We start from the raw sequence: 280623 nt of genomic DNA on the forward strand, positions 1-280623 counted from the left end.
CTCACATCGTATAGCTATTTTTGTTGCCTGGTTGCCAAAAAGGAGGACGTTTTCTTGCGTTGTTATACTAATATTTTCTTGTAATCTAAGAGAGAATTAAAATGGATTTGGAAGTTTGAACAGCTCAATGCGGACAGCTATAATGGGGTGTATGACTGCGATATTGCATCAGATTTACTATTTGTTTTACATTGTGTTCCGGTTGGAAAGGTGGAATTTGGTGTGCCATTGTCTTCAACTGTAACAGTTTACCTTATTGTTAGCTGAGAAAACAAATGGTGTATGTTATTCTCTTTATTTTATTTTGCTTACCCACAATTTTTTACTACATATTACTCCCTCCATCCCATAATAAAAATCCTATATTGTCACTTCAGTCCGTCCTACATTCAGATTTCTATTTCACTTTTTCCATAAATTATAAGTAGGCCCTACATTCCACCAATTTATTTCACTCATATTTTAATCTAAAACTACTAGTAAAATATAAGTGAGACTTATATTCCACTAACTTATTCAATCCACTCTTCTCTACATTGATTAAAATTCGTGTCATAACTAAATATGGCTCCTATTATAGGACGGAGGGAGTAATATTATACGTTAGTGGCTAGTTTGTGATATTGTATTCTACAATCACTTGTTTTATTTATTATTTTTATCCCTCTTGCGATAATTTTGCTGATGGATATAATACTATCTCTCTAAGAATTAGTCATCAAAGCACTAAAATAATATACCAATGGTTTGACCATGCCTCCTTATTAGTTGTAGGTTAATTGGTCAAAATTTATGAGAAAGTTAATTGCTCATAGCGTGCTTCTAAAAATTTATGGACTTGGGCTGTCACTAATTCAGTGAAATATGTAACCCCTTTCTGATTGGGATTATTTTATGGCAAAATGCATAACAGGAGATGCTATTAGATCCAAACTATTCATTTTTATATATAAAAAATACTCCCTCTGTACGCGAATATGAGTTTCGTTTTGCCATTTTGGTCCGTCCGCGAATAGGAGTCCCGGTTCATTATTTCTATAAATGGTAAAAGGTCCCACATTTTACCAATTCATTCCACTTACATATCATTTAAAACTAATATATACAAGTGGGGTCCATATTCCACTAACTTTCTTTCACTCACTTTTCTTAACATTTCTTAAAACTCGTGCCGAAAATAAATGGGACTCCTATTCGTGGACGGAGGGAGTATAATACAAGTATGTGAAAATCAATAAAGGGTGTGGATCCGCACAACATTCCTTAGCTGTGCATTTTGCCAAAATATCATTTTTTTTAACAAAGAGGGCTTTTCTGGTAAAATATCCTCTTTTTCAACAAAAAACTAAATGTTCTTACTCGCTGGTGAATTATACTCCCTTCATTCCATAGTAATGGTAACATTTCTTTTTTACATGCGATTTAAGAAAAATTGTATTAAGGGAGTTAAGTAATTGAAAAATAAAGTAGGAAATGAAAAAAGTAGAGAGATGAAGATAAAAATAAAGTAAGAAAGAGTAAAGTAAGTAAAAGAAAAAGTGTTAGACTTTTAAGAAAAATAATTGATTCCTCTAATATAGAACGTACCAAAATGATAAAATGACACTACTGCTATATGAGGGGAGTAGTATTTACTGAAGATCCTTTTTTTTAAAACCAAGATTTTAGTAATTAAATTTTGTCGTCAATAACTAATAGTACTACACAAAAACATACTAGTATCAAGAATGCCAGAAACTAATATACAGAATAATATCAAAGTCAAACTTGATTTAGCTATAAATACATCCAAGTAGATTTTCACTGCATCAATCTTCAAACAATCAAAACCAAACTATTTTGATTAGCCCAGCCTTACTACCCATGACCTACCAAAATCCAACTCAATGCGAAATAGTAATATTTATCAAGAATGAGCAGCCTAATCAAAATTTGAGGTATAAATTGCGATGTGAAAAAGGCTAGCAATGCGCAAATGAATATTGATAGCAATTGAATTAATTTTGCAACCTCTGAAACACAAGTAAAATGTGTAACCGAACTTAAGAAAAATTAATGCTATTTATAACGCAAACAAAGTCTAATAGCCTCACAGTATCATGTTCAAGGGCGTACAATAACTCGTAAGCTCGAAACAAAAAACAGCACACAACAGCAACGGCTTATAACCATTTGTGTTCGTTATGCCTATAACATATCAGCAGCAAAAACTTTTCAACGCTTGCCGCCGCCACCTCCAATCTTTGGGCCCTTGGGTGCTGCTCCCTTGGGTACGTTGGCCTTTCCGGAAGTCTTTTGCTTGGACATAACTTCAGCCTTCTTTGCCTTCTTCTCATCTTTGGTTTTCTTGATTCTTTCCTTAATTTCACTGATATACCAAACAGGCTTAATCATTAACCAAAAACATCAACCTATTCACAATAGGGTAAGTAGAGTGATATTTTGGCATTCGGGTTTAAATTTACAGAATTCCATTGAATCTCATACCGTAGAGCAGCTTCACGTGCAGCATCACGGACCTCAGGTTTCTCAGCTCGTTTTTTCTGAATGACCTCTAAGGTGGCACCAACAATAGACCTTGAGTAGGGCTTCTTGTTGGTACGACGCCTCTTCTTCACAGCTTCAGCAGCAGCATCCTAAGCCAATGACAAAAACAATATAAAATCAATAAAAACTGTCAAATAAAATTTTGTTGAATGATAGATAGTATATCAATAATGTAATTCACCTTTTTATGTTGTTTCCTGTACATAGCGGTCCAAGAAAGCTTAGCAGGCCTCAGGCGATTGTGGAAGTACCTCTTGCATTTTGAGTTAACAAAGAGGAACACCTACAACAACAGCAAACTCATCTCACAATTCCTAACAAGATGAGGTGTAAATAATAAGGCACAGGAAAATGCAATCGCTAGCAATGAGGTCATCCTACCTGAGAATCCGATCGGATAAACCTGATTCCCCTTCCAGGATATATCTTGGCACCGCTAAAACGGCAAAGCTCCGTCCTAACAACCAAGACCAGATGTAAATAAATCAATACTCAACCGGTATAATACAGCATGCTGTGGAAAAATGCCACATCTAACAAATGCATCATATGCAAGGTAAAAAGAAGACATCACAAATAAATTTGGAGAGTCAAATAGTTAAATTCCTCAATCTCCCACAGCAGTCTATTTATCTCAGAACCAAGGTTATACAGCAGAATGTAAACAACATATCCAAGGCAAACTCAAACAAAATGGCCAGAAACAATATTTTAAGGTTAAACGAGTAAAATACTTGAATTAGATCCTGCAACTCTCAAAGCCAGAGGTAACTAACCAGCAATTATCCAGCAGTGGGAAAATAAATACAAATTGAAATTGAAATTGAAATGTACAGAGCACTGAAGCCAAATTTGACAAACTTCTAAATCTACATCCGAAATGGCGATGGAAAGCTAAAAAGCATCTACAGGTTGAATAGGTTACAGAAGCAATCCCTAGAAACAAAAAATTAAACGGAAGCAATCCCTAAAAGCATCTACAGGTTGAATAAGTTCGAGAAGCAGATTTGGATTGAGTGAAGGATGCAAGGAAAAGCTAAGAAGCAGATATCATACAAAAATTACGACTTACTTGAGAACCATGGCTGCAAAATGTTGCTCGGCGCGGGAGGTTTTGTTTAGGGTGTTGTAGAAATGCCAGAAACCCTAAATGCCAAACAGCAATATAAGGCGTTGCAGCGAAATGGGCTCGAAAAGCAAAGCCCATTTCAAAAACAAGGCATCATAATCTGTACGGCCCATTCGGAAAATACCGGTAAAACCAATCTTCCCCAGCCCAAACCATCGGCCTGGCTATGTCCAACTTCAATAATAATCTTTACATGCCGGAAATGATACGGCTTTATTTCGAAGCCAATCAAATCAACAGAAGCTGCCTAAATTAAATTAAATCGACAAGCTACGATTTTTTTTTAATCTACTAACAATCTTTAAAATATACACCCTCCGTTTCAGTTTCACTATAAAAATTCTCCATTCCTTTAATTCATTTCAAACACATTTTCTTTTAAAATTTAATTATAAAAATAAAATCCACTCGTTGCATTAATTTTTTCTATTAAACTTTTTTATAAATAATTTTTTAAAACTCGGTCAATTATGAGATACTCCCTCTGTCCGTGAATAAGAGTTACGTTTTTTTCCATTTTAGTCCGTCCGCGAATAGGAGTCTCGGTTCATTTTTACCATAAATGATAATAGAGTTCCACCTTCCACTAACTCATTCCACTCACATTTAATTTAAAGCTAATATATACGAGTGAGACCCCTATTTCACTAAATTTTTTTTTTTTAGTTACAATTTCACTAACTTTTTTCCACCCATTTTTATTAACATTTTTTAAAATTTGTGCCTCCTAACGGCGGACGAGAGAGTATCTATAGATGGAGGGAGTGCCGAGTGGGAGCTGTTGAACAATTTGGAGCCCAACAATTTCCATCTCCGACGGTAAGAAGAGATTTTGACTGTTAAAACTAGTGTGTATGTTCCACTTTAAATATTGCGTTTTGATTATAAGGTAACTTAGCCGAAAACAAAACAATACTACTCCAGTACTCCATATAGTTTATAGAATTGAGATAAGGTTGGAGGAGAAGCCATTTCAATGGCTACTAATCTCTCAGCACCACCTCTCTCACCATATCTCTCCTCCCATAACCACCACCGCCGCCGCTGCCCGCTCCATTTCGCCTCCCCACTTCGTCTTCCCGCCAAGAAAAGATGTCCCATTTCATGCGCCGCATCCAAGAGAGCTCCTCCGCCGCCCTCCGCCGTCGCCGGCGAGCAGCAAAGCCCATCCCTAGCCGACCAGCTCAAACCTTTGTCCACCACCATTCTCTCCGACCAACCCAACGAAGCCCAGCTCCTATCCAAGCCCAAATCCACTTGGGTTAATCCCACCAAGTCCAGACCCTCCGTCCTCTCTCTCCAGCGCCACAAACGCTCCTCTCCTTACTCGCACAATCCCCAAATCAAGGACCTCAGAAACTTCGCCAAGAAATTGAACGATTGCGAGGAATCCCAATTCTCCGCTGTAATTGAGGGAATCCCTCATTCGCCCACGAGAGAAAACGCCCTATTAGTGCTCAACAGCTTGCGGCCATGGCAAAAGACCCTACTTTTCTTCGATTGGGTAAAAGCTCAAAACGCATTTCCAATGGAAACCATCTTTTACAATGTCACAATGAAATCTTTGAGGTTTGGCCGCCAATTTCAGCACATTGAGGGTCTTGCTCTTGAGATGGTTGAGAAGGAAATCCCTCTTGACAACATCACGTATTCCACCATTATCACTTGTGCAAAAAGGTGCAATCTTTTTGATAAAGCTGTGGAGTGGTTTGAGAGAATGTATAAAACTGGGCTGATGCCTGATGAGGTCACTTATTCCGCTGTGTTGGATGTGTATGCTAAATTGGGGAAGGTGGAGGAGGTGATGAGCTTGTATGAGCGAGGTAGAGCTAGCGGGTGGAAGCCTGATGAAATAGCTTTTGCTGTTTTGGCGAAGATGTTTGGTGAGGCAGGGGATTATGATGGGATCAAGTATGTTCTGCAAGAGATGAAGTCTCTAGGGATTCAACCTAATTTGGTTGTTTACAATTCTTTGCTCGAGGCTCTTGGTAAGGCTGGCAAGCCTGGTTTGGCCAGGAGTTTGTTTGAGGAGATGGTTGAATCGGGTGTTTCCCCGAACGAGAAGACGCTTACGGCCTTGATCAAGATATATGGTAAGGCTAGGTGGGCTAAGGATGCATTGCAGCTTTGGGAGAGGATGAGGTTGAATGGATGGCCTGTGGATTTCATCTTGTACAACACGTTGCTAAGCATGTGTGCTGATCTCGGGCTCGTGGAGGAGGCGGAGAAGCTTTTTGAGGACATGAAAGGGTTGGAGAAGTGCAAGCCAGATAGCTGGAGTTACACTGCCATGCTTAACATATATGGGAGTGGAGGCAATGTTGATAAGGCCATGATCTTGTTTAGGGAGATGTCTGAGGCTGGTGTGCAGCTCAATGTGATGGGGTGCACTTGTTTGATCCAGTGCTTGGGGCGGGCGAAGAGGATTGATGACTTGGTGAATGTATTTGAGTTTGCTGTGGAGAATGGAGTGAGGCCAGATGATAGGTTGTGTGGTTGCTTGCTCTCTGTTGTGTCCTACTGCGATGGCAAGGATGACAGTAAGGTTCTTGCTTGTTTGGAACGAGCAAACAAGACGTTGTCTGCGTTTGTAAAGGTGCTCAGTGGCGATGAGAGCACTGACTTTGATGCTCTGAAGGAAGAGTTCAAGCGGATATTGAGCAGCACGGCTGTTGAGGCGAGGAGGCCGTTTTGCAACTGTTTGATTGACATATGTAGGAATAGGAACCACCATGAGAGAGCTCATGAGCTTCTCTACTTAGGGACTTTGTACGGTTTGTATCCCGGTTTGCACACCAAGACTGAGGATGAATGGCGGTTGAATGTTCGGTCACTGTCAGTTGGAGCTGCTCACACCGCGTTGGAGGAGTGGATGAGTAGTCTGGCTAAGATTGTGCAGCGCAAGGAGAGTTTGCCTGCGTTGTTCTCTGCCAACACGGGGTCAGGGAACCACAAGTTCTCTCAAGGTTTGGGGAGCGCCTTCGCCTCCCATGTGGAGAAGCTTGCGGCTCCTTTCACAGAGAGTGAGGGGAAGGCCGGTTTGTTCACTGCTACACGGGAAGATTTGGTGTTGTGGCTGCAATCAAGAGCACCCTCGTCTGCGACCACAGCATGAGTGCAGTTGCCTAGGCGCCAATTGCAAGAGTTTTGGACATTGTATACTTTTCTTTGTAGCTGGCTTTACTTTGTTGTGGCCTTTGTCATGGGGCAAATTGATATTTGAAAGTAATATTGAGACTACATGTCTCACTTTAGTTTTTGTTACTTGCAACTGTTGTTAGAGCCTATACTAGTCCTTTGTTGCTGTTAGAACTTATTATCATGAGAGTAATATCCGCAGCAAAATGATGGCATATCTTTCTAAATGAGCATTTTTTAATTTGTGAAATGTAAGTTCATATCATAGAGGATGGAAGCAAAAGAAAAGTCGAGAAATTTGGGGAGTTCAACTATACCTATGGCAGAAATCTACTTGTCTTGCTCATAAAACCATGTCTTGTTACTGTTTTATGGATTTAGGTGAATGTTGTTAGTGGGTCTTCTTAATAGATCAAGATTCACCACATAATTCTCTTACAAAGCTTGTAGCCTGAGAGGAAGGCAGCAAGTACATAAACTATAAAAGAAGCGAAAGACAAGCACACGGAGGCAACCGAAGCATTCCAAACTGAACTTCCAATTTCCATCTGTTTGATTGATGGCACCGCAACTGAAGATGCTGAAACAAGCACATATCCTGCCAACTGATACATCACATTACAACCATTCATAACAACAACAGCAACGAATAGTTGCCTTCAAATACACAACCAATTTCTATTTTGCAAGTATATTAATAAAAGTGATACCTGATCAAAAAAGAAGCTGATGTAGTCAGATGCCTTGTCTGAGATGCATATGCCTCTGTGAGCTATATCACATATATTTTTGAAGATTTGACAGGCTGCATATATCACTGATAAAATGTTTGCAGTGAAGCAGTACCTATGCACAGTAAGCCACATAATTCATGTCAAAATCCATATCTTTAGCTATTAGGGCAATAATCACTTCAAACTACAAGAATATTGGGCTGTTTAGCTTTGCATATGAACTTTAAAGTTTGTTCCAATTTACACAAATTCTACATTTTTAGGTTCTGCATATGAACTTATAAACATTACTCATACTTTCGATTTTTTTTTTAATTCCAAATCGAAACAGACACAGCAGCAACATGGAAAAATCAAGATTTTCATTTTGATGTGTTGAAAATCCAAAAATTCAAAGTATAGTTAGGTTGGTATGTTCACGGACAAGTTTCGCAATTCATGTGTGAAACCAAAACAGCCGAAAATTCATGTATTTTGAGGCAAATAACCTCGTATCTCTGTGTCCTGAATCAACTTACAGTAATTCAGGGTATTTCTTGAGCTTTGAATTTGTTGATGGCAGTGCGACCAGGGCAAAAGCAGAGCCAAAGGAGAAGAGGAGAGCGAGAAACCTAAGGAGGAGACTTGCGGTCTGCACTGGAGGTCTGGAGCTCCACCTGGTTGAGGCCACGGAGAATGAGAATGGAGACGGGGTTGGCAAAGGAGGCTGTGCCGGTGAGTAGCCTGCAACTGGAGAGAATGTAACACCAGACATTGATCCCCACACTCTATAACTGCACCATGCCTTCTTCCATTTTGTTTCCTATGCTTACCTGCTCTTTTCTTAAACAAAGCTTTGTAGCAGACTTTCTTATCTAACATACTTCCTATTCTATTAGTATTACACAATTTGGCAATCATGACTCATTAGTTTAACAACACAGTCAACGCTGCAAATACAAAACATTTTAAAGATTGGTTATATTTTCCATATGCTGATTTAGAGTACTGTGCAAAGTATTGAGGGAATTAAAATTATTGACTTGATGTAAACCTGTGACAAATGATTTTTAGCTTGTAGTTCATTTTTTACTAGTTGGTGATCAATAGTTGCTGCTATAAATTTTAGAGTAAAGTAGGCTTGACTAATCTACTAAAAAAGAGAGAATATTCCCCCAGTTGCATTACTAATTATTAATACAATAATCAACCTATCAACCTGAGAAATCAAGAAAAAGGTGTTACAATTTATTGTGCGAATGAATGACTATTTATTAGTTTGGATTTTTTCTTTTCATCTTATGCAAAATTATAAAATACAACATACAAAATACGATAAGCTTGGACGTAGTAAAATGTAGAGAATCTTTTCAAAAGACACGACGCGTGACTGCAGGCCGAGAGCTTACTTAGCAGAACCTCCTTGTTGGCTTCAGATCAAGGCTTGGATTTGTATCCCCATGGATTCTGGCTTGCCCATTTCCATTGGTCCCTACACATTTCATCGATGCCATATTTCGCCCTAAAAAATACGTGGAGAAAAATAGGATTAGAGATCAAAATGGCTAGCAAATTTATATGTGAACATCTAAGAGAAGGTACTTACTTCCAACCAAGCTCTTTCTCAGCTTTATCTGTTGATGCATAAACAGCTGTTGCATCTCCCGGTCGTCTTGGACAGAGTTTAATAGGAAGTTTCTGTAAGAAGCGGAAAGTGTTCCGAGTATATAAACTAGTCTAGCACGTATAGCATGTTTCATGTTTTCCAAAGGAAAGGGCAGGATATACATTTACCTTGCCCGATGCCCTCTCGAAAGCTGCCACCATTTCAAGAACGGATGTGCCACGGCCAGTCCCCAAGTTGTAGGCAACGCAACCTCAAATATAAAACACGTGTTGGATGAATCAATAAGGTGAAGTGGAATTTTGAATGCCAAAATATATCTTGCAATATGTGGTTGTTTGTTATATGGATAAACTAGTGTATTCACCTATGCCATTGCTCTGCAGAAGCTTCTCGAGTGCAACCACATGGCCGTCTGCCAAATCCATAACATGGATGTAGTCTCGGATCTGTTAAGGAGAAACTATCAAACATAATATCTTGGAATCAAAATAAGTGCAACAGAAGGTCAAAATAAACACGCGGCACTGCAGTTTTACAACCTTCCATAGATACCCTAAAGATGTACAGTATATTCTAAAGAGTTTGAGTTTTTTGTACTAAAAAATGTACGCGGTGGATCACATACGAAAACTTTTAAAATCAAGAAATGCAGTTAACATCCCATACTACATTAGATTATCCTACATACCGCGCTACCATCAGGTGTGGGATAATCGTGCCCATAAACATTTAGCTCAGGCAATCTACCAACAGCCACTTGTGTTATATAAGGCATAAGATTATTGGGGATTCCCTTAGGGTCCTCTCCAAGCATGCCACTCTCGTGGGCCCCAACCGGGTTGAAGTATCTGAGTAAAATTATTCTCCATTTCTGGTCTGCCTTCTGTAGATCTCGAGCAATTTCTTCAAGAAAGAGCTAATGAAAAAACAAGAAAATGTTTCATTTAGGACTCAACTCAAACAACATTTTCTCAAGACCTAATCGTGAAATCACTAGTGGTCTCAAGAGGCAAACCTTTGTGCGACCATAAGGATTCATAGCCTTCAACTCGAAGTCTTCAACACAAGGAATTTTTTCAGGCTGACCATAAACTGTTGCAGACGAGGAGAACACCAACTACATAAAAGATCATTTCTTATGTCAACAGTGGCATGAGAAAAGATAAGCTCATTCATAGTCATATAGCTATATGCTGAAAGCAAACTTGTAAGTACGACCATTGTTGATTTTGTCACAGGAAAGACCAAGACTCATAAGACATGACCAATCCTACGCGGCATTGTCCCGAGTGGGACGAATCCATCTAACCCAACAACATATCATAAGACTAAGTAATGTTACATGTCTAATCCACCAAACTGACAATCCCCAAGTAGATCATGTCAGCATTATCAAGATAGACAGATCACCATATCTTTGCCTAACAAAGCACATTACAACTGCTAATGAATCATGTACTTTACTTGAAGCTGACATTACACCAAACCTTCTTTAAAGATGGAATACTATTTCACCAGTTTTGTAACTAATAGTATCTCACAAGATTTAAGAACAACATACCTTCTTACAGTTATACTTTGCCATGACTTTGTATAAATTGATAGATCCAACCAAATTGTTGTCGAAATATCTCATAGGATTAGCAACACTCTCACCAACAGCTTTAAGCCCAGCAAAATGGATCACTGCATCTAATCTACCATAAAGTTTAAAACTTCCAATCATACACACAACACATTAGAAAATACTAGTACAAAAAAGTAAATAAACCAAGTAAATGTATAATTACTTGCTCTCAGAAAACAATTTCTCCAAATCGTCCACATTCCTAATATCCCCCTGCAATCAAGACAAATAATCCAAAACCCAATATCAAAATCAGAAAAGAAAAAAAAAATCTTGATACTGAATAAAATAAAACATTATTTTTCTAAAAAGCAACTTGGAATATACCAAATGGAAATCGAGATTCTTGGAGAGTTGGGGGCCGACCAACTGCCTGACTCTGTCAAGTGCTTCTTCGACGGCATTGTCGAGGTTGTCTAAAACAGAGACCTTGAAGCCCTCTCTGAGCAGCTGCACCACCGTGTGTGAGCCGATAAAGCCAGCGCCCCCAGTCACCAAAATCCTTTCTTTCGTACCCATTTTGTGATATGATCAAACAAGCTCGCGCCTTTTTTAGTGTGTGCGTGCCTATCTTGATGCTCCAGGATTTGGGATTTAAATAGAAAAGCGTGTCGTGTAGATGATGAGTCAGCGTCAATCAAAAGATAGAGAGATGAGAGTTTGAGTAAAAAGAGGAATTCCGGATAAAGTTATACCGAATCGATAGTTGCTTTGTTTCTCCGGAATGTCCTTTATCAGCTATCATATGACACAATTAGTAATAAGTTGAAATTGATAAAGGAAATATCAACTCTTCATAAAAAAATATTTTTTTTAAGAAACTATTTATATTTTGGGCAAACTGTCTTAAAAATCATGAACTTTTGCCAAATTCTGATTTTTCTTACGAACTAAAAAGTTGACGTATAATGTCACGAACTTTACCGGGTTGCTTGTATTTCCCATTTGACCCGACCCTGTAGTTTTCCGGTTGAAAACTAGCTTACGTGGCAAGCCTGAAAATGATGTGGAGATCGCCGAAAATTCTTAAAATGATGTCGTTTTCTACAACTAAAACGACATCGTATTATGTGTAGACCCATTGTGGTGGTAAAAATTTTCCGGTAGAACCGGTGGCAGCTTTGAGGGACGGAAGATCGAGCAGGAGATTTTACAAAGATTTGGGTTTGATGAATCCCAACTCCGAAGCCGCCTCTGTCGCCGGCAGAGGAAGCTCCGCTGCCGGAATTTGAAGAAAGTGAGAAACGGGAAAGAGGGGGTCGGAAAAAGGAAAGGTCAAGTAGAAGGCAAATTCATAAATAGAATGGAAGCTTTTATTGGAGCATAACAAACACATCAATAGTTAATCGTTTCATTTTTAATTGTGGTGGCAATGGAGAGGAGTTTGAGAAATGGAGGGGTGTTTGCTATGATATTGTTGGTGGGGTTGTTTGCTTTGCCGATGGTAGGAGGCTTGAGAAATGGAGGGGTTGTTTGCTGATGGTAGGAGGCTTGAGATAGACACGTTTGGTGGCGGCGGAGGGCTTGGGGGAGGTGCTGCTGGAGGGCTAGGTGGCGGGGGCTGAGCTGGTGGTGGACTTGGGGGAGGTTATGGTAGTGGGCTAGGTGGCGGCGGTGGAGCTGGTGGTGGGCTCGGGGGAGGTTCTGGTGGAGGGCTAGGCGGAGGTGGTGGCGAGGGAGGAGGCCGGAGGGTTTGGTGGAAGAGGAAGAAGAGGAAGAGTGGTGGGGGATGATATGGCAAAGTCAACTTAAAATTTGTCATCCACGTCATCCATTCAACACACACTTAGCAGCCACATCAGCTAAAAAAGACACGTCAGCTAGCTTTATAGTCGGAAAACTCGTCATGGGAAAACAACGACCGATTATAAAGTTCATGACATTATACGCCAATTTTTTAGTTCGTGGGAAAAATTGGAATTTGGCAAAAGTTCATAACTTTTAAGGCAGTTTGCCCTTATCTTTTCAACACTGTACAGACAACCATGCTGCCGCACCCAAATGGTGTGTTAAGCTGAATTTGTGTATTGTGAGAGAAACAATAGTTCAACAGGATGTAGTGGAGGTGCAACATAATTAGTCAAGGAAGGGAGTAATATAGATGATAAAATAACACAAGTAAAGTAAAGAAAACTTTTCAGGAAAAACTTTAAGATAATAATCAAGATGCGGATGTTGTTTGGTTAGTTAGATAATAAAAAATATTTATTCGAGGGTGTAGAATCTGTTGACGATAATGTTCCCAATAACATTATCATTCTCCGTGATGGTGTTTCTCTTTCTGTTACTGTTGAAGACAAACATATCTCACATCGGAAATTTGAGGGAAATTGGAAGGTGTATATAATTCTGTCAAATCCCAATTAGTTTGAGGCTTTTTGGGAAGTAACCTAAAAACAAATCCGTGTGGGCTTGACCCAAAGCGGACAATACAATATCAAATTAATACTGCTGCCGACGCTGACAATCCTGACAGTACATCTACACATCTTGTAATAAATCCACTTTTTTGTTGTTGTTCCTAATTCTAGCGACGTTGGCATCCATAATGGCAATAACCGATAAGCAGTATGAGTTTGTTACCCACGATGTAAAGACTATGTTCTTTTCTTTTCTTTTTTTAAATTTGCAATGCCTATAAAAGATCCATGGTATACAACACCTCCCATGTCATCCTAAATTGAGGCTATGAAGTCTTTGCCAGAGCAAGAAAATTTTCCCAGTGTTAGTGATTGCCACTTGTTAAGATTGGAACAAAGTCTCCCTGCTGAAGTATAACACAACGATTGATATATGTAATACATGCAATAATTAGATAAACTTCTACATAAATATGGCTTCTATTGAAAAACTATACAATACGAATGATAATTGTTCATTACAATCCACACCACTGTACAAGCAAAATAGTTTAGGAAAATCAGAAAAGCCTCCAAATCTAAAAGTCTTGGATAACTATTTCAAATAACACAACATAGAAAAATAGTTGTAATCACTCAAACCCATCATGTCTCATTTTTTGTCCACTACTCGACGCCAGATGAATCAATAGCCCTAGAAACTACGTGACACCAATTCAACAATGACATTGGAAATAAGCATGGTAGGATCTCCCAAAAGAGCCGACAAAATGATTTTGACGACCGATTTGATCATCTGAAGCATCTTTTGAGCACGACTCCCTCTGCCTCTGCTAGATCTAGCCAACTCACCAGTTTCCGGTCCAACTACGCCATACCTCATGCATGCATCGTGCACCAATTCAGCCATGCAATACACATGGAAATGGTACTTACCGCAGCTTGAGACGTATGACCACCCTCGTACGTCTCTTGCTCCGTCAGTGATCTTCTTCTTCTTGCATCGGATGCACTTTGAGGAAACATCGGACTGAAGATCGAAAATGGTGTTGTCGATGAGCAGCTTCTCCTCAAGGTTGGCACAGCAGGGGTGCAAGTCTTTGTCATTTTCCTCGCAGCGGTAGCTGAAGCCGCATACGTCCTTTCCACAAGCGTCACAACATTTGGAAAATTCACGACGGTTATGGCTGACGAGTTTGGTGTAGGGTTCGCGACGGAAGGTGAAAGTGGAGCCCCCGAAGTAGTCATGGTGAATGGTGGACTTTGGGTGTCTGCACTCTTTGTGAAGCTCGCAACCACATGCAGTGCAGTGGTATCGCGGGCCGAAGCCTTTCATCCTGCAGCCGTCGCATTTGAATAACTTGTTGTAGTCTTTCAACTCATAGTGGTCGTAGCAGTCGTGATAGCTGCTTCTCACAATCGACATGTTGCAATTGTGATACGTCTGATTTACACAAATTTCATGGTATAATATACCACTAGATTGCATCAGATTTCTTTGGTCTACACACCATAAAAATAGATTGCTCAATCAAACTAAATAAACTATTTGGATAAAATTGTAACGATAATGATAACAAAATAAGTAATATCAAGTGGGTAAATCCAATTTAGTTAATTACTAGTAGTTCTTATTTGGATCAAATAGAATGCTTAGTAAACATTCAACCTAGTATTTGTAAACATAATACCTATATCCCAAACACACAAGACAAATAAACATATTTACATCTATATAATTTTTTAGACGGTTCTCCTGAATTTGAGGGACATGGCTTGACGTGGAGATACATGTGAATTTAAATATTCCCTAATTCCAAAAAGTTCAAAGATGTTGCTTTGTGTTTGATTTTTTATAATTAAAATTTGCAATTACATATTCTTCAATAAGCGCATCCTACTCAAACTTGTCATCCGGTAACGATTTTTTTTTTCTGGAGATAGATATTTACATAGTTAATTGAAATCAACGGTTGTAAGATACAGACGGAAAATATGTAGTATTTGAGATTAGGCCAAACTTTTCCTATTAAACATTAAACTGAGTAATATGTGGAAAAAAAAAAACTTTAAATTACCTGTGTTGATTTGAAGATGTTTCTCAGCGCAGGTCAGCCTACTTCAATGTAGAGTATTGGGTGATAAGAACTATATTTGTAAATAACATCTGTGATCATAATTAAATCTCCAATGCTGTATCAAAGTTTAGAATGTGTTCGAGTTTATATAGATTTATATAAACGCGTCAAATTAAAGACTGTCAACTACATAATTTCTCAAATTATATGTACTAATTTCATGAAACTTGGTTAGCAAGACTTAACTTAATCCAATAAATTTATAAAACAATTGTCAATTGTAGATTAGCCACGACTTTGGTAACAGATTTATGTATACGTATACCATGGCGTGGTTTGGTACTACTTGATTGATGACTTCCGATTTAATTAATCTTAGTCACATTATATATAAATCAATATTTTATCTTTATTGAATTTAATAATTACCAATTTGTTAACATGTTTTAATATTTTTTATACTATTTTAACAAGACATTCAAAATAACCCATAATTAAAACACATCCCATTATATAAATTTAATAAATTAGCATTTCTCTCAATTTCATCGTACCTAATTGAGTTTTAAACAATAGACGATATATGTTGCCTACTTTGATCCTAGTCGTATTTGGATAGACACTATTACTTTTATCTTTATTTGTAGAGTGTATAATGTATACACATATGCGTGCATCAGAAATTTCTATTGTAATTTCTATGTAAATGAATATAATGTGATCAATGTCAATTGATCTAATTAATATCTGCTTGGTCGGCAATAGAAGAATTTTCGATGAAATTTCGCTCCATAATCTCTTTTTGACGCGTGTTTGGGAAAAATGGCAATTTCAATTTTAGATTTTTTTTAAAAATGATTTGGTCCCTATCGGTAAATTGGACCAAAGGTGTTTATTTGTCTTTTTAGATACTTTTTAAAATAGAGATAATCGGTAATTTCTCAGTTATAACACATTTCTGCCGCGATATAAAATTTGGTCTTTTAGCTGGAACGTTGAAAGGAGATGATGTTGTATTGCAAACAATTTGTAAAATACTTGAAATCTGAATATTCTGTCCGAACCAAATCAATATTCATAATATGTGTCGGATTTTTCGGTTAGGATCAGTTTGAATTTTCTACAAATTTTAGATTTTTAGGTCGGCTGTGCAAACTGAATTCAGATTATAGTATTAGTTTATTATAATTTCATTTCCACATTTAAATCTAAAGTTGGCATAATAAAATGAAATAATTCAAATAAGAGTTGAATTGATTGAATGTAGGAATAAATGTATAAGAATGGACAGACAATTCTCTTGCTTGATATACACAAGATAACTGATTTTATTCATATGTTTAATAACTATAAATAAAATAAAAGAATTGAACGAAATTAATTTGTATTACTACTAAATTACCCTTTAAATTGTAATCAATTCAATTGCATCTCTCGCCCACTCTTTCATACAAACAAGACACACACATATCAAATACTCCATTCGTACCACTCTAGCATTCGCAGTTTACCATTTTTAGGTATCCCACTTTAGAAGTCCCGGTTAGAATATTCTATATATAGGAATAGGCCTCACATTCCAATAACATTTTTCCATTCACATTTTATTACAAAATTAATGTATAAAAGTAGGACCCACATTCTACTATATTTTTCACAACTTTCCTTTACATTTCTTAAAATTTGTGCCGAACTCAAATGAGACTCCTAAAATGGAACGGGGGCAGTATTACTAAATAAATGTATCTAATACCATTAGTCATGTTTATAAAACTAACAACCAAACGGAAACTCTAATTTCAACCTAAACATGCATGCTCATACTATGACAGAATTAATAAAATCATACCATTATTTTGAAGACATTCAAGATATTGAGAGTGGTAATTCTAGCATACCGAACACAAACGAATTTCCTAAACGTTGTTATTTGAAATAAATTAAAACATAAACATGCCCAAACTATGGAAAGTTCAATTATATCATACCATGAAATTAAATTTAGCATACACTCTACATCTGTCAAAAGATGGTCTCATTTTGCATGATCAACTCGATGGATTAGCACAAATATCCAACAACGATATATGCCACCTTGAGGATAAGATGTTTTTTTTAATATGGTGAAGTTGATAGGACCCTCGAGCTACTAAATCTCGCCCAAGATCACATCATAATAATCTCCAACATGTCTTATTAATTTTATTTGATTTAGCGTATCTGCATTTTCATTAGCTATCTTTATACAATTTTTATCTTTATTGAGTCTAGTAATGTATTCTATAAATTGGAAGTCTGTGTAATGTTTGATTCATTGAGAAATAAGACTACTATAACTTATTATCTCATTCATCTTGGCACGTCCAAGAACCTATTACTCCAACTAGGCTTATTTCTTTTACTCCTACTATATATCCATTGTTCAACAATACATGCCTACTTCCATTCAAACCACTAGTTGGCTAATTAGAGTACTAGTTCATCTTAAACCCTAACACAATTTGACACAGTAATCCAAAAAAACTAATGACTAAAAACAAACGATATAGTTGGATACCACAAACAAAAACTGTGAAATCTCTTCTACTATTAGAGGAGTCCAATTTGCATGAGCAAATTGTTGGCTTGTATAAGAAAATAGGTAGTTAGTATTTAGTAAACAGTAAACACTATTTCCAAAGAGTTGAAATCAAGACGAGAACAGCAACATATCTATTCCCCACGATATTGGACTTAAAACAACCTCTGACTGTTAATCTGGAACTTTTGTTAATCTGTAACTTTTGAAAAAAAAACCGTATAAGCATACACCACTCCTCAGGTGCTCGAATGTGGTAACCAGCATATTTTTGCAAATTAGTCATCCAAATAATAGTAAGATCCAGCGGACTTCTGCTCTCGATCCTTGGTTGACTCGAGTTTGTTGATTCTAGGCCGGAAATTTGTGGGGTCCCTTCTGAATGTGATATCCAGGTGCTACATAACGAAAGAAATTGGGTTACATTATGGAAGAATTTTGTGAATATAGATGTGATGTGGCTTACAGATAAGAAGAGGTTCATTCCCGTCAGCAGTGATTGAGGTGAATTGGCAACACAGTCAATGGATGGCTTTCCCTCATACACAATCACCCTATCAGCAAGGTATGTTGCCATGATGAAATCATGCTCCACAACAAATGCAGTCTTCTTCGCATGAAGTATGAATCTCTTTATGACTTTTGAAGCAACAATGCGCTGCTCTGAGTCAAGAAAGGCACTTGGTTCATCTATCAAATATATATCAGCTGGCTGCAGCCGTACCAAAACAAAACCAAGGGTAAATGAGAAGCAACACACCAGAATAGTATCCAAAGTAAATATATGGATAAGACAGGACCTCACCTTTCCAAGACAAATAGTGAGGGCAACCCTCTGCAATTCTCCACCAGAAAGATTCACAACCTCTTCATCCATCAATTGTTCAATCAATAGAGGTTTAATCACATCCGATACAAACTGAGGATGCATGTAAGAATCACGAATTTTTGAAATCAACAGCATTCTCACGCTACCCTTAAATTTAGGACTGATTGTCTGTGGCTTGTAAGAGACATTGAACTCAGGAATTTCAACATCAGATCCTTCTACTGAATCAGGCTTCAAGTGGCCAGCCTAACATTTGGAAGGAGAACGGTTCAGCATAAATGAACATGTTTTTTAAAAGTAAATAAACTATACAAAAAACGTACCAGCATCCGTATGAAGGTTGTCTTTCCTGTCCCATTTTCTCCGAGCATCACGATAATTTGTGAATCGGTGAATTCACCCTCCACTGCCTTGAGCCTGAAGTTTCCCTGAGTCTTAGTCATGGTTGGATACTTGTATCTTGCATATGTTTCAATTTCCTCCGTACTTTCTTGTGGAGTCTCTACAACCTGCAAGGAGAAGTACATTTTTGAAAAATGGCATCTCAGTTGCCTAAATACTGCAAAAAAAATATAGGACTTACCTTAAATGTAAGAGATTCATCTCTAAACCTAAGATTTTCGGTTGGAACAAATCCAGCCAGGAAAATATTAATTCCTTCTCTAACAGAGAATGGAAGAGTAACTACCCCATATACACCAGGTCTCCCATAAAGGCAGCATATGAAGTCCGACAAATAATCAAGCACACTAAGATCATGCTCTACCACGATCACATAGCTGAAAACAAAGATGATAGTAACTGAGTAAAATTTTCATACTTGGATAGTTAACAGAAAAAGTGAACACCACTACCTATTAGGTCGAAGCAATGATCTAATAACTTGAGCAGCTTTTAGTCTTTGTTTAACATCAAGATAACTTGATGGCTCATCAAACATGTAAATATCTGCATTCTGTACAACAGCAACAGCTATTGCAAACCTCTGAAGCTCTCCACCTGATAGATCTCCCACATTACGGTCCATAACCTGAATCAAATTAAGGTCAGCAGCAAGTTCTTGTTTCATATCCCTCTCGTCTTTCTCAGAAAGAACTTTCCCAACGTTTCCTTGAACAATTTTAGGAATGTGATCGACATACTGGGGCTTGATGATTGCCTGAGAATAAATGCATCACAAATATGACAGATGAATAAACTAGAGAAGTAAAAACATGGAAAATAACAACGGTTGACAAATAAAAAACAGAGTGGGAGTGGGACAGATGGATTAAGTTTCATGGTAGTCGAGCTATTATTGCATTTGCATTTATTAGTATCACCTGCTATCTCAGTTACTTCATACAAAAATATCTAAATATGTCAATAAAAGAGATTAAAAAATTAAAATTTAAGATGAGCTAAGGATACAATGCTAGGTCGATGTATAATTTCATACACAATCTTATGATAAGAAAATCCCTGCTACCTTAGTTACTTAAGGCAAATAAAATTCCATCTCCATTGTTATGTCATTAAATGAAGATTAAAGACTTAAAATTTAAGATAAGCTAAGCATACAATGTAGGTCATTTCGTATTCAAGCTTATGATAACAAAGCACTTTCCTCTAAACCAAATATATTAACACCCAACAAAAGAATATAGAGATATTTATTTAATAAAATGCAGACAGAACTTGAGCATGATGTTAAAGCCAAAAAGTTGTCACGATCTAAAAACCTCCAACAATCAGAAGAACCTCAACAATATTCTCTTTTAACAGTTATATTGAAGTAATGGGATATCAATGCCATGCAACTTGGTGGTTCACTTAATCAAGAGAACTATAGCTGCTGAAATCTAGATGAAATATACCTTAACATTGAAAATTATAAGAATTGCAAGAATGAATAAGAATTAAGAAGCCAACACTATGCAAGCATTCTAGCAACATCATTATCAGAGCTAAAACCTTCAAATTATCTTCAAGAATACGGGTGAAGTAATTTTGCAGTTCAGACCCTCTAAAATAAGTTAAAATTTCTTGCCAATCAGGAGGATTCTGCAAAAAAATAGACATAGAGAGGAAAAGTCAAGGAACATGTTAACCTCCTCAGGAAAATTCAAGGCTAGCTGAATTGCAAAAGATAGTCACATTAAAGCGTCCCAAGTTAGGTTTCAACTTCCCGGCCAAAACTTTAAGTGCAGTAGATTTTCCAATGCCATTAGTTCCCACCAGGCCCAGAACTTGCCCAGGTCTCGGTACAGGTAATCTGTGAAAATGTTGTAAAAGTTAGAAAGCAACAAAAACACACAATGAAATTGTGGTTGAACCAACCTATGCAATTTAAAGGTGTTAGGACCATAACGATGGGTTGTATCCTTGTCCAAGTCTTTTGGTAGATTAATAATCTGAATTGCTTCAAATGGGCATTTCTGGAAGAGCATGCACAAGAATTAATGAGACACAAAAACTTGAATTTCATTTCTATGATACTGGACAAACCTTCACACAGATACCACATCCAATACACAACTCCTCTGAGAGGAAAGCTATCTTGGATGCAGAAGTCACTTCGATGCAAAGTTTACCTGGATGAACACAGCAGTATGTATAAAAAGTTGTAAAATCCTAAAACAGAAAATAAAATAAAAAATTCCATATGATGGGACAATCAGTGAATCAATATAAAATATACAACGTATCTAAGTTTGGAAAACAAGAAATTCAGTGGTTGCTGATATTAACAACGCAGAATGGGGTTGATGGTAAGACTTAGTCACGCTGCAATCAACTGGTATCAATTCACAACAGTATTTCATCCTACGAATAAGAAACACCAGTTCATGCCTACATCTCCGATGGGTGCATTATTTTGTTATGCATATTAGTAGTAATTTTATTCTTCTCAAACAAACATAGTTCATGACCAAATAATACTTGAGATCAAATTAACGACAAAATAAACCATATAGCAGTATTTCACAAATCGATCAAAATTTTACAAAATAAACTCCTCCATAAAAACAGGATTTGGGGTTTTGACCTGTTTTGACTACAGGGCAGCTCTTTTTGCACTCCTGACGACATTTCTTAGGCTTGCACTTGTCGGAGCTCACTATGGCGATACGCGTCAATTTCTGATCGGCCATATCTCTTTATTCAACTAGTAGAGATTTAAACTTCAAATTAAAATAAAACAAAAACATGAATGGAAGATCATGTACGTATATATTATATATTGGCATAGAAAAAAGTATAACATCATCACCTGCGAATCGGGAGGCGGCGCTAGGGTTCCAAGAGGGAATGAGAAATCCTTTCCTTTGATTTTATTTTGTACTACTCCTACTAACTGAGGACGTCTTCCGTTACCTTTGGGGGAAACGAAGAGAATTGAAACTTGCCTGATATGCATGGTTATGGGTATGGGTATGGCCCACCTAATTGTGTCCCTTTTGAGTTACCCCAGTTTTGCATTTGGGCTGATTTTTTTTTAATTCATTATTGGCTGCCAAGACCAAAATAACCCTGATTTCTCCAAATCGTCCACATTCCTTAATATCCCCTGCATTCAAGACAAATCATCCAAAAAGCAGTATCTTTATCAGAAAAAATCTTGACATTGAATAAAAATTAAAACATACTCCCTCCAACATATTAGACCCACTTCTTTTGGCACAATAATTTAGCATGTGTTGTTTATGGTGTAAGTGGAGTTGGTAATAAAGTAAATTTTTACCATAAATAGAAGTAGCTCAAATATGTTGCGACTGTTAGAATAATCGAGTGAACAATTACTTAAAGCTCTCTATGATGATTAACCGAGAACAATGGAGAAGGAGCACAAACTGTAAAGCGGAAGCGTACCTTGATCCATATCGTATAGAACGGTGAATAGAACGGCCGAATTGCTTTGCAGCGGCTATGGATCTTCCAAACGATCAGAGACGTTCTTCGCGATAGTCTGCCGAGAGAATACAGAGATATCGAATGTTCTTCTGACGTCTGGGGACCATAACCCTAGCTTATATTTATATTAAATATAAACCCCTTTATTTTCTATTCGGTCCCTCATCAAATAGAAAATCCCATATGGTATCTACACTTATTTCCATAACAAAATAAATACACTTTAGCCCAAATTTTAATCTTTAATGGATCACTTTAATTGGACAACTGAAAGATAGCCATACACATTAAATTAGTCATGTGGAAGCCCAAAAATTCTAACAATCTCCCACTTGGGCAACACATGACACCAAATAAATGTGTACAAACCGAATGAGCGCTCAAAATGCTATCACATAGTGTATTTCCGAACAATCTCATTATCAACCATATCGACATAGGACTAAAGGGGCAGTCACCATATTTTTTCATGATTAAACCCATCAGTAATCACATATGCAAATATAATCAACAACAGATCAATTATGGAGTGTAGCATGGAAATTTCATGCAAGGTGATCATACATGTCTATTTCCAACTGGTCCTCCCAAAGTGAGATCACACTAAAACCAAATTACACAAGTAATGGACAAAACATAATACTCCCTCCGTCCCGCTTAAGATGACACGTTTTCCTTTTTAGTTTGTCCCAACTAAGATGACACATTTCCTTTTTTGGTAACTTTCTCTCTCCAATTAATACACTCAACCACTTTTTCTCACTCCTATTAAAATATCCATCTTTCTTTATCTCTCTACTTTAATACTTACACCCACCTTCCCTCTCTCCAATTAAACACTTTAACCAATAACTCCTAAAACCCCGTGCCGGCTAAGCAATGTGTCATCTTAGCCGGGACGGAGGGAGTACTTTATTTCTGCAGAAAATAACATGAGTTCTACAACATGTTTAAACACAATATAGAGCATTAACAAAATTAACTACTCCCACTAAACGGAAGTGTCCTCAAATGATAAAACACCCATACGGGCTACATGCCCATGAAAGACCTTAGGTGGTAGTCCCTTAGTAAGCGGATCTGCAATCATCAAATCTGTTCCTATATGCTCTATAGAAATTTGTCCACTCTGAACCCTTTCTTTTACAACTAGGAACTTTATCTCAATATGCTTTGACTTAGCAGAGCTCCTATTGTTGTTGGAGTATTGCACTGCTGAGTTATTGTCACAATACAACTTAAGTGGTCTTTCAACTCCTTGAATAATACGCAGCCCAGTGACAAAATTTCGCAGCAATAACCCATGACAAGATGCCTCATAACAAGCTACGAATTCTGCTGCCATAGTGGAAGGTGCCACAAGTGTCTGCTTAGCACTTCTCCACGATATGGCTCCTCCAGCCAGCAGAAATACATAACCCGAGGTGGATCTCCTACTATCTTGGCATCCAGCAAAATCAGAATCAGAATACCCAATGATCTCCAAATGATCTGATTTTCTGTATGTGAGCATGCAATCTTTTGTTCTCTGCAAATATCTCATAACCCGTTTTGCTGCTTTCCAATGATCCATTCCGGGGTTACTGAGATACCTTCCCAACATGTTAACAATAAAAGCCAAATCGAGTCTAGTACATACTTGGGCATACATGAGACTTCCAATAGCCGAAGCATATGGAAACTTTTGCATCTCATTAATCTCAAGACTTGTTCTAGGGCATTGAGCAAGACTAAACTTGTCTCCTTTAGCCACAGGGGTGTCTAGAGGCTTGCAGCCATGCATCTCAAACCTTTTTAGCACTTTTTCAATATATCCCTTTTGTGACAATCGTAGAATATCACGAGAGCGATCTCGGTGAATCTCGATCCCTAATACAAAAAAGGCTTCCCCAAGATCTTCTATCTCAAATTTCTTTGAGAGAAAATTCTTGGTATCGTGCAACATTTCCTTATCATTTGTGGCAATCAATATGTCATCGACATATAATACCAAGAAGATGCATCTGCTCCCACTGAACATGTGATACACACAATCATCAATAACATTCTTCTCGAAACCGAATGAGAGAACCGCTTCATGAAATTTATGGTACCATTGACGAGAGGCCTGCTTGAGCCCATAGATGGATTTCTTTAGTCTGCAAACCATTTTCTTTGGGTCTCCGACAACAAAACCTTCTGGTTGCTCCATATAAATCGTTTCCTCAAGTTCACCATTGAGAAACGCTGTCTTAACATCCATCTGATGCAGCTCAAGATTAAAATGTGCTACTAATGCCATGATTATTCTAAATGAGTCTTTCGAAGAAACCGGAGAGAAAGTCTCTTTATAATCAATACCTTCCTTCTGAGTAAAGCCTTTAGCTACAAGACGTGCCTTATATTTATCCACATTACCTTTTGAATCTCTTTTGGTCTTAAAAATCCATTTGCAACCAATGGGTTTCACACCTTCAGGTAATGGGTAAATATCCCAAACGTCATTAAATAGCATTGACTTATATTCCTCATCTAAGGCTTGAGTCCACTTTTCAAACTGAGGATCCTTCATTGCTTGAGCAACAGTGACAGGGTCATTGTTTTTCAAACCAATATTATCCTCATTTTCAGTGAGAAAAACCACATAATCATCCGGAATGGCATTTCTCCTTTCTCTAGTGGATCTCCTTATTGGCATTGGTTCTTGAGGTTGTTGAGGTTGAACTTGAATAATCTCATCAACATGATGTTGGTCCTCATTGAGATTATCAACTTGGAGTCGTGCATTTATAACATCATTTTCTTGAGGTTCTTGATCTGCTTCTTCTTCAATGTCAAGAATAGAAATCTGAGCATTGTCAGAAGCAGTGGTAGGAATTGTTATAGATTCCTCCTCAAAAGTGATGTCCCTTATTGCATTTTCCCCCCAAACTCAACATCCTCAAAGAACACCGCATTTCCCGTCTCGAAAATTGTTCTTGTGGTGGGATCATAAAATTTGTAACCCCTTGACTTTTCTGAATAACCAATAAAGTAGCTGCTCACTGTTTTGGAGTCCAATTTCTTTTCATTTGGCTTGTAAGGCCTAGCTTCAGTTGGACATCCCCAAATGTGAGTGTGACTTAGTCTAGGCTTTCGCCCAGTCCAAAGCTCATAAGGTGTTTTAGCAGCTGCTTTAGTTGGTACCCTATTGAGAATATATGCTGCAGTCTTTAATGCTTCTCCCCAAAGTGATTGGGGTAAGGAGGAATGAGAAATCATACTCCTCACCATATCTTTAAGAGTTCTATTTCGTCTTTCAGCTACACCATTCATGCTAGGCGACCCCGGCATAGTGTACTGAGGGACGATCCCACACTCTTCCAAATAGAGAGCAAAAGGTCCTTGACGTTGTTCACCTGAGCCGTCATTTCTGCCGTAGTATTCACCACCACGATCAGATTTGACTTTCTTAATGCTTTTGTTGAGTTGGAGCTCAACTTCAGCCTTGAATATTTTGAACTTGTCAAGAGCCTCAGACTTTTCATGAATTAAATATAGGTACCCATAACGAGAATAGTCGTCTATGAATGATATAAAATATTGTTGACCATTCCAAGAAGCCGAAGGGAATGGACCACAAATATCCGTATGTATCAATTCTAAGACGTCTGTAGCTCTATTGGCACCTAATTTCTTATGTTTGGTCTGTTTTCCTTTGATACATTGAACACACACATCAAGATCTGAAAAATTTAGTGTGTTTAATATACCATCTGACACAAGTCTCTCAATTCTTGATTTTGAGATATGACCTAAGCGCTTGTGCCATAAGTTTGCCGAATTTTCATTATTTAATTTCCGCTTAGTCCCCTTTGATTCAACATGTAAGGCTTCTGAATATGAAGTAACAGAATCAAGCATGTAAAGATTGTCATATGCACTTAAAGAACCAGTGCCCATAATACCTGAATTATTTGAAAGAGTAAACTTAAGATTCCCGAATGAACAAGAAAAACCAAATTTGTCCAATGCAGAAATAGAAACCAAATTCCGTCTAAATGACGGTACAATAAAAGTATCTTTCAAATCCAGAAAAATTCCAGTCTTTAACAACAATCTAAAATGCCCAATAGCTTCTACTTCCACCGACTTGCCATCTCCTACATAGATGTATCTTTCACCATCAGTTGGCTTTCGGCAGCTCAGACAGCCCTGCATTGATAAACTTATGTGAGTAGTAGCACCAGAATCTACCCACCAAATATCACTAGGGACTGAAGCTAGATTAACTTCAGAACAGACCAAAGCAAGAATCATACCTTTCTTAGCACGCCAGGCGGTGTACTTGGCACAATTCTTCTTCATATGATCAGACTTCCCACAGAAGTAGCAACCACTTTCCTTATGTTGCTTCTTTTGTGATGGTCCCTTGTCCACAGCAGCATTCTCAATAGGCTTTCTCTTTAAGCCCTTTCCCTTATTGCTTGAGCTAGTAGCCAGTTGAGCAACCTCAACTCTGTCTTGCTTCAATCTCTCCTCTTCTTGTACACAGTATGAAATGAGCTCATTAAGAGACCACTTCTCCTTCTGACAGTTATAACTGACCTTAAATTGACTGAATTGTGTAGGAAGAGAGAGTAACACCAAATGCACAAGTAAGTCCTCAGGGACTTCAAGTTTGTGCGCCTTCAAGTTTGAAGCAATATGAGACATCTACATGATGTACTCCCTTATGTTGCCCTTGCCCTTATACTTCATTGAGATCAAGTTTGCCAGAAGCGTACTTGTCTCGGACTTTTCGTTTTTAGCAAAACGCTCCTCAATTTTGGCAAGGTATTCACTAGCATTAGCAATATCCTCAGAAGCCGTGCCCCGAAAGGCCTTTGGGATGCTGCGCTTGATGATCATAAGACTCACGCGATTCGAGCGTTCCCACCTCTCAAAGTCCCGCTTAAGATCAGCGGTACTTACATCCGTAAGAGGGGCGGGTTTCTCAGTCCTTAACGCGAGGTCAAGATCCATGCAGCCCAAAGTGATCAGAAGGGTTTCCTTCCAATCCTTGAAATTAGACCCATTCAACATAGGTATGTTTTGCACGTTGGTAGACACAGTAGCAGAAGACGTCATAACTACAGAGAAACAAAACCAAATTAACCGTCATGCTCACATCATAAAATTCAAATAAGAAGGTAACATCTCGAGGTACCGGCACAACATTTAAATCAAGTCTTTGGACAGTAATATAAACTTGTAAGTGGCAACCTCTTTGTAGTGATCAAACACTGACAATAAAATCATGTCAAGCAATGTCCACCTTTGGGCATCACACTACTTACACGATAAACCGGATAATTGTCACGTATTTACCACCACAGGTATGTGTGTACCTCGTGCCAAATAATGATCTTCCTTTGGGCCGACTAATATCCGCATTGAAAATACACACACACTTCACCGTCCTAATATTCGCAATAAGGAAGTCTAGACAAGAAAGGTTACTTTGGCAACGTCATGTTTCGACTAATCTATTTTGGATATTAGTAAAATACATAAAGGAACATGAGATGCACCAAAACAAATTTGAATTAAGAAACCTTAGTCGAACTCTCGAAAGAATTCTTAATTCCCATTTAGTTATTCAAAAAATTGAGAAACCGAATCAATTATTATTATTATTATTATTATTATTTTTAATTCCTTTAACATAAGATACGACAATATTCTTAATACACAACAAAAGGAAAGAATCAATTTGTTGCAATATTTTAATAAGGCAGAGTTGCACATAATTGAAAAAGATTCTCGGCCATAGCAATCCACAATCAAAACATGCTTTGAAACACGAGCAAAACAATAACAACAATTCAATTCCGTAACTCTAATATGAAAACCAAATTTGCGACATGTAATTTACAATTAACGATTCAGAATGTGCAACGATAACAGAAACATTGTACCTTGATCCAAAATTAATTCGACTCATACGAAAAAAACAGATTGAATCACAGACAATGAAACAATAAAAACAGCCGCATGATTTTAATTTTAAAATCGAAAAAACCATAATTCCCTTTTCCCAATTCTCAGAGAATCATCAATAGAGTGACTCTGATACCACTTGTTAAAATAATCGAGTGAACAATTACTTAAAGCTCTATATGATGATTAACCGAGAACAACGGAGAAGGAGCACAAACTGTAAAGCGGAAGCGTACCTTGATCCATATCGTATAGAACGGCGAATAGAACGGCCGAATTGCTTTGCAGCGGCTATGGATCTTCCAAACGATCAGAGACGTTCTTCGCGATAGTCTGCCGAGAGAATACAGAGATATCGAATGTTCTTCTGACGTCTGGGGACCATAATCCTAGCTTATATTTATATTAAATATAAACCCCTTTATTTTCTATTCGGTCCCTCATCAAATAGAAAATCCCATATGGTATCAACACTTATTTCCATAACAAAATAAATACACTTTAGCCCAAACTTTAATCTTTAATGGATCACTTTAATTGGGCAACTGAAAGATAGCCATACACATTAAATTAGTCATGTGGAAGCCCAAAAATTCTAACAGCGACATCCCAAAATGGTATACGAGTCTAATATCTTGGGACGGAGGGAGTACTCTATTTTCTCAAAAGCAACTTAGAATATAACAAATGAAAATCGAGATTCTTGGAGAGTTGGGGGCCGACCAACTGCCTGACTCTGTCAAGTGCTTCTTCGACGGCATTGTCGAGGTTGTCTAAAACAGAGACCTTGAAGCCCTCTCTGAACAGCTGCACCACCGTGTGTGAGCCGATAAAGCCAGCGCCCCCAGTCACCAAAATCCTTTCTTTCGTACCCATTTTGTGATATGATCAAACAAGCTCGCGCCTTTTTAGTGTGTGTATAATTTGTGATGTTGCAGGATTTGGGATTTAAATAAAAAACGTGTCGCGTGGATGATGAGTCAGTGTGAGAATTTGAGTAAAAATATCCGAATTGTCTGTTGCTTTGTTTCTCAGGAATGTTTATTATTCTGTTGAAATTGAATAAAGGAAATATTCACTCTTCATAAAAATAATTTTTTTAAGAAACTATTTATCCAATAAATATTTTTTTGGTTTGTTCACAAGTTACTGAACCCGTCTTTGGCAGAATCTGCTCAACTGAGCTTGTAAATTAAGACCGAAAGTCTCTCAACAGGTGATGGGATTTGAACCTATGATTTCAAAGTCACCACAATCCGCGTTAAGACCTATTGGTCCAATTTTTTTTTGCACCCAACCTCTCAATTCCTTGGGACCGCGCCTCACGATCCCAATAAAATCAAATCGCATAACGACTGTTTTCAAATTGTGTAAAGCTGAATTTGTGTATTCTGAGAGCAACAACAGTTCAACCGGATATAGTGGACATGCAACATAAGCAATCAAGGAAGGGATGACATCGAATATAGATGATAAAATAACACGAGATAGTGAAGAAAAGAAAACTTCTAAGGAAAACTTTAAGATAATAATCAAGATAGGAACATTATTTGGTTGGCTAGATATAATAAAAAATACTCACTTCGTCCCATAATAAGAGTTACTCTTATTATGATTACGGGTTTTAAGATAAGAAATGTAAAGAATAGTAGATTGAAAAAATTAATGGAATAGGGAATCCACTTTTTTTATATTGGTATTATAATAAAATGTGAGGAAGTGAGTTAGTGGAATGTGAAACCTGCTGGGGTTTGGTGCCCCTTGCACAGCGGAAGACTTGTACAAAACAAATAAATCAGATACGGATCTATTTGACCGATTATGCGATTAATCAATTCACATGTTAAACAGATAATTGCATGCTAGAACGCAAATAATTCATGCTTATAGAAAGTAAATCCTAAAACATGAATTCTACGGTTTAGAGTTACCGATTTGATTCTCCAAAGAATCGTCGATTGCTCGCGCCTTCTCCACGTGATGATCTTCAATACTAGACCACGGATCTTCTGACTGGTTCCCGAACTGTATCTCGATATCAGGGTGGGCTGATCTTATCAAAATACTAGGACTCGAATAAAGAAGACAGAAGAAATCCTTTTGGGGAAAGGAGTGGAATTCGAAAATTCCTACAGCTGGGGAAGCTGAAATTTTCGAAAATTACAAATAATGAAATTGTGATTCTTCTGTCTCCTTTATTCTCCTATTTATATTAAGTTCTTTATGGGCCCAGACAGGGATCTATGGAAGGTTTTGGATATGGGCTCGCCCAATTAGCTTTTTACTAATTAAATTGAACCCACAATTTAATACAAGCTTATATTGGAATATTACGAGCAGCCACTACAGAAGTAATATTGCACTCCCCATCCAAATCCGAAATTACAAGTAATCCGGGTTTCCATTATATATATTATTTATTTCCCGCGCTTAAGATATAAATGTCCATTAATTAATTGAAGTCTGCTATGGACTTAATTAATTAACATCTTATTAATTCCAAGAGTGGACTTAGCAAGAAACACTTATTTATTATTCATAGAGTAATAAAACTCCAACTGGCCAGTTTCCGAATAATAAAACCTTGTTCAAGCTCCTCTTGAGGACATTATCAAACGAGACTCACCTCGCGCACGATTCAACATAATAGCAATCCTAGCACCGCTAGATATTAATCACCACTACCCAATATATCAGGATTATTGGGTTGCGAAAAACCCGCACCATTTGATAAGTCAAAGTAGTGCATAATCAATACCGTATGCTCAATGCTAACGTATGTAGATTAGGAAATAGTATTTTATCAAGACCTAGTCTTTCAGTAGATAGCATAAAGACACGTCTTGCTGTTAGATCCATTCAGTGCTATACCACACCAACGTCATCTTATTTCAGTAAGGCTTAGAAATAATCGGACTGACATTGCAACCTTTCACGATAGGTAGTCTAAGCCTATCTGGGTTGTGAAATTCTTCTTTTTCTTTTGCAAAGTATTGCATAGAACCGACTGTGTTACCTTAAAGTGGACGACGCCCACAACCAGTCTACTAAGCAAAAGACTTAGACTTTGTTTGCTTCTTATACATTCAAATGTTTATAAAACATCTTCTAAATGCACAAGCAAACACAATGTAATAATATACTGATTCTATTCGTGCGAAACTGCTCGAATAATACTGAATCGGGTTAAAAGTGGATTATAGAGTTTTACGTATACAAGCAAGATTCTATTTGAGCGAAACTGCTCGAAACATGCTTTTCAGTATACCAAACCTAACAATCTCCCACTTATACTCAAAACATGCTTTCGAGTATACCCACTGCCAAAAAACTCTCCCACTTATACACAAAGCAGGTATTGGTACTAGATATATCGAACCACCATTCATTTCACATCATGTTTGAACATGTTGCCACAAAGGCATTTTATGTGAAAAATCTGCTTGGTTGTTCTCTGATCATATCTTTTCCACCATAATGTCTTTGCTGCGTACTTGATCTTTAATTAATTTCATCTCTCTACGTGATTGCTTAGCTTTATTAGATCGTGTGTCCCTTGAGTTAGCCTTTACTAGAGTCATACTCCAAATGTAATACTCATAGGCATACTCAAACTTACGATTAAAGCTATTAGGAAGAAACTCCTAAGGTAAACACATTTTCAGAGGATGACTTACTCGATCACTGATTAGTCATAAAACTAAGTCAGTGTAACCCCAAGGACATTACATGAATGACTGGTAAACTAGAATATAGTTACTAGTCTTTCTCAAGCACTAGGGTATATTCATTACCTCAATCAAAATCCTTTGCCATGGTTAATATGATATATACTTGCAATGCATAAGCACAACTAATATCAAACTTAGTACACATTATAGCATTCATGAGACAACTATCTCCGAAACTAGTCTCATAATTCTTGATCTCACTAAGCGTCAAACGACACTTGACTAGAAACAACACAATTCCATCTTGAAAGGTATAAACCTTTTCATAGAATTTCTAATGCTAAAATGTTCCAAGCAATGTGTAGATATAGGATTCCTAAGAGAATCTCAACATTCTTTCTAGCAATCTTAAAAGGACTTAGATGCTAAGAATGTATTTAGTTTCTCTTAAATCCTTTATCTTAAACTGGGCAGACAACCAGTTTCCTACGCCAGATGCCAATCTTAGTTGTTTGCAACTTTTGTAGATTTCATCATCGTAGAGTACCAATAATACCATATGTAATGCACTTTCAACTTCCTTGTGCTTACAACACTGTTAAGGACACAAGTCAAATTCTAAATATTTGACAATTTCGATAAAACACATATACTCTGATTTAGATGCTTGCCTAAGACCACGAAGGTCTATATTAGCTTCCAATCATGCGTTTCTTGCCCTTAATTACATATCCATTAGAATGTTCTAGTAGATGATTTCCTCAAGACTTCTATTTATAGAAGGCTGTCTTGACAATCATAATACATACATTCTAATTTATGTAAGTTCTAATAGACAATATGATCGATTAAATCCTGGCACAACGATAGTGAGAAGATAATTCTCTTTGGGCATAACCCATTGTCATTGTCTAGCCATTTGAGATCGACATTTACACTTGCAAAGATACTTGCTCCCACTGACTGACACAGCCTGTAGGTAGTATTGCAATTCTTGTAAAATATGTTGTCTATCAAAGATTGTAATATGGAATCTATCACCTTTTCAAAGATGATTATCCAAACTAACCAATACTACATTGTAGTTAAAGGGATTATGTTCAAGTTAATCTAAGACTGAGTCTTACGACACTCTTAGACCCATGAACTTGTTGTGTTCCAGTGGAACGCTCCCACTACGACATGGTTCTTACAATCTTAGGTACTGAAGTTGATTTTATTAGTGCAAAAGTTTCTAATGGTATGACTTCTTGGTAATGTGGAAAATCTGATATCTCTCTTTATTTTGAGAGTCATCACGCTGTTAGGCTTGTAGTTCATCTCATGATCTTCATACAAGAATTATATCTTTGAAGATTACAGAACTTATAATCTTACATCATTTGGGACAAACCTTAAAACATGTCTCAGTACACAACTCCAATTTCTTGGACACTTTTCCAACACGTGTTGGAACAACATTACACCTTGAGATGTGCTAGACTAGAGACACTCTAGTCCACAACTCGTGTTTTGTAGAAGGTACTGATGTTGGTAGTTTCTTTAATGTTTATCCCATCAATGATAAGATTTTAATGAGTACAACTCATCACTTAATCAAACTTGTCTTAGAAAGACTTCGATTCCTTCTTACATAACTATCCCATTCATTAGATGAATGCTTGGATTCGTTAATGGAGATTAGACTCCCACTACTGATCATAACCCTTTGCTCGTCTCCTTATGGTGTAAACCCTTGAGACTTGCTAGTCTTTCTATGTTGCACTTCTATAAGTATTCTGAATCTCTTGAAAAATCAAATGATTCTAACTCATAGTGCATCAAATAGACTTTCTCAACTCTCAAGCTATTTAACGAAATGTTAAAATCTTGATAGTTTAGATCAGTTCGAACAATTGCTAAGTATTTTCTTGGCCTTATGACTAAGAGCCATAAATACCTTATCATTCAATGATTAAGAAGTTGATGTGTTGTTGAATACTCAACCTTGTCGCACTTATATTATTTTAATACTATGATGCCTTAAGCATCAACCATAAAACAATAGTTGAGCATTAATAGCTCCCACTGCAACAAAAACCTAACTGGATCAAGATCTCTTACTTAGAAGTTGCATTGTCATGTAAGTCACTGTCCTTCTATAAAATAGGTCAATCCAACTCACAAAGCATCTTTTCTCGCTTTAAATAAATTTTGACGACTATTCAGGCTCTCCCATTTCCATATCTAGTCTTTTGTTCAAATGAACTAGGACTTAAGAAAATGCAGCCTTTATGAATTCGTCATCTATCATGTTACTTTCCTCTAACAGTAATATAACGACTATTATTCTGAAGATTTTCTACTTTTCAGTTAAACCTTCTTGTAGTCATTTCTTATTACATTAGGCGATGACTTGTGTGTCAGAAACTATTTGAGTGATCAAAAGATCCTCAAAACATTCTGTCACTCTAGGATATTCCAATCGAATCGTCTTTACAGATTCTATTTATATCCATCTTTCATCGTCATTAACCAAGACTTGTCGAGCTACTTAAAAGAAAAATAGCTTGACCTTATTCCTGAAAGAGCTTGTCAAGTATAATGCATTCTCGAACATTCTTCGTGGAATTATGTCGAGGAAATGGAGGACATGAATCATTGAGTATAAACTCCAAGCTTTCAGCGATGAGAATCTTATCCATTTTCGTTTCCGGTCTGCATAATTTAGGCATTCGAGTTTACTTTATTTAAGGATCGCAGACAAATATTAAATGACATAATGAAGATTTGGCAAATAAACTTATTATCACATACTCATGCTCAATACATAATTGCAAATAACCACAAAACAATTATGTATCTTGCAACTGTAAAATTAAAATTTTGTACCCTCAAGCAGAGGTCAATACGCATTAAAATTTTAGCATTTTTACTGGTCACAACACCGACGAATAGTCCAGAGACCGCAGCACGGCATGGCCGCCAAATGTTGCCTAAGCACGACCATCAGATTTAGCATTACAGAATCTTGTTTCTACAACACACTCCCATAACAATGCTCATGTGCTGATAACAAAACCAAGCTATCTCATAAATTCTGTTTGAACTTCTGAAACTTGTAATTTCTTAGGATTATTGTCCCCACAGCATGGGTGGCGATAATATTAGAAACTACTTTCTAGTTCATACTATTTATATTTGAGAAGTCTGCCCTTATGAACTTGCTATTTCTTAGGATTATTGTCCCCACAGCATGGGTGGCGATAATATTAGAAACTAGCTTCATAAATTTGCAAACCAACCGATGGAGACCGTATACAACGCACTTGTTGTAATCATCACTTAGATATTGTTATATGGTTTTTGCATAATTATCACATAAGCAGATAAAGCAGATAATCCACTTAAAATAGATAAACACCAAATAAACAGATAAATCCATTTAATGCATGGCATTTAAACACACTTGATAATTATCAAAAAATATTTAATCTAGTCAAGGGAGAATCAATTAAATAATTAAGTTTTATCTTGGATAATAATTATCCAAATTCATTTAGGATTTATCAAGATAGAGTCAACTATCTAAATCCACTTGGGATTATTCTAGATTTTATTTCGATAAAATCAAATCCTACATTTCAAGATAACATTGATCTAGGATTATCATTATTTAAATCGCACTAGGATATTACTAGATAGAAACAATCCCATCATAATCCATAAGATAAAAATAAAATCCTATCAACCAAGATTTATACAAATCTTAATACTATTTAGAATAGACATCTAGAATATATCAAACATTGCTTAGGATTTCTTAGACAAACAAATTTATCTAAATCCAATTAAATAAAGATTTTCTTATACATCATTAACATCCTAATCTATCTAGGATATATATCCAAAAGATAAGGATAAGTTGGATTAACAATTATTTTAATCCATCTAGGATTTGTCTTAATAGAATTAAACCTATTCAAATCCATAGGATAAAATAAATTAATATTAATATTATTCCTAATCCATCTAGGATTTAATCTTGGAGTAAATCCATATAAATCCATAGAATTAGATAATATTATATTATCATTGTTCAAATCTATCCAAGATTTATCTAGGAACAAATCCATACAAATCTATAAGATAAGAATAAAATATTACTTTATCACTATCCAAATCCAACTAGAATTTATCTATGAATAAATTCATTTAAACTCATAGGATAAGAATAAAATAATATTTTTATTATCTAAATCCAACTAAGATTCATCTAGGAATAAATCCACATAAATCTATAGGATATAGATAAAAACTTAGATTATTATTTTTCAAATATAACTAGGATTCATCTAGGAATAAAATCCATATAAATCCATTTAAATAAGGAAAGAATCTAATTAATCCATAATTTAATTCATAAATTAAATCTATATAATATATAAAATCCACAAAAATATATTCAAATCTTATTTCCAAATTAATCTTGATTTCTTTCCAAAATTGAATCTAAGGATTTGGAAATCCTAATCAAATTTGGAAACAATCTTAGCCGAACCATGCTCGGCAACACCGCACGAGTCCGGGCAGCCGCCTTCGGAGGCTCCCACTCGCACTGCCGGACTTCCCTTACCGTCGCTGCTGTTGCTGCTTCGTCGTCGCTACTGCGATGTCGCCTACGCAGCGCTGCAACTCGCTGCGCGCGGAGCTCCCACTGCTCCGCAGGTGCTGCATGTTCACCGCAGCCGCTGTCACAACAGCCCGCTGCCCAGCGACGTGTTGGACGATCGCCAACTGCTGCTTCCTCTCCGGCGCTGCTGCGTTTCTGCTCGTCGCTGCTGCGACGTCGCCTTCGCAGTCGCTGCGACAACAGCTTCCTCCGAGCCCGGAAACTGCCCATGAAGGGCTCCCACTCGTAAAACTGTCGCCGCCGGTAACCTGCTGTCTCGCATCGTCGCTGCCGCTGCTGTTCCCTCCGTCTCTCGAGGGCGTCGGAGCCAGCTTGAACGAAACTACCCAGCCTATCGAACTGCCCAACGTCACAGCTTGGCCAGTCTGGCAGAACGCCCAAGCCGCGCTGATCGCGAGCTGCTCAACGTCTTGAAAGCGTCGAAGCGATTTGATTCTCCAAAGAATCGTCGATTGCTCGCGCCTTCTCCACGTGATGATCTTCAATACTAGACCACGGATCTTCTGACTGGTTCCCGAACTGTATCTCGATATCAGGGTGGGCTGATCTTATCAAAATACTAGGACTCGAATAAAGAAGACAGAAGAAATCCTTTTGGGGAAAGGAGTGGAATTCGAAAATTCCTACAGCTGGGGAAGCTGAAATTTTCGAAAATTACAAATAATGAAATTGTGATTCTTCTGTCTCCTTTATTCTCCTATTTATATTAAGTTCTTTATGGGCCCAGACAGGGATCTATGGAAGGTTTTGGATATGGGCTCGCCCAATTAGCTTTTTACTAATTAAATTGAACCCACAATTTAATACAAGCTTATATTGGAATATTACGAGCAGCCACTACAGAAGTAATATTGCACTCCCCATCCAAATCCGAAATTACAAGTAATCCGGGTTTCCATTATATATATTATTTATTTCCCGCGCTTAAGATATAAATGTCCATTAATTAATTGAAGTCTGCTATGGACTTAATTAATTAACATCTTATTAATTCCAAGAGTGGACTTAGCAAGAAACACTTATTTATTATTCATAGAGTAATAAAACTCCAACTGGCCAGTTTCCGAATAATAAAACCTTGTTCAAGCTCCTCTTGAGGACATTATCAAACGAGACTCACCTCGCGCACGATTCAACATAATAGCAATCCTAGCACCGCTAGATATTAATCACCACTACCCAATATATCAGGATTATTGGGTTGCGAAAAACCCGCACCATTTGATAAGTCAAAGTAGTGCATAATCAATACCGTATGCTCAATGCTAACGTATGTAGATTAGGAAATAGTATTTTATCAAGACCTAGTCTTTCAGTAGATAGCATAAAGACACGTCTTGCTGTTAGATCCATTCAGTGCTATACCACACCAACGTCATCTTATTTCAGTAAGGCTTAGAAATAATCGGACTGACATTGCAACCTTTCACGATAGGTAGTCTAAGCCTATCTGGGTTGTGAAATTCTTCTTTTTCTTTTGCAAAGTATTGCATAGAACCGACTGTGTTACCTTAAAGTGGACGACGCCCACAACCAGTCTACTAAGCAAAAGACTTAGACTTTGTTTGCTTCTTATACATTCAAATGTTTATAAAACATCTTCTAAATGCACAAGCAAACACAATGTAATAATATACTGATTCTATTCGTGCGAAACTGCTCGAATAATACTGAATCGGGTTAAAAGTGGATTATAGAGTTTTACGTATACAAGCAAGATTCTATTTGAGCGAAACTGCTCGAAACATGCTTTTCAGTATACCAAACCTAACAAAACCTACCTAGTGTGACTCTTATTGTGGGACGGAGGAAGTATTTACTGGAGGGTATAGACTCGTTGTCTTCACCAAAAATCCTACGAATGCATTTATATATTCATATTCATAGTATTTCTAACAAAATATTCGGTAGAAAACAATGAAAACATGAACAACAGGTGATGAGTGTCTCAGAGAAGAGCTAAGCGGATAGAAATCTTCAAATCGTCGATTAGAAGTTTTCCGGATGCTTTCCTCTTGCTCTTAGATGGATTTTGGGTGTTTTGAGCACAACTCCCTCTGCCTCTGCTAGATCTAGCCAGCTCACCAGTTTCAAGTCCAACCGTGCCACACCTCATGCATGCATCATGTACCAATTCATCCATGCAATACACATGGAAATGGTACTTACCGCAACTCGAGACGTATGACCACCCTCATACGCAGAGGCGGACCTATCTTATAGCACGGAGGGTCCTTGGGACCCCGCCATTTGATCATTTACTATATTATTGCCATGTATACAACACATTTCAAGTATTCTTGCTAGCTCAGTTGGTAAGGGAAGCAACTCGGGTCAATTAGGTAGGGTATCTTTTTTATTGGATTTTGTGATTTTGTGTTTGGTGTTTTGAATTTTCTCATAGTAATTTATTTTCATGATTTTCATAGTTAGTTTACTAGTACTAATTGATTTATTTATTTTTTAACTTTCTGGAGTATTTTTTATTTGCTCATATTAGAATTTGTATAATTCTGTTTATTTTTTAATTTGTGTAAATGTTATTAGGATCATACAGTGGATAAATTAGGAGAAAGAAAGAGAAATGTGAATAAAATAGGAGAGATAAAGATAAAAGGTGAATAATAAATTAGGAGTGACTATCCATTTCTAGTATTCCCTCAGTCTCATTCAAGATGTCTACTTTTTATATTTGAATATAAATCTCCCTCTCCTCACTCTCATTAAAATATTCAACTATATTTTCTTTTTACTTATTCCCCTAACAACTTCTCCTAAAATCTTGTGTCACTTAAGAATGTAGACATCTTTAGTGGGATAGAGGGAGTATGAGACTAATTTTGGTGGACGGACCGAAATGGAAAGATGACCCTTTTTTTGTGGACGGATGAAGTAAAAATTTGGACCCCCTCGGTATTAAAATCCTGCGTCCACCACTGCACGTATGTCTCTTGCTCCGTTAGTAATCTTCTTCTTCTTGCATCAGATGCACTTAATTGCAGTGGTTCGTGGGTCGAAGCCTTTCATCTTGCAGTCGTCGCATTAGATAAACCTGTTGTAGTCTTTCAACTCGTAGTGGTCGTAGCATTAGAATAACTTGTTGTAGTCTTTCAACTCGTAGTGCACTGCATAAAAGTCGCTATATAGTGGCGGAAATATCAGCCACTAAATCTCATATTTCCGCTAGTAAATGGGTTAGTGAGTAGAAACGCGACTATATATTTGCCACTAAAATACCAGTGGTGGAATTATTTCTGCCACTGCAGTTTACTGGCGGAATACCCACGGAAGGTTTTTCGCCAGAGAAGTTCCGCCACTAAAATTTGAAAATAGTGGTGGATTTGGGGCGCCGTTGTTAGTGGCGAAATAGTATCCGCCACTGTTCCGCCGGTAATGTATGATGCTATTTAGTGCCAGAATGAATCCGCCACTATATTTTTGTACAGATTTTAATTTTATTTACTGTAATATTACCAACCCTGTTAGTATTATTTTTTCAACAAATCAATGCATTTTTCAAAGTAAAAGTAACAATAGATACTCGAATACTCGTTAATTAATCATAATAATAAAGTTCAATAATATTGAGCATTAGTACAAATTCTAAAACTTGATTAATAACAAAATAGTAATTTAGTGTTAGACTTATCATCTACACATCTTGTTCCTTCCTTGTATCATGAACTCTGTCTCTTTCCTTTGCAAATCTTTGAGCAAACTTATATGCACTATTAGTCCTCGTTGTATGCAGTATGCACAAAGCCCACCCGTAACTTAGAATTTGCACGCCAAACATGAAAGATAATCTGGTAATTAATAGATCACTAATCTCTTATATTACAAGAGCAACGAAAAATCATATTGCAACTTCTTAACATATAAAAGGATCACTCTATAAGATGATGATCTAAGGCTTCACCAAATTAAACTGGCCTAAGATGTATAATGTAAACAATAAACTAAAAACAAAATTCCAAACGTTAAAAGATTTTAAGCCAAATTGCAAACAGAACTACATTTCTTGTGATCAAAGCTGAGACCGAAAATCAAAGTAGTACACAAGGTGTTCAATTATTCCCTTCATTCACAACTATTTGTACTAATAAACAATTCTGCATCAATTAAAGACATAACATATCAACTCCATCAATTAAAGAAAACTAAATAGTACTCCCTCCATTTCGTTATAATTGAGGCGGAACTTTTAGGCACGGAGTTTTAAAAATGAATGTTGGGTGTGTTAAATAAATAGATAAAAAAGTAAGAGAGAGGAAAAGATAGAGAGAATAAAGTATAAAGTGAATAAAGTAGAGAATAAATTAAGAGAGGGCAAAGTAAGAGAGAGAAAAAGTTACCAAATACTATGAAAATGACTCAACTATGAAAAAACTTCCCGAAATGGTAAAATGACTCAACTATAGTGAAACGGAGGGAGTACTAATAAATTGATCCCCAAAGCTTTGAATGCCAATTAAAACTAATTGCACACAACAAATACATGAACCAGAAAATGATGCTACAGTTACAATGAACTGCATTGATAGTTTAATAAACTTTCATCCGGCAAATAAGTACTAATAAACAATAAAGCTTAATCACACAAGAATTGATCAACTCCAACTAACCTAAACACTGTAAATGAATTATTATGCAGCTTGTCAAAAAGCTAATGGGAACTAACAGAACATACCATGCTTCCTATAAGAACACATGAAAGAAAACTAAATAGTACTAATAAACAGATCCCCATAGCTTTGAATGCCAACTAATTGCACACAACAAATACATGAACCAGAAAATCATGCTACAGTTACAATGAACTTGATTGCTATTTCATTCTACGCTCACGCTCTTCGTTGAGGTTTTGTTGCATCTCTCTTTTCTATTTGGCATCATGATGTTGTTGATTGTTATTTGATGCAGCCACAGAGTTACTCCCAAAGAGCATTGGTCCAAGGACTCCCGTTCCAAGCATCCGCTTCTTCTTGTCAAGGCGGCCTCCCATGACTTGATTGACAAATATATCATTAAGATTGGTTCCCTCACCTTGTGTAGCCGCAATCTCTTTTACCTTGGCCTATTAAATGAAAATAACAATAATGTTGTATGTATAATCATTTAAATGCGTATAAACTTGCAAATAAACTTAGTTGTATATTTCCGTTCTTGAAGTGTAGGGTCAGGTAGACATCATACATACAATCCTGAATAGAGATCCCCTTTTCCTTCATCTGTTTGTCAAATTATAATAAAACAATATTAATAATGAATTTGATACATTACATACATAATGTCACTTACCATTTTCTGAGCTTTAACTGCAACACATGATGTGCCCCCATAATGTTTGCTATAGCCCGTGCCGAGTCCACCTTTCTCTGAATATCTCGCCCTCCGTTCAGCTTCAGACTTGTCTTTAACATCATCTCTTTCCCAATACAAGAGCAGCCCATTCCACATTTCTTCTAACACATAACCCGATCTCTCTTTCAATTTCTTAAGGGTTGAGATAAAGCCGGAGTATCTCTATCTTGCCCTCGACGTCTAAAGTGTACGCACATCATGCTCCCATGAATCCGGCCAGAAAAAAGATTTCTATAGGAAAATCAAACGTTATAACATTATCTTTACCAAACAAAACTTCTATGTACTATATACTCTAAATTCTTCGAAGTATCGATCCCTGACGTCTTCCGGTGTCACCTTCCAGTTAAATCCAGTGTTATTTCGAATGCGTTTGTATATTTTGGTTATCACTCGCGACATTTGAGGATGGATAAGTAATGCCCTAGCTATAACATTCAAATAATATTTGTGTAACTAACAAAGGATTAGCTGAAAACACAAGTGAAATACAACTAAGGATGGATGGATATTGAGGATGGAAAAGTAATATCCTATAACATTCTAATAATGCGATTAGTTAAAAAAAAAACTTATTTAATAATTAGTAACCAATAACTAACCCGGTATCTGGATCCCTTTCTAAATGCTTCCTCACATCAGGCAACATGGTTCCATCATCATCATCAAAGAGCTCATCCTCCCCAGTGAGATCCACATGATCAGAGGATCGTGACTGCACATCCTTGCTGGAAATTCAGGAATTGGGGTTTTGACCTGTTTTGACTACAGGGCAACTCTTTTTGCATTCCTGACGACATTTTTTAGGCTTGCACTTGTCGGAGCTCACTATGGTGATACGCGTCAGTTTCTGGTCTGCCATATCAAATCAAAGATAATTTTATAGGGTTCTAACGAGCACTTGCATATGTTCCGATGTCAAAATTTGAATTTTCCTATTTTTCAAGTAACAGTTTTTTGTCAATATAACTATCATAATATGTCAATATAATACATATACGGGATGTTCGGTTGGCAAGACTAAATCCCATGATTAAATATGTATCATGTTTGGTTCATAAGATTGACCACCACAACTTAATCCTAGATGGATAGTCTCATGATAATTAGTCATGATAACCGAACGCCACCATAAAATGTCAGTGCTAAATTGTGTTGACATATTCAATGAATCGTATTGATATGTGTAATACACTATATAGACATTTTGATCCAAAATCCTAATTTTGTTAATTTTCCAATCTTTTTAAATTTAAATAATAATAAAATGAAATTATATATGACAATTTATAGACCACTAGATCTCTAATCTTATGATTTTAAATTAATTGTAGTCAGCAATTAAAGGTTGAACTAACAATTGATTACTCTCTTTCTTGTCAATGAGTTATAATAGTTTTGAGTTAAAACAACACTCATTCGTACGTGTATTTAACTCTTACAAGTATAAAATTATCAATGGAATATTATTTTAAAATACTTATAAATTTTTTAGAGCCCAATTACCTATCAGGCAGCCCAAAACCCAATGATTTAGAGTTATAGTTAACCAAAAAAACGATGACCCGAACGACACGTAGCCGAATAGCTTGTAAACACGAGCAAGTTGGCAAATTGACAAACTCTACACATGAATGCATGTTTTGACACCCCTATAAGCATAAGTTGATAGCATTTATTTATTTTAAGTACTCCATGATTTTTCAAATTAGGATATAGACACATCTTCAAATTGCATCCAAATATATGTAGTATCAATAATATATCTCTGTTGGCTTATATGCCGAAATCTTCTCCCGGCTTTGTAAACCACTAACTAGGAAGCGAAGAAGGTAATCTTTTCTAAATGAAATCAGACCAATTTCACATAGAGAATCGAAGATATGGCTTGAAGATGAAGCGAAACACTCAGAAACGGAGAAAGAGTGAGATAAAGAAGGCAGAGCGAAAAATCATAAAGAGGGAGATATAGGGAAACTACAAAGTGAAAGTGAGAGCGAGGGTGCAACAAATGAATGAGTTGATGAGAATATTTGAGAACGACGACACGTGGCGGCCAACGGTAGTAGTATCAGTTAAGTTCGAGTGTTAGGAGTTTGGGCTGTGATGAATTGGGCCATATATTTCACAAATGTTTTCTAGATATTGTATACGTTGATAATATTTTGATAAATATTGTTTCAATATTTTTCTTTTGGATACATATGCATATTTTTGTGTGGGAGTGACTTGTAAGAAACAATATCATGCACGAAAAGGAAAAAACTGAATTATAATATAAAATAAAATAATAAAAAAGTATGAAAGTAAGAAGAATAAAAAAAAGGAAAAGAGAGAGTGACTAAAATTTTCATAGTCAAACAAACTAAAAATATAGCAAAAAAGGTAGCTTATATTACACGTCAAAAAACTCTTTCAATAATGTTCTTCTTGGATGCATATTAATATTTGGTATATGCATATTTTTTGTGTGGCGTGACTTGTGACTTGTGAGTATCAATACTGCATGAAGTTAAGAGAAAAACCGACTTATACTTTAATTAAACTAAAATAATTAAAGAAAATAATGAAATTAAAAGGAAAAGAGAAAGCGATTAAAATTTTCAAAAAATAAAAAATAAAAATTTACTAGCAATCACCGATCACGTCATAAAAAATTTCAGTATTCTTCTTTTGGATGCGGGCAAAAATGTAGTGAGTACTCCTATATATGTACTCCATATTTGAGTGTGGTTTGTGCAGGGTGGAAAACTGAATTGCTATTATTTGAGACGTATTAATTAAAGTATATATGAATTAATGTAATAATGAGTATCCCTTTACACACCTTCGGCCTGAGTGCGAATCCTTGCTTGTTTTGTGTGCATATGTGTCTTTATAATTTAGTATGTTTTTATGTGCAATTGTGGTCTTTCTTGTGTGCATATATGCATGTACATTTTTAGCTTGATTTCATGTACTGTATCTTTTTTATTTTAACAATTGATGTAACCTTTTACTTTTAGTTGCATGTTTCATATTAACTATTATAGGGCTAGCTGTTTATGTGGGCTGTATCCTTTGGCTTTTAATAGTTTTAATTTTTCATTTAATTTTGTATACTATCTTCTTTTTTCTGTTTTTTTTTTTCTTATGTGCTATTACTATATATTTATGATATCTTATAGTAGTATTTAAAACAATTGTAAGATGATAGGAACAATTTGGCGTCGAGTGAGATGAATAAGCTGGGGAACGAGAAGAGCTCGGTCCTAGCAAGCGATTCACGAAGAAAGTAGGACATTCTAGAGTTTTGTGGTAAACCCTAGCTAGCTAGTTGTGCGAGAGAGAAATTATGATGACGATTGCACTATTTATAAGAAAAGAAAATACCTAATACCTACGCGGTTCGACCAACCTAGACATTTGGGATCTAATCCATAAGGATGAAAGGTACTCGGTCGGCTCCCCTTATCAGGACTCCTTCTCCTATATATGCTAACGGTGAGTCTAGTTGTTCGGTCACCTCATTGTCAATAACCCTTCCATTGAGAGACACCTCAACTAACATACTCAATCAAACATGCAAACCGCATGGAGAGACGTTAAGTTCAGGTGTTAGGGGATGGGGCTAGCCAAAAAGATTGGGCCATCAAGATATCGTTTGAAATTTACTAGATGAGCCTACTTATATGCACACACTCCATATATGGATTATTACTCAATAAGAACACTCAGTTACTAAAATTGTTAGAGCACTCCCAATGGAGGTGGCGAATTCTCGGCGATAAATCGCCGATTATCGCCGAATTATCGCCGGCCATTGTGGCGAAGTCGGCGATAATTCGGCGATAATGTTACCGTTGCTTCGCCGAGTGGCGATTTATCGCCGGATTATCGCCGAGCGATCGCCGGCCACTGTGGGCGACGCTCGGCGATAATCGGCGATTTTTAAAATTTTTTTTTTTTTTTTTGGCCGAACGGCTATTTTATCCCACCCCTATAAATATTTCATCCTCTTCCTCCATTCATCACCCACAAACTTCATTCACACAAATTTTCAATCTTTTTTCTCTCCATCTTTATTAAATGAGTTCTGATTCATCGTCTCGTGCTCAGTCCGACGAGGAAATATCACATTCTTCTTCCGAAGAAGAGGTACCTCCCGCTCCCACCGGATGGGATGTAGCGGGTTTCGCCAACAACCCAATCAACAACTATATCTCCCGCTGCATACAAAGCGAGATCGCTCGAATGCAGCAGCCACCCCCCCAACGGCCAATCCGCCGGCGGCGCCGATACATCCCTCGCAACCACACTGGTGCGCACGATCGGCTGTTCGCCGATTATTTCGCGGAGGAACCACGTTATCCGGCAGATGTATTTCGTCGCCGGTTCAGAATGCGCCGCTCCCTCTTCCTGCGCATTGTTAATGCGTTGTCCGCGCGTTACCCCGAGTTCCGGCTCCAGCGAGACGCAGCAGGGAAGCCCGGACTATCGCCCCTACAGAAATGCACTGTTGCCATCCGGCAGTTGGCATATGGAGGGTCCGCCGACATGTTCGATGAGTATCTGCAATGCGGCGAGACGACTGGCAACGAGTGCCTGAAGAATTTCTGTCAGGGCGTGCGAGAGATATTTGGGGAGCACTACCTTCGCTCGCCGGACGCAGCTGACTGCCAGTTCCTACTGGATTGGCACTGGAGGACCCACGGCTTTCCGGGGATGCTCGGCAGCATCGACTGTATGCACTGGCAGTGGAAGAACTGCCCAACCGCGTGGCGAGGCCAGTTTACTACCGGCTACAAAGGTACGCATCCCACCATCATTCTTGAAGCCGTTGCCGACCAACGGCTTTGGATTTGGCATGCTTATTTTGGTATAGCCGGGTCGAACAACGACCTAAATGTTCTCAATTCCTCGCCCCTTTTCAACGAGCGGATCAACGGATTAGGCCCCTCCATCGAATTCACGGCCAATGGCAATGTGCATAACATGGGGTACTACCTGGCTGACGGCATCTATCCGCAATGGCCCGTGTTTCTGAAGACGATCAGATGCCCACTCGGAGATAGAAGAAGGTATTTTGCCCGAGCGCAAGAGTCTGCGCGCAAGGATGTGGAGAGGGCATTTGGGGTGCTCCAATCGCGATTTGCACTGGTAAAGGGTCCGACGCGCTTTTTCTACCAGGGGGATATTGCCGATATCATGTATGCGTGCATCATCATGCATAACATGATCATCGAAGATGAACACGAAGGCGTCCTCGACGTCACCAACGACCCAAGTGTTGCATCATCGAGTCACGGTGTCTCAACCGAGTCCGCCCGCCAGGGTGTACCGCACAACGAACATGAACGGTTCCAGGCGTTCATGGACATACACCAGAAGGAGGCCCATCAAGCACTACAACACGATATCATCGAAGAATTGTGGGCAAATAGAAACCGCGCCCACCGCCCTTGAATTTTTTTTTCTTTGAATTTTTTTTTTGATTTTTTATTTCCATTCGTGTACTTTTTTTTTTTTTAATTTTCTTCGTTGTAATGTGTACCCGTGTTTAATACAACGAACTTTATTACTATTTATTTGATTTATCTTTATAAATTAAATAAGCTAGCTTTATTATATATAAAAATAAAACAATTAAATTAGTGATGATGTAAAAATGAAATGTTGAGTTAGGGAGAAATAAGGGAGAAATAAGGGAGAAACCATTGTAGGGGTTGGCTAAAAACTGGGGATAAAATGTGATGCTGATGTGGCGCTGATGTGGCAGGAGTTAGGGAGAAATAAGGGAGAAATAAGGGAACTCCATTGGGAGTGCTCTTAGGAAGCGTGAGACATAAGCGCTTAGTAAGAAAATGAAGTAATAAAATCGACTATAAGTATGAGGTTTTGGAAAGTCCATTTACCACACTCACTACCCATTTGATTTGAGCATCCAAAACCCACCACTGTCAGTTCCTAACCCAAAAGCAGGCAACAATGAGCCAAAATAACACCAACCCCAATGCCAACGCCAACGGCAACCGCAACCCCAACCCCCCTCCGGTCGGTGGACAGCCAACAGATCTGACCGCTGCTTTCAACAACCTGGCGGTCTCTCCTCCCCCACCACCACCACCATTCGTCATTGACCAGCGCAAGGATGACGACGATTTCAACCGCGTCTGGGAGCCCGCCCGCCGTGGAAATTGACGTTCTTTCCGGCGAAGCATAAGAAGATATATACTCCTATACTAGTATTATTTACTTTCAATAAGGTACATGTAGTAGTACCACCGTTTATAATTAGCTTTATCAACATAAAACTACGTATTATGGTTTGCATAAGGTATTCATAGGAGTATAGTTTGCATAGTATACAACTTGAATAAGAAGGCTACGTTTGCCTATATTGATATACGATTGTCGTTGATGTACAAAGATGTGAACATCTTAATTTAAAAGTGATAGATATATATTATATACATTGTGTGTTTATTTTGTACAGTGGTTGTAGTTTTTGTTTTTAATTATTTTGTTTGCACCTTATTTTTGTCCACAATATAGGTACTTAAACTGCAATTTAAACAATTTTATTTCAAATCTATACTTACTAGTATTATTATTTATTACCCTTTTTAGTGGGAAAATTGTCCATTGGTTGACCGTTGTTTATTTATTAACTACTCCTATAATATTATATCAGTATATTATTAATTAATTTGTCAGTTTAATTTACCAACAATTTTCAATTCCGTCGGTAAAGATATTATTTCTTAAAACTATGTTTTTTATAAATTATTTACCGAGGTATTATCATTAATTTTCAAAAAATCCTAAAATAAATTGAATTACATTTATAGTTAAGAATAAATATCTAATAAAAACTGTGGACTCTTTTATTTAAAATTTAAATTAAACCGAATTAATTTCATAGTATTAAATTGTAAAGGTCGGAAGTGCCACATCTCACAATACATGAATTATATATTTATTTTTTGTACATTATAAGGATCTAAAAATATAATATTTGACAAATTGATATATAAAAATTAAAGTGGATACTAAGATCGACATTTTTATTAAGTCTAAGAAAATTCTTTTTTATATACACAAAGATAGAATAGAATACACTAATAAAAATAGAAATATATATCTCATCCGTCCCTAGTAACGAATTAAGAATTTTAGCAATAAAATAGTACCAACGCCTTAATGGATTGGATATCCCCATATTACAATTAAAATGTAATTAATCCTAAACATTTAAAATTTAAAAAAAAAAAACGTTTCACCACCACCATGTCCCCACCACCCCATTCTCTCTCTCTCTCTCGTACCTTAATTAGCAATTCTCTCCGTTTTCTCTCCTTCTTCCCTCACTCAACCCTCTGCCCTCCAAAGCATTCCCCTTCGCCCCTTCAATGCCCCGTCGTTAATCTCGATTATTTAGTAATTTAGAAATTCCACTTATGTAATTAAGGTATTTCAATTATGCAATTTAAGAATTCAAATTATGAAAAATTTAATCATTTTTATATTGAGTTTGTTCATTTTTATTTAATCCACCATTGTGAATCCCAAATTAGATTTTGAGCATATTCTAACTAGATGTGAGCCACGTATTTCCGTCCTGTTTTAAATATCCTTAATTAATTATTCTCATAAGTTTAAATGTTTAATTAGACCATTAGAGCATCCACAATAGCAATAGGCTAGCCATAGGTTAGCCACAAACTCTTTCTGCCACATCATCAGCACTAAAATTTCTCCTGTCACATCATCAGGACAAACAACTGAACAAGCAATAGGATAGTCATAGGCCAGCAAAAATATAAAAATAAAAAAAAAATTACAATCACGCAAAATACGGAATTAAATTTACGACACAGATATGGGAAAGTGCAAAAATTTTATTTAAATTAAAAAAAAGTACATTAAAAAAAATTACATAATTTTAAAAAAAAACCCTCCAGCTTCCAAACACGAGCCCCGCTTCACTTCTCGTCGCCGCCGTCGCCGCTACGTGCGCTAGCCGCCATTGCGGCCCACATACTCTGGAGGAGATAAAAAAGAAGCCCCTTCTTCATAGGGTCAGTTGCCGTCTTCCATTCACCTATGATTTTCCGCATGTCCACCTGCGTTTGTAGACGCGCGAGGCGGGAGAGCTCGGCTGAAGGAGAATCGTTGTTGTTCTCCATTTCGCGATATTGCTCTTGTACAGAAATTCAGAGAGAGAGAAAACTCGTAAAAACAAACGTTGCAAATGAAAATGACATTCAAATCGCGCATATATAGTGTTTCGAAAATTAAAAAAAAAGGCTGCTGGCCGATTGCTTGCTGATCGCCAGCCTACAATGCCGGTGAGCCAATCGGCGAGCGCATCGGCCAGCGACCAATAATCGGCCAGCGCTCGCCTATATTCTCGCCGAATTGGCGCTCGCCGCCCATAATGGTTCGGCGAGCGGACCGGCCAGCGCCCGGAATCGGCTAGCCGGCCCGCTCGCAGCCATTGTGGATGCTCTTATAGGACTTCCAACTATTTCCACAATTAGCAATCATAATGTTCTTGCTCATCTCAACTTTTCTAATTTCCATTCACTTTTTCCTCTGTCACTAACTATAAAATTAATTAATGTGATGGAACATTTAAAAAAGGGTTTAAGATGAAGACCATTTGGTTTAACTATTTTTAGGTAAAAAAATAAGTAGAACAATTCATGCTTGTTTTTATACTCATATAGTGTTATTAAATATGTTGAAGAATGATTCATTTATAAAATCGATGGGTTTAAGGGAAAAGAGGTTCTCGAAAAAAATAGTGTTGTTTTTTCTATCTCAATAACAAAATAAATATGCATAGATTGAATTAAAGATTTTTATTATGTTACAAAGTTTATTAATTTTGGAGCTGCACTAATAGGTAGAATCACGTAGAATACGTACCTTTATAACCCGGTTCAGTCTGTTTTGTCACCCATTGATCCTGATCATTTTTTACTTTAACCTGCAAGAATCGATAACAAAAATGAATTGAAACTAAAAATAAAAACAGAAAGTAATTAAAATTCAAAGTAGTAAAATTGTTCGTTTAAAGATATCACTTCAAAGTGAATTGTCTTCCCCGGCAACGGCGCCAAAAACTTGATGCACTATTTTTTAGCACTAAATAAACCTGCAAGTATACATAGTATATATAGTATAGCTAAAGGTCAGTACCGGATATCGAACACGAGGAAAACAAATACAGACTGTCTATCTTCTACTAAAACTCAATTACTATCTGGAGAAACGAAAGATTTTGAAAACTTTTGAAAATAGAAAACAATAGAAATCAAATAACAACTGATTGCAAATAAATCACGGAGATAAAATATAGAGATAAGGGAATCCCAGGGATGTGCGTTCATAGTTATGGTTATACAAATTCCAAACTATAACACCCTAGCACAGTTATTACTTTGATAGGACGAGTCAGCTAGCTTATGCTCATGCGATGCAAACGTTGATTACAAGATTAGGGTTGTCAATCCTAACACGTAACTCCATAAAGTTCCTAATACCCTTGAAAAGTCCTCACTCTCAATTAACAGTGTCGTTTTGAGGGAAGCTAACTGTAACGTCTACTAAGTGGATCTAACTCGCTAGAATTCTCTCACAGTTATGAAGCAAGTTATATTAAATCATGCAAGATTGTGTCACTCAATCATGCAGCATCAGAATTACTTAGGGAAGAAACAAAGTAAAAACAAAACGGATATTAAATAGAAAACTGGAATTTTATAACCAAAGTCGTTACTAACACATCCCTAGAATCCTATGAGTTTAGTTACACATAGTGAAATAAGCTAAACACATAGATTGAAGGGAAGCAGTTTGAACATAAAACTAAAGGAAATAAAACACGCAGGTTGGATCTCTGTCGTTCTTGATGCTCTTGAAATCTTTTTTCAACTCCTTGCACAAAGACGTACTCTAGCTTTTAATCTCTGTGAATTTATGTTGCAAAAAGAAGCTCTAATTTGATGAAGCTTGATGTCTTATTTATAGGGGAAAGTTAATCCTCATTGTAGAAGGAAAAGATATTCAAAATATGGTAAATCTTGGAGCAGATCTAGGTCTGGTCGGATTCGCCGCTGCGGGCCGCCGCACCTTGGTCGGCGGTCGCCGCATTGCAATCCAGAGTCTCTGTTCCTTCGGCGGCGGACCGCCGCATGACTTCCGGCGGTCGCCGGGCGAGACTCTTTTCCAAGTGTAAATTTCTGAGGCGGGCCGCTACATAGCTCTGACCGCTGGGCGCCGACGGTCGCCGTACAACTTGTGGCGGTCGCCGTCTGAACTCCAGAATTCCAGACTTTGCGTTTTGATTCCCTTTTTCGGCTCAAATACGCACATTTCTCACAAAACACGTCAAAATACCAAAATAGATAAAATATGCAAATAATGGACATGTAGAGTAACTTTGACATAAAAAACGGATCAAATAATAGCCTTAAAACAGTGCAAAATCCGAACGTGTTTGAAGCAGGAACAAGAAATTCAGTTATTGCTGATATTATTAACACAAAATAAGTTCAATGGTAAGACTAAGCCACGCTACACTCAAGACGATTGATTGAACTAAAGAGTGCCACCCAGTTTTCCGAATACAAAGCACCAGTGCATGCCTACATCTCCTATAAGAACGCAAATGGGACATCACTCCACTATAAATCTTAGATTTCATTATGAGTTATACACATTAGTAGTAATTTTATTATTCTCAAACAAACATGCCTCATGATCTTATGAGCAACTAATACTTGAGATTAAACATGCCAAATTATCAAATGCAATCAATGATACGCTCGGATTTTGCACGGTTTTAAGATCATTATTTGATCCGTTTTTAATGTCAAAATTGCATTACATGTCCATTATTTGCATATTTTATCTATTTTGGTATTTTGACATGTTTTGTGAGAAATGTGCATATTTGAGCCTAAAAAGGGAGTCAAAACGCGAAAGTTGGAAATCTAGAGTTTCAGGTAGAGTCCAGTGGCCTCCGGCGCTTAGGGATTGACAAAGACATGCCCGACGACCGCCGGGAAGTGCGTGGCGACCGCCACAAGGAGTCAGAAGCTTCTAATTGACGCGCGGCGACCGCCGGCCAAGGTGCGGCGGCCCGCCACAGAAACGCGACGCACGACAGCTATATATAAACTCAATTTTCCGGCGATCCTGAAGTTAGATCAGGGAGTTCTACATGTCATTCTCTTCGTCTTCAAAAGAGTTTCGCGTTGGTGCCAAGATCACCTCAATCGAAGTTCTGTAAAGAAAGTTATGGCTGTTCTACCAAAGTTGCGCAAAACTCTCAAGTGCAGAATTAGGCGGAAATTCAAAGAAGGAAAGAAGATATTACCTTGTGAAGCCAAATCTTTTCCTTCTACTATGGGGAACGAAAATTCCATATTTCCTCTTGCTTAGAGGAGACTTTTACCATATTTAAATCTCTCTCAAGCCTATATATACCCCATAACCTAATTCATAGAATTCACCCTTCCATAGCCCCCAAAAGGGGATCCTCCAAGGCTCCTCCCTCTCCACTCTTTAACCTAATTCTTCCATCATTCTTGGAGATTGAAGCAAGACAAGAGGAGCATGAAGACTTCAAGATTCATCTTTGGGTTTTTTTTGTTTATTTCATATCTCGTACTTTAATTATTGTTTTAGTTCATCTGTCTATAGATTGCTAAACAATAGAATTTTGAGGTTTGATAGTATTTGACTTTTATGTAATTCTTTTTATGTTTAATGTTCAGAACTCGTATCCACTTGATTTTTCTTGAACTTTTGTTCGACTAATTGGCCGTTACCTTGATTATTGTCAATCTTTGATCGGTGATAGCTTTGATAGGTTTATCTTATATGTTCATACAATAATTGTGACATGAGTATTGATGCATGATAGGGAGAAATCATGGTAAAACTTGAGTCGGATGAACGTAGAACTAATTAGAATAACTAAAGAGTTAGTGAAATCATTATCCTTGAAATTCCTCTATTTGCCTAATTCTATCTTCTTTACTTTTGTTGTTTTACTTTATTTATTTGCATTATTTATTTTAAATCCAAAACTCTTGTTTCTCTAGATAGTATATAACGCTTAGTACATGATAGCCAGTTGCAATTATATTCCCCGTGTTCGATATCCCGATACTGGCCTTTAGCTATACTATTCATACTCTGTATACTTGCAGGTATTTATAGTGCTAAAAAATAGTGCATCAATCAACACCTATCACTCAAAATCTCAATTTAGATAAAAAAAAAACTTAAAAATTAAACTAATAAAAATAGAATCGGTGGCATGTTTATTAGTTGCGAGGGAGCTTAGACATCAATGTATGAAGTGCCGAGTTCGAGCCCTCTTGACATCATTTGTAATTTCCTCCTTCATATAGTAGTTAAGTTATAAAAAAAAAGAAAAAGAAGATTGTATACATGAATTGTAATTGGAATTGGAACCGATGGGTTTTACCTGTTTCACAACAAGACAATTCTTTTTTCACTCCTGACGACATTTCTTAGGCTTGCACTTGTTGAAGCTCACTATGGCGATATGCGTCAGTTTCTGATCCGACATCTCTCACTATATTGTTTCAGAGAAGATTTAAACTTGAAACTGAAATCAAGAAAAACCCTAACCTTAACCCCAGTTCAATTCAGATGAGTGTATGATACATACAGATTACAGATACACAAAAGTATGTATATATATATACAAATATGTATAGGTAGGGCTGGGGAAAAATACCGAAAAAATGATATATCGCTCGTATCGTATTGAAAAATATCGAAAAATTATCGAATTTTCGATATATCGTAATTTTCGATACGATACGATATCGTATCGTAAGTTTTCGATACGATAACGATATGAATTTCCTTATATCGCGATATATCGTTTTATATCGAAACTACGATATCTATCGAAAATTTTTGATATATCGATATTTTCGATATATATCGATATTTTATTTTCGATATATATCGATATATGTCGAAAATTTCGATATTATATCGATATTTAACGATATATCGAATTTCGGTACGATATATCGAAATATCGATACAATAACGATATGAAATTTTTTTATATCGAAAGTTCGATATATCGAAACTTTCGATACGATAACGATATGAAATTCTTTCATATCGATATTTTCGATACGATACACGATACAACGTTTTCGATACGATATATCGTATCGACCCACCCCTATGTATAGGTGTAATAGATAAATAGGTGTTAATGCACAATTAATTTTCCTAATAAACAGTAACACATACAAGAAAATAAAATCTATGGATTATATTAAGATTATATTATATCAATCAATATATTGTAACAAAGAGGAATCATATGCTACATACCTTTTTGTGAGCAACGCTCTCGTTTGACTCACGTTCAATGTTGTTTATTCCGATTTATATATTTAGTTTGATTCTAATACATCAAAAAATGTTATTGAAAATTTTTAAATTCATAAAATCAATGCTCAATTTGCTCGTTTTCTCTATATTTTAAATAAATTAATGAAATAACAAATCAAGCTTTGATTTTTATAAATTTTGTGAAATAAAAAATTTTAATAATACTTTTTGAATGTATTAAAATCAAACAAAATATATAAATCGAATTGAACAACACTAAACGTGTGTCAAACGAGAGTGGTGCTCACAAGGTATGTAGCATATCATTCATCTTGTATTAAATACATATCATAATACTCTCTCCGTCCCACAACAAGAGTCACATTTTATCTTATTTCTCTTTTCGCTCTCACTTTCCACCAACTAACTTCACTCACATTTTATTATAATACCAATAAAAAAATGAACCACATATTCCACTAAGTTTTCCAACCCACTACATTTTACCCTTCTTAAAACACGTGCACACATCAAATGTGATTCCTATTTTGAGACGGAGAAAGTATTAAATAAAATCTTACAAATTAAAGATTATATTATGCCTATCAATATACTACTAGTACTATCTATTCATTTTTATATGTTACTGTAATTTATAATCAACAATGAGTCAAATGATTTAGTGCAATGCGAGTTACTTAATATTTATAGTAAATGTTTCTTCCGTCCCAATTAAGTTGTGTTGTATTCTTTTTTAGATGTTCCGTCATTTGTCTTTTACAAAAACAAACATTCAGTCACTCTTATTTTTCTTTTTCTCAATTTTTTCATCTCAATTTATTTTAGAAATTCTTTAATTTCATAAAAGTGTTAACTCATAAGAAAAAACGAAAGGAGTATATGAAAATGCACATACATAGCTACAACAATGGCAACCAATGATAAGTATACAACATTGTCTTGACAATTTTGGAAGACACTGGTACAAGAAATGTGAATTTGTATTGAGGCAACAAGGCTACACGAAGATTAGCTATGACCATTATGTGTTTGGTCAAATGATGACCAAGATTTTCCAAGATGTAGGTTTGAAGTTTGTTGTTCCCTCGGCGGAATGACCTGATCCTCCACACAGTTGTGAGGGAGGAGATTTGTTGGGTTTGGGCTCCCAACTTGTAGAAAAAATACCCATATGGTATTAGCCATTTATTTACTTAAATAGATGAAAATTTCCACATGATGGGATTATTAGTGAATCAATATATAACGTATCTAAGTTTGAGAAACAAAATTCCTGAAAGACTATAGATAATAATTTTGTATTTGAAGCAGGAGCAAGAAATTCAGTTATTGCTTATATTATTAACACATAATGGGTTCAATGGTAAGACTAAGTCACGCCACACTCATGATGATTGATTGAACTAAAGAGTGCCACCCAGTTCTACGAATACAAAGCACCAGCGTATGTCTTTATCTCCCATAAGAACCGCAAAATGGACATCACTTCACTAGGAAGCATAGATTTCATTATGTGTTTTGCACATTAGTAGTAATTTTATTATTCTCAAACAAACATGCCTCATGATCTTATGAGCAAGTAATACTTGAGATTAAACATGTCAAATTATCAAATGCAATCACCACCCAGTGCTCAAAATCCCAATTTAGATTAAAAAAAAAACTTACAAAATAAACTAATAAAAATAGAAGCGGTGTCATTTAGTATAATTAAGTAAAAGAAGACCGTATGCATGAACTGGAATTGGAATTGGAAATGGAATAGAGGAGTTTTACCTGTTTCACAACAGGGAAACTCTTTTTCCACTCTTGACGACATTTCTTAGACTTGCACTTGTCTGAGATCACTATGGCGATACGCGTCAGTTTTTGATCTGACATCTCTCTCTATTTGGTTTCAGAAGAGTTTTAAACTTGAAACCAAAATCAAAAAAAACCCTAACCCTGTTCTTAACTCCAATTCAATTCAATTCAGATGAACGTATGATACATACTGATTAAAGATACGCATAGGTATGTATAGATATATTCAGATACGTATAGGTGTAATAGGTAAATAGGTGTTAATGCACACTTAATTTTTCTAATAAAATGGTAACACACACTAGAAATAAAATATGTGGATTATATTAAGATTATATTATATTCATCAATATATTGTATTAAAGAGGAATGAGATGCTGATCATGATCAATTTCTGAATAGTATATTTTGATATGATTAGGTACAGAGATCCTATGATGAATGACATAGTCTTTGATAAAATCTACAATTCCACAGATCAAATATGCAATAGCTGCTTTACGAAATGTCCATGGCTTGCCTCTCTTGGATGAGTTTAAGAGGCACATGTCGGATATGGATATGCTCGACTTGTATGTATGTGATGTTGTCCAAGAAACTATGAAGTTGTTTTGCCTTTTCTAGTTATAACTTGTTCTTGCTGTCGACTTTCCTTCTACTTGGTAATGCCCATATTTGTCACTCTCATAAACAAGCACTAAAGTTGTTTCTTTAATCTAGCATTTTATTTACAACATTTTCTTTTCTCTTCTCTAATCTATGAGAAATGACTTAATTTTGGATACTAGTTAGGAAGGAACTGTGGACGAACTGATGAAGAAATTTTTAAAAAACTAAACAGAGTGGTGCAAGTTTCTTAACCGTAAAAGTAACATTAGTGACACCATTTCTTACAACATCTCCTTTTCAAGTTGCCATATTTAAAACAGCAAGCCAACAGTATAAACTTCTGAACATTTCACTTTATTGCTTGATATAGGGAGAAGCAACAAACTTGAGGTTTATGACGGAATGTCACTCTTTGCTTGATATGTCCTCCTTAAATACTATTGTTCGACTTCTAGAAGAAAATATTTTGTTCAAAAAAGAGATAACTTATGTTTAGTAGGGATAATAAAATATTGTAAAATGTAAAGAAAAGAAAAGCTTTAAGATAATAACAAGAAAAATTAGTAGTGTTGTTTAGTTAGCAAGATAAAAAAATGATAATCCACACTTCACACCAGTATGCCGACAACCAATCATTACCAAACTACCCATCATTTTACAATTCTTAACAAAAAAATTATAATAACACAAACGCTTGATGTATGCAACACGTGCAATACTTAAGATAATCTCTACATATATATGGCTTCTATTTAAAGTTTGTATAAAACAAAATGATAATTGTTCATTAAAGTTCACACAATTGTACAAACAAAATAGTTTGGAATAACAAGAGAAGCCTCCAAATCTGAAAGTCTTGGATAATTATTTCAAACAACACAAAATACATATTGGTAAATAGTCCTAGAAACCACGCGACACCAAGTCGACAATAACATTGGATATAAGCATGGTAGGATCTCCCAAAAGAGCCGCCAAAATGATTTTGACGACCGATTTGATCATCCGAAGCATCTTTTCAGCACGACTCCCCCTGCCTCTGCTAGATCTAGCAAGCTCACCAGTTCCCGGCCCAACCTCACCATACCTCATGCATGCATCGTGCACCAATTCAACCATGCAATACACATGGAAATGGTACTTAGCGCATGTTGAGACATACGACCAGCCTCGTACGTCTCTTGCTCCATCGGTAATCTTCTTCTTCTTGCACCGGATGCACTTGGAGGAAACCTGGGACTGAAGATCGAAAATGGTGTTGTCGATGAGCAGCTTCTCCTTAAGGTTGGCACAACAAGGGTGCATGTCTTTGTCATTTTCCTCGCAACGGTAGCTGAAGCCGCATATGTCCTTGCCACAAGCGTCGCAACATTTAGAGAATTCTTGACGGTTATGGCTGACAAGTCTGGTGTAGGGTTGGTGGCGGAATGTGAAAGTGGAGCCCCCGAAGTATTCGTGGTAAATGGTGGGTTTTGGGTGTCTGCACTCTTTGTGAAGCTCGCAACCACATGCAGTGCAGTGGTATCGCGGTCCGAAGCCTTTCATCTTGCAGCCGTCGCATTTGAATAGCTTGTTGTATTCTTTTAACTCATAGTGGTCGTAGCAGTTGTGATAGCTGCTTCTCACAATCGACATGTTGCAATTGTGGTACATCTAATTTACATAAAATTCATGGTAAGCTTATATGTAGGAGTGGATCGGTATAATATACTGTACCGATAGTGTCATACTGTATATTGGACCGAATATTCGGTATGAGTAAAATTATACATTTACCTTACTAAAATTTTTAACATGGTCAATATTGTACCGCCTTTTTGGTGTACAGGAATTTCATAGCATATTGGATTTTTGTACAGTATAACCACGATACCGATACATAGTTATATAATACTCCAATAGGAGTGCGTTAAAATGACAACACCTCTTAAAATAACACCATACCACCATTCCTAGCCAATCATTTGTACACGTGGACGAATAATAAGCTGCCATGTGGCAATAGAAAAAATGCTCAAGTGTTAAAATCTCGGCCAGCAATATACAACACTGTATACAACAATTTTTTCTCGGCCAGCAATATCCAACACGCTATACAGCAATCTATAGATTACTGTGTAGCGTTTTATGTGTCACGGTGTCACTTTAAGAGGTGTTGTCATTTTAACACAAACCTACTCCAATATATATTATATATATATAATTGGTATTAGGAATTTATGGTTTATTCCGTTTTACTTTATATATTAATGTTGGTTTATTTACGACAGTGTAAACTTAAATTTTGGTATGCCGCAGCGTCGGAAAATTCATAGCACCGTAGCGAACTCTCTCAATAAAATACATACTATCATATTGTACCAAGAATCACGTATACCGAAAATTATGCGATAGATTTGATACTCCGCATCTATGTTTTTCCCCACAACATACGTATAAAATGTCAATAAAATTATAGTATAAACTATTTGGATAATTTTTACTCATAATAATGATATTATAATATTATTAATAATAAGTGGGTAACAAGGTTTCATGGCAGCAGGCGTGTTTGGGCAGCATAAAAATAAAATATTTGCTGGTTAATTACTTCTTATTGGACTCGGATAAGATGGCTGAATATGAAATTTCAATCTAATCGTAGTAGTATATTTTAAACAACCATCTATGACCCATTTATTTCAATTAATTAGGCAACTAACTAACTTTTACTAATAAATACAGGCATAATTTTTTTTGACTAAGTTCTCCTGAATTTGAGGGACATGCTTTGACGTGTACGTGTGTAGAAATAAAATCCGTTGTATTCCCTAATTCCAAATAAGTTGAAAATGATGATCCTAATTCCTACTTATAATTTTCAGGCAACGAATTTTTCTGCTGCAGATGATAGATATGCATAGGTTCAGTTATTTATATTGGACATTAATTAATTGAAATCAATGGTTTTGATATAACCCGAAAATAGGTATTATTATTCAAGTATTTGTACAAACTTTTCTAATTAAACATTTACTTATATTCAAAAATATGTATATTATATGGATATAACGGTAGAGACTACCCGCCAAAAACATGCTACTTCCTCTGTTCCATAGTAGTAGCGTTATTTTTTTATTTTGGTACGTTCTATAGTAATACAGTCATTTCCCTTTTTAGCAAAAGTCAACACTTTTTTCCACACTACTTTACTCTCTCTTACTTTTTTCTCTCTTCATCTCTCTACCTTTTTATATTTTTCACTTTAATCTCCATTTACTTAACTCACCTATCACAATTTTTCTTAATCTCTGTGCCGAAAAGAAACGCCTCCATTACTATGAAATGGAGGGAGTATAAGAGAAGAAACGAGAGTCACTCCCGAGATTTTAAAAAGTTTTAAAAAACATATGCGAAGTAATAATATCAATATGCGATTCACTTTTAGAGCTACGCCAAAACAAATCGATCCGCAAATAACCGATTCAATCAATAGTTTTCTTAATAAATTAAAAAAGAAAAAAAAAATAGATTACCTGAGTTGCTAGTGTTGAAGTGTCAGCCTTCTTCAATGAAGAGAATTGGATGATAAGAGCTATATTTGATATGCTTGAACATCTGTCACCTGTGCTCTTAAATCTAAGTATTTGGATTTGGATTTTTGATCGATTATTTAGGTATAAGGGTTCAGGATCATTAATTGTTTGTATAATGACTTATTTATACAATCCGAAACACAGACTTTGTCAACTTCAAAACTTAAATTAAAGTAGTATATGTTGCTTGAAACTTAGTTAGCAAGTCTTATCAATCCAATTCACGCAAGTCATTAATGATTAATCCCTCTGATCTGTCGTTTCTCAACGTACGTTATCTGAATAAATTATTTTCGAAGCAGATGTATGTTTACGTATGTGATGGCGTAGTGTAGGAGGTGATTGATAACGTCACATTATATATTGATACTTATAAATAAAAGGGAGCACTTTGGTGAGACTATAATGACAACATATGAAAATAATATACCATAACTCGTAACTCAATATATGGTTCCAAGCAATCTGCGATGCAAAATCAGAGCACAATAGTGACATCATAGTTAAAATGACAGTCTAGCTAGTCAAGCAATCTACGATACTTAGATAATCAAGTCTGCCACGTGGATTAAGATTGAATCTGATTTTAGTTATTTTAGTACTTCCTCCATCCCATAGAAATTGGCCCTTTAGGGTTGGCACGGGTTTAAATGCGGAATTTGATAAAGTAAGTGAGAAGGAGAAAAAATAGTTGAAATTGTGTAGTAAATGGTGAGCCCATAAATGAAAAAAGTGAAATAGAAGGATAAAAAAGTTACCATAAATGGATATGTGACTATTTGTATAGGACGGACGAAAAAGGAAATATGGTCAATTTGGGAGTATAACTTTATAAATCAATTAATGTTTATTGCATTTAATAACAAGATCTTAACATGTTCATTTGATGCTACTACTATAAGTTTTCTTCCACCTTCAATATTTTATTTTCTTTAATTGTTTTTATACACCAAAAATATTAAAAATTGTACACCATTAATTAATTAATTAATATTACAACAAAGTTTATATTATGGCCTAAAAATTAAGAAAATTAGTTTCAATATTTTTGGTGCATCTAGTTTCTATATTATAAATGATTACACTCGTCAAAAAATTAATACTCCCTCCGTCCCGGCTAAGATAACACATTGCTTAGCCGGCACGGGATTTTAGGAGTTATTGGTTAAAGTGTTTAATTGGAGAGAGAGAAGGTGAGTGTAAGTATTAAAGTAGAGAGATAAAGAAAGATGGATATTTTAATAGGAGTGAGAAAAAGTGGTTGAGTGTATTAATTGGAGAGAGAAAGTTACCAAAAAAGGAAATGTGTCATCTTAGTTGGGACAAACTAAAAATGAAAACGTGTCATCTTAAGCGGGATGGAGGGAGTAGTTGTAAACACCAACTAATATTGCTAACTTGTTATGTTAGAGAATTTTTCTCATTAATTACATGGAATATAATTAAGATTGCAAATAAGTTTTCATTCAATTTTCGCATTACTTTCAAAATGGCTCATAATTTAAACACAACCTCCCATTACATAAATTTAACAACAATAATTTCTTCTCATTCCATCTTACCAATTTATCTCGATTCTCCGTGAAATAAAAAACTGTTGTTTCAAAAAATCTCAAATTTTATACTAGTATTTTATTTACTCCATTAATTAATCAACAAAATTCTGTTTCATTGTTACTCATGAGTTATCTATATGAGATTTTCACTATCAGATGCTATTTGTATTATTTGCAATAATTGAGTCTTAATTAGGAGTAGACGATAATGATAAACAAACGCTATTTGGATATATACTAGTACTGGTTTGATCTCTAGTTGTTGAGTGTATGTACATATATATATATATATATATATGCACATTAGAAATTTCTATTGTAGTTTCCGTGTAAATCAATATAATCTGATCGATATCTTTAGTTAATTATTTATTTATTTTGGGGAGATCAAAGTCTTCGGTTAATTGGTCTAAATACATGGCTCTATTAGACGAATTTTCGATAAAATTTCGTTCCATAATATCATTAAGACGCGTTTTTTAAATATGGCAATTTCGATTTTAGTTTCCTTTTTAAAAATAATTTTGGTCCCTATCGCTAAATTGCCTAAAAGTTTTTTATTTTATCTTTGAGTACGACGCTTTTAAAACTGAAGATTAAGATGATTCAGTCCAACTTTCTGGTAATTTCTCAGTTATAACATATTTCTATTATGAAATAAAATTTCCACTATTAGCTGAAACGTCGGAAGGACATGAAGTTATTCATCTAGTATTATTCTATATTCAAGAGAAACTTACAAGAAAACACCGGACGGACGATACAGCTTTTAACAAACGTTTCAATGATAAACATACATTTTTTCAAAAATATTAATCAATGTTTCATAAATTTTTTTGTAGGCCTAAAACGAATTAATTAGACTAATTTAAAAACTAATTAAATTAAAAAAATCAATATAAATTGATAAATTTAATAAAAATCAAAATCTCGACTAAAAGCATAAAATGGTGGAATTTGTGTATATAATTTCTTTTTAGGAATTTGAGGTGGGACATAGGAAGATATTATAAAATTATAAAAATTGAAGTACAAAATTATATAACTGAAATATATTGAGGACAAAATTTTCCCTTTATTTCACTTCAAAGTCTGTCAACATTGTAATTCAACATATATAATTGGATTTGATTTTGCCATATACAACTGAGGCAAATTTTCATCTCTGGTGATTAAATATTTTTTCACACTAAATGTGTTTGGGCCTTATTATTTTATAAAGTATTTTTTTAAAAAATTCTGAAGATGTAGCCCACTTTCCTAGTACTGTGTTAGTCTCTTCCTTTTTATCTTTCTGTATCATTCCTTCTCTTCTTTCGGAGAGTGAGACCATCCACGTCCATACGTCGCAATACCGTCTCCTCCCTTAACTATTCATAGGTCCTACTGTACTTTTTACCTCATCTCTTAACTAAGAGACAATACATGTAACTCTCCATCTCTTAACCATCTCATCCCTTAATTATACTTTCAATTTTATATTTTATTTTTTATTTTTATTTCCAACAAATTCAATTAATAAAAACACACTTCATTAAATAAAAGAAAATTACAATTTAAAATCCTAAAAAAACAAAAAAAAACACATAACTAAAATCTTAAAAAAAATAAAAAAGAAATAATTTAAAATAATAGAAATTAAAAATTGCACACTTAAATTATAAAAACTACTCCGTCGGCAAAGATGAGAGATAGTGCGTTTGTGTGTAAAATGAAAGAGGTAATGGGAGTATTTATAGAATAAAAAAAGGAAAAAAAATTAAATTCAAACGGTAATATTACCGTTTTAAAATTTTAATTTTTCAATTTTTTTTTCAGAAAATCGATGTTTTTTTTAAAAAAAATATTATTTATTGCATTAGCATGACGATGCCCACTCGCGGGCCGGTGAGTGGGCGTCACGCCTCGCGCCAGAGCTCGCCAGCTTCATCGAGGCGGAGGGACACGCGACCCGACGGGAGGGCTGCATTGTTATCTCAATGTTGGTTCGTCTCGCCGAGACGAGTCCAAGCCCGCATCGAGATGGCGATGCGGATGCTCTGAATTGTACTAATGTCTCGTAACATTTGAATACCACCAAAGATCCCCCAAAGTTTATGGTTCTGGCGGTTACATGAGTTTTAAATTGAATTGAATCTGTCACTTTTTGGAATCGTGGACCGGTTCATGTTTCAAAATTCAAGAACTGAAACTGTGCTGGAACTGCCGGTTTTGGGTGATTTCAAACTGGAACCACGAAAAATCGTTGAAAACCATGAAACCGAACCGGAATCACAAAAAACCACCAGAACCAGCGGTTCGGAACTGAACCGCGAAAAATCGTCGGTTTAAAACTGAATCCGGCAGTTTTCGAACCGATCCCGAAATCATAACCTGAAATACGCTTAAAGTTCGATTCCATGAGTTTGTTCACTTTAATTTAATCCACCATTGTGAATGATCGACTCATTACAAATGGGAGGCATCCCAAATTAGATTTTGAGCATATTCTTAACTAGTCGTATTCTTCCAACTGTGAGCCACGTATTTCCGCATCTACCGACGTCTATTATTTTCCAGTCCAATTTTAAATATCCTTAATTAATTATTCAGTCATGGGTTTAATTAGACCTGTATAGACTTCCAACTATTTCCACGCTTAGCAGTCATCATCTTCTTGCTCATCTCAACTTTTCCTCTGTCACTAACTAGAAAATTAATTATTGTGCTCGACCATTTACAAATTGTGAAGCGTGAAAAAGGGTTTAAGATGAAGATCATTTGGTTTAACTTTTTTTAGGTAAAAAATTAAGATTAACAATTTATGCTTGTGTTTATATTCATATAGCATTAAAACAATGCTATATGAATATAAAACAACCCATATTACTATTTTCCCTTATATTATTATGACTTAGTCTATTGAGATCATTTTCCGTCTTTCTCTCTCTAATAAATCAATTTAAAGAAAGTCTTATAAAATCGAATGTCTAATTAATAAGTACTACATATGTAATTTAGTAAGAAGTCGTATTTATGTACCATGTTCTAAATGTCTATGCAAATTAAATACTGAGGATGGACTAGACTAGTAAACCAAGAAATTATCTTCTCGTCGTTATTTGTCCACCACACGAAGAAATTAGGCAGATAACCAGAAGCTTCCAATGTGGAAATTTCAGTAAACATCAATATTTAATTTCCAGCACTCGAGTAAATTAACGAACCGGTTTCACACAAACATGGTGCTTGATAAATTAAAGTGAGTATTACTAAAAGTTATTGTTTTCAAAATAAAATATCGGTTCAAGCTACGACAGACTGAACCGGGGTCCGATTTAAAGGCGTGCTTATTTCTACGTGAACCCGCCGAGTCGTGCAGCTCTAAATTTAATAAACTTTAAAGTTCTTTAATTCAATCTATATATACATGATACATCCTTTGTTAACGGGATAGTAAAATATTCCAACACTAGTTTTGCAATAACCTCTATATAAATATATAGGTCCCATCAATTTTATAAATTACTAGTAATAATTATTCGACATATAGCATTGTTTTAATGCTATATGAAACAATGCGGAGTTCATTACAACTTTGCTTGTATAGTTCATTATAGGGAATTCAAAATTTTAAAAACAACGACATCTTCTAGCATAATTTAAAAATCTGAAATTCATTATAAGTTTGTTATGTTTGTTATAATGAACTCCAGATTGTCTTATAATGATATTGGTCGACGTTTAAGGTTTAAGACTGATTTGATATTGATCACGATTATAGTAATATGTTCATTAACTTTTAAAATCTTCGGACTATCTAAGAATTACATAATCATATACATTAAGATTGACTAAAATTAATCAAAATATGATGAAACGACAATAAACTTGGATCATTCGAACGATATCATTCCCTATATCATTAAACTCAAATTGAGCTTGGATTACAGTATTGCATCTATGTAGCATACTCTCTAGGTCCCATAATAGATATCACACTTTTCTTTTCTTTTTTGTTCCACAAAAGGTGTCGCATTTCTTTTTCTGAAAAAAATTGTCTCTCATATTAATATAAATATACTATTTTCATCTTCACTTAACACACAAAACATCTTCTAAAATCTCGTGTCATTACATAAGTGTGCCATCTATTATGGGACGAATGGATTAATTACATAATTAATTTATGTGTATAGTACTTGTTTCGCGTGATATAACACACACTAGTACTGTATAAAGTTAGAAACATACATTCACAAAGAATTAGCGAGGGCAAGAATTATTCTGTCGAGTTACTATATACTCCATATGTACAAGTACAAAGCATACACTCACAAAAATTATTAATTTTTCGTTGTCTCAAATAATTTTATGTTTTTTGCATCAATAAAAAAAAAGAAACATAATTTTCTAATTTTCCATTTTAATCACAATCTTTAAATCTATCTTGTAGTACCACAGTCAACTATTCCAAATATAAAAGCAATCAACTAATCCAAATATAAATTTAAATAATAAAAGTAATCAGTCCTATTATATCCTATCAACCTTATCTATAAATCTAACAATAAAAAAAAAAAAAAAAAAACATAATTATCTAATTTTCCATTTTAATCGCAATCTTTCAATCTATCTTGTACTACCTCAGTCCACAATCAACTAATCCAAATATAAAATTAAATGATAAAAGTAATTCAGTCCTATCAACCTTATGTATAAATCCATCCACAATACCAATATTTTATATTAAACCAATTTTAGTCATTGTATATAGTAGTACTATAATTAACGCCAAGATGTAACCTCATTGGACAACAATATCATTATTCATTACTACATATACAATATCATACTGTTTTATACTCATCCGTCCGCCATTTATAATCTCATTTGACTCGGTACGAATTTTAAGAAATTGTTAAATTTTATGAAGAAAAATGAGAAAATAGAGTGTAGACCCTATTTTTATATTATTAATTTTTTTTAATGTAAGTATCATGAGTTAGACGAATATTAGGTCCATGTATTTAGAATGGAAAAAATGTAAATGAGACTTTAAATCACAGATACCCTGAAATAGCAAAATGAGACTTTAAATCAAAGATACCCTAAAATAGCAAAATGAGACATTATTTTACGGACGGAGGAACTATGTTAAATATTTGTTAATGTTCTAATTGTGTTGATTAGATTGTCATAACAAAAAATAGTTATTTCCTTTGTCAAAAAAAAATATTCTCATTTCGCTATTTTGGATTGTCAACAAAAAAAAATAGTCTCATTTCAAAAATAGAAACTAATCTCTCATAATTTATTCATTTTGTCTTGTCTCTCTTACTTTTTCTCATCTCTTATATTTTACCCACTTTTTTTTTCTATTTTATTTTACCAATTCATCATTAAATTAGTGCCGTCTATAAATGTGACTATTTTTTATAGAGAGAGAGTATAACTTTGACAATATCATTTGTCCTCACGCACAATATCATTTCAACAAAATGCTCATGCTCTTTCATAATTTATTTGGTAATTTGCCTAGAAGAAAAACATGGCACGATACATGTTTAGAAATTAAGAGATGGGAAATCGAAGTTTTCTGGTCTTTGAGGCCATCGCGGCGGCTTAGAGATGATGCCAATACAGTGGCACAAGAGAATTTTGCTTTAAATTTAGATTGTGTAACTAATTATTTTAAGAGAATTAAAATTGGTACTCCTTCCGAATTTGATTGTCAGGGAAAATCATCTTATCAATAAACTACGGAGTATAACTTTCGAATATTATATTCAATAATCTTCATGTTTAATAAAAATCAAGTACTTTAAGTTTTAGAAAAAAAATTAATTCAAAAAGGCTATCCACTTATTTAGTATACTACTACTAATGAGGTAAGTATCAATTAATACCTTAATTTTCATAAAATTTTCAGTTTTAACATGATTTTTGAAACATTGCATTTGGTTTGGCTATGAATAGTGCGAAGACCATCTGTTAAATCTAACTGCATTCGTGAATGATTGACATCTGGCAATGTTTAAGAGCTAGGATATTTTTTTCTCTTCCTACAAAACACTGACTTTCAACGTCAAATAAAATAAGGACACGTACCTTTATACATACTACTCCCTCCGTCCCCCATTACTTGACACAGTTTGCCATTTTGCTCCGTCCCCCATTACTTGACACACTTCACTTTTTTCATTTTTGATAGTGGACCCCATATTCCTAACTCATTCCTACTCACATTTATTATAAAACTAATAGTACTTTAAAAGTAGGACCCACATCCCACCAACTTTTTCAACACACTTTCCATTACATTTCTTAAAACCCGTGCCGGGTCAAACCGTGTCAAATAATGGGGGACGGAGGGAGTATCTTATACTACTAGTAAAACTAAATAATAACATGAGTTTGCAAATAATATGTATATCCATACTACAAGAATTAAGTGACAAAATCAGTAATAGTTCATGGTCCTCTTAATTAGGAACACTTCTCCAGTTTGTGATCATCAAATGGAATTTAAACTCAACCATTTATTATTCCTAGTATAAAAATGGCCACTGTAATAAAACAGTAGCATTAGAACCCCACTCTACTACTCTAGCAATATTGTTTGAATAAGTAACAACGACATAAAATTTGAATGGTGAATTCCATAGTAAGAAAAGTCATAACATTTGAAATGTCTAATTGATTAATTAATATACCAAATTGGTTATGCATACGCAATCAATATTCCATGCATGCAAATCCTGCCTATAAATACCCCCCATTCCTTCAAACAATCACAACACAATGACTCATCTCAATATGAACATGGCTCCCAGCTTCACCTTCCTAGCTTCCCTGATCCTGGCCCTGGCCCTCCTCTCCTCCTCCCACGCCGCCACCGTGGACGTCACCAACCGCTGCAGCTACCCCGTGTGGGCGGCGGCGGCGTGGCCTTCCTCGCCGCCGCTGGGCCGGCGCCTGGACAACGGGCAGTCGTGGCAGGTGAACGTCCCGCCCGGCACCGTGCAGGCCCGCGTGTGGGGGCGCACCAACTGCAACGGGGGGCGGTGCGAGACCGGGGACTGCAACAACGGCGCCATCGAGTGCACCGGGTACGGGCAGGCCCCCAACACGCTGGCCGAGTTCGCACTCAACCAGCCCAACAACCTCGACTACGTCGACATCTCGCTAGTCGACGGCTTCAACATCCCCATGGAGTTCAGCCCCGTCAACGCCGGCGCGTGCAGGAACCTGCGCTGCACGGCCAACATCAACGGGGAGTGCCCGGCCGAGCTCAGGGCCCCGGGCGGGTGCAACAACCCGTGCACCGTGTATAAGGAGAACCAGTACTGCTGTACGGATGGACCGGGGACATGCGGGCCCACGCCGTTTTCCAGGTTTTTTAAGGAGAGGTGCCCGGATGCGTATAGCTACCCGCAGGATGATCCCACTAGCCTCTTCACCTGCCCGGCTGGCACTAATTATAAGGTTATCTTCTGCCCCTGAATTAATTAATACTAATAATAACAATAACTGTTCAGGGTGGTTTCATTAGCTCTGTTACTTCTTTCTGCTATGGTCTGTTGTGTATGTACAACACCCCTTGTACTTGTTCCAAATTGAAATAATAAACTTTTATTTATACTTATTTCCTCGCTCCCACCACGCCTACCCTCATTTCATTTTTCTACTCCGTAATACATACTGGACTGCGGAGTTGGACACTATTTAATTATTTATGGGACAAAGGATCTAAATCCTTATAAATGAAACAACTCAGTTTGGGCTATACAAGTTGTACATAATCATAATCTCTGAAATGGGATTGTACAGTACAAGCATAAAAACAGAAATTACCTCTCTCTATGAAAATAACACTTGATGGGAACTCCAATGATTTTCTGACGCGTGTAAATTCATTTTATAGTAATAATTGTTTGAACTACTGATCGCAGAAATTAATAAATTGGTTGTGTTTTCGTGCCCATTTCAAAGACGGCTAATAATTTCGTATGCTCTTCGCCTGACAAGATAAATTTCTTATCAGATCATGTTGTGTTAATTTTCTAATTTGAGTTTGAATTTATCCTAAACTCGGACAAATTTTGGCACATTAGAATCGTGTCATGTACATAATTTCTAATTGAATGCGGACACAATAACAATCCATCGGACATAAGAATTGTCAGACATTTGAGGTTTCAGGCCGTTTTTTGGCATTGTCTTCGGACTTGAAAAGTACACATTGATCATCCAAACTATAAACAGAATAAATTCAAATCAAGAAACAGGACACGATTGAAATAGTTACTACACAAAACAACCATTCCAAATATGACTATCCAACAAAAGATGTTCCATCACAGTTGGGAGTATTCACAGAGAACACTGTAGCTTGCATAATTGCGTCCACATTCACCAAAACATCCTAAACTTATAGTACTATCATTTAAATCAAATCATCGAATGCGACCAATTTTCCCCATAGCCTAGATGTTACGAGAAACGCGACGATTTTATATTCAAGCACTAGTCCAAAAAATTCAAGACCAAACCTTCAGCTTAGACCCACAAAAGTTTGTTAGAATCCAACCTTTGGTCTGGCATGCTGTTTCCTTTTGTTACTTCTAAGGGTTAAATTTGTTCTGCGAATCCTTCTTCCCGACCTCTGTGCTAGGCTGGAAGTTGAAGCCACTGCAAGAACTGAAGCCCAGGCCAGAGAATGACACTGACGACGGATCAACAGCATTTTGTTTCTTCGATGATTCAGAATGTGATGGAAATTCGCTTTGGAAGTTAACTGGAGCATCAAAATTTGATTGCTTCAACCACACATCAGCCTCCTTGAAAGTGTCGTCGAACGGCTCCCTGAAGCAACTTGGAAATGTCAGGGTATCCTCAATCGGCAACTCCCCGGTGAGAGTCTTCAAGGCGAATTCCAACGGATTAGTCCATGAGTCCCCGAAATCGTAGCAAAGTGGTGAAACTTGTGATTGCTGACCATCAACGAATGGATTCGTACCAGCTGTCCCTGTTGCACCTGGCTGCTCTGCTGGAATAGTTGAGCCCTCTGTAGGCATAGGCTTTTCAACTTCTTTCGGTCTATTAGCATCTTGACAAGTTTCCATGCCTATAACTACTTGCTCTACAGCCTCTTTGGCTGGCTCAATAATTGATGACTGAGAAATATCTGAAGCCTTAAGTGGAGCAATCGGAGAAGCATCAACTACTTTAGCAGTTGATCCTCTCAGAGCAGCCCTTAGAGAGGGTTTGTTCAAATCCAAGTTGATTTTCATCTCAGGTTCAGAACCTGCAAGCCTTTTCGAAGTTCGTGTTGGCGTGCTGCTGCTCTCCCTTCTTTTCTTGGGTTTTCTTGAGCCGGTCTTAATTCTACGCCCACTTTCTGGAAGCTGCTGATTGGTTGAGGGATCAGCCACAGGGGAGCCCATAGCTGCATCTACGGCCATAACTCTAACATCCTTCTTAGAGACATCATTTTCTGGTTCAAGCTTATTTCCTATTTCGGCACTCTTGATAGAATTTTCTTGATTAACTTGCTCTTGTTCTAAAGTGTTGGTGTCCAATTCTGCTGGAACCTTTGTACCCGAAGTTTCTGCACCTGCACAAGACAATTCAACCGAACTTTCAAAACTACACAAGATTATTAAACGTTAACAAGAAGCATTAAATATAATTTTATCTTAGAGTAGGAGTAGCTAGTTTTACTAGATTATTCTTACCACCATTTGACTCTTCACCAAGAAAAGGCTGAGTCTTGAGCTTAGCTGGAGTTGAAGACTGAACAGAAAAGAGGTATTGTAAAACCCAACTCCGCCAGCAATTGTGTAATAGGAAAAAGAATAACAAGTTGGAAAAACAAATACAAAGATGTACACAAAAAGTATGACGGTTTTAGCGGTATAGCTTATTTAAACGGTACCACTAAAGTCTATCCACATCTTCGCACACATTTTGCATGTTGGTTCTTAATTGGGCAGCTTCCAACACACATTAAACGATAATGGTGTAATTTGAATTCAAAAAACTTTGTCCATATACACAAAAGACATCCAACCTCATCCAACACATAAGAAAATCTGTAGAAGACAACGCTCCTTCACAAAAGACAGTTTTTTATTGAAAACTCCATAACAATCTAACAGGTTACCTCATAAAACAAATAAACATATATTTATAATCCTACCAAAAAAACCCTGCTTTGAAAAGGAATGAAAATTCTAAAAGAAAATTAAGTAATAGGAGTACAATATTAAAATGGCCTGAAATGATTGAATACGGGATTTCAAGCATCACATCAAAAGTTATGTGTCATCACTTTCCATGTGCTTTAACTTGTATATAAAATTTTGACTAATGGTTATTTGATACGTATGAACTTCAATTCATATGCCTATGCATCTATGTGTGGCCAGAGTGTACCATGGAATTGAAGACTGGACTGGGGAGATGCACCAAAATATATAGATGAGGATAACCAAGCAAGAAAACTCACAAGGTTTATGTTCTCAATTGATTTGATATCATCCAATTCCCTTTTCCGGGGTTTGCAGGCGCAGCTACGAATATCATTTGTTTCCAGATACCGCAGGGCATCTGGTTTAGAACGAAACGTGTAACCGCTGACCGGATCTGTGTAAAACTGCATAGTAATATGATAACAGACGAGATTTTGAAAACGCAAACAGGATATCACCATAAATAATGTCAAAAGTGTCGAAAAGAAATTGAGAAATTTTTATGAAGAACTAACAAAAGGTTAAACAAATCAATTACCGGATCTTTTCTTAACCTATCCCCAGATTTGCTTGTCCTGATTTCTTTTATCCAGCCATCAGGCAGGTCCTTATCAGTTGACCACTCAACAGCTACCTACTTAACCTCGAAATGTCAGAAGCAAAATTCACTGGATAGTTTTATCGGATCTAGAGTAAGTTGTGAACTGATCACAGTACAAACCGTCACAAAAGAGCTGATCCTCCTTTTCTTTTCACGAATGCCATCATTACTGGTCATGGATACGACCTGTGGTGACATCTCTGGAAATGGTTCACCCACATTGTCTATCTGAAAGAATAAGTAACACCGAATCAATACTATGAGAAGAATTGTCAAATGGAACAAAAAATAAAGTTCAATAAATGAAGCATCCATATACTAGCTTCTAATGACTAATGAGTAGTAAAAGTTGTAAAACTGAACAACTTTAAACTAAAAATCAATCTATTTCTTCTCTTATCTCAAGGAAAAGTAACATAAGACATACACAACCATATATTTAAAGCAAACTTTACATAACTTGACAAATGAGGCAGGTAAGGGGCTTTTTTTTTCGCTCTCAAAGTTAACCTATAAAACCTCAATGCATTATAGGCTAAACTGTAGTATGGTTCTATTAGATCTAGGATACATATAGAGCTCATCAAAGCACAAACCTTTACAAAAGAGTTTCCCTTCCTTCTATCTTCATGGCCAGTATCAGTATTTGTCATGGATTGGATCTGTGGCGACTGCTTTGGGACATTCTCATCCACATTATCAATCTGAAAAGATAAACACCCGAACATATATTAGAAGAGAGTAGAATATCATAGAATAGTGCTATGAAAATATTAGCATAAAGCGAATTCAACAAATGAAGCATCCATCTAGTATCTCCAAAAGGTAAACTTAAAATTGATGAACCATTCAGTCCATCACCTACCTCTTACTACTTACTTCAAGTGCAAAAAATTAATGAAATAGTAATTTTTTATTTGAAACAAACTTTATGTGAATAGTCTATGATACAAAATGTGGCAGTTCATGCACGTTGTGCTTTCAAAGGCTAATCTAGAAATATTGAATCTGAAAAGCTTATTATTAATAATAAGATATTTGTAAGTATCTGAGGTCATTACAGCACAAACCGTTGTAAGAGAGTCGGCCTTCCTTTTATGTACAGAAATGCTACCAGTATTTCTGACAGGTGAAATCTGCAGAGATGTGTCTATGAGTGGCTCATCCACTTTGTCAATCTGATAAGATTATTAGCATCCAAAAATTATAAGATGAAAACAATAAACATCAAGAGTCGATGCTCTAAAACTATCAAATCACAAACCAAACTTTTACCATTGAAGCATCCATCTAGTGTCTCCTAAAATCAACTATCAACTATAACTAAAAAACGTAAACTAATGAATGCATATTTTATCTCTTATCTCAAGACAACTAAAAATGAACAAACAGTATATATATTGAAGCAAACTAAATATGTGATGGAACCAGGCATAAAAAAATATCGATGATCGGTAGATAAATCAATAATTGCTTGCCTATTTTGCAAATTTGACATGAGTTTTGAAGCATTGCAATAATACCACCTTCTGATGATTATTTTTAGCAAATTCAACATCCCAATTTTTTCAGCAAATTGTCCTTGAAACAGCTAGTTTCAGTCATGAAATGTTATTGTTACTAAACAGAATTACGAATGTACACTTTGCTTCGAATGGAAAGGTGGTGGTGCAGTGGTGGTATTATTTAAACATTTTAGAATTTGCAGAATATGGCAAAAGTCATGATTAATTTAGCAATTATCCCTAATATTAAGATAATTATACTTAAGCTTATTAATTAATCACTGAAAAAGAACATATATTCTTTTTAACAACTTCATAGATTAAATGTGAACTATATCAATAAGGGGAGGACCTTCATCCTCTTATAAAAAGGGCAAGACCTTCATAAACCATTTGGAGTTTGGTCACCAAGATTGACCTTAGCAAGTTACAAATTATTCACTAATGTTTTCCCTTATCTTTTTCCCAAAAGTGTTGGCGACAAATCCAATTCAGTATTGACAAAAAAATGTTCAACTTTACATCCTTCACCCCGGACTAAATGCACTAGATGAGCAATAAATCAATTCAAGAGCAATGATTTACTAAAAGATCCAGTGCATACTTTCTTTTGCTTAGTCATGATGTCAGTATGGGCTATGTTATCCAAGTATCGAGTGACAGATGGCCTAGAATAAAATTTTCTTCCAGTTGACGATTCTGTATATATCTGCAAGGATAAAAGAATGAGCAGGCAAAAGCACCATATGTAAGAAATTCAATGTTTAGACTGAGTGTAAGTAAACAATGTAACTTGTAACATAACTCTGTAGTAAATGATTATAGATAAAGATAAAAGCTAACTCGTAGCCGAACTTCATAATAAAACAGGGAATTAAATTAAGAAACCCATCGAAAGAATGTCCACAATCAAAACGGAATTACTCATTATGTATACTACAGACCTTGTAAGATAATCCCTCTGTTGACCCACGCTTTCTTCTTCTTTCTTCCACTGTCCATCCACTAGGCAACCATGCATAATCATTTGTTTTTTCTGATGTCTATAAAAGGTACATTTAGACACACAACAAATGTGCAGAAGAATAGAACATCTCCAATCAATTAGTGTGAAAATCTACCGCATCAACTTTGGTAACTGAGGAGGTCCCATTGTCATCAGCATTTTTCGTTTGAGGTGTAACAAGCAGAATATTGTTGTTTTCTTCAGCACAATGAATGACCTCATTCTTGGAATTATATTTCATACAGGTTGCAACATTGAGATAGTACTGCAACAAGGCAACAAATCCAATTCAATATTCACAAAAAACCGTCCAATTTCACATCCTTCTCCAAGGACAGAATGCACTAGAAGAGCAATATAGGATTAAATCAGTTCAAGAGCAATGATTTACTAAAAGATCCAGTGCATACTTTATTTTGTTTAGTCATGATGTCAGTATGAGCTATGTTATCCAAGTATCGAGTGACAGATGCCTTAGAATAAAATTTTCTTCCAGTTGACGATTCGGAATATATCTGCAAGGATACAAGAATGAGCAGGCAAAAGCACCATATGTAAGAAATTCAATGTTTATACTGAGTGCAAGTAGAATGATGTAACAGTAAATGACTAAAAGATAAAGATGAAAGCTAACTCTAGCCAAACTTCATAATAAAACAGAGAATTATATTAAGAAACCCCTTCAAAGAATTCCTAAGAAATAACTTTACACCATGAAGGTAAGGACTAAGGAGAGACAAAATATAACTGAGGCTGAACATCAATTCAAGCCCCTAGTCCCATAAAACTGCTGAGCCCATCTGATGCATATATCCAAGAGAAACTTAACCTACACCGACACAAGTGTGGTAGCTAAAGGCATGTGACAAAGGAGATTTATCATCAAAAGGTATAAAAATGACTGATTGAAGAAATTTGGCAATTCAGCGGCCTTCTCAATTGTGTTCTTTCAAGCTTAAGAGATTTCAGTACAGGAATTACATTGGTAACTATTGAAAAACGAAATTTCTCATTATGTATGATTATGATACATACCTTGTAAGATAATCCCGCTGTTGAGCCTCTCTTTCTACTTTTTTCTTCCACTGTCCATCCATTAGGCAACCATGCAGAATCAATTGTTTTTTCTGATATCTATAAAAGGTACATTAAGACACGGAACAAATGTGCAGAAGAATAGAACATCTCCCATCAATTAGTGTAAAAATCTACCGCATCCACTTTGGTAACTGAGGAGGGCCCACTGTCATTGGCATTTTTCGTTTGAGGTGTAACAAGCAGAATATTGTTGTTTTCTTTTGCACAACGAATGACCTCATTCTTGGAATTATATTTCTTACCGGTTGCAACATTGAGATAGTACTGCAACATTAACATCATATAAGTAAGAATTCTTTTTATTTTTTTCATTGTTATTATAGTTTTCAAATATTTGAATCATTTTACAGTTGGAAGGAGTGGATGGGCGAGGGTCTGAACCCCCAACCATCACGTGATCCATAAGTTCTAATTTTTCAAATTGACATCACCTTTTCCTTCTTCAGGACTATATCTGCAATAAGCCCAAAATATCGCACGAATATAAACCTAAATGGGTACCATAGAGAAAATGAAATTCATCCACCAGCCAACAATCAACACACCCTCCTTTCCTAGGTGGACCGTGGATCATTTCTAGAATGTTTTATATTCCCTCACTGTCCAATTACATATAGTATAAAGCATACATTCCACTTTGGGATATATGTTGCCATTAGTACTCTCACTCCATATCCACTGAAATTATTGCAATTTTAAAATGCAGTATGGCTAATTCAGAATCTTGTGGGATCAATATGTGGCTAATGAGATTCTAATACAACGTACTCCTCCCAGCATATGCCAATGGAAAACTCGTACGTGCTGAGATTCTTTAAGAGGCAAAAGCTTGCTTATAAACTGAATCGCTCATTTTTTAGTTCATAGCCTGCGCCTAAATAATAAACTACCTACCAAATTATAACAATTAAGCACATGACAGATTCAAAATTTAGCATATTTCTACAAGTCCACTGCCTACTGAAAGAATGGGACCTAAATTAGCCAATCCACCAATTCTCCCAACACAATAAAAACAAATAAAAATTTCACCTTACATACGCTCTACAATATGTATAACTATAAGCTCATAAAAATCACAACTTTACACCACCAAGCATTCGTATGCATCGGTTTTATTAATATCAATATCAATCAACATAACAGAAGGAAAATAGGAATGAAATTCAAGTCAATATAGGCTCCCACTTCGACATGCAACCATTCTATTCGAGCAAGTCGAGTAACAATACAAAACCTAATTTTGATGGGAAGATGCCAAAGCCATATAATTTTATAGGCACAATAGCTCCACGGATTCAATTACAAACTTGCAAAAACCATGATTCCTTTCCGTTTTTCACCCAACAGTTCACCAAATTTAGCAACTCAAGGTCATGCAGTCTAAAATTATCAATTTGATTTCCCAAACAAGCAGAAAATAAAATAAGCAAGTGAAGTGATTACCTTAACTTTCTTCCCAGACCTGTACTTAGTCTTGACCGTGAAGCCAGGGGGGAGCCACTCAGGCGAGTCCGCAACGACCATTTCCGCCAAAAATCGGAGAGTAAAACCCTTGAGTGATGGTCGGAAATTGTGATTTGAGAAAGATTTTGTTTGTGTGGGAAATAGAGGAAAATCTTTATTTATATGGGTTGAAAATTGAAGGTGGGCGAGTCTGTCCAAATTCTTTAGGCAAAAGTGGTGTTGATAGGATACACGTGTATATATACTCTGCTACAGTTGGAGAGTTCGACCGCAAAAAATCAATCTCGCTCTTTCTTTTGTATTCAAGGATAAAGACCAGAAAATCGAAAATAAATTATAATTGGGACCTCAAATTTCAGATCAGACATTACAAAATTTAATTAGATTGTGATGTGAATCTCTCTCACCTCTATGACTATCTGTCTGCCTCAACGAATTTAACAAAATCCATGAAATGAAATAATGCACGACAAATAAATACTACTATTAGACTATCTATTTGTAAATATTCAAGCATAAAAAACTAAATGATCAAATGTCTTAGGATTCAATCCTCGGTGTTTCTTTTCCCTCTTACTAATAAAAGAATGGGTGAAGATTACATTAATTTCCAAAGAGTTAATGTGGATGGATTCAGAGATTCAACTAAAGAAAATTTTCAATCTTATTAATCGTATAACTCTAATAACCATTGTTATAATAATTAAAAAAAATCTACTGGGTCTGTATTAAATATTCCATATGTTAGCTTTACATACTAATATATGTATTTCAAATATAACCAAGTGTATAGCCGCCACACATTGGTGAGAAATGAAGAAAAAGTAGTAGACGAACATGTGACTAAGAATCAACCATTTAAAGTTATAATAATTTATGTGATAATTATATTTTAATTAACCATTTATTGAAAGAGAAGTACGGTAATTTGGATCTAAATGCCATATGCATAGAAGGCCCAATGCAAAGACCCACACCAGTGATCCCTTTTCCTATGGGCTGGGGGCTCTGGGCTTTGTGCACTTTATTTATATGAATTAATTCCTTCTATTTTTATTGAAATACTAGGGAAAAAAAAAACAAAAGACTAATGTAAAATTGAAAAGGGGGAATGTAGAAAATGAAATAAAATGGCGTGCCTCATGGTCAATAAAAACAGTTGCGAATTCGGCGATGTGGAGCAATATGACATGACAAGTTTCTTGTGATTAAAAAAATGTTGATCTTGTGACAAACAAAAGTTGCAAATTGTGTAGCAGTAGAAAAAACCAAATATATTCGCGGGTTGAGTTGGGTTGGGCGGGATTGACCATCCATCGGCCAGGCTTTTACGCACTTCAACTAGCGGTCCAAAAATTTCCCGGGCCATGCAAACATTGAGCTCGAAATCCAATCCCAGAAGCTCAAGTTAGCAAATCTTGATATTTTAATGGTTCCTGGGTGTCGTATACATTGCCTTGCAATACTGTTTGTGGCATTTTATTTAATTCTTGCAAAATAATTGCATTTATAGGAATGTGAATACTGCTAAAGTAAGAATAAAAATTAGCCACTAACCCCTAAATTCTTGACAAAAATACTATTGTAGCACAATACATGCATATGCACATATATTGACGCATGACGTGAGTAATTTGTTCCACATCACCTTTCATGTATGCGTTAAATGCTATGCAGATGGGGAAAAATTATCCCATCTCATTCATTTTTTGAAGAATTGTCAGATTTACAAGTGCCCAGCTACATAAAATTGTGACGAAAATATAATATGTTCTAGATTTATAACTTACATGCATGTTGAACATTTAATTACACTAGGAAAAAAAACAAGTGTATTTTTGTTTTCGGAGTTTGATGGAATCCTGCAAATGATTAATCTATATTGACATTCATGTAAGTTGATTCGATTCAAGAATAATTTAATTCGTTACAATTATACAATTGAAAAAAGTTATGAAATATATACAAAAACTATATGTATTTTGATGAAAGAACCACTATGGAGTACCATATTTTCAATGTTTCAAGGTTTTTATGTATTACTACTACATGACATATACGGCTTAATTAGTGACATAAATTTGAACGATTCTATATCTTTGTCATTGACTCTTACCTTTTAGAAATAAAATAAAATTGTGTAAACCCATATTTCAGTTTGAATAAAGATATGCGCCTATAATTTAACTCACAAGAATAATTTTAGTTAAATTTTAATAAAACTAATAATATAAATTATTAGTACTATTATTTAATGCAAATATTTTTACATTATTATTTCTCTCAACTCTAATAAGGCCATAAGGGTATAATAGTTTTAAGACCATTAGCAAATGAACCAAATCGTATTTAAATTAAAGTTGCGAGAAGTTACTTTATAACTGACTAACATCAATTTTCAATCAATACTTTATTAAATCCTCACAAATTGATGTTGTATCGATTTTTTTTTTTTTTTTTGTCAATTGGTGAGTCCTAGTTTCCTACATTCGATAACATTGAGATGGTGTACTAAATATGCCCATACATTCGAATATAGTATGAATCGCCTTCACACTGAATTTTCATCATTTCATGTGTATTGTCCGCAATTTCGATATTCTCAAGTCTCAACTCAAGAAGTTGCAATCCTATTTTCACACTTATTAGCTGTAATTTGTCAACACCATATTAACTATAAATACAACATAATCAAAAATATTTCAGCTTCCGTTTCTTCTCATCTTTAAACATTTGTTTTCTCCTTTTCCCCTAACTCAACAAGTTTCGATTTTCATAGAAATTTTTATGCTTCAAGCAAGGTATATAATTATGTCATCATAAAGAGAAAAAGATAAACTGATACAAAAGAAAGAGATGCATCGTCACACGATATCACAGGTCTGTTTTTTTTTAAATACTGGAAATTAAATTAGGAGCAATTAATGGATTTCAATGTGTCATTCACTTTTGGTACCATACCTTCAATCAGGTTTATATACCAACACTTTGGCTACTTCTACCCTTCCTAAACCCCGTCGTCAAAGCGGGCGATGCAGGCATCATAAACGACGAGAAAGAAGCGAAACAACGCTATAAAAGGGCTCTGATATTCATCCTAGGATACACTATCATGACACTCATCTTCGTCATTTTCGTCTACCTAAGAAAACAAAGATGCAGACGCATAAACGAAGAAGCAGAAGCTGCAGCAGCACAGCACGACGAACATATCACAACAGCAAACAGGAAACTTGACACACGAGTAATAGACTCGTTTCCAGAGATAATATTCCCGCAGACAGATGGGAAGTTTCACTTCACAGATTGTCACATATGCTTGGAAGAGTTCAAAGAAGGCGAGGCTTTAGTAATGCTACCTACCTGCGGCCACGCTTATCACAAGCACTGCATTTACCGCTGGATGGCCACCACAAACTCGTGTTGCCCTGATTGTCGCCATGATTATGGGCTTGTCTGTGATCATGTATAGCATTCATACCTCAACAATGTTTTGGGGGATTACTTAGTTTATCAGGTTATATATCATAGCAAGATTTCAAGGAAACGTGGAAAAATGCATATCTTGTCAAGCAATGAATCGAATGATGTATTTAAAAAGTGTATGGCACAACACAACTCATTTTGGCAATCTCAAATACAATAAAGGAATGTGAGCTCTCACTGTTTTATGGTCAACTGGCCTAAACCTGGAACGTGAATATGATGAAGCGAATAATGAATCTGGCTTTCCGTGACACCTCGCGAATCAGCAATCTGTGTCCACGTTTCCACAATATGGCTAGGAGAGATGTCGACACCTCTACAAAATGCCTGGACTTCATATCTTTCACACTTTCGAGTTACTCCTGGAAGCATGTCGTCTTGCACAGCACCCAACAAAGTAGATCGTCGACTGCAATGAGATGAGCACAAAATACAGGAAAAGGAATTAGATAAGAAAGCAATTTCTCTAGAAATAACGTAAGCAACAAATTATTGAAAACCGAGCAAAAAAGAAAACATGCTATTACCAGGACCACGAAGAGAATAATGTTGAAGATTGCAACCACCCTCCATTCAACTTTCATGTATTGTGCCACTCCAGCCCTTGGTTGTTGGTAACGTGTAATGAAACGACATGTAAGACTTTATTTGCATATAAAGAGGAATATGGAAAAAAGTTTAGAGGTATATACTTGCAGGAGTCGCAATTATAGCACTTAGTAGCCTTAGAGTTTTTATAGAGCCTGCAATCTTTATTGGAACTTATCGGGTGGAAGCTCATGTCGTAGAAAGAGGCATTGACAGCAGGGTAACCACACCTGATATGAAAAGATGATACCAATACATCACGGGTGGAGAGTGGCTTGCCAAAGGCGAAAAAAGAAAGAGAATAGAAAACGTACTCAGATGGTGGTCGACAACAACCCGCTTCAATGGGGCTCAATTTGGCGGATTTGTATTGCTTGAGAGTCTGCAACATGCAGGTCAGAAATACAAAATCGGATTGTTAAAAAATGAATTTGCAATAAAAATAAGAAGAAGATGATGGGAATTGAAAGTCACATGATAACCTTGTATTTTTTGGAAAGGTTATTGCAATCATCTGATCTGACAAGACAACTCTTCAGTTGTCCCCAGTTATGAGAATTGTTAAGCTGAAACATAGGTGGAAAGTGGAAAACATGATTTCTACTCATGATTCGACTTCGTTAATGCTGATTGCCAACCTTCTATGATGTGTAAATGGAAGCTTACTTGTTTCAGAAACCAGGAACTATAATCCTGAAGCTGATACTCCTTATACCTAAATCGGGAGTAGTTGATATCTTAGTTGATAAAGTGAACTAAAGAGAACAGCGGGGTAACAACACTAGAGTGTGCAATAACAAGAAGGAAAAAAGAGCCGAACTAAGTAGTAACTAGTAAGTTGTCATACGACTCATACCTGAGACCTTCGACGTTATGACCAGAGCCATTGTTTGTTATTATAAACCTGCAGCAACGACACAGAAGATTAGTTCATACTACTTCTTAGTGAATGGTAGTCTAATGTGGTGTCTTCTAAAAGAATATGAAAACAGAAAATGGTAAAGTCTGTACAAATATCCAACAACGGAGAAGAATTTCGAGCAGTCATAGCTTAATAAAAGTAAAATTGAAGATATTGTGCTTACATCCAATTCTCCTCGAATAATAAAATTTTGAAGAGTTCTGGAAAAACTAAAGCTGAGTTGTAGCAAACCTTATTCAAGTAAGTACAGTAAATACAGGACCTCCCAAACTACTGAAGTGTTAATTTAAGACATTTCAATCTCTCAAATTAGAAAGCAAATAGTGTGTGAAGGGCTAAAATAAGTGATAACACAAAAGATAAACTCAAACAAGGTTGGAAAAGAAACTGCAGAAGATATTCCAATAAGATCTATTACTTGGAAATAACCATGAGTAAATCAAAAGATTATACGGAATTCCACAATGAGGGTACTCACGCCAAGACCGTAAAGAGCAAAATCGCCACCAGTATGATGCAAAGCAAGATGAGATACTGCAAAGTACACGCTAAGGAAGAACTGAGCATAAGTACGAAAGAGAGCAAGAAAAGAAAATTAGGCAAATAAGAAGCTGATAAGGATACAATCCACAACAAGATTGAATTGTTCTTCAATGCACCCAAAAATCCAACAACTGATCTGAAAAGATGAACAATACATTAATTGGCAACAAATAAGATAAGTTTCGGATTCTAGCCAGTAAAGAAAACAGCAAGTTATAGAATAACGAAAGCTTACACTACAAAGATAACGGCACCAAGTCCTATAACAGGGAGTGTAAGAGACTTCCTACAACTGTCATGATGAGAGTTCATCCACACCCCAAAACCAACAATGCCCACAGCTATCAACTAAAAACACATTGAACACCACAGCTTTAAAAAAAAAAGGCAATAGTAAATCAAGAATTGGTGGCATTATAACTATCCACCTATTAACACTTTCCAAAATTTTCAAGTCAGCATTGTGGTATTAGTATATGTATATATAAGTTTTGAAGGTGAAAATTAAAGAAGCAGGTTAACCAAATGAAGCATCCACGTTTTTTCAAAATAGGAATTAGCCTCCAACAATGCGAAAAACATAATGAAGCATCATATTCAACACAAATACACATAAATATATCTACTTCAACGACGATTATGAAGCAATTGAAATCAAATGAGGCGGCATGATGATTTCCCCTTCTCTGCAGAAGCTACAGCATTAGTTACACACTGCAAGAGTCCATTTTTTAAAAATGGATCGATCAAAAAGCTACAAAATAAATTAAAATCAGAAGCCCACGTGAAAAGAAGGATCTTTTAACATAGCAGAAACATTCAAAGAAGTATAAGGAAAAAACGAAAAGGAGGTGATACCATTGTCAGAAAATTGATCCATCGGATTACAAAAGTGCTTGTTCCTGCCTCTGAACTCATCTTTTTCTCCGCACCTCTCTCAATGTCAAGAACTCCACACACAACACGCAGCAAGAATCGCGTGCAAGGCAAAAGATGGAAACTTTCGATATGGGAGTGTAATGGCGGTTGCAGAGTGGAAGCAAGAGAATGGATAGGGACAAGGAAAGGTGAGGACAAACGGGCAAATTTGCCATCATTCTTTTCAATTTTAGGGAGATGGCCGCGGGCGAAAAGCGAGGGTAGTTCGGAGATTTTGGGTGTGAGAGAAGGGTAGTTTGGGGTGAGGAAATAAATGCCCACATGCTCAGTTACCAACTTCCCAAATTACACGACAGAAATGATGGAGTTGTTCGAGGTTTTCAGTACTCCACTGCTGTCATATGAAATAATATTAATCCAAAGTCCAGACTTCTTTTGACCTTCGAGTTGTGCTTTTCTGTCCTCGTGTAATTGTATTTCTAATAAAAAATTACTACTACTAATTACTATAGTACTATTAAAATAAAAAGTTTGGCTACTTATCAAATTCCAATCAAGCCCCAAATAACCCTTATCTGGGCTAATCAGCCTAATTCAATATAATTAGGTATAAAGAGATAAAAGTTTAAATGAATTGAAATGGTAAATAAAGAGCTAATAAGATACTATTACATAGTACGTGCAAACATTCTTAATCAAATGTGATCCTATGCAATCCTGAGAAATATAAAATCATACATGCAAAAAAATTCGATGAAATTTCGAAATAAATTAGAAACAAAAACAAAAAAAGGCAAGAAAATGATATAAATTGTTGTCTTCCCTCCCTAATTTTCAACTGCTTGTGGTGATCCAGTAGGTTGATCAGCGTCGGGCTCGGGCTCAGGTTCAGGTTGAGCCTCAGGCACAACCTCATCTTCAGGTGCAGGGGTAGGCTCAGGGTCATTGTCGGGCTCAGGCTCAGAGTCGTTGGGCGTGGAATCTCCAGCATTCTTCTTCTTGGTGATATTGGAGTAGCTACCTTTCTCCTTGAAGAGCTGAGCAAAGTGGATTTTGCAGTAGACTGTTCCATCCAAAGCAGCATAGGATGAGGGTGTGATGAGGCAGCCTCCATGAGCACACTTGAAGCAATTCTTGTGGTAGAAATCACCCTCCACTGTAATCTACATATACAACAATGTTTGTTTGTATGTACTAGTATTAGCTTAACTTAATTATGTCTTCAAAAGACTTAATATCAACAATTTACCTTCTCCAATGGATACACTGTCTTCTTGCAGTTTGCACATTTTTCTTGAGTGCCAGAGAAAATGGAGGAGAATTTACTAGGGGGAGTCTTATTCTGCATTTAGTTACATTGCCAAACAACCAAACTTTTATTTATTTATTTATTTTTATGCATACTGGATTTGATAATCAATTACATTGTACCTGTGATTCTGCTGATTTTGCTGCAGGAAATAAAATTAAAATATTAAACTTTTAAGTAATAATATTTTAATTGAGAGTTTGGAAAAAGCTAACCTGAAGAAGACTTGCTAAAATTGTAGTTTCCACTTTCTTTGAAGAGTTGTTCATAGTGAGGCTTGCAGTATAGTTCTCCATCCACAGCAGAGTAGCTACCCATCTGCAAACACATTCATGTTACTCCTATTTATCTCTTCTAGACTTTGTATCTTATAAAAGATTTTATTGATGATGGCCTCAATTATAATATGATATCAGAGTTGAGTAACTTGAGTCCTCAGGATGTGTTTGGTCCTTGTGCAATTGATAGAACATATTGTGTCCCATATCGACTTGCTAAAGATCTTTTTTGTTTTTATATGCGTACAACTTTCTCGGACCCTCTTTCATATAAGGGGTGAATGGCTTATTTATTCTAATACATGACATGCATATGAAACAGTACTACTATATGACATAACATATTGAGATTTTTTACAAGATTGAAAATATATAAATATATAGAGACGAAGAATCATACAGAGAGACGTCCACTGCATTGATTGCATTTGAAGCATGACTTATGATATGGAACTCCATCCACGGACATCATCTCTACAAAATGTACAGTTTTATCACAACATTTGCATTTCTGCGTTGTCCCATAACCTGCCATTTTCTTTTTCTTTTTTTGAAGAATTACTAAAACAAATAGTCAGAGAGGGATTAGAAAAGTTTTTTTGAAAAGTGAATTGATCTCTTATTGTTCTTAATATGTTTGATTATGAGGCTAAAAATATTAGTGGAGCAAACAAATTTAGCCTGATATCAAGGGAATGGAGTGGAAGAGCTACTTTTATTCACACTTGAAATTATATACGGAAAATAGCGAATATGTTAGTGGATACGATTATTCTTAGTTGAGTAGGACCCTTGAAATAAAACAAAAGAATATACTATGATGATTTTTTTTCACTAAATTAATCTTTAGTATTTGCCCAATTCACATTAATAGTAGTTAGCAGGTAAATAGCTATTCCTCTCATGATACTGAAATGAATAAAATTTCGAGTAGATGTATGAGAAAAAAAATTTCATTGAATTAAATCCTGATTTTTTTGATGAATTAGATACGTTTATAAATTTAGTTGTGTAGCATTATAACATGAAAAAGTGATTGAGATATGATTTATACAGAGTGGTCCAAATATATCATACTGTAATAACAAACAAAGCAGAAATTAAACAACCAAAAGCTGAAGCAATGAAGAGAAAAGTGCAATGGATGAGAAAGTAGAATTAGAAACTAAAGCATGCACACGATTTCTTGGGTATGGTGGCTGTGGTTCGATATTTGGCAGCCATTTCCTCTGCGTTCAAAAATTCTTTGCCGCGATTTTCTTCAATCATCGCTCTCTTTTCCTCAGCTGCCTTATGAATTAAAGCCTCCTTATTCTTCATCTTCTCTGCATATTCTGCCTTCTTTTTCTCAAACTTTTCCTGTTTTTTAATTCATTCATCAAAGTAAATTGTTGTTATAGCTTATACAGATATCTTTTTTATCTCATGGTCTCTAGAGTTGAATAATTTTTTATAATAGGTTTTGGTCATGCATGGTTGGTTAATATTTTTCACATATTCTGTTTTCATAAACATTTCAGTTTTGAACAGGTTGTATTGGTAAAAGAAGAAAAACTTATGAAAATTAAGAAGTTATTCTTGATGGTAAAACTGAGACAGAAATCCTTACCTCAATCTGCTGCAATTCTGCTTCCACAGCTGCTCTTTTGGTATTCTCCCAAGCATCTATGGCTGATAACTTTTTATGTGCCCTGAATCATAGTAAAAAAATTTGTTGCTTTTAATCAAATATAATTATTTGAACACAAGTAGTCTATTTGCTTTGACATAGACCAAACAACATTTTATATGAATTTGCAATTTTTTAAAAATAATGTAACCACAACACCATCTTTTAAACGTTTATGATCACAACATTCTCAAATTTCATTTATAATTAATGGAATAGTAAAACTTATTTCTAGGGCCCCTTCATACAAATTCTATTAAGTTAAAGACTTGAATTACTAGTAGTACAAAATAAATATTAAAAGAGAGTAGCGTACTTGTTTTCAGCTTTTGTTTTCTCATTTTCTTCCCATGCTTTGATAAGAGATAATTTCTTCTCAATCTCCACTTTTGCAAGCACGGCATCTAAACATAGAAAACCATAGATGCAATTGGAATAAATCCCAAATAGGATAATATTCAAGAAAGATTATTATAGTAATTACCCCTGTCCTTGGGCAGGCCTGCAGCTTTCCCAACAACATATGTATGACAGAAAAATTAGAAAAAAATATCATATAGTACTATAAAACAATCTAATGTACTAATAATCTTTAAAAGAGTCACATGTAAACATAAAGATAAAGAGAAATACTTAAAGAAGTGGGAGGTGGATTAGAGATTAATGATTGAGAATCCTGCAATGAAAATTGGGTGATTGGTTTTTCACTATCATCTGCTTTTTCTTCAGCAGACAAAACTGTGGCTGCTGCTGTTGATTCATCTTTCCAATTCACTGATTTTGTTTCTTCTCCCATCTCTCTCTTTGTGAAGTGTGAGTTTAGAGACAAAGAATTGGAGATGAAGAGTGAGTAAAAGCAAGGTTTGGAGGGTGGGTGAAAATAGGATAGCTATGCAGTTGGAAAATGCCAAAATAAGGTGGTGACATAACATCACATCATAGTATTGGTAAGTTCGGTTGAATATAGCTCGCATTTTTTTTAAAAGGAGAAAAGAATGATACTTTCAAAAAAGAAAAGATTTAGAATTTCTTTGGTTTAATATGAAAGTGGGAAAAAATTCATGAATAGACTAATCGCATATGTGAAGTTGAAATCCACAAAATTATAAAATCAAAGAAACAATGACTCCATTAATAGGTGGATCATCTTACAGGAAGAGAGAGACGCCGAAGAAAGAATTTTTTTTTCCAGATTTAATCAATGACAAGATTCGTATATTTTTTAATTAATCAGTCAAATCCACATTATTTCGTGTCGCACTTGGGTGTTTAGTGGCATATTGATATTCAACGTTAGAAATTGATTTAGGTGACATATATATACAAAGGTTTTTATTTTTGAAATGTCTCTCTCACTGGCTATTTAGTTTTCTAATCTTCGCTCCGGTGGATATAGACAGCCAAGGATAGGTTCTAATTAAGGATTGTTTGCTCTTATTCTTTTAGGCATGTTAGACTAATATCTTCATACTCAACTTCAAATGAAATTAATTGATTTTCATTCATATAATTTGTGGCTAAATTAAAGTACATATTAGATTGAGAATCTGAGAAACATGACTGTTTGACATATTCCAGCATATATTGTTTTACACAAAAGGTACTCCGGTATTTTTTTAAAGTGGATAAAAAATCAATCTTGGAACATTTATAATTATAAATAGGGAAAGTGTGCAGAAAAAATAATAAACTTTCACAATTTTTTGGTTCTTCCACAACCTTTAAAAGGAATCTTAAAAATTGCCAAGTTTTTGAATTATGCAAATTTTCTCCCACTAAAATTTTCGACATAAATTTTGCATTCGTGGAGTGCCAAAAACCTGTACATGTTATAGTCAGAGGCACATTCCATCTTGTGAAGAAAATGAGACTAATGATGATATGCATGCTAGTGTTACATTCTACTTATGTAAAATTTATGTCAAAAATTTTAGTGTCGGATATCCGCACAATACGAAAAATTAATGATTTTTAAGACTACTTTTAAAGATTGTGAGATATACCAAATTTTTGTGAAAGTAGTATTTTTTTTAACAATTTCCCTTATAAATGTTTATCCTTTCTATATTTCTACAATTCAAAAATTGCATCATTAACTTTACTTGCGTATTTTCGCCAATTCTATAAATTCGTAAACAATTATTAGTCAATATATGTGTAATTAAAAATATACTCTATAAATGTGTATAAATGAGTGCGAAAGATCATAAAATTAAAAATTCTAAATTAGTACACTATTAATAATTAAGATTAATCCACTCTCACAAGTGGCGTCACTTGAATGGGTGTACCGTTTTAGAAGTCAATGTAATTGATTGCCTAAAACTTTGCGTACTGTACTAGTACTACTGTTAATAATATCCTATAGATTAATAGTAGTGATTGTCAAAATTAGATAATGTTGGTAGGCAACTAGACTGGCCGACCATATATGTTCAGTTGACAAATTTACAAAAGAATTATTTCTGTTGATTTTCGATATATTGATGTGAAAAATACAGTACCTATATTTTATTTAATTTAACTAAAGAGTTACTATTAGAATTGAGCCCATCATCAAAGGGCCATCCAATTAGGAATAATTCTGTTTGAAATATTATACTCTAAAATTGAATATGTATTAAGTTTGATTTATGAGATTGAATTTTATAATATAATTCTAGATGAATAATTATATGATAATTAGTCTTTCGTTATCGTTAAATTAAAATAATCTAAGGATTAAAATAATCTTGTAACTTAATATTAAATAAATAATTATATAATTATGAGTTATAGCAACCAAATTACACCATGATATATAACTAAAAGCGTGAATAGGATGTTTGAACAAGTATTTTGTTTGTGTATAGATGAAACATTAATTAAGGATGTGATCGTTATGTAGTAGTACCAGAATGATAGTATTGTTTTGCAACAATATAAAAAAAAAACACACCAAAGACAAAACTCGGATTCACCTGATATATACTTCCTCCGTCCGCCATTAGGAGTCTCATTTATGGTTGACACGAGTTTTAAGAAATGTTAAGAAAAGTAGGTGAAAAAAGTTAGTAGAATAGGGGTCCCACTTATATATTTTTAAATGAAATATGAGTGGAATGATTTAGTGGAAGGTGGGATCCTATTATCATTTATGGTAAAAGAAAATCGGGACTCCTATTCGCGGACGGACTAAAATGGAAAAACGGGACTCCTATTCGTGGACGGAGGGAGTATTGAATTATGGTTACTCAACAAAGCCTTCTAATGCTATGAAGACTGGTATGATAGTCAAATCAAGGTATCATCATTATTGGTGTTTTCACCTATACATGTTTGATCATTAACATGCTAAGAAAGACAGTCCATGTACACACTCATGAATACTCGATCGAAAAATAACCTAATGAGAGTGGTTGCATATGTGCACACTTCATGATACTTGTATGAATAAAATTTAGTATAAGGATCCAAAAAAAAGAACCTTTAACTTTCATATAGACAAGACACAATATCTTCTCCACATTCTTAAGTTGGTAAACCGATTCTAGATCCATCTTTACCTGATAATTTATTAAGTACGATATCTACGGTCAAATAAAATAATTTGCAGAGTTCATTCACTTATCATGAATAGAAGTATTTATTTCATCAAGTCTTATCTTTGACCTAGAAGTGTAGAGACTATTGACCACAAATTCCATATTCTCCAATTTAATCAATTTGATATTTTTAAAATTACATATCACAACAACACTTATACTCTATATACCTAATAAATGAAATATAAATCAATTAGGAATGGATATTGATTACTCCCTCCATCTGCCATTAGGAGTTCTATTTTTTGGTGGAACTGATATTAAGAAATGTTAAGAAAGTCGGTTGAAAAAAATTAGTTGAATATGATCCCACTTGTATATATTAGTTTTAAATGAAATTTAAATTGAATGCGGGAACCTATTACCATTTATAGCAAAATTAACCGGGACTCTTATTTGTGGACGGACTAAAATGAAAAAACGGGACTACCATCCATGGACGGAGGGAGTATTGGGTATCCTGACCCAACTTGATTTTTTTTTTCAGTATCTAATATCTGACTTGCTTGATATGGGTATGGATTTATGTAGGATAATTTATAATTTTTTTCAGGTACTGGGTATTACCCGTTTTGACCAATAAAATTTTAATTTTATTTAATTTTAAATCACAATTATAACAATTTAGAAAAATTAATTTCTCACTTCCCAAATAAATTCACTTCCCATTTTGGCCTACTGCAAAATTGCGTTGCCGCCGACGGCTAGGGCGGAGGCAGGGATGGTACCATTCCCTATGGAAATGATTTGGCATGCTACTGGATGGTGTCTCCGTACAATTTGTGTGGTAATTTTCTGGTTAACTGGAACATTCTGGCAGCGCTGAGATCCGTCATCTGAATCTGGTGGCCCGTGGCCCTGGCCCGAATCTTGGCGGAGGTGGCCCTGGCCCGAATGGTGACACTCACCAATATTTCTATTTGCTTAAAAAATAAAGTACTAGATACCGAAAGGAATCGGGTTCATATATTAGGTATAAAAAATCAATAGGTTTCGAATTAAATATCCAAATTGACAGCCCTAAAATCAGCACAACTTTGAACCTTAATAACATTTGAAATTTCAACAATTTAATGCACAAACACAATATTTTTATATTCTTCCTCCTACCTATGTTATTTTTTTTTGTTAAGTGGGTTAACTATATAGGTCTAATTTGTTTGAAAAAATTAAAGACAAAGTAGTGGAAAATATAAAAAGGATTAGGAAATTTGGCGATTTGGGTAAACCACCTATTCAAATATTTACAACAAACATATTTATAGGACTTATCCTAATTTGAATTTTCCAATATAATATGCCAAATTTTTTCTATAAAAATCCAGACATTTTTAATACAAAATCTAGATTTTTCCATTCATAAATATCTAGATATTTTTACCATAATAAACTTATTTTTTATAATTCAACAAAATCAGCATATATAATTATTTATTTTATAATTAAATTTGTATTTAATCAACCATTAAGTTAATAACTAAATAATTTATTAATAGATCAATTCAAATTTAAATAAAATATTTGTACTCCTAATTACTAGTACATAAACTTACACGTAGAACATATACTAATTTAATACTATCAGTATTCAGTCAAATAAAAAACTATGATAGAGATCGTTACAAGCATAGTTTTATAGGGGTTTATTACACTAACCAGGTTGATAATGTGCGAAAAAGTGGTGAATTTAAGTGTGCAGAAGCTAAAAAAGTGTTGAAGTGGCAGAGTGCAGAAACAACTTGATCAACTCGGAAAAAGAGCGAAAAATGGCCAGAGCCGAAGACAAGTTGATCAGTTGGGGACAAGCAATGGAGCATGGCTCATCATCAAGTTGATCAAGTGGAGCTTACCACATGAAATGATGAGTCATAGGAGAGAGAAAGGAAGATGCTATCTCAAGGGCATTAATGTCAAATCAGGATGAGCTCACCCTAGGAATTTGTGTCCAATGCCATCCTATAAATAATAGAGAGAATGCACACAGAAGGGACACCATCATCTTCAGTCACAACATTCCACACTTCACACTTTTATTCGTAGCATAGAGTAAGGAAGTTAGCAGCCACCGGAGTCAACGTTCTACCGACATTTTCCTTCTCTTCTTTCTCATCAAGGAAGGAGGGACTTAGATCTGCAAAGAAGTCTTCATCGTTTGTGTTTTCCTTAAACCCCGAGGGGTCAAAACAATTGTTACTCAGTTTTTAGTTTTACTTTTCCGAAGCTTAGTTGTTTTTGATGTGTTTCTCTTAGTTACTTTTCGTTTGTTGATCGATCTTTAAATCTGAGTTCGGAATTCTATTTTAGTTGTGTTTATTAAAAATCATTTATGAAATACTGTTTTTAATGCAAGCTGTTTTGGATCTGATGTTCTCTGATTTCATTTCTTTCGTTTAGTTTTAGTTCTGTTCTGAGTTGAAGTTAGATCTGCATAATTTAGCTGTTTAAGTTTAGATCTGAGTTTAGATAGAGTTTGTGATGCATGTTGGGTTGAAGTTGGTGATCTCTGAGTTAGATTCTGTTCTGATGATTGCTTGTTATTCTGTTTTCGATTTCTCGTAGTTAGATCCAAGTTTTAGTTCATCAACTTGCATGAGATTAGGATAGATACTATAATCTGCTTTCCTTCGTTTGATTTACATGGATTTGTGTTTTAATTTGTTTGTTTTCTGCTTTCATGTTAGTTGCTCTGTTTAAATCTGCCGTAGGTGTTTTATTAAGTTGCTTAGCGAAGAAGAAGGTTGTAGTCCATTAGAGTAGCAGTCTCTGTCACCTTTTCGTTGTTTACAACTTTATAATAGTGTGTTCATTTGTGTCAGTGGTCCCGAGTTACTTTTTAATTTTTAGAGAAGTACCTTCCCATCCATAGTTTAGTTGATCAATCCAGCATGTTTCTTAGTTTTGAGTCAATCTAATTAGTTGATCCGTTTAGTTACGTGAGTTGACCAGTTTAGTTACTAAACTCCAAACTTAACCCACTGCAAAGCGTGGCAGCAGCCAAAACCTCCCAAATGTCCCAAACACAACTTGATATGAGCCTCTGTCATTGAGGGGTTCGACCCTTACTTCTCTTTACTAGTTTATAGTATTGTAGGTTAAGGTCTTGAAAGCACTGAGTCTCTCCGTTTGCACCCAACGACCAGTTAGTAGCCTGCTTGATCCACTGGACATTTATCTTGATCAAATGCGTGAACCCTATGTGCCTTTTTAATCTGCATGCGAACGTTAGACTTTAGGAACACGAGCTTTCAAACTACAACAACAAAAAAATAATACTATTTTGAAAAATATAGAATTAATATTAATATGACTTTAACTTTAAGTTTCTCTCTCAATTTAGTCACTTCCCATTAGATTAAAAAATTAGGTGATTTTGCTCAATAAAATCATTAACTTTCCCAATAATTTGCTAATTTTCATGAAAATTAAAATTGGTGGAGTACGAAAAACCACAAACTTTTAACTAGATTTTGGTCAGATTCGAAAATTTGGCATATTAATATTTTTCAGTGAGAGATATTTTTCACAAATACAGTATAGAAGATTTTGGTAGCATATTGCTACAACATGTAATATTTTAATTTGGTTGAATTTCCTGTCTCGTATAATACAACCTATTTGGAATTGAATTGGAATTATAACTCATTTAAATTGAATAGAAAGATTATTCAATTTCAAACTCTATGTTTGGCAAAAAGTACTCCATTGTCCAAGATTAATGACTGATTTCTTTTTTCATCCGGCCACAATTAATTGACACTCGTATTTTTTACTGCATTTGGTAATGGTCCTCACAGTCTACTAACTTATCACACTTAGTGCTAGAGAAAAATATCAAAATACCTATCTTGTCATATCGAAAAAATACCAAAAATACCGAATTAGAGGTATACCATGATTTGAGGCACGGTATGTTACCTTACTGAAATAATTCGGTAAGGTAACAATATGAATTTTCATATACTGCGGTATACTGCTGCATACCAAAATTTGATATATACCGTAAATTAAGGTATATACTGAAAAATATAAATATAATTATATATAAAATCATGTATATTTTTTAAATTATAAAATCTATTGTGATTAATAGTATGAAATTAAACAATAAAAAAGTAGGACTCACATTCCACTAACTTTTTCAACTCACTTCTCACTATATTTCTTAAAATTGGATCCGGGTCAAACAGACTCAATTAATCGTGGACGGAAGGAGCACCAGGGGCGGAGCTAGAAATTTTTAGGAAAGGGGGCAAATTTACATATGAAGGAATTTTAAAATTTTGAGGAGGGGCATTTACTAGAAGATTAAAAGAAATAAAGATAAAATAGGTACATAAATACATGGGATTGAAAACATGAGGTTGGGCAATTGCCCCTCTGTGAGTACATGTAGATACGCCCCTGGGAGTAACTAATAGTATGAAATTAAATTTGAAGAAATTGCACAAACACACACATGCGCGCACACACGCACTTACAATACTTTGTGTGTGTATTGCGTATGCGCTATAGACATATACATAACGAAGATATCTAATTTATAACTATTTGACATTTCAATTATCCACTTTACATATGAAATTTAAATTATGGAATCAAAAGTTTTAGAATTATAATTCAATTTTAAATCCAAATATTTTTATGATACAAAATATTGAATTTGGAATTGAGGATTCCGATTATAATTATAGACTCCAATTTGCATAGCAAATGGAATGTTATTAAAAAAACAAGATTTTGTGAAAAAAAAAAAGATATCATGAACTAACTAAACCATGAAAATTGTTGTGTTTATATATTTTGTCCCATCTCCATTTATTACTTCCACGCGCAAATTGAGGTACTTTCGTGTGATTTTTAGAAATATTTTCCAATGAAAATTAATTAAATCAGTTAATAAGAGTAGTAATTCGAAAATACTCCGCAAAATTTATAATAGGCTGGGCCGATAAGGTATGATTGGCATGGGGCCCAACTAGGTTCACACCCCATGATTAGAGTAGGTTGAGTTAGGCTTTGTAAAAATATAGGCCCAGTCCACGCTTATTTGATACTCCTACTACCTCCGTCCCAAAGACTATGCACTTTGAGCTCGACATTGATTTTAATGTAAAATTGATAAAGTAAGAGAAAGATAGAGAGAAAAAGAAATTAAGTATTGCTAGTGGAGAATGAGTACCACCTCATTAGAGAGAAAAGCCTTTACAAAATTAAAAAGCGCACATTCTTGTGAGACGAAATAAAAAAGATAGAGTGCATATTCTTGTGGGATGAAGGGAGTAGTAAACTGGTTGGATTTTATTGTACAAAATAATTTTTTTTATGTTTTGGAACTACTCATTTGTTTTAAATTTATTTATTAAATATTATAAATTAAAAATAGTATCAATTGAAGGATTTACCTTTATAAATTTGTTTTTACCTATATATAGGCCATATACTACAATATTTATTAAATAAATATGTATATATAAATAGGGAGTAAAATGACACCAGAGCATCCGCAGCGGTTGCAAAATCGTCGTCCGTCCGTCCGTGCCAGCGACACGGTGCTGCTCTTAGCTAAGAGCACGTCCGTGCCGCTGAGCACCCTTACGTGGCGCTGTTTGATTGGACGCCGTTGGCATATTCAATTTTATTTTTTATTTTTAAATTTTTTTTAAAAAAAATGTTTTTAAATTAAAAAAAAATATTTTCCCACTTCCCAAAAAATTATATCTGTTTTCTACCCACTTTTAATTTATTTTTCAATTTTTTTTCCCAAAATTCACATTTTCATCGATAAATGCCCCCACTTCAACACACAAAAAAAATCACATTTCTCATATATTTTTTAGTCTTTAATTATGTAATTTTTAATTTGTAGGATTTTAATTATGTATTTTTTTTATTTCTAGGATTTTAATTATGTATTTTTTTTTAGGATTTTAGTTATGTAATTTTTATTTTTTAATGTATTTTTATAATGTCGAAATATTTTTAGTAATTGAAGTATTTAAATTGAATAATAGAATGGTGGGACCCTTGAGCTTGTCCTTGCAGAAGAGCACGGATGTGGGTGTTGTGCTCTTAGCTAAGGACAAAGAGTAAAAGTGGGTCCGGGCCCACCTCCGTACTCTTATTTAAGAGCACGGATAGGAATGCTATAATGTTTCCCTATATAAATAATCACAAAACTACCTAAAATGTACGTGGATGTGTATCTTTACCACCAACACATTTTTTGATTAATCATTTGTTATTTCTGCAGTTTCATAATTCTATCCTCTAGGCATCAACTAAAACGATTGGTTGGTCAGGAGGTTTAATTGTAATTTTCACTAATTATTATAGTTTAGAATGCTTTTTTTTTCTTTTTCTCTTTTCGTTTTTAATTTCCAAATAGCCTCCTCTACAAGTAAACGGCTTGTGAAATTGAAATGGCATCTTTATTGTGATCATGTGAAATTAAAGATAAAGTTGCCTCATAAAGCAGTCACCTCCTCGTGACTAAAACTCATCATTTGATCTTTTCTCAAGATTTGGACATTAATTTTTTGGTCTCATCATTGTAGCATCACATTAGATATTGAAAATATCTTTTTTCTTTATAATAGCCAGTTCATTCATTGCAGGAGAAAACCCGAAAAAGTGAAAGTTCATGGTGAAATTATCTTTTACTATCATAGAAGTATATATCCATTTATCAATACACGTCAAATATCAAATGCACAAACACACACACAAATGAATGCAAAATGTTGTATATATTGATAGGTAGGTGAGGTTTTTTTTTTTTTTTTTTTTTTTTTTTTTTAGAATAGTTAGGTGGGGTTCATAAATCACCAAACCCTTTATCGAATTCAACATTGAAATTATGGTGTTATGCTAAATGTAGAAACTATTAGCTTGCTATGAACTCTTAATCAATAAATCAATCAATGTAGAAGTAATTAGGAACTCGTAATCAATAAAATCAATGTAGGAAAGACTAAACATAATCAAACAATTTGAATTAGGTGAACCAATGCCATTAATGTTTAATGCGATATCCATCTCAAGATTTGCCTTATGAAAGTTAGTATCACCAGCATTTACTTAAGTCCAAATTGTGAATTCAAATACTTTAATAATTTTTTCCAAGTGAGGAATTGACAAGCAAAATATCTAGAATGATGTCAATTCAAACATAAAAAAACACAACATATCATCAAACGCACGTACACCAAAAGAACAAACACATAAGCTAACAAAAAATCTGAACAAAAACTCGAGTAATCTTCAAATCCCAACTTAAAGGATTTGTGTACTAGATAGATAGGATGGACATCTTGAAGTTGATTTGGATAGGAAAACTTGTGAGCATCAAATGTCGGTATTGAGAAAGTTGCAAGAACATGTGATGGTGGATTAGTACAAAAGCGAAGTATTAATCTTCCTGGCTGGATGATAGATGGCCTCTATCTCTCAACTAATTTGTTCTTATTAGCAATTATATCATGATTAGCCATTAATTTATATAGGTAATCCATCCAACACGTTCAACTTTGTTACTTTAATTTGTCGATTTAGGCGTCAATTTTGAAGTAATAGCAGGAAGAAAGGATAAATTTAGGCCAATTTCAATTTTTTACACATATCAGTAAATTTATATTGGTCCCCTTTCCGAGGCATTCCCTTTCATGGTTATAATTATTCCATGCAAAAACAGGCATTTTTTTTCTCTTTATTAGTATACCTAATTTATGTTTTGATATTAACATCATTAATATGTGTTTATGTTTTGATATTAACATCATTAATATGACACGTCTTCACGATGCTGAAATATGGAATGTTTGCGGTTAAAAGGCACTGGTGAATTTATAGCATATAAATGTTGAAAAATCATTCACCGATACGACGTCATAATGCTAATATGGTTAACCAAGATTTAGTGCTAAATATTTTTACTTTTACACAATCTTTATTAACATAGTTTTAGGGCTGGGATGTCAATCGGGCCAGTCCACCGGGTTTCGGGTCAACCCTATTCGGGTTGCGGGTCAATCGGGTGCGGGCTAATCGTGTTGTGATTTTTTTTGGGGTTATAAAAGTTCAGCCCTAACCCTAAAAGCTCGGGTTTCGGGCTAGCCCAACGGGCTAATCGGGTGCTACCGATAAAATTAACATGCGACCAATCCAATAAATAATTGTGAAAATTAGTTATATTTATAAAATGTAAAATATTTAATTATGATATATTTGAGATATCTGTTTAAACTCAAACATAAACACGAGCATATACTAATATTTGAGATTTATGCAAAATAAAACATAAACATCAAGAAATTTTAAAGCATGTTTTAGAAATTTAAATATATTTTTTAGTAAATTTGAAGTTTCTAATTTATATATCAATTTATTATGTTAATAAAAATTTAATATATAAAATTGAAAGTTATTTTTTTAGTAATCTATATCATAAAATAACCAATGAAGTGTCGAATTAGAGTCAAACAAATAGAACAATAGAAATTTTATCGGGTTTTCGGGCCAGTCCATCGGATTTTCGGGTTTGGCCCTAACAGGTTACGGGCTAATTGGGTGCGGGCTAGTCGGGCTGTAATTTTATCGGGCTAGAATTTTCAACCCTAGCCCTGTAAATTTGGCAGGTTATTCGGGCCGGCCCACGGGTTGCGAACTACATTGACATCCCTAGTTTTAGGCAATGTGGAGATGGCTATTCTTGATTTTACTGCAGAAATAATATAATACCCCATCTCTATCGGATGCTGTTAATTCACGTACCCAACTCGTATAATTTAAAATATTTACATATATGCAAGCAAAATGGAGTAGTTTATTTTTCGTCAAAATATTTAATGCTAACTATGTACTCCATGATTGGATAAATTAAATGAGAATTTTATACATATAAATTTGTAATATCCGTAGCTTTAATTTGGAGTATAATCACAAAAAAAATGGAGCATTGATGTAGTGTAAAATGACATTTTCTCTTTAAAATTAAACGTTCACCTTTCACCTTTCTCCAACCCAACTTAAACATACATAAGTTTTTTGGTGTGGATAGTGACAGAAAACCTCATAAAGGGAGAGTGGGCAGAGTTCACGTGGGATTCATATGCAGCATTGCTAAATCACAACGATGCTCTTTAAAGCCAAGATAACAACAAATATATCTCCACCCATCAAACACACACCCTTTTAATTTTTCCTTTATCCTCTTATTTTTCTAACGCCATGTGTCCGATTATTGCATACCACAATAGTTTCTTGATGTTAAACATTTTAGTAACGGGGATGTATGTATTGTTGGTATGGAAATTAGTCGAGGATGACGTTTGTCTTTAAAGGGTTCGATTGTACACATCAGTTGTGCAAAACAATAAATGTGAGATTTATTATAAACGAAATGAACTATTTCTTGTAATTGATTGAGTTTTACTGAATATAACAAAAACTCGTTAGTACGGCTTCTTATCATAGTTAAATGCATATAAAAACTCGTTAGTACGTGCAAACAACCTATATATCAAAAGCTAGGCCGGAAAAGATGGTCATGCGTTATTTGTTATTCTAATCAAAGGTATAGTTAAACTTATGATTTAATTTAATAGCAAAGTGTAAAATAAACACATTAATTGTAAATACTACTAGTAAGTGCATATTAGAACTATATAAATGGGTCGACAAAAATATATGTAGGGAAGGAAGGTTAGAGTACAAGTTATGCTATAGAAACGAGGAGGGCGGTTTTAGCCAATACTAAAATAGTGTATGGATGCCTTGGCTCATTTGATAAGGTACCCAGTTTTCAGCTTTAGGTACCACACATCCACCAAATTTTCTTGCAACAAAAGTTTTGGGTTAAAGTTAATAAAACAATACTTATCAAATTAATGTTTCACGTGCATTAGGTGGACCATATTTACTCAATGAATATAATTGTTTTAAACTTTTAATACACATTTGAGGCCTTTGTATAGAAGTAGTAAGTAATAAAACGTAGGGATTGCATTGGAATAATCAAATCTTAATATAGAACTAATAACCAATATTAATCTTTGAATATCTAATAGATATAAATAATGTATATAGCAATATAGTAATACCTCCACCACATAGCAAGAGTCACATTTTTTCTGATTCATCCCATAATAAGAGTCACATTTATATGTAGGCCTAACATTTTACCAACTTATTTTACTCACATTTTATTAAAAATAAAACTAATATATAAGTGAGACTTATAATCCACTAACTTATTCAACCAACTTTTCTTTATATTTCATAGAACTCGTGCAGTCGTGCCCACACCAAATGTGACTTTTACCCTGTTAATAAAAAAGATGGGATATGAGAAGATATGTAAAACAAAGATAAGAAATACGGGCTTCATGTCAAAATATGCAAAGATATGATTTTTTTTTTGTTGTTGTTTGATTGAAAAGAAATTATCTAAATTTGTATAGTACTCCCCCCGTCCCATAAAAGATGTCACACTTTCCTTTTTAGTTTGTCCCACAAAAGATGTCACATTTTCCTTTTTGGAAAAAATTCTCTCTCACATGAATATAAAAATTATATTTTCTCTCTCCATTTAACACACAAAACAAAACCTCCTAAAATTTCATGCCGTCCCACAAGTGTGATATCTTTTGTGGGACGGAGGGAGTATATAATATAACATGGTTAAAGTTATACTATAACTTTTGGTAAAATTGGGTAGGGCTCTTGTCTTATATTGGATTTTGAGTTAAACTTAACTATGATATCAAAAATTAAAAAATGTCCATATATAATTGAAAGGACAGGAGAAGGATAATTCTTAAAGTTTTGTTTATGCTATATGTTAGATTTCCCTTCCCCTCTATTCAGATATGCTTATTTTTGTCTAATCTGATTTGATTTTCTTAATTAATTCGTTTCTATCTCTATCATATTATAATATAGATACTAATTTAACTCATTGGCTGTATGATGTAAATCTGTATGTCCTTAATTAGAACGATTACATTTCCATTATATTGTATGATGTAGATCTAGTGAATATGTGTTAAAATATGATAGAAATATGTTTGTCGTACGATAAACATAGTAAATACTCCATTACTCAATGATGAAAAATAGCTTGTTATAGGATGAATATAGTATTGTTGTCTGATGAAAATCTATTTGATTATTTTATTTTGTTGATATGATGAGTGATGAGGGTCAAACCTTTTGCATCAAACAATTTGGTGTGTGCATGACTTGAATACGAATTACTGAAGAGAGTCAGTAATACTAATACCTTCTTTCCTATGTTTGCAAGGTCAATCATCTTAATTATCATAATTTGATGGATCATATTTTTTTTAACAATTTATGCTTTATGATGATAACTTTTAGAAAATTTAACGAAAAAATTAACTAAGTTGTGGAAGAATAACATAATAGACTAAGAAAAAAACATAGATACTTCTAATAAACGTATAAAATAATTAAATAAAATTTATTTGAAAAATAGGTATTACTATATTAAGTTACAAAGTTATTTTATAATTAAATATAGTAATTTAATTATGTAGTGTATTAATTAATATTATCGTAATCAAGTCATTATATAAATCAATGACTTTTTTCCCCTAAAATGGTAGTGTTACAAAATCTCCAAAAGTTATTATAAAATTATATAAAACTAAATTAGGAGTTACTATTATGCATATACAGAGTAGTACAAATCAAATAAATTTATCTCTTTCTCATTTTATTAGGATTTTGCACTATTAATAATATTTCATCTTTTTTTCATAGATAAATGAATATAAATTTAAAAATTATGCATATAATTTTAGATTAGCATCAACTTAAAGGTAGTGTTATAATAAATTCAGAATCTAAAATTATGTCTTTAACTTATCATTACTCATTACATAAAACACAATTTTATTGAATTGAGCAAGATCCCCTAATTCTCAAAAACATAAAGCAAAGTGGGAAATGGTTCGTGGTGATCGACAGCAAGAAAAGACAACCTATAAATGCTCGAAAACAAAAGGTTATCGCATCATACAAGCTTCGTCTTCATTTTTTCTCCCTCCCAAAAAAGTAAACAATAAAACAACATTATAACACTGGTCCATACACATATATCTGCATAAACACAAAAGCTCCAAAACAAATGAACTCTCACTCTCCCTCTCTCTCTCTCTTTCATAAAAACAGCCAGCCAGCCTATACAGTTCTTCTATGGAGTTATCCTCAACAATGAAGAGAGCTAAATCTCTCCACTGACTCTGCTTCACCACCAAGCTTCTTTTTTTTTTCTTTCTTCTTCTCTGTTTCGGTCTCTTAAGCTCCAATTCTCTAATTACGCATTTCCAATTTCTCACCGCACTAACGGAATTAGGTCTAAATAATCCCCCATTTCCGGCGTAATGCGGAGTTAGAAAAAGTACTAGTAGATATGTTCAAGCCGGTGCGATGGTGGAGCGACAAGAACAGAATCAAAGCTGTTTTCAAGCTGCACTTTCATGCATCTCAGGTACAAAGACTCGATTTTTATGTCTCTTTTTTGGATTTTGTGATAACATATTCAAGCATTCTTCAATGATTGAACATGTGTGGTGTGGATAGAATTAGAAAGAAACACAATGCAGTTATAATTATGTATCACATTATCTACTTTAAGATTAGCTTTGCCTATGAAAATGGTGTAGACAGAGAGGGGGAGAATTAAGCATTGTGTGAAATTGATCAGGTGACACAGGTTGGAGGGGATGGATTGATGGTCTCTGTTGTTCCCGGTGACACCGGAAAGCCCTCTTCGAAATCGGACAAGGCAGCAGTTCGAGATGGGGGCTGTGTGTGGGAGAATCCAGTCTATGAAACTGTCAAGTTCAATCGGGATCCGAAATCAGGCAGGATTCAGCAAAAGACATATTACTTCATCTTAGGCACGGTACTGTAGCTTGCTCAGGAAGATGGCATTTGTTGTGTTTCTTGGCTTTTGTTGAGATGATTGATTCGTTGCTGAGACTGCTTTCTTGATGTTTTTCGTAGGGTTCATCGAGGGCAGGAGCTGTGGGAGAGGCTTCCATTGATCTTTCGAGTTATGCTGAGGCAAGCAAGCCCTCCTTAGCGTCTATCCCACTCAAGAACTCAAATTGTGAAGCCGTGCTTCATGTGAGTTCCCCTCTTTGTCGAGCATTCGTGTAACACTTCATTTGCATTTTCTATGAGTTGGTTGAGGGATCCTTTTCCTTCCCTTTTTTTAAGTTGTGTTTTCTTGACTGATTGCTGATCTGATAAAGATGTCTCAACAGGTATCTATCCAGAGGGTTCATGATCAAAGGTAGTGATAAATACTGTTCTTTATGTTCTATTTTCATGTATTGATGCTCGTATATATTCGAGAATAATACTCTGACTCTCTCCACAGGGAGATTGAAGAGAATGAGATTGCAAGTTTGCATTCTCAGGATCATGATGTTGATGGAACAGTCAGAAGCGATTTTGTTGAAGTAATCTCATGTTCTCTACAACTACTTCCTTTTAAGGCATTTGCTTTGGGTGGTACATATCTTAGACTGATAAGAATACTATAATGGGATTGAGCAATTTTGAAGTTGTTTGATCATTCAAAAACTCAATCCTATGAGTGTTTTCAATCTAATATATTGCCCAAAGTGAAATTGTTTAGTGATGAGTACTCATGTAGAGTAATTCTCTTGATGTTCTTGTTTAACAGGATGCACCATCTAGTAAGGCTGAATTTGAGACAACACTCCGGGCTTCTAGTGGATCGGACATCACCCTGTCGAGCTCTGGGAGCAGCTCTGGGCTAGAAGCACCTTGGGAGATGCAGATGAAGACCGAGCCTGTTGTGTACTTGTCGCCTTCGACAAATTTGGGGCCAAAATCTGACACGCCCTCCCCAGTGCACAAAGAGCACCAGAGGTCGTGGGAGTGGGTGAGGGACTCTGCCCCCAATGACTCTCAAACCACCATAAAGGAAACTTTTCTAGATGAGGAGGCTCCGGATGTTCTGATCGAGAAGCTGAAAGCTGAAGTTGCTGTCCTGTCGAGACAGGCTGACATGTCCGAGTTAGAGCTGCAGGCGCTACGGAAGCAGATTGGGAAAGAGAGCAAAAGAGGGCAGGATCACTGGAGAGAAGTTGTTTGCTTGAAACAAGAAAGAGATGCTTTCAAGGAAGAATGTGAGCGGCTCCGAGGCAAAACCAAGGCTAATTTCCTCTTTGATGGAGTGGATTCACAGACGGTTGTTGATGAACTCAGGCAAGAACTGAGTTACGCAAAAGAGTTGAACACAAACCTTCGTGTTCAGCTCCAGAAGACTCAAGAGTCGAACTCTGAACTGATTCTTGCAGTGAGAGACCTTGAGGAAATGCTGGAGGAGAAAAATAAGGAGATGGATGGAGGATCGAGACAATTGGCAGTCGTTTGTCAGCTCAACAACACCGATGATGATGAGGATGATGAGGATCAGAAGGCGCTGGAGGATATTGTGAAACAGCATGGTGAAGTTGAGGGAACGTCTCTTCTAGAACAAGAAATTACCGAGCTCCGAAATGAAATAGAGTTCTACAAGAGGGATAAAGACGAGCTGGAAATGCAGATGGAGCAGCTAGCCCTTGATTATGAGGTCATGAAGCAGGCTAATCACGACATGACATGTAGGCTCGAGCAGAGCCAGATCCACGAGCAGCTAAAGATGCAGTACGAATGCTCGTCTCCCGACACCAATGCTGATGAACTCGGTGCCTGCATTGAGAAGCTGGAGCACGAATTGCAGAGTCGTACAGAGGAGTATGAATCCTCACTTGTCAGAATAAGTGAACTTCAAGGCCATGTTTCAAGCCTAGAGAAGGAAGTTGAGAAGAGAGCACGTGGTTTTGAAGCTGATGTGGAAACCCTCACACGCTCCAAAGTCGAGCAGGAGAAGAGAGCGATAAGGGCTGAGGAAACACTGAAGCAGATGAGGTGGAAAAATGCCAATGCAGCGGAGCGGCTGCAGGATGAGTTCAGGAAGCTTTCTGTGCAGATGGCATCGACATTTGAGGCCAATGAGAAGTTGGCCACCAAGGCTCTGGCGGAGGCAAATGAGCTCCGTGTGGACAAGGCTCGCCTTGAGGAAACGCTCCGTAGGATTTCTGAAGAGCACCAGTCAGTTGAAGGAAATTATGAGGCTCGATTGCGAGAAGTTACAGTCCAAGTTACCACGATGAGCAACCAAATAGAGAAGTTGCAATCAGATATACATGACCGAGGCATTCAGCTGGAACGCCACAGAGAGATTGCTGGAAAAACGGAGAGACTCCTCTCGAATGAAATCTCAATGCTCAAAGAGGAGATTGAAGAACAGATTGCCAAGAACAAGATTCTATTAGAGGAGAAGGGGAGTATGAAAGATGTGGTGCACGAGCTTGAGAGAATGAAAAAGTCGATTAAGGAAATGGAGTTGCTTGTGGAGCAAGGGAACGATGAAAAGGTTGAACTCGAGGGCAAAGTCATGGTTATGAAGATGGAGGCTGAAGAGTTGGATAAAGAATTGAACAGACTAAGATCTCTAGTGAAAGAAAAAGAACAGACAACAGGGAATCTGCAGTCGGAGCTGGATTCTCTCCGAGCTCAGTGTGTTGAATTGAAAGATTCTCTATCAGTTAACGAGGCAGAGAAAGAGGGTTTGAGGAAGCAAGTTTTGCAGTTGAGAAGTGAGCTCAAGAAGAAGGAAGATGCATACAAAATCATGGAGAGGAAAACTAGGGATGGCAGTGGTAGAGCAACAGCTGCTGATGCAATAAAAACTGGTCCAAAGACAAGCAAGCCCGCTCCTCGTGGATCCAAGGAGGCTTCAAATCTCAAGGAGAAAATAAAGTTGCTTGAGGTTAGTAAGTCTGCACTTTTTATGAGTTTTATCAGATTATTGAATGTATTCATATGTATATATTGATCTCCATTACTGTTTTCAACAGTGTGAAATCAATTTGAAGGAGACTTCTCTTGAAAAATCAGCTCATGCATTTTCGGAGAAAGAAAAGATTCTTCACAAGAAAATTGAAGAGTTGGAGGAAAGACTGAATGTAAAAGAAGTTGAAAAGGTTGGTTAAGTTAGTTACATGTCGTTTGTTTACCCAGCAAATGATCTCTCTTCGAATTTTTGTTTCACAACAATTTTAATAATGAATTATGCTGCAATGCAGCCACTTTTGGAGGATCAAGCTTCCAAGGGTAGATTGAGCGAAGAAGAAGCAAGCAACGGCTTATCAGACATTGAAGAACTGAAAAACGAAATGGGATTAGTAATGGAAAGAAACAAATCAATGGAAAAGGAATTGAAGGAGATGCACGAGAGGTATTCAGACATGAGCCTCAAGTTTGCAGAAGTTGAGGGCGAAAGACAACAGCTTGTAATGAAACTTCGCAATCTAAAGAACATGTCTCCTTCGAAAAATATGTTTGCTCCGGTTAACTGGTAAGGATGTTTAGTGTGACTGTTTCATACTCAAAAACTTGTAAATTGTGAAAATTTGTTGTTGGTTCATTAGAAATAAGATGTAACATACATTTCAAGATTGATCTATACCGTGTAGAGGATGCGTTCAGACACAATTTTTTCATTCTATTTTTCTTGTCTTGTAGTATTATACATAAGCCTGAATGTTGGTTTATAGCTATTGATTTTGCAGTCATTTTTTTTGGTTAAAAGTCGATTGTTGCATATCAGTATCACGATTAATTTTGGTCAAAATAGTTGTAATGTTTTGCACAAATCAAACATAAATAAAGAAGATATATTGAAGATAAAAGCTGCTTTTAACCTTTGAATTAATGATTCATTTATAAGAAAATCAATGAAAGAGATGAAACTGTTAGCTGCACTAGTTAAGGTTTGGTTTAAGATTTACAATTATGCATCAGCAAAACTGTATCTGTTATGCATCTCTAAATTCAAGTTGTAACAATTTATGGTATTATATCTTCCAAAATCAAATAACCAAAAACTTTGTATCTACATGTTAAATAAACGCAAAATTTTGTATTATTTCCACAAAATCAAACTATCTTCCAACAAACCATATTGCCCTCGAGAAAATAACATGCAACAGAAGATGGAATGATACTATCCGTCGAAGTCTGTCACCTAATATTATTTCATATAAGGTTTTCTATCAAATACACAACTACTACTCAACCAAATAAAGTTAGAGATGTAGGATTGTAATTTACTACTCAAGTCCGAAATGCTTTATGTGCAAAGTGAGAAGCGCGACAAGATAGACATCCCGTGTCTCTTTTCAATATCAATAGTCTCCAACATTCTCCTTACACGGCCTGGCTCATTAGCAGAAGTTGGGTTTCAGAAAAACCAAGGATCCATCATAAGGAGCAAGACTGCGAAGAGTAACAGTAAGCAATAACCTCACCTCCAGCGCTGGCATCCTTTGCTTCCAAGTTAGCTCATCTTTTCAACAACACCTGCTGTGTCACGTATAATGTATTACAACTAAATTCGTTTCATGCCATTAAAGAATTCTGATCCCTTCCATCTTGTCAAAAAAAAAAAAACTACTGTTCTACCTGGACGCAATTCAGATGGCCATAGAGACATGTGAGATGAACAGTATCGCCATTTGATACAGGTTCATCAATGTTACCATCAAAATTATCTGAAAATGCACATAAGTTCGAGAGTTAGCAAACAAAGCAACCTCAAGCTTTAACTTGCATCATAAATAGTATAAAATGTTTGCTCTGTTGGCTAAACTCAGACTAGTGGTTCACTAGCTAGCCATTAATTTTGATTATACTGAATAAAAACAATTCACCAAAATATGCAGACAACATAAAACAAGGTATTTATTTAACATGCACATTCTCACAGGAATCCAGCAAGTAAAAGAACTCCAATAGATTTGCGGAAAAAGGAAGCAAAACAGTGACCAACATACAAGCAGCCCAAGTTACTTTGACATTAAGACACCAACCATACTAAAAAGTCTTGTTTATTAGATTACCAAGACCAGAATCTGTAATTTTGCATGCATCCAAATAAGGGAGTTGAGTATGATAAGCCAGACAATTTTCTCAGGCCCTCACTAAACACAATGATATATTTAAATTCTCCTGATTAAAGACGAACCAACCAATAGTACGAAAACTGACGTTCAAAGTGACTAACAGAGATTAAAGTGCCTAGATTGCTTATAACATGCTATCAGATATGAACAAAGAGCAATGTGCCTTGCACTGCTTTATGTATGCCAATGAGGTTATTGAGTATTGTTGTCAGCTTTCCAAATTACATTTGATTTACAAGTAGTACCTGATTATATGTAACCCAAAATTCTAACAGTTTTTTGTTAATAATTACCATACTGAATCGAAACTAGGATGGGTCTACTGTACACCTTAGAGTGTAAGAAACTTACAGCTTGAACAGTGCCCAGGTACACTATCATTTGAATACATCAGCACTACACACCATTAAAGCCAGCAGTCACTAGAGTTGATTCTCTGGGCTTGACTTGCCACAGCCCCATATTCAGCACTAGATGTCAGCAACATCATCAACATCACTAGGTGTTCCGGATTAACACTGCTCTTTGGATTTTTCACTTTACGATGCTGAGAAAAGGATAAGATTGAAAAGAAACACCAATCACCAATAATCATTACACGAGCAAAGTCCATCTTTGAAATGATGAAATCTATTTGCATCTCTCAAGATAATCTCACGTCCAGTAATCTTCGAGATTAATTTAATAGCCGTATGACAATCTCCACAAACCCTCAGGTTTTTCATAACTCGAATAGGTACCCCTTCAGGTAATTTCACAAGTCCAAACACCACAGCCAACTTTTCACTGTGATGTGTTAAGTTTTGTGCCTTTTCTTCCTCTTCCACATCATGGAGGGAAAAGGCTCCATCAGGGTTATATCCAGCTTCCCTTAACATTCCACTTAGCTTCTCCCACGTTCTAATAATCAACATATGTTCAGGGTGCGGTGTGCTCTGTCCACCAGTAAACATATGCACTTCTTTGTCCACCTCAATCCAACTACAACCAGGTGGTTTGCTAACCTTCCTACACTTCATCTTCTTCCTCAGCGTAGCAACATCGCCCCATCTACCTTTTGACGCGTAGATATTTGATAATAGGACAAAAGGACCAGCATTTTTGGGTTCAAGTTGGACAAGCTTCTTCGCGGCAACTTCTGCAAGATCAGAATTCATGTGGTTCCTACATGCACCCATCAGAGAACCCCAAACAATGGCATCTGCCTCTACAGTCATTTCATTTATCATATTATAAGCCTCATTCAGTTGGCCAGCTCGCCCAAGCATATCAACCATGCAAGCATAGTGGGCAGTGGTTGGCTCAATCTTATATTTTGACTTCATGGAATCAAATATTTCCTTCCCTTCCTTCACTTTTCCACTGTAACTGCAACCAGATAGAACTCCGATGAATGTTATATCATCTGCATGGATACCTGATGAATACATTTCTCTGAACACTTGTAGCGCCTCATCTCCTAAACCATGTTGGGCATAACCTGTAATAAGAGAGTTCCACATCACTATATCCTTGCAAGAAGATCTATCGAATACTACTTTCGCCTTGACAACATCACCACATTTCATATACATAGTCATCAAAGTAGATGACAAATATACATCATCATCAAACTTGGACCTCAATACTTGGGCGTGTATCTGTTTACCATGATCTAGAGTGGCAAGAGTGGCACAAACTGAAAGAATACTGATTAGTGATGGGAAATGTGACTTAACTCCCTCGCTCTGCATCAGACGAAACAGACTAAGTGCTTCTAATTCAAATCCTTTCCGCTCATAAATTTTAATCATAGCCTCCCAGGTCCCATTATCCTTTTCCCTCATCAGGTCAAAAACTTTCCTTGCTCTAGAAACTTCCCCATTCTCTCCCAACCCAATAATCATAGCATTGCAAGCAACAACTGATTTGATTGGCATAGCCTTGAAAAGCTCCCAGGCATCCTCAGTCCTCGCACATTGAACGTAGCCCATAAGCATCGCCGTCCAAGTTACCTCATTTCTTTCAGGCATGACCTCAAAGAGTTTCCTAGCGATATCTGCCTTCCCATTCTGTACATAACCTGAAATCATCGTTGTCCAAGAAACTACATTTTTCTGCTTCATGCAATCAAATATCTCCCGTGCCTCATCCAACTGACCTTTTGAGCATAGCCCTCCTATCATAGTAGTTTTGGCGACAACATCCTTCACAGGCATCAGATCATAAATTATTTTAGCCTCATCAATCCTGCCTTCACGGATCAGCCCATTCAACATGACTGTCCACGATATAACATTCTTCATTGGCATCCGCCAAAATAATGCCTCCGCCTCTGAAACCAAACCTTCTTCCACATACCCTCTAACCATGGCAGTCCAGGTTATGACATTTCTTTCCCTTTCAGGCATTAGATCAAATACTTCTCTAGCTTTCTTGACCATCCTATTCTTAATGTACCCAGAAATCAAGCCATTCCAAGAAACTGTATTCTTTTCTGGCATTGCATCAAACAAGCATTGTGCTTCATTCGGCTGGCAGTACTGAAAGTATCCAGATATAATAGAGTTCCATGAGGCAATAGTTTTTTGTGGAGTTCGATCAAACAACTTTCGTGCCATTTCAATTTCACCCAGACGGACATAATAAGTGATTTGAGAAGCAGTTGCCATGTCAGTGCAAGAACAATATCCTCGGTATTTAATTCTGAAGCACTGCAGTGACTAAAACTGGGTCAGTTGTCCAACTTCAAATTTTCAACTTAAGTGTAGTTTAAAATAACAACATATAAATGCGAGTCACACTATTTTTCCCTTTCCATCATAGATTTTCAGTCCATAGATATGTTATGAAACTTCTTCATTCTCTCCAGTGAATTTTATGAATCGTAGAATGCAACAGTTAGATGAAACATTGATGTCGTTGTTATGCAAAATAGATGCTCTTTCCCTTTTATTAAAGCTAAGCCCCTCTTAAAGATTATGAACAAATATTCACTGCTCCAGCAACCGCAACAGTATTTAATTGACCTCATACATATCAGACCGAGCTATTAAAAATGATACTGCATTGCCAGTTTTTTATGCAATCGTTCAATTCTCATGAAAATCATTCACAAGAGTTACCAAATATACTTAATTACTAAATCATGTACCTTTGTGATATGTGCTTCGGCGGCAGAGGAGCAACAAAAGGATCGGAGGTTTAAGAAGAGAAAGGGAATTGTGTGAATGTTGATCAGCGGCTTAAGCACCACAGCAGTCGCCATCTCTCTCCGCCTCTGCTATGTTACTTGAGTGAGTAGGGTATCGCAATCGAATCTTGTGATGTTTCCTATCTATAACTATATGAGAAATTCAGTATCTGCAATCAGTATTTGGTTGTAAAATTAATTTAAATGTTTTAAGCAAAACAGAGTGGTCATGGCCGCCCTCCGCCGAGTCTCCGCCTGAGCTCTGAGCTCTCAACGATTTGAAGAAGACGTTAGGTTGAAGAAGGAATAATCATTGGGCTTATTTGTATTGGGCCATTGTTAGGCTTGCTTTGGTGTAACAAAGCCCAAGTCCAACTTTCCAACATCAGATTTCCAGATGAATATATTTTTACTCTTGAAACATGATTAAAATTAATTAGCAATAAAAAATAATTGAACTAAGTTTAAATGAATAGTTTTATTGGATTGATTTATAGTGTTATGGTATGCAGTATATGGTCGGTTACAGCAAAGAAAATATAGTCGGCGTCACATAACTTCACAATTAGTTTAGTGTTGTAATTAATGTGTATTTGTTTTCCGATTTATAAAGCAAAGGGAGTTTGTATAATTCAGCAACAAATCACGATTCATATTCCAATTCTTTGATAACAAAGGATCCTCACCAGCTCACTGGTTTACATTTTGATTACTTTTGAATAATTGGAATCTTCTGAATTTATGTGATGCACGTTTTAAGTTGAAACACTCAATTATTCATGTGTTTAGTTTTTGACACGTTCGCTACTATTTCACATTTCCAAACATCTTCATTAACCCTAATTAATATCGCACCAATATGGGGAATTTAAGAACAATGCATTATTTCAATTTTGTATTATTATTTCTGACCTATGGCTTAATTTGGCCATTTTCTTCAAATGTCGTTGGATCAAATTTCCGCCCACATATTTATACATTAAACCAGGGGAATAATTATTATAATTCTGACATTCGCGCCACACATTGTAACCCTTTTACTTTTGTATATACGTATAAAATTTATTCTTTTACAAGAATGGAGTTCATGTACAATACACACTCCAAAAAAACATGATTTGCTCCAAAAAAATGCTCAATTCCTCAACAACAACAAAAAAAAAGGGTTACATCTAAAAAATATGAGCTACACATACATATAATTCACATTTTTTTGTTAAGCATGGCATACGTTATCACTAGAGCCATAACTAAGGCTTGATCTACCTGCGGTTCTACAACTAATGTTAGCACATCATCTCCCAATGCAACTCCACCTGCTGTTTGCTTTCCTATTACCTGCACATTCATCAAAAATTATCTCAATCTTGCACCAACAACAATCAACTTGAGGCTTAAATTTACACATAATTAATTAACCACGTTTAAATAAATTAATTAATTAATTACTCACCTCAGCCAACACTCGCCCCTCGTTATCCATAATCTTAAACATCAATTTCCTTTGAAATCCCAAAATCTTCAACATTATTGTAACGTTATTACATCTCAAAACAACATGGCAAGAAACAAATTGACTTGCAAAAACTTTCCACTTTTTCTTCACTTTGAACCATGTCCCATCCCTATCAACCTTTGAGTTATTCCATTTTCGCCCTTCCCACCATTTGAAAAACACTAGTTTCTGCAGAAACATACAAGAGCTACACAATATTAATAAGATTATAGCATAACAACCAATAGGTCAGGAATTCGAGGCACCTGATGTATATGTATGCATGAATAGTACTACCTTTCTTCTAATGGAGAAGAGCACTTGGCCATGCAAGTTCATGAGTAGGGTTTCCGTGGTAGACTTTGTTTGGTAATTATCGACACGAAACACTACATCGCCTTGGGAGTTGAAGACGGTGCAGCCATTGCCATTGATCACAAGGGATTTCATCCAAACGGTGAAGATCTCTCTCGTTGACGAAGAGTACCCTTCATCATCGGAGCAACCCTCAATCATCGATCTTTTCGGGTATACCTTAGCCATTAAACTACCTTCTAAATGGCTTGGCTGACCTTAACACACTCAAATAGGGTATAAATATGATGATTGGGTTTTATTGTTTTTTTCTAATATTTTTAAAAAACAAGAATACGTGTGCAGGTAACCTCTATAAGAAAGGCCAGATTAATTGGAGGAGGAAGCAGCTGCTGAATATTTTGACTTTGTTAAATTTATTACTAATATCTGCACGTTTGAGTTGTGCTAATGCCAGTTTGTCATCATTTGAAGCCTGCTTCTATAGACTATTAAATTATATGTATCATTTTTATAAGGCTTGTTAAGTCAATCATTAAATTTTTGGGCACAAGTTTGTTGGGTTATAAATATAATTTTATCTGTAGTTATGTTTTATATATCTATTGATATTAAACAAATATCACAAAAAGAATAGGAAAGAACAATTTTTACTTAGATTGAACTATATATTTGGTACCTAAATTTTAGATTGGTGTGAAACGCAAACCTCAAACTTTAAAAATACTCTCTCCGTCCCGGATAATTCGGATCACTTTGACCGGGCACGGGTTTTAAGAATTGTAATGAAAAGTGGGTTGAAAAAGTTAGTGGAACGTGGGTCCTACCTTTATATATTAGTTTTATAATAAAATGTGAGTAGGAATGAGTTAGTGGAATATGAGGTCCACTACCAAAAATGATAAAAGTAAAATATGACAAATTATATGGGACGGATCGAAATAGAAAACTGGGACGAATTATCTGGGACGGAGGGAGTATTACTTTTGCGCTTTTTGGATTTTTTAGTCCAAATTACCACTCAGCATTTAAAGGACATTTTAGTCTATACGTGATGAGAGAGACTGCCACCGTTTCCTTTTCTAAATTTGCAGAGAAATAGAATAAAATTTGTGTATAATAAATCAATCCTAATATTAGGATAGTTTAATTTATTTGAATTTCTCTTTGAGTATCGCATTTGATACATCCAAAGTTTAAGTGCAAAAAAGTTAGTTCGTTTAATTAGGAGGTGTGCTTGCGTTTTTCATTTTGACGATGAAACGCACATGTCAATAAGTTGGTCCCTCTAACTTATAGTCGGTAATACGGTCCCCTCTAAGGATTCAAACCACCTAAATGGTTACCACGGAGATGTGTTTTTATTCATTTGATAAAAATAATTTTTGCAGAACACGAAATAGTTAGTCAATTACTAGTCCTGAAACATAATTAATTAATCTCAATTTATGTCACAATTAGCAAAACTAATAAAGTAGCTAGGCGTTGCTATAAATTGCGAATTTAAAAATGATTGTCAACCACATCAACGTGCATTGTTATATTTTCGCTCTATTATGTGATAGAGTTATATAAGTTGCCACTCAATTTCTATGTATATGCCATTCATTTCTCAGTCGGGGGTTTAATTCACTATTTTCACACAAAAATTAGTCTCGACGAATGAAAATATTACACTCATGCATGATAAGTACTCAAAATCAGGAAAGCATTAATTCTTATTAATTGATAGTGGTGTATAATATATTGCATAATCTTCAAAATTTCACACGGATAAATTAAGCCGATTTGCTATTAGTATATATATAGAGCAAGACAAAAGAGTAACACGCGATAGATCATGATATTTTCTCAATATTGATTAGGTGAGAGCCTGATTTAGTTTAGTACTTATATTACAAGTTGCTCTTATGTCTCAATAATTTAGTTCGAGTTGTTCAAGTGCATTATTTTTTAAGTTTATAAAAATTTCGAAATGATTGTATATATTTTAATTAAACAAAAAGCGCATAACATGCATATAATTAGTGTCAAAAATTAATGTATAATAATTTCTATACATACAAATCAAATGAGGCATCTTTATTTTCTTGATGAGATGATCTCATTTCTCACATGTACACATATTGTAATCAAATCACGCTTATCTAATCTTATGAATGCATGTCGTTTGGCATTTTTCATTGACATCAAAAAAATCAACGTACACGTGAATATATTAGCATATATAGTGAATTTAACTCGAGATATTTCATTAGGGAATTCAATTCTAGCTAGTAGCCAATATTTTACTCCTATCTAGATAGTCATTAATCCAATGTTAGGCGAAGTAGTCCAAGTTCAAATCAAATAAAATGTAGAATCTATTAGTCAGAGATGAAGTTCTATCAATATAAGACATGCAATTAATGTACATGATTCCCATCGCAACCACATGATGTACCACTCTAAATAAAAATATTTCTGTGTCTTGGTATATCCAAATGTCGATGTGGTCGATAACGACTTATTTCTTTCGCTAATCGTTTCAAATTAAGTAGTTGTTCATCTAAGATATGTGTGTTCATTAATTTAGCTAACAATCATCTCCGGTTAATTATTCTAAATTCTAATTATTGTTTTAATTAAGGATATTGGCATCTAATATCATGAAACTTTCAAAAAGTTGGGTTTTTCCCACGAACTTTAAAATTGGCAAATAATATCACAAACTTTACATCTGGTTTATTTTTTCCCATGAATGAAAAACTTCATGTTATTTTAATAGATTAAAGAAGAATTTTGGAGGGTGTGCTTCAAGAAAAACAATCTTCAATGATTGAAAAACTTGAAGCTCTCAAAATTGTTGTCGATAAATTACGGAAAAAAAATCTATTTCATAATATTATTGGTGGGAATTTTTTCATTCGGTGGAAAAAACAAACACGGGATAAAGTTCGTGATATTATTTGTCAATTTTAAAGTTCGTGGAATAAACTCAATTTTTTTAAAATTTCATGATATTAGATGCCAATATCCCTTTAATTAATTAGGCCTCGTCGAACAACGCCTTTTTATTCTGTTGGTTTCACCTCTCTTAGCATGTTACGGAGTAATTTTTAACAACCAAAATTTTACGAAATAAAATTCAATAATTATAGTAATTTAATAATCGATTCTCAACGTTTTGTTGCAAAATATCTTGACCCAATTTTTTGAAACATTTGAGTGATGTCGAAATCTTTTGAATCATAGTAGTAAATTTCTCTCTTATTTTGCTAGTCAACTTTAATTTGGAGATGAGTTTTAGATGTTTATTCGACACTGAAACTCAAAATTGAGGACCTTTGAAGACTATTGTTCGAATTATTCTCGTATATATCATCACACTGTGAAATTAATGGCATGGAAGGCCTTCAATCTATTTTGAGTAACGTTGAATATAATGTACGTCAATTTTGAGTTCCAAACTTTCCCAAAGAATAAGATAAAAGAACTTAAGATATCACTAATCAGAAGGTTGAGTTTGTTGAAACTTGAAACAATTTGAAATCATTAAAGTCTAATTAATTTGCAATAGCATATATTGAACGGTTGAGATTTGATTTATATAATTATCTTATTCTAGTATATAATTAATAGGTTTAGTTAATTTGTCGGCAATAGTCCTCATCAATTAATTTTGTAAGAATTCTTTTCTGATGAGGCATGCATATAATCAATAAAAAAATTTTTTGAACAAGCTTTGACCCTTAATTCATTATTAGGTACAATATGTTTGGCCCTTATATTTATGTGCGAATCTGGCTCACCAAACATGTTTAAGGGCATAATTAATTTAGTACTACTACTATTTGAATTGCCAATGAGTTCACTCTATTTTCAACATTGGCTGTGATTTTATTGTAGTAGGAGTACTATAAATAAAGTTGTCGTACATGATGAAGGTGCTTTGAACACGTCTATTATTTGTGGCTGAAGGACTGGAGTTTATAGTATAATATAAAGGAAAATATACATTTAGTCCAAGTAATTTGTCTTTTCAAATATTCCATTTAATCAAACTATTTTAATTAACAGCATGACTCAAAACAAGTTCTCTGAATTGCAGTTTGAGTTCCTCAAAAATTGTGTTCTGGTTTCCTTCAAAGTTTAAAATTTGTCACGTATAAGGTACAAATTAACTTTCATGTGGTGAAGTTCTTGTACTGTTTGACCACCCTATTTAACTTGTATATGCTTGTTAATGAATTTCACTAAGCAAAATATACTTCTACTACTATTATATTTTTCTATTAGATGTGTTTTATGTTGAGAAAGTGACTAAGATTTTTTTACATATTTTTGCAAGATTTTAAATCACTTCGAGATTGACAAGATGCTATTTGCAGTGTATGATGTTCAGTGTACCAAACTTATTTCCACTTTAAATTTTTCCTCTTTTTTTCTATTCTTTAATTCAATATTTTAATATTAGCTTAATTTTGCAGTTGATTCCATCCAATTAGAATATACTATAAGTTTTTCTATCATTTAATTAATTGCACTTTTATCGCTAATTATTATTATTATAAGGATTGATGAATCTCAAGTAGGATATGACAATTTTAAAATTTCCAAATTTTAGAAATAAATTAAAGTTATACTGTCATACTATAGCAAATAAAACAATCTTTATTCTTATAGAATTTAATTTACATATCGATGTTATAGTGATATACAAAGTGAATTTAATTGATTGCAATTTGTAATAGTAACAGTAACAGTAATTAACTTGTTCAAAGACATAACAGAACTAAACTATCAAAACATATACTAGTACAAAATTGAGTCCCTATTCGCACTATGAAAATATTGCTGGTAAAGATCATTTTTCAACTATCATTTTCTACCTAAGAGTTTACACTTAACACAGTGTATGGATTGATTATATCCAATCAAACTCATCTCCTATTTACATCCCTTAATTAATTAATTAATTAATAGTCACAGTTTTCCACTAATCAAGCCGTAGAGTGTTACAAGTGCCATCACAAGCGATTGGTCTGCACGCGCCTCCACAGTTAATCTCAACACATCTTCTCCCAAAACAACCCCTTCTGCTGATTGCTTTCGTGTCGCCTGAAATTATTTTCAAAAATGTTAACAAATTACAATCGCCTTTGATTAATCATTATTTAACACTTAATTAAACAGATTAATTATTTAATTAACTAACCTCAGCCAAAATCTGGCCGGAAAAGTCTGTGATCTTCAGATTTGATTTCCCTTCAAATCCTGTGATTGTGTAACTGCTTTCATCACATCCCACTGAAACCTGGCACGAATTATCCTTTCTCAAAATTCCGCCATTTCGCCTTACTCGAATGTACGGTTTCTCCATTCTCACGACTGAATCGATCCATTTGAATCCCTCCCAACTTCCAAACCCCAATTTCTGCAAAAATCCGAAAAATCGACCGTCTCAGCACAAATTCACAAATCAAAAGTACATAAGTTAACAACCGAAATCGAATTTCGAATTACCTTTCTGTTTAAAGAGAAGAGGATATTGCCGGTGGAGTCCATGAGAAAGGCCTTGCTGCTGCATCTCTGTTGATAATTATCGACTCGGAAAGCGACGTTTCCGTCGGAATCGAAGACGGTGCAGCCATTTCCATGGCAAACGAGTGATTTCATCCAAATCGTGAACGTCTCCTTCTCCGATGAAGATGAACAAGTGTTTGCCGATGGATTCGGGTGAATTTTCGCCATCGATTTTGATTTAATTTGTGGATTAATTGGAAAGCTGAAAAGCCCTAATTTGTGCGTGTTTTTTGAGTTCACGGAAACGGCGTGTGTATATATATACATTTATGTGATGAGCGAAATGAAGGTTCCTTTGTTTAAACTTTAATTAACTATTAATTTATTTGGGTAATTCAATTAACTAAATAATAAAATAATTATTCCAAAGCAGTATTATTACGACATGCTAATTTATTTGTTTTTATTGGAGTTTGGCGTCACTAAAGGTCGACAAATTTCCTTTACATTATGGAGCGAGCACTATGCAATTAGATTTGTATTTACAAATAATCAAAAAGTTAAATGGTGGTGGAGCCTAAGTGCTTCTCCTGAAATAAAGTTCCATCGTTATTTTTATATATATGTAATTTGTAACATTGCGCATGACGTAGGTGATACGATAATGTATATTTATCAGTTACCAAACAAATTTTCTCATATTATTAAATTTGTGATCTTATCTGTTCTATTGATTAAATGTATCTTTGAGGGGATTATTACGTTTCATGTGGCATTAGTAAGATGACAGTTAGTAGATATCTTTTCCATGTTTATCTTTAATTAAAAATTACTACAAGTATAAGAAAACCCTAATTTTGCCTCCTCGCTATGGAGGGAGATCGTTTTAACTTTTACACTACTTTTCGTATTAAAAAAAGCATAAAGTTTATTTGCCACACAATTTCCAAATCGCATTAACATTACATCAATATTGCAACTAATAGATTTTGGTTTTTGACATAATTTTGCTTTCAGAGAACTGAACTTCCAATTATTTCGAAATTTTGTGCAATCTCCAAATTATGACGAATTGATATCATAGATTCATAATTGCAAACATCTAATTACAATGTTCCTATCACTTCGAAATTTTGTGCTATCTCCCAATTATTACGATTTGATATCATCATTGCAATTTGCAAACATCTAATTACAATGTTTAATTTATTGATCATTTAAGTTACATATCAATCACATGAAGTTCATGAATTTAAACACAAATTTTATAGGTCAAATATAAAACAAAAAAAATTGTGTATATTTAAGCATAATTACCCTTTTAATTACTATGAGAGTCGTTTGATATCGATAGATTCAGAAATTAAGTGGCATTCTAATCGAAAAGTATTTAGAAAACGCTGCATTTGCACTTAAAAATATTATCTGCACGTTTCGGGCCAAACATTAATTATTAAATTGTCATAGTAGTTAATTTTTTATGAGTATGATGATTTTATGTGTCTGTCTTTACTTGAGCACACGGTTGTTGGACAGAAAAAAGACTGGGCAAAAACTGCAATAAAACTTTTCGAGTACAATTATGTATGTATGTCTGCCTGTCTATATATATAAATAATTGAAGAAAAAAGTACTTTTGGAAAGATGCCGTAATCCCCCTCAAAAAGAATAAGAAGATGTCATTACTAATATGGAATCCATAAACAGATACACTTATTAGGTAGACAACCAAGTTGCCCACATCACATAATATATAGTTTAGTGATTTTGTTAATTAATTAAGATTTTTGCAACGGTTCAAAGCCTCAAAGGATTAGTGTAGAAATGCACTTAATTAGACCCAAATTTCTTTGTAATTTAGTGCGAGGGCATATGCAAGTTTACACAAAATTTGGTGTATCTAATGTACATATAAGGATAAATCATTTTAGGAAAATTGATCCTAACTATTAATTGTTTCAAACGATGATAACTAACTGAAAAGCATGATTGTGAAACATAATTTGTCAAAAAAAGTATCCTGATGAATTAATATTTTCTTTTCAAGAACAATTTTATGAAAAAGTTTCATTTAGTCCAATTTGACATAATTTGATAGCGGAATGATGAATTAGCTTGTCATATTCTTAATTTTATGGGACTAAAGTTTTAGGTAGGGAACAAATTTATGATGAAAATCTTAATTTTAAATATGAGATGATCCTCTTTAATTAGTACTTATAATTATTGTTTGCATTTTGATATGTATACATCTTACGCATAATTTTCGTAAAATACATTAATTTTGCATAAAAATCGAAAATTGTAAAACAAATTATATTATTGGTACAACTTTGTAATTAAGTGCATGTGTATAACCAAGAATGACATAAATATAAGTATTTTACAACAATTAAACATCCATATGTTTCAAATGACAATTGACTAAATCAAACACAGTCAAAGACCCAGGATCTAAATTTCTGAAAGTTGAATACAGTGTGGGATCATTTATGTATGTGATTGAAAAAATAATGAAGTCTCGATCAAATACAAATCCAAATCTTGGGTCAGAGTTCAAGTTCTGAAGCATCTCCATATTTATGTACAATAAGATCTCGATCTTCACAAGCACATGCAACCTCTAAAATAAACTACTATAATTAGTCACACACACTCTGGCCAAATCCAAAAACAGATCGATGTGTTGGAGAATCACTTATTTACTTCTGAATTCTGATATACTATTAATAAATCAAGTTTGTTCATTTAAGCATTATATAACTATTTCCCAATCATTTTTTTCTGCAGAGTTGAATGTATTATGTGTTGTGAGGAATTTCCACTATTTTAAAGTATTTCGAAGAGTAGGTGGCCATTTTTTTATGCTTAATTAAGTGTTCGGTTATCTGGAAGAAGTAGGAAATTGAGGTCATAGTACGTAATGAGGCAAAGTTTATTAAACAAGACAATATTATCCCTTGCATGTAATCTTTACTTTTTATTTTTATCTTCGTGGAATATTATTTGGGTTGAGCTACACGGGTTATTATTTATTAACTTATTATTGATTGTATAGCACAACAAATGGGTATCGTTAAAAATATTTTGAATAATTTGTCTTTTATCGACGTCAATGTGTTAGGCCGTGGTTTTGACTTTTGAGATAAAACCTAATAATACCATTAAAAAAAATGTAAGCACATTTTTTAGTCAATTAAGAGTGCTAATTTATGTTTTTAAATACATAATCAGCACTTTGAAATGTGTTTTCAGTATTGATGTTCCAACTAAAATTAAGGAATATTAACAAAAATTAGACTCAGAAAAGCAAAAAATTAAGATGTAGTGGACAGTCCTTAACTTAAGGATGTTTTTCTCCGCATCCCCAGTTTTGATCATTTTTCAAAAAATAAGACAATTAACTGCGTGTCTACTTTTGTGTTTTTATAAAAAAGTTTCTTATAGTGAAACGCTTCCATAGTTTTGTAAAGGTTTCTTCAATTGAATAGAGCAGTACTTACAAGACAATCCAATTAGACACCACATGAAGTGTATCTTAGATTGGGAGGTTTAAATAAGTTTCTTAATTAAGTACAAGGTCATTTTTCAAATCCCATGAACGGTAATTTTATAGTTAAATTTTTTAGTTTAATGTAATTTACACAATAAGTGCATAATATATTTCATATAACTTTTTTTAAAAATACTCATAATTTTCACGAGATCAAACCCCTATATATATAATTGTATGAATGAATATGAGATCGAAATAGTAATCGATGATTGTTTCTTAGCCAAGAAAATTCACTTTGACCTACATTTAAGAATTACAGAACTATGTGCATTTGCAATCTCCTATAAATACAGTATGAAAACTGAGAATAGATATGACTTCATTTCTCATCTATACTCTACCAAGCTACTACCATTTAATTAGTGTTATAATTTGTTGTTAATCAAGCCGTAAAGTGTGACAAGAGCCATAACAAGTGACTGATCAGCATGTGCTTCCACTGTTAATCTCAACACATCATCCCCCAAATTAACCCCTTGTGATGATTGCTTTTGTGTTGCCTCTGCCATAACCCTTCCCTCAAAATCTCTAATCTTCAAACTTGATTTCCCCTCAAACCCTTCAATCTTGTAGCTGCAGTAACCATCATCACTCACCACACAGCACACCCCTTTCCTCAGATCTCTCCTCACGCGAAAACACGCCTTCTCCGCTCTAACATTCGAATCGCTCCATTTGTAGGCCTCCCAACATCCAAACCCTAATTTCTGCAAAATTCGCAACTCAATCGTCTCAGCACATATTCACAAAACTAACATAAATAAACAACCAAAATATATAAATCTCGGGTTAAAATTACCTTTCTGTTCAAGGAAAAGAGGATGTTGCCGGTGGAGTCCATGAGAAAGGCCTTTGTGCTGCACCGCTGCTGATAATTATCGACACGGAAAGCGACTTGGCCGTTGGAGTTGAAGACCGTGCAGCCATTTCCGTGGCAGACGAGGGATTTCATCCACACCGTGAACGTTTCCTTTTCCGATGAAGAAGAGGAAGATGATGAACAAGTGTTTGCCGATGGATTCGGATGGATTTTTGCCATTGTTAATTTTAGATAATTAATGAAAAAAAGTTGGAGAGGATAGTGGTTTTTGTCTGTGTTTTTGGAGTTGAAAAGTGTTTGTATATATATAGGTGAAGTTAAGGATTCACTCGTTTTGAATAATTACAATAATAAGAAAACATGGATGACGAGAAGTTTCGCTTTATTTTGTTTTTAAGCTTGATTACGAATTTCAAATTCATATTTAATTGCGGGCTTCATCCGAAACGGTTTATTTGAATAGTTTAATGCAGCTTGTCATTACTAAATTGCAATGTTTTCAGGCTCTTTTTGCACGTCGTGAAAAGATAAAATAATATTTTAGTCAAGAACGCCTTTTCTCACACTTTCAACATTTCTGGAACACAATATTATAAATTTCAGATTAGAAGTAGTCTTTTAATAAAAAAAATTTGGAGTTTAGATTCTCTATCTCATCTTTGATGCTCAAATTGTGGTCTACTATTAACGTTAATTAAATTTTTCTAGCTCTATAATTATAATTCAGTATAAACATTTTCATAGTATATTATGTAATTTATTACTATTAGGAGTGCATTTTTAAATTATCAGATTATACTATAATTTTTAATTGTAAGTTTCTTTTCCGTCTAATATACATTTATATTTACGATAAATATGGAAAATAGTAATACTAACAACGGATAACACAATAATGCAATGCATTAGAATAGTACTCTAGCTACTAGTATTAATTATTTGGAAAAGTAAATGTAATTTGGACTTGTTTTGATTTATAGTACTCCATGTTAGAAGGTATATTTTCAATGTTTTTATTGATTACATTTAGATAGGACTTAGTACTATTAATAGATTAATCTTAGAAATTTCGTTAATATTTCTGATTTCAACTTTTGAACATCATATTTTACGGGACTGTGCTATAAGATGACGAGTTCATTAAATATTTAATAAATCTAACTAATTGCAGTGTTCTAATTGGATAAACGATGATACTCTATGCATCATTCGTTTTGTTTTATGGGAGTAGTTAATTGTCTTTTTCCAAAATACAATCTTATCAACTCATGAATCACATCTTCAATAAATAAATAAAGTTAGGAACAACGGTCTCCTAGATTAATGACGACATAAAACAAGCTTAGAAATGTGATTTTGTTGATTGATTCCAAAATTGTACATCAAATAGTCAAGAAATTCGATCTTCACTAGGATTGATTGTGCATAACCAAGTGTGTGAGTTATGAGTTTGGTTTGTTCGGGACACCCAATTAAGACATGGTATGAATGTTTTATTTCTTTGACATTATCATTATCATTATTATTATTATTATTATTATTATTATTATTATTATTATTATTATTATTATTATTATTATTATTATTATTATTATTATTATTATCCTAGAGCATCTTGCTAAAAGTGATGAATTTTATGCATCTTTAAAAATATATACATATAATTATAGGGTTATATTTTGACTAGCTTAATTTGTTAATTTGTCAACTCTGCACCTAAAAAAATATCAATAGAATTATATTAATAAATCAACACAAAGACATAAGTTGTCTTTGTATGTCAGTTAAATTTATATTGATATATAATGTCATCATATTGATATTTTTAATATGTGAATTGACAAACTTAGTTAGTAAATTAAGTTAGTAACAATTGTTCGCATACTATATTTATAAAACTTAATTTAGGTAGTGCTTATTTATAAAATGGTCCATATTAATTTTTAATTAATACTGTACAAAAGAAACAGTTTTGATTCGATTATCCTCAAATAATTTGTATCCAATTATATGGAAGAAGTCTGTGCGGACCGGCCAGATTATCATAACATACACTCCATAATAGTATCAGCATTCTAAATGTGCATTATTAATTTTCTCGTAATTAAGTATGTCCATAATTGACATGGTCTACAGTAGTCTACTCATTATTTACAGAAAATTATGCAATAATAATATATTTTTACAGAAAATTATGCAATAATAATATATTTACATGTGCACGACATAGATATAACTTTGTCAATATCAATAATATAAGTACTACTACATTATAGTCTATATAATAAAATTGTTTAAGAGGATAGAGCCCTTAAATAATCAGAATCAAATGTATGAAGTCCACTCAGCAGGTCGTCACCTTGGAATCTTAGACTTTTCTAAGATAGAGAAGGCCAAATGTTTTCCAAACACTTATTTTTCAATTATTTTACCAAGATGAGGGTTTCTTTCTCCATCCTCAATATTTTATTTTAACTGATCTCAATATTCAATGAAATGAGGTGCATGCAGAAAAGTGAACAACACAAATAAGTACGTAAAATAACATATCAAGATTAATATGCCAATCTTTCCCTAGATAACAAAATCTCTTTTTTGCAATAAATTAATTGCAATTTAAATCAATTATTAATTGCTCGATATTGTCGAAGAAATGTGGAATAAGCAAGTAATTAAGCAAAATATCAAGAGAGTATTGAGTGTACGTTTTTTTAGAAATACTGAATAGTATCATTCTTCTATTTTATAGGCTTCGTTCCTTTGACACGAATCGTGCTCAATCTGATTTCCAATTGTTAAATTTTTATATTTGATGTAATTATAAGAAAATAATAAGGATAATAGTCTTATTCCCAATCAATAAATTTCAATGTGTAATTATAAGAATTTGAGGAGGAAAGTAATGTAACTCCTAAAATGATGGAAAAATAACATAAACTTCTTGGATTATTTTTCCCCGTCTCAATCAAGGTGGATCAAGGTGTTCTGTTTCCTGTCGTCATTCCCAATCGTTCTCTTCTCTAGCTCTATAGTCTATATACAAACTGTTTGTCCCGTCAACGGATATTCTCCCTTCATTCATTTTAGGGCATCCATAATGGGGCGGAGGATGCGACGCCCTAAGCCCCGCCCTATGCTCCGCCACATTAGCATTCTATCCTCCATCACTTCCACCTGCAATGGGGCGGACTATAGCCCGCCCTAAGCCCCGCCCTATAGTTTTTACTTCTATTTTGTATTTAATTTATGTTTTCAAATATATCAAGCAAAATAAATAAATAAAAAGCAACACAATTAAGGCAAATCCTATATTTATTTAATTAAAAAAAAGTTACAAAATTAGAAATAAAAAAAATTGAACTACATATAAAAAGAGGCTAGTCTAAAGCATTCCCAACTTGCGGCAGAGGCCATCGATCATATCCTGGAGGTACGCGATTTGAGTCGGGTCGTCCATCTGCCTGAGGGCGTTGTGCGTGTCCAACAATGTCCTATAGTCGGAAGAGGCCACCAACTCCGTGTAGGCATGTGCCGCAGCCAAAGTCAGGGCAGTGGTCGCGCTCGGGGTCGCGCTCGGCGCCTGGTCAGGTGGCGCGGCCTGTGAGGATGTCGCCTTGCCCTTGGCAGCCTTGATGCCAGCGAGACGCCGGGAGGACATCGGTGTGCCAGAACTCTCATCCTCGTACACCGGATGGTTGAGGTCTATTGGAGCTGTGCCGCTGTCGCTGCTCGTATAATCACCGGCGAAGGTGCGCTTCGCCCTCTTCTTCGCCACCGTCGATTGGGGCAGCATACCTCCAACGAACTTCTGCTTCTCCTTCAAGAGCGCTCAGGACTGGTAGTGCTTGAAATCGTCGTACAATGACATGTACGACTTCACCGCTTTGTCGCGCACATCCGCGAGACTCTCGCCGCTGCCCTGCTCCCTCGCGCACTTCTCGTACTCCCCCGAGAACAAATTGACCTGCTTCTTTATTTGTTCCCAGTGCTTGCGGAGCGGCTCCCTTTGGCGCTTGTAGGCAGTCGGCGGCTTGGCCTCGTTGTATTTTTCAGCGATGCGCTCCCAATACGCAGTAATCTTCTGGTTGTTGGCGAGCACTGGATCCTCTGAAATATCAATCCAACACCTCGTCAAGACGATGGATTCTTCCGGTTGGTAGTTCGTCCTCCCCGGGGCGAACTCTCCATTCACCGTTAGAAGCGGCAACTTCTTTGCTTTGGTCCGTTTCTTCTTGGTGGTGGAGCCCGAGTCCTCGGCGGCGGCAACGGCGGAGGGAGCGACCGCGAGATGGGGCGGGTGGGAGAAGGCTCCATGTCTGACAGGCCGTACGAGTCCGTGCTGAAATCGGGATCGTACTGGGTGTTGATATCGAAGGGCCGGTATTCATCGGGTTCTGTACCTGGCCATCGTGCACCACCACCGAACATCGGACTATTCGGACTTGGATAATCTCCAGGATTCATTTTGTTTGAAATATTGAAAATGGAGTGAAAGGAGTGAAAATTGAGTGAAAAATGGGATGTATATATAGTGTGTGAAAATTGAAAAAAAAAATGAAAACGCGTTGCATCGTCCGCGAGCCCACATCCGCGGATGATGTGACGGAGGACGCGCATCATCCGCGGAGGATGGATCTGGCGCGGACGATTGAGAAGCCATCGTCCACGAGCCCACATTGACGGACGAAGGGGCGGAGGATGCATCGTCAGTCGGATCCTCCGCCCAATTGTAAATGCTATTAGTTTCTAAGGAATCAAGCCCAAATTTCCTATCCTGTATATGAAGAGTAATTTCTGATGGCCTCTCGAGTTTTGCTATGTTCTACTAATTTTTTCTATCCGCATTTGCACTCAATTTCTAAGTTTAATTAGCAAGATATTCCTTTTTATGTGTATTGGGCTGAGTTAGTTTGCATATTTGGTTTATTTTCAAGTTATCAGTTGTCCTTTACGGTAATCTATGAGTGATGAATAATGAGATGTTCAAATTATTAATTGAATTTTGAACGCTTTATTCGTTAGTAACTATAAATAGTCCATCAACACTTTACCAACTGAGGTGCTCCTTAAAAAATTTAAGATTTGGATACCGAATTGATCTAACTTTGACATGTATTTATAAGATGTTGAAATATCATAGTACTACTAAACTTTTTCATATTTATAAAGTTACAACAGTTTTGCTTATCATATCATATTTAATTCTGAAAAAAAAGTTTGAGAATATTTTGTTAAATATAAACGCAAGATATAAATTTGCAATAAGTAAAGAGGTCCATTGTAATAAGAGTTATGTTAAATCATTATTTGGCCCAATATAGAATATTTAGGTGGTTGTGGAAAATAGCTGTGATGGGTATTACTTACTGGGCTGACTTCGCTTCAGTCCACAAACTTAGAAGCTAAAGAAATCCCTAAACTGAAGACTTATAAATTCTTGCATTATTAAGTTAAGTACTCCTATTACATTTGTTGTAAGCTTCAAAAGTTGAAATTTCTGAATAAAATAAACGAATATAAAAATCGTTATTTTTTCTCTTTCCTAAAGAAAATTATATTGATAATTGACTTACCCCTCAATTCATTTTGGAAAATTTAGTATTATGAATTATAATAAAACATTAATTTAATTAGGCGATGAGTCAAGTGTTTAATTCTTCGATTTGGGTTCAACGGATTGATCAAAAAATCCTTTTCTTATGGAGTATCAACAAAGTCGTGTGACACCATATTTCACTGTAAAATGCTGGCTATATATAAATGAATAAAGATGACGTTATTTCCTAATTAGCATTGCAATATAGCATAATTATAAGCCTGTCCTTTCTCCTTGCCTTATAATGCACGTTTGGTAGCACGAGAAAATGCAATAATTGTAAGTCCGATTTTTTATTCTCACTTGTCAATAAATATATGCACGATTTTCCCACACTTATAAAAACAAACTAGTGGGATAGTACTATTGATTAGCAATTTGAGAAAAAAAAAATATATTTTAGAAAGTAAATATTGGATCTTATATAATTGAAATGGTTCTTTTAAGATACCTACTAGATATTTGTTCGCGGTCTAGATTTTAAATATTCATGTCAAAATGTACATAAAATATTGATGTGAAGTTGTATACTGGAGTAGCTTTTTTATCCCCATTTTGACTATTGTAATGTTGTTGGTTTTCCAGAATTATATTTGTTTGTATTATTTTACAAGTACTATAAATTAAGGATGAAGATATAATAGCAAGTGAATGGAAATAAATCATAAGTCGTTCTACATTGGGGATGTTCATCACTCTAGCTGCATTTTTTTGAAATAGCCCATTTAATTTAATTTTTAATTCTTATTTTTTTGTTTTGAATCTATAAAATACAAGTAAAAGACTAATTTCCAGAAAATCATGAACGCGTGACATATTCCTAAATTTTATTCTCGTAATCGATTATGCAAAGTTCGTGGTTAACAGCTGGATTAGTTGAAGATTACAAATTTCTTCTTCCATGATTGATTACTATTATTTTCTTTCAAAAGCAAAATTTATACTTCGATGAGATCATCGATATTTTATGCAAGGTAGCCGACACTAGATATCATTTATAAGGTGTTGACAATCCTTCTATTATTTTCTTTTATTTATTTTTATTATTTAATTTTATCAATCTCATTCGAAATAATACTCCTAGTACTATATTTCACTCCATCTCACTCAAATGACACATATTAAAAATATTATTTTAAAAATATATTCTCTCCCTAACTCATTAAAAAACATCCAATTTTAAAAAATGGTTCGTTTAGAAATATGATAGAGGGACTAGTATTATTTTATTTTATTTTTTGAAATTCTCCTCAATTATTTAGCGGTGCTTTCAAAATGTGTGCCCAGAAAGACCCATAATTAATGGCGCAGGATTCGGCAAAAGTTATAACTTTTGATTATTAAGTTCGCATGTCTGCGCATTTATCCCTTACAACTCATAATTGTTTATTTAAGAAATATGAAATCACAAATAGAGATAAACAGATAATTACAATTACAAGTATTCAACTGGATATTTTGTGTATTCCCTCAAAAGACAACAATGTGGAGGTATGTCCTTCAAGAATTTTAGGGTAAAAGCGTGTGGAGCTTTAAATTTAAGATACGGTCCTACACTATAGAGTATTATTAAATGGAGGCACAAAGGAGGTGTGTCGGTGTTTGGTATTTATTCCATGAAATTTTTGTCTCATCTAACACCTGTTAATCTGTTATCAATTCGTTGCTAAACGAATATAAATCATAGATATACCAATTATATCTAATATTATAGTATCAAAATCGAGCAAAACATATAATTTTGTAAAGAAAAAAGTTGTCAAATACTATAACTCATAAGTTAGTTCTAAGATGCATGACCGGTTCCTTGGGGACGTTCAAAAATTAAAATTGAGACTTTCTTTATAAATAAGTATGAAATCTAAATTTATCTTTTTACCAAGTTAAAAAGAAAGAGATTCTAATATAGCCTTAATCTGACCCTAAAAAAAGAAAATATTAACTAACCCACTCCATTCACCCCAACAAAAAAATGGAAAAAAATTTGGGTTGCAGCGTCAACGTTTCTAAAGTAGCCTTTGATGTGTCGTCTAACCTAATTATATAAGGAGTTGGTAATTTTATTAATGAATCAAATTAGACGAGTAAACTTCCTACAAACTCCATTTAATGTAAGTATGAAAAAATGTAAAATATCTTACCAACTTTTACTCCGAAAACAAATGCAGAAGTACTCCATAGAAATTCCAACCTTTCTAAGACTAAATACAACATAATTAAGTACTTTTTAGGTGACATAGAAATTGTTTAAAAATATGAACATTGTTGGGTTACAAATTCAATCTCTTATTAGATGGGTGAAAGATAATAGAAGTAGTATATACTTCACTCCTAATTAGTCTGAATTCTTTCGAGAGCGACTAGAAAAAAATAAATTCGTGCGAACGAATTCGGCTTAAAGCGAACAATATAAAAGTAAGATGCAGTCAACAGTCCTAACAAAGTAGTATCACGAGCATAGATGTGTCACAAATTTATGTTTTTGCATATAAATAACTCTAGTTTTGATCAAATTATTATTGGCCAGCCATTCATTCAAAGATCACCATATGTTATGTGTTGCACAAAAACAAGTAAACAATAGTTACAAAACATAAGAAGCAGGCAATTGTATTTTTATTGAGATCGAGCTTTGATGCATCATTAATTAGTCTATAATTTAACTGCAAGTGTATGATGCAATTATAATACTTATAATTATGGCAAACAAGAATATTGTATCAACAAAAGACTAGTGATCTAAGTATTGTAATCAATTTATACTATTTGGACCATCAATAAATTGAGATTTTAGACTTAATAGATCATAACTTAAAATAGATAAATAGAACTCAGAGAAATATGATAAAGTAGATGAATTTTAAGATTTTGATTACATCAACGCGTAGATTATTCAGTTATTGGTCAAACAACTGAAAGTATTAAAAACTAGAATAAATAAAATAAATTGACTTTTAAACATAATTTATAAAAGAGAAATTAAATACATAAATAATACTATAGTAAAATGCAATGAATCACTTCCTTTTCCCCAATTGAATCGCCAATTCCTCTCATTAAAACCCTTGAAACAAAATGCAAAGAAACATTCAATTAAACACAATGCGAGATGATTTCCGACCTCGTGTGCGGAATTTCGAGCCGATTGTTCCGACACAACACGCCACTAAGGCTACCTCCATTTAAATCAACATGTGCACCAACATTCCTATCAAATCAAAGTATTTCATATCTATTATTTATGTTATAAGGTGCAATATGGATTCTTAGGGTGGATGGAGAAACTATGAGCAGAACTTAAAACTTGTTTGTCATCTTAAAGCCGTTTGCCTCACCTAAAACTACAATAAAATAAGGAATAAAATAAATTTACAATGCACAAAATAATAATTAATATGTATTAAAACGATCATCCGTAGAGCAAAGTATAAGATGAGACACATGTTGGTCGCAGAGGCAGCACAGTTAACAACGGAGGAGCAGATCTTGCTTCAATGACATGAAATTACGTTGGAAAGTACAGTAAACAATTTCTCATAAAATAGGTCTGAATTCATGATTATAAAGTTACTTACAGAAATTTACTTACAGCATCGAAATTTGGTGTCAAAACTTATCATAGGATGGAATGTCAGCAAATATCAATCTTCTTCACATTAGACCTCCTCTTAGCCTTAGGTTTCAGCTTCTTGCTTCCGTGATGTTCCTCCTCTCGATTCACTGACGTGGCAGTTATAATTTATGATTCATGATTATAAAGTTTTTATTTTATTTTATTATAATATTTATAGGCAGTTTTGTAAATATTTTCAAAACTCTCCTCTACATATAGATTCCTTTACGTATAGAATGATTGATTGATAGGGGTATATCGTATTTAAGAGTCAAATATTAAATATTTAGATGGTTTTATTTGTTTGGTGTAATGCTAATGTCCATATTCTGAAAATTTTATTAGATTTAGCTTCACGTATAATCACAATCATTATCTATAATAAAATAATACTAATAATTACGCCACTAATCCCACTACTCCCCGTATATCGGCTCTGCTTCAACTTCTTCTATTCTTCTCATTAATCAAAGCTAATTAACGCAAATTAAATAAAACAAACACACACACAGAATCACAACCGCCAGATTTTGCAGTCATTTTGCTCAAGAAAACAGAGCAAGACATTCCACAGCTTCTCTGTCAAACTCCAACGCATTGGTGTTTGTAAAATCGCAGTCTTTCATTCTATTCATCTCCTCTCTCTCTCTCTCATTGAAACGAATCCTGTCTTTGAATCAAAGTCTTGCTCGTTTACGAACTTCACTTTCTCATTCGCCGCTCTCATTGCTGTTACTGATTTTGATTCCTGATTTGGCTCTGCAGCTCGCATTCTTCTCTTTCATTTTTCTTTTTTTTTCTCCGCGTGGAATAAAGATAGAATCTTGGGTTCTTATTCTGTTCTTTTCTTTTAATTCTTTAAATTCTTTGTTGGCACTCCTTAAATTCTTTGTTGGGACTCCTTAAATTCATTGTTGATACAACAGTTGAACACCCACATTTGGGCTGGATTTTATCTGTGCTTGAACAACCTAGCTCCATATTCCTTTTTGGGTTTTCTTTCACTCTGTTTTTGTCGATTGGCTCTTCAAGAACATTAGTGTGTATATGATCCAGATTGAAAGATGAGATGGTTTACTTCATTTGGAGTTGTTGTTTTGTTGAGTTTAGGACTCTTTCTGGCAGACGGTGCCGCATTCCCCCAAAATGAAGGTAATATATTTGTTCAATTTGATCCACACATCATGATTCTTGGCTGATTTACTATGTATAGTACACCATTGACTGGTAGTTATTTGATTACTGTTTGTTTTTCTTGAAGAAATGTAGGATATTTGTTTGATTCTGTGTTAGTGGATCTTGGGTTATAGTTGTTCATAGATAAGTACTTTATAATGTATTTGTGAGACTGTGGTTACAGCTGAGCTGAATACTGTAGTGCAGATTTTATTATGTGTTTGGTTTTGTCTTACATTATGGATTATGTTCAGTGGAAGCTTTGAAATCCTTCAAGAGAGAGATTTTGGAGGATCCCACACATGTGTTGTCGAATTGGAATTTTCTCGACTCCGATCCTTGTGGTTGGCCTTTCATTGCTTGTTCCATCGGTGGCAATCATGTAATAAAGCTGTAAGATTTTCTGCCAGTATTAGTTAGTGAAAGAGCAAAAGATTCTGCAGAATGTTGGTTTAAATAATTTGTGGAAAAACTGTAAGATGTACCATTGTGCACAGCATAACTTGCCATTTATGATGCTACCTGGTTTTGCAGTAATGTGTCTGGCAAGTCTTTGAAGGGGTTTATTACACCAGACTTGTACCAGCTCTCGGATTTACAAGAACTGTAAGCTCTTGTCTTCTCAAATGTACGAGACTAGCTGTTGTCGCTCGATATATGTGGCTGATAGTATGTATGTGGTTCATGAGCAGAATTTTGCATGGAAATTTGTTGATTGGTGCAATTCCTAAGGAAATAGGCCTGCTGAAAAACCTCAAGGTTTTGGACTTGGGTTCGAATCAGCTCACAGGAGCAATTCCGCACGAGATTGGGAACTTAAGCAGCATTGTGAAAATGTTAGTGAAATATGGCTGAGGACATCAGTGTATTTGTGGTATCCTTTCTCTGTTGCTTGCCCGTTACTTTTCCTCTTAGCATTTGGCTGTCTTCTGTTTTTACAGAAATCTTCAATCCAATGGGTTGACGGGGAAGTTACTTCCTGAATTTGGGAACTTGGAACAACTTGAGGAGCTTCGACTGGATAGGAATAAGCTTGGGGGCATTTTGCCTGGTAATGGTTCAGATTCTACCTCGGATTCACATGGAATGTAAGAATAAAGCTCTTTTATGTGTTTGTCTCACTAACTTGGTATTAACATATTCAGTTTAAATATGATTGACCTCTAGGGTTTTATCATCATGCAACTTCTTCTTTAAAGTTACTAAAGTAACACATTTCCATGGTTAGAAAATGATGCCATAACTATGTCCCAGATTAGTAGTTCAGCTAAACATAAAGATGACTAGTTCGGCTAAACTTTACCTAACTTGTCTCTGGATGTTGTTCCTTGATGCAATTATTAGGAATACTTCAGATAGCCAGCTCAAAGTGTTTTGTCGATCCTCCAAACTAAAAGTAGCTGATTTCTCATTCAATTTTTTGGTTGGAACCATACCTCAGTGCTTGGGATATCTTCCTAGGTATATTAGCTCCTTTGTTGCATTTCTCTTCATCTATTTTATTATCTCTTTACTTTTTCTTTAATTTACTTAAATATCTGATTTCATTATTATAGGACAAGTTTTCAGGGAAATTGCCTTCAAGACAAAGACGTGAAGCAACGATCTGCAGCACTATGTGGTAGGCAATCCAGATTTATGCCTAGCTTTCGTTACGTATTTTGTTTGACTTGGTTAAATCCTGCAAAGAACTTATGAAAATCTCGAATTAGTTTGGATCTAACATACTGTTGTGTCATGACACTAGAATTGACAAGATTTCTACAGCAGGTAGTGTGCAACCCGCTAAAGGCCATTCAGTTAACCCGAAGCACCTGCCTACTGCAGAGGTAGCGAAGGATCGAACTAATGCATCAAAACCTTTGTGGCTCTTGGCTCTTGAAATTGGGACTGGAACTATTGTAGGCATTCTCTTTGTCATTGCTCTTTTCACTGCCTCCCAGAAGTGGAAGAGAAGACATTCAGACATGATCCCGTGGAAGAAGTCTTCGAGTGCCAAGGACGACGACTTTTCAATTTATATAGGTTTGTGTCTGCGAACCTGACTTACAGCAATTGAATTTTTAAATCCCTCAGTGACCAAAAAGTGCAGCAGGACCAATATTTTTTGCTTAGGATAATTCCTCTTTATTGAGTGTTGAGTTTCTAATAACGAGAGGCTTTTGCAGATTCTGAAGTACCGAAGGATGTAGTACGGTACAGGAGACAGGAACTCGAAATAGCCTGTGAAGATTTCAGCAACATCATTGGCTCGTCTCCGGATAGCTTAGTATATAAAGGAACCATGAAAGGCGGACCAGAGATTGCTGTAATATCTCTTTGCATTAAAGAAGAACAGTGGTCAAGCTACATTGAGCTTTATTTTCAGAAAGAGGTTCTTTTTCTAAGTTTCTAATCTTTTTTAAATTTTGCTTGATTCAAACATGCCTAAAGAAACATGTTACATAATTCAGGTGGCTGGTTTGGCAAGATTGAACCATGAGAATGTGGGAAAATTGCTCGGCTATTGCGCGGAAAGCAAGCCATTTACTAGGATGCTGGTTTTCGATTATGCCTCGAACGGAACACTCTTTGAGCACCTTCATTGTATGTAATTTCTTTGTCTTTTTAAAATTTAGATCTTCATCATGGTATAGTTACAACAGCTGAAGACAGATACTTTTTGATCAAGTGTAGATGGAGAAGCATGCCAATTCTCGTGGACTCGGCGCATGAGGATTGTTATTGGGATTGCCCGGGGTTTAAAGTATCTTCACTCCGAACTTGACCCGCCATTTACAATATCTGATCTGAATTCGAGCTCCATTTATCTGACCGATGAGTTTTCTCCCAAGGTAAGGCAAGATAACTTGTCGATCTCCCATAATAAGGAACAACGTTCTTAGTAGATACCCCTCGTCTTTTTCTGCAGCTCGTCGACTTTGAGTGCTGGAAGACCGTTCTTTCGAGATCAGAGAAAAGCTCAGGCGCCATTAGCAACGAGGGTGCAGCTTGTGTTCTCCCAAAGAATATGGAAGGACGTAATCTCGATATCCAGGGAAACATATATGCATTTGGGATTCTACTGCTTGAAATCGTCAGCGGGAGACCTCCATACTGCGAAGATAAAGGGTGCTTGGTGGATTGGGTAGGCCTCTCTCAACTCATCTCACTTGAAATTCATCATCTCAACTTGTTTTAACGAAACCACCGTTGCATTGTAATTGCAGGCCAAGGAATATCTGGATTTGCCTGAAGTGATTTCGTACGTGGTGGATCCCGAGCTGAAGCATTTCAGATACGAGGATCTGAAAGTGGTGTGCGACGTTGTGAACCTATGCATCAGTCCCAGCACCAGCACGAGAACGTCGATGGTGGAGCTGTGCACCATGTTGGAGAGTGGCATAGACACATCTGTACCTGCAGAGATGAAGGCGTCGTCTCTGGCTTGGGCCGAGCTCGCGCTTTCTTCATAGCGAGTCTTGGCTTATGCTGTAAATCTAAATTATATAATGCACCTTTTGCAGGTTGCTGCAAATCTCTTAGATGCCTGAGTTGTTGTAAATGCTTCATAATTCTTTTTTATTGGAGATAGTTAGAGAGGTCCAAAATTTTGCTTCACTGTCGACTCTTTTTGGTGTTGTGTGAATTATAGCTGAGATGTTATTGGTTGTATTGAGCCTTTGGCATCCTGACTCTATGAATGATTATAAGAGAGACTCTGCATTTTTTGTGCAGATTGAAACATTTTGCTGAATTTTTGAAAGCTCATACAATCATGTGATGATGTACTCCATATATAAACACCTTGGTGCCTCTATTCCTTTTATGCACATGTTTCATTAATTTTAAAGTTTTTCATCAATTTTTTTGAATCTGAAATGTTTTATGTATTTCTATGATTTTAAGATTATTAATTAATTAGGATTCACTAATCCAATTAAACTTTATAATTATATGTTTTTTATCAAAAATTGTTATGAATATTAGTTAGGATTCGCCATATGGTAGTAATTCTTTTTATCTGTATCTTTATGAATTGTGAAATTAACGATGGGTCACCAAAATTTGTGGAATATGTTATATGGTGGTACAAAAAAATAAATAGTACTCCTATGTCTCACCATCATTGAGAATTCTTCTATACATTATTCTCTTTTATTTTTACAAGTAATTTTATTTTTTTAAATGAGTGTTTGAAAAAAAGTGTTTCACTTATGGTAGGCTTATGGTAGGATGTAAAGATGAAAAGGTAATAATATAGTAATGAATTCGATGATACACAAATTCTCCTAAAAGGTAGTAGTAAACAATTTTTAGCTGTTTATCTTAGGCCCATAATGACTAATAAGGCAAGCTCAGTTGTTGTTTTTATGAGTTTAATTTAATGTAATTTAGCAAAAAGATTATCAATCATGATAACCGTTGTTAGATAAATTGGGGTCAAGAAATAAAAACTTGATTAACAATTAAACCTTTGTTGGGCCCTTGGGCTAGAAATCATGTACTTTATCCGTTCTTAAAATAATCCATTTTTGTCAATTTTATTCGTCCTATGAAATCAATTCACACAAAGTATATTTTTAGACTTTTTGCCAAATAGGTAACTACTTATTCTTTACTGCATAGTATATAACTAATTATGCATTAAAACTTGTGTTGTCTATTAAATATTTATATTTAGGGTGCAGATGAGTTTGATGTTATATGATCCTGTTGATATTTTCCGATGTTAGACCACATCAAATTTTCTATCCTACTTTTAATATCTGACTTTATTTTTCTAATTGCTAATAATATTGTCTTTTGATTTTTTTTTTAATATTGTTGAAAAATAATACCCTGGCCCATTAAATTTTGTATATACTACAAAAATATTTCGATATTCGCACAAAATGAAGCACGATACTTGGCCCTATCTCTTGCTTAATAGGTACTATAGCAATATGTTTAAATTTTTTTTATCATTTGTGGTTTGGCTAGGCTAATACTCCATATTAATATAAGAAAAAAATAGGTATCCAGTGACCAGTCCAGAGCCTAGCAAAAGTCATACATAAATGTAGTATATAGCGTAAATTCAATTTGATTGCATATAGTAAGTGATGACAAATTCACATGGGTAATTAATAGATAGTTGAGACAACCCACGTCTCTAAAATTTGTATTGGGTAAGACTCATCGACCTATAGCTTAGTTTGTTGCATTGAATCGAAATGATTAACATTGGATATTAATTTCTCATCGATTGCGGGCCCCTAAAGCTTTGAAATAGATTGAAACACCCAACAATATATCATTGCTTTTAGCCTTTTAGCAAGTCCTGACAATTCCGAATATTTATCAAAATTAGCTAAATAATAGTAGTAGTAATAATGAATGCACCATAAATTAAGTAAGGATGAGTGGGGCTGCAAGGAAAGTGGGTGGTTACTTCACCAACATACAAAACATTCATGTCTACTATTATTGCTTCTTCACTACTAAACTAATCCCAAGTTCCTCTTTAATTGTTTCAACACGAAGGTAATGATGAAATATGTAGCCAATAATATTCAACTAATTAAAATATAAACAATCAAGGGGGTAGTAATAATATGCATATTTTAAAAGTGATACATTGACATATGTTTGCCACAAACCAGAATACCAGATCATTCTAAAATAGGAACTATGATAAAGTATAAAATGCATGATGAATTTATTGTGAAAAATGATGAAATATAAAAAATGGAATTTTCACCTTAAATTCAGGACCACCAATTCATTCAATGAAGCGATGAATCTAACGTAGATCTTCATGATCCAAATAGTGAAAATTATTCATAGACTAAATTTTTGAATGAATATTTATCTTATATAAGGTCAAAAAATGAGAAATATAGTGTGAGTTTAGTTTAACAAAATAGTTGAAACAATCATGCATGATTTTATATGTCATGCAAAAATCGGAGAAAATGTAACCTATAATATACTTAATACTTGGTCCATGAAGAGATATAATTGACATGAATTATAATCATGTGGAAGTATATTTGTTTATATTGCATGAGTCTTGTTAGTAAGGGTAGGAAATCCCTGTCTGAGTACATAGAATCAATCTAAGTAGAGTAAAATAGAAAAAAGGGATGATGGTGAAGTATGAGCTTATCTATCACCACTTTTGGTTGTCAAGTTGAGATCAAAACGTGTATTTGTCAGAGATTTCATCTGTAACCAACATGCTTAAGGCTGCTCTCTCTTCTTTGCTTTTTCTTTAGTCTCAAAGGAATTTATACCACGTTACTCACTCCATAAACTTCACTTAATACTGTAAAAGAATGAATATAATAAGGAGTACTTATAGCTAGTATTGTTTGGTTTTGACTTATGATCCCAATAATAACATCATTTTTGCATCATACTCCCTCCGTCCCACTCAAAATGGCCACATCCTTGAGTGACACGAGATTTTAAGAAGTGTTGTTAGGTGGAATAAAGTAGAGAGGAAAAAGGTAATTGAATATTTTAATGAGGATAGAAGAGAGAAAAGGGTATTTACAAAATTGGAAAATGACCATCTTGATTGAGATTTTGGACAAACAAAAAAAGGAAATGTGGTCATCTTGAATGGGACAGAGGGAGTATCTTTTAGTAACAGAGAGGGGGCAGGGGCTGGACCACAAGGCGAGAGGTCCGGTTCAGCACGTTAACTGGTGAAGCGAGGCACATCAGTAGGGCGGGCTCGCACAACGCACAAAGGGGCGGTCTCACATATTTAATCCATCATACTTTGTTATATTGTCATCTACTTTATTTTATTTTCTTCTCATTTAATTCACTACTATTTTCATTTCTCATATTTTTTGCAATTGGGTTATTAGATCTTTAATTACAAATTAAGCCATCAAGCCTTGCATTTATCATCATTTGAGTTTCCAAATTATTTTGTTGCATTTATCATCATTTGAGTTTCCAAATGATTTTGTAGTTTAAGTTCAGTCTTTGTTACTAAAATGAATGAACCGTACAAAGATAGTAGGATTATGTTTTATCAATTGGAGTCTTAAACCCGTTGCAAACATAGCTCCGTCCATAAAATAATGTCTACTTTGCTATTTTGAAATATTCATGATTTAAAGTCTAATTTGCTTTGTTTCATTTTAGGCAAGGGGACCACCATTCACCTAACGCATTACACTTATGTTCTCATTTTTTTCATTTTTTTTCACAAAGCCAAACAATTTCTTAAAACACATGCCGAGTAAAAATCGGACTATAAATGGCGAATGGAGGAAGTATTCCCTATTTTTTTTTATTTTATTTCTATAATAGTGCGAAGTTGTTGATTGTGTCCAATATTAGAACTCACGTAAAAAAGATTAGAGTAAAATATACAACACATTCACACATTAAATCTCCCCTATGGTTAGATATAAATTCATTATTGACAAAATTTTTGTGCGTCCGACTTTAATGTTGGTTATTACTAATAATAATTTATTACTTCGCAATTGTAGTTTAAAATAGGCTACCACTATATTTATTAAAAAGAACTAAACTCCAATTGTCAAGCATGATAAATTATAACTCCCCTTAACTACTAAACTTTTTTATTAGAAGTTAATTCTATACAAAACTTTCCTACACTTACTAGTAACTAAGATTAAATTATTAGATTTGTTGGTGTCTATTGTGATTGTGCTTAATAAAAATATCTCCCCCAGTGAGGCGGCGACACGTACCAAATCCACAAAAGGTTGTGGTAGAGTCTACCCCATCGAATCAGAGCCCAAATTCAAAAAATTTGCCTTTTCCCTCCCCATAATAATATATCCATCCGTTTATCCCTTTCTCTTAACATTTCCGCGAAACGCAAATCCAGAAAAGCAAAACCCTCTTTTGCCAATTCTCTCTCTCTCTCTCAGAAAAAATGCGTGAAATCCTTCACATCCAGGGCGGCCAGTGCGGCAATCAGATTGGAGCAAAGTTTTGGGAAGTGGTATGCACGGAACACGGCATCGACTCAACCGGTCGCTACAACGGCGACTCCGATCTACAAATTGAGCGCGTCAACGTCTACTACAATGAGGCTAGCTGCGGCAGATACGTGCCCCGAGCCGTGCTCATGGATCTCGAGCCTGGAACCATGGACAGCGTCCGCTCCGGGCCGTTCGGTCAGATTTTTCGCCCCGACAACTTCGTCTTCGGGCAGTCTGGGGCGGGCAACAACTGGGCGAAAGGGCACTACACCGAGGGAGCTGAGCTCATAGACTCCGTCCTCGATGTGGTTAGAAAGGAAGCCGAAAATTGCGATTGCCTCCAGGGTAAAATTTGCCGTTTCCTCTATTTTATGCCGTTTTTTGCCCCATTTCTCTCTGCGTAAAGTAACTGTACTCGCGCGCGTGTGTATATATGTATGTGTGTGCGTCCTTGTAGATTAGATAATTATTTTACGGCTGATTTACGAACTGTATTTGCTTTTATGTAAAATGTTTAGGGTATTTGAGAAGGTATCGAAATTAAAAGGGAATTCATGTTAATTACTTCTACGCTGCTTATAACGGATTCGGTATTTGAAGGTCTTATTCGCATTGTTTTGAGAGGTTTCGTCTTATTTATGCTTGTATGAAGTTTTTGTAGTTTGTTGTGTTGAAGTCTTGTTATGTGCGGCTTTACTCAGGTGGTAGTGTTTGCTAACCTTCTCGTGCCACTTGACTACTTGAGTGTGATCAGTACCATCTCGTTCAAAGAATGAAAACTTCACCTTTACTTTTGGTATCTATAAAAGCATGTGGTATGTCCGAATGAGATGCAGATATATTTAACTACGTGATATGATTATTATGAAATTTCCTTTTGTGTCGAGTATTATGTGGAACTTTGTTGTGTATCTGGATCCATTGCCTCTTTAAATTCTGTTACAAAATATAGTAAATGCACATTAGTATGTTAATAAAGACTCTTGACTCTTGATTATTTTAAAATACTGATTTCCATGTTTTCTTTTGGAATAGTACTATCTTTGAATGCTTGGAAAGCATAGCTTAACTGATGAGTCATGTTCTTCAGGATTTCAAGTATGTCACTCTTTGGGAGGTGGCACAGGGTCTGGGATGGGAACCCTCTTGATATCCAAGATAAGGGAAGAATACCCTGATCGAATGATGCTAACCTTCTCTGTCTTCCCATCTCCAAAGGTGTCGGACACAGTTGTGGAGCCCTATAATGCTACCCTTTCAGTGCACCAGCTTGTTGAGAACGCTGATGAGTGTATGGTCCTTGACAATGAGGCTCTCTATGACATTTGCTTCCGTACTCTCAAGCTGACAACTCCCAGCTGTAAGTCTCATGCTTCATCTATTATATTGATTTTTGTACTTCGTCTCTACTATTATTAATTACACATTCAAACTTTTTTTGCTTTATAGGAAAGAAATAAATAAGACTGTCTAAATACTTTCAATCTCATTTAGTTCTTGCTTCGATATGCATTCTGGCTTAACTTTTTAGAACAAAAAACACTTGTTTTCTTGGAACAATCTAATAATCAGTTTTTCTTAATATTTACAGTTACTGGTTGTGTTTCTGATAGAGAAATATTTTTGTATTTCTTCTGTGTTGTATCCTTATGAATAATCATAGTAATTTCTTATTGATGGATTGTTTGGTATCTTTGAATAATCTCTCTTCTTTTTTTTATAAATTTTTGCAAACAGTTGGAGACTTGAACCATTTGATATCTGCTACCATGAGTGGTGTCACTTGCTGTCTTCGCTTCCCTGGGCAGCTCAATTCGGATCTTCGGAAGTTGGCTGTGAATTTGATACCGTTCCCGCGACTCCACTTCTTCATGGTTGGCTTTGCCCCACTTACATCTCGTGGATCACAGCAATACCGCGCTCTTACTGTTCCTGAGCTGACCCAGCAAATGTGGGATTCTAAAAACATGATGTGTGCTGCTGATCCCCGCCACGGACGATACCTCACTGCATCAGCTGTCTTCCGTGGCAAGATGAGCACCAAGGAGGTGGACGAGCAGATGATCAATGTACAGAACAAGAATTCGTCCTACTTTGTTGAGTGGATCCCGAATAATGTGAAGTCCACAGTGTGCGACATCCCACCCACTGGCCTGAAGATGGCGTCCACATTTATTGGCAACTCAACATCCATTCAGGAGATGTTTAGGAGAGTCAGCGAACAGTTCACTGCTATGTTTAGGAGGAAGGCTTTCCTTCACTGGTACACCGGTGAGGGAATGGACGAAATGGAGTTCACTGAAGCTGAAAGCAACATGAATGATTTGGTTGCAGAGTACCAGCAGTATCAAGACGCCACAGCTGATGAGGATTATGAAGACGAAGAAGATGAGTACGCAGAAGAGGAAGCCTAAGTACAATTAACCGCATTCTATATTTTAGTATCTACATAGCCTATCTAGGATGTATGTCTGGTTTGTGTTGCTATTTTCGGACCTTTTCATATGCTTGAATTAATTAGAACTTGTGTATTATCTGGTGAAATTTCGGGCTTGACATTCTATTACAGATGCCTACTACCTTAGTTATGTTTCTTTTACTACCTTAGTTATGTATCTGTTTGTATAATCTGATCTGATGATGGCCGAAAAATATGATCGTCTTACAACCAAATAATCTGAACTCTTTATTTTTTGAGATAAAAATAATAAAAATTAGGTCATTATTTTATTGTAAGATATAATATGACTTGAATTACATGCACCAATATACGTTTCATCCTCTGTAAATGCAGCTTCTCCTTGCTTCTTATCTCTCATTTTCTTATGATAAATATGTATCTCCTGAATAATAATCTTCTCAAAACACACGATTTTGTTTCAAGTTCCAACAATTTTTAACTCAGTAGGGCTCATTTCTCAGGTTCTTTACATATCAGTGTTGGAAGCACTATTGATTTACATTTTAGCTTCTCTTTGGCTTCGAAGAGGACTGAGTGAACTTCATCAAAATGAGGTCTTGCTGCATTCTTCGTATCATCAATCCACTTCATAACTCTTTTGTGGGGACCCAGGATTCGTTCTCGATCTTTCTCATCCGCAAGCTGCATTACAAAGTACACCAAACTATAGTCAGATGGTTGAGGGTTTATACACAAAGAATGCAGGCAAATGCCATTTTAAGCAAAAGTTAGTAAGATGATAAACGTACTTAACCATTTTTGTGACTCTAAATGGTGGAAATCCATATGAGAATGTGAAACCAGATTATACATGATAGGACTAATTTATTCGTATCAGCTGACTTGATCACTCTGAGACATCTATGAAGAGGATATTACAACTTTATCACAACAGACAAACCAATGGAATGCATAGAACTGCTACAATGTATTCTTCCCAAGAACTTGAACATGTAGTGGAACGCAATGAAGCATATATCATTACCTCAAGCTGCATGATCTCACATACTAAACTAAGAACGGCGATAGAAGGTTGCGTGCTTCCAAGTAAGAAACACCCTCTTCCATTAAGCCAGAAAGATTCGATCTTAGCAAGAGAGGCTGAAAGAAGTTTCTCGCTTTTAGCTGCTGCTTCCGGATTCAGAGGCAGCCCGAGTGCAGGTCCACGAGCTGAATTAAGTACATATCCAGCTGAAAGTGGAAAATAAAGCTTTAAAATAAGCTAGTCCTCACAGGAATCAACCAGCATAGCATGGATATTTGGGTCGACTATTTTACTTAGTTACGTTAGAGCTTCTACATGAAACGATGGCAACAGAATCAGGTAAGACATAGACAAACAGCAGATCAGTACAAAGACCTGCGCCACTATGCAAATTTGAGTGATGCTAATCCAGCACAGAGTGAATTTTCGCTCTTAGGAACAGGTCAGCCGGATACCTAGAATGACCGAGAGTTAGGTTACAAATAAGTGACGAAAAATAAAAGCTCTAAAGTATCGAAGATATGATCTCTAAACACAACTTATTCATGTAGGAAGCTCTGTACCCGAAACTAGGAAAAAGTAAGGGAGAATCGAACGTACCAATGCACAAGCCAAATATATCATAATCGCGTGACTGCAAAACATACCAAAAAGTGCATGTGTGTCAATATACAGTTGCAACAACAAAGCACATTCACTGAGCTTTTGATGCTTACAATTACCAAAATGCACATAATCAAATAAACACTAAATTTACAAAGTGCATGAATACAGAAGATCATGTTCCTATGCACTGCACAAAATCAAGATGCTCTAACAAATGGATCAATCATAAAAACCATTGACCATTCTTATAAAAGAGAGAAGAAAAGTGAAAAAGAAAGAAATACTACCTCTCAAAAAGCTTGAGTCTTCCATCTACTATTGCAGGCACTCTCATCATAGGATTTATTTCTAACAGAAAAAAAAAAAACAAATGGAAAATAGTAAGACTAAAATCCACTGCAGATATTTGAGTTATGGGATATGATTTGACCTTGAAATTCAGGAGTTAACTGCTGGCTCGATTCTCACCTCTTCAAAATCTATCCCATTGGCATTAACTCTTCAACACACAGAAACCCACATATATCATCAAAATCAAATTATCAGTTGTTAAGTGTTACAAAACAAAATGCAAGATTCAATTTTTATTACTTGCAGAAAATGAGGATTGCGCGGGAAGGCTGCGACATGCGATCTGCATACAGTGTCAGCGCCATCTTTCTTCTCTCCTTGTACAAGAACAGCCTCATAAAGGGTAGTTCGATATGCTTGTCGAGTTGTACTTCCGAATTTGGTGCCTGATTCGTCCATGTCACTTGGTTCATCCGCAACCGCGAAAACGATCACTCCATACATTTCCAAAAACATCTCCCAACTCAACTTTTTATCTTCAAGCTTGTCTCTCCTAGTTGTGTCTAAACAACTGTGTTAACTGTTTTTACTTTTTACCAAGAAATGAAGGTGTAAAAATGGACTGCATGTACATAGTAATTGTACTAATCATTTAATTTATTTAGCTAATTATCATAATTTTTGCTTATTTTGTGATAATTGTTAAATAAATAAAATGGGGGTGCAGCAAATTTTGTGAAGAAATACGTAAATTTAAATAAGCAAAGATTATAGTAACATTGATACTAAATAATTGCTTCATTTTTTAGTTCATTAGTAATAATTTATTTCAAACACTATATATAAAAGAGAAGTTTTGAGAAAAATAACAAGATTCCGATTTGAAAATTCTAATAATTAATAAAATAAAAAGGTTTCATTTCGATTCATTTTTATAGTCTTCATATTTCAGAAAATCACTGATGTTTTGATATACGTATTTATTTTCTTGTAGTTGCATAACTACTTTTTGGTAGTATTATCATTAATGGCTAGAAATGGGTAAGGACAAACAATTGGGACAAACAAACGACGTGACAAACGACCAAGTAGCGAATAATCCTATTGACATTGTTTTCGATATTCAATCTTCCATTGTTTTGATTCTTTTGTTTTTCTTTTTGTTACTGTCCTGATGTATGTGTTGGTTGTTCTATGTATGACATAGATATATTTGGTGAGTTAGGTATTTTTATCACATTTTTATGTAGTAAAAAGATTATGTAAACTTCAAATATAGTGGTGTATTGGAGTAGAGGAGACTAATTAATCCAATTCCACCATAATTTTATTTTATAAGTTGTGTTTAGTTTCTACTTTCTACATCGTTCTAAACTTTGTTGTTTTTTCTCAATCCATGTCTGCACCTACTAAAAAATTATTTCTTACAGATATAAAAAAGGTTGATCGGTCCAAGGTGACATTGTATTTTGGCCATTATATAAATATTGATTGATAATAAGTTGTTTTTGTTAAAATACTAAAATTTCTTTAATTAATACTACATACATTATTTAACTTAAGTCCAAGTTTATCGAAATTGTCATAGTTAGTGTATATTTGTGAATTTTTATTACTTATTTTTACAAGACTAAATTGTTATTGTATACCTACATATATATATTGTTATTTTTTTTTTTATTTCAGTTAGATATATAATTTTAAAAAAAATTAATATAAAAATAAAATAAGAATTTATTTCATTGCACATGTGTAATACTACTACTTAAATTTAAACTTGAAGCTTAAGACTCTCAGTTCACGAAATCACTGCATAGTCTAAATTCTTCATATTTAAATATGCAAATTAGAAAAAATATTATTAATGATAACCAAAGTTAAAATAAACTATAATTAATGAACTTAATTGAAATAATTAATAAACATTAATGTGATGATTTTTTGCATATTTAAATTTGCCTATTTCTTCACAAAATTTGCGGCACTCCCATTTGATTTATTTTAACTATTGCATTTCTTATTAAAAATTATTAATACAATTAAACACAGTAAAGAGTGAAATAGGAGAAAGAAGGTGGATGAGAAGAAAGTAGTTGTATTGGAAGATGGTTTTCTTTAAGGAAATGTATCAGAAAATTTATTCGGTGATCATTTTCTTCAAAACTGACCCATTAATTTTTACAAATCATTTGTCATTTTAAGAAAAAATGAATAACAATTCCACTCTATTATTATTAACTAGTGATACTAGACTATAATACTATAAATATTATTGTTGCTGTAAATTATTATTGATTTGTAGTTTCAACCGTTCACTCTATTTCACACTAGTATTTTTTATTCGCAAATTATCTAAGTATTATTAAATTAAATTAAATTTAAATAAATTTTCCTACATTAAATACTAGTATCATAACAATGAAGTCTTATTATCATTGAAAATTCATAAAATAGTTTTAAAATAAATTAGAGTAAAGATAAATGTATTAAATTGTATGTATACATAATATCCTTTAATTTTTAGATTTACTTGATTTTAAATCAATCATATAGTCGATCGAAGTTTCAAGTTCTATAATTTTTTTTTTTTTATTATAGACTACATAAAAGTGTCGCAACTTTAGGATACCAGATGATTTAATCTTAATATTTCATTTATTTAAAAGTGATACTGGTACTAGTTTTTTGTTTTTTTTTTAAATATTGAAACTCATTTATCTGTGAAATACGAATTATACTTCTATATCAAAATATTGTAAATTATTATGGTTAAATGTATGTTATTTATAATTTATTTAATAAAATTGAGAATCTACAATATATAAAAAGGAAGGGAGTTCTGGGAATATTCATAAGATTATCATTATGCAATTTTTATAATATTAATGAGAAAAAAAATTAAATGAGGGAAGTTATTTCAATATTTTATCAGTAATATATTGGTACTTCACGGAATTATGGGGGCAGTTTCAGATTAGTGGAGTGGTGGATGTCATAGATGGAACTACTTCTGATCCACTTGCCAAAACATAAACTAAAGAACCCAAAAATCCGCCCAAAACAACAGAGAAGAATGCGGAAGAAGACGAACGACTGAATATAAGGTCGTATACCTCTCTTTTTCAACATTTTGATGCCAATCTAACCATCGATCATAGCTTGGGCTCCGGCGACATCGAGGAGCAGGGCTATGACTTCTACGCCTCATAGAACGGCCTCTCATTCAGCATTCAACTTAGATCAGATCCGGCGAGGCAAAGCGGTGGTCGTGTCGGCGAGACATGGCGATGGAGGAGCTGCGAAGAAGAGCGGTGGGCGTGGCGGTGTGGTGGCGAGGGGTGTATTAATCCGCCTGCTGATACTACTGTATTGTCGATTTCGACCCCGCGTCGCACGTAAAAGTGAAGAAAAGTCTAAAATTGCAGTCATCTATGGATGAACAATGGTTTTGAAAGAAAAAAATTACTTCATGTAAATAATCGCATGTGCGTGTGTGTGTTTGTGTTGATGCTTAATTAAGTTTGATGATCTAAATATTGCAGCAACATGAACTTATTATGTGTGGGTTTGATATGTTATTGATGCATTAGGATACTTACTGGTGTGTGGTATGTTTTAAATTATAAATCATGGAGAAGTGAGTTGATTTGTGACGAGTTTCATTTCTCATTGAAGATTGATTAGAGGAGTAGCCTATTTTTCTGTTACTACGTTGTTAATTACTCTGTGATGTAGAATGTGGATTGATTGGCAATTAGAAGGTGGACTTCTTTTCACAAGACGATGTTTGGGTAAATTTGAGGCTACTTTGGATGACTGCGTCTCTAATAAGGTGGAGTTTCCTTTCATAAACCAGCAGGCAAATGCTTAGGTAAAACTAATTCCTGATGAGGAAGTAATCAAAGAGTTCAGCAAAGCACATGAAGCAATACAGTGAGTTAGATAAAGCACATCCCTAGATAAAAATATATTTTGTCCTTTCATCGAATGCATGTGGTGTGAATTATTCGCTTGTGTGCTTTCAAGAGTTTCATTTGATGTTTTGCTCTACGGATAATCGTTTTAATACATATTGATTATTGATTTTGTACATTGCAAATTGATTTTGTTCCTTATTTTATTGTAGTTTTAGGTAGACGGACAACTTTAAAGATACAAACGAGTTATTTTACCTATGAGTTCTGTTGAAGAGTGACAAATTGAAGGTTTTATTTTATAATGATGAGATTGATTTTAGTTTTAAAGTTAACTCAGTGTATAAAGAAGTTTTAAAAATATGAGTAATTATCCATTTGTTTAATTCTTTATTGTTATAATTTATTATGCTTAAATGTTGATTTGTATAGATTTTTTATTCTCATGTAACTAAATTTGTTACTCATATTATTCATTGTTAATATTAATTCTAATTTTGTTTAATTAATTTTAAATTAAAAATTAATATTTTAAAAATATATTAATCTGTGCATAGCACGTACGTGATACTAGTTAGTATAAAAAGAAGACTCTTTCCTATCCCCACTCTTCCCCGCACATTTACAAAAAGTGATACTCTATGGTGGTGTTCGGTTGCCTTAACTAATATCATGAGACTATCCATATAGGATTAAGTTATGAGATTATTTTAATTAGAGGCAATTTAATCTTGGCAACCGAACACTACGTCCCTCAATTTTCCACCATCATGAACTGACATACACCGCCGCCGTTTCCACATATTGTTGATTGAATAATAATGAATGTTAATTCAAATATATTGACTCATACAATTATATTTTACATAAAATAATTGTTTAAGGGCCGGCTGATATCATTAAATGAGTATTAATTATACCATTTTTATTAATATTTTAATATAATAGTGGATCATAAGGCCATTAAGCACAGCTCGACTGATGATAAATAACCAAATTCTATACAATCAAAATAAGGTATATTAATAATCGATGATAAATAACCAAATTCTATACAATCAAAATAAGGTATATTAATAATTTGATGTATTAATTATATATTAAAATAATAAGTATAGTAAGTGGACAAGTTAAAAAAATTTATTTGCCTTTAATCTCATTTTTTATTTTTATATTTAAATTTCCTTTCTATTATTTTTAAATTTTGAATTAAAGTATACACTAATTACATTTATGGTTTTAAAAAATAAAAAAATCATACACAAATCATAAATATATAACCACAATATTATGGACTTTTTATGTAGTACTATATAAGTATATATGCATCCATATATTTTAATTAAATGCATAAATAAATCTTTTTTTTTCAAATAAATTAATTTTTTATTTTAAAAAATTTGATCACATAAATTTATTGTTAAAAATTTGCCATTATTTGGAGAGGGATTGTTAAAAATTTAGTGTGCCCACTCTTGATGTAGTTAATCAAGAATACCTTCTAGAATCTACAACTTTGACTGGCATCCAGAGCAGCATCTTCGTACACGCCCTGCGCCGCCGATTGTGCGCTACCAAACATTGCATTTGCAGATGTAACATCTCCATCAGATTAATTACGCAAATCTAGCTGGCCCCATTTTCACATATATATTCAATTACTTAAATATCCTAATACACTATGTCCCGTTATTGTTCCAACAGAACATCTGCTTCTCAGTCGTGCCATGGCAACTCAATCTATCCATGAATTCACTGTCAAGGTATCTAATTTATCTATTCTCTTCTTAATTTTGATGGATGGTAGGATCTTACTATTTTCTCGATTGAATTGTGTTGTCTACTGGTGAACGTGAAATTAAGCAGAAATTGAAGTATGTTCCAAGCATAAATTGGAATTTGGAGGTGTCAATTATAGTACTATTCGTTTAGAACAAGACAGGCAAAGTTTTGTATTAAGCCCTATTGGAATTTTTAATTTGATCGTTTATCTTTTAGGAGATGGTTGTTCGAGAAAAATAACCGAGGCAATTTGAGATTAAAATAACGTGTAATTAACCACTTCATTAGAAACAAGAAGTGAACTATTGGAAAGCCGAAATAACCAAGTGAGGATTTACATCTTTTTGTCAAGAATGGTTCAAACTCTATCTTTGAACAAAAGACACTTTTTATGCTTCATAAATTTTGTTTTCATTTTTCTTGTCAATCTGAATTGATAACACAGGAGGTGCCTAAGTTTTTAAAATATGTTGTAAATGTCAATGTATGGTTGTTTGATAATATGGTTTAAAGTGAGGTTATTTCATCATGTCTACTGTAATTGGAATCTTGGATTTGTTTGTGCAGGATGCCAAAGGGAATGATGTGGATTTGAGCATTTACAAAGGGAAAGTCCTGCTAATTGTCAATGTTGCATCAGAGTGGTATGTGTTAAGTTCAGATGAAACTTTTATCTGCTGTAAATTAAATATAAAATGCTAGCTTCATCATTTCTAGCTTGACTGGTTATGCTTAAAAGAGAGTCTTTACAGCTCAATCAATCTATGATTTGTTCCTGTATTCTCATTTTGGATCGTGAGATCGAGCACATAATTTGAATTTTATAATTTTGTTCAGATTTTGGTTTTCGCAAAGGAATTTGTTAAAAGAATCAGAATCTCCTTCTGTATATTGTGCACGGTTCAATCTGGCAACACATACATATTCTGGAAATTTTTTGCCATAAATGATATCGGAACCTCTTCAAGTTGTTCAACATGTTCGTTAACTAGCTTCTAGTATACAAAACTGTGTTCATGTTTCGGAATAAGTAACTGAATTGTGCGCTATTGCATGTGGCAGCGGCCTGACAGACTCAAATTACACAGAGTTGACAAAGCTGTACGAGAAATACAAGGATCAAGGTATGATCATATTTATTTTTGGTTCTGAGTGCTTTCTTTTGGATGAGTTGATTTCCTTTAGGCATTTAAATTTGTTTATCTGTCCTCCCTGATCTTGAGACTAGCATGTTTTGAGCTAGTACTAAGATTTATATTGTGCTAAGTTCGAATATATATAACGGATAATCATAATATTTGTTTCCGGCTGTCTTATTATTATGTTATAACTTAGGTTTGGAGATATTGGCATTTCCTTGCAATCAGTTTGGTTCCCAGGAGCCTGGAACCAATGAACAGATTCAGGAGTTTGCTTGCACTCGTTTTAAGGCTGAGTATCCAATATTCGACAAGGTATGAAGGCCCATGTTTTGAATAAGATGGCTGGCATTACTTCGTTTTTTAGGGGAAACAGGTTTACACTTATTAACATCAGTATGATCTGTGTCCTGAATGTTTATTTTTCCATGCCTTGACATCATTCATGTCTATTTAAACCATCTATCCAGTTGAGAGCTTTCCACACATTCATTTAATCTGGTACCCTTATTGTTACTCCACTGTAGGAAGTCTCACTGCAAAGCATATCAATCTAAACTTTGTAGTCAAACGATTTAGTTATTTTAACGGTTGCTTTCCTTGGTTTAGATTGAGGTGAATGGGGAAAATGCTGCTCCGTTGTACAAGTTCTTGAAGTTGGGAAAGTGGGGGATCTTCGGTGATGACATTCAGTGGAATTTCGCAAAGTTCTTGATTGACAAGACTGGACAGCCTATTGATCGCTATTACCCCACAACATCACCTCTCACAATTGAGGTATCAAATGAACGTGTTCTGTATCTACTTCCCTTTTCTCTACTGCATTGTACATGTGATACGATGCCACTTTAACCATCTTCTTGATTGCAGAGGGATATTAAACAGCTCTTGGGGCTTCCATGACCGATGAGCTACTTGACGTGCACATGTTCTCATCTCTGTTTGTTGTACGATGAAAAATAATACTCCTGAATGACTAAAATCAACTCGTTATATGATGTACTCCTAATACAACTTTATCGTAAGATGAATAACAAGGTTTGCGACTTTTGCATCAAATAATTGTGTGCCTAGAAGTTGAGTATGATCAATCGTCTTCTAAATCGTGATATGATGGACCATATTTTGGCGTCTAGTTTTTCGAACATACCCTTTTTATCCACACCAAGTATAATGAGATGTTTGGCCATTATTATGCAATGTATTTCCTTCAATCTCATTCATCAAATTATTGATCCAAGGATTAATATAAGTCTTTAATTATGCACTAGTGAGTACAAATGAATTGCTCTCTAATCAATCATACACATAATTGGATAGTCAAATATTCAATCTCTATAATAAATAGCTTCATATTGATTTTATACTAATAATAATTGATAATTATGTACACTAATTAGCTTGATTTTAATGGCCGCTAAAATTGATGTCATTTACTATTTGATAGAAACTAAGTTCCTAATATTGAATATATTGCCCAAAAATTATAAATATTTGAAAATTTACCCCAAAATTTATAACAAATCCGTCTTTTATATATGTATAGATAGATATTGTTTGATAATAAGTTGTTTTTGTTAAAATACAAAAATTTCTTTAATTAGTGCTACATCTGTTTAACTTAAGTTCAAGTTTATCGAAATTGTTACAGTAAGTATATTTGTGAATTTGTATTACTTATTTTTACAAGAATAAATTGTTATTGTATGCATATATATATATATTGTTATTTTCTTTTTATTTCAGGTAGATATATATAATTTAAAAAATTTAAATTAATATAAAAATAAAATAATAATTTATTCATTGCACATAATACTACTACTTAAATTAAACTTGAAGTTTAAAACTCTCAGTTCACGAAATCACTATACAGTCTAAATTCTTCATATTTAAATATGCAAATTAGAAAAATTATTATTAATGATAACTAAAGTTAAAATAAACTATGGTTAATGAACTTAATTGAAGTAATTAATTACCATTAATATGATGATCTTTTGCATATTTAAATTTGCCTATTTCTTCACAAAATTTGCGGCACTCCCATTTGATTTATTTTAACTATTGCATTTCTCATTAAAAATAATTAATACAATTAAACACAGTAAAGATTGAAATAGGAGAAAGAAGTGGATGAGAATAAGTATTGTATTGGAAGATGGTTTTCTTTATGGAAATGTTTTAGAAAATTTATTCGGTGACCATTTTCTTCAAAAGTGACCCTTTAATTTCTACAAATCAATTGTCCTTTTAGAAAAATGAATAACAATTCCACGTTCTAAAATTTACGGTGCTTTTATCAGTCTTTGATTTCAAATAGTATATTTTAAAGGGAAATTGGTCTCTAAAATCATGAACTTTGCCAAAAATTTGGTATTTCCCATGAACTTTGAAATTGGTATATAATATCATGAACTTTGCATTTTGTTTGGTATTTCCCAAACTCACCTAAATATGATATTTTCGTCAAAATCTTATTTAACGTAAGCAACCGTGATATGTTTTATAATATTTTAAACCACTTTTTAAGTTCATAACATATAGGATAAAAAGTCACGTTGAAAACCATGTAAATTTAATTGTGTCAAGTATGATTAAAAAGCCTCGTAAGTTAGTCAAATATAGTAATAAACATGCCGTGGGAAATACCAAACAAAATGCAAAGTTCATGATATTATATACCAATTTCAAAGTTCATGGGAAATACCAAATTTTTGGCAAAGTTCATGATTTTAGATACCAATTTCCCTATTTTAAATAATGGAAATTTTTCTCTATTACTCCTAGTAATGTTATAAATATTTTTTAGTTATATCTTTCTTTTACTTAAAAGATTATCCATTAACATTTGTGCAATTTGAAAATTTGTCATTATATTCGGAGTGATGGGCAACGGAACCACCAATAGTCAACATCCTATTGAGTGTGTTCACACGTTGTTTAGTTAATCCCCACCTAATCAAGCGTGCTGCATGCTAATACCTTCTAGAATCTACAACTTTGACGTGGCATCCAGAGCAGCTGCCACGTGGAAATCGGCATCTTCGTACACGCCCTGCGCCACCGATTGTGCGGTAGCAAACATAGCATTTGCAGCTGTTACATCTCCGTCAGATTAATTACGCAAATCTAGCTGGCCCCATTTTCACATATATATTCAATTACTTAAATAGCCTAATACGCCATGTCCCGTTACGCAAGAAATCTCTTCAAATTCAAATCCACAAACTTTTCTTTCATTTCTTATAAAACCACTCGTTTCTACTCATCTCAGTTTCTCACGAATCGTTTGCGTTTTCACCAGAAAAAAGCGTTATTTAATTCTCCTGTGGTTATTGTTCCAAGAGAAAATCTGCTTCCCAGTCGTGCGATGGCAACTCAATCGGCGCCGCCTAAATCTATCCATGAATTCACTGTCAAGGTATCGATTTCGTTGATTTCAAATTGACGTGCTAATTTATCTATTCTTTTCTTAATTTGATGGATGGTGGGATCTTACTAGTTTCTCGATTGAATTGTGTTGTTGTCTACTGGTGAAATTAAGCAGAAATTGAAGTATGTTCCAAGCATGAATTGAAATTTGGAGGTGTCTATTATAGTACTTATAGGAGAAGGTTGTTGGGAGAAAATTAACCGAGGCCATTTGAGATTAAAATAACATGTAATTAACCACTTCGTTACAAATAAGAAGTGAACTATTTGAAAGCCGAAATAGCCAAGTGAGGATTTAGCTCTATTTGGCAAGAATGGTTCAAATTCTCCTTTTGAACAAAAGGCACTTTTTATACTTTATAAATTTTGTTTTCATTTTTCTTGTCTATCTGAATTGATAACACAGTGGTGCCTAAGTTTCCAAATGTGAGATCAATTTTTCAAAAGATGTTCTAAATGTCAATGTATGGCTGTTCAATTGTTGATAATATGGTTTAAAATGAGGTTTTTGCATCACGTCTACTGTAGTTACAATCTTGGATTTGTTTGTGCAGGATGCCAAAGGGAATGACGTGGATTTGAGCATTTACAAAGGGAAAGTCCTGCTAATTGTGAATGTTGCATCACAGTGGTATGTGTTAAGTTCAGATGAAACTTTTTTCTGCTGTAAATGCAAATGCTAGCTCCATCATTTCTAGCTTGACTGGTTATGCTAAATTGAGTCTTTACAGCTCAATCAATCTATAATTTGTTCCTGTATTCTCATTTTGCATCGTGAGATCGAGCAGATAATTTGAATTTTATAATTCTGTTGAGATTTTGGTTTTTTGCAAAGGAATGTGTTAAAAGAATCAGAATTTCCTGTATATTGTGTAAACAAGACGAGTAAGTTTATATTTTTCAGTTTTTTAGCCATATGTCTGCTGGATTATGGTTCTCTTGACTGATACATCTGGAAATGCCCGATTCAATTTGGAAATGCATACATATTCTGGAATTTTTTTTACCATAAATGATATTTGACCCTCCTTAAGTTGTTCCACCTGTTCGTTAACTAGCTTCTAGTATACAGAACCCTGTTCATGTTTCGGAGAAGTAACTGAGTTGTGTGCTATTGCATGTGGCAGTGGACTGACGAACTCAAATTACACAGAGTTGACGAAGCTGTACGAGAAATACAAGGATCAAGGTATGGTCATGTTTATTTTTGGTTCTGAGTGCTTTCCTTTGGATGAGTTGATTTCTTTTTAGGCATTTAAATTTGATTATCTGTCCTCCCTGATCTTGAGACTAGCAGGTTTTGAGCTGGTACTAAGATATGTATTGTGCTAAGTTCGAATATATATATACGGATAATCATAATATTTGTTTCCTGCTGTCTTATTATTTTGTTATAACTTAGGTTTGGAGATATTGGCATTTCCTTGCAATCAGTTTGGTTCCCAAGAGCCTGGAACCAATGAACAGATTCAGGAGTTTGCTTGCACTCGTTTTAAGGCTGAGTATCCAATATTCGACAAGGTATGAATGCCCATGTTTTGAATATGATGGCATTACTTCTTTATTTATGGAAACCGGATTAGGCTTGGGTTTACTAGGCTGCATTATCTGAATAATGGAATTGTATTATTTGTGTTGCAAAACTTCATTGTTTTGTCAAGAAAAAGTTCCTTATAAGCGCAAAACATAGTTATAAAACATACAATCATGTCAAGCAAAGTAAACAATGAGTGTTTACCTGGAGAAGTAAAGAGAGAATTGATTGATGATTGAGGAAAGGGGTGTTGGATGCATGCAGGTGGATGTGAATGGGGCGAATGCTGCTCCGATATACAAGTACATGAAGTCTGTGAAAGGAGGGCTTTTCGGGGATAGCATAAAGTGGAACTTCTCCAAATTCTTGGTGGACAAAGAGGGTAATGTTGTCGATCGCTATGCGCCCACCACATCTCCTCTCAGCATAGAGGTAAAAGAAATATTGTCTGAATTTGTTTTGTGGGATTACTACTATTGAGGTTAAGGAGTCTGAAATTGGTTGGGGTTTGGTTTTTTCAGAAGGATATAAAGAAGCTCTTAGGTTTGTGAATGGAGTCGACGGCTTATCGCCAATAACCACCCCGGAGTGAATAAGCAGCACCATGTGTTTGCATATAGATGTAATACTACTACTTTCTGGGGTTTTGCAATATTCCTTCTGTATACTCATCTTTTGCGTTCTACTTAAATATACTTTATTATCTTTGTGTATGCAGTGGTTTAATATTCTTGCATTGTGTGTTTTAGCCTTGAAATCTAAGAATCGCAAGGGAAAAGAATCAGAGTAATTTTACATGTAAAAATATTTGTGAACAAGACACTTCCAAATCAGAGTATGTAACTTGGTTATTCGGAGAGAGGAGGCAATAACATTTCCAATAATAATGCCTCTTTTGTGTTAAAAATGAAAATGAGAATTCAACTCTTGATAATAAAAGTTTTAATACAAATATGATAAATAGAAAAGAGGTATAGAGAACAAGGTGGCTGAAGTACTGTAAATGAAAATGTGAGATTTACCTTATCAGATGAAAAATTTATTATTAATAGGGGGGCTTTAATTTTACTGAATGTCTGAATCAAAAAGAAAAAAAAATGTAGTCCGTAATTTTTTTATTTTGGATGATGATATCATTCTTTGTGAGATTTTGTTGATGGATGTGTGCTGGTAATTATTTGTTTCAAGTACATATGCATTTAACATTCATCATGAAAAATTGAGTAATTATTTTTAAGGTTTAGGTTACATTTGCTTCTACTCGTTAATGAATAATGAATTGTACCACATGAATGATGAATCATGATATTAAAGCTCGACTCAAATAAAATAATTTCAGTTATGGACAATTGCATGTTTTGGGTTAAGAGTCACAAGATTAAATAAATTTTGAACGAATAAATTCATTTTTCACTGACTCATGCTTCAGATACTAATAGATTTTTTCTACGCCGTAATTCATTTTATTACGTATTCAATAGAATAATTCTAAATAGAGGGAGTTATTTTTAATTTTTAGAATATCTTTAAATTACTAGTATGAAGTTCAACCTTTAACTAATTCAACTCACCATATTCGTCTGAATTTAGATTTCGGAACAATTCTGCACATTAAATTCGTATATTTGAATGGCGTCGTCGCAGTCTGTGTTTGATTTCACCGTCAAGGTCAGCAGCTCCATACTTCATTTTCCTGCTCTGAACTAACATTCCTGGATTCGAAATCCCCAAATAAAACTGCTTATTCATATCACCTGCTTGTTGATGATCGCTTCTATTTATGCTTGTCGATTCTGCAGATTGTACCATTTACTTAGATTTCTTCTGTTTATACTTAAGCTGTACTAGAATCCACTAGGTGTTTGATCCAATTCCCCTACAAACGATTCGTTTAAGTTTACTACGAATTTATGGGGTTTTAACTCTCGAGTTCACATTCGCTTTGAGCATCTCATTATGCTCATACTGTCATACATGTATGGATGTGAAATCAATTCATGTTTTGATGACTTTAGCCAACTGCTGGAACCGCGCGATAATTGTTGCCATTAATGTTCACTACCTGTTTGTAAAAAAATCACTTGTGAGACTTGGATTAAGCTTTCCACAGTGCAGTTGACGATGATTTAAATTTTCATTTTCATTCTAGCATAAATATTTGATAGCGCGATTGCCTCAACGTCTGTTAAAAATGAAGCAAAAAGCCTTTTATGTGACCTTGGAGTTGCTCCCTAGATGGCTTGATCTGTAAAACTATTTGGCTCAGCTGAAGCATCTCATTTAGGTTTTCTTTTATAACCATACTAAGACCTTAACCTTTGAAAGGAGCTATATAGCACTTCACATCACATATTTGGCTCGCTGTACATAACTTCTGTTTGAAGGCACGTTGCTTTTTTGCTTTCAGGATGCTAAAGGAAATCAAGTGGACTTAGGCATTTACAGAGGCAAAGTGTTGCTGATTGTGAATGTTGCCTCAAAATGGTAGCATTAAGTTTAGTTTCTGTTTTGTCTTTGTATTTGTGTCCTCTGATTTAGCATTTACTCAGGATGCTAAACCCTTGCTTATTAATAACTGCTTTTTGTCTGTCTTTTCTAATTCAATATTAGCGGGATGACCAATTCGAACTACACTGAGCTAAATCAATTGTACGTGAAGTACAAAGATCAAGGTATGGTTTTGCTGATGTAGACATGTACTAATCTACTAGTGTGGTATTGGTAGACTCAAGGGTCATGACAAGGAAATCAACTCAAAGTGAAATGTTTAGAGAAAACTCGGTAAACAGTTATTAAAAGGAACATTTAATATGAGGAAGAACTCTGCTATCTCACCTGCTGAATCGTAAATGAGGTTTTCACACCCAAAATAGCATCCACCATGTTAAAATATTACCTAAATCTATGTGCACATAGATAATCCAATAATGACTGATCCAAAGGGGTACATAAATAAATTATTCAGCTACTAACATAATAACTCCAACTAATTCCACTGATTTAATCCCTATACACCCCAATCAGTTACCATTCTGATTCTTATGAGATGTAAGAATATTAGACGAAGATGTGGACCAAGCTTCCTTCCAGCCATCAATGGAACTTGTTTACTTGAGGTCTTTTTGGTCTTCCGTGAGTTTGTAAAGGTGGGGAGGGAGTCAACGCACTTTCCGTAATGACAAGCGTTTGTGGACAAGATAGTTTGTTTGTAGGATTAGTATTTTGATTTTTGGTAAAATTATCTAGCTTGCATTGTAGAAATCAAGATCGTGATTATAAGTAAGCTATCAACACAAACACTTATCTTTGTTGGTCTAACTTCGTATTACATCTTTGTAAAGTTCAGATTTAGGAGTGAGGCTTCAAGCGTATTCTATTTGCTTTATGTCAATTCTTTTCAAATGATAAGAATTCTTCTGGCGGCCTATTTATCACAGGCCTGGAGATTCTGGCTTTCCCTTGTAATCAATTTGGTGAAGAAGAACCTGGAAGCAATGATGAAATCATGGACTTTGTCTGCACTAGATTCAAGTCAGATTTTCCCATCTTTGACAAGGTAAAATTTGGGCTACTTCGTAAATATAGGTACTTGAGATCTACCCTTTAACCTATTCTACCATTAGTCTTCTCAATTTGTGTTTACACTTCATTAACATCAGTATAATCTGTTTCCTCAATGCTGATTTTTCCATGCTTCGACATCATTCATGTCTATTTAAACCATCTATCCAGTTGAGAGTTTTCCACACATTCATTTAATCTGGTACCCTTATTGTTACTCCACTGTAGGAAGTTTCACTGCAAAGCATATCAATCTAAGCTGCATAGTCAAATGATTTAGTGTCTTTAATGGTTGCTTTGCTTGGTTTAGATTGAGGTGAATGGTAATAATGCTGCTCCGTTGTACAAGTTCTTGAAGTTGGGAAAGTGGGGGATCTTCGGTGATGACATTCAGTGGAATTTCGCAAAGTTCTTGATTGACAGGACTGGACACCCTGTTGATCGCTATTACCCCACAACATCACCTCTTACAGTTGAGGTATCAAATGAACGTGTTCTGTATCTTCTTCCCTTTCCTCTGCTGCATTTTACATGTGATACGATGCCACTGTAACCATCTTCTTGATTGCAGAGGGATATTAAAAAGCTGTTGGGGCTTTCATGACCGATGAGAAATCCATGCTCCCGGAGTACTACTGTCGAACCCTTGATGGTGAGTTCAATGTCCCAGTTCCCTTTTATGCATATTGACTACCGAAATGACTCATAAACATGGATAAGTTGATTGCATTTCCTTTTCAATGAAATGTTCATGCGTCCGCACTTTGCAATTCCATTATGCATGATGTTATTATGCTATTTGACTTGATTGAAAATGTAAATTATTGGCAAGATATTAAGAAACAGCAGATAACACATTAACTATGCATAGCAAATAGCAATCACCCATTACTCAAAATAGCAGTAAACAAAAAGAGGAAATAAACCATAAGATAGCAAATCAGAGGAGGGAGAGGGACTCTCTTCAGAAAAGGGCTACAAACAAAATTAGGTTTCAGCCCTTCCATGAGACGGAAAGAGGGCCAACTGATGCCATTCTCAAAACTTGAATTCAATTGTTGTTTTCATCAGTTTTGATTTTGTTTGAGTGAGTGCTGTTTTTACGAAGAAACCTGTATAAATTGCTGGTGCATTGCTTTATTTAATTGCAAGATTTAGATCAATGTACATCAAACCATAATACATCCATCCAGCAAACCCCTCTCATTCCCAGGCCTCCCACCCAGTGCCCAGTGGACACCACCTTCGTCTTGTGGAAGTGTGACCTGTTGTCGCACTCCGACCTTCCTCTGCCCAGCGAGCACTTGTACGTCGTGTAGACCTTCCCTTGCTTGCAGCATTCGTAGCTGTTTTTACAGTGACTTACTGACTTTTACCCTCTGTGGTTTGCCTATCTCTGTTTGCAGCTGCTGACAGGAGAATAATAGTAGTAGTAAAAGAATTTGGCTAACGCATAATCTTTTTTTTTTTTCTTCAAGGATTGCATTTATTCTTTTTATGATTTACTTCGATTAAGAGTTCGTATTTATAATTTATTTCGATTAATCTTAGCTTAAATTAAGATTTTTATTTTTGCACAAATATTTCTATATTATGCACTTAGTATTAAAATTTTATTTTAGATATACAACATGTTAATAAATTTGAACGTGGAGAATTATTATTAGATATTCAACTTGTTGAACCACATATATTATCTAGCCCTACCAAACAAAATTTCTGCATCAATTAGGTTAAATCTCGTTGTGAAAAAGTTGGCAGTAAACTATAGCAAAGATTTCATTATTTATTTATTTATTTATTTATTATTATTATTATTATTATTATTATTATTATTATTATTATTATTTATTTTGAAGCAGCCGCTCAATCGAATAATTACAAATAGATAATAATACTATTAGGATTACTAATACTAATAATTATTAAAAGCTTCAGTTATGGACTTAATCAGTTAATTAATTATCAGACAAACCAAATGTGCGGGTTTATTTGGACGAATTAAGTGATTTTTCATTGGCACGCTCTACTGTGTGAAACGTAGTGGAATATAAAAATATGTTAATATTCGTTAGTATTTATTATCAATGACATCTATTGAATAAATACCGTAAATGAGGTCTACTGATTCTTGATATTACACGATGATATTAGTCTATTATTTTATAATTAACTCTAATGGTAAACATGACTCAAACAAGGTAATAGTCCAATTCTAAGTTTTCTCAAATAAGGTAATATTCCAATTTTAACATGACTCAAACAAGGTAATAGTATCTACGTATATTGACACAATTATCATACATCAATTGTTTAGAGCATAACAAAGATAAATAGTGAGAGATCGATTGCCAGCTGGGAGAGATGGAGTCATTGTCGTCAGAATTGGTGTTGGAGATTCTGAGCAGAACAACATTCGAAAGTATAGAAGAATGCAAATCAGTTTGCAAGAACTGGAAAGAACTCGGAAAGAAGCAATTCCATCTTCGGTTATTTCATCCAAGGCTTGAAGGATCACGGTAAATACCCTTGGGACTTCATCTCTGCCACTGCCACCGCCTTCTCCACCTCCATCAAATCAACATGGCCTTCATCCAATGACATTAAAATCCTAGCCTCCTGCGATCAAGGCATTCTCATCTGCAAGAGACGAATTCCCTTCAACAACCAATTCTTCGCATGCAAGCCCGCCACCGCCCAGTGGCAAGCCCTCCCCAATCCCAAGCTCCACTATGAAACCGTCGCCAGCGCTGTGGTCGTCCTCCAATCCCAACCCCTGCGCTACCTCATCGCTCGATTGTACTGTACAGTTGTGCAGACTCATTGTGAGATGTTTGATTCTGAGAGTTGGAGATGGGAGGAGATGGACTGCGCCCCACTCTCTGTAGGTGACTTCATCAATAGCTATCCTCCCATCACCACCGCTGGCCGATTTGTGCACTGGCTCACCTGGAGCAATAAGGTGGTGACCTTGGACGTCAAGAAGAGGTGTTTTGAATGTTGGGTGCTGCCAGAGAGAGTGAGATCCAAGGAGAAGAGACTGGTGGAGCATGATGGAGGATTAGGGTTAATGTGTCAAGTTCAGGATGCCGACGAGATCGAGCTGTGGGCCAATCAGATGGTTGTACGTATCAAAGCTGACATGGATAATCCGACGAGGTTTTGCAACAACAACGTAATTTTTATGACTACTGTGGATGCGGATGGAGGCGCCTTTTATTATCTCTCGAATTCTACTTTTACTAAAGTGAAACTGCCTTCACACCTTGGATATCCCTACAGATTCTACCAACGGATATTTCCATTCAAATCCGATATCAACACCGTTCATCTCAAACCTCTCTCCATATCAAAAATTGTTAAACAAGACAGTGAATCAAGTGTCTTATCAAATTATTGATTCACTGAAATGCATACAAGTGCATATATAAGATGCATTAACGTTATCTAAATACCTAGTATATATACATAACGTTTATTCTTCTCTATATTATTCTTTTTCTTAGTTTACTTTTTCTCCACTTTAACTATTTATTATTATTTCTCCAAAATAATTGTAGAAAATGAAACGCCTCTATAACATGGAACGAAGAGAGTATTGCCTCATTGGTTAAACACTCCTTTGTCACTTTTTTTTGTGATGCTTTCAATCGTCTTAGTCTCTAATTACTTGCACATATGTTCTCATGGTTTCTTTTAATTGTGTGAATGGAAAAATACCAATTTTCCCATCAAACACCACCTCTCCATTGTCTGCAAATATTGGTCCGGTGACAACACACATAAACATGATTTTTTTGATGAATTTTTGTTTTGACATGTCCTATGTGGTTCAACCTCTCCCGGTGCCAAGCAAAACCTTTTTGGCATCATTGTGGACAGTATTTTGAATGTTCCTAAAAACAATCTTGTTTAGAATTCTATCTAGTTCTATGGCATCTAGTGTGAATGTCAATGGTAGTAGCTTGTTTGGGGTTGTTAAGTCAGATCGTACGGCTGAACTATGTGGCCTAATCAACCTAGTATGCAACCATCTCCAAACTGAGTTTTTACTGTATTTTAATACAATAACTAAACTTATAATAGTGCATCTTTTTAGAAACATGTAGACATTGAAGTATGTGCCATCAAGTTGAATGAATGTTTACTTCTTACCATTTATTCACCTTTGTTTTGTTGTTGTTTTGCTGAATTCCAATACCTTGTGGTTGTTTCTATTGACGAGTTCAATTTTGCAGAGCTTCCTTGATGGTTCCTCGACTAGGTTTTCCATTCACGCACTATCCGAGAATGAATTGAAATACTAAGTTCTTCTCTGGACCAGATTCTATATGACCTGACCCATTAGTAAACATTGGCGGATTTACAATTGAGTTTAGGAGGAGTCTTATAATGTGCTACTACTACTATATTACTTATTACAAAATTTATTTCTTTTAGTTTTCCGATAACAACAACACAAAAAAAAAAAAAACTCAAGAGTGTCGAACAAAAACTAGCATGATCTTCAACCATTAAAATTCAGAAAGTCGATATGTCACCATTTTTTTAAATACAAAAACAATTATCTAAATCAAATCAGTGTTAGCCGTTGGTGATATTGTTGTCAGACTGCAAAATCAGTTGGTTTTGAAGGTCATTGATATCCAAACACTGCTACTTTAGAGCATCCGCAATGGTCGGCTAGCGACCGGCTAGCCGATTCGTCGCGCTGGCCGATCGGCTAGCCGAACCATTGCAGTCGGTGAGAGCGAAATCGGCGAGCCGAACGGCGTGGGCTGGCCGATCACTCGGCGCTGGCCGATGCGCTAGCCGATGCGCTGGCCGCCATTGTGGCGGCCCGATCGGCCAGCGATCGGCCAGCGCCGAATTTTATTTTTTTTTTTTAAATTCTTTTTTTTTTAATTTTTTTTAATTCTTTTTTAAAAAAAAATTCAATGATTTTTTTTTTAATTTTTGAAAAACTATATAAACGCGATTTTCTCTATCTCTAAATTTCTGTACAAGAGCAACACTAGCGATGGACAACAACAACTAGCCCAATACAAAATTAAGACCTAAAACAGAAACATGTCATACCGTCGGGCCGGGGGCCTCTCCGCGCCCCCGGACCCCCATGGCAAGGGGGCGTCGCCCCCCTTGACCCCCTGACTCGCTGACCGGGTAGCGAGACCCCCGTTCGGCTAGCGGCAAACTATAACAGATTCAAGGCGGCTCGTGTGTGGAAGCCCGGATTTTTTTTATTATGTTATTTTTATGATTTTTAGTTAATGTACTTTTTTTTATTTAAATAAAATTAATGAATTTTCCCGTATATGTGTCGTAAATTTAATTCCGTAATTTAATCGTAATTTTAATTCCGTAAATGTAGTATATTTTGAATTATTTTTATTGCGGTTGGCCTATGGCTGGCCTAAATCTGATGTGGCAGGTGGATTTTTTAGTGTTGCTGACGTGGCAGGGGAGAGAATGGCTGGCCTATTGCTGGCCTAAGCACCATTGCGGATGCTCTTAGTAATCACACCGATTATATTTACTGGGAGTATTAAATATAGAGTAAAAGTCAAAATTGGTCCTAAACATATGGTCATTTTACGTTTTTGTTCCTAAACATTATCTTTTGGATTTTGTGATCCTGAACATATGAAAATTTGATCATTTTGGTCCTCCGTCAACATTTCCGTTAAAAACTAACAGTCAACGGATTTAATTCCGAATTTGACCAAATTTAAGTTTTAATTCTGGTTTTTTTATTCCTTAATTAATAATCCTAACTATTATTAAAAATATTCTTCTAAATATAATTAGAAATTACAATTAGGGTTCTTATTTTTCACATCGTGCTCTTCTTCTTCCTTCTCTTCGCAACCAGGAGCAAGAAATGGGGGCTTCTGGAAAATGGGTCAAAGCTTTGATAGGGATTAAGAAACAAGATAAAGATGACAATGTAAGCTCCAAATTTCAGTTTATAATATTAAAAATTCGATCTTTTCTATATGCATTCCCTGCTCAATTTATGGTCCCATTTTTCATTTTGTTTAGATTTATAACTTGTTTATCTATCTAATTGTGTGAGTGTTGCAGTTCTTTAATTTATTTAAAAAAGATGAAATCTTGAAAAAAACAGGAAAAGATTAGTGGAAAAAGCAAAAAATGGAAGATCTGGAAAGGTGTGAAAAGGCCCGATGGAATGAATGCTGGTCCAGATTACTCCTCCGAGTCCTCATCATTCACCGTCGCTGTCGCCGCCGAAAGACTTCGGCGCCGTGCGCCAAGAATGGGCTGCCATCAGAATCCAAACCGCTTTCAGAGGATTCCGTTTTCATCGGCTTAATTAGTAATCCTCAAAAATTGATTATGTGGATTTGCAACAAAGAATGATTTTGAAAATGAATTTATCTTCTTCCTTCCTCTAGTTTCTAATTATACTTAAAAGAATATTTTTAATAATAGTTAGAGTTTTTAATTAAGAAATTAAAAAATAGAATTAAAATTTAAATTTGGTCAAAATCAAAATTAAATCCGTTGATCGTTAATTTTTAACGGAAATATTGTCAGAAGATCAAAATGATCAAATTTTTATATGTTCAGGATCACAAAATCCAAAAGATAATGTTTAGGACCAAAAACGTAAAATGACCATATGTTTAGGACCAATTTTGACCTTAACTCTTAAATATAATAAGTGTGTATAGCTAATTTAAATAAATTTAAAAATAATAACCATATTATGTTATTGTGAGAAAAAATATTTTTGATAGAAAATAATTAATACTTCTAAACATAAATCTAAATTTTTTTGTATAGGCTTAATTAATATTATAAGCCTTGAAATATTATAGTCTAACCAAACAAGAAAATGTTTATGATATTAGACACAATATTCATGATTACCTAATTAAATATTAAAATATCCGCACGAAGCTTAGGTTCTGCTATCCACAAACTAAATCCTTTTGTAGTGTTGAGCCTATCATCAAAACTTCTATCATTCCCCGCCAACCATCTTCAACCAGATACTCACTTTTCCATTTCTAGGCTTTATGAATTTCATGGGTTTTTCATCCTTCCCTGAAATTTGACAGAAATGGGAGCACTCTCCGCGCAAACCCATTTCATCAAGACGCAATTTTGCCCTTTGCAGCGCTTTGCTTCTTCCCACTCACATGTATGTATAAACGCTTCTAAATCATGAATTCTGCATCACCTTATCATTAATATTTGTTGATTGCTATTACAGAATCTCATTTCAGAGAGGAGCCCATTTTTCAGGGGTCAGTTTCACACCAAACACTTTGTTAGATTCAATCCTGGCCCCCCAATCAAGAATCGCACTGGTGATTTCACATACCTGCTGTGTTCGAATGTGTTGAATTGAAATCAAGGGTTAACTTAATAGTAATAATTGGTAAACAAGATCCCAACTTTGATAACATTTTAATTGTTAACATGTTTCACAAGAAATTGTTTTTGCTAAATAGTGTTTTTATTTTAAGCAATTAAGCATGAATTGAATGGATGAATATGATTGGAATTTGAAGGTGCTGTGTGTGTGCTGCCACTGACTGAGGAGAATGTGGAGAAGGTGTTGGATGAAGTGAGGCCAGGGCTCATGGCTGATGGAGGCAATGTGGCTCTTCATGAGATTGATGGTCTTGTTGTTGTGCTCAAGCTCCAAGGGGCTTGCGGCTCCTGCCCCAGCTCCACCATGACCCTCAAGATGGGGATTGAGACTCGTCTCACCGATAAGATCCCTGAAATCGAAGCAGTCGAGCAGATTATTGACACAGAAACAGGTCTTGATTTGAATGAAGAAAATGTGGAGAAGGTAAGCTTTTTGTATTCCTTTTGCATATATTGTATTTGTAAGACTATATCTCTAGATGGATTATCATATGATAATGAGTCATAGGTAACTGAATAATGGATTGGAACCATCGGATTTTGCTAAAGTTCTTGATAATTTTTACAATATGAGATAATTTTGTTGATTATGAAGGAAGTCACAGTATAATCCCAGTGACGAAGATAAAAATACTCAATCGTGCATCGGATATTGCAGGTCCTATCAGAGATTAGACCGTACCTCTCAGGCACAGGCGGCGGAGAATTGGAGCTCGTTCATATCAACGACCAAGTCGTAAAGGTTAGACTAAGCGGACCTGCAGCTGGCGTGATGACAGTTCGTGTAGCGCTCACACAGAAATTGAGAGAAAAAATACCAGTCATTGCAGCTGTGCAGTTGGTAGACTAAAGAATTATGGAAGAAACCAAATTAAGCTCAGAGAATTTGTGATTCTAAATGCAAGATTTCTCACACAAGTTTTTTAATATTCTTTGGAAAAGCTATGTACACTAGTGATAGAAATGTATATTTTCTGTACTGAAACTGAATTCTTGTTATTGACTGTTGAGCTTTGTTGGTTTATATTGAGTAAAATCATGCTCGATAGGTTCATTTAGTAGCTTTAGAGCTTACCTACATACCCCCACAAATTAGCAACTATCAATGCAATATTGATACGATTATTATGAGAAAAATTTACAGAATTTACAAGTGCACTTTAGTAGAAACAAACTTATTATGCTCTGGTAATTTTGATGTAAAATATAACTCATGGTATACAAAATTGATCAAAATACATCCATCATTATAATCTTTTAGATGAAAGAATAATCAAGCCAAGCCCTTCATCTCACAAAATTTCTTAAAACCCAAAAAAAAAAAACAGTTATTTACAGTTTAGAGCTGCTGAATTCCAAAAAGATGAGTTTTTTATAGTGATTGAAATCTCAAATACCTATATTGGAATTTGGATAGTAGTAGCTTGCAACTCAGCCAAGTCAATTTCTTCTGCTTTCAATTAATTTGAGAGAAAGAGAGAGAGGGGAAAATCAAATTCAGATGATGAGTTTGCAGCTTGGGCTAATCCCCCAACTCTCTTTCCAGAGAACCCTAACCTCACCATTTTCGACCACCCAAACTTCAATTAAACTCCCCAGCTGCCCATCTCCCAACCCTAAAAGACTTCGCTTGCAGCCCCTTCGTTGTAATGCCTCCAATAAGGACACTGCCAAAACTACGCCTGAGACTGGGAGCAGCGGTGGAGGCGGCGACGTCGGCAATGGAGATGATGACGGAACAGGAGAGAGTGGTAGTCTCTTGGCAGAATGGCTGAATTTCAGCGCAGACGACTTCAAAACGGTTGTTGCGGTGGTCGCTATATCGCTGGCCTTCAGATCGTTTGTGGCTGAGCCTCGATATATTCCTTCCTTGTCTATGTATCCTACATTTGATGTTGGAGATAGACTTGTAGCTGAAAAGGTATAATTCTTCACAAGTTTCGTTAAATTTAAATAGTATTATTGTTGTTCGTGATTACTACTCAGCTATAGCTTCAAATTTGATCTGCCTTGTTCATGTTAAAAGAGCATTTTTACCATTGCACAAACACAGAAAAGAAGAGAAGCATGATGACGGAAATAGTGGAGAATTTGTAGTTCTGCTATCACTTATCTTGCAATCTATGACTCATACTGTTAAAATTTCAAATTTTACTCGCTTAAATAATGTAGAAATAAGAGGAAGTTTTCAACATTGAGGCAATCTTTGTTTTCTGCATCTTGTTTTTGTGTCTGAGTACTAGGACTAATGTGAATCTTCAAGATTTTCCAAAAGTTTGGGGTCTTACAGGTTACATTCTGTAGTTAAAATATGTGTATCTATAGGATTAGGCTAGTTCTAAACTCCTAATGCTGTACAATCAAAGTTTGTAGGCTAGTCCCATATCACTTATCCTTCAATGTTGATAAAAAATTTCAGATGATCAAATTATATAGCTATTGTATTCTAGTGTATAAAAGAGTTCTTTTCAGTCTTGTGCATTGCCGATAGTTAGTTTCTGCCTCTGTATCATGTTTTTGCCTTGTGTCATTTACTTGATTCATCCCTCTAGAATGTAGTGTACTACCATGAAATCTTCCTGTCCAAAAAATGCTTTTTCATACATTATACTTGGACTGGTGCACATCATCAGTTGTGCACTAATGAGGCCCTCTGGGTTTAAGGGTTTAAGGTCTCTGATGGAACCACTTCCTTGACTCTATATTTGCATTCCACCGCAGAGCCCCCTTTTCTATTAGTACTTAGCTATTCTCCATTTTCAGGTGTCATATTATTTTCGAAAACCCTGTCCAAATGATATTGTAATTTTTAAAAGCCCACCCGTGCTGCAAGAAGTTGGCTACACAGATGATGATGTTTTTATCAAGCGGATAGTTGCAAAAGAAGGTGATACTGTTGAGGTGAGACTTGAAAATGTCCTCGTTTTTGTTAAGGATTTAAGTTCTGGTTGCTGGAATCCCTAATAACGTAATTTGAATTATCTGCTAAATTAGTAGAGCATTGCTAAAATTCCTGAATTTATTTGCTTGGATAAAACCATGTAATTCTGCTCCATATGATTATCTTAAACATGAGAATCTATATAGACTGGTGTTGTAAAATCAAACTTGAGCTTGTTGGTTGCTTGATTGTGCACATTGGGAATGTTAAAAGAGAATATTCTATTGATATAGTTAAATTGCTCTGCTGAGTGCTGACAATGGAATCTTAATACACCAAATGGATAAGGCATAATATTGTCGTCAATTTATTCTATTAAACCTTTAGGAATCATCACTAGAGGATGGACATGATCTCCATTTGCTATTAGTTTCCAGATGTTAGTTTGATGTTACAATTCTATAGAGAAACCTTATTGCATGAAATCATAATACTACTTTAAAATCTATTGTCTTCGTTTAACATTCTTATCTTGTTGCTGCAAACTCAATGATTTGACAATCAGTGGTGATATAATCTCTTGGCATACAGTGTATTTCCTATTCCATTTAGGAAGCTTTTCATGTGTATTTTCTAATGCAGGTTCATGATGGGAAATTGATTGTCAATGGAGTTGTCCGAAATGAAGACTATATTCTTGAAGCACCAAAATATGAAATGACACAAACGGTATATGTTTGGTTTCACATATTTAACTGTTTCCTGTCAACCTCATTCGCTATTGAAACCAGCCAAATAAATAAATATGCTGTTTACTTAACGAGTTAATTAGTCCAATCTTTGAAGGCGTTTATGTTCAATTAAGTCAAGAAGTGGCAATATGAGGTTGTTTGTGCCGAGTATGTATACCATTAGGAATATGACATTAGGACACTTAAAACTGAAACATTTACAGAATTTGTTGTTTAGAACTTTGACCTGCATAGTTTATTCCTAAGTGTACTTGGTCTAATATAAATATAATTCCGTGCAGCGTGTACCGGAGAACTCAGTTTTTGTTATGGGCGATAATCGCAATAATAGCTATGACTCACATGTCTGGTAATAGTTTCTTGCATTCAAACGTTGAGATGAAGATACTTGCTCAGTTAAAATTTTCTTATGAATGAATGCTTTCTCAGGGGCCCCCTTCCTTCAAAGAATATAATCGGAAGATCTGTGTTCCGGTACTGGCCTCCTACTAGAGCCGGTGGCACGATATCTCCGGAGGGCTGTGCCATTGACAGGAAGGATACTAGTGTAGCTAGTCAATAAAAGTGCAATTCTAAGATTTCTTTAATTAGATATTGGTGAAACAAATTCTTGTCTCAAAAGAGACCTCCATTCATTCTGTTTTATCTGAAAAAAGGTAGGCCTAAGTTTTGTACACCTGATTGCAATGTGCAACCACTCTATTTGTAGATTAATATATTCGAATATGTATCATACTAATTGAAATTTTAATTAAGACCTAATTAGTTCTAATTAATCCAGCCAACCATATTTAAAGAGTGACTGCTCAGTACAGCTTAATGCACCATACTTGTATTAAAAACAAAACAAGCTCAAAATGTGGAACTACCTATCTATCTCAAAAGCAACATAAAAATGTTCCGAAATTCATGATATAAAACAACAAACTAACTTTTTTAGAAAAGAACAACAAACTAATAACTAGAGCTGCCCAGGGTTTACCGAATCGGCGGTTAAAATCGAAACCGTAACCGGCGGTTACGGTTCCGAACCGAAACCGCGAAAAATATGCCGAACCGAAACCGTGAATTTTAGAACCGTGGTTCGGTTCAGGTTCCAAATTTTTCGAACCGAAACCGCGACCGAACCGCCGGTTCCGGGCGGTTTCACGGTTCCAAACCGCCAACGCAATGATAAATTTAAACATAGTTAATCCTTATATTAAAACTATACTCAATTAAATAAAACATTGCTGAATGATCCGGTTTATGAGTTTTATACTCTTATATAAATAACTTTCATTTTTAGATTTGGTAATATCCGTAGAAACAATAATGTGGGACAAAATTTTGTAGCAAAAATAACTTTATAATACTATTTGGTAAAATTGGATGGTAAAAACATAAGATAAAAGATAATAAAATAAAAATAACTAAATTACAAGATGAAGTCTATGTTGTATGGTTTATGGTAATAACTTTATAATACTATTTCCGATTTTATTAATTAACACATTTTTTTACGTATGGAATCTATGGAGTATGTATAATTATTAATAAATATTTACCCAACATTTTAAAATAAACTTAGAAGAATTGATTACTTTAAATAAAGTATAATAAATGGTTAATGTTGTAGTCTTCAAAATTGATTAGTTGAGTCTTCAAAATTGATTGGTTGACGGTGAGCGATGGCTGCACTATTCAAAATTGATTGCATAAAACACCATTTCTTTTATTTTTATTTATTTATTTATTCTTAAATGTTGATTTTAAATTCAAATTGGATCTCATTTCTCTCTATTTTTATTTATATTAAATACTTCTCTCTATCCTTACTTACACTCACCTCATTTTAGTGTTAACAACTCAATTTAAACTATCCATTTCCTTGTTCCAATTTATTTTATAATTTCAAACTATATGGCAAAAAAAATTAACGGAAAAAACCGCGAAACCGAACCTAAACCGCTACGAACCGTCCAAAAACCGGCGGTTCCGAACCGAAACCGAAACCGCCGGTTTTCGAACCGAAACCGAAACCGTGAAACAGCCTCACGGTTCGGTTCCGGTTCCATATTTCCCAAAACCGGAACCGGCGGTTCCGAACCGAAACCGCCGGTTCATGAACCGTGGGCAGGTCTACTAATAACATTAGTTCTTTTATTTATATAAATGTTGATGTACACATTGAAAATTAAAACCATGTTGTAATCTAGTCACTTCCAATAGTATACATGTCTCTCAACAAGAAGAGAAATACACTAGAAAAAGTTTTCCATTCTAACAAAGTTCATTGGAGATCCGAACAAACACATCATTTCTGAATTATGACTTTTGTATGTGTCAAATTAAGTTACTTTACCATATTTTTATTTAGGTCCCAACTAAATTGGCAATCATGTTTGGCATTGGCACCTGTTAACACATAGTACTAAACTTGTTCGAGATTCTTTGATTCATTTTTAGTTATATTTAATTTGTATGGGAATAATTGCGTGAGATGGCTGCACCAAAGTTTTTGCTTTAAGAAATTGATTATGTAAGTATATATTACAAAAGTAAATTAGTAAGTATAAAATTGTATACTACAACACTTATAATACGTAATGAATTTGAAACAAGTATAAAAGAAATAGTGAGATTAATGACATCAAATTATAAATGCGGTGGGTGGTCAAATTGAAATCATAAGACAGAAAAAATAGGATGGTGAAATGAAAGAGAAATATTTTCATGGGAATAACAAACTAAAGTGGTTATTGATGTTATGTGGTAGTAATAAGTAATAAACGAAGCCTACATGGCTACACATGGAGTTGCTAAAAAATTTGGCTATTGCCACCATCAAAAACCAGAATTCATAGCACCCTTTTTTATTACTAATTTATAGTATATTATACTTAATAATCTATCCATTTATATGATGTATGTAATTTCCACTATTTCGACACCAGCAACACAACAATGGGCTGTGCTACATGTTTGGAAATAATTTCATTAGCTAAGAATGACTACGTGTTTGGCACTAAAACTCTTATACCAAAAAAATTAACCAAATAAAAAACGTCTTGTTGATTGGCTAATTAAACAATGATAATCACTCTTACAACCTATTACGAAACACTTACATCTCTGACTAACAACAGCTAAGATTGAGTATATTTAAAATTTTAAACAAATTGTAACTCCAAATTATAGTAGAGTCGTTTAAAATTTGTCATGACATGAATTAATAATTGTCATAAAAAACGGAATTATATTAATTTGTGTCCAGCTACATCAACTTTGAGTGTTCAACATATGATTTCTATTTTCAGAAAAAATATCTTTCTTGTGTACAACTAATTTTATATTTGGAGATGGCAAATTGATTCGCTTATTTGGACAGATAATTCATAACCACGTAATTAATGGTGCTTCATGCATTATAATTTGCTAGTAGTGAGATCTGATTAGGATGTCATACTTATGTGCACCAGGTTTCAATTATCACTACTCCTATGCTTATTTGGTGGATCTATTTTTCTATGTTTATAGTTATATCTTGATGCAATTAAAAACCAATTAAGCAGTTTTAGAGGGACCAGTCCATACCAATTCTCAGCCTTGAATTTATTTTATAAATATTTTACTACTCCTTTTGCTTAGTTCAAACCAATGTTAGTAGAGTCGTGTTATAGTAATTTATGGTATAATCTCAATGCCATATAAGTAAAAATCTCCCAATAAAACAAAATTAATCTCTTCAAATAATTTTGGGCAATTTTCTAAGAAACTGAACACCCCGTGAAAAGTACCTCATGCGCTAAGTCCCATGTATTTTCTGGTAATATCGACCAAGTCGTGTATACGAGACTAGGACCTTAAATATCGAGAACCGGCCCGTTTAGTAAGTCTTACATAATTGAAATGAAGATTGTATCCTTGTTAAAGGAGGATGGTGCATATATAATCCAAATCTGCAAGAAATTAAAATAATTGAAATGGGATGTATATTCACAATTAAAGCTTCTTTTCACGTTTCACTTATCATGCTTGTTGTAAAAGTATTAGTTTGTCACACTGTTACACATCTAGTAGTGGAATCCATTGATTCAAAGATGTCGTGTTCTTCCATCGCCCCTCTCATTCCCTGACAGGAACCAAACTACAACACACAAACTCCAAACCACAATATGTATATATATACTCATTCATATTCATAAGGTACACACACATTTATACATACATGCATCAATATCATTAAACCTGAGAGTAGTTTACATTAAACACAAACACACACAGATGGATAGTAAATTAGTGAGAAAGCTGAGACCATATTTGGCTGCAATATTGTTGCAGTTTGGGTATGCAGGTTTAGGTATAATAGCAAAGTCAGCTCTGGACAAGGGAATGAGTCATTACACCTTTGCAGTCTACAGAAATATCGCTGCTGCTGTTGTTGTAGCACCTTTTGCCTTTGCCTTCGAGAGGTTCGATTCCCATCTCTCTTCCTCTCCACTCTCTATATTCCGACCAGATGATACATGTATCAGTTGAAGCTTACTATTGAGAGTTTATTTGTTTTAAACAGGAAAATCAGGCCAAGAATGACGCTCTCCATTTTCGTCAAAATATTCCTTCTTGCTCTATTGGAGTAACTACTCTAGCTAGTTCCTTTATGTTAACACTTCCACCGTCCCACAATAAGCGAGATGCTTCTTTTAAGCACTCGTTTTGAGAAAATGATAATTAATAATTAAAGTAAAAAGAGAATAAAGTAAGAAGACAATAATGTAGAGAAACTCTTCTCTATTAAATACTCCATCATTTTCTCAAAACGAGTGTTTAAACGAAGCAACTCGCTTATGGTGGGACTAAGGGAGTATGATGTTTAAGGTTAGCATGTTTTTTATGTAATACTGTACATGTGCAAGTGCAGGCCAGTGATAGATCAAAACTTGTACTACATTGGGCTGAAAATCACAACAGCTACATTTGCAGCGGCTATGTGCAACACTGTTCCAGCCCTCACCTTTCTATTAGCATGGCTCATGAGGTATCAACTTAGAACTAAACAATACTTGCCAACGTAGAATATAAGGTTCATCAACCCATTCCGACATTGTTGGCACAGGCTCGAAAGCGTGAACGTGAGAAGACTGCACAGCCAGGCAAAGATTATGGGAACTATAGTAACTGTAGGTGGAGCAATGATAATGACTATTGTAAAAGGCTCAATTATAGAATTGCCATGGACCAAAGGAAACTCCAATTCCACATCTATTGCTCAAGAAAATGATCCCCAACAGTTTATCAAAGGAGCTATGATGATCGGAGCTGCTTGTCTCTGTTGGTCCTTTTTTTACATTTTACAGGTCTACATAGTTATATTATCAATCATCTTTCTTTTTATTTTAATTCTTTTTTTAATTTTATCTATGTTACATCATAGGCGATCACATTGAAGTCGTACCCGGCTGGACTTTCCCTCACCGGCCTGATATGCATGCTCGGAGCGTTGCAAGGGGCAGTGCTCACTCTCGTGGCCACAAGAGGCAATGCTCAGATCTGGTCTATTGGATGGGACACCACCCTTCTAGCTTCTGTTTACTCTGTAAGAACAATGGATATGCATTTCTCTGCATCTTTTAAAGGAGTAATTCTTTATAATAACTTTTTGACAAGTGTGTGTGTGTGTGTGTGTGTGTGTGCAGGGGCTGATCTGTTCTGGAGTTGGCTACTATGTATCAGGAGTGATCATGAAGGAGAAAGGCCCTGTTTTTGTTACTTCATTCAATCCTCTAAACATGGTGATTGTTGCAGTCATGAGTTCTTTCATCCTCGCAGAGCAGCTCAACGTTGGGAAGTACGTAATTTTGGTATTCCACTTTTACTAGGGTGTTTATCTGGGATATCTAACTTGTATGCTAAAAGAGGGTGATGAAAATGCAGGGTAGCAGGAGCCACGGTGATTGTAATTGGGCTGTATCTCGTTATATGGGGGAAGACACGAGATCAGAGCATATCGACGTATCCTCAGTCGGAGCTTAACCACCAATCTCTCGAGAATCAGACCTCCAACACGATTGTCACCAAGGCAATCTCTGGCGACAATGTTGTTTAAGAGGAACAAGTTTTGTAATAAAATATATATATACTATATATGTAGATTAAGAAAATAAATACACCAGGCTTAATCAAACATTTATGCAGAACGTAACAGCCAGATTTTCCAGCAACAGTTCTAAGATACTAATGTGACAGAAACGAATATGTTGCAGATATCGGCAGAGGTTCTGCCTATGATAGCTTCAAACAGAAAAAACGAGCATAGCATCATTGCACATCTAAACGACACAAAATGCTTAGATAGATAAGCTGTACCTGATGGAGATCAGCCCTTCTGATCTACCCAGTATGCAGATTGTAACAAGAGCTGCATTGAGACAGACATTAATATCTAAACTCAGCAGCAGAAATATCTAAGTAATCCAAATATTAGATTACTATTGCAATCACAATGCAAGCACATGAGGTTATGATCCAACCTGGAGAGAAATGTGATGCAAGTCATCAAAGATGTAACATGGGCACGCAAAATTTTAAGCTAGATGAGCTTAAAGCAGAACAATAGGCATCTAATGATCACTTAAAAGATCTCCCATGAAAGAGGATATGCATTAAATAAAGCTGAACAGTACTGTTAAAAACATGTTACACATCCAAAATACAACATAGATTGACGATCAACAAATCTTATGTTCCAGAGTTGATCGATTCCTACTGTCATTTTGACAAGCTAGGTGGACAACAGTTAATCAACAGACCTTGATAACATGAAAGATAACATATCAGGATGGCGCAACCAAGTCATCCTTCCCATAAATACGTTGAAGTTCTCGGGTTGCAGCTTGATATGATGCTGAAATGAAATTATACAGCTCAATCAGATGAGGTCAGAGGTAAAAATAAAACAGCACTATGACCTATCTAAATCTTGTATAAGTAAATAGATGAGTCTCACCTTTCCAAATATTGAAGTTTTTCAGATTGACTGCAGATCCTGTTACATTTTGTATCACGTCAAAGAGCATTTCCTGAGGGGTGCTCTTCAGTTCTTGAACCACTGCGTAAATTGTTTTCCCGTTCTCAAAGTAAATATGGTTGTTAGGGTGTTTGGTTTTGCAATCAGCATGGCGCTCAAACTCATATGCATTGATGGTCTGCACATCATAAGTTGGGAAACAAAGTTAGCAGTAGGGAAAATTCAGCATATGACCAAGGAAAGATGTTAACCTTGGAAAGCTTGCAATCCTGGCAGCTACACAAGTAACCAGTCCCTTTTACCACTCCTCTAAGATTTTTCTGCAGGGAAAAATGTTTATGGTTAAGATAATGTAACATAGAATAAAATGGAAAAAGAATGATAATCTCTCCTTACCTCTCTTGACCATGAAACATATTTCACTGGAACCCCATCAAGAATGCCAGTGGACAACAAGCTTTTAACATTTGAAGGAAAGTTATTTGACGATCCTTTTTTGGTCTTTTGATCCTTATTCTTAGGCGCACCATCAGGCTGCAAAGAAGATGCCGAGACAGCATTGTCACTTAGCTGATCTGTAGAATCTTTTTGCCCCAGTGCCCCAGAAGACTGAGCAGAGGATTGATTTAGCAAAACATCATAGCTACTTATGAGCCTTCCAGAGTTATCCCTCTCTTCAACATTATTCTGAAAGCCTCCGAAAGATATGGTAGTTTCCTCACCCTTCCTAGAGTGCTCAACCATTGAAAGGATGCTCGAATTTTCTTTATTGTAGAGATCTCCTAAAGCAACAGTTGCATCCTGCTCACCTTGAAAAGCAATATGAGTCTCCCCCTTATTGGGACCTGCAGATATGAAAGTCTCATTTACTTTACTGTAGAAAGGCTCCAATGCAAATAGATTCTCATGGACCCCATTGTATGTAGGACAAACTGATGAAAAATTTCCATTTTCCTTTTCATACTGCTCTCCTAGGGCATTAATGTTGTAATTCCCTCTGTTGAAGGCCTGACCAATAGACAGCACATTGTTATCCATCCCATTGTAGTACTGACTGGAGAGCATAAAATTTCCATCTCTCTTGCTGGAGGAGTTCCCAACTGAAACAAAATTTTTGTCTAGCTTACTGTAAGCAGGATCCACTGAAATAGCATTTCCCAATTCAGTATTATAACTAGGTCCAGTAAACATGTTATTGCTAGTCCTTTGAAATGTGCTTGTCATAGTATCATTCTTCTCACCAAGGGTAAAGGTACTTCCGACAAACTCAGGCAAACAATTCTCTGGTATCCTTACCTCACTGACTTTTACTTTCCTAGGTCCGGAGTTCAGGCACAAAGTGTCATTGACTGCATGAGACATGGTTAAACAAACCGATGAGTCATTTCCAAATTGGTTCCCTGGTTCCTTCCTTTCCATATTCATGGAAGCCGTAACGGGGGGATTATTATTATCAGACAAATTAGAACTCCGCACCGGCTTGGGGGTGAACAGGCTCGGCATTAGACTTTCAGACTGAAAGTGGGAACCATCATGCCAAAAAGAACTTTCCATAACTACAGGTCCTGAAGTTCCTTTAAAAGGCTCTACTGCTTGCTTCTTGCTAACAACTAACTCCTGCTCAGAAGAATCCATAAAATACTGATGAGGACGTTTTTGATCAATTCTTGTTGAAGTTTCATAACAGATCTCCCCATTAGCCACAGAACCAGAGCCATTGGGCAACCAAAAGATGTTGTTCTGAAAAGACTGCCACCACCAAGAGAGACATTTATTTACTAAAAGGTGAAAACTAATAAAAATACCAACCAATTAGAGTAAGAGAGCATTGAATGCCCCAGATACTTTAGGTTTGGAAAATGTTGCTCACATGGGGAAAAAAGTTTCTATATTGTTTGGGATAAGGAATCATCAATTAAACAAATAAATATATGATGCAAAATGCATAGAAACTCACTAATGAGAAACACGTACTATGGTAAGATTGACAAGCAAGGAAGTGATAGTGATCATGGCAGTGACTAATTATTTGTTTCAGTTAGGAGTCGGAGTTTACTTGTTTCAGATTAGAAATCAGGTCCGTTTTGATTGCATAGGCTTTAGAGATTAGGGTTTTATTGTATGTATTTCATCAATAAGCCAATAGCACGTCATTTATCTCAGTCAGTTCTGGACAGTTCTATTCAATTACTTGGATTTCTTTATGTTCTCGTCAGTCATCATCTTTATTCGATAAATTGGTGCGGTGAATGATGGTGATTACACAAACCAATTTGACAGAGTCAAAGCCATGAGAACAGGAAAACAAAAGCTCAAATAATGAATGGAACTGCAAAAGGAATCCTTTAACGAGGCCTGTGGAAAATCCATCAAGAACTCGCCAAGACAAAAGACACGCTACTAGCTCAGTGAGGAACTATAAATAATACTCCAGTAATACCCTAGTCTCTAAAGCCCATGCAAGCAAAATGGACCTGACTCCTAATCTGAAACAAATTAATAATAAATCCCGACTCGAATAAACTCTAACTACTAACTGCAACAATAATTCACTACCGCAACGATCGCTATCATGAAGGTTCTAATATTCTTCATAAATCTAAATGGAAAGAAAGATCGATTCAAAAATCTATACAAATACAACGGAATTTAATGCAAACACGTCTTGTTGACATTAAACTGAATTAAACATAACTGAAGAGAATTGAGGATAACAGTGAATCAGTAATTACAGACAACAGCACAATAGCAATTAGGAAGAAGGGTTTCTGAATATCTCAATAGACACCAAAGTTAAGATGCCTATAATTATAATGGAAATAATTATATTTTGTGAGTGACTAAGAAGAAAGAAAATAAAATGAATAGTGTTTATGGAGCATATTCTCAACGTTGTACAAGCTTCGGGAGAAGACGACATATTTGGCAGAAACATTTTGTTACATACTTACATTACTTATCAGGGATACTTTCTTCAACTGAAATACACTGTTTAACATGTGAACCTACATGAAGCCTGGCATATGGGTCTGTTTAGGAAATTTCAGTAATGATGGAAAGTACGCTCAAGCTGAACACAAAATATCCTATAATGTGAATTTTAAAGGATATGTGCCTGTGTATACTATCTACATGACGGAAACTAAATGCATATGATACACTGCTAAGGTTAGCTTCAATTGATGATGAATACTAGGTAGACCCCTTATAAAAGTACACAAAAATAACTTCAAAGAAAATTTCGTGCTTTCATAAATTGATATTCTTGGTGAGGGAGAAATACATCAAGGACGATGTCTTCCTCACACAATATTTTCTTATTTCGTAGAGCATTACGTAAAATTAAGAAATATGAAAATGATGGCGCCGAGGAGCTATCGTGTAGAGATGTCATTACAATCTTCCCAATTGAGATCATACTAACATATGAGGGGGTAAGATATCTACTAACATAAAAATTTCAAGAAATTCAGCTAAAGGTAGTTTATAACTTTGAGAGTCATTGATATTCAACCCTCATATACCACAGAAATTAGGCAATGTGATAAACCCTTATTCTTTGTGTGTTGCATTTTGTGGATACCATGCATCTTTTTTCATTACTTTTATGTATTGTACACACAACATGAAAACACATGCATATAATATCTGGTTTTTCTGCATTACAGTGCAAAAAAAATATCTAAATCAAGATCATTAGTCATAATCATTGCCCAATCATTAACTTATTCATTCTCTAACACTTGTCTGACCTGGTAGCCACAACGATATAATCTCTACTGGATATTAATAATCTTGGTAACCAGGCAGCAAGTTGATTCAAATTAATAAATAGTTACATCTGGACACCATGAGAAGAAACTATGCCTACTCCCAACATTTCTTGATATCAACCTCTATAAATAAGCAAAAAACATATATGCTGGACTTTAAGCAGATCTACACCTATGTAAGAATATATCCACATTCCACACATACACAACAGGAAGTAGGTCCTATCAGTGTATCAACTACTCAAGCAAGACTTTCATCATCATATCAAAGTCAATCATTGACTAAGAAACATGTTACAAGAACAAACTCTTTTAAGCATTTTAAAATTCATTTATCCAAAAATGAAAGCATACATTGATAGGTTGCAATAGCAGGGGTTTATAAAATCACGATTAACAGCATTTAAGACAATGAGGCACCCCAAACGATATGCATACAACACAAGAACAGTCAGCCACTAAAATAAACCCTTCAACAATTAAACCAAATTTAATTTCAACTGAGCAAATATAGAGTTTTACCATCTAGAACCTTCCGTCTAAAATTGCAAAATCTCAGGTCATAGAAGAACTCCCATTTCAAAAGCAAAAAATCAGACTGAATTCATCATCGCGCCTAATTTCTTCTGTGACTGGCTGGCTGCCCATGCAATAAAAAGACAATTGTCAACAGATTATCAGAAAATAACATGAATTAAAAACCAAAACATTCCTGCATTCCATCGAAATTAACATCTATTCAACCAAGCAAATAAAATAGATTAACTCAGTCTCAACCAACACAATGCTCATAAACCCCTAAAAACATCAAACATTTACACAAAAACAAAACATACTAATAAACATTGAAATGATTCACATACAATGAATGAACAATGAGACTGAGAATCACAAAAAATTGATCAAAATGGAGTTCATAACCCTAAAAAAGAACTAAAAGTCACGAGCAACAACAAGAGTACTAGTATTAAATATCAAATCACTTTTTGCTCTAGCAATCGTACTACCTTTTTCTGAAACTGATCTCCACTGATCGGCGGCCAGATTTTCCGTCCACGCCAAGTCGGAGAAGAAAAGAAACGTTTTTGGGTTTTTTTTAAAAATTAGATATTAAATTCTCACAAAAAAAAGTGCGAAAAGAAACACAGTGTGCTCAGAGAAATTGAGCGAGGCTTTAAACTGAGACGATGGTTCATCTGCGACGCGGACTACCATAGGCACCCCCTAGATTTTCCCGCCACGTGGCGCAGAGCGAAATCGCGCTCACTATTTCAAGCCGGGGAATAATCAGCTGCGGGCGCAGCGTAATATAACCAATCTTATTGGGCCACAGATTTCTGTAGTAGCTGTCCGCGTCCAAAACAAGTCCAAAAACTATTCCAAGGATTATAGTAAATCAATTATTTATAGCTAAATTAATTACTTAATGTAAATTATATTGATAGATATATCATATATGGACTATGGTGTATATAAAAAATCCGAAAATCATGGCCTAAAGGCTAAACTAGGTTTTCTCCCAGAACAAATACCAAATATGACAATATGTAATTTAGTAAATTAGTTACTTATAGCCAAATTAATTACTTTTATAGTAATAAACTATATCGATTTATATAAGTGTTCATTAATCTATAGATAAATATTAATAGTATAGACATAATTTGGTAAACATTTTACAAAATTAGACATACTCTTTTTGACTCATATTACTTGAGGTGTTTTAAAAAAAAAAAAGAATTTGGTTATATTTTATGAGTCAAATATAAATAAAATAAGTAGATGAGATAATGAAAGAGGAAAAATATAAAAAGTAATAAGAGAGAATAATAAATGATATTATATGTTTTGTTCTTTTATGATCCAATAGAATAGTCCGAAATAAAATATAACTCAAGTAATTTAGGATAAATATACTAATAATGAAGATGGATGGTTTTTTAAATTATGTGTGCATCTATTAAACAATCCGTGTAGAATCCATATTATATATATAGCATTATTTTAAAACAATATCAGATAATCTAACAATTTATAGGTTAAAACAAAATCCGTGTAGATTTTCCAATGATTAGATTGTTCATCAGACTCTAATAATTTGTGTTGTTATGAAACAAAATTCGGACTCATCAAATTAAAAAAAAAAAAAAACTTAATGTACGATTTGAAAAAATGAATTAATTTAAAACCGAAATATAGATATCGCTTCAATGATTTAATGACAATTAGCCCAATACAAAAGGAGTATGACAACATAGGATGAGACTGGTAGTAGTTGTAATTGGTAATGTGATTTTATCTCTAATAAATCATAAATAAATTTTAATTAGATTAAGTATTACAAACATCAGATAAGAACGACATTAATGATTTTTAAAACGAGATGCAGTAAGATTTGAAGACTGACATAAATGTAATTTCATTTTTCCGCAACTAAATGTAAGATTTGAAGAATTGCCTTCATTCTCTTTTGGTATAAAATACTATACCTAACAAATGCAGCCAGGTTAACTGTGAGTTATGCCTAGGAACATGAGTACCAGGTTTGCTTATTCAATTTTTGCAACAATTATTAACAGTAGTTTAGCCTTTTAGTTAATTGTTGTAACTGGTACTACTCATTTTCTTTAATAATTTACTTTTTTATGTTGTAACTGTTTTTAGCATTAGTGTTGTGAACTTAAGGATGAAGGTTTCACATAACATATCTCACTTGAAGGAGGAGGATTGTTATGCCCATCATAAACAAAAAAATACCTCAAATTTCCAAATAAAAAAAATCTCAAATTCATCATCCGAATATTATCCGAACATATGCAATTGAGACCTCATTATAACTCTTATAAAATTATACTACTATCTAATTTGATATAGTATGTTATTTGTATAAAGAATAATTTAAATTGAGAGAGTTATGTGGATTTAAAGTTTTGAGATGATTTCTTCAAACTTGTGCAGTTGTGCACATCCAATGTGCTACAACGTTTTGGGGACCAAAGGAAAGCTATTTATTTAGTCCATCAGAATAAACCTTCATCATCAGCAAAATAAGTATAAAGACCTCAAAATACCCATTTAACAGAATAGTGAATTCTCAAAACAAAAGCCTGGACATTCCAGTAGCAGCCAGGACAAAGAGCAGCAACAAAATTACTACAGCCATAATATTATCCAAAAACTAAAGCAGAAACACAGTTCCGTAATGAAATCGAAACCAACTCTACCGCTTAAGGTCGATGTGATTACCGGTTAATTCAAATTAAAGACACCAACCAAGCAAGAGAAGAATAATCATTCATGCCCATGAAGATTTAGTCTCTTTAGCAGCATCGTTCTTGATCAACTTCTGAATTGGTTTGATGACAAACAAGTACTGTCCATCGAGGAGAAAGACATTAGATTGTGCTCTAGAAATTTGTGAACCTGCAAGTTAGTAAGAGAGTGCTACAGAAATACACAGAAAAGATAAAAGCTTACTTGGAATGCCAGAATCAAGGGGATGAACAGCTTTCCCCTGTCATTAGCATTAGGCCCTTCAATCAACTTCTGGTCGATGAGAATACCTTTTTTTCCATTCAAGGCAACGTCGGTGATAGTATGTACCAGGTTTGGAATCCAAGGAGTACCTGTTGGAAGGATCTGACATCCACAAAACTCGTCTCAGGAACCTAAACCAAACACAAACGATGAAAAACTCTTCTTTACATGAAAGAAGTTTACCTTCTCATCACTGTCATTCTTGTTACACCTCCCACTGTTCTCAACCAGTGCAACGGGAATAGCAAAGTTCTAAGATAAGAAGAAACGATAGTTAGAGGAAGGGAAATGGGAAACCAAGAATGCCAATGCCAGTAAAAGAAAAATGACAACAGCGACACACAGACCCAAATCCCAGAATAGTAGACTATTAATTAGAAAACATCACGGCTGACGGGCTGAGAGACCACGTGTTCAGTAGTCCATTATAATACTGTTTGATTTTGGAAAGAACTTTCAAAACAAATAAAGCTTTGTTGGAAAAGGCAGCTCAAAGTTTGTATATCGCCAGACATCAATTTAAATAGCAGTAAACCAATCCACAGCACATTGAGGACGCAGTTGAAAACAAGAAGATGACACAGGTATCTGATGAGAATTATTTCCTCATCCAATGAAGTTAAAAGCTTGCTTTCTATTCCTAGGCCGAAACAATTAAGCCGAAAATTTATTCCCAGAGGCATCAAAACAGAAGTTAAATAGTGAAAACAAGAGAGTATACCTGAACTTCCTTTTTGTTAATCCGAGCACCTTGTCGAACACATTTCAAAAGTGATTCTGATCTCTTGGAAAAGAACTCCTCATAGCTCAACGCATCTGGAGGTGAGAGCTGAGCATGAGTAAGGACAACCATTGCCTTATGCCAGATATCCTTGCCAAAACTCTCGGTGATAGCTTTTACAACCTGCTTGTCCAAATTATCCACTCTATATGCATCCAAACGGTCCACATAAAGCAAGACATCAATTGTCTTCGTCATAAGGAACCTGCCCAGAAAGCTATCCAAGAAAAGGGTAATAAATAAGATATGACTCAATCATAAAAAAATGTATCACTAATATAGACAACAAGAACAATATTGTGTAGCATTCAATACCTTTTTATGGTATCCAAAACTTGGTCATTGACATAGCCCCCTTCAATGAGTCCAGGGGTGTCAATAATGTTCAACGTAAAACCTAATCGTGACCGTGAAACCATCACTGGCCTTGGGGTTTCCGACTGAAGTAAAGGGCAAAAACAAGTTATAAGTTACTCAGCAATCGCATCAGACATAGTATATCTCAAAATGAAAGGCTAAGTTTCAAAACCAAACTACACTTACCTGGAAAGCGCTCACGGTTACCACACGTTCCCCTATGATCGAATTAACTGTTGAAGATTTACCAACACCACCTTTCCCCATAACAAGAATAGTTAAAGTGTCCACATTCTACAAAAGAGGGTAAAGTTTCACTAAAACATCTGAAGAAATCTAAACTCAACTGCGAGAATGATCGGTTCAGAATAAACGAGTCCAATTGCATCAGTTTTATCTCATCTTATCAATCTGTTAATTGAATTGCAGCAAAAACGCAAAGCTTTGAGTAAAATATCAAACCTGCGTCTTCAACTTTGACAGCAAATTAACCAACTTTTCTTGAGTGGCTGCCGGAAACTGCTGAATTGCAGTCCATTCTTTGATTAACTGTGCCGCCATTTTTTCTGCAGTCATCACAATGGGAAAACACCACATCAATATTTTGCTCAAGAAAATAGAATTATAAAAATCAAATAAGAAAGGAGAATATACAAAGAAAACTAAACAATAGCATAAAACTCCCTAATTCAAAACAATCTCAAGAATACCTAACTTTAATTTCAGCAAATTATAGATTTTAACGACATTTAACACCACATTCACCAGCAAAATTAGGAAGAAGAAACTGAAATCGATGAAAGTCTAAAGCCAACTTACAACAGGACGAAAGAAGCCGATAAAAACAATGGAAATCTGAGACTCTTTGGTAGAAAAAATTAAGAGAAGAAGAAGAAGGGTTTTATGAGATATACCTGGCGAGTGATGGTTTCGAGAGTCGATAGGAAGTGGGAACGTTATCTGTCAACTACTCCAGCCGCCGCTATATTTCTGCGATCCAATATATTGAAAACCCGGTTAAACCGGTCCAATCTTCTGTTTCTGCCCTATCTATAGTAAACCCGGTTAAACCGGTGTGCCCCAATTTTTGTAATAGTGTTCTACCACTGTTAAAATTACAAGTACTAAGTATGACTTAATTGTTTATATAGTTATAACAAATTGATTCTTTGCAGCTTGTCTTGTATATTTTAAAATTTAAATGATTAGTAATTATAAAGTTTAAAAAATCTTAATTGTCTTATGTGACTAAATTTAGTTTTAAATTTTTTTTTTTTTTAAGTCATAGGTTCAAATCTAACCGTACTCGTCAATACAGGTTTGTGCCACTATTTAAAACTTTGTGATTAGTCATTCAAATTATAAAAAGGGTAAAATAAGTCAAAAAATTTCGTAATTTACAATCAATTAATCATATTACTATTTCCTCTTCCATGAAAAGTATGAACTCTAATATTTTTTTGTCTGTCACTGAAAATATTGATTTAATAATTTTGATAACATTTTTCTCTCTAGTGAGATGAGACCGGTCTTCACTAACAATACTTAAAAAAAAATGACTTTGTCTCCTACTTTACCAGTTATGTATTAAAATCTGTGTCGAACCAAATTTCATACTTTTCAGGGACTGAACGAGTATTATTTAATTATTTCATGATTTACAGTTAACTTTATGTATGTATGAACCACATCTCAAATCAGATGGGTAATTCCCGGAGTAGCCATTTATGATACTATGCAATTTGTACGACCAGAAGTCCATACAATATGCATGGGATTGGTTGCGTCAATGGGATCTTTTATTCTGGTTGGAGGAGAAATTACCAAACGTCTAGCATTCCCTCACGCTTGGCGCCAATGAAGTTTTTTATTTGAGGGAAAAAAGAAAAATATGCCTTCGCCAGACGAATATTAAGCAATAAGAGCATCTCCAATGGTAGGCTAGCGACCGGCTAGCCGATTGACGTGGCTAGCCGGTCGGCTAGCCGAACCATTGGAGCAGGCTAGCCGAATTTCGGTGAAAAAACCGGCCAAGGCTAGCCGATTGCGTGTGGCCGTCGATGCGCTGGCCGCCATTGTGGCGGCCCGATCGGCCAGCAACGATTTTTAAATTTTTTTTTTTTAAACCTATATAAACGCGATTTTAGTTTCATTTTCATTTGTACCGCTTGTTTTAACGAGTTTTCTCTCTCTCTAACTTTCTGTACAAGAGCATCATCGAGCGATGAGTAACGCGGGTGGTAGCAGTGGTGGTAGTGGTGGGGATGCTGAGGAGTACGAACGGAGGATGAACGAGGCTATGAATTCCTACATGAACCGCGAGATGGAGCGGTACATGCGTAGGGTGGAACAGCAGGCGATACCTCGCCCTGCACGGGTTATCCACCACCGAGCAATGATTGATCGGGATCACGCCGCTGCACATCAGCGGCTGTACGACGACTACTTTTTGGAGAACCCGCGGTTTCCCTTTTAAATGGCCACCCCTAGCGTACGACGTGGGGTACCTCTCGATGAAGCCGGCCGCCTCAAGGAATTTGCCGACATGCGCCAAGTGGATGCTCATATTTAACTCCAAAAGGATATAATTGAAGAGTTGTGGGCACGGAGGACTGCACGGCGATAGATTTTTTCTTTATTATGTACCCTTTTAAATGTAATTTTTTTTTATCTATGTACCTTTTTAAATGCAATTAATGAATTTTTCCGTATATGTCTCGTAAATTTAATTCCGTAATTTAATCGTAATTTTAATTCCGTAAATGTAGTATATTTTTAATTATTTTTTTTGCGGCTGGCCTAAATTTGATGTGGCAGGTGGATTTTTAGTGTTGTTGATGTGGCAGGCAGAGAGAGTGGCTAGCCTATGGCTGACCTAATAGCATTGGAGATGCTCTAATAGCATGGCACTTCGAATTTGATATGAATTTTTTTTTTCAAAAGATTTGATTATGTATCGAGAGAGTAGTATGAGATAAAAGATAACAAATTGCTTCAATATAGAAAGAATGCCCTTTCTCTAATTGATAATTTGACGAGAGTAAATTGGTTTTAAATCAAGTTAATTCTTTAGTCTTGGATTTTATTGGTGATAAAATCAAGTTAAATCTTTAGTCTAGGATTTTGGATTTGGAAGGGTTAAATTTTGCTGGGATAAAATGAAAATTTGTAGAAAATATATTAGATATTAGTATGTAATTTTGTTTTATATTTTAAAATGACCAACATTAAAATTTAAAAGAAAATCAAAATATAATAGTTTGCGTGTTATTCAATTATTTGATATGTACCCCTACACATTAAAAGCTGAGATTATTCATACTATAAAACTCTCCATCAATCTGCGAAGATTATAAACATAAAATTTACAACACCATGATAAAATTAAAACTACTACATACAAAAAGAAGAGTAAAACAAAAATAAAAATAAAAAATACAAGGGAAGTTATGTGGTTTTTGTTGTGGAGAGAGGTTTGAGATGAACGGTGCTGACATCGGATTTGAACGGAAATACTCGTTGGTGAAATCTGTACGGACTTCGAAGGTGGGAAGGCAGTTGCACTTTAGTAACACTAGAATCTGATAGATTATAGAAGGCGCCTCCTTCCGCATCCGCAGTAGTCACGAAAACGACGTCGTTGTTGCAAAAGTGCTCGAAGATGGGATAATCCAAATCAGCTTTCACACGTACAACCATCTTCTTCTCCCGATCGGCCCACAGCTCCATCTCCTCGGCATCCTTCCCTCGATACATCAACCCTAATCCCCCCTTATACTCCACCAGCCTCTTCTCATCATACCTCACTCTCTCCGGCAGCCTCCACGGCTCAACAAAACACCTCCGCTTAACGTCCAGCGTCACCACCTTATTGCTCCACGTCAGCCAGTGCACGAATCGGCCGGATGTCGTGACGGGAGGATCGAAAGCGGTGACGTTGTCTCCGTATGGAAGGGCGCGGGAGTAGTCCATCCTTTTCCATCTCCAACTCTTCGAATCGAAGATCTCGCAGTGGTCCTGCATCTCCGTGCAGTACAATCGGGCGATGAGGTAGCGCAGGGGGTGGGAGCGGAGGACGACGACGGCCATGGAGACGGTTTCGTAGCGGAGCTTGGGGTTGGGGAGGGCTTGCCACTGCCCCGTGGCGGGCTAGCATGCGTAGAGGCGCGTGTTGAAGCGGACTCGTCTCTCGCAGATGAGAATGCCTTGGTCGCACGAGGCCAGGATTTTGATGTCGTCGGAAGGCCACGTTGGTAATTTGATGGAGGCGGAGAAGGCGGAGACGAAGGCCCAAGGGTGTTTGCTGTGGTCGTTCGAGCCTTGGATGAGATAGCCGAAGATGGAATTGCTTCTTTCCGCGTGAAGATGGATGAAATTCGGCTCGTGTATTATTTCTTTCCAGTTCTTGCAAACTGATTTGCAATCTTCCAAACTTCCCAAGCATGTTCGGCAAAGAATCTCCAACACCAATTCCGACGGCAGTGTCTCCATCTACTCTTAACAATGCGATCTAGCTATACAGAAAGACTATGATGTTATATTTATAGATCGAAGTTTAGAACGCAATGCATGTTTCCTATTTGAATTCGGAGTGGATATATATTATTGACGCTTATTATACCCTTACTTGGAGGGAGCTGCTTTCCAAAAATGTCATCCATATATGATGCGGAATTCTTTTAAATTTATTAATTAATTGTTTTGTGTATATTTTTAGTAAGAATTAAATCAAGTAAGGAGGTTTTAGTGTATTATTGTGGTCTTTTGACTCTTTTCCAACGATGATCGCTTAATTAGTCGTAAGAAGAATATTTATTTTCTATCTTCATTAATTTTATACGTCAATTTAGTTTTTTTCTTTTATATAAATAGAAAAATGCTCAAGCCATCTGAATGGGCGAGCATTGGGACACAGAAATCAAAAGAGCCCCAACAAAGCTATAACAACAAAAGAAAAGCCACAAATAACAACATCAAGGCCCTCGCAGCCAAAATAGACACTAACCCGAAGCAAAAGGTCTACCTGCCATCGCAAACCCACGAGCAAACCTTATCGTGTGTTTCGTGCCCTCATCCAGCTCCTAATCTCATCCAAGCTATCCATCACTAGACCTGGCGCAAAGGGGAAATTCGGGCACCAACCTTTAATCCAAATTCCCATTCGCCATAAAAGACGTCTCTTCTCGAAGTCCCAATTTGGTTGAAGTTCTGAAAAGCTATTTTGTTTCTAATATCCCAAATCGACCATGCAATAACATAAAACAAGGACATCCACATCTTCATGCCAGATCTTTTGAAGAGGGTACCGAGCCATGAAAGTAAGCATGTCTTTGGTTCTTTAGGAAGGCAAAAGGAAAGGCCCCAACAGTTGCAGCGAAAATATCAAAAGATGCTAGATCGCTTGCAGCAAAAGAAGAGGTGCTTAATCGTTTCTGGTTCTTCCTTGCACAATTTAACTATCAAACGATTCAAACCTCACAATTAAATTTAATTAAGATCATTTGAAACTCACATTTGTTTAATATTACAATCATTACTATCAATCTTTTGTTATCTTTTGTTAAGATTGATCAATTGTTTAACTAATACGTACTATATATGATAATTTAAGAGATCGATTGCAATTTCAATTATTTGTTGGCCACGTTTTAGAACATCTCCAAGGGAAGAGGTAAATGGAGAGGTAAAGTTATATAACTGCTATATTTACCTTTTTTTCAAGAAAAATTATTCTCTAATGGAAGAGGTAAATGGAGAGGTATTATACCTTTTTCCATTTTGAAGAGGCATCTTTACCTCTCCATCAATGGAGAGGTGAAATTATATAACTACCATATTTGCCTTCTTTTCATGAAAAACCATTCTCCAAGGGATAAGGTATTTGAGAAGGTATCACACTTTATGTTTTTTTAATGCATTTTGCACTATTATTTTATGTTTCAAAAATCATTTACCTTTCTATATACTTTTTTTCCTTTGGAGTATGTTTCTTTTTGGAAGTGTATATTTCACTTTTGAAGAGGTATATAAATGATATACCTCTTTTATTTACCCTTCCTTGTTGGAGATGCTCTTATTTATCAAAACCTAGTTTTTGCAGTAAGATCAATTGGCTCAAAATCTTATACATTAAATACCGTATTATAGTATATAGTTGAAGGATAATTTGGAGAAAATTTTAAACTGAAGCTTTCACCACATACCATAAATTTATGAAGAATAATAATTCTGACGAAATTTTCATTGAAACAAAAAATGTGATATAGATAAATATAGAAAATAGTACGAAACAGAAATTATAAACAGGTAAGAAATTATAGAAAATAGTACGAAACAGAAATTATAAACCGCTGTAAGTAATTATAGAAAATAGTACGAAACAGAAATAGGAGCTAGTACAATATAGTAAATAAAACATTTGTAAAATACGAAAAACTGCTGTAAGTTATAAATCAAATAAAATGTACAAAAACGTTGCAAAATTTTGAAACACAGAAACAAAAAATGTACTACTAAGATTTTAAATTTCTAGACCATAATGATAATAGCAAAGCAAAACTTAAATCAACCGCTGTTACTATTTTCAAAGATGAATGTACAAAATTCGAAAAAACAATTGGAGGACCATAATGGGCCTCAGACCTGGTGGCCCGTCACTAAATTTATGAATACAATATGCATATAATAAAAGGGCCACGCACCTAACAGGTTGTAGCGCACTTGGCAGCAGTGACAGAACTAGTAAGGGATAAGCCCCCGCTCTAGCGGGGGCTTGCCGGCGCCGGATACTGTATAATTATTGCGTGATTGGGGCGGAAATTGAAGACAGTACCCGTACCCGTAACAGTTGAGACGGGGGAGAAGAAATAAAGAGTCGCTGTGTAAAAATTATGATAGAATAGATATAGAGAACAAGAAAGAGAAAGAGAAAGAGAAAGAGACGATTGAAATTTGGAATTGATGTCTGACAATGTATGCTATTTTAACTTTTTATAGAGTAATAATAAATTAAATAGTAAGAGTACTCCACTTCATATTTACTCCAATTGAAATATTTTGGATAATAATTTATTACTCCATGAAATCAGAATATACTACTAATATCGTACTCATGAGAAAAAAGCAAATTGCAAATATCTCAACCAAATATGCGAACATAGAATTTTTTGAACAATAAAAAAAACGGGGAATGAATTATCAGTTATATAGGGAGTAGTGATCTAGGAAAACTACTACTTAAATAGAGAACACAAATTTAGTTCACTATAAAAGCGATTTAGTTCACTATAAGAGTGACTTAGTTCACTACACGAAAGAGTTAATCAAAACGCCATTACAGAGAACTAAAACGCCCATATAGTGAACTAGATTGTTTTGATCAAATAGCTGAGATTTATTCTCTAGTTATGCACTTAATATTAGTTATACTTTGATCGTCTCCCTATCAACACATACTGATCTCTTTTTTTCAAATCTAACTATCCTCGTAATCTTAAAATTAAATAATATTCTCTTCGTTCGTTATTAGGAGTCTCATTTAAGTTCAGCATAAGTTTTAAGAAAAAATATAAAGGGAAGTGCTTGAGAAAAGATTGTGGAATGTGAAACTCATTTTTATATATATTAGTTTTATAATAAAATGTGAGTGCAATGAGTTAGTGGAAAGTGAGGTGTACCTACTATTTATGTAAAATTAAACCGGGACTCCTAATGGCGGACAGATGGAGTATTAATTAATTAAAATAATAATAATAAAATTATAATTATTATAATAATAATAATTATTATTATTATTAGTATTTTGTAAAAAAAAATTTCAGCACCGGCTTATTTTATTTTCTGGTTCCGTCACTGCTTGGCAGTGCGGAGCTATGGTGACTTTGAGCCTTGAGGTCACAGGTTAGATTATCTCCATCCGTGACACTCATCCAACCCAACCCCAATCAACTTTTTAATAAAATATTCATTTCTCTATCCTTCACATACACAACCTTCACTCAATTCAACCCCATCAACTTTTTTACTTCCATCAGTGACCCCAATCCAACCCAACCCAATATTTTCATTTTCATATATTTTATATTAATATTTTGATTTATAATTAATTTAAATATATTAAATAATGTCTACAAATTATAATAAAAAAGTATATGATTCAAATTTAAAACAGAAAATATTAGATATTCAAATAATTAAAGCACAATATAATAATAAATTACACACATTAAAAAATACAATATGATAATAGAAATAAACAAACTAAAATACAAATGAAGAGTAGAAAAAAAAAACTAGCTTAAACAAGATAAACATTAGTACATATCAAAACAAGAATAAAAAGAAAGTTATTTGTTTGTGAAGAGTTTTGCATGCTTAGTGGGATATATATAGAAAAAATGAAGCACAATAAAAAAGTAGCAAATAATAAAGAAATAATAAAAAAAAATAACAATTAATCATAAATAAAATGAACTAGTTCAAGTGAATTTTTCAGAAAAGGGGCTGACATGAATGTTTGGAAGAATAATTCACATGAGTTTTGAAATGATATATAAAGACAAAAATAATAGTAATTAAATAAATTAAAATTAATCACTTAAAGTAATAAAAATTTCATAAATTCACAATATTCAACATATTCAAAAGTATTTAGATTTCATATTTATAGATTACAATTCTAAGACATGTACATTATTAAATAAAATAGTGATAATCAATAATTAATAGTAGTAAATAAGAAAAGTAAAAATAATAATACAGGAAACCAATGAAAATTCGACATGTGTCATTTGGCCTTCACTTTTGTATGGGCCGGCTGACAAGCCTTGAAAATGGGGGTTGGGTTGGATAATTTTATTTTTGCTTTATTTTTAATACTTCCTATTTTGTCTTATATGCTCCACCCCCATCTCATAGTCACCGATGGGGGTGGTCTTAAACCCCACCACCTACTGGGAGACTGTCGTCCTTAATCCGCAAACCCGGTCGAGCAGAATTAGTCGGATTCCGCCGAAGATGGGTTCGGTACACCTGTGATCAAACCAATAAATAAATAAATAAAAGGCTAAATTGTTCAAATTGCAGATAATTTTTGATGCAACACAAACACACGCGAGGTTAATAAGTTTGATTCATGCTTTATTGGGTCAAAAAAATGTTGGGGGTTCAAATTGCTGACAATTTTTGGCACGACACAAACATACACAAAGTTAATGACCTTGAGTCAAGTCTTACTGAGTGTGAGTCTTTATTGGGTCGACCCAATAAAAACCCAATGACTTTGGGTTTGGTTCGGGTTATTCATTAAGAAATACTAAAATTATTAACTATTTTAATTATTTTTATTACTTAGAAAATATTATACTTTAATTTTATTATTTAGATTTAAATCGTGATAATATGGTAATCATGTTATAACAAGTTTTAATTGTGTCATATTTTATCGTGTAACATTAGGTTTTAATCGTGTAATGTTTTGGTCGTTATCATGCTGTGTCCAACTAAATAGTACTATTTACTTACTAACATTAACGGTAGGACACACAATTTTCGACATAACACATTACCTGACACGAACAAGCATGAATTTAATAAGTTAGAAACTGATAAAACCCCGATAATTTTAGGTTAGATTAGAGTTTTGCCTTATTGAATTGACCCAATAACCAAGTCACTGCAGTAGATTCACAACAGGGTTGCAAAACCCCAACCTCATTGTTTTCGTTTCAACATTTGTCATCTTCAACAATTTAATATACAACGTACTACTATTATTTTACACATTCATACCCATTTCTTGGGTAAGAAAATTTTAAATCGAGCTTTGTAACATACAAATTAAGCTTCCTCGTCCAAACTCTGCAGACACATTAATCACAACAATAATTGAATAATTGCTTAAATTTGAAACCTAAAACTTCAGGAACAATGATCATTCATCCAAGAAAAGGTTCTGGGTTGTTGAAGTAATTACTCTTATTTGAGTAGGAATTATTGACTAATTAAATGTATTACATAAAGAAGTAATACATCTCGTAAGTTATAAATGTAAGGTGCTGTAATGTAGATAGTTTATTTATGACAAGAAGATATACTATACTCAGTTCGTTACTTGCAAACTTTTAAAACATATTACTATGATGTATTTGCCAACTAGCAATATGAATGCAAAAATCAAGTCTAGAAAAAAATTTAAAAGTACTGGGATCTTAGGAATTTAGCAAATTAATTTTAAATTTACTTTCCAAGGGTAAAAATTTAAGTTATATAGAAAATGAATAAAATTTCCATGAGTTATAAATTAAGACTCAGTTAAAGATTGAATATGTACATGTGGATGACAACATCATCAATATCGTATAGTATCATCTAATAATGTTATGTGAGAAGTTCAAATTTTCGAAGGCCTAAATTTTCTCTATCGATGTTCTGTGTCGATACGTGAGAATTGCTAATGAAATATATAGACCTGAATTTCGAAGGCCTAAATATTTTAAGGATCCATTTTAGTAAGCATGAAATAGATGTAATATGGATTAATACAAGAAAGAAAGTAAAGAAAATTGTTAGCCATGAGATAAGATGTAGTAATATGAATTAATAAAAGAAAGAAAAGGAAGGAATGAGATTAGATGTAATAGTAATATGGATTAGTAAAGAAAGAAAATAAAGGAATGAGATAACGAATGAAAGAAAATTGTTAGGCATGTGCTAAGATGTAGTGATATGAATTAATAGGCATGGGATAAGATGTAATAAAAATTACTAAAAGAAAGAATACACCAACATGGGATAAGATGAAATAATATGGATTAATAAGAGAAAGAAAAGAAAAGAAAAGACAAGAGTGAGATAAGATGCGATATGATTTAATAAAAGAAGATGGAATGTGGGTTAAAAAAAAAAAGAATGGGATAAGATATGTGCATGTATTCATAATTTCATACTCATAATAAACAATCGATAATTTATTCTTATGGTCATCTAGAACGCATAGTATTATTTGGTCATTTTCAGTTATTTAGGAGTATAATTTATGAATAAATAATAAAAAAAATATCAAAAATTCGATCAGAAACGCACGCCATCACGTACTAAAACTGCGCGATAAACATCTCCAACGTGACATCCTGTCTAACTATTTTTCCACGCTGCGCTGCTGATGCCCTAACATTAATATACTCTAGTTCAAAATTTTGTTTCTCGACATATTACTTCTATAATTATACCAAACCAACAAATGCTACTGAGAAACTACTTGTATCATCTTAGTTCTTTTATTTTTATTTCTAAAAACTTGGTGGTAGTTGAAATTATTAATTACTCCCATCCGAATTGCCTTAGTGCCTACTTAAATACTGCGTGCAAGGATTCAAAAACCTTATGCTTGCAAAGGTAGAATTCAAATTCAAATTTTCTATTTGATCTTTATACTATTATTATTATTTCCAAACTGATATAAGTGTGCAACTGCGGCGACAATAAATATATATATTAATATACACACCTAAATCGAATCGTTTATTTATCATGCACTTATTACTTTGCACATACTGATATTATTAAATTAAATTGAAATTTAAAGATTTACAGTAATCAGTTTACGTGTATTACGTATGTATGTGAGCTTCGTTTAGTAGAACGCCAAATTCGATAACTACAACATAAACACAAAGAGAAAAAGGTCCAAATACTATTATTTTGACGAAACTTAATTGTATAAAGATGGCAGCCTCATATCCAACATGTTTGAGACTTAATTTCATAAAAACTCAGTTAAACACAATGAGGAAGTTGGATTATATTGAGAATAATATTATTTTGTATCAAAATTGAATATTTAATATTCTATACAGATTTGTGTTATAACGGACAGTAAGCTTAATTTTATGGAATATATGAAACATAAATAGGTCCATGTAATGACAAATTTTTTATTTATTTATAATTATAATATTTTTATGGGATTGTTGATTACGCTCTTATATGTAAATAATTATTTTTAAGATATAATTAGAATCAAATTAAATAGATAAAACAAAAAAAAAAACTAAATATCAGCATATATTAAGACAATGGGCTCACATAATAATACTATATGCTACTATTACTTAATAATTATGCTAGCTTGAATATACATGTTAATGGCAAACATTTTTAGAGTAGACCAAATAAAACAAAAGTTCGATTAGAAATAGTAAGCACTAACTTTTTAAGAACAGAAAAAAAAAAGTCAGTTTTATGATGAATAAATATCAAACAAAATGGACGCACTTCATGAATTTCCTCTTTGAATAAACAACGAAAAATTCCGAACTAATCATCAATAACAGAAGTAGTATAAAGTTTTCTATACTGAACGCACGAATTCTTTTGCGATACATCATGACAATTGAAATGAATATCACTACAAATCTTTGTTGATATAGTTACATTTGAAGTATTTTTTTCACTATTTTCAGTTTTTGTGTCATTTCCATTTAGTACATTTTACGATCTTTATTTCTCTCTTATCTCACTTTATCTATAAGTATTCTCTATTATCTCATTCCTCTAATTTTAGAATGCAATTTCCCTCAATAATGATTCTCCACCTGTCTCTTTAAAGATCCCCGAATTGCCCCCAACAAAGACAAGAAAGAAGCATCAGTGAGGGGCATTTCCGTCTTTGAAGCATTCCACCACTGCCTATAATCAGGAGCCCCCAAAAAGCAAACGCCAAAAAGTTGGTCGCACACACATAACACACACACAGTGAGCATGGTGAACAGAATCGTATGACGAGTCAAAGAAGCTCTATTTTTTTATCCAGAGAGAGAGAAATTTAGCATGGCTGGCTGCTCCATCTCCTACTGTTCTTGGGAATAAGGTTATTACTAAGGATCATTTGTCTCAACAAGAAATAGTAGTAATTATTAAAACAAAAAAATTATTTTTTTTGTTAATAAGAATGATTTTTTTGGCATGCATGTTATTTAACTTTATATGGTGGGTTGGTCCTCAATGTTTTTCTCTTTTTTCTCATTCCACACTTCTTTTCTTTGTCTCTCCAAGTAGGAAAACAAGAAAAAATAATCTAAAAACTGATTCTATTTTAGTTTTCTAATTCTACGCTTATCCCGAGAATTGGTTATGGAATTTTGGATTTTCTTGATTGGCAGTGACATTGGGTTTTACCAAACCAGGCTTTGAGCTCAAGAGAAATAGCAAATGATTGCATTGGTTCTGCAAATTTTTTTCGTGGGGTTCTTTCTTTTGCTTCACTTCTGTGAATTCTAAAGTGGGGTAAGGCTGTTTTCTGCGGTAACTGCACCTTTTATCTTGTCTTGGAGTGCAAGTGTGTAAAAATGCTGTCTTTGTAATGATGTGTGTCATTTGTGTTATTTTATTGATTGCAATATGGCCCGGCCCGGATTAGGCACTTGTTATGATTGTTAGATTGCTTATCTGTTGGGAATTCGTATTCATCTGTATTCAATTGGGATGAACAATTGGATGGTTGATTGTTTTCGAATTAGCAGTAGGGTCCATAATTTGTTGGCATTGTGGTATAAGATCTTGATTGCGCCTCATAAATGCAGAAAAGAATTCTTTTTTCTCTGTTCTTCCAGTTTATTAGTAGTTGATAGCTGCAAATATCTTGAAGATATGGGTATGAAATTCCATTACTGTTTCTCTGTTATTTTTATGCTACTTGATATCTAAATTTCGCCTTTTGTTTTGAGAATTGAGTTTGAGTTTGAGTCCATTTTGTGATTCTTGTTTGTATGGTTGATGTGTTGTCTTCATTCTTGTCATTCTGACAAGAATTTGCAGTAGTACCTTTTTATGTTTGCTTCTCAAATAATCTTGAAATTTTTGCTTTTCCTCAAGAAAAGAAAAGAAATACTCATAATTTTATGCAATTTCTGATCTGTATGTTTTGTGTTCAGGAGGCCTATCTATCAGTGATGCTAAATTGAGTCATGGACTTAGACTTCGACAAGTACTGTCTTCTAGATGGTAGTCCCACAACCGTGCTACCAGTTCCTAGGCCTCGTTCGTGTGGGGTGAGTAGAAAACCAAGTGGAAAGCCCGGATTTGGAAATGAGACACCAAGCCTCACTGGAGAGTTTGAGACTGATTTTGGTGACTGCTATAGTGGGTCCTGTAGAGATGTCTTGTTCCAGGGTATTAGTCGAGAAGGTGGTGAAGTACTGAAGAGAGAATCGGTGTATCAAAGTTCCAGAGAGACTAGTCTGGTTCAGGAAAGGGGTGCTGCTGTTGGGAGGAAGAAGATTGAGTTCTCTCCACGAACTGCATCCGCATTCCCAATAGGAATCATTGATTCATTGTGCAATTCGGATGAAGATAGCTCTGTGATGTCTTTCTCAGAACAAAGTACGGCTTCTGGTTATGGAAATGGCATATGTGATGATTCTTCCATCACTCTGGAGTTCGATGCTGCTGCTACAGAAGAAGCTAGTAGTCTTCAAGCAAAAGATCTATCTTTCAGTTTGGCCAGGTCGTTATCTGCAAGATTTGGTTCGCCCCATTCACTTGCCAATACGGGGCGTGATAGCTCAAGATCCAGCAGCAGTTTGAGGGGCAGGTTTAGTCATGTTAAGAATATGCTCGACCCTTTTGTTAAGTCCATGTCTCGCAGAAGTCCATTGAGTAATTACAATGACTTACATGGAGAAGTAACGAGTGGTAGATCAACGTTGAGTGGCATATTAGAGAAGCCACACCATGTGGAACACAATCATCAATACGAGGAGAAAGAAAACCATAATTCAGCCCCACAGTGTTCTCCAGCACACCTACACGGCCTTCTCAAGACGGGAAGTAAGCACGGAACGCCCTTTTTCCAGTTTTCAGTTAAGTCCCCCGAAGATGTTTATGTGGCAAAGATATGGAAAGTTGGAAATGCTTCAACTTGGGTTTACACTTTTCATATGCTTCCTAATAAAAGAAAGCGTGGTACTAGTGGATGGGGGCTTAAGGAATGCAACAGAGAATCATCTATGGTTGGATGGATGCATGTTTCATGTCGCCTGCATACAGAGTTTGCAGGTGCAGGGGAATCGAACGATTCCATGATGACAGAGTTTGTGTTATACGATGTTTTACATTCAAGGAAAAGCACTGGTTGCACTGGTCAATTTGTGTCCTCTGCAGCAGCTACATTACCCCCGGAGCTAGAAATTGCAGCCATTGTTATGCAGGTCCCATTGGAGAAGAGAGAGAGCCTCAAATTTAAGAGTGGAGATAAGAAGATTGATACGACGACTCCCTACTTGCTAGATCACTGTCGGCTTGGAAAAGCAAAAGAAGGCGTTTCTGATACTTCAAGTCCGGGAAATATGCACGTAGTGATACCAGCTGGAAACCACAGTTTGCCTGCCAATGGAAGTTGTGGCCCTTCACCATTACTCGATAGGTGGAGGTTGGGTGGCGGATGTGACTGTGGTGGCTGGGACATGACCTGCCCTCTCAGTGTTTTCACAAACAAGATTGCAGAGGAGCATCAGACTGAGCTCTTTGTTCAGGTAACTACCTCGTCTTTATTTAACATCACACGGTTTGTCACTATTCGTAGTTGATGTGGCTCTGCCATGGATCCATTGTTGATACTTCAATATTGAATGTTACGTTTCCCGTTGGGCATACATGAGCATGAGTCCTTTCATTTATGTTCCCATTGCATATAAAAATCATTACTTTACTCAAATTGCTATAGATCCTTAAGAACTTCTGCTTTACCTACTCTCTCAGGGAAGAAAAGACAATACACCGGCATTTTCCATGAGGGTGATTGAGGGTGGGAAATACACAGTCGATTTTCATGCTCAATTATCATCCCTGCAAGCATTCTCCATCTGTGTTGCCACTCTGCACGCTACTGAGGCCTCTCCCTCTGGACGTGAGAGGAGAGAACCATCACTTCAATGTGATGCGCTCAAGGTATCCACCGAGGAGGAAATCAAGAGCATGGTCGAAGCAATAGCAGAGCTAGAGAAGTCCAAAGTCAAGAAGATGGAACAAGTTGTGCCATCTTTTGTACTCAACCCACCATTCTCTCCAATAGCTCGAGTGTAGGCTTCCAAACGAGCAATGACGACTGAGAAAAAAAGACAGAGTGGAGATCTCATCTCCAAGGAAGCGGAAATCCTTGAGGGCAAGCTTGAAGATAGAGATGGTTTTGTTTGTGATATATCACTGCATTCTTTGATGGTATAGTCAGCAGCCTTTCTTGGTGGCCAAACTTGAAGATAAGACTACACACATTAGGAGTAGTGGTCGAAGAGAAGTGTGTAACTTTGAGGTGTTCATTCTTGGTGGTAGAGTTGGAGATGTTTTATTAGTATTTTAGTATTATTAATGTATTTCACATGTATAAAGTTATAGGGGTAGTGTACATGTAGAATGTATTGTAGTACAAGATGAGATATATACAAAAGTAGAACCGACTGCCCTTTGGTGAGTAAAAAATGCTCCTTCTCTACGGGCATTGTAATCGGAGCTGGACTTCCCGTGCATGGTGAGATCGGAGAAGAAGACGGGAGACGGAGGGGGCGTGTGCATCCAAGTTTTTGTTCGGCATCTATTTTGTTGCAAATGTTTATTGTTAGTTTGTGTAGAAAAGATTGGGAGAAGGTTTCATATATTTTCTTGATATAATCACACAATATGTTACATTGTTATATAGGCATAGAATATGCATATATGGTAAACCTAGATTATGGGGATCCTATTCTATCTTTGGTAACAGATCAATTTACAATTAATCTCATTATTCTCGGTATCTTCCAACACTCCCCCTCAAGTTAAGTGATGGGATTTCCAATACTTAACTTGTCCAATACTCCTCTGAACGACTTCGAGTTCACAGCTTTGGTCAATATATCGGCCAATTGATCTTCTGACTTGACAAACGGCAATTCTACAATATTCGCCTCAATATTCTCCTTTATAAAATGTCGGTCGACTTCCACATGTTTGGTTCTATCATGTTGAACCGGGTTTTCGGAAATACTAATCGCAGCCTTGTTATCGCAGAATAACTTGCATGGCTGTGATAAGTGGAGATCAAGTTCCGTCATTGTCTCTTTAGCCACAGTATCTCAGTGAGACCACTTCTTATTCCTCGAAATTCTGCTTCTGCACTTGATAGTGCAACCACCTTCTGTTTCTTACTTCTCCAAGTGACAAGGTTTCCTCCTACAAAGGTGAAGTAGCCTGCGGTTGATTTTCTATCATTTGAGTTTTCAGCCCAATCTGCATCAGTGAACCCATGTATTTCTAAGTGACCGTGTTTTTCAAACAATACTCCATGATCTGCTGTTCCCTTCAAGTATCGAACAATTCTCAGAACTGCCTCCCAATGATCTTCCTGCGGTGAATGCATGAACTGGCTGACAACTCCTACAGCGTACGCTATATCTGGGCGGGTATGTGAAAGATAGATGAGTTTCCCGACCAGCCTCTGATATCTCCCCCTGTCAGTAAGTTTTGCTCATTCACATGTCTCACAGGAAAAATCTCTAGGCAATGAAAAATCGGGAAACAAAAGTTTGAAATAACCATGAGAAGGATGTCCTAGTCTTCTGTGCCACAGCCAAGCCTCCTCTTTCGTGGACCCGTGAGCCAGCATCGCACTGCCATGTTGAGCTACCCCATCCACGTAATAGAGTCCTTGGTTCTGAGTGCCACGCCCAACGATCCTCCTCGTCCGAATATCCTGTAAAATACAAAATTTTGGATACATTAGGAGTGTACAATTCAACTCTCTTGTCACATGGCTTACTGACATTAGTCTCTGGGACAAGCTAGGAACAAATAAACAATTTGACAGTCGGAGGTTAGGGGAAATTTCTATGGTTCCAGTCCCGGCTACCGTAATTAATTCCCCATTTGCAGTTCTAATGTAGGTTTTAGTCACTTCCCCAAAATCACTAAAATCAGATTTTTCTGGAGTCATAGTATCTGTGGCACCACAATCAAAAATCCAACCCTTCCTATCAATATTATCGGTATTTTGCACAGAAAAAGCAGCGGAAATATTCATCAGGGGTGCAAAACGGTTTTGAATTAAAATCTGGGGTTTTAATTCGAATCTTTGAATATTCTGTGGGGTAATTTCACAATTATGCATATCTGGGGGCTTCATTTTGTAAGGTTGGGGTATCAAATTTAAGTCATGTATTTCTGGAGGACTACTCTGCAATATGTCAAAAACATAGGGTTTGATCTAGGATCAACCCTTTACCTCCAGAATGAAGGCCGCCGCTACTCCAATTCTGAGGTTCGGCTGCTCCAGCCCTCTCTACGAAATTTCTGACTCGAACCCCTCTGATACCGCCGCCACCGCTCCCACCGGTGCTATCTGGGCGTGACACGCTGTTTGGCTGGTTCGTCCCTCCGTCTCGATGTTGAATTTGGGCATTGTTCTGTTTCTGCCCTATTTCGCCAATCCCGACGGCGGCGAGCCTTGATTGAGCTCTCGCTTTCTGCTGTTCATCCCACCAATCCAGGTATCCAACCCGGAGAAAGCAAGTCTCCCTCGTATGTTTGTTCTTGCCGCAATGAGAGCACCACAATTTTCCTTTGTCGGTCTTGCCTCCGGTTTGGGGACTGTTTCCGGTAGGCGGCGGTCGCGGTGGTCCATTCCTGTTGGTTAATCGGTCTCTCTGTGCCCCGAATCCATAGCCAATTTCTCCCGATGATGCATCGGCGCTTCCTACGCCGGAGTCTTCGGTGGTTTTAGAGGATGCCGGTGGCATGATTTTTAATCGAGCTGCCTCCCTCTGGACCCTCCCGTAAGCCTCTTCGACTGAGGGATAGGGCTCCTCTTTGAGGATATCCCTTCGGATTGTGTCATACTCTGGATTCAGCCCCGTGAGGAACTTGATCAGCCTTGAAGTATTTGAGAATTCCCTGAATTGCTTGACTCCCTTGTCACAACAGTCGATGGGTTGTTTTCGGCATCGATCCACACTAATCCACAGCCCGTGGATTCGCCGATAGTAAGTTTCAAGATCCAAGCTTCCTTGCCTGAGTGCGATAGCTTTATCCTCCAGATCGTATATGAGGTATGGGTCCCTCTTGCCTTCGAAGGTCACGGCGAGATTATCCCATATGGCTTTCGAGGTTTGGTGATGGGCGAAGTCGGCGATAATGTCGTTTTCGATGTTGTCGACGATCCACGAAAACACCACAAGATCATTTTCTTCCCAATCGGCATAGCCCTTGCTCTCTGGTTCTGGTGGCTCGTCTTTGATGTGTGTGTAGCCTCCTCTGCTTCCTATTGCAACTTTCATCAGGCGCACCCACAATGGGTAGTTTTTGCCATTCAATTTGAATGCCACTGTAACATTCTTGCTAGTCTTCAACCGTGAGGATCCGGTTTTGGGTTTTGTTTCTTCTGTCTCTGAATCTGACATATCTTTTTCTGCAGGGATTGTTTTCTGGTAAGGATTGGTTTTCTGATTTGGTTTTGGCTTCTTGGTCGAGATATGGTATGAACACGGCTATGATGAATTTTTTCTGAGCCGGATCTTTCTCTGCTCTGACGCCATGTAGAAAAGATTGGGAGAAGGTTTCATATATTTTCTTGATATAATCACACAATATGTTACATTGTTATATAGGCATAGAATATGCATATATGGTAAACCTAGATTATGGGGATCCTATTCTATCTTTGGTAACAGATCAATTTACAATTAATCCCATTATTCTCGGTATCTTCCAACAGTTTGCAAATTGAACTTTACAATTTTATATGAATGATGTCTCGCCCATGCGATGCACATCACGTTATATTATCAACTAATTATGCACCAAAAAAATAAATTAAAAAATTATTTATTCAAATTAGCTCATAAATATCAATTAAAATCTTTAGATATGTAAAATACAAAAACTGGAAACACACACCAACAATATATAGTTAAGAATATATACAATTAAATAGTGAAATGCCATCACCAAGAAATAAAAAAATTTATAAATAAAACTTAATGAAAATTAAAAAAATTATTAATTCATAAATTTTGAAAATATATATGTGCAAAGAGAAACATATTTAAAATTGTAAAATATAAATACAAAATGACCCATATTTTAATAAAGATTTACATACTAATAACCTAAATTTAATTTGTAATCCTAATTTCAGTTTCATAGTAAAAAAAATTTAATGTTCCCTCCATCCCTAAAAATTACTTTCTCCGTACACCATTGAGAGTCTTGTTTGAGTTTGACACAAATTTTAAAAAATTAAAGGAAAGTGAATGAGAAAAGATAGTGAAATATATAGTCAATCTATCTATATCTATACATATATAAAAGGCGAGTTTTGGTATTCTTTTAAAATATTTATAAGTTTTATCCTTATTTTGGAATATTTATAAGTTATGGGATCAATTTAAATATTTATGGAATAACTAATCCCTTCCGATGGTCATTACATGCAGAATCGTATCGTTATCACTTATCGCCAAATTATATTTATGTATATTTACGTTACATTGTCAGTTATTTTGCCAATTACTTTGATTATTATTTGTCTCACTCAATTTTAGGAGTTACTTTGTTGACTCACATTATTCAAATTAGTGATTAGACAAAATATAATTGTTCCTTATCATTTTGTAACCGTCACATTAGTGATTCATTTTCAATACTTTATATCTATAAATATGTATCATTTGCAAGATTATATTTCACTTCTTCATCGTCTCCCCCCACTCCACGACAAACATTCGTCAAAAGTAAAATTTGTTCGCATCATGGAATTCACATTCTTTAACAATTTATAGCCTAACAATACTTCGTCAGTGATTCAAGTGCGGTGCATGCATGTTTATGTTCATTAAATATGGACAAACCAATGTAATCTTCTTGGAATGTGTGTTCCACGATCGGATGGTATGCGTGTCGATGCTTAGCTTATTACTAATTTTTAGTTATTTATATAAAATTAAAATGATTTTATTTATATAAAATTAAAATCATTCATTGTTTACTTTTACATGCATGGAACAAGGATTCAAGGCACGGTTCCAAGGAATTTACATAATACTTTCAACTTTTTGTCTATAATATGTAACATTTGCTAGCTTATAATTCATTCCTCATATTGTCTTGTCCCATTGCATCACATATTCTTTGCAAAAAGAAGGAATTTTTCTCAGTATGGTTATACTCTTTACATATAATAGTATATTTATATGAGATTAATTTGTTTCAACGATGTTAGTTCATATTTAAGTTTTTTCTTAATGTTAGTTTGTTTTATTTTTATTAGTTTTGTTTTAATTTTTCAGTCCAGACTATAATAGTTCTTTTTTTTACAAATATAGAAATCACATAAGCTTCTTACTATCTATAATATTCTGAATCTACAACCATTACACATTTGTCACCAACTTCGTCACTCCATAGTTTTATTGCAAAGAATACACCTAAAGCAACGAAATGACGAAAGGAAGCAAATAAGACAAAGATCATAAGCTATCACATTTGTTTTCGCACATATGCATAAATCATTAATTTGGAGATTAAGGAGGAAACTAAGGTTGATGAAGAGTTATTGGGACATTGGAATTTGTGTTTTATTATTTATTTATTTTAATTATTTTGCTATTCTTATTATTGTACAATTAAGATTGTTCACATACAAGTTTTTTAATGTCTTACAAACTATTGTTTTATTGTTCTAATGTTTATATATGTGTGTTCTTTATTTGTTTTGTACATCATTTTATCTTTTATGACGATGTTATTTTCCTCATTATACTTTTTAGTTATATATTTAATATTTTATATTAATTTAATATTAATAGTATTTTAGTATTGAAGTACTAGTTGTAACGATAAGTATCGTAATCAAGAAATATTTTCATGTTGTTTAATTTAAAATTTATTTAATTTTATATCTATACATTATTTAACATATTATTACTGTATAGTAATGATGTTATTTTTAATTTATTTATCTTTACTATATTTTTTATTTTTTAATCTTAAGTAATGATGTTATTTTTAATTTATTCATAAAATCTAATTAATAGAATAAAAATATTATCTGTCGTGCATAGCGCGTGGGCTGACACTAGTTTTTACATAGAACGTGAGTTAAATGAGTTAATGGAAAGTAAGGTTTACCTACCATTTATAATAAAAGTGAACCGAAACTCTTAATGGTGGCCGGAATATGAACATTAGATATGGCACGAGTTTTAATATATAATTGGTAAAGTAAGAGAAAATGAGATGAGGAGGGAGTGTAAGTAATGTTAATGGAACATGAGCTCCACAACATTAGTAGTGTAATATATTGATATAAGTTGTAAAGTGTAAGAGTAATGTGTTGTTTAACTATTCCAAAATTTAAAAAAGTTCATACGTTTCAGAGATGGAGTAATAGTATAATGTTCAAAAGATAAACATAAGATAATTATCCCAAAAATCATATGCAATTTGTTATACTAAAAATATTTTAAAAAAATATCATCAATACTTGAAATTAATTATATCAATATTATTACTATAACAAATTATAGCCCAAACGTATATTGTTAAAATACAATTAAATGAATTAATAACGATTCAACAATTTGAGGACCTCAAATAAACCCAAGAACTGATCTCCAACTAAAATATACTCCCTCCGTCCACGAAAATTTGTCCCAATTTTCCATTTCCGTCTGTCCCCCAAAATTTGTCCCATTTCACTTTTACCATTTTTGGTAGTGGACCCCATATTCCACTAACTCATTCTTACTCACATTTTATTATAAAACTAATACTTTAAAAATAGGACCCACATCCCACCAACTTTTTCAACTCACTTTCCATTACATTTCTTAAAATCCGTGTCCGGTCAAACTGGGACGAATTTTTGTGGACGGAGGGAGTAATTAAATAAAGATTCTACTCAATTAGCAAAACTATTAAATATCTAATAGAATACATTATTAATTAGCCCAATATACTTGACAGTTGACACGGTTGACAGTTGGAAAGTCCAATGGGGGTTAATCGATTCGTTGTTACTTGACACGGTTGACAGCATGGTTGTCAGGATTCTGTTTGGGAAAATAATCTGATTCTTTAAATTTTAAATTCATGTACTCCATTTGTTTTGGTTTTTAATCAAACTGGAAAAGTAATCAAAATCCGAGAATAAGGAAAGTTAGTACAACTTTCCAGGATTCTGAATCCTAACTTTTCTTAGTTATTCTTTTTCCCAATTCTAGGATTCTTACATATTTAAGCAATATAGTATAGTTTTATTACTATTATTATTATTATTATTATTATTATTATTATTATTATTATTATTATTATTATTATTATTATTATTAATTACAATATTTTAAAAATAATTTAAAATTATCACTACAACAAATAACTATAATTAAAATTATCATAATTATAACTATATTTTGTAATAATTCACAATAGTAATTAATAATTTATTAAATAATTAAAATATAATTATATAATATAATAGTATAATAATAATTATTATATTTTATAAATTAATAATTAATCAATAAAGTCATAGTGCAATTTTAATATATAAAATTTATTCAATTATAATATTCATAAATATTATAATTATAATGTAATAATTATTATATTTATTATTATAATAAATGAGTATAATTATATTATGATAATACTTATTTATTATGATGGATAATTATAATTATAATTATATATTATGATTGATACTTTATATTTAAACTATCCATCATACTAATAAATATAATAATATAATAAATATTATTTATAAATAATAATTTATTAAAAGTTTTACAATATTATTCTTTTTTATAAATAGTAAGTATATTTTTAGCTTGGTGTTTAAATTAAATGTAAATTTAAAATTTTGATATTTTCCAAACACAGAAAAGTAAAGTTAATAGGAATTATAGTTCCGGTGTTCATTTTTCCGGAAATTATTTTCTTTGCCAACTTTACTTTTCCGGCAATCAAACATGGCCTAAAAGTGTCTTTGGATGAAATTAGTACGAAATGCATACATACTACTTAGTATAATACTATTTGTACTGATTTATGGTTGTCTACAGTATTATTTAATGTGATTGACAAAAAATAAAAATCCGTACTATGTTATTTATTGGCTGTTGTGCATTGGATCCAATATTTCCACACCCAATTTAAAATAATACTACTACTACTACTACTAGTATTCATCTTTGATCTTCTTTTAACTTTTTAGCCTTTCTAGCTTTGTAAATCCCACGTCTCTCTTTTCTATGTTTTTAACCTTTTATGTTGCATAGTAGTCAATTAGACTTTTATAAATAATATTCTCACACGCAAGAGTTATGGATTTAGATGGTATACATATTAAATTTAGATAAATGATCATATTCATAAATTTGAAGATATAAAAATGTTCCTATGTTATAGCCTTATTGTAGATGATATATTAACCCGTTGGAAATGGCAGTGGCAAATAATCCACAAATAAATAAAATATACAGTTCTTGAAAAATATCATTTCCTACATAGTACATACCCATAATTGAAATGATACATGAATCCCTTTTGTTCATTCCATTAACTTTATTTTAGAATACTACTACTATTGAAGTAATTTTCTATATAGACACCTTAGTCCCACATGGCGATCCAACAACCCAAATTTCAACCCATGCCTAATTGTGGACGTTTCAGGAAATCACATTTTAAAATTACTACTCTAACTTATCAAAATATGAGTTGGATTGTACTAAGTTGAATAATCAATCAACGAAATAATTATGTAAGTGCCCATTTCCAGCCACAGCTTATTTTACTGAACAATCTCCAGATTCAGAGCTCATTGGTCCACTAAAACAACCTCCTTTTTCTGCCATAGTTTGGTAAGTTTTTGCAGTTCAATCATTTTTTATATTCTTACTGATATTATCTTCTCAATTAAAGATGACGCCTTCCAAGATTAAATCTTTCATCTCATCATTGCTAGATTTGGAATTTGCTATTAGGCTGAAAAGGGTCAGAGCTCAACAATGGCTGCTGCTGCAGATCAAAAGGGTTTTCCAGATAATCTCGGAAAGCAGCTTGCTCTTGCAGTTAGAAGCACCCAGTGGAGCTATGCAATTTTCTGGTCCTTTTCTGCTAAACAATCTGGGTAAAGTTGTGATCTTTACGTTCAAAAAGCACAGAATCGAAATTCGAATATTCTTGAAATTCACCTTTTTCTTTTATTACTCCCAATCTTTATGTGTTTCAAAATTCTAGCTAAGTTTCTTGTTTGAGGCGTTGACTTGAGATAAGTTGTGTTTGGTGGGATTTTAGGGCGTTGGGGTGGAGTGAGGGATACTACAATGGAGATATCAAGACAAGGAAAACAGTTCAAGCGGTTGAGCTGAACTCGGATCCATTGGGATTGCAGAGAACTGATCAGCTAAGGGAATTGTTTGAGTCTCTTTCATTAGGTGAAAGCAGCCCACAACCTAAGAGACCTACTGCTGCATTATCCCCTGAAGATCTCACTGACACAGAGTGGTATTTTCTGGTGTGTATGTCCTTCGTCTTCAATGTCGGCCAAGGGTAATTCTCCTCTGCTTTGTTATTTGTGGTCTGATAATTGATTGAACTGAGATGCTGTGTGAAGTAGATCGACTAGGAGTTGTGTGTGTACTTTGTTGATATGTGGTCTTGTTGTTTGAGTTTGGACATGGTTTTGTTTTGAACTTTGATGTGGGGGATTGATCTTTTGTTTTCAAGATATGAAAATTTGGAATTTGATTCGTGTGATTCTTGGACTTTTCAATCAAGTATAGAGCACTTATCATGTTGATTGATTGGGTTTGAAAGGTTGCCTGGAAGGTCGTATGCAGAGAATGAGACGATCTGGCTGCGCAATGCTCATCTTGCAGACACGAAACTCTTCTCTCGTTCTTTGCTTGCTAAGGCAAGTGTTGAGGTTTCTAAATTTTGTAATAATGTCTGTTTTAGATATCTGTATATGCCCTTTGGTAGGTTACTGGGAATGTTTTCTGACTGCTTGTTGCTTCTCTTTTGTATGCCTTATCATTATGGCTGGCTACTGATTCGCGTTACTGTTACCAGAGTGCATCTCTTCAGGTAGTAATACTGAGCTCCAAACCTTACATAAATCGTTTAGTATTGAACTTTGGCACGAATAAAATTTATGCTTGTACGAATCCATGTTTTTCATTTGCAGACAGTAGTGTGCTTTCCGCATTTGGGAGGTGTGGTTGAGCTGGGAACAACTGAACTTGTAAGCACTGTGGAATTAGCTCTTTCTGTTTATTACATTCATAGAAATTATTTTAATATGCATATTAATGTTGTTGGTTGTATATATGCTTTTTTGAAGGTTCGAGAGGATCGGAGTCTGATTCAGCATATAAAAACTTCGTTCTTGGGGAGCTCTTCAGATACTGTCATAAATCCGAGCCAAGACCTCGTCTATCAAGTGCTCGACCAGTCTAATATCCCTGAAAACAATCTTGATGAAGTGGAAGTTTATTCTCCCGACACCAGTTCGGATGAATTCGCAGACAATGTCCTAATAGGGGGATCGAGTCTAGCAGACGGTGCTGATGGGGAGGCGTCTCAGTTGCAGAGTTGGCAGTGCAAGGACACCGCGGTCAGTAATGGCACGAACAATGCCACAAGCTCTAGCGACAGCGTTTCTCAGTCTCATGGGAATCCAGAGGAGAAAGTCCGAGAATTCGAGGGAAAGAAAGCTAGCACTGCTAACTGTGTGCCCGTCAGTGAAGAATGCAACCGGCAGACATCACCTAGCTTCAACGGTGGTGTTGGTGGTGGTGATGTTCATTACCAAAGTGTGCTCTCAAGCCTTTTGAAGAGCTCCCACCAACTGATTTTGGGGCCTTACAGAAACGGTAAAAAAGAGTCGAGCTTCATCAGTTGGAAAGACAGAAAATTGACCCCTTGGTTGTCCCAGAACACGTCGCCACAGAGGCTACTGAAGCAAGTAGTCTTTGGAGTAGCTAGAATGCATGAAAATGCCAAGATTGAATCTGCCAAAAACAAGGACATGTGTGTTGACCATTCTGGTCAGCAAGAAGGCGAAGAAGTCGACAGAAACCACGTCCTATCCGAGAGGAAACGGAGAGAGAAGATAAGCGAGAGATTCACCATTCTTGGATCACTAGTTCCATCAGGTGGCAAGGTAGCTAAACCGTTGGTCTTCAATTAGCTCATCTCTTAAAAAACATATAGTATTGTTATAAGAAGATGTGTTTTCTCTTCAATTTTGTGATTGCAGGCTGATAAAGTTTCAGTACTTGATCACACAATAGAGTATCTGAGAGAACTGGAGAGGAAGGTGCAGGATCTGGAAGCGTACAAGGAAGCAATGGAACGAGAGTCGACCACACAGAGCAAGGCTCACGATGCCATGGAGAGGACTTCGGACAACTATGGAAACAGCAAGCTTGGAAGCATCCCGAAGCTACTCGGGAACAAGAGGAGAGCTAGTGATGTGGAGAGAACCACATCTGAAAATAAGAGGACTCGGTCGAGCTCATCAACAGACAGCATAACCATCAGCATCACTGACAAGGATGTACTGATTGAGATGCGATGTTCTTGGAGACAGTGTGTGTTAATTCAAGTTATGGAAGCTTTGACACAACTGAATCTGGACTCACAATCTGTTCAATCTTCCAACACTGATGGAATTTTATCCCTCTCGATCAATGCCAAGGTTTGTTGATTTTAGCACTATTGAATTTTGAATCCATTATCAGATTAGTATGAATTTGTTGGAAATTTTGAAGAAGATGTTGATTTTAATTTACTTTTTTACTCTATGATGTGCAGAGCAAGGGAGTGAAAGGTGCATCAGCTGGTGCAATCAAACAAGCTCTTCAAAGAATTATCAGAAAATAGTGCTATGTGGTACATTATTTTATTGTACAAAGTTGTAAATTACTTCAATATTTAATTTTGCAGGGAGTTTTCTATAGTTGTTCTCCAACAATTATAATGTTAAACAAATCATTTAATTGTTATTGTATTTTATTTCTACTTTTAAGTAACTCTAAGGAAATTGCTTGAATGTACATGTGGGGTAAAAGTCATATTAAAATTAAGTCATAAATGTACATCTAATTCAAGAATGAAGCTCAAGTATTACATCAATAATTGATTCCACCAGAATATAGTCTGAGATGTGATGGATGATTTGCTCTGTTTCGGGCCGAACATCGAGCCATGATCGAGGGGCCGATAAATCTTTAGCAACAAGCTGTTCTAAGGTCCTTCTCTGTGTCCAAGGAAGCAGATAGAACTCAGCATCTCTCATGATCTCATCAACCACAGCTTCTTCCAGTGGAAAACAACAGACTCTTGGCTTTGCAAATGCTGGCCAGTACGGAGATAACAAGTGGGATCGCTGCGTTTCGAGCAGGATTTCATTGATGTGATCAAAGAGAAGTCTTGTGTCGAAGTGAGGGGCGAACCCCAGATACTGGGCTTGATCGAACAAGGACGGATGAAGCAGATGCTCAGACAGCAGCCTCATTGCTGAAAGCTGATCCCAGTTTAGACCAGAAGCTTTGAGAATCATAAGTACGTAGTTGGTGATAGTGTAGTCTTGATCGTGAATACACGGTCCGGACCCTGTTGCTGTAGCTTGTGAGGATGATGCTGATTTGTGCTCCTCGAAGCGAAGACGACGTGGTTTTAGGGCTCCACGAGCTGCAAGATGGTTAGACAGAGTATGAGTTTGTGCATCCGAATAAAAGATTTATTTTCTGATAAAACACATGATTGAGTATTTTTATCCTCATTACTATAATTTCTTAGGCAACCGAAATTAGCTCAAATGACGGATTTAGGCAAGTGTGTGTGTCTGTGGATCTTGTTTCTTACCAGATTGAAACGTCACGTTCGATGGACTGCTGGAGTCTTCTGCGAAGAAGTGGCCAAGGACCGAAACAGGGCTTTCATATTCTTCTTGATATTTGTTGTTGTCACGTATGTCACATGTGGGACTAGATGGAAAATCATCAGCTGCATTTGAAAATGTCTCATTCTCTGATATTGAATCCTGCAAAATCATGAATATTTCTTTTTCAGGAACAATGGTGCAAATTGATGCTGGCATGTGCCTAGACTACTAGAAGGAGATGAATCTGCACTTACCATTATGGAATGCATTAACTTGAGTTTTTCAGCTCTTTTGGCATTGTTGATCATTGAATCATGTTGTGCTTCTGAATGATGAACGTTTCCTGAACCTACAGCGTTAGGTGTATCTGCAGAAACACAATGATTCAAGAAACGAGTTTTGACTGAAGCGTGCAAGAATATGCAAAAAGAGGATTTCACCTACCATTGAACTTGATGTATGGAGATGGAGTGATCCTTGCTTCTTCTTCAACGAGAGAGGAGTTCGCCTCTGCCCTCACACTACCCGTTGTGCCATCACACGGTGCAATGTCTTTGCAAGTTCTCATCGGACTCATGTAAATGCTCTGTCTGGAAGGACTTATCAAACTCGCTTGTGCAGAGCCAGGAATGTACTGACTTTCCCTTCTCGGGCTAAAACACGACTCCACATCTAGTGAAGACATAACCCTCCACGGATTTTGTAACCTAGTTGTTGCAGCAACATCAACTCCATGTTTCTCAGACAGCACATCTCTTGAGACGTCTATTTTCTTGCGGTCAGTTTCAGCTTCTCCAGCCGCGAGAAACCTCCTTTCCCCCTTCAGGAGGCCTTCTTTCTTGCCCACATTTTTCTTTGACTTTTCATTAGTGTTAGAACTCAAACGATTCCTAGTTTCTACTCCACTATAAAAGCAGTCATATCCAAAACTTGATCTGTTGTGGAGCAGTCTAAACCTAGGCCAATGTTCAGAACCTTTTCTTCTTCTGCTTCCAAATGTAAGCTTCAGTTTCCTCTTTATCTCTCTCACAGAGAGAGACACGAGGCTCCTGTTCAACCTCGATCTATCACCAACCTCCCTCGATGAGCAGTGACACGCGAATCTTCCTGAATGCTGTCTCTTTTGAAGTTCAGCCTTGAAGGTGACTGTTTGTTTCTCAGTCTGAAGATTGTTGATGCAATTCTTAGGAAGACAGTATGTCTCAGGAAAGAATTCCACGACGAGCAAGTCCTTGTCCGAGCTTAGAACTGCCAATGCATTCGAGAAAGGTTTTGGCTCGAATCTCGCCCCAACTTGTGCAGCAGGGCGTTTGTGGATTGAGTTCGTTGAATCATCCGAGTTACACAAGCACGACTCATAAGCTCTCGGGTGAGCCTTCGTTGCTGACTTTTGACCACTCTCCATCAGATGATCAATGAGATGAGAATCAGTTCTGTCTTTGTTTCTCTGCTGCAGAATGTGTGCATCTTCTTCTTGAGTTAGACCCCTCAAACTTCTACCACTAGCATTAGCTCTACTACTTGTTCCGAATTCCGCTTCATACTGATACAAAAACACACAATGCAACATAAGATTTGGCAGAGAGAGCTCAAGAATGGATCTAAAACATCACCACAAATGCAATGCAGGTTAAAAAGATCGGTCTTTTAACTGTTTTTCAGTAAAACTGCATATGCTTACTTGAATTTTTCGACATTCTTCATCAAAGCTTGTTCGAGGAGCTGGTGTAATACATATGTCCAACCACAACCAAGTGATGATCAGACAAAAATTAGAATCAGCATTGGCCTAAAACATGAATGCTAAAAAGATATAAAATATTGTTACCTATCATCTCAGAAGAGAAGCAGCCATTTTGGGAGTCAAGTGCATAATACAATGGATGCATACACTTGAATTCACTTGTGCTTCTTACTTGTTTTTCTTCTTCTTCACTTCTTGTTGCCATGACAACTGAAAATAGTAAAAGAAGAGTAAAGAAGAAGCCTAAAAATGTTATCTTTTGTATGAATAGTTGGAATCTTGTTGAACACACCTTGATGAGAAGATCCCAAGAAAGTATATATGCATTCTTGCAAGTAAGTAAACAAGAATGATATATTGCTATCTAGGGGGGTGGTTAGGATGGGGTAGCTGCAGTTGGGGTTGTGAGATTGGAAGGGTTGTCGCATGTGAGAGTGGGAATGAAGAAGAGGAAAAGAATATAATTTGTTTGTATGTAGAGATTTGTTATTACTAGAAGCAGCATTAAATTGCGAAGGGTGTGACATATGTGAATATGGCCACCATGAGCAATCAAATGGTTAAGTGTATGATTTTGGTTTAACCACTATAAATCTTTAGGTATTGTTGTCTTACTTTTTGTCTCCCTTCACATTGCATTTAGTGGACAAACCACTTGTGACGATATATGCAGTGGGTATGTGTGGTGTCGCATCCAACTATTACTCATTACTATCACTTTAGATTCTTTTAACTTCTAACCATTGTAAATTTTATACTCCATTATTCATGCTATAATAAATATGTCATGGAGTAGTATACTATTTAGGGCTGGGAATTCGATCGGTTCAATTAGGAACTGGTACCGATTGGTTGATTAACCGACTCCTAAAGTTGCCAAAATCAAATACTAACAAAGTACTCTATTAGTTATACTTATTTTAATACACTTATCAAACACTGAGTAACATACATAATTACTCTACAATTTTTTCAATTATCGTTTATCAAGGTACTGTATATAATATTGATATATTATATGACCAATGGAATTCCATTATAGTAATAAAATATACTACTTCCTCCGTCCTTGAAAATTTGTCACTTATTTTCATTTTCGGTCGTCCCTAAAAATTTGTCATCTTTCACTTTTATCAATTTTGGTAGTGAATCTTACATTTCACTAACTCATTTCCACTATATAAAAATAGGACTCACATGCCACTAACTTTTTCAACCCACTTTCTATTACATTTCTTAAAACCCGTGCCGGGTCAAATGGTGACGAATTATTAGGGACGGAGGAAGTACTACTCCCTCTGTCCCATAAAAGATGTCACACTTGTGGAACGGTACGAGATTTTAGGAGGTTTTGTTTTGTGTGTTAGATGGAAAGAGAAAATATACTAGTATTTATATTATTGTGAGAGAACATTTTTTAAAAATAGAAATATGACATCTTTAGTGGGACAAACTAAAAAGGAAAATGAGACATCTTTTATGGAACAGAGAGATTACTATCTATATGATCCAACATACGTAAGTTGTATTTTTTTTAGTTAAAGATCATTTCACTCTATAATAAAAGTCAATATATTCAATCTCTTTTACTTATTGTATCATTCTCTCTCCTATTTTATTCTATGATTCAATCTCTTTTACTTAATTTACGTGTCAACTACGATGTGATGAAAGGAATATTTGCAAGGTAATTGTAAAATAAAAAATGCATGGTGGAGTATTGCTCTTGTGAAGCAGTAAATTCATTAGGTGACGTGTCAATCGTATTTATTTTGGCGTATTGCTTCTGTAAACAACAATTCATTAGTTGACGTGTCTAACTCAAAATACGATAGCGCTAGGGTAAGTTGGCCCGTGAACGAATGCTCTAGGCTAGGTAAGAATACAATTAATTGCATTGGGCATATATATATACTAGCAGTTGCCGTCAAGGGTTTCAACATTTTCACAACATTATTTTCTTCTTTTTGTATTTCCGTGGCTTTTTCTAGGTGATACTTAAATAAGTAATTCATATTTATCTTTTTCTTATCTCGTTATAAATTATTAATTTTTACTTTTATCAAAAAATAATATACTTTATTTTCTTTTTATTTCTCTTATTTTTTTGATAAGAAATATGTGCACTTTCCAGTTAAAATCAGTCACAATCCATTTTCCTACTGTCATGTCGGTATTTTTAATTCAGCTACAACACAAACAATAGGGCAGCCCCAAAACCAGTCGCAACTTATTTCACTATATTCATGCTTTTTGTTTTAGTTTTTTATTTAGAAAACATAAGATAGATGAAAATACTACTCTCTCCGTTCCACTTTAGAAGTCCCGGTTTATTATTTTTGGGTGTCCCACTTTAAGAGTTCCGGTTGGAATATTCCATAAATGGTATTAGACCACGCATTCCACTAACCCTTTTCCACTCATATTTTATTATAAAACTAATATAAAAAGGTAGGACTCACATTCCACAATCTTTTTTCACCAACTTTCTTTTATATTTCTTAATACCCGTGTCGAACTCAACCGAACTCCTAAAGTGGGACGGAGGGAATAGTAATACTCTCTTCTTCCCCAAAGAGTATGAACTTTTGGTTCGGCATGAGTTTTAATAAATAAGAGGAAAAGTAAGAGAGAGTGAGAGAGAAATGGTAGTGGAAATAATGTTAGTGGAGAGTGGAGTCCATGCTATTATAATGGTATAAGTGTTAATGGTAATGGTATAAATTGTAAATAAAATGATGTGAAGTGGTATTATATTGTTTGAATTTTTCAAAATTAGATAGTTCATACTCTTTAGGGGCGGACGAAAAAAGAAATATTTCATACTCTTTGGGGACGGATGGAGTATGATTTAAAAAATACTACAATGATAATATTTTTATTTGATTATAAATTTTACATTAAACTTCAATTGTTACGCACCTGATAATAAAAAAAAGAATGTGCCAGAAAACGGCCTACAATAAGTTCGGAAAACAGCAATAAGGCTAGGCGGCTGCTGTTGTTTTCCGGCTGCCAAAAAAAAATGTCTCGCAATAAGGCTCCAAAATGTGTCAGACTCGTTTTGGGCCATCATTGTGAATGTCCTAAGAAGCTAAACTTAGACCGGAGTGAGTATTGAATTTAAACAGTTCACGGACTGAACATTGAATATAGTAGCTAATACTATTATGATCCATACTTACTTTTATTTAATATGAGCAATTATTAAATATATTTGTTAGGTATGCTATTAATATGCGAGTTTTAATTTTTATGAGTTGGTGATCCTCCATAGCGAAAATAAGTAAGAAAATTAATGGGGATACAAACGTCTTCGGATCTGTACGTGATACACTTACACAATTTCAATTATTAATTGAATTTGTCTGTTGCTACACAACATTAGATTCGAATCGATAGGGTATTTAACTTCATCGTACCATGTCATTTGTAGCATTTAATTTCAAATATATGCCAAAATTATCAATCAATTCATGGTCCGAATACGTATGTATCACATGCAATGTAGATTATTCTATTGTAATTATATTTTACGGACAATAATTAATAGGCACTATCGAAGTTGAAATGTTTATACTTGTATAAGGATATATTTTCTGGAAATTAAATATATTTAGGAACACGCTGTCAACAAAAAAATTTACTCCATGAACTATAATTACGAAGATATAAATCACATTCAAATCCCACCTTTCCCCAATTCAAGGGTTACAACAACATTGTTGCAAATTCAGTGAAACATGTACTGTGATGATAATAAGTGGAATTTCCCAAAATACCATTAGTACTTGTCCTAAAATAATGATTAGAAATGCAGAGGGACCCTTCTGTCATTTTTCCTGTTTTCTACTCATTCTTTCCATTTTTTAATTATTCTACTGGTGGACCCATTCAAACAACTCTCATCCTATGGCAAAAACCATCCGTGTGGTGATTTGGAATTAGTATTCAATGTTGTAAAAATATTGACACTGAAAAGTGAAAATATTGTTAATTTTTATAGACAGACTAAAATAAGATGAGACTATTTGTTGTAAATGTACAGAGTAACATCATTTCGATTTCATCTCTTTTGAGTTCACATTACTATGACATGTAGTATATCCTTTTAGTTAAGACGTTCAAATTATGGGTTTCAACAAGATCTAAGCAAATAAATATAGATTCGTGTTAAAATGACAACACCTCTTAAGGTGAAATCACATATACAACAATATTATAAACGCTACACAACAATATTATAAACGCTACACACCAATCTATAGATTGTTGTATAGTGTGTCGGATATTACTGGCCAAGAAAAATTAATGTATAGTGTATACCAATGTTTTAAAAATCGGATCAGCCGGCGAACCGGCATCGTTACTGGTTCACTGGTTCACTGGTCGAACCATTGGTTGAACCGGAATATATAATAAATACATATATTATATATTATTAAAAATTTTAATATTTTTATGTATTAAAATAGATGATGTTTATTAATTTAAGAAAATTTATTTCATAAGATAATATTATAATTAAATACGAATTAGGTATTAAGTTTAGATAAAAATATTCATTGATGTCAATAGCTAGGGTATATAAATTAAGTATGTTATAGTAAATAATGAATCTTATATGGTACTAATAATAATATAGATGGTAAGTAGAGCATCATTAAAATATAGAGGATGATAATTATTTATATTATAATTAACAATTATATTAAAGGATATAAAATTAAAATGAATTATTAGTTTTTGTAGATAAAAATTTAATGGTTAGTGTATAAAAATATTTGATGTTCAAATTGTTCAATGAGCTCATGTAGTGGAGTGGTAGAGGTCTTCTTATGTAGATGAGAGGTCATGAGTTCAACTCCTACCAATAACAAATTTTAAAAAGTTTTAAACAAAACAATATTAAACCGGTTTCCGGTTCACGGTCCAACCGGTCCGGCCGGCCGGTTCTATCGATTCACAGCGGTTCAATGCATTGGTGGTTTAAAGGAGTGAACCGGACCGGACTACCTACCGCGAACCGGCCGGTCCGGTCCGGTTTTTAAAACATTGGTGTATACCATATTGCTGGCCGTCTTTTTTAGGGTGTTTTTTTTTCCACGTGGCAGCTTATTATTCGTCCACATATACAAATGATTGACTAAGAATAGTGGTATGATGTTATTTTAAGAGGTGGTAGCACCCTAATATTCCCCTATAAATATATATGAATATGAATCATGATTCAATTAAATGAATAGGCCGATAGTTGTGTTGATATTGAGACAGTGCCATAGATAAACTAACCTTACTTTATGAGTGAAAAAATTAATCTTAAATAATCTCTATTAGTTTAATCTCGAATAACTAATCATCCGCTTGATGTTCACATCATATGTACATGCATAATATGTTGAAATATGGTGACTATAATAATTGACAAAGAAGGTGCACAAAGTGGATACATAAATACTATCGCCTTTTCTTCCAATTTGCAAAAAATAATATCGAATGAAAAACCGAGGAGATGAGAATGGACAAAATTGCAAGACCAATATTCATTTTTATGATAGAGAGAGGGTATTAAATTATTGAAACTGTAGTTTTCATAATTTAACGGTATAATTTGGCACATAGTGATAATGAACGTACAACATATAAATCCGAATTGGGAGAATTATGTTTTTTTTGGTTAGATTAAGGCCGTCTATGTATCGAGTAGCTGGCTTTTGGCTTTTGCTCATCCTTCCTACTGTCTTTTTTTGGAAGTGGGTAAATAAGAGATGTCAATGTGGTGGAGTACAATAAAGTGTTTATATCCAAAAAAAAACACAACAATAATTTTAAAACAAGTCTTAAGAACTGATCATTAGTGACGGGCAACAATGACAATAATATAAAGCATGACTAATATCTACATGATTAAAGCATGTGATTAGAGTTAATTACACCAAAATCACATTATTTCAAATTAAAAAATTTGAGAAGACTTATAATATATGCCAATTTGACATCACCTTTTGATTTTCGTGCACCGGTAATTTTATTTTTTGAAGTACAACACACTTACATTGCTGCAGTCGTGAAAACTAAAACCTTAATCGTAGGAAAAAAATAGGACAAACTTGATTACCAATTTATTTTGTTTTAGTAGAGGAAATACTTTCTATGTTCCTCGCATTTATAACCGAACATTTATTACTCTCTCTCCTTAAAAATTTGTCACTTGTTTCCTTTTTCGTCCGTCTCTAAAAATTTGTCACCTTTCACTTTTATCATTTTTTATAGTAGATTCTACATTCCACTAACTCATCCTCACTCACATTTTATTTTAAAACTAATACATAAAATTAGGATCCACGTGCCACTAATTTTTTCAACTCACTTTCTATTACATATCTTAAAACCCGTCCTGGGTCAAATGGTGCCAAAATTTAAGGAACGGAGAAGTATTATTTTTTTTAACATTATATTTAATCATAATTTTGTGTGATTATATGACTGAGAGGCTATAGTGAAAATATTTTGGTTAAAATTAAAAATCACTCGAATATGTAAAAAAGTAGTACTCCTACGTACAGAGGCCCGGGACAGTTTAAGACCATACTACTATTTTGGGCCATATTGTATGGCCGTAGCCTTTAAGAACCCAAATTTTGCAACCTATAATTTGAAATCAAATTGTTCCAAACAGCCCACGCCATTTTGGTTTGATTGAATATCCAGATGTAGAAATGAGATCTCCATTTTTGGTACTGATCTCAACTAATCTAACAGGATTCCTATCTGTGCTCTTAAATAAAAGCATAGAGGTGGACCCAGACCCACTTTTACTCTTTGTCCTTAGGCAAGAGCACAACACTCATATCCGTGATCTTCTATAAGGACAAGCTCAAAGGTCCCACCATTCTATTATTCAATTTAAATACTTCAATTACTAAAAACATTTCTACAATATAATTAAAAAATAAAAGTTACATAATTAAAATCCTACAAAACAAAAATTACATAAATAAAATCCTAAAAAATAAAAATACATAATTAAAATCCTAAAAAATAAAAATTATATAATTAAAATCTTACAAATTAAAAATTACATAATTTTTAATGTTGAAGTGAAAGTATTTATAGATGAAAATGTGAATTTTGCAGAAAAAAATTGAAAAATAAATTAAAAGTGTGTAGAAAATAGATATAATTTATTGGAAAGTGGGAAAATATTTTTTTTTATTTAAAAATACTTTTTTAAATTAAATTCGAATTAAAAAAAAAAAGAATAAATAAAAAAAGAATTTACAAGCCGTTGGCCAATTACAGCCCGCCACATCGAGCTGCTCAGCGGCACGGACGTGCTTTTAGCTAAGAGCACCGCCCTGCCGTTGACAAGGACGGACAAGCTGTATTGGCGGACGAGTGGTGTCCCAGCCACTGGCACAGACGGACGGGGCACCAATGTGGATGCTCTGATAGGTTTGGTCTCAAATTAATTTTGCTTTTGGGCTAGATCTTAATTGGACCAAGACTAATAAAATATTATACTAATTCGAGAATGACTGGTTGTAAACTAAAATTTAAATAAAAATTAATCAGACTTAGTTGGGAAAGTTGAATAGAAAAAAGAAACAAAAGTGATCTTGTATTCTCCATTTTAAAATGTTCATTAGACCACCAAATGTCAAAACCGTCTTTAACTTTTTAAAATAAATATTTTAACGACATAAATTCTCTGGAATTAAAAGGTTTGAGGTGACGTAAACACTAATAAAAAAAAAGGTTTTAAAGTTTATAAACACTAATTACATATAATTAATTTACAAATTTACTTATTTTGAAATAAACCTAATCTAAAATTTCAACTCCTTTCTAAAACCCTTATCCGTTTGTATTACCAAAGCTAAACCCTTTCTCTCTCACTCTCTCTACAGAGGAGCAATTGCAAACATGCCCTTATCTTTCCTCTCGCTTCCGCCATTCCCTCCACCGCCACTTCTCTCTTACTCCTCTAAGCTCAGACCCACCGCATTCAAGCCGCCCCTTCTCTCCATCTCCGCCCTCGGCCCCGACGGCAAATTCTACCCAACCCCTTCCGATGAGGACCCTCCCGAAGCCCCCGAAGACTCCATGCACGGCGTCAACAAATTCCAGCAAATCCAGCGCCAGGCCGCCCGCGCCCGCAAGCTCCAGGAGGAGCAGTACAAGAAGGACCAGCCTACATTCCTCAAGGCGCTCGAGGAAACCGACGACATTCCCGATTCAGTCATCGATGCCGACACTGGAGATGATCCCTTCGGCGAAGTTGACAAGGCGATTGCTTTGAAACGCCGCGAATTTATCAAGCAGGGGTTAATTAAGCCGAGCTCGAAGAAGAAGCCCGAGCCGGAAGCTGAAATTGAGGTTGCGGATGAATTGGAGCCTGAAGAGGTTGTCGATTTGGAGGAAATTGAGGAGCTGCACGGGCTGACTGAGACCTCAGGCGATGAGAGCGACGAAGGGATTGTGGACAAGTCTGATCTCGAGGTCAGTGAAGCTGAATTATCGAGCTCCTTCGATTTCGATTTTGATGAATTTGGGAAAACTAAACCTAGAATTGTGGATCCTAAGTTTAAGATGAGTTTAGCTGAGCTGTTAGATGAGAGTAAAGTGGTTCCTATTTCGGTTTATGGGAACCTAGAGGTGGAAATCACTGGGATTTCGCATGATTCACGTGTCGTTGAGAGTGGTGATTTGTTTGTGTGCTGTGTGGGTACGAAGACTGATGGGCATTTGTATTTATCGGAGGCAGATAAGAGAGGCGCTGTTGCTGTTGTCGCGAGTAAAGAGATAGATATAGAGGGTACATTGGGGTGTAAGGCCCTGGTACTTGTAGAGGACACCAATGTTGTTCTTGCTGCGTTGGCAGCTTCATTTTTTAGGCATCCGTCTAGGAGCATGTCGGTCATTGGTGTCACGGGGACAAATGGTAAGACAACAACTTCTCATTTGATAAAGTCGATGTATGAGGCAATGGGGTTGAGGACAGGTATGTTGAGCACGGTAGGGTATTACATTCACGGGGATACCAAGCTGGAGTCGAGTATGACCACTCCCGATGCAGTTTTGGTGCAGAAGTTGGTGGCCAAGATGGTGCATAATGGTACTGAGGCATTGGTGATGGAGGCCTCTTCTCACGGGCTGGCATTAGGGAGGTGTGATGAGATTGACTTTGATATTGCGGTTTTCACAAATTTGACTAGGGATCATTTAGACTTTCACGGGACGGAGGAGGAATATAGGGAAGCTAAGGTTAAGCTTTTCCAGAGGATGGTAGACCCATCACGCCACCGGAAGATTGTGAACATTGATGACCCAAATGCAATGTTTTTTGTTGCACAGGGTAATCCTGATGTACCCGTTGTGACCTATGCAATGGAAAATAAGAACGCAGATGTGCATCCTTTGAAATTTGAGTTATCTTTGTTTGAGACTCAGGTTTTAGTTAATACACCTCAAGGTATATTGGAGATCTCATCGGGGCTGCTTGGGAGGCATAATATATACAACATTCTTGCAGCTGTAGCCGTTGGAATTGCAGTTGGGGCACCTTTGGTGGACATTGTCAGAGGAATTGAAGAGGTCGATGCAGTGCCAGGCAGGTGTGAGTTGATAGATGAGGAACAGGCTTTTGGGGTTATTGTGGACTATGCCCATACTCCAGATGCATTATCGAGGCTCCTTGATTACGTGAGAGAGCTTAACCCTAGGAGGATTATAACTGGTACTTCACTCTCTGCATTGATGTGCAAAAGCATCCAGTTTTATGTTTTCTGCTTATATTGTTTGTTAGCCATTGTGCTATCTACTCATCCTCACTTCCCCTTTCACTCCCATTTTATCCTCTTTCTATATGGTACCTTTAGAATGCGTGTACGAGTGAATACGAATTTTGAATGCGCTTTGTTGACTCTGTTTCTTATCATCTTAGCGAATGCTGAAACATGATCCTTTTGGAAAGTCGGATATATTCCCTGGTTATTCTTTTAAGCTCTACCACTTGGCTAGACGATTTAAGAAAATTAAAAATACTGCATAGCATGTAGAGGACTAGTAAACTTGACAGTACTGAGAAAATAGATGAGACTCATGAAAGCTTATAGGTATTAGAAAGTTTGAATCGTGTTCTTGTTTTTCTGATCTTTATCTGTTATCTTTTGCTCTCCTACTTGTGAAATAAAAAGCATGTTCTTGTTTGTGGAACTTATTTGAATATTCTTTAAAGAATTGCTTATAAGAAACAAGTTTAGGATGGGAAGATTTATCATGACTCTTTTGTGGTTTCTGTTGGGATTGTATCTCTACTTTTGACCCATCTCTTCTTCTGTTTCTTAAAGTGTGTGGGTGTGCTGGTGAAAGTGACAGAGGGAAGAGGCCAATGATGACAAAGATAGCCACAGAAAAAAGTGATATTACTATCTTGACATCAGACAATCCAAAAAATGAAGATCCTTGTAAGTAAATACCTTTGCTACTGTTTCTGAGTCATTACGACACACTTCACTATCATTCAAGCCTTTTCTTTTGTTTCTTGATAAGTTTCCCCTGACTTGCTCTTCAATATATAGCATATTTCAGATGAGGAAAGAATCATCTGGATCGTGCCAAAAAAATTTAGCTTCTGTAATCTAAAATACTACACAATTGCATAAGAGAGCCAACGTCTGTTCGAATATGCCCAGATTTATATGTAGGATGAATTATATTGTACATATGCTCAGGGGTTTAGATGCTTAAATTTGCTGTATTACTTGTTTCTACACTTTTAAGAGTGTTTTCGATATTTTTTGTTTTGCCATCTACCCATTCTCTTACCAATCTTTTGTTTCTTGAATCTTGATATTAATATTTTTACCAGTGGACATCTTGGATGATATGCTGGCTGGAGTAGGTTGGACCATGCAAGATTACTTGAAACATGGAGAGAATGATTACTATCCGCCTCTTCCTAATGGACATAGACTATTTTTACATGATATTAGACGGGTAGCTGTACGATGTGCTGTAGCCATGGGCGAGGAAGGTGACATGGTTGTAAGTTCTCAGACTCTATGTTGCTTGGTTTCGCTTGCATTTCGGCCCAAATTTGGGATGAGAAACCAATTTCTGAAACAACTATTTTGATAATTGAGATTACATAAACAAGGAAGCTACTTAGTCATCCCACTTACCTTGTCCAAGCAAAAGGAACATGTTATTTGAGAAAATATAGTATGATCTATTCACAACTGAGATTGTATCTCCAATTTTTCTGCAAAATGCATTGTGTGGAATGTGGGGTTAAAAAGTCCGGTACTTGAAGGATGAACTCTTGACAACTGTAGCATTACATACCACGTACATTTGGTGAACCATGCTTTTTTACTTCTTGACAAGTAAATGTTTATAGGAGATTATTAAGATTTAAGTTATGCCATAACATAGCTACCGTTGCATCTGAAATAGGTGTTATTCGGCCTTAGGGCAGCAAAATGACATGCGTGAATGAAGGGTATTTGTCTTGGTATTAAGATGCATGAATGAAATATGCCTTTTTGTCTGCTTATCTCTATACGTTGAACTCTTGGCATGAGGAAAGCTCCTTTGCAACCATTTGACGTTAATATTTACTCATCTAGCTCTGCATGTGACAGGTGGTGGCTGGTAAAGGCCACGAAACATATCAAATAGAAGGTGAAAAGAAGGAGTTCTTTGATGATCGGGAGGAATGCCGAGAAGCATTACAGTATGTAGATGAGCTTCACCAAGCTGGAATCGATACGAGTGAATTTCCATGGAGGTACTTTTTCCAGTAAAATACCGTATAGTATCTATGAATTTCAGTTTTCTGGTTCAATTACTTTACGCCTAATTGTTTAGTCGATAAATTGTGTGTGCACAAAAGAGGAAGATATGAATTAAGCTATATATTTGTATTCTGCTACAGGTTGCCAGAGAGTCATTAGTGTATTCCAATGAACAGAAAATGATCGAGGCTACTAGCTCAAGGGAAAAAAGGCCATTTTATAAGCATCAGCCGATTATAACGCACCTGATCTTGATGAGTCACATATTTCAAAAGTCTGAGCATGCAATCAAAGACACAACAGTTTCACTCGAACAAGCAGATGGTATGTACCTGATCTTGTCCCCCTTGATGTAATTTATCAGGCTATGCTCTGTTCAAGATGTGATTAGTCGTTTAAAGGCTTCAGTCTATAAATGATCTCCTCTGTTCCAAGAGAAATTCTGGGCTGATTTTCATCTTCTTGCATAACTAGGTTGAGTGGTTACTTCGACAACATCCACTCTCGTTCTTTGGCAAACTGAGAAGCTCCAATTTTCACAAGGAAGTATATTAATGTAAAGTAATTGTTACTGCCCATATTACTACTGTAGTCTATATCCCATATATCTATATCATTATCCCACTCAAATGTTGAGGTGGATTATTAGCATATGTTTGAGACTAAATTGAAGAACTAAAGCGGTAGTCTTGTTGTGCCATGTTGTTTTAACTTTTGTGGCTAATCTATCTTGCAACTCTGGTTTTTCTACTCTTTATATCAGCCAGCCACCATGTTCTTTTTTCCTTACTTTTTAGAGTGAACTACAAAAATAGTCCTTGAACTATGAGTTTATCTTGCCAATAGTTTCTGGATTTTAAATATAGAGTGAACTTAAAAAATGGTCCATGGACTATGGGTTTATCTCGAAAATGGTCCCTGAACTTTAAAAATATCACCAGTAGTCCCTGGACTAAGGGTTAATATAAAAAACGGTTTCTAAGACGAAAATGCCTTTTTGAGGGGTTTTGGGGGTTTGGGCAATTTGGTCTTTTTACACTTTTAACATTTTAAATCTGATATTATTTGAGTTATGTACTAAATCTGATATTATTTCAAAATTATCATTCTTCTTCTTTTTTGTCATTCTTCACTTTGTTTCTTTATTTCAATATTAGATTTAATTTTACAAAATTAAATTTTAAATTTCAGTTTTAAAATATCAATAAATTTTTTTAATTATAAAAATTAATACTTTAAATTTAATTTTATAAAATTAAATCTGATAATTAAAAATAAAACAAAATGAAGGATGATAAAAGGAAAGAAGAAGATAATTTTGAAATAATATCGGATTTAGTACATCATTAAAATAATATTAGACTGAAAAAGTTCAAAAATATGAAAAGACAAAATTGCCCAGCAACTCAAAAGGGCATTTTCGGGTGAAAAAATGTCAAAAGATATTTCGTTAAAAAATTACAGTAGATATTTTTAAAGTTTTTGTTTATATTTTTCATTTTTACATTTCAATCTTATTTCGTTTATCCTTTCTTCAGTTCCATTTGTTTAAAATTGAACAAATACATAAAATTAACTATGATTATTCAAAAATGTTTAAAATACATTCACTGCACCAAACACAAATTTAGATCAATTTATAGGCTATAAATGGCTCATAAAGCGTTTCAAAATGTTATATCGTGTGAGACGAGCTTTGAGGGATATGTTTTTCTCTAATAAAGTTCACGTTTACTGAGGTTAATGCTTGAAATCAAAGATTTTGGTCTTAGGTTCGAGTCCATCGTGGCGCTGCTTTTTATCATCGAAATTGAAAAAGAAACCCTTAATACTCTCTCTGTTCCAAGGTAGTTAAGCATTTCTTTTGGGCATGAGATTTATGAAATTGATGTGTTATAGTTAAAATGGAAATAATAAGTAAGAAAGAGAATAAAGTAAGTGAGAGGAAGGATAGAGTTGAACATGAAAGAATTGCACAGGATTTTACCTTAACATATTAAATTTTTTTATAAGTTGAACATGAAAGAATACATGTTAGAAGTGAATTGCGATTTTCACGCCATGTAATTTTACGCTGTATTGTAAGTAGGAAAATGAGATTTTACGTTGTATATGTGGTGTACAATTGATTACTTTAGTGTGGATGATGAGAACAACGACAACAAATAAAATGTCAAAAAGGACGACATTAGAGTCATAACACATGTTCAAACCCACGAGTTTCATTTCCTAGATCCGCCACTGGTGGCAACTTAATCGGTAATATACCCTGCAAGTTTCAATAATTCATATTTATTCATGAAAGTACCAATTAACAAACACGATTTTTGTAGTTAATGAATTACTCAAGCCACTTGTTGTGTGTAATGTCAAATTAGACTTCTATTAGAGGATTGTGGAAAAAGGTACGATTGAAAGTGAACTGAGAAAAAGAGAGCAAGGTTGTGATTTAGTTTGAAACCAATAAAAATTTACCACATATTCTTTGAAACCAACAAAATTTTCACCGGTATGAAAAATGTCATATCTGGTAAAAACTACCACTACGAATATGACATTGCTGATACAAGTGAACATTTCTATTGATTTCAAAGTACATAGTAGTGGTAGTTTTCACCGGATATGTTGATCCACTATTTATTCGGCTAATGTCTAATGGTTGGGCCATTAGCCTATTGGAATTGGGATTTTTTATTCTGAAAATTAATTAATTTTTATTTTTACATTGAAATTTTGATTTAGTTGTTCTGTTTATAATTATAATTCAAGAAAACTATATTAAAAATTTAATCACAAGTATTCAGAAAGATTATGTATCTTCTTAAGGCCTGATATACATGGATTCAATAAAACGGCACCAACGATTATGTCTTTATTAAGAGCAGTAAGTAAAGCTCTCCTCGTTAGCATAAATAATCTTGTGGCTATCTAGTTTGAATCTTAGGGCTGACAATTTTTGATTCGACACGAATCCGCACGAAATTAACCCGACATGAATACACACGTTTAGGATTTGAGTCCTTATAGGGTCGACCCAATAAGAACCCGAAAATTTTGGGTAGGGTTGGGTTATCCGTTAAGAAAAAAAAATAATTATTTTGATTATTTTTATTAATTAAAATAATACATTATTTAATTTTAATTAATTAAAAAATTATTATAATTTTAATTTTATTAGTAAAAATATGATTAATTCTATTATTAATTATTTTTTATGATAAAAAATATTACTGCATACTTAAATTTTATTAAAAAATAATTATTTTAACTTTTATTAGTTAGATTTAATTTTAATATACTTTAATTTTATTATTTGAATTTAAAAATTATTTAAATGAATTATTTTAATTTTGTACTCCCTCCGTCCCTTTAGGAGTCCCAATTCAGTTCGACACAAGTTTTAAGAAATGTAAAGGAAAGTTGATGAAAAAAGATAGTGGAATGTGGGTCCTACTTTTTTATATTAGTTTTATAATAAAATGTGAGTGAAAAAAAGTTAGTGGAATGTGGGGCCTAATAACATTTATGGAATACTTCAACCGGGACTCCTAAAGTGGGACACCCAAAAATGGTAAACCGAGACTCCTAAAGTGAGACGGAGGGAGTAATATCTTATTTTATCGTGTAGAATCAAATTTTAATTATATAATATCATATGTTGGTCGTTATCTTATGGCGTTTATATTGTGTAGTAACTTACTATCATTAAAAGATGACCAATATTTTTTTGGATGACACAAAATCCGCACGAATCCAACACGACCGATATTTTTTTGGATGACACGAAATCCGCACGAATCTGTTTGGGTTGAACACGATAAGAATATGATGATTTCGGGTTGGGTTGGGACCCGATAAGGGTCGATCGATATTGGGTTGACCCGATAGCGACCCAATCCGCACGATTTGTCAGCGCTAAGTTTGACCACATTCCATTAACTCGGGTCCCCTAGACTGTTAAACACCGGAGGATTCTATTTTAGGAAGAGCTCCTCCACGCGTCGCTCCTATGGGGGTGGAGGCGGCGTAGGAGGTGGGGGAGGAGGCATTCCTTCCCTTACTTCATTTCCTAATGGTGCATTATCTGGTATCCCTTCATATTGCCTTGGTCGTCCGACACGTCGTCGTGGTGGCATTCTGATTAAAGGACATAAGAGTTAACAAAAAGGATTTATACTTGTCATCATGCTATCATCGTATTAGTTTGGATTTTTTTTCTAATGCATCACTTTTGTACGTATGGAATAAGAAATAAAAGTAGAGAATAACATAGATGAAAATTGTAATACCCGCACCTTTATTTTCCTTTCGTTATGTTAATGTCGAACTAGAGATGTATCGTTCTCTTGTTTCGTGAAAATAAATGGAACTCGAGCCTTTGATGAAACTTAATATTGTTAGTTGCAAAGTAAAGGTTAAAGAAATAATCGAACGAACTAAACAAACTAATATACGTTACGGAATAAAAAGAATGCTACAAGGATACGAGGTTTTCCCCGAATGAAGGTGTTGCATACATCTCGAATAATACCTTAATTTTACATGATCATCTTACATGAATAGAAGTAAAAAAAAAATATAGGAAACTAAAATATTTTCTTTTGCTACACTTTGGGCCTCTTTCTCCCGAGCCCAAGTCGCACCCCCCACTGCGGCGTGTATCCGATCAGCCCGTCGGGCCCAGGGCAGCAAATTAAGGGACTACCACTAGAGGAAAGAAACAACATCTCTTTAATTATGGAGGACCAAAGACTCACCAAAGATAGCAAGTCAAACTCTGAAATCTCCACTTCTCATAGCAGCACCTGCATTGTGCCTATGCAGCTGCCACAACAAACAAATTTCAATTATTAACCAAGTACTAGGTACTCAAATAGAGCCAAATTTCAGTTATAACCTTGCTGCAGAATCATAATAAAGAGGATATGCTGCAAGGTGAGAATAAAGTAGTATAACAGCTCCATTTAAAGCCTCACAAGTACACCAACTTTGCCTATAAAGACCCCTGCATATGCATCAAATTTGCCCTCCCACACACTTCGAAAATTCAGCAAATTTTAGTGAGAGTTGAGAACAAGTAACAACAAGAGAGTTCATCCTCCCTTCTTCACAGCCTCTGAGCAGGTAACACATTCTCTCCATCCCAAGTCTAAATATCTTTTTGTTCATGTCATCATGAACAAAAAAACTATGTTTCTTGAAACTATGTTTCTTGAAAGTTTCTAAGGGAAAAATATTCTTAGTCATGCAAAAAAAAAACTATGCTACCTTTTTGAGGAAAATGTATCTTTCACGAAACTTTATGAGTTGCATTTGGACATTAAGTGAAATGTGTTATGCATGATCAACTATGTGATCTTTGAACTTATGGTGATGATATTAATAATTTGTATCTAGGACTATGCATGCGAATCTAGAGCGCCTAAGAAAGTATATTAGGCTAGAATACGTATGAACAAGTAGTTGTGAATGACAACTCCTTTACCGCTTTCAAAAGCGATGAAATCAATGGGAACATGCAAATTAGGGCGAACCCCTAATTTTTAACGAAATATGGAATAATAAATGCGAACTATGACCTACTATATTACGACCTCTATGTTTCAACGAGAACACGTCCATCTTTTTTGGGACACGCGTGTTACTCAAAACGAATATTTATATGTTCTACTTTCCACTTGGAAACCCCACTGATCTCTTGATACGACGGCTAGTACTATATCTTCCACATTATGTATATTACTTTTACACCTTATATTCTCTCATTTCGAGATATTGAGAGCCTATCATTTCATGCAGATGGCACGCCAGCGCTATACCCACCGTAGGCCACTCTGTGTTGATGCAGATCCCGAGGCAGTCGTTCGCTACTTCCGGACCTACCGCCGCTGCCATGGGCATACACTGGCGGAGTTTGTGGCCCACTATGCGAAGTTGTGGGATGAGGCCAACCGATATGGAGTGAAGGCCTATGAGGGCATTATGAGACTTGTTGACTTGTTCCCCGAGGAGTGGCGGAGTTGGATGGTGGCCACCGCCAAGTTGTACACTTCGTCTCAGCCTCCCACTTACGAGTCTGTTGGGGATATGCCCGGATTCCTGAGCGCGGTCTCATCGGGGTGTTTCCATTTCGGCGATGGGCCCCCACCAGACACGCAGGCACCCGAGAGTGAGAGCAAGAAATATTTTCGGAAATGGAGTGCATGATCATCTTTGACCTAATAGACGCTCGGTTTTGGGTTTCATTCGCTTTAATTTTATGCAACAGTTGTTCGAGAACTTTAAGTGAGATTAGGAACTTCTTTCTTTTCATGCAGTTATTTGTTGGGCATTAGGAACTTTGAGTGAGATTAAGGCATGAACTCATCATATTCAACATGCACGTTTAGAAAAGACATGCAAGAGACTAGGTATGGCGACCATGTGTGGATTAATAGTGACTCTGACTCAGACGACGATTCTATGGAGGGTTTAGATCCACGGATTTTAGGGTTTCTGTAATACATAGGGTTATTTTCGTGTTTTTTTTTCGAACCATTTTGTAGACTATCTTTTATGTTCCTCCATATGTACTAGATATTAAGTTTTCCAGATTATGCGAAAGCTCTTGTGTGTGCTCTAAGAGAAGCTGAACACAAAGACGTAGAGTTGCATAAGAACATTATTGGCATTATCAAGAGAATATGCCATTTTGATAGCATAAAGATTGACATGTGTATTGAAACACAAATAGCAATAGAGATTAACAAATATCAATCGATACATCTGTTACATGGGAAGCTACAATTGTACCCAAATGATCTCTCTATTATCAATTCATGTTATGAAAGTTGACACACTTCCCTTAGTAGCTTTTTTTATATTTCAAATACTGATCTTACCAAAGCACGTAATACATCATCATAAGTTATATGGTAAGAAGGGCTGAAATAAAAATAAAAAAAAGTGCGGATGAAATATATCAATGGCTACCGAGATGGATAAAGGAAGAAGGTGACTTGACTAAATAATTAATTTCTTTATCACAATTCAAAATTATCATTTTGTATTTCATTGGTATCGACTATGCCACATGTACTTTGAAAACAATAAAAATTTCACAAGTATCAGCAATACCATATCTGGTGAAAACTCTCACTACCATTTAGTAGCAATTTTCACCGGACATGACATTATCGATACCAAAAAAAAATTACTATTGATTTCAAAGTAAATGGCACTAGTGGTTTCACTAGATATAACATTGTCTATACCGGTGAAAGTTTTTATTGGTTTAAAAGTATATGGGTAGAGAAATGGGGGAGTGCGGATATAAAATATCCTTCATGAATCTAGTTATAATGCGAAACGTACACCACCTTTGCTCTTATTACCCGTACCAAAACTCATGATAAGATTCACAAGATTTTCAAATAAAATATCCAAGAAAAAATAATTCGTCGGCGTTTATGGTAAAAAGGCGTCACCAGTCAAAATGATTTCTTGAAATCGGCTATTGACGACTAGTCGACTACAGCTACAATAAGTAATAATATTCCAATAATATTAGAGAATGACGTGTTTTTTTTTCATGTCGACGGGAATTACCAAAAGCATAATGCAAAATATGTTTATTAGTATGTCTTTAATAAATTTAATAAAACAATTTATAAATCAACATTTTGAAAGTTCAACATATTTTAAATCAAATCATAAATAAAACTTCTTTTTTAAAATGTGAAAAACTAAAATTCAACCAATGTTGAAATCATATTTTGAGTTTAAATGTCCCAAAATTATTATAAAAGTCATCACCAGTGATATTATTTATTTGATTTTTGTGCTGTATTACTGTTAAATTTATGATCTATAAATATTATGTATTTTATAAACTCTATATTATTTGCATGGTAAGTCATTACCATTATAGTGGTATTATTAAATTAAAGTCCCTATTATTTAATTTTTGTGCCGTTAAATTTATAATCTATAAATATTTTATAAGGGGAGTGATCAATTGCTAACTCATCATTTAATTGCTAACTACAACTAATTTAAGGCCACATGATTTTAAAAAACGTGTGGTCTACAATTTGTCACGTGTAATTTTCGTTTTTATTAATTAAATCGAAAAAAATAAAAAAAGAAACGCCAAATTAGGGTTTTGGATGAAAATGTCAATATAGTGTTTCGAAAATATCAACACAATGCTTTGAGAATGTCAACACAAATTTAGGATTGACATTATATATGCTTTATATTGACATATTATCTTAGCTGTATTGACATTAGCCTATGTACGAAAAATACGAAAATTCTAGATTTTTTTTTTCAAATTTTGACGTCGGGACATATGCATGTAGTATATCGTTGGAATCCTTATAAAATTATCTCTAATTTGATATATGTTATATGAATTTAAAGTTTTGGGATTTCTTTTAAAAGTTAGTTATAACTAACTTGACATTAATACCCCTATTGATTTTTATTGGAATTAATCCTATAGCCTTATTGACGTTTTTTGTTGATCGTATTGATATTTTGTGGTTAATGATCTAGGCCTTTAATTTAAATATCTAATGGCTATTATTGAATTGTAGTTATCAATTAAGCATTGAGTTAGCAATATAACACTCCCCTATTTTATAATTTTATAAATTCTAGTATAAAATTTTCTTTGTGATTTATAAACTCTGTATAATTTCATTCTTTGTTGTTTAATTTATTTAATTGGCATTTTTTATATTGTGTGAAAACAAATTAATGGATTGTGCAACACACACATGCATGGTTGATACTAGTAGTTAGTGATGTCAATCGGACCGGCCCGTCGGGTTTCGGGCCAACCCTACTCGGGTTGTGGGTCAATCGGGTGTGGGCTAATCGGGTTGTGATTTCTTTCGGGTTATAAAAGTTCAACCATAACCCTAAATGCTCGGGTTCCAGGCTAGTCCGGCGGAGTAATCGGGTTGCTACCGATAATATTAACATGTGATCAATCCAATAAATAATGATTAAAATTACTAATATTCATACAATGTAAAATATTTAATTATGATATATTTGAGATATATGATTAAACTCCATCACAAACATGATCAAACACTAATATTTGAGATATTTCGTGAAATTTTAATGCATGTTTTAGAAATTTAAATATTTTTTTTAGTGAATTTGAAGTTTTTAATTTATTTATCAATTATTATATTAATAGAAATTTAATATATAATTTGTATATTTAATTATAAAATTGAAAGTTATTTTTTTTAGTTAAAATTAATTGATGAAATGTCGAATTAGGAGTAAAAAATAGAATAATAGAAATTTTATTGGGTTTTCGGGTCTGGCCCTAACAGGTTGCGGATTAATCGGGTGCGTGCTAATCAGATTTTTATTTTATCGGACTAGAAATTTTTGGCCTTAACCCTATAAAGTTGGCAGGCTATTCATGGCATGCTAGCCCGCGGGTTACGGGACATCCCTACTAGCAGTAATAAATAAATCACAACCAGCAGAAAATAAAATAAAAACATAAGCCTGCATAAAAATAGAAGTGGAAATTATTATAATCTTTATTATCCACTTTTATAGAGTACTCAAAATAATTAAGCTAGCGTTGATCTTTTAATTTAATCGACCAACATTATTTGAACTGTCTAAAAAATTAGTATGAGGCAACTACTATTAATTTATAGTGTACATTTGGATCATTATAATTATAAAAGTCATTCTGTGAAAAATGCCCAAAACTACAAAGATCTAGAAATTCCAATGTGATTGTGAGTACTACCTTTGTCAAGATCTCGACTAGACGAGGAATATTTGTTGCATGAAATTGAATCATTCAAATGTAGAGAGGGAGAGAGTACACACAAACTAGAAGAGGAACACAATACAATACAAATCAATCTAAACAGCTCTCACTCCATTCTAGCACATTTTAATCCGAGAGGAAGATAAGGAAGAAAGAGAGAATTGTGGTTTCTCTATTATTCTCACCCAGAAATATAATAAGATTGAATTTGTATCATTAGATGGTATTGATTGTTAGAGAAAGAATGACCAAGTAACTTGGACTTTAAAGTTTTTTGTTTTAAAGCCCAACATCAAATGGGTTTTATTTTTTAAATGACTAAATTAAAATAATACTGTAACATAAAATATGAGTGAAAATGCTAATTTAGCGTGGGACGGCAGTATGGATCACCTAATTCTTTTCCTACACCACCTCCTACTCCACTCCTCACAAATATAAATAATGGACCCACCATCATATTTTATGTTTGTAAGGGTGGAGTAGAAGTTGGTGTAGGAAAAGAATTAGGTGATCCAGTCTGGTGAGACGGTGGAAGAGTCGGAAGAGAAGAAGATGGTGGAAGACAAAAAAAAAAGATGATATTTATCTAGCTTTTTTCACTTCCATTTTCCCATTTAATAAACCTTTTTCACTTCCATTTCCCTCAAGAGCATCTCCAATGGTGGCTAGCGGGACCGCTAACCAATTCTCGGCGCTGGCCGGTCCGCTAGCCGAACCATTGGAGGCGGCGAGCGGCAAAACGGCGAAGAAATCGGCGAGCCCACCGCGGTTTACGGGGGCTGGCTGATTCGCTAGTCGGTCGGCTGGCCGCCATTGCAGGCGCCCGATCGGCTAGCGATCGGCCAGCCCATTTTTACTTTGTCTTTTCGAAGAAATGGAAGAAAGAGGAGAGATGCAGAAATGGAGAAGAAGAAGAGATGAAGAAGACGACGACACTTTTTATTTAGGTTTTAAATGGACTTATTGGACTTTATAAATGGACTTTAAAGTTTAAAGTTGGGTTTTTGGGCTATCAAATTTAATTTATTTAGTTAAATTTTAAAGATGAATATTAAAGTGAATCTTAATAAATGGACATATTTAACTTTAAATTAATTCCGTATCTGTGTCGTAAATTTAATTCCGTATTTTGTGTGAGTGTAATTTATTTGTTTTTTTAATTATGTAATTTTTTTAGGACGCACTTTTTTAATTTAAATGAAATTAATGAATTTTCCCGTATATGTCTCGTAAATTTAATTCCGTAATTTGTCGTAAATTTAATTCCGAAAATGTAGTTATTTTTGAATTATTTTTATTGCGGCTGGCCTATGGCTGACCTAAGGCTAGCCTATTTGAATAAAATGCTGATGTGGCAGGTAGATTTTTAGTGCTGATGACGTGACAGGGAGAGAAAGTGGCCGGCCTATGACTGGCCTATTCTTATTGTGGATGCTCTAATTATAAAAAAAAATGAATATTTTCATGTCTCTAATTTTATTTAAATAAAACAAGAATCTAATTATTTTTCTCAAAACTCTCTTTTAAAGAAATACTCTCGTTGTCCTAATAAAGACGAATTACTTTCAATTTTCGTTTTAACCAAATTAACATTATCAATTACTATAAATTGAAATATTTTTAAATATAATTATTTTCTCTCTTAATTTACATAGAATATAAAACTATTTAAAATCCAATATAAAAAATAGATCGATCTTCCTTGGCATGGCAACGGAGGGAATAGTACTATATAACACAAACTCAAAGCCGAGAAAATAAAACAGACATGTCATTAAAAACTTATTCAACAAATGAAGCAACAAAATCCTTTATTTAAAGCTAAGAAATTACCTAAAACAATGGCTTTTCAACTATAAAATGACACTCACAGCCACCTTTTTTGTCTTGCCTCAACTCTTCTTCTATATAAACAAGTGTTATTTCCATTTGACATACAATGGCTGAGAGCAAGGAGGAGGATGTTAAGGTTGGAGCAAACAAGTTCAGAGAGAGGCAGCCGCTGGGCACCGCCGCTCAGTCAGTAGACAAAGACTACAAGGAGGCGCCGCCGGCTCCTCTGTTCGAAGCCGGAGAGCTCAAATCATGGTCGTTTTACCGGGCCGGGATTGCAGAATTGGTGGCCACTTTCTTGTTTCTTTACATCACGGTGATGACGGTGATGGGCGTCGGCAGAGCCAAGAACAAGTGCGCCTCTGTTGGCACTCAGGGCATTGCTTGGGCCTTCGGTGGCATGATCTTCGCTCTCGTCTACTGCACTGCTGGCATCTCAGGTCTCTCTCAATATATATCTCTCTGTCTCTGTTATGGACTCTATTCCCACATCGGTTTGTGAGAACAACTGTATATAGACTTTATCTCCTAACAGACTAGTTTTTTGGGCTGAGTTCTCCTGTTTAGTCTGTATCGAAATCTCTAGTGTGTTTGTGTGTTTATCATGCAATCTCCTGGTGTTTGAATCACAGGAGGGCACATCAATCCGGCTGTGACGTTTGGAATGTTGTTGGCGAGGAAGGTGTCGTTGACGCGGGCAGTGTTCTACATGGTGATGCAGAGTGTTGGAGCCATATGTGGAGCTGGAGTGGTGAAGGGTTTCATGAAGGGGCCCTATGAGACGCTCAAAGGAGGTGCCAACTTTGTCAGCCATGGCTACACCAAGGGTGATGGCCTTGGTGCTGAGATTGTTGGCACCTTTGTTCTTGTCTACACCGTCTTCTCCGCCACTGATGCCAAGAGAAATGCCAGAGACTCACATGTCCCTGTATGTGTCCTCTTCAATATACTATGGAGTACTATTTTGCACACAACAAATTTGGTATTGGTACTGAAGCAACATGTTAGTTAGTTAGTAATGAAATTTGACGGTGCAGATCTTGGCTCCTCTCCCTATCGGGTTTGCTGTTTTCCTCGTTCATTTGGCGACCATCCCCATCACTGGAACCGGCATCAACCCTGCCCGGAGCCTTGGGGCTGCCATCATCTACAACAGAGATCACGCGTGGGATGACCACGTAAGTAACTCTTGCTAAATGTGTGAATTTTAGTACTCCTACTATATACTTGTAAGGAAAATTGAGTAATTTGTTGTGCTATTTGTTGGGCAGTGGATCTTTTGGGTGGGGCCGTTCATCGGAGCAGCTCTGGCCGCGGTGTACCACCAGATAGTCATCAGAGCCATTCCTTTCAAGAGCAGGGCTTGATTTCAGAGTTCTGACTATACATATCAATATCATCATCCTCTCCATTAACTTATATCCCTCCTTGTGTTTATAAATATTGAAATTTCAGTGTAAATTATGAGGCTCTCTGTATAGTATCTCATGTTACTGCCTTTTTCTCTTTATTCATATATGGTATAGTAACAAAAACATGATGCCTTCCTACCAAATTTTCGAAATAAGAATTCACTTTTCATTTGGGGGGTTTTGAGCATATGGTAATTTTATCTTTTTCATGTTATATTTGTAATTTCTTCTATATTAGTCTAGCTAGCAAAGTGAATATGTTTAACTATCACCTCATAATAACTCCTACTAATAATTTAAGTGATTGTAAAGTGTGTTACAATTTGCATTATCATCAATGTGACGTTGGACCAAACGAAAGGGTTATATTTCAACTAACAATGTATAATAGTACATATTTATATTGAAACTCATTAAATAACGGAACTAATAAACTAATGATTAACTAAATTTGTTCATCAATTATGTCTTATGTTTAATGAAAAATTGAGAATAACGTAGAGATTAATTGTGAATTTCAAATCGACACCCTTATTTTTGGATAATATGTTGTCAAATTCTTATGTTCATCAAAACGTACCATACATCCAGTTCTAGTTCAAGTCGAATATAGTTCATTAGCTTCTAGGTAGGATTTACTAATCTTTTTATTAGTTCAGATTAAAAATATATAAGTACTACTAGTAAGTTAATGCGGATGGTTAAACCAAATGTACCTAAATGTAGTCCTTTTGGCAGAACACAATGCATATGTATTAGGGCTGGCAATTGTCGTGTTGATCCAATGTGATTCGTGTTGTTAATAAATTCGTGTTGGATTCGGGTTTGGGAGTAGCAGGTCGGTTTGTGTTCGAGTTTGGGGTTTTCTTAGCAGGTTGTGTTTGTGTTTGTCCTTATTAAGTCGAATCATTAACAGATGAACCCGGTAACGACTCAACACACACGCTTTGACACCATTGAACGATCATTCAAACCAACTAGGGTCAAATTAAAGTTTGACTATAATATTATGAAAACTACTGTATTAATCACAATTAAGAACAACTATTAAGACTAATGTATCATTCATCTATCTGCATCGATTTGTGGCTGAGTTATTGGTATCAGGAGTCAGCTTTTTGGAATTTGATTCTTGCTTCCACTATCAGGAAAATTATGTAATTACTTTTTGTGTTTTCACTATTCTCGTCCACATATATTTGTAATCAAACCATAGTATTCAATCAAAGTATTTATGAGTGCGTTTAATTTTCTATTTAATAGAATAAAGGCTACTAAATAGACGGAAATAAATGCCGCAGTTAAAAAAAAAAGAAATAAAATACAAAAGCATCATATATTGCCAAAAAGAGTTATTGCACTTCATAATTAGAGTTTCTCGCTCCAAATCTTCGACAGAGAGAAAGAAGATGTGGATTTTCGGAAGGAGAGGGCCGTCAGGTTTTTCAGCCTGCTCTACTGCACAGGATGTTACTCAAGGAATTGATGGCTCTTCCCTCTCCGCTATTGTTACTGGTCCATTTTTCTTTCTCTCAAATCATAAATGAAGATTTATTGATTTTCATCGAAAATAAAATTATTGGGTTCCTCACTATGTTGCAAAGTTCCTTTTTTAGAGATGGGTTTATCATGGACTTTGGGTTTCCTCTGTTTTAATCTTATGTTCTGAATCTTGGTCGAGCTCACTGTTCTATATGGCGGAGTGTGAGTGTGTGTGTTTAAGTTAATGTTTTTCTTTTTTATTAGATCGTTGTTATAGAATGAATCTGAGACAATTTCTTGATTCTTGGTTATTGAGAAATTTATGTGTGATTGACTATTGAGAATGATGGATTTGAAAATATTAAAGTGTGCTCATTCCATGTAGTATAATTTTTTTTTTTTTGGCTTGGATTGTTTGAGGCTAAAAAAAGTTGATCTTTTAAGTTTAACAGTGGAGAAAATAGGGTAGATGGGAACCATTGTTGATCCTTTTTAAGTATGAAAAAAACAGTGGAGAAAACAAACCAAAATATTTGGAAGAGTAGAGTAGCTTAAACTATAAGGTGGTGTTTAGTTTACTAGATAAAATAGTAGCAAGATATAATCTAGGATTAAATTGTGAGATCATTTAGTAGGAGAGGGTTGGCTAAAACTAATTATCACATGACTATCCATCTAGGATTAAGGCATGAGATTCAATCTCATTAACCAAATAATATAATACAAATTTAATCATGGGATATAATCTTGCAAACCGAACACCCCCTAACTATATTTGAGTGTAGTAGTTGCATCTTGTAGGTTGTTTCTGTCATCGTTATGACTTATGAAGCTATGCCATTGGCTCTGCAGCTAACATTGTTCACATGTCAATACTCTTTTAACCTGATTGGGTGTTTTTTCTCTCGTGCAACTTTAGGATGTGATTGAGTTCTATACATAACATGGTTTGTGATTCAAACTGTGGCATTACTAAAATACCGAATTGAATCTCACATTTTATTGGTCGCTAACTAGTACCCTGAGTTGTCACACCTTTGTTCACACATGCTTATCAGTGAATGAGGCTCCAAAGCACTTCAATTTTCCTCAAGCTAAACTTATTTGTGTGGATATTTATTGATCGAATAGAAATTTTCCTAGTATGTGGCTTGTACAGGGATGAAAATCATGATGCTTGATGTTGTGACTTATAGTGCTTTTTTTGTCCGTCTATCAGGAGCATCAAGTGGCATTGGACAAGAAACCGCTAGAGTCCTGGCATTACGTGGTGTTGATGTAGTTATGGCAGTGCGTAATGTGGAGAGCGGTAAAAAGGTCAAAGAAACAATACTTAAAGAGTCCCCTAAAGCTAAGGTTGAGGTTATGGAGCTCGATCTTTCCTCTTTGGCATCTGTTAGGAAATTTGCATCAGAATATAACTCTTTGGGGCTTCCCTTAAACATTCTCATGTGAGTTTCTTTTGATCTATGATCTTAAGTAGCAGCATATACACCTAAGGTCTCGAACGTCTGTTTATGTTTCTTCATTATTAAATACCTTTTAGCTTGTCCTGTAAACTAATATCTTTTCTTAAATAAAAGTAACAATGCAGGGGTTATGGCTACACCCTTCATGCTTTCACAAGACAATATTGAAATGCAATTTGCAACTAACCATCTAGGTATGCTTCCGTCTACTTCTTTCCCACAAAATTCAAGTGCACCTTTTGTTATCCTTGTAGCATTTGGTGATGCTCTGTTTTACATGATCTTTTGGATTCTTTAATTTCACACAATGACACTACTTTATCCCATATCAAAAGCGAAAAGATTTGGACCATTTAGCTTATTATAACCATATTATAATTAATAACCATGGCTTGACTATTTTGGATTACGAAAACTGACTAATACATCTTAATCTATCATCTATGCACATTCAAAGTTTTGTTTATGTCAGATTAACCTTTACTTAAAAAATATCTTAATGTGCATAGCATATGGATTTATGTTTTTACTAGTACATGTGTATTGTTTTTATATTGCTTCTTCCAAACATGGTGGATAATTACAAAGATGTCTTGTTTTTCTTTGAAACTTTCACATATAAACCATGATACAGTTGAATTGTGTTTTTGTAGCTTCTAAACTATTTTTCTTTGTTTCAGTTGGTTTTAATCTAACAAAGATGTTAATCTTTCTGTCAACTTTTAGTTAAATATAACACAAAAGCTAGTATTTAGGGCCTAATGATGCATGTTACATTCTTTTTTATCCTGTGTTATAAGCTTTCTTCGTCTGGATTACTAATAGATTTCTTCTTATGGTTTTATGAAAAAATAAAACTATTATTGACTATGTGACTATGTCCCTCTTTTACCCTTGTCTCAGGTCATTTTCTGTTAACAAATCTTCTACTGGAAAATATGAAAAAGACTGCAAATGAAAGTGGGAAAGAAGGAAGAATTGTCATTGTTTCATCAGAGGCCCATCGGTATACGTATCGTGAAGGCATCCGCTTTGATAAGATTAATGATAGTTCAAGGTATGTATCATTAAATATCATTGCAAAGTTTTCTCAAAACTAGCGATGCTGGGTTAAAGTTATTTAAAGAAATATTCGAGGCATGAGTTATTCTGATTACCTTATTTATTGTTAAAGTCTTTGTAAGCCAATTCTCTATTATTGTTGCTGTAGTTATCAGTAAACTGAAAATAAGGATGAATTATTCCTAAATTTGGGAACATTCTAACTGCAAATACAACTCCAGTTGTACTCAGATACTGTAACAGTTTTAATCTCTTTATGACACCAACTATTTAGTCAGTATACTTTGTCTTATTTCTTTCTTTAACTCAATATGGTAAAGGTTATTTCTTGTATTACTGTTCCACAGTTACAATAGCATATTGGCATATGGACAGTCCAAGCTGGCTAATGTATTGCACGCTAATGAACTTACGAGGCTGTTTCAGGTAATCATTGATGTGGCTGAAATACAAAATTTAAACTCGCTAAGCCTTGAATTCAATTGTCATTGCATATTCTGTTTGTTACCTGTGTTCGTATCTAAAGATGTTAAACAGGTAGACCCTACAATGTATGGGCTAGCCTTAACGAGCTACGAGTTATATGTTCCTGGCCGGTTTAATATGGCGGCCCTTACCCTAACAACACATGCCTGGTTTAAATGGGCCATTATCTAACTCATACTCCAAAAAGTCAAATCATAACACACGGGGTGTTTGGTTTGACATACACGCACTTGAATTTAATAATAAAAGTTATGGTTATTAGTACCTCCCTGCTAATTCATGTTCCTTTGACCTTCAAGCCTCTATGGACCTAAATTATAACCTTATAGTTCAATCAATGTTGTCAAATAGCGGCTATGGCAGGGATATGGCGCTATAGATCAGTTTTTAATGAAAACGCCATCGCCACAACGATACATGGCATTTTTATGTGGCGGCCGCCATGCCCGCCACGGTCGTGGCGCCATGGCGCCACCAAATCCCGCCATGGCGGTATTTTAGCCCAATTTTGTCCTTTTTTTGCTAATTTTGACTTTTTAATGGGCCTTTTTACTTTTTCATTGAATTTTGCATAGGCCCAAAACTAAACCAGCCCACCCCAACAATTCTAACCCATTTAATATTTAATTAAAATGAAAAACTAAACCCTAATTCAACCAACGGCTACTCCTTCCCCTAATTTAGAGGAAGAATTTGAGGATAGTGGAAGTGGAGATCAAGAGGATGAAGCAATGGAGGATGAAGATGAAATGGATGCCGATGATAGTGATGATGATGAACTAGAACACTATGTTGAGCTTGATGATTGATGTCTATTGAGCTTATCATGGTTTTATGTTTTGTTGAACACTTGAACTAAAGACTTTAATTACTAGACTTTTATATAATTGCTTTCCATTTTATGCTTTATTACATATTTTTAGAGTTTTTAATGGTATATTTTTAATATTTTCTAATTTTTTGAATTATATATGAATATATAAATATTATTTTATATATTTAATTAATGACCGCCACATCCCGCCATACCGATACACCATATCCCTGTGGCATTTTTCGGGCGAACCGCCATGGACCGCCATACTGCTTTGACAACATTGGTTCAGATGCATCACCAAACAACAGAGCAATTTGATGTTCTTCATTGTGAAAGTACATCAGTTTCTCTACTTGAGTAAATCTGGATGTACACGATGTTTGTTTCATATTTTTCAGCATATATACAAGGCAGGGCATCAATTTCCCTAAATCAGCTCAAGTTTGTTGCCTACCAAGATATAGTCCAAATTTATACATGTACTTGAAGCTGGTCTGCCTATGATGATATTCATCTTAACACTTGGTGTATTCTGCAGCATGCACTTTTTGTGATTTGTAAGGCTTTTTACATGGTACAGTAGTGAAGCAGTGTAACGTTTGGTTTTTCATGCTACTACAGGAAGAAGGGGTTAAAATAACTGCTAATTCACTACATCCAGGAGCAATCGCTACCAACCTTCTGCGGCATCATGGCCTCATCGAGGGTAACCATCGACTTCTATCTTCTCTTACTTCCAAAAAGATCAGTTATATCTATCGTGGTTTGAATTTTTTGGGGTGATGTGTTTTCTGTAGGCATAGTTAACTGGGTTGGTAAGTACTTCATCAAAAACATTCCTCAGGTGGGTTATACCGTTTCCCATTTCAACTGCACGATCCACGTGTAATTCATACAGTGTGCCTTCAACTGAACCCGTTCCTTGTTCCTGCAGGGAGCAGCCACGACGTGCTATGTAGCTTTGCATCCAGAGGTTGAAGGAGTGAGCGGTAAGTACTTTATGGACAGCAACGTTGGCCAACCGTCAAAACTGTCTTCTGACATTCAGCTGGCTAAGAAATTGTGGGACTTCAGCTTGAAAATGGCGAACTCTTAGATAGTTTGAGACAAGCTCATTTCAGATATTAAGAAGACTCACACATGATTAAATTGTGTCAAATATTTGTACATCATCAAGATAGTTGTGTGTTTATGGACCATGTGAATTTTACTGCAAGTTCGGCAGGTTACTCTGATGCATTCAAATCTTTCGTATGTGGGAGATTTAATCAGAGATATATGTATGTTTTCACATTTTTTTAAGGTTTTATGATGAGGAGTGAGTGCAACTAATATTTAGTCCCACTTTTGGTACTCCATATTTCTTTCTTTTCATTTTAATATTTTTCTATTTCAACTCAAAATTTGTTATTTAGTTTTTAAAACTTAGAAGCGCTTTCAAATTAAAATTTGATATTGTATTATGTTTCTCCTTTGTGAAAAATGTATGTAAAGATGCGTCTTTCATATGGGCCCGTTTAATTGGTAGAAATGAGAAGTTTAGTTTAATATCTGGAGTCAATAGTGCATTTCTGGTTTCAGAGTAAGAGCATCAACCACATTCCTTAAGTACTTACTCCATTTTTTATTGAACTAATCAAGTATTTCTGGATTGCAATTTGCACATTACTTCTTTACTACATTTCTTAGTCAATAAATAATATATACTCCTACCATCCACCATTTATACACTTCTGGATTGCAATTTGCACATTACTTCTTTGCCACATTTCTTAGTCAAGAAATAATATATACTCATTCATTCTACCATTTATTCACTTAACTACTCACGAGTCCTACTTTTTATTTCTTTCAATAAAAAATGTGTTAATCAAAAATATTTAATTTAAATATATAAGTTAACTAAAAATATATAAAGTTACATAATCACAAAATCCTCTAAATTAAAATTACATAATTAAAATCCTAATATTTTTGTTCTCTAAATTAAAATTACATAATTAAAATCCTAATATTTTTGTTCTGAGGCCCAACTCCACCTCGATTCACCAAACAAGCATAGCATGCGACTTAAATTGTTCCAATGTGGAATTGCTAGTGTTGGTACTCGCTAGTTTAATCAAATAGCCAAATATAACCACCAATCAACAGGGGTAGATGCAGGGACAAACGCAGAAATAATTATCCATAGAGGCTGAGATTTCTAAATCTTATTTTGATGTATATTTTTGAGTAACTTAGATAATTTGTATTGGAGCTTTTACACTATAACTTACACTAAACTTGACTAAATTTTAAGAAAAAAAATAGAAAAAAGTTTAAAAAAATATTTCATTGAGGGCTTAAGCTCCTCACCCTTACACTTTGGGTCCGCCCATGGGTAGATGGGGAAGGGCTCGTAGTTAGTTCCGACCGAATGTTGTCAATCCCGTATGGTGGCTTATGGCGGTCTGCCTGAAAACCACCACAGGGATGTGGCGTATCGGTATGGCAGAATAGGCTGTCAAAATTTGAGGCTAATTACAATAGTGCACTGATTAATTAATAAGTACTCCTTACCTCCCATATTAATAGAAGAGTTTTATTTTTCTTCTCTCTCATACTCTACTTTTTCTCTATTTTAAATATTTATTAGTATTATTTTTTTAAAACGGATGTTGAAAATGAAACGCCTCTATTAGGACGGAACAGATGGAGTATTCTTTAAAGAATTTAATTAAATTGAACTTGGTTTAATTTACAGAAGTCTATTAGAATAAAACATATCTAAATCTCCTTGAATCCCTAGCCAAACCAAACAAATACACTATGCATCCCTAGCCAAACCAAACAAATACACTATATATATAGAAAGAGAATCAGACTATAATATAGTTATCCTCATACACAAGATCAAAATTTTCCTCCACAGTACTTGTATTTTCCCCCTTAAAGTTAGAAGTTTGATAATCTATTATCCACACTATAACTAATTAGAGTGATAAGCCCTCCTCTATAAAAAAGAAGATTTGCATAAAAGGTAATAGTAATCTGGGTTGATCAATAACATCAACGCTTTGAACCAATTACCTCTACGTATATTCTGGGAGAGCCCCATCTATAAAAATTCATAGCCAATTGTCGACGATACAATATGATCTACTAATCGGATGAAATCAACTCACGGAGCCTAGTGTTAGTGAAAACGATTATATGTTTAATAAAGCATTGGAAATTTCATAACATTAATACAAATGTTTTAAATTATATTTAAAATTTTACTTTTAGACGCACATTTTAATGAGAAATAATGTTATTAGTACTATATTAGCCCCACTAATCCGGGTAATTTGATTCATCAGATTTAATGGTATGATTATGAATTATGATAGTACATGAATCTCACTCGCTCACATCGACAAAGTTTACACTTTACAGTGATCGCTCTATTTAAGTTTTACTATTTGGACCACTAGCCTAAGTTGGATAGAAAGACATTTATTATGTAATTAATTAATGATCGTATATTCGTATTTAGTAGTTGTAAGTTCAAAATTTAACTATAACGGGAAATGAAAAAATATGTTTCGAATAGCAATTGATAGAGATATATAGCTAATTGGTTGGCAGTACCATATTCATTTAGAAAAATGTTTCGGAGGAGACATAATGTCTTAAGACATAATGAGGTTAAAGTAATAATTTTATTTTACATTTAATTTTAAATTAAATTTAAATTTTGTATATATACTTTGGTGTCCTGCATTTATATATGGAAGTAGTATTAATTAAGATCTTGATAAGGCTAATTTGATTATTTGTAAAATATAGAGTTTTTAACTAAATTTACTGTATCAAGAAAAATTAAATTATATTTCAAAATATAAATAACTTTAAATTATTATTTTTTTTCAACATTGTTAATGCTAGTATTGACCATAATTAATATTTACTTTTCTTTATTAAATATTGAAATTTTACTATATCATGTAGCAACAAATTTGGAGTATGCAATTTTGATTTTAAAATTATTTGAGATGCAGTTTTGATTTTAATACTAATTGAGTACGTAATTTTGATTTTAAAAATTTTAAACTTTTAATATTAATTCTTTACATTTCATTTTTACTATTATTTATGGAATTACAACTCAACAAAAAAAATCACATGTTCTTAAGTAATACTCCTATATTTAACATTTTAAAGCTATATATTTAAAATCTTCTCATTTTCTTATATTAAAATTACTAACTAAAAAAGGATATTATTAATGGAGCTTACAATTCTTAATTTTCTTAATTCTTAATATAATTAGTTGATGTACGATATATTAAATAATCTAAAATGAGAAAATTTGATTCATCCAATTATTTTCGTATTAAAAAATACAATAATTTTTTTATTTTTGAAACATTATAAAGTTAATTTTCTAAGCATAATTTTATAGAGTCGAAGTCTAACTAGTACTTTTCAATCAAAATATAAAAAGAATATTGCATGTGATAAAAGTTAAGAAAATTAATACAAAAATACAAAAGATAACGCAAATAAATGATTCACCCTAATAACTACTACTACTTTTAATCGTGCAATTCAAATTTGAATAAGAAATTTAACAAAAAAAATAAAATAAATCGGTTATGAAAGTATAACATAAAAAAAGAAAATAACTCATAATTAAATTACCAACTGATTAGATAAAAATTTATTTGAAAAAATAATAATATATGAAGTTATCAAATTATTTTAGTATTAAATAATAATTTAGTATGCATTATAGTAACTAATTTATAATCTAAATTCATGATTTTTAAATAAATAATATAGTATAAAATTAACATGAAAAAAATGATATGTAAACATATAAAAAGTTTCAAGCATGATTGTAGCTTATCTCTAATCAAATCAATAAATATGCATTTAGATAAAGATATTTAATTTCATTTAATACTCCTTAATTAGATTTGTATCCATTTAATATGATATTGGGTAAAGTAGTCATTATAAAAAATATATCTATGTCAAAATGACTAAGGGTATTATGGCTTGGAGACATTATGTCTCTAAATCACTACTCATTAATTTATTGTCCGACATTTTATCATTAATTTGATCATCAATCGAAGAAACAATGACCTAAGATGTAGTTAATTAAACCATTTCATATGCATAATTTAAAGGTTAATTACTAAAATTTTACTGCGCTTTTTACACATTAGAAAATGTTTATATAACAAGTTGAACAATTTAAATGTCAAATATACAAAATGATATTTCCCCCCTCTCAAAGTCTATTTCTTTTACAAACTCTTTAGTTTTGAAATAGTTGGTTTAGGGTTAGGGATATGAAATAGCCTCATCGTATATCTTTACTCCCAAGTCAAAATATATTGAGGAATAGAACCAATTAACGAGAGATTCAACATAAAAAATGATTTCTAGGATCTTCATACAAAATCAATCATTATCGAAGGAGTCTTATATTTAAAAAACGGTTGTCACTAATGATTGCATCATAATTTGTATACATTACCAATAAAACCATTCAACTAAATATAGAAAATAAAGACAGAGATACACAAATCATAAATGTGAAGAAAAACAACCTCTAATAGCAACTTACATAACAATCAATTCACCCCACAGTCGTTGCCAGAAAGGTCAAATTCGATCAACATTTTATTCCTTATTTCAAATATAAAGAAAATTACAATTCTATAATATAATAAGTAATAATCTAAAGAGAAAAAAAAAACAATACAAAATGCTGTAATTTAATTTGCCAAATTCAACTTAATTTGACAAATGCAACCCAAATTGTTGATTCATTGTGAGGGGCACCTTTCTATTTATTAAACGATAGCCAAACTAATCACCCAACCTCAATCTTATTAGGCTGTGATTAGTTGCCCCCTCTTCTAATTAAGGTACCCATCACAGTGAATCACGAAATTACTATAAAATTATTATGCATCATCATCATCCTATTCACAAAGTAGGAATTAATTATCCTAATCAATCAATATCCGTTTTTCCCAATTTTGTCCATAATTAGGGTTAAATCCCTAGGATGCACATTTACCTTTAGCCCCTCCTTCATGAACAGCGTCAGAGACATCTTCTGCTCCACTTTGTGCCCCTTCGCCACCACCAGGCGGTGCCGGAGCAGCAGCGCCGCCGCGATCGACTTCATCTGCAGATACGCCAGATCCTTCCCCAGGCATATCCTCGGCCCCGCATTAAACGCCACGAATTTGAACTGATCCTTCGCTTCGAACTTCTTCTCATCCTCCGATAACCACCTCTCCGGCTTGAATTCGAGGCAATCTTCTCCCCAAATGAACTTCATCCTCGCCGACGAGTAGATCGAGTATGTGATGTTCGATCCCGCCGGCACGAATGTCCCGTCCGGCAACACATCGTCGGCGATCACATGCTTCGAGTCCTGCGGAACCGATGGATAGAGCCTCAGCGTCTCCGACAGCGCCGCCTTGAGGTACACCAGCCGATCTACCTCCTCGAACACCAGCGGATCGGCGAGCCAGTTGGCAATTTCGCCGCCGCGAGACTCCTTGAGGACGGAGCAGAGCTCGATTAGGATCTTCTCCTCCGCCGCCGGATTGAGCGTGAGCAGCCAGAAGAACCAGCTAAGCGCCACCGACGAAGTGTCGCGGCCGGCGAGGATGAAATTGAGGGCAACTTGTTGCAGAAATTTATCGCTGTATGTTTCCCTCTTTTTCATAAACCGCGATAGCAAGTCGTCGTGCTGGGCCCCGCTCTCCTGCTGCTGACTCAGCTCGAGCTTACGTGTATTAATCACATTGGTCAAGTAACTGTCCACGTGTCTCAGGCTCTGGCTCAAGCTCAGCTCCATCCCGAGCCGGAGCCATTTCTTAAACTTCCAAATAAACTCGGGTAGGATGAACCGGTGCAGTGACGCCTCCGTGGCATTGTCGAAGGCGGAGGCGAAGCTGTTTTCGGGGAGGTCCGGAGCCAGGGTCTGAGGATCCTTCCCAAAAGCCAAGCCGCATATGTTGTCAAAAGTGAGCCGAAGCAGGAGGTCCTGGAGATCGACCGGCTTGCCCTGGAGCTGAGCCGATTCGAGAATCGGGCAGAAGCGGTTCTTGATAGCCCGGCTGACCCAGCGCGCCATGGCTTGCCTCAGCGTGCGGGTGGTGAATTCCAGTGCGGCGGTCTTACGCTGGAACAGCCACGTGTCTCCATCTGAGTTGAAGATGCCCTCGCCGAGCAGGTCGTGGAACACAGCCTGCCAGGTGGGGCCCTTGGGGTAATTGTCGAACCTAACCTTCAAAATGTGCTCTAGGTTTTTGGGGTCGCACGTGACCGTCACGAGCCCTTGCTTCCGAGCCAGGAACGGGAGGGCGAAAATGCAGGTTTGGTAGGTTCCGCCGCAGGCTCGGAGGTTATCGGCGATCCACTCGTGGATGCGGCCATTGTTCTGGATCAGGCCCGGGAGACTGCCTAAAACGGGCCACAGCCGCGGCCCCTTGGGCCCTTTTAAAGAGCGCGTGGTCGATCTGAACCACACGAGATAAGCTAACACCAACGCTACTATCATCATGGCCGTTGATAAATCCATTACCGGGCCCACCAGCATACCATAAACTCCCATTTCTCCTATAAAAATAAAAACACGAAAAGACGAAATGCAACCTGCAAATGTATCAAGTAGCAGCTAAGTTGGAGTTAGAGTGTGAAACATGGGTTTAGTATAAAAATGTGTGATGGTATATATGTGAAAGAATAGGGGAAAAACCCTAGAAAAAGCAAAGGCAAAGGTAAGAGTAGAGAATTTAGAGGTAGAAGAAAGGGGGGGTTGTGAGTGACAGTGGTGAAGAAATAAAGTGATTTATAGAGAAATAAAGTAGCGGCATTAAATATGGGGGTCGAGCTCGAGATGTTCTTGCAATTTCACAACACCCATAACATTAAATGGTAGCAGAGGTCGTTGAGCAGGATTAAATTTCGTGTTTTCTTTTGTAATAATTTATTTTGACAAAAATTATGGATTGTTGCTCACCTAATTTGGCAGGAAGTAAGCTCCTCTTTAATTTCACGCATTCAATGAGAGCTAAAAAGTTAATGAGATTAGTTGAGAAACGGTGCATATATAATAAAGATAGAGAGAGAGACAATCCAGTTGTGAAGAACATGAAAACTAAAATGTACACTACTAAGATATATTAACCAATAATGTCATAAGTTGCAAAAAATTCGTGATTAAGTTATACTTATTTTGTTCTTTCAAGTAATTACATCTACATGAACTTCAGTTTTTCTATCTTGCACGATTGTCAATTTTCAACGAATTAATGCATCATGGAAAGTTATGACAAATTAATTTCACCGTGACTATATATATGCATTGTTTAGTACATTAGCAGTTTAGTCATATAGACATTTCAAACGTTCACACGGTTAATATTTGTAGACGATTAATAATTATGTGAAAATAAGAAGTAAAACCATTAAAATTCGTACTTAGAAGTAGATTTTTAGTGCATGTATGCAAAACTATAATTGGATCAAAGTTGTTTTAGATACAATGACTGTTATTTTTATTTGGTACGTAATTAATGTGATATTAAGTATGTTGTAAACATGTAGGTTAAGAATGTGTAAACATACCTGTCAATTTTACGATTTTGTGTAAACATATCAATCAATTGATAAACGATCGTATAATTTGCTTAGATTGACGTGTGAAAGCTAGGTTAGGTTAAGAATGTAATGGTAATTGGATTATTTAAATTAGTAACGTGATTTGAATTTGGTGTACAATAAATTTCGACTTTTAACAGCATTGAATTAAATCCACATGCTCGGTTTCTTCAATTGAAAATTGTGGTTTGGAAAATCCGAACATGCTTTGCTTTAATTTACATAAATGTTTATATATGGTTGGGTGTGAGTTGGGAGTTTTATTGTTAAGAGACTTATATTCTGTTGGGAAATTTTGTTTTTTATTAGACGGTTATTTTAATCTATACTATATCGGTGGATAAAAGTCAACGCGGTTGTGAGTGGAAAATGGCAAAAAATTAAAAAGGGTGTAATTATTTATCAGTTTTATTACCTTATTCAGTCGAAAGATAGTCCATAAATTAAAATGAGTTCAAAGAAATGCAGATATTTAATGAGAGACTTAATATGGCGACCTCAAACATTGAATATATTTCTGTAATTATAATTGATACAAAATATTTATGCATGTTTAGATCACTAAATTCATGTCCTGGCAAAACGTTTTTTTAGGCATGAGATTTAAGAAATTGATATCTAAAATGTTAAGTGGAGATAGTAAATATACAAAGAACAAGTAGAGGAGTATTATTTTTTTCCTAAAAGATGAAATAACTCAGTTATAGTGGTTTCCATCCTAAAAAGGAAAGTAACTCGTTTATGATGTAATAAATTGAGTACTTAGGGAGAAGAGAGCTAGGCAAGGAAGCATGATTTTGCTGAACTTTAGCTATCGTATGCACCATTAATTTGCATCATCTTACATGTGATAATGTAATCAAATACAAACTCTAAATATTGTACAAACTACAAACTATGATCTGTACCGTTGAAAAATGTTAACAGATGATGAAATAATAGCAACAGAAAAATATCAACACAATGTCAATGGTTGACACCTTGTTAACATTGTGTTGACACCAAAGTTTTAAAATTTTACACTGTATTGAAAAGTTTGAAATTTGTACTGAATTTTTATTTTATCACTATCCAATCCATGTGTATATAAAAAGGATGGGATAAAATCAAATTTGTTCCAAAATAAAAACTTAAAAGTTATTCAGTCCTAGCCAGCCAATAATATGATGCAGTAACAAAACAATTGATATCTTTGTCGTGTGAGATTCACTTTTTGACTTTTTTATCCCATTTGTGAGTGATTGATTATTCATTCCAGATATTAGAAAATGTTATTCATATCTTATGGAAGTTAAATCATTTTTGGCAATTCGGTCAAAAGATTGGATTATAAATTAAAATATACTACTTAACTCTAAGCAAATAGTACTACTAGTATGATGATGTAGAAAACACTGAGAAAGATACAATAAGTGCAGATTCTTGTGACTAAGAATATGAAATGCATGTTTAAAATCTTTTTATGACAAGTTTGATACACTTCGTTCCATAATAGGAATCATTTTTATTGTCCCATAATAAGAGTTATTTTTATTGTGAGTATGGATTTTAAGAAATATAAAGAATAGGAATTTATTTTTTTATATTGATTTTATAATAAAACATGAGTTGAGTGAGTTAGTGGAATGTGGGACCTATTTACCATTTATGATAAAAATGAAGTGCGACTCTTATTGTGCGACGGACCAAAATGACAAAGTGTGACTAGGGGTGGGTCGATATGATATATTGTATCGAAAACGTTGTATCGTGTATCGTATCGAAAATATTGATATGATAGAATTTCAATTCATATCGTTATCGTATCGAAAGTTTCGAAATATAGTTATCGTATTGAATACATGTATATCGAAAAATATAATTTCAAAATTGAAAAATAACACAAAAATTAAATGGATTTATATATAGTTATAATTTTAAATTTCAATATGTATAGAATTTCAATATGTTTCGATATATACGATATATATCGTGTATTCGATATAAAACGATATATCGAAAATATCGATATATATCGTATATTCGATATAAAACGATCGCGATATAGGGAAATTCATATCATTATCGTATCGAAAACTTACGATACTGTATCGTATCGTATCGAAAATTAAGATATATTGAAAATTCGATAATTTTTTGATATTTTTTCAATACGATGATATATCATTGTTTCGATATTTTTTCTCAACCCTAAGTGTGACTTTTATTGTGGGACGGAGAGAGTATCTTTTTGTCCGCGAAAGAGAAACATCTTCAGTTAATAATTACAGTAACAAGAGGCTACGGCAGTCTTTTAAAAAGCATGCTAGAAATCCAAGAAGAGTAAGTAATTAAAAGAAAATTAAGAATATACTACTATATTTCAAGCATCATTTATTATTTGACAATTTGATGCCCGTAAGAAGTATTCCTATAATTTATTTCATAAGATCTTATCATATTATTTCCGAACAATATTTATTTAATAAGATCTGATTATATTATTTCTGAACAATATGAAACTTGCTCCTAATATGCCCAAATACGTCTCATTTTTAGATCATTCTTAGTTTTTGACGTATAAGAATCTCACTTAAAATAGTTTCGGGTGGAGCCTAAATGAAAAAATGCATAGATATTTATGGTTTAAAAATGAAAAATTAGATGTGAAAAAAAAATGATGCATAAGAAAAAAGAAAAGAAATAAATGGGTGCATATAAATAAAAGCTTTGATTTTATGAATTTTACCGATTTTTATGAATTTTGTGAAATGGAAAATGCAAACAACATATATAAGTGTACATAGTATAATTTATATTAGTGCGCACGGACATATATTTCTTTGATTGAGTGGTTTTGAGTTTCCAGTTTGGGTATGAAAATCTCTATAAATTTGAGCTTGTCTTGTTGTACTTAATTTTTTAAATGTGCTTCACTTGTTCTGTATAGTTAACTAACAGATTATTAATGTAGATTAGTAGTAGTAATACACACCGAAGTGGTCTGTAAACACTATTTTGAATGCTAGCAAATAATTATTGTTAAAGTCTAGCAGCAGTAACCTACACCTTGTTTGACTGTATATACTAATCAATGTTACTAATTTTCACCTTTGTTTGACTGTATACCCTAATAAATGTAACTCATTTTCACCCTCCACTATACTGTATATATCAATCACCTAGCTGTTAATTCTGCCAATAATTCTTTTAGAAAATTACACCTTTTCAAAAATGTGGTAGCCTAAGTCAATAATTTCGAACAGGTACTGGGCTATTTCATTTGGATGGACTAAAGTACAAATTAGTTCACTTTTTTAAAATTATTATTATTTTATTTTATTTAAGTACTAATTAGTTCAGGTCTAGCTATTTTGTTTAATCGTTTTTAATTTATGGTTTTATCGATAATTGATCATATATAGTTTAAGATATTCAAGGCCTTGTTGGGCCACTCACTAAAGCCCATTTAACCAGAGCCATGAAAACGTGTCAAGACATCTACGGGCCGGGTCAGGGTGGCCCACAACCCCTGTCCGCGACATTACATTATAAATCAATATTTAAGGTGTTTAATTGCATATAAATACACAAAAAAAAAATTGTTTTTTTATAGTAATTACCTATTTATCAAATAATATATCAACTTTCATTTTTTTTTAATGTGACCCTAATTCAAATAAAGACCTCAATACTCATATGTGCACGCTTTAGATTGAATGTCATATGTGAACTAGCAATTAAGGTGGCACTTGGATAAATAAATACCATATAGAATTTGTGGTGAGAAATATGGGAATTGAATTTGTTTTTTTATCAGTTATGGGTAGAGAATAAATCGGATTGGTCAATTTGGTCTATCAAAAAAATTAATTGCAATAATAGGGGCATATGTAGGTGGAGGATAATTCATGAGCGGCAATTTACGGTTTATGAAGAAATTGTGGAGACTATATTACAAGTGCATATGGTGGGCCTCATTTCTCATGTGAAAAAACTTATCTCATAATAAAACTATGCCTCTTTCATACGCAAGAGTTGCTTTCAACAACTATACATACTTACATCATAGGGTTTTTTGCTTCACCAGAATGAATGCCTATTTATTACACTTTCAAATTTGACCTCGTCAATCAAACCCTTCCTAATCGATTCATAAAATATAAATTGTACTAGTTTCTTAATAAAATCATTTACCGTTATTAAATCATAAAAAAATTACGATATACTATATATTAAAGATCTCTTTAATGGATGAGACAACATCATAACTTGAAAGTTGAAACTCATAAGATTATGATATTTACTCATCCATTCCCTTGAAATGAGTGCTACTTCTCTTTCACTGTCTCTTAGCGACTCATCTTCTTATTTTTGTGGCTTTTCTTTTCTTCAGATGTTTTCGAACATAACTCAGAAAATAAGAAATATGATTCGGGATTTATCTAAAAAATTTTAATTAATCATAAAATCCAAAAATTAAATTGTACTATGTTCCAGTTTATGTACTTGGGTCATATATATTTGTAACAATTTTACACAATTTATATTTTATATGTATGTGTTGTTGATTATAATGCAAATTTCATACCAATGTTGTTGCAATCACCTCTAATACTATAGTCAATCATATTAATTCACATATTAATTCATAGAGGAAAATTATTGAAATATCAATGAGACGGACCACTAAAATAATTACCTCCAATCTATCATTTCTAAAGGCAAAAGATGATTATTTAATATCGAGAGTTCAAAGTATGCTACTACTATTACTAGGATAGTAGGATGTCTACTTATGCAATTATCACTCTAATTCGATCATTTCAGAATGAAAAAATATGCACGAACCGGTATAGCTTCCGGTTCATATATAAACTACTAGTGCTATAATACGGAAAATTACTAAAATTTAATGAATAATTTATAAAATTAATCAATTATTTAATAAGATTGTAAAAAGTTGTGCCTAATTAAACACGAATTATTAGCTATTGTAGATTAAAAAACTCAATTTTTATATACCAAAATTTTGAACCGTAATATATATAATGGTTCATGAATCATGGGTTAAAGAGATCAAATTCCAACTATGCACAATTGAAAATCTATTTTGAGAAATGTTTTAAAAATCTAAAACTCAGTCCAACAAACTGATTTTTCTGGTTGGAAGCGTTTCATCAACCGATTTTTCTGGTTAGTCCACCAGTTTTCAAAACACTGCTTTTATAATTTATTGAATACAATTCTGCCTCATTATCCCAAATCTTTGAATCGGTAGACAGTAAAAATAAGCTTAATCGCTTAAATATCTGATTTGGATCCTTAAATACATAAAGAATAAATAAATAAATAAATAAAATTCTTGTATTTTAGAGTTCATATATACTACTATATGCTAAACTAAACATTACCAAAATTCATGTATTTGAGAAAATAATCTCCCCAAAAAACGGAAGGAGAGTAAATACATTACACAACGCTACAACACAAAATTATCTCCCAAAAAAAAAGAAAAGTAACGTTCAATAATTTTGATGATCGAATATGAGCTCTCGAATGTTGAAAAGTAACGTTCCATAATATTGGCTAGTCGAATCTAATTTAATGAGTGGGGGGACTGAGCTACATCAGTCCAAATTATGTGTACAAATCAAATTTACCAAATACTCCCTCCATATAGTGAAAGTAGAAATAGTGGATTATGGGGTCCATGTCCTAAAATTAAAAAATTCTAAAGATTCTATTTCTAAGGAGCGGCCAAAAATGGAAATAATTGTTATTTTTAAAAAAAATGGAGGGAATAAGCAGACTAAAGTAAAAAATTTTAATAAAATCTATATAAAGTAGTAGTCCTATAATCTAGGCCATGGCAACTAGTATGAACCCCCCCGTTTGAAAATCTAATGTAGGGAATCATCGTTTACTAAACAAATAATCCACTCTTAATTTTATAATAGTGTCTCATACTTTTGTTATAGTCATATAATATCAATTATTTTGTTAAAATTCATGTTATCCACACTGTGATATATAATTGTGTTGCATGTGGTATATATAATTAAGATGATGTCTTATGCGCTTATTATCATTAACGTGAAATGTAATGTAAAACATAGGATAGAATCAATCAACAAACATAGAATAGAATTAATCAACAATCATGAAATGGAAGTATATATATGAAACAAATCAACAACACAGATAGTGTAACGCGATGTATAGGAAAAAGAAATTTGTTTATAAATAGAGACTTTTATGGAACAGAGAAATACACAAATTAATATTTTATTACATTTACGAAATAAAAGAAAGAAAACATTGATTACAAATAAAAAAATTTCAAAATTATATTGAATGAATTACTTACTATGTATTATGTATGTGTGGACCAGATTAAATTATTTCTTTTTCTAAAGCAATCTCGCTATGCTTCTCTAATCCACTTTGTTTAATTTATTTATTGATTTGTGATTTCTGAAACGTTGGAAGCTGAACTTTGAGCTTAGTAGTGACAATCGTCAATATTCGAATTATGTCTATTTGAAATTATAAACATTCTTCACTTTTTGGACGGACTTTGCTGTAGGTTACATCTTAAGAAGAAACCTCATTCCGTCACTCTTGGTTAAATTTGAATTGTGAAGGTCGCTCTAACGATTTCAGAAGACTCTAAATTCAAATCAATGCATAACATTAGAACTGATAATATATAGTATTCTTTAAAACAAACAGGATTTAGACCATAATAATTTCAATGAAGTGCATTTGAAGATAACAAAGGGATGAATAAGTGAAGTTCAAAATGTGTTGATTGCATATCACATAAATCAACCGAAGTCAAATAATTCAAGTCTCCAGCCAATAACCTGAATACTAGTAGTAAGTAAAAACATTGGTTTGTTGGTAAGCACAACGTCCAGCTGAAGCTGTTGTGCATCATAAACGTTGTGGACCAGGAATTTTTAAAATATCAAGGATATAAAATCTGTAGACTCCATCACTCCCACTTAACACATAGGGAAAGCGAAGCCGAAGAAAACGAGGATGACGATTTGGAGGATAATAGTTGGAAGATGATGTGAGGCGAGTGAAGTCAGCCAAAGACAAGGCAGAGGCCGTGCTCGGAACTCAGATCGAGCTGCTGAAGAGAGAGACAACTGCATCGAAGTGCTCAACAGAAACCTCAACGCGTGGAAGGTGAAGCATGACATGTTGGCACGAGCTGCATCTGCAGCACGTCCACCTCATTGTTAGCGTGGAGGAGGATCTACGCTCGAGAGTCATGGAGCTTGAGGAAGCAAGAGGCGATTCTCCAAGGAGCGGAGGAGAAACGGGAGGCTATAAGGCAACTCTGCTTCTCAATCGCAGCGGATATCACCAGCTCCAAGAGGCTGTCACCGGACAACACCGGTTGGCCGTGACAGTGCGTTGACGCTTACATCGTTCTTGCTATGATGTTTGAGAGTACTGCTGCTTTTTTATCAGACTATTTCCACAGCTCGTTCAAGAAAGTTCAAATCTAAAATCCTCCCTGCATTGATTGTATAGCTTATTTTTCGATTTATTTTAAAACAATATACATACATATAAATCAGAAACCCATCTAAACTCAACAGATTTTCTACAAATCTATCAATTTTTTATACAATTAAATCAATATAGAATTGGACACAGCTCTATTCATCCAATCCTATTTACAAAATCTCCTAAAATCTCAAAATCCATAATCAAAATTGATCCTATTACACAACTAGTTCCGTTTGATCACATTTCAAGAAACATTTGCTTACCAACTCCCTCCAAAACACCAACCACATTCATAATCGAATGCTCGTTTAATTCAGATTTCTTCTCCAAAAACATCCAAATTGCATCTGCAACGAAGATGTATGTTTTACCTACCGTGTGTCTTCCTCTTCTTCTTTGACTTTCTATTTCCACCGTTTTGCTTCCCTTTGTGCATATCCACACCATGCTTCCGTTTCTTGCTGCTGCTCTGTTCCTGCTGGTTATCTTCAGGCTCATCATCATCGTCATCTTCATCGGGACTGTCACTCAACAGAGCATCTTCATCAGAGCTTAGAACCAAGTCCTCAACAATATCTTCATCCAAAGCCATATCTTCTGTGTGCTTAGTAGTACTACTCTTCTTGTTGACACTTTTCTGTTGCCTAATACACCAAACGAATATATTATACATCCTTCTTTTCCTTCATTTGAGAGAGAGAGAGAGAGAGAGAAATGTACTTGGAATAGTGATCAGAGAGCATAGCACTGGCATTTTCTTCCATGTCAGAATCATCATGCTCATCATCGTCACTTGATATCTTGCTCCCGAATTTTGGATGATTCATCTCCAATGAGCACACTGGCCAAAAATTTCATCTCTCAGCATAGATACAAAAACCTCGAGATTCAGTAGAATAACACAATAAAAGGTAGGAGTATATGTGATTAACCTGGATTCAGTCAAAGCGCCGCTCCTTTCCTGGGCTCTCTGGCGTAGTGTGGCAGCATACTGGGACAGGGGGCTCGTGCCTGAGTTTTTCAGGTCCTGGTAAAATTGGTGGAAAACAAGAAAACAGATAAACGAGATGAACATAGACTAATAGCCTATACAAAATGTTTCAGTTAATTAAATTACATATCAGCAAAACATAAATTAACAGGCTAAGCAACAATTTGCAGTCGAGGATTAGCATGTGGGCAACAAATCGAGGATGCAACTTAGATCAAACAACAGGAAAATCTTTTGTAGGAAGGAAATGGGAGACCGCATAAGTTCAAACCTCAAGGAAAGATTCTGCCACAGTGTCATTTGGCAAGAGTGCAACTGTCGTTCGCTTCTTATTCACAAAATCGGAATTCGCATCAATCTGTGGCAGATGGCAGCACAGAGATTAGTCTGCGTAATTTCTACAACTATTCGTGTAGCCAAAGGAAGGACGACTGTTTATGTTTTCTAGGAGACATCATAAAGTTCAAAACTTATTTAATATTTGAAAATGCAAAATGGAAGAAGTGGTCTCAAGGGACGTATGACAAACCTGGCGAGTGAGGCGCCTAATTTCTTTACGAAACCTATCAACCTTCGTGGACTTAGTGAAGTTTCGCAACCGGACACCAGGAATGAAAGACAATTCCAAGAACGCAATAGAGTAACTCCACTGAGCAAGATGCTCGGTGAGTTCCTCAACCACAGAGAAAACACAGGCCTCCTGAAAGGCCCGGGTCTTCAAGGTGGATTTGCTAACCTGTTGCAGACAAATCCAGATTTCTCATTAAAGGCTGTATCACATCACGAAATATGGATGATAACCATTTTTATTACCTTTAGTATCGAGTTAAAATCAACAGCTTTGCCTACTCCCCCTGTAGGAGGTTTACGCAATTCTTTAAACTCTAGCGAGTCCAGCAGAAGTAGAGATACAGGAATAAATGAACCCGTTGATGCACTGATCCGGTTGAGCATTCTTACACAACGCAATCTAAGTGGGACATAACAAGCTGAGGGAACTAAACGAGCTACCGCAGTTATGATCTGTGTCAACGGATATGCAAGTGGTTTCAAATCAGCTTCGTTGCTGTATGCACAAACAACTCCAGTCCATAGCTCCAGGCAATTTATAAACTTCCACTGATAAACCTTTCGAAAAATTTCCTGCAAGAGTGAATGATAGTTTCTGTGATCTGTGACAGGATGAAGAAAAACATAATTCATGTTCCCAACACCATACCTTATTTGAAGAACTGGAACGTGCTTCTTTCCCCTTCTCTTTCTTGGAAGGCTCATCCTTCCCTTTACTCTTATTTTTCTTTTTCGTTGGAGAAAAGAGTGCTTCCTTTAGTATCATTACTAACTGCCGAATGTAAACAAAAGCATGCTGATACGCAGCTGGAACGTCCACCCGAAGAAGTTCAGCAAAGCAATTACCAAGAAATTGGATATGCTGCAATTTTGTCGAATTAACAAAGTGACAATTTAAGACATAGGCTTTATACATTCCTTTGATGCAATCTTCCAGACAGTCAGAGCCGAGGGTATGCAATAGTCTCTAAGAAACAAAAAGGAGACAACCGGCAGTGCACCACTACCAGTACCCCAGAAATGAAGCGCAACCTTAATGTACTTCCTCAAAAGAGCAGGAAAAGCAGCCAAAAATACAGACGAGTATCTCAGGCGCCTTAACATGAACGCAATCATTTCATTATCGGTCATTTGGTTCAACGTATGTAGAGCATTTCCAAGATATGACTTCACCAAGAGATTGTATTTCTTCCATCGCTTTGTAGCCATAAGTTCCTTAACCATCTCGTCCTTTCCCCCGGAGGATGGGAATTTCAAGATATCTCGAAGAATCCCATCCATTCCATTCAAGACAAACAGCATTATCTTATTGAAAACACTGCTCGACATGGTGCTAAACTTTGCTGCAGGGTCGTCACCACTATCATCGCCATAATGGCAAGCACTCCGGAAAGCTTTCAGAATTGAGCGAACAGCAGCTAATTTTGACTCGGAACGGATTGCTTCGATCCAAGAATCAACCATTGCACTAGTTATCACATTTGTCGAAGGCTCTTCCTCCATTGCAGATTCAGGATCACTATACTCCGCAACGTCGTCATCAACTTCCTCTTCATCATCTTCATCTTCTGCATCAGTTTGAATATTATCCTAAAACAATCAAAACACAATCGTTCCAATTAGCAATTTCATCAAATAATCACATATCAGAAAGGAGCAGAATTTCCTCACTCACGTCCAAATCCTCTTCATCGAAATCCAAAAGCTCCTTGTCATGTTCTTTCAAAAATTCATAGAATTCAGGATCCTGCATGCAGTAAACCATCACAAAATTAAACCCTATCACATCATATAACTAAGATATGCAACGAATTTCAAAACATTCATCAAATTAACCAAATTTTAATCAAAATATAAAAGAGGGGAAATGAGGGGACCTTCTCTTGAAGTTTTTTCAAGGTTCCAATGTGTTCTTTAGCTTCTTCCTTCACCATTTTCACGCCGTTTTTCACCTCACTTTTCACTGTCAGCTTCTTAGCTGTGCAGGTGAGGCAGGGCGGGCGGTGGAAGAGCGGCGAGACAGGTCGGGCGGTGGTGGGCGTGGGTGAGACAGGCTGATGCAAGGCAAGTTCCGACGGTTGAGAGAGAAATAGGAAGAAGGCGTGTGAGAAAGAGGGAGATGGCGAGAGTTTGGAAGAAGGCGGGAGATTGGAAGCAGCCTAGGGTTTCTAGGGAATTTTAATTTATGTAGAATATTAGTATTTGGAATTGAAATTTTATTTATTATTGCATGCTTCTTCTCTGAATTAATTGACAAGTTAAATTATAACATAAATATGTATTTTTTTTTTTAATTTTCACCCTATATTTACACGATTAAAGTATTTAATATATTTTAATTAGTCTTCAATTAATCAAATAATACTAATAAGTTTATAGAATAAAATATGGAATTAATGAAATAAAAAATATTTAAAATTAAATCTAAACTCATAAAGTTTGTATAGCTTTTTATAATATAAAGGGCCGTGTATATTGTCACATTATTCAAGACAAACAAGATATATAAAATGTTATCGTTATTTTAAGTGATAGTTTACTTTACGTACATATGAAATAAGAAATTTGTCTTTTTCAATATTAAAAATGCATATAGTATTTGCATATCAAGTTATGCTAAGCTCTATATATAATATATTTAAAATAAATATATTTTGAAATACTAACATCTTAGTAATACGCACTAATTAATTAAATTATAGTAATACTTACTACTATAATTTTTACTTTTGAAGGTATATTTGATCATACTTCCGTTAATCTTCTAAATATATCATACTATAATGAATTATTTTATAAATATTATAGTTATTATTTTTTTAAAAAAGCTTAGAATTAATTTATGTCAACAAACCATACTATCCTTAAAAAACTACGAAACAAAAGTGTTTGTATTAAAAATGATATTGCCCTCGTCCAGACAAAATTGTAAATGACACGGGTTTTAATGTGTAATTAATAAGGTAATAGAGAGGAAGGGAAAATATGGTGGAAGTAGTGTTAGCGGATTGTGGGATCCACATTTAGAATGATCACTTTAATTGGGCAAGTGAAAGATAGTCATACACATTAAATTAATCATGTGGAAGCCCAAATTTCTAACATCACTTTCACATGTTGGATTGTATTTGAGGAAACGTGTCTTCGGTCATGAGCAACTATATGTTGTTGTATCAAGAGTTACAAGTCGTGAAGGACTGAAAATTTTAGTTTGTGAGATGAAGTTGATAGCAATGGTCTTTCCACTATTAATTAGGGGCAGGTACGGTATATATTACCAAAACCACCAATACTTTTACCTTACCAAAATTTTCGGTATGGCAAAATTGCGTACCGATATCGTACCTCATTTTCGGTATACCGAACCAAAATTCGGTACATCGTACTTTATGTTGTTGTATCAAGAGTTACAAGTCGTGAAGGACTGAAAATTTTAGTTTGTGAAGATGAAGTTGATAGCAATGGTCTTTCCACTATTAATTAGGGGCAGGTACGGTATATATTACCAAAACCACCAATACCTTTACCTTACCAAAATTTTCGGTATGACGAAATTGTGTACCGATACCGTACCTCATTTTCGGTATACCGAACCGAAATTCGGTACATCGTACTTTTTGCGGTATACCTGACTTTCAACATTAATTAAAATAGATAATTTGAGTTTTTAGAATATTATTTATATTTGATAATTTAAAAATATAAATTATATTTTATAAATAATTATATTTATATTTTACGGTATATACCGAATTTCGGTATGCAGCGGTATACCACGGTATATGAAAATTCATATTGTTACCTTGCCGAAATCTTTTGGTAAGGTGTCATACCGTACTGTACTGAAAATCACGGTATACCAAAAGTTCAGTATTTTTTCGGTACGATAAGAACGGTATTTCGGTATATCAATATTTTTCCCCAACCCTACTGTTAATATTGTTACAAAGAAGTGTTTCAAAACTTATGAAATATTTTTTCGGAGTTTGCTTATTGGTTTTGTTTCTGTTGTTTAAAGTCGTTGTTTTTGGTCTCCAATGCTTATGAACTTATTATTTGTTGCAAATATTTGTTTTATGATTAATTTTGTTTGTTGTTTGTGTATACAAATATTTTTAACCTTGAACCATGATCCTTATATTGTCATACTATTTTTTCTAAAATAAATTTCAATTTATGTTTATACTTCAAAAATTTATTAGTTCGTGCATAGCACGGGTGCTAATATTATTTTTTAGGAAATAATGAAACTTTAGCTTTGCTAATTCTGGTGAATGCACCGCAATTAAATCAAGGGAAAATGACTACGACGACGACGCTTGAGTCTTTATCTGTGTTTTTTTCTAGGTTTTTATTTATGTTTTTTTGGTTGGTTATTTTTTGTATTTTTTTTAAATGTAGGTTTTTTTAATGAAGTATGTTTTCTATAATTTATTTGTTGTGAATTTATTCGTGTTAACCATTTTATCGCATTTTAGTTGAGTGAAACAATTAAAATTGTAATATACAAATATTAATGATGTGGAAATGAAATAGAAAGTGGGATACACCTTTGATAGGCCCTTCCATTGCAAGGGAATAGGCCCTTACAAAATGTGGGATAAAATGATGGTGTGGAAATAATAAAAAAGAAGGGTCGTCTAAGAGCATCTCCAAGGGAAAGAGTAAATGGAGAGGTAAAACAGAAATAACTATCATATTTACCTCTTCTTGATAAAATTTCATTCTCCAATGGAAAAGGTATTTGGGGAGGTATTGTACCTTCTTTCATTTTGAGATGATATCTTTACCTCTTCTTGGGAAAATGTAAAATGTTACTACCTCTGTCCCTGAAAGTTTGACACAGTTTACCATTTCGGTTCGTCCCTGAAAATTTGACACACTTCACTTTTTACCATTTTTGGTAGTGGACCTCATATTCCACTAACTCATTCTTACTCATATTTTATTATAAAACTAATACTTTAAAAGTAGGACCCACATCCCATCAACTTTTTGAACTCACTTTTCATTACATTTCTTAAAACTCGTATCGAGTCAAAGTGTGCCAATATTTGGTGGATGGAGGTAGTAGTTATTTTTGTTTGCCTTCTTAATTTACCTTCTTCTCTTTGAGTCCATTACTTTTAAAAAATGTATAATTACCTTTTTGAGAAGGTAAATGAGAAATATATTTTCTCAACTCACCTTTTCCCCTTGAATATGCTTTAAGAGGGCCCTTTCCATAGTGAAAGCTCAGATGAATGATAAATTGTCATTGAAAATGACGATGAAATGAAACAAAACTCATTTAATAAGAAGTTTCTCTTCTGACTAATAAATTGTAAATTTGAATTATCTACTGTATGTATCTCCAATTCAGTAGGGGTGGACCGTGGATGCACCATATATGTGAGTCAGTGAGTGTACATGTAAGTCAACAAACTCTCGACAAGATGCGGAGCTACAAGCATTGTCCACCGGTTTGGACATGGTGGGAGATAGAGAACAGAGAGTTTGGATTGAGATGAGTGACCCCGAAATTATATCGTTGCTTTGCGATAAGATATCCCACATTCCAAAGAAAGGTAACAAAGTGGCAATTTGCTTTGCACAGCAGGGGTGCATGGAGGCCGAGTTGGTGATACTCGATCAGAACACGGCTACGCCTTTGGTTAAGGCCTTAATCCGCATGGATCAACTGGGGCTTCCTAACTTCCAGTTCTATTGAATATATTGATTGCTTCTCTTTTCTTTTTGCATGCACATACATACATGGGAAGAGAATAGAATGGTATCCTCCCTTGTAGGGTAGCTGACACCAAGATACTCTTTTTTGGTTTGATGGCTGCCCGTTTGTTTCGCAAGTCCGCTTTGGACGGTGCATGTACTGTAACCTTCTTGTTTGATGATATATAGGGATGAGGGACCCACGAACCCTCCACCTTGATGGTGTTTTTTTTTAAAAAAAAAGGAAGAAAAGAAAAAAAAAGTTTTTGCTAAAATCACTAATAAATATAAAATGCATTTTGAATATGGTATTACTAAGGTTAAGGTTTTAATTGCTGTCAAATAAAAAAGAACATTAAATTGATAAACTTTGAAAAAAACAGTTCATTTTGAAGGAAAAATATGAATCTTAAAGCCATAAACAGCATAAAGACATGCTCAATCTGTTTGGTCTTGGGCTGGGTTAGGCCATCTAAATTTTCCATAATAGTCATTGGACTGCTAGACTTCCTTTATCTAGTTCTTGATTCTTCAAATAATCTGGTTATTTTCTTTACTTTGTTTTTTTCTCAAAACTCAATTTTGTGGATTGATCGTAAACTCACAAGTTATATAATCCGAATATGATAACATCAGCAAATTATATGCTCCACTTTTAGAGAGGGGAGAGAGGGTTGCAAAGAGGAGAGGCCACAACAAAATGATCATAACCAATTCTTTGAATTATGATTTATGCCAAAAGCAACTGCCTTTACAGATAAATGCTGCTGCTTTTCCGTTGATTACACCTCATTTTATCAGAAAAATACTCAAAAATCAAATCTTGTAAACTGCTGATTCAAAAATACTGGTATTTTCATGTTTATAGTAACAAATGAATTGAACCATTCTGTAATAAGTAACAATGTACACATTTCCAAACTCAGTAACTCTTAACAGAATTCCAAACCTCAACACACTGCTCATCTTTCCTGGTGAGAAACATTTTGTTCCCTCCAAAACACAAGTTCCCAATCCTCTTCCCTCCCAAATCCTTCACTCTCCCCATCAAATTCTTCCTGAAAACCCTCCCATCGCCCTCTGTTTTCCTCGAATCAATCAGCACTTGAGACCACAGTTGCATATCACCTCCCTTGCTGCAGAACACTTGGCTCCCATGGCTCTCCACCTTGCATCCTAACCCTTCCTTCTTCCCATTCACCGCCTTCCTCCCATCACCGAGGCAGAGCCACGGCTCCTCCTCACCCCCCAACTTCCTCAAATCCGCCATGAACACTTCCCCTGTGCTCACACCGACTTTGAACATCGACGAAAGCACATCCGAAGCTGTAACATCCGCGAAGCAATCGAGTTTTTCCTTCACTTCCCAAGCTACATTGCCTGACCTGATGTCCCACAACCTGATGTTACCCGAGACTCCAGAAGGTCCACTGTGAGAGCCAGATGCCATCAGCAGATTATGGCTCGATATCCACTGCAATTTAGTGGCAGGAATGGCGGAATCGAGATCAGCACCGAAGATTTCGTAATGGCCGATGGTGGCAACTGGTCGGAGATCATCACCGCGACTGTACACCATGATGCAATTGGAATTTCTCCTGCTTGATTCGAAGCTAGTGAATAAATGCTCATCTGATGCGCCAATTGCTTGCACGGTTGAGCCTGACCTAGTCACATTCTCCCAATTTAGGGTTTCTGTGACTGTACCTTTATCGAGATCGAGAATCTGCAGGCCGGAGAAATCGGTGGCGCCGGCGGCAGCCAGGGCGGGGGAGAGCGCTAGCAGCGAGTCGACGGCCATGAATTGGGTGAGAATTGTGGATTTCCGCCGCAGCGACCAATCGAAGGAGGTGATTTTGCTGCCGTGGGCGACGTGGAGGGAGCCGTAGGGCGTGGTGGCGATCGCTGAGGGCGAATCGCGGCCGTTGAGCGGGAGAATTAGGGATTTCTCGAGGTTGAAGGCGTCGAACTGGTTAGGGTTTGATTGGGAGGTGATAAGGAGATCCTCGATGCCGTAGAAGCGGGACTCGAAGATCAAGTCCTGCATATCGAAGGATTTGGCCTTGGAGGGGAGGTTTCCGGTGCGGAGGAGAGAGAGGAAGAGGGAGAAGAGCTCGGGGTCCCTGTCGATGAAGGGGACGGCGGCGCTGGAGTCCGAAATGATCTTAGAGAAGAAGGATTTGGAGCCGACTGAAGATAGAGTTTGTTTGGTCGTCTGGAAAAGCTGGCCGCCAACATCGATTGTCACAACGTTTGAACTGAAATTGGAATCGTGGTGAACTCCGTTCTTGGATCCTTCAAATCGCGGCATGATTCTCTGTTTCCTTTTTTCAGAAAATTTGCAGAAAGTGGAAAAGCTCCAGCAAGAATATTTGATAACTTGGAGAGTTTAAAAAGGATGATTGTGGATTGAGAAAACGGGAGGAATCTAGGAACCGATTTCTGGAAAAAGGAAAAGTTTGATTGTGGAATAAAGTTAAAAATAAGAAAAAAATTGTGAAGTGGAATTGAGGAAGAAAAGTATGGCAGCCTGGTTTTGTAGAGGGTAGAGTCGTTGAAACAAATCACAAATGAGAACATCTAGAAGGTCAGCAATGGGTTCGGTCAACGAAGCTAAGATAACGAAGGGTCGTAGCAACACAATTGATTCTCTATATATTATATTTAATCAAATGTAACATGAGTTTAATAATAATATTAAATTAAAAAATAGCAGTCACAATTGGACCGTTATTTTTGGCAGATCGAGTTTTGCTGTCAAGTTTCAATTTTTACTGATATTTGGGTGTGTTGATTTCCATTTCATCGAATCTTTTTCCCGAAAGAGTAATGATTGGTAAGTTAATTCATATGAATCTCACTTACAAATGGAGTACAAAAAAATTCAGGGTCAAAGACTTGAACAGGAAAGACCAATTTCTTTAGTCATCACGCAAGATGACAATTTATAGGCAATAACAGTTGAAAATTGAAGTGTATTTGAATTTTATTAGTAAATCTAATCTCTGATTTGAAACTATTCTTGTTTGGTTCGAATGAGAATGTAGGTCTGTGTTCAACATTAATTCTTATTATTAATATTGGAATACTTTATTTCAAAGTTAAGAAACTGTATTTTTTTTTAGTTTATGTAAATCATCCAACTTTGAAACAGTATAAGATTAGTTGTTCGTGTTAATTATTTACTACTACTAATTTACTACTATTACATTTAATTTAATTATCTCAGCTGATAAACGTTTTTGGTTTAATCAATAAATTTGAGTTTAGAATCATTTAGTGTGCGTGTAATTATGCAACTCTACAAAATTGTTAGTCTCAAAAGTTAATGGATCGGAGCTTATACTTTATAGTAGTACGACACTGAATATTTATAAAAAAAAATCCATGATACCAACCCTAGGGAAAATGTTCAATCACTTGCTTGAAGAATATGTATAGAATAATAGAACAAAATATCAAATATAGCAATCGTAAAAAGAGGTCTCATCTTTATTTCATTGCTGTAGTCATTCTTCTTTTTACATTTAATTTTATTCCCATATCAGCCACCACTATATATGCCTTTTGGCCTTTTAAGGTGAAATGAGTTCAAAACTTTTTATATTCAAAAAGTTCCTCCTAATGTACATTGTATGTTTATCATGACAAGGTGAGGCAGAAAATAGTAAAAAGAACAGTAATTCTCAAACAAGAATATTAAAGTTCTTATAATACTTCCTTCCTCTTCTCACAATCAGTGTTTTAAAAACCGGACTGGACCGGCCGGTTCGACCGGTCGGACCGCGAATCGGTGCATAGTCCGGTCCGGTTTGCACTATAAAACCAGTAGCGCATCAAACCGCCATGAACCGTCGGAATCGGCAGGGAACCGGAAACCAGTTTTCAGATTATTAAAATTTTTGTAAAATTTGAGTTTGGTTGGAATTGAACTCTTGACCTATGAGTCAAGAGACCAACATCTCTACCACTCCACCACATGTAGTTGAATAAAATATTATGAGCATTAATTATTGTTATACATTAAACCTGTAATTTTTTGTCCACACAAATTAATAATTTGTGTTTAATTTTAACTTTTAAATAATTACTATTAGTTGTGATATGCTTAATATTAACTATCCCTCGCTAAATTTTACTTTTATTTGTATAATGTATATAAATAATAGATTTTACCTAAGATTTAATATTGTAGTATATATATTATTAACATAGTTTATTACTCCATATTTACTAAATAATACTCCAAACTTATTAATAATTCATATTTAATTTATGTATTAACTAATAATACTAATATAGTACTATATATTTATCCAAATCAACTAAAAATTCATGTTTATTTTTATATATTGTCTATAATATCATTTCACCACATAAACATTTTTGAATTAATATAAATTTTATTTATTTATATATGAAAAATATTGTACTTTTTTAGTTATTCTAATTAATAATTTATGTATTTAGTTATTATTTAAATTTTATCATTCACTTATTTTAAATGCTCTTCATATTTAATTTATATACAAAGTTTAATAGTATATGTTTTTGTTATATATTACTAATTATAATTTATCACTCATTAAATTTAATATACTTTGTAAGGATATATTTAATTATATATATTTTCAAGGTAAAACGGTTCGACCAGTGATTGAACCGGTCGGACCGGTTGAACCGTGAACCAATAGCCTCACCGGTTCACCGGCCGATCCGATTTTTAAAATATTGGTCACAATAAATAGCCTCATTTGTGATAGCCTCATTTGTGATGATAGGAGTTTTAATAAGAAATGTTTTTCAAATTTTATTTTGGTTCAATTTTTAATAAGTCTGGTTTATATGCTCTGTCGACAATATAGGGGTGCTTAATTGGTTGAACCGGGGAAAGGGGAAACAACATGAAAAGAAATTAGTAGAAAAATATTAGTCAAACTACTACGACTAGTTACACCAAACCTAATTAAAACAAAGAAATAAAGCTATTCATATTTATGTCGAATAGCAACAGCTGCATAATTGTTCAAAGAAAAAATGCAACAACTATACATACGTGTACAAGAAAATGTAAGGCGAGCTAAACTGAGACATGGGCAGTTCTGTCTCTATGAATAAACCCCCCTCTATGATCTCTATCTGCTATTGCTATGTTTTGGTGGTCAGAAAAACCAGTCTTGTATACATATTGGTTGAGTCGGTCCTAACGTATCATTCATTTCAATGTCGTTGCTGCTACCGAGCTCACCCTTGTCTGCATCATTGGGAAGAACGACCATTTCTTGTTATCACCTCCTCCCTCCTCCCCCACGAACCACTCCGACATGCTCGCTTCATCCACATTCTCGAAGTTGAACTCCTTGCTCGATCCTAGAGTGATTTGTTGGATATTTTAGTGTAATTGGATTAACTTGATTGATCAGTATTGTTATAATGATACATCATTTAAGTATGGAGGTGCGGAGTGCACGCTTATTTGAATTTATTATGTTAGGGGCGAAGCCCCTAAACAGATGAACGGGGGTCCGGGGGCAGCGCCCCCGGGCAGCGGGGTCCAAGGGGCAGAGCTCCTGGCTGGGGTCGAGCTGAAATTTTTTATTTCCAACGAAGTTGTTGTATCAGAAATGCATCCGAAAATATAATTTCTGAAAATCGAAGGACTAATTTGCAATTTCGGAAACCTTTTGAAAATCAGTTATTTTCAGTTAATATTCCCAACGGATGCACTGTTTCGTCAACAGTTCCACCGGTTCGTCTTCTTCAAAATCTGATCAATTCTTCTGGTTCATGATCTCGAATAGATATATGAATGTTCTGCACTCTTTGAATTTTATCCGATCAAATAACTTTGGTAGAACCACCGAAATTGATTTGATCTGAAAGTGTTTTTCATGACTTTCAGATATCCGTTTTTCTGTTCTCTATATTGAATCTCCCTAACATGATTTTCCGCTTCTTCTGATGCCCTCTTAGATTAATAAATTGTGTTAAATTCAATAAGTGGAGATAAAAAAGTACGAGAGAATGAATAAAATAAAAGAGAGAATAAAGTAAGTTTGATTAGATATTTTTTTTTTGTTATTATTGGAAATGACTCAATTAAGTTGTGATACATCAAAAAGAATAAAACTAACTGTGCTGAGGCAAAGTTGGAAAGGAAGTATACATTAATATTCTTATAATTTTTCAAAGTACAATACTAGAGAAATAAATGTATACACCCCATTTGATAAGTGACGTGGAATATGCATGTTAGAGTTTGTATACTAGAGATCACCTATTGTGAAAGGTTGCAATGTCAGACCTCATATTTCTAAGCCTTATAGAAATAAGATGACATTGGTGTGGTACAACACTGAACGGATCTTAACGGCGAGACGTGTTTTTATGCTATCTACTGAAAGACGAGGTCTTGATATATATTTTATTTCTTCATCAATATATGTTTGCATTGAGCATACAATATTGATTATGCACTACTTTGACTTATCAAAATGTGTGGGTTTTTCGCAACCCAATAATCCTGATATATTGGGTAGTGGTGATTAATATCTAGCGGTGTTGGGATTACTATTATATTGAATTGTACGCGAGATGAGTCTCGTTTGATAATGTCCTCAA

At 34.9% G+C, this 280623-nt stretch overlaps 37 protein-coding genes and 4 pseudogenes across 70 annotated transcripts; 17 read left to right on the plus strand and 24 right to left on the minus strand.

Moving 5' to 3' along the window:
- Window positions 1-2042: 2042 nt before the first annotated feature.
- Window positions 2043-3728, minus strand: LOC125211121 (large ribosomal subunit protein eL24-like). Its single transcript, XM_048110818.2, has 5 exons — window positions 3620-3728; window positions 2929-3004; window positions 2729-2830; window positions 2488-2636; window positions 2043-2368 (listed from the first exon to the last, which is right to left on the minus strand). The coding sequence occupies exons 1-5, from the start codon at window positions 3628-3630 to the stop codon at window positions 2215-2217; spliced, it is 492 nt and encodes a 163-aa protein (XP_047966775.1). The 5' UTR covers window positions 3631-3728; the 3' UTR covers window positions 2043-2214.
- An 840-nt stretch (window positions 3729-4568) lies between these two features.
- LOC125214863 (pentatricopeptide (PPR) repeat-containing protein) lies at window positions 4569-6940 on the plus strand. The gene has a single exon (XM_048116055.2). It carries the CDS (start codon window positions 4653-4655, stop codon window positions 6789-6791), a length of 2139 nt encoding a protein of 712 aa, XP_047972012.1. The 5' UTR covers window positions 4569-4652; the 3' UTR covers window positions 6792-6940.
- Window positions 6941-7172: 232 nt separating this feature from the next.
- Window positions 7173-8314, minus strand: LOC125210388 (CASP-like protein 4A4). Its single transcript, XM_048109947.2, has 3 exons — window positions 8067-8314; window positions 7525-7660; window positions 7173-7419 (listed from the first exon to the last, which is right to left on the minus strand). Exons 1-3 carry the CDS (start codon window positions 8300-8302, stop codon window positions 7234-7236), a joined length of 558 nt encoding a protein of 185 aa, XP_047965904.1. The 5' UTR covers window positions 8303-8314; the 3' UTR covers window positions 7173-7233.
- LOC125214864 (bifunctional UDP-glucose 4-epimerase and UDP-xylose 4-epimerase 1-like) lies at window positions 8136-11509 on the minus strand. 6 transcript variants are annotated; one of them, XM_089066837.1, is made up of 10 exons: window positions 11109-11509; window positions 10945-10994; window positions 10716-10851; window positions 10170-10271; window positions 9843-10070; window positions 9519-9600; window positions 9322-9404; window positions 9134-9225; window positions 8937-9049; window positions 8136-8360 (listed from the first exon to the last, which is right to left on the minus strand). In XM_089066837.1, exons 1-9 carry the CDS (start codon window positions 11298-11300, stop codon window positions 8965-8967), a joined length of 1050 nt encoding a protein of 349 aa, XP_088922963.1. In that variant the 5' UTR covers window positions 11301-11509; the 3' UTR covers window positions 8136-8360; window positions 8937-8964. The 6 variants fall into 6 exon arrangements, with proteins under 6 accessions (XP_088922963.1, XP_047972014.1, XP_047972015.1 ...); XM_048116057.2 differs by having other exon boundaries at window positions 8136-8271; window positions 11109-11508; XM_048116058.2 differs by having other exon boundaries at window positions 8136-8277; window positions 11109-11508.
- Window positions 11510-13767: 2258 nt separating this feature from the next.
- On the minus strand, window positions 13768-15380 carry LOC125216455 (uncharacterized). 2 transcript variants are annotated; one of them, XM_048118167.2, is made up of 2 exons: window positions 15220-15380; window positions 13768-14585 (listed from the first exon to the last, which is right to left on the minus strand). In XM_048118167.2, exon 2 carries the CDS (start codon window positions 14565-14567, stop codon window positions 13836-13838), a length of 732 nt encoding a protein of 243 aa, XP_047974124.1. In that variant the 5' UTR covers window positions 14568-14585; window positions 15220-15380; the 3' UTR covers window positions 13768-13835. The 2 variants fall into 2 exon arrangements, with proteins under 2 accessions (XP_047974124.1, XP_047974123.1); XM_048118166.2 differs by having other exon boundaries at window positions 13768-14644; window positions 15220-15378.
- Window positions 15381-17786: 2406 nt separating this feature from the next.
- Window positions 17787-22012, minus strand: LOC125215931 (ABC transporter E family member 2-like). 2 transcript variants are annotated; one of them, XM_089067361.1, is made up of 12 exons: window positions 21880-22012; window positions 21655-21764; window positions 21114-21199; window positions 20946-21043; window positions 20763-20880; window positions 20580-20669; window positions 19481-19785; window positions 19210-19405; window positions 18950-19135; window positions 18603-18872; window positions 18264-18509; window positions 17787-18195 (listed from the first exon to the last, which is right to left on the minus strand). In XM_089067361.1, exons 2-12 carry the CDS (start codon window positions 21758-21760, stop codon window positions 18076-18078), a joined length of 1821 nt encoding a protein of 606 aa, XP_088923487.1. In that variant the 5' UTR covers window positions 21761-21764; window positions 21880-22012; the 3' UTR covers window positions 17787-18075. The 2 variants fall into 2 exon arrangements, with proteins under 2 accessions (XP_088923487.1, XP_047973471.1); XM_048117514.2 differs by having other exon boundaries at window positions 21655-21774; window positions 21880-21996.
- A 4631-nt stretch (window positions 22013-26643) lies between these two features.
- On the minus strand, window positions 26644-27704 carry LOC125210798 (uncharacterized; annotated as a pseudogene).
- Window positions 27705-58827: 31123 nt separating this feature from the next.
- On the minus strand, window positions 58828-61667 carry LOC125216429 (uncharacterized). Its single transcript, XM_048118139.2, has 2 exons — window positions 61499-61667; window positions 58828-59636 (listed from the first exon to the last, which is right to left on the minus strand). Exon 2 carries the CDS (start codon window positions 59634-59636, stop codon window positions 58887-58889), a length of 750 nt encoding a protein of 249 aa, XP_047974096.1. The 5' UTR covers window positions 61499-61667; the 3' UTR covers window positions 58828-58886.
- An 8215-nt stretch (window positions 61668-69882) lies between these two features.
- On the plus strand, window positions 69883-70741 carry LOC125212374 (thaumatin-like protein 1). The gene has a single exon (XM_048112530.2). The coding sequence runs from the start codon at window positions 69898-69900 to the stop codon at window positions 70597-70599; it is 702 nt and encodes a 233-aa protein (XP_047968487.1). The 5' UTR covers window positions 69883-69897; the 3' UTR covers window positions 70600-70741.
- Window positions 70742-71388: 647 nt separating this feature from the next.
- LOC125212373 (uncharacterized) lies at window positions 71389-79215 on the minus strand. 6 transcript variants are annotated; one of them, XM_048112526.2, is made up of 14 exons: window positions 79006-79215; window positions 77674-77823; window positions 77497-77595; window positions 76872-76976; window positions 76577-76726; window positions 76400-76498; window positions 76060-76164; window positions 75021-75086; window positions 74547-74654; window positions 74071-74178; window positions 73888-73983; window positions 73607-73753; window positions 72834-72891; window positions 71389-72712 (listed from the first exon to the last, which is right to left on the minus strand). In XM_048112526.2, exons 1-14 carry the CDS (start codon window positions 79084-79086, stop codon window positions 71721-71723), a joined length of 2364 nt encoding a protein of 787 aa, XP_047968483.1. In that variant the 5' UTR covers window positions 79087-79215; the 3' UTR covers window positions 71389-71720. The 6 variants fall into 6 exon arrangements, with proteins under 6 accessions (XP_047968483.1, XP_047968482.1, XP_047968480.1 ...); XM_048112525.2 differs by having other exon boundaries at window positions 75012-75086; XM_048112523.2 differs by having other exon boundaries at window positions 75021-75128; window positions 79006-79214.
- Window positions 79216-81882: 2667 nt separating this feature from the next.
- LOC125210390 (RING-H2 finger protein ATL39-like) lies at window positions 81883-82498 on the plus strand. Its single transcript, XM_048109949.1, has 2 exons — window positions 81883-81906; window positions 81998-82498. Exons 1-2 carry the CDS (start codon window positions 81883-81885, stop codon window positions 82496-82498), a joined length of 525 nt encoding a protein of 174 aa, XP_047965906.1.
- Window positions 82499-82661: 163 nt separating this feature from the next.
- Window positions 82662-85706, minus strand: TET10 (tetraspanin10). Its single transcript, XM_048116807.2, has 11 exons — window positions 85424-85706; window positions 84801-84913; window positions 84647-84701; window positions 84501-84556; window positions 83957-84004; window positions 83767-83815; window positions 83583-83666; window positions 83415-83482; window positions 83205-83330; window positions 83040-83115; window positions 82662-82921 (listed from the first exon to the last, which is right to left on the minus strand). Exons 1-11 carry the CDS (start codon window positions 85481-85483, stop codon window positions 82856-82858), a joined length of 801 nt encoding a protein of 266 aa, XP_047972764.1. The 5' UTR covers window positions 85484-85706; the 3' UTR covers window positions 82662-82855.
- Window positions 85707-86047: 341 nt separating this feature from the next.
- Window positions 86048-87928, minus strand: LOC125211616 (LIM domain-containing protein WLIM2b-like). The gene is made up of 5 exons (XM_048111487.2): window positions 87432-87928; window positions 86969-87071; window positions 86876-86895; window positions 86694-86786; window positions 86048-86607 (listed from the first exon to the last, which is right to left on the minus strand). The coding sequence occupies exons 1-5, from the start codon at window positions 87564-87566 to the stop codon at window positions 86272-86274; spliced, it is 687 nt and encodes a 228-aa protein (XP_047967444.1). The 5' UTR covers window positions 87567-87928; the 3' UTR covers window positions 86048-86271.
- Window positions 87929-88056: 128 nt separating this feature from the next.
- Window positions 88057-89666, minus strand: LOC125211617 (remorin-like). 3 transcript variants are annotated; one of them, XM_048111491.2, is made up of 5 exons: window positions 89334-89664; window positions 89185-89202; window positions 89017-89104; window positions 88641-88722; window positions 88057-88390 (listed from the first exon to the last, which is right to left on the minus strand). In XM_048111491.2, the coding sequence occupies exons 1-5, from the start codon at window positions 89494-89496 to the stop codon at window positions 88190-88192; spliced, it is 552 nt and encodes a 183-aa protein (XP_047967448.1). In that variant the 5' UTR covers window positions 89497-89664; the 3' UTR covers window positions 88057-88189. The 3 variants fall into 3 exon arrangements, with proteins under 3 accessions (XP_047967448.1, XP_047967447.1, XP_047967449.1); XM_048111490.2 differs by having other exon boundaries at window positions 89185-89208; window positions 89334-89659; XM_048111492.2 differs by lacking the exon at window positions 89185-89202 and having other exon boundaries at window positions 89334-89666.
- Window positions 89667-104322: 14656 nt separating this feature from the next.
- On the plus strand, window positions 104323-108896 carry LOC125215204 (uncharacterized). The gene is made up of 8 exons (XM_048116554.2): window positions 104323-104795; window positions 105012-105212; window positions 105314-105436; window positions 105577-105605; window positions 105693-105774; window positions 106002-108158; window positions 108247-108372; window positions 108475-108896. The coding sequence occupies exons 1-8, from the start codon at window positions 104718-104720 to the stop codon at window positions 108748-108750; spliced, it is 3072 nt and encodes a 1023-aa protein (XP_047972511.1). The 5' UTR covers window positions 104323-104717; the 3' UTR covers window positions 108751-108896.
- A 399-nt stretch (window positions 108897-109295) lies between these two features.
- On the minus strand, window positions 109296-113798 carry LOC125209076 (pentatricopeptide repeat-containing protein At1g56690, mitochondrial-like). 5 transcript variants are annotated; one of them, XM_048108674.2, is made up of 5 exons: window positions 113486-113798; window positions 110704-113054; window positions 109853-109941; window positions 109699-109750; window positions 109296-109606 (listed from the first exon to the last, which is right to left on the minus strand). In XM_048108674.2, the coding sequence occupies exons 1-2, from the start codon at window positions 113597-113599 to the stop codon at window positions 110934-110936; spliced, it is 2235 nt and encodes a 744-aa protein (XP_047964631.1). In that variant the 5' UTR covers window positions 113600-113798; the 3' UTR covers window positions 109296-109606; window positions 109699-109750; window positions 109853-109941; window positions 110704-110933. The 5 variants fall into 5 exon arrangements, with proteins under 5 accessions (XP_047964631.1, XP_047964632.1, XP_047964633.1 ...); XM_048108675.2 differs by having other exon boundaries at window positions 109699-109753; XM_048108676.2 differs by having other exon boundaries at window positions 109296-109750; window positions 110704-113045.
- Window positions 113799-114651: 853 nt separating this feature from the next.
- Window positions 114652-115587, minus strand: LOC125210979 (protein LURP-one-related 3-like). The gene is made up of 3 exons (XM_048110643.2): window positions 115317-115587; window positions 114978-115208; window positions 114652-114862 (listed from the first exon to the last, which is right to left on the minus strand). The coding sequence occupies exons 1-3, from the start codon at window positions 115560-115562 to the stop codon at window positions 114728-114730; spliced, it is 612 nt and encodes a 203-aa protein (XP_047966600.1). The 5' UTR covers window positions 115563-115587; the 3' UTR covers window positions 114652-114727.
- A 4495-nt stretch (window positions 115588-120082) lies between these two features.
- Window positions 120083-121145, minus strand: LOC125216419 (protein LURP-one-related 4-like). Its single transcript, XM_048118127.2, has 3 exons — window positions 120840-121145; window positions 120532-120750; window positions 120083-120434 (listed from the first exon to the last, which is right to left on the minus strand). The coding sequence occupies exons 1-3, from the start codon at window positions 121065-121067 to the stop codon at window positions 120300-120302; spliced, it is 582 nt and encodes a 193-aa protein (XP_047974084.1). The 5' UTR covers window positions 121068-121145; the 3' UTR covers window positions 120083-120299.
- A 3435-nt stretch (window positions 121146-124580) lies between these two features.
- LOC125216806 (protein LURP-one-related 4-like) lies at window positions 124581-125478 on the minus strand. Its single transcript, XM_048118577.2, has 2 exons — window positions 125195-125478; window positions 124581-125102 (listed from the first exon to the last, which is right to left on the minus strand). The coding sequence occupies exons 1-2, from the start codon at window positions 125432-125434 to the stop codon at window positions 124761-124763; spliced, it is 582 nt and encodes a 193-aa protein (XP_047974534.1). The 5' UTR covers window positions 125435-125478; the 3' UTR covers window positions 124581-124760.
- Window positions 125479-134919: 9441 nt separating this feature from the next.
- LOC125209064 (putative LRR receptor-like serine/threonine-protein kinase At1g63430) lies at window positions 134920-139326 on the plus strand. Of its 2 annotated transcripts, none has more exons than XM_048108655.2 (13): window positions 134920-135576; window positions 135855-135993; window positions 136135-136206; window positions 136293-136436; window positions 136542-136688; window positions 136945-137061; window positions 137157-137221; window positions 137368-137625; window positions 137769-137974; window positions 138054-138186; window positions 138277-138434; window positions 138512-138727; window positions 138810-139326. In XM_048108655.2, exons 1-13 carry the CDS (start codon window positions 135489-135491, stop codon window positions 139053-139055), a joined length of 1989 nt encoding a protein of 662 aa, XP_047964612.1. In that variant the 5' UTR covers window positions 134920-135488; the 3' UTR covers window positions 139056-139326. The 2 variants fall into 2 exon arrangements, with proteins under 2 accessions (XP_047964612.1, XP_047964613.1); XM_048108656.2 differs by having other exon boundaries at window positions 137371-137625.
- Window positions 139327-143409: 4083 nt separating this feature from the next.
- Window positions 143410-146139, plus strand: LOC125210760 (tubulin beta-1 chain-like). Its single transcript, XM_048110340.1, has 3 exons — window positions 143410-143885; window positions 144631-144900; window positions 145278-146139. Exons 1-3 carry the CDS (start codon window positions 143492-143494, stop codon window positions 145952-145954), a joined length of 1341 nt encoding a protein of 446 aa, XP_047966297.1. The 5' UTR covers window positions 143410-143491; the 3' UTR covers window positions 145955-146139.
- Window positions 146140-146307: 168 nt separating this feature from the next.
- LOC125208867 (glutathione S-transferase T1-like) lies at window positions 146308-148387 on the minus strand (annotated as a pseudogene). The gene is made up of 7 exons (XR_016136296.1): window positions 148188-148387; window positions 148023-148091; window positions 147880-147940; window positions 147587-147620; window positions 147362-147441; window positions 146987-147192; window positions 146308-146643 (listed from the first exon to the last, which is right to left on the minus strand). The product of XR_016136296.1 is annotated as a glutathione S-transferase T1-like (transcript).
- Window positions 148388-153291: 4904 nt separating this feature from the next.
- On the plus strand, window positions 153292-155780 carry LOC125209538 (putative phospholipid hydroperoxide glutathione peroxidase). The gene is made up of 7 exons (XM_048109139.2): window positions 153292-153392; window positions 153502-153560; window positions 154147-154223; window positions 154642-154703; window positions 154915-155033; window positions 155328-155495; window positions 155589-155780. Exons 2-7 carry the CDS (start codon window positions 153525-153527, stop codon window positions 155619-155621), a joined length of 495 nt encoding a protein of 164 aa, XP_047965096.1. The 5' UTR covers window positions 153292-153392; window positions 153502-153524; the 3' UTR covers window positions 155622-155780.
- A 2110-nt stretch (window positions 155781-157890) lies between these two features.
- LOC125214753 (putative phospholipid hydroperoxide glutathione peroxidase) lies at window positions 157891-160400 on the plus strand. The gene is made up of 6 exons (XM_048115892.2): window positions 157891-158142; window positions 158708-158784; window positions 159281-159342; window positions 159556-159674; window positions 159952-160119; window positions 160209-160400. The coding sequence occupies exons 1-6, from the start codon at window positions 157906-157908 to the stop codon at window positions 160236-160238; spliced, it is 693 nt and encodes a 230-aa protein (XP_047971849.1). The 5' UTR covers window positions 157891-157905; the 3' UTR covers window positions 160239-160400.
- A 789-nt stretch (window positions 160401-161189) lies between these two features.
- LOC125213850 (glutathione peroxidase 1-like) lies at window positions 161190-167687 on the plus strand. Of its 7 annotated transcripts, none has more exons than XR_007175029.2 (8): window positions 161190-161355; window positions 162095-162171; window positions 162298-162359; window positions 163125-163243; window positions 163559-163726; window positions 163820-163900; window positions 164442-164554; window positions 164655-164805. XR_007175029.2 is itself a non-coding variant. In XM_048114608.2 (7 exons), the coding sequence occupies exons 1-6, from the start codon at window positions 161317-161319 to the stop codon at window positions 163850-163852; spliced, it is 498 nt and encodes a 165-aa protein (XP_047970565.1). In that variant the 5' UTR covers window positions 161190-161316; the 3' UTR covers window positions 163853-163900; window positions 164401-164805. The 7 variants fall into 7 exon arrangements, 5 of the variants coding, with proteins under 5 accessions (XP_047970565.1, XP_047970566.1, XP_047970564.1 ...); XR_016136993.1 differs by having other exon boundaries at window positions 161191-161355; window positions 164462-164554; XM_048114608.2 differs by having other exon boundaries at window positions 164401-164805.
- Window positions 167688-170189: 2502 nt separating this feature from the next.
- LOC125213849 (nifU-like protein 3, chloroplastic) lies at window positions 170190-171676 on the plus strand. Its single transcript, XM_048114604.1, has 4 exons — window positions 170190-170416; window positions 170489-170585; window positions 170790-171076; window positions 171311-171676. The coding sequence occupies exons 1-4, from the start codon at window positions 170336-170338 to the stop codon at window positions 171500-171502; spliced, it is 657 nt and encodes a 218-aa protein (XP_047970561.1). The 5' UTR covers window positions 170190-170335; the 3' UTR covers window positions 171503-171676.
- A 317-nt stretch (window positions 171677-171993) lies between these two features.
- Window positions 171994-175040, plus strand: PLSP1 (plastidic type i signal peptidase 1). The gene is made up of 5 exons (XM_048111569.2): window positions 171994-172573; window positions 173416-173553; window positions 174176-174262; window positions 174567-174634; window positions 174715-175040. Exons 1-5 carry the CDS (start codon window positions 172154-172156, stop codon window positions 174845-174847), a joined length of 846 nt encoding a protein of 281 aa, XP_047967526.1. The 5' UTR covers window positions 171994-172153; the 3' UTR covers window positions 174848-175040.
- Window positions 175041-178486: 3446 nt separating this feature from the next.
- Window positions 178487-180464, plus strand: LOC125213766 (WAT1-related protein At2g39510-like). Its single transcript, XM_048114496.2, has 7 exons — window positions 178487-178739; window positions 178841-178903; window positions 179189-179305; window positions 179384-179624; window positions 179702-179863; window positions 179964-180115; window positions 180202-180464. Exons 1-7 carry the CDS (start codon window positions 178552-178554, stop codon window positions 180371-180373), a joined length of 1095 nt encoding a protein of 364 aa, XP_047970453.1. The 5' UTR covers window positions 178487-178551; the 3' UTR covers window positions 180374-180464.
- Window positions 180465-180891: 427 nt separating this feature from the next.
- Window positions 180892-186305, minus strand: LOC125213765 (uncharacterized). Its single transcript, XM_048114492.2, has 6 exons — window positions 186075-186305; window positions 185590-185707; window positions 181691-183043; window positions 181546-181614; window positions 181274-181472; window positions 180892-181171 (listed from the first exon to the last, which is right to left on the minus strand). Exons 2-6 carry the CDS (start codon window positions 185590-185592, stop codon window positions 181101-181103), a joined length of 1695 nt encoding a protein of 564 aa, XP_047970449.1. The 5' UTR covers window positions 185593-185707; window positions 186075-186305; the 3' UTR covers window positions 180892-181100.
- A 1810-nt stretch (window positions 186306-188115) lies between these two features.
- Window positions 188116-190769, minus strand: TOC34 (translocon at the outer envelope membrane of chloroplasts 34). Of its 3 annotated transcripts, none has more exons than XM_048110214.2 (8): window positions 190657-190769; window positions 190205-190308; window positions 189929-190036; window positions 189701-189825; window positions 189326-189602; window positions 188788-188856; window positions 188545-188706; window positions 188116-188440 (listed from the first exon to the last, which is right to left on the minus strand). In XM_048110214.2, the coding sequence occupies exons 2-8, from the start codon at window positions 190301-190303 to the stop codon at window positions 188363-188365; spliced, it is 918 nt and encodes a 305-aa protein (XP_047966171.1). In that variant the 5' UTR covers window positions 190304-190308; window positions 190657-190769; the 3' UTR covers window positions 188116-188362. The 3 variants fall into 3 exon arrangements, with proteins under 3 accessions (XP_047966171.1, XP_047966172.1, XP_047966173.2); XM_048110215.2 differs by having other exon boundaries at window positions 190562-190697; XM_048110216.2 differs by lacking the exon at window positions 190657-190769 and having other exon boundaries at window positions 190205-190333.
- Window positions 190770-193189: 2420 nt separating this feature from the next.
- On the minus strand, window positions 193190-194233 carry LOC125210392 (putative F-box protein At5g47300; annotated as a pseudogene).
- Window positions 194234-202466: 8233 nt separating this feature from the next.
- LOC125210894 (uncharacterized) lies at window positions 202467-206429 on the plus strand. 4 transcript variants are annotated; one of them, XM_048110524.2, is made up of 4 exons: window positions 202467-202610; window positions 202903-203026; window positions 203674-205272; window positions 205499-206429. In XM_048110524.2, the coding sequence occupies exons 3-4, from the start codon at window positions 203707-203709 to the stop codon at window positions 205820-205822; spliced, it is 1890 nt and encodes a 629-aa protein (XP_047966481.1). In that variant the 5' UTR covers window positions 202467-202610; window positions 202903-203026; window positions 203674-203706; the 3' UTR covers window positions 205823-206429. The 4 variants fall into 4 exon arrangements, with proteins under 4 accessions (XP_047966481.1, XP_088922926.1, XP_047966480.1 ...); XM_089066800.1 differs by lacking the exon at window positions 202903-203026 and having other exon boundaries at window positions 202482-202610; XM_048110523.2 differs by lacking the exon at window positions 202467-202610 and having other exon boundaries at window positions 202758-203026.
- A 393-nt stretch (window positions 206430-206822) lies between these two features.
- Window positions 206823-209166, minus strand: LOC148931098 (uncharacterized). The gene is made up of 3 exons (XM_089066721.1): window positions 207993-209166; window positions 207308-207464; window positions 206823-207222 (listed from the first exon to the last, which is right to left on the minus strand). Exons 1-3 carry the CDS (start codon window positions 209164-209166, stop codon window positions 206823-206825), a joined length of 1731 nt encoding a protein of 576 aa, XP_088922847.1.
- A 5294-nt stretch (window positions 209167-214460) lies between these two features.
- LOC125213901 (transcription factor EGL1-like) lies at window positions 214461-217806 on the plus strand. 2 transcript variants are annotated; one of them, XM_048114690.2, is made up of 9 exons: window positions 214461-214629; window positions 214753-214898; window positions 215066-215320; window positions 215588-215684; window positions 215843-215857; window positions 215958-216014; window positions 216114-216935; window positions 217032-217472; window positions 217589-217806. In XM_048114690.2, the coding sequence occupies exons 2-9, from the start codon at window positions 214777-214779 to the stop codon at window positions 217655-217657; spliced, it is 1878 nt and encodes a 625-aa protein (XP_047970647.1). In that variant the 5' UTR covers window positions 214461-214629; window positions 214753-214776; the 3' UTR covers window positions 217658-217806. The 2 variants fall into 2 exon arrangements, with proteins under 2 accessions (XP_047970647.1, XP_047970646.1); XM_048114689.2 differs by having other exon boundaries at window positions 214462-214629; window positions 214734-214898.
- A 22-nt stretch (window positions 217807-217828) lies between these two features.
- LOC125213899 (uncharacterized) lies at window positions 217829-220842 on the minus strand. Its single transcript, XM_048114688.2, has 7 exons — window positions 220697-220842; window positions 220489-220614; window positions 220342-220382; window positions 219105-220203; window positions 218915-219027; window positions 218642-218819; window positions 217829-218467 (listed from the first exon to the last, which is right to left on the minus strand). Exons 1-7 carry the CDS (start codon window positions 220830-220832, stop codon window positions 217881-217883), a joined length of 2280 nt encoding a protein of 759 aa, XP_047970645.1. The 5' UTR covers window positions 220833-220842; the 3' UTR covers window positions 217829-217880.
- A 7434-nt stretch (window positions 220843-228276) lies between these two features.
- Window positions 228277-232955, plus strand: MURE (ALBINO OR PALE-GREEN 13). Its single transcript, XM_048115938.2, has 6 exons — window positions 228277-230143; window positions 230757-230873; window positions 231278-231453; window positions 232053-232198; window positions 232346-232529; window positions 232680-232955. The coding sequence occupies exons 1-5, from the start codon at window positions 228331-228333 to the stop codon at window positions 232362-232364; spliced, it is 2271 nt and encodes a 756-aa protein (XP_047971895.1). The 5' UTR covers window positions 228277-228330; the 3' UTR covers window positions 232365-232529; window positions 232680-232955.
- A 10945-nt stretch (window positions 232956-243900) lies between these two features.
- On the plus strand, window positions 243901-245417 carry LOC125215091 (putative aquaporin PIP1-4). Its single transcript, XM_048116402.2, has 4 exons — window positions 243901-244274; window positions 244467-244762; window positions 244872-245012; window positions 245106-245417. Exons 1-4 carry the CDS (start codon window positions 243941-243943, stop codon window positions 245199-245201), a joined length of 867 nt encoding a protein of 288 aa, XP_047972359.1. The 5' UTR covers window positions 243901-243940; the 3' UTR covers window positions 245202-245417.
- A 1182-nt stretch (window positions 245418-246599) lies between these two features.
- On the plus strand, window positions 246600-251894 carry LOC125213185 (short-chain dehydrogenase TIC 32, chloroplastic-like). The gene is made up of 8 exons (XM_048113580.2): window positions 246600-246761; window positions 247948-248179; window positions 248312-248391; window positions 249101-249254; window positions 249607-249685; window positions 251184-251268; window positions 251360-251406; window positions 251497-251894. Exons 1-8 carry the CDS (start codon window positions 246656-246658, stop codon window positions 251656-251658), a joined length of 945 nt encoding a protein of 314 aa, XP_047969537.1. The 5' UTR covers window positions 246600-246655; the 3' UTR covers window positions 251659-251894.
- A 4239-nt stretch (window positions 251895-256133) lies between these two features.
- CYP86A7 (cytochrome P450, family 86, subfamily A, polypeptide 7) lies at window positions 256134-258390 on the minus strand. The gene has a single exon (XM_048113579.2). The coding sequence runs from the start codon at window positions 258172-258174 to the stop codon at window positions 256561-256563; it is 1614 nt and encodes a 537-aa protein (XP_047969536.1). The 5' UTR covers window positions 258175-258390; the 3' UTR covers window positions 256134-256560.
- Window positions 258391-266792: 8402 nt separating this feature from the next.
- Window positions 266793-270447, minus strand: LOC125216743 (nucleolar complex-associated protein 2-like; annotated as a pseudogene). The gene is made up of 9 exons (XR_016136486.1): window positions 270171-270447; window positions 269969-270040; window positions 268943-269883; window positions 268537-268866; window positions 268253-268459; window positions 267995-268081; window positions 267665-267759; window positions 267453-267573; window positions 266793-267376 (listed from the first exon to the last, which is right to left on the minus strand). The product of XR_016136486.1 is annotated as a nucleolar complex-associated protein 2-like (transcript).
- Window positions 270448-274839: 4392 nt separating this feature from the next.
- Window positions 274840-276524, minus strand: LOC125216025 (BTB/POZ domain with WD40/YVTN repeat-like protein). Its single transcript, XM_048117626.2, has one exon. It carries the CDS (start codon window positions 276311-276313, stop codon window positions 274925-274927), a length of 1389 nt encoding a protein of 462 aa, XP_047973583.1. The 5' UTR covers window positions 276314-276524; the 3' UTR covers window positions 274840-274924.
- Between the last annotated feature and the right edge of the window lie 4099 nt (window positions 276525-280623).

The sequence above is a fragment of the Salvia hispanica genome, chromosome 3 (genome assembly GCF_029641045.1).
Source record: "Salvia hispanica isolate PSC_SH4W2 chromosome 3, Shi_PSC_v1, whole genome shotgun sequence".
Lineage (NCBI taxonomy): Eukaryota > Viridiplantae > Streptophyta > Magnoliopsida > Lamiales > Lamiaceae > Salvia > Salvia hispanica.

Excerpts from the sequence above, each read along its gene's own strand:
- LOC125211121 (XM_048110818.2), bottom strand. Across the intron at positions 2,637-2,728 it reads ACAGGAAACAACATAAAAAG|GATGCTGCTGCTGAAGCTGT; the intron begins GTGAATTACATT and ends TCATTGGCTTAG. Across the intron at positions 2,369-2,487 it reads GCACGTGAAGCTGCTCTACG|TGAAATTAAGGAAAGAATCA; the intron begins GTATGAGATTCA and ends TTGGTATATCAG.
- LOC125214863 (XM_048116055.2), top strand. The coding sequence starts at position 4,653 with ATGGCTACTAATCTCTCAGCACCACCTCTCTCACCATATCTCTCCTCC.
- LOC125210388 (XM_048109947.2), bottom strand. The coding sequence starts at position 8,302 with ATGTCTGGTGTTACATTCTCTCCAGTTGCAGGCTACTCACCGGCACAG. Across the intron at positions 7,661-8,066 it reads AAGAAATACCCTGAATTACT|GTACTGCTTCACTGCAAACA; the intron begins GTAAGTTGATTC and ends TACTGTGCATAG. Across the intron at positions 7,420-7,524 it reads TCAGCTTCTTTTTTGATCAG|TTGGCAGGATATGTGCTTGT; the intron begins GTATCACTTTTA and ends GTGATGTATCAG.
- LOC125214864 (XM_089066837.1), bottom strand. The coding sequence starts at position 11,300 with ATGGGTACGAAAGAAAGGATTTTGGTGACTGGGGGCGCTGGCTTTATC. Across the intron at positions 10,272-10,715 it reads CAAAGTATAACTGTAAGAAG|TTGGTGTTCTCCTCGTCTGC; the intron begins GTATGTTGTTCT and ends TCTTTTATGTAG. Across the intron at positions 9,601-9,842 it reads CCACACCTGATGGTAGCGCG|ATCCGAGACTACATCCATGT; the intron begins GTATGTAGGATA and ends TCTCCTTAACAG.
- LOC125216455 (XM_048118166.2), bottom strand. The coding sequence starts at position 14,630 with ATGCAATCTAGTGGTATATTATACCATGAAATTTGTGTAAATCAGACG.
- LOC125215931 (XM_089067361.1), bottom strand. The coding sequence starts at position 21,760 with ATGGCCGATCAGAAATTGACGCGTATCGCCATAGTGAGCTCCGACAAG. Across the intron at positions 19,406-19,480 it reads TCATTGCTTCGACCTAATAG|CTATGTGATCGTGGTAGAGC; the intron begins GTAGTGGTGTTC and ends CTTTGTTTTCAG. Across the intron at positions 18,196-18,263 it reads GAATGAACCTCTTCTTATCT|CACCTGGATATCACATTCAG; the intron begins GTAAGCCACATC and ends TTCGTTATGTAG.
- LOC125216429 (XM_048118139.2), bottom strand. The coding sequence starts at position 59,636 with ATGTACCACAATTGCAACATGTCGATTGTGAGAAGCAGCTATCACAAC.
- LOC125212374 (XM_048112530.2), top strand. The coding sequence starts at position 69,898 with ATGACTCATCTCAATATGAACATGGCTCCCAGCTTCACCTTCCTAGCT.
- LOC125212373 (XM_048112522.2), bottom strand. The coding sequence starts at position 79,086 with ATGGTCGTTGCGGACTCGCCTGAGTGGCTCCCCCCTGGCTTCACGGTC. Across the intron at positions 77,824-79,005 it reads GGTCTGGGAAGAAAGTTAAG|TACTATCTCAATGTTGCAAC; the intron begins GTAATCACTTCA and ends TTAATGTTGCAG. Across the intron at positions 76,499-76,576 it reads CAGTTACCAAAGTTGATGCG|ACATCAGAAAAAACAAATGA; the intron begins GTAGATTTTCAC and ends TACCTTTTATAG.
- LOC125210390 (XM_048109949.1), top strand. The coding sequence starts at position 81,883 with ATGCATCGTCACACGATATCACAG. Across the intron at positions 81,907-81,997 it reads ATCGTCACACGATATCACAG|GTTTATATACCAACACTTTG; the intron begins GTCTGTTTTTTT and ends ACCTTCAATCAG.
- TET10 (XM_048116807.2), bottom strand. The coding sequence starts at position 85,483 with ATGAGTTCAGAGGCAGGAACAAGCACTTTTGTAATCCGATGGATCAAT. Across the intron at positions 84,005-84,500 it reads TTGCTCTTTACGGTCTTGGC|GTTTATAATAACAAACAATG; the intron begins GTGAGTACCCTC and ends TCGTTGCTGCAG. Across the intron at positions 83,116-83,204 it reads TATAATTGCGACTCCTGCAA|GGCTGGAGTGGCACAATACA; the intron begins GTATATACCTCT and ends CCAACAACCAAG.
- LOC125211616 (XM_048111487.2), bottom strand. The coding sequence starts at position 87,566 with ATGGCAGGTTATGGGACAACGCAGAAATGCAAATGTTGTGATAAAACT. Across the intron at positions 86,896-86,968 it reads TTTTAGCAAGTCTTCTTCAG|CAAAATCAGCAGAATCACAG; the intron begins GTTAGCTTTTTC and ends TATTTCCTGCAG. Across the intron at positions 86,608-86,693 it reads CAGTGTATCCATTGGAGAAG|ATTACAGTGGAGGGTGATTT; the intron begins GTAAATTGTTGA and ends TTGTATATGTAG.
- LOC125211617 (XM_048111490.2), bottom strand. The coding sequence starts at position 89,496 with ATGGGAGAAGAAACAAAATCAGTGAATTGGAAAGATGAATCAACAGCA. Across the intron at positions 89,105-89,184 it reads AGGCCTGCCCAAGGACAGGG|ATGCCGTGCTTGCAAAAGTG; the intron begins GTAATTACTATA and ends TTCTATGTTTAG. Across the intron at positions 88,723-89,016 it reads AAAACAAAAGCTGAAAACAA|GGCACATAAAAAGTTATCAG; the intron begins GTACGCTACTCT and ends ACTATGATTCAG.
- LOC125215204 (XM_048116554.2), top strand. The coding sequence starts at position 104,718 with ATGTTCAAGCCGGTGCGATGGTGGAGCGACAAGAACAGAATCAAAGCT. Across the intron at positions 105,213-105,313 it reads ATTACTTCATCTTAGGCACG|GGTTCATCGAGGGCAGGAGC; the intron begins GTACTGTAGCTT and ends TGTTTTTCGTAG. Across the intron at positions 108,373-108,474 it reads ATGTAAAAGAAGTTGAAAAG|CCACTTTTGGAGGATCAAGC; the intron begins GTTGGTTAAGTT and ends GCTGCAATGCAG.
- LOC125209076 (XM_048108674.2), bottom strand. The coding sequence starts at position 113,599 with ATGGCGACTGCTGTGGTGCTTAAGCCGCTGATCAACATTCACACAATT. Across the intron at positions 113,055-113,485 it reads CCGAAGCACATATCACAAAG|TCACTGCAGTGCTTCAGAAT; the intron begins GTACATGATTTA and ends ACCCAGTTTTAG.
- LOC125210979 (XM_048110643.2), bottom strand. The coding sequence starts at position 115,562 with ATGGCTAAGGTATACCCGAAAAGATCGATGATTGAGGGTTGCTCCGAT. Across the intron at positions 115,209-115,316 it reads TCTTCTCCATTAGAAGAAAG|AAACTAGTGTTTTTCAAATG; the intron begins GTAGTACTATTC and ends ATGTTTCTGCAG. Across the intron at positions 114,863-114,977 it reads AGGGGCGAGTGTTGGCTGAG|GTAATAGGAAAGCAAACAGC; the intron begins GTGAGTAATTAA and ends ATGAATGTGCAG.
- LOC125216419 (XM_048118127.2), bottom strand. The coding sequence starts at position 121,067 with ATGGCGAAAATTCACCCGAATCCATCGGCAAACACTTGTTCATCTTCA. Across the intron at positions 120,751-120,839 it reads TCTTCTCTTTAAACAGAAAG|AAATTGGGGTTTGGAAGTTG; the intron begins GTAATTCGAAAT and ends GGATTTTTGCAG. Across the intron at positions 120,435-120,531 it reads CCGGCCAGATTTTGGCTGAG|GCGACACGAAAGCAATCAGC; the intron begins GTTAGTTAATTA and ends AAATAATTTCAG.
- LOC125216806 (XM_048118577.2), bottom strand. The coding sequence starts at position 125,434 with ATGGCAAAAATCCATCCGAATCCATCGGCAAACACTTGTTCATCATCT. Across the intron at positions 125,103-125,194 it reads TCTTTTCCTTGAACAGAAAG|AAATTAGGGTTTGGATGTTG; the intron begins GTAATTTTAACC and ends CGAATTTTGCAG.
- LOC125209064 (XM_048108655.2), top strand. The coding sequence starts at position 135,489 with ATGAGATGGTTTACTTCATTTGGAGTTGTTGTTTTGTTGAGTTTAGGA. Across the intron at positions 135,994-136,134 it reads GGCAATCATGTAATAAAGCT|TAATGTGTCTGGCAAGTCTT; the intron begins GTAAGATTTTCT and ends CTGGTTTTGCAG. Across the intron at positions 136,689-136,944 it reads ACCTCGGATTCACATGGAAT|GAATACTTCAGATAGCCAGC; the intron begins GTAAGAATAAAG and ends TGCAATTATTAG.
- LOC125210760 (XM_048110340.1), top strand. The coding sequence starts at position 143,492 with ATGCGTGAAATCCTTCACATCCAGGGCGGCCAGTGCGGCAATCAGATT. Across the intron at positions 143,886-144,630 it reads AAATTGCGATTGCCTCCAGG|GATTTCAAGTATGTCACTCT; the intron begins GTAAAATTTGCC and ends CATGTTCTTCAG. Across the intron at positions 144,901-145,277 it reads CAAGCTGACAACTCCCAGCT|TTGGAGACTTGAACCATTTG; the intron begins GTAAGTCTCATG and ends TTTTGCAAACAG.
- LOC125209538 (XM_048109139.2), top strand. The coding sequence starts at position 153,525 with ATGGCAACTCAATCTATCCATGAATTCACTGTCAAG. Across the intron at positions 154,704-154,914 it reads CGAGAAATACAAGGATCAAG|GTTTGGAGATATTGGCATTT; the intron begins GTATGATCATAT and ends GTTATAACTTAG. Across the intron at positions 155,034-155,327 it reads AGTATCCAATATTCGACAAG|ATTGAGGTGAATGGGGAAAA; the intron begins GTATGAAGGCCC and ends TCCTTGGTTTAG.
- LOC125214753 (XM_048115892.2), top strand. The coding sequence starts at position 157,906 with ATGTCCCGTTACGCAAGAAATCTCTTCAAATTCAAATCCACAAACTTT. Across the intron at positions 158,143-158,707 it reads TCCATGAATTCACTGTCAAG|GATGCCAAAGGGAATGACGT; the intron begins GTATCGATTTCG and ends TTGTTTGTGCAG. Across the intron at positions 159,675-159,951 it reads AGTATCCAATATTCGACAAG|GTGGATGTGAATGGGGCGAA; the intron begins GTATGAATGCCC and ends GGATGCATGCAG.
- LOC125213850 (XM_048114608.2), top strand. The coding sequence starts at position 161,317 with ATGGCGTCGTCGCAGTCTGTGTTTGATTTCACCGTCAAG. Across the intron at positions 161,356-162,094 it reads TGTTTGATTTCACCGTCAAG|GATGCTAAAGGAAATCAAGT; the intron begins GTCAGCAGCTCC and ends TTTTGCTTTCAG. Across the intron at positions 162,172-162,297 it reads GTGAATGTTGCCTCAAAATG|CGGGATGACCAATTCGAACT; the intron begins GTAGCATTAAGT and ends ATTCAATATTAG.
- LOC125213849 (XM_048114604.1), top strand. The coding sequence starts at position 170,336 with ATGGGAGCACTCTCCGCGCAAACCCATTTCATCAAGACGCAATTTTGC. Across the intron at positions 170,417-170,488 it reads TTGCTTCTTCCCACTCACAT|AATCTCATTTCAGAGAGGAG; the intron begins GTATGTATAAAC and ends TTGCTATTACAG. Across the intron at positions 171,077-171,310 it reads ATGAAGAAAATGTGGAGAAG|GTCCTATCAGAGATTAGACC; the intron begins GTAAGCTTTTTG and ends CGGATATTGCAG.
- PLSP1 (XM_048111569.2), top strand. The coding sequence starts at position 172,154 with ATGATGAGTTTGCAGCTTGGGCTAATCCCCCAACTCTCTTTCCAGAGA. Across the intron at positions 174,263-174,566 it reads AATATGAAATGACACAAACG|CGTGTACCGGAGAACTCAGT; the intron begins GTATATGTTTGG and ends AATTCCGTGCAG. Across the intron at positions 174,635-174,714 it reads AGCTATGACTCACATGTCTG|GGGCCCCCTTCCTTCAAAGA; the intron begins GTAATAGTTTCT and ends ATGCTTTCTCAG.
- LOC125213766 (XM_048114496.2), top strand. The coding sequence starts at position 178,552 with ATGGATAGTAAATTAGTGAGAAAGCTGAGACCATATTTGGCTGCAATA. Across the intron at positions 179,625-179,701 it reads CCTTTTTTTACATTTTACAG|GCGATCACATTGAAGTCGTA; the intron begins GTCTACATAGTT and ends GTTACATCATAG. Across the intron at positions 180,116-180,201 it reads GAGCAGCTCAACGTTGGGAA|GGTAGCAGGAGCCACGGTGA; the intron begins GTACGTAATTTT and ends ATGAAAATGCAG.
- LOC125213765 (XM_048114492.2), bottom strand. Across the intron at positions 181,615-181,690 it reads ATGTTTCATGGTCAAGAGAG|AAAAATCTTAGAGGAGTGGT; the intron begins GTAAGGAGAGAT and ends TTTTCCCTGCAG. Across the intron at positions 181,172-181,273 it reads AAACTTCAATATTTGGAAAG|CATCATATCAAGCTGCAACC; the intron begins GTGAGACTCATC and ends ATTTCATTTCAG.
- TOC34 (XM_048110216.2), bottom strand. The coding sequence starts at position 190,318 with ATGACTGCAGAAAAAATGGCGGCACAGTTAATCAAAGAATGGACTGCA. Across the intron at positions 190,037-190,204 it reads TGTCAAAGTTGAAGACGCAG|AATGTGGACACTTTAACTAT; the intron begins GTTTGATATTTT and ends CCTCTTTTGTAG. Across the intron at positions 189,603-189,700 it reads GTTTTGGATACCATAAAAAG|CTTTCTGGGCAGGTTCCTTA; the intron begins GTATTGAATGCT and ends TTTCTTGGATAG.
- LOC125210894 (XM_048110524.2), top strand. The coding sequence starts at position 203,707 with ATGGACTTAGACTTCGACAAGTACTGTCTTCTAGATGGTAGTCCCACA. Across the intron at positions 205,273-205,498 it reads AGACTGAGCTCTTTGTTCAG|GGAAGAAAAGACAATACACC; the intron begins GTAACTACCTCG and ends CTACTCTCTCAG.
- LOC148931098 (XM_089066721.1), bottom strand. The coding sequence starts at position 209,166 with ATGTCAGATTCAGAGACAGAAGAAACAAAACCCAAAACCGGATCCTCA. Across the intron at positions 207,465-207,992 it reads CGGCGGCCTTCATTCTGGAG|GATATTCGGACGAGGAGGAT; the intron begins GTAAAGGGTTGA and ends TGTATTTTACAG. Across the intron at positions 207,223-207,307 it reads ACTAGGACATCCTTCTCATG|GGGGAGATATCAGAGGCTGG; the intron begins GTTATTTCAAAC and ends ACTTACTGACAG.
- LOC125213901 (XM_048114690.2), top strand. The coding sequence starts at position 214,777 with ATGGCTGCTGCTGCAGATCAAAAGGGTTTTCCAGATAATCTCGGAAAG. Across the intron at positions 215,321-215,587 it reads GTCTTCAATGTCGGCCAAGG|GTTGCCTGGAAGGTCGTATG; the intron begins GTAATTCTCCTC and ends TGGGTTTGAAAG. Across the intron at positions 216,936-217,031 it reads TAGTTCCATCAGGTGGCAAG|GCTGATAAAGTTTCAGTACT; the intron begins GTAGCTAAACCG and ends TTGTGATTGCAG.
- LOC125213899 (XM_048114688.2), bottom strand. The coding sequence starts at position 220,832 with ATGCGACAACCCTTCCAATCTCACAACCCCAACTGCAGCTACCCCATC. Across the intron at positions 219,028-219,104 it reads TCCATACATCAAGTTCAATG|ATACACCTAACGCTGTAGGT; the intron begins GTAGGTGAAATC and ends GTGTTTCTGCAG. Across the intron at positions 218,468-218,641 it reads GAACGTGACGTTTCAATCTG|CTCGTGGAGCCCTAAAACCA; the intron begins GTAAGAAACAAG and ends ACCATCTTGCAG.
- MURE (XM_048115938.2), top strand. The coding sequence starts at position 228,331 with ATGCCCTTATCTTTCCTCTCGCTTCCGCCATTCCCTCCACCGCCACTT. Across the intron at positions 230,144-230,756 it reads CCCTAGGAGGATTATAACTG|TGTGTGGGTGTGCTGGTGAA; the intron begins GTACTTCACTCT and ends TGTTTCTTAAAG. Across the intron at positions 230,874-231,277 it reads TCCAAAAAATGAAGATCCTT|TGGACATCTTGGATGATATG; the intron begins GTAAGTAAATAC and ends TATTTTTACCAG.
- LOC125215091 (XM_048116402.2), top strand. The coding sequence starts at position 243,941 with ATGGCTGAGAGCAAGGAGGAGGATGTTAAGGTTGGAGCAAACAAGTTC. Across the intron at positions 244,275-244,466 it reads CTGCACTGCTGGCATCTCAG|GAGGGCACATCAATCCGGCT; the intron begins GTCTCTCTCAAT and ends TTTGAATCACAG. Across the intron at positions 245,013-245,105 it reads ATCACGCGTGGGATGACCAC|TGGATCTTTTGGGTGGGGCC; the intron begins GTAAGTAACTCT and ends TTTGTTGGGCAG.
- LOC125213185 (XM_048113580.2), top strand. The coding sequence starts at position 246,656 with ATGTGGATTTTCGGAAGGAGAGGGCCGTCAGGTTTTTCAGCCTGCTCT. Across the intron at positions 246,762-247,947 it reads CCTCTCCGCTATTGTTACTG|GAGCATCAAGTGGCATTGGA; the intron begins GTCCATTTTTCT and ends TCCGTCTATCAG. Across the intron at positions 248,180-248,311 it reads CTTCCCTTAAACATTCTCAT|TAACAATGCAGGGGTTATGG; the intron begins GTGAGTTTCTTT and ends CTTAAATAAAAG.
- CYP86A7 (XM_048113579.2), bottom strand. The coding sequence starts at position 258,174 with ATGGGAGTTTATGGTATGCTGGTGGGCCCGGTAATGGATTTATCAACG.
- LOC125216025 (XM_048117626.2), bottom strand. The coding sequence starts at position 276,313 with ATGCCGCGATTTGAAGGATCCAAGAACGGAGTTCACCACGATTCCAAT.